Below are 219,820 nucleotides of genomic sequence, written 5' to 3'. Positions count from 1 at the left end.
TTTGGTATTGGGAGGGAAAGGCTAATTGGGTATTTTAGAAATTTTGAACTTCCTCCTGGGAGTTCTCACTCAGGCTGAAGCTCAGCTCGATCAGGCTCAGGTGGCGGCTGTTATTAACCACCGTAATCACTCGGGGAACACAGCGTTGCACTGGGCAGCGCTGAACACGCATTTGGAGTGCGTGAAGGCGCTTGTTGGGGCGGGTGCTGATATCTCCATTACGAATGATGCTGGGTTAGATCCTGTGTTCCTCGCTGAGCGAGCTGATTGGTCAACCGAGGAGCAGGGTGAGGAGCAGGATGAGGCTGAGGCTGAAGTAAAGGCAGAGGCACAGGATGGTGAAGGCGATGCTGGGAAAATGTCCAAGGGGAGACAGGTTGTGGAGTGGTTGTTGAGTTCGGAGAAGGGTAGTGAGTTGGAAAGCGGTGCTGGGGAGAATGCTCCTGCTGCTGCGGAGGGATCGATGCAATGATTTACGCTTTTATGGACTTCTATAGATGTGTGGGAACTGGATAGAAAAGTTCTTGTTTTTTACCATTTCATTCAGTGATATTCGTACATTCGTCCCTCATTTGCTCGGCTTGCCATGCCCCATCCTGTCTATCGTTCAGTTCCCTTAGCTGGTTGGGGCTTGTTTGGAGGTAGGCTGGGGTGTCTTTCCACTGCTAATTTCTCGAACTTTCATGTCTAGTCCGACTCGGAAACGCCGGTTGCGCCAAGTAACGGTTACGCCACCGTAGAAGGCCCAGATCCATATGGGGAGGGCTAGAAACTCGCGTCCAAGCCACGCCGAGAACCATTGAGCGAATGTTCGTCTAGTCAAATGGCAAGAGGGAGGCCGTGCAAAAGATGGTGTATCCTCATCGAGCTCAACCGATTTGGCGGAATGCAACTTTATATAGAGTGTCCAATCAGTCAGTATCCAGATGGCCAAGCTGAGGAAGAAAAAGGCGAAGAAGGCAGTCCAAGTTGTCATATAAGCTGCACAACAGAACCCTTTTTCCTGTAGAAACTGAGCCAAGGACGTTGTCACTCCCCAGGCGCCGTAACACGAGCAGAGCAAGGACTCTGTGCCCGGCTCGACTAAGGTCGCTAGGAGAACAGTGAACTTGCGGACACGTAGCCAGCGAACCCGACGCGCAATGTAATCCCCAATACTCATGTTTCCCACAGGCTGGATCGCCAGATCTCCAAAGACCATTCCGTGCTTGCCAAAACGCTCGCCGTTCTCTTTCTCCTCGCGGACGCGATTCTTCCAGAGTAGGTCTCCGATCAGATGATCCTCGCAAATATTGTCGGAAAAGTAATCGATACCAGGGTTGCGCTTGTGGGGATCGGTAGGGGACGGCGTGGTCAGATAGTCGAGGTGCGACCGCCGGAACATATTGGATTTACCCACGATACAGGGTGCGATGAGGACTGTGTTGATTGCGGTGTACATTTTTGCATGAGAAGACGAAAGGAACAATTCTTCTAGGCGGCCTCCACCTGTTGCAAGAGTACCCTGTTCGTGTTTGGAGATAGTCGGCGCGGAGGACACATCGCTGCTTGGATCTGCATCGCCGTTGGTATAAGATTCCACCAGGGCATTCTGCTCTTCTGTTAAACTGGCACCGCTAGTGACGTCCACGACGAGCGGCAAGTGATGTACAAATTTGTACTTTTTGCCCGAGGTAGCACCCAGTCCGCAAAGCCGGTCGACCATCCTCCCACAGACACCTTTGCCTACCCAAACATTGCAATCTATGATCCAGACGATATCACCCTTGGCCTCTCTATAAGCCCGACTCATGTTCCGAATTTTCGGATTTGGTCCCAGGTCGTAGATACGTTCCCCATCTGGCTGGAGCAAAGGATCCTCTTCCTCTATAAAAATGCGTGCACCGGCGTGTGGGAAATCGGATACAAGCTTTTGCAGGGTTGGGTAGCCAGGGTCGTTTCGAGATGCGACACAAAAATAGACGCTAAGTTTGTCGGCTGGATAATCCTGACGGAAGGTCGAAGCCAGACAGTCATACAGATTCGGCTCGAGACCTTTGACGGGTCGGATTGCGGTGACATGGGGAGCGTCGGAGGCTGTCGCGGAGTGGGATTTCCGGGGTCTTTGGAGAAAGTATCGCCATCTGTTTGAAGCCGCATTAGTTTGTGTCACAGTAAGCATATATTCAAATACACCCAATAGAAAATAGAACATAAATCAGAAGAGAGAATCAAAGGCGGAATAGAAAGCTTTACATTTGAAAGTACCCCAGATAACAGACCAAGACCACGGTTGCATACCAGATCAGACACCCCCAACCCACGATCACAGACCACCGGAGCCCGCCATTGCTAATGGTCGGTCCAAAATCGAGGGAGATCGAACGCGATTGAAGCTTTAGCATAGGCGGATATCGACGCGGTAAGACTATACGGTTGGCAAAAAAGACGTAGTCAACGTCGCAACAACATTCTATGGACGGGAAGTCGGGGAAGTGAAGTGCGGAGAGCAATTGCGGTCAGTTGACTCGTTGTAGGAGGCCTTAACACTCGATGTTTCAACGTTCAACCTTTGCTTTTTTTTTTCTAGTGGCTGCCACGCAACAGCCGAACTGGGAAAAGGTATGAACTAAATTAGTTCCGTGGTTGCTCCATTCGGATGCAGCGGACGCCGTCCATTATATGGGTCGGTTCATCATGCGGTGGATTCCTGTAATTTCACACCTCCCGTGGAGCCGCGTCGAACGAGTTCTCTCTTATTTCGAGTTCGTTTTTACATAGGATAGCAAGCCCTATATGCTTGTGTGAAATTAGGGAAGATATTCGGAGGAATAATCAAAATTAACACGAAACCAAAACTATATTTACATGCTTCAAGGGATCGAATTGATCACTTCTGGTATTTAGTCCATGTGGCCCGTTCGTCATTTATCGGTTCCACGGATCTAAATCGCCCAGATAGCGATAGATCTAAGAATAGTATCAAGAAGAAGAAGAAGAAGAAGAAGAAGAAGAAGAAGAAGAAGAAGAAGAAGAAGAAGAAGAAGAAGAAGAAGAAGACAAATGCCCAAAGACAAATCACTGTTTTGAATATACCTTTTAATGCCCTGTTTTCCCAAATAGAAGACCCCAAATCGCTGAATGTCCTTTAATTCCGTTTACAACTCCAACCAATGCGAGAAGCATCTGTTGTCTGATCTAAGCCTTCTTCTTCTTCCGGATCAAGTTCGCTTGAAGCACATTGACTCCAGGTGATGTATTCGTCCCTGTTGTACTAGTCTCTGCTGTCGCCGCACTTGAGACTGTACCGTCCCCCTCTCGCCCTTCATTTTGTGCTGTTGTTGCTTGGCTCTGCTCATCTTTCTTTCGCTTTCGAACCAATCCAGTGTTGATGATGTTTGTTATTGGGGCAGCTTCATCGACAGATTCCCCAGACGTGCCCCTTCCTGTGACCTGCTGACCGACCCAAAGCTGGTCCACGATGGATGCGACTTTCTCACTCCACGCTTTAGTGCTGGCTATAGAAACCTCTTGGTTGTAGAAGTCTTGCTCAAGTAGGAAATTGATCGCGGTTTTGTAATCTTCTTCACTCATAACAGCGTGACCGCGGCCTGCTTCTGGCCAGTAGAATGCGTTCAGGTCTGTGTTCGACTGTATTTTGGGATGGGACTCAGAAGACAAGCTGTCCGTCTGGGAAGATGGGTCTTGCACAGGACCACCTGACGTTGCCTCTGCTATAGAATCTTTGGCGGCGTCTGAAGACTGGGAATTAAAAGAAATAGGCACTTCTGGCCTGGTAGGTTTTGAATCCACCTTGTCAGATCCCGGGACGGTCGTTGTCGAGGAATCCTTTGCTTTCTCTTTGAAAACAGGTCTAGAGCTTGTCATTTGAACAGAATTGACAAGTCCTGGGGGATTAATAACAAGCCACAAGAATCCGACCAGTCGTCCAGCAGAACACTCCTGCCGGAAAGACATCATCTCCCAGAACTGGTCTAGGGATTTGACGCTCCTCCACTGCCCAGCGCCCTCCTTCGAGCCCGCAATCTCCGATTGTTGCGGGAGTTCATCGTCCAGGTCAACCAGGAAGCGCGTTTTTGGATCATCTGGAAAACGAGGAATTAAGCAGCGTGGAGGCGCTTTGGTGTTATCGCACAGCTGATGAAGCGGGTAGTTGTTCAGCCACCTGGGGCGTTCTTTATCATCTGACTTTGCGGCACCGGGAAAGAAACCTCGAGTTTCAAATTTGTCGCATCCTGGGACAATCAAAAATGCTGTTGCAGAGCTTTTAGCGGATTCCATGGCACGGTCAAGGAGACCTTTCTCGTGGGATCCTGATTCCGGCTCATACTCGCGCAATATGGGGTCGACGACGCGACACCACCATTTAATCAGGCCCCTATCGTCGAGAACATGCTTTCCTGAATTTTCGATGCTGCCGGGGAACAGATACTGATTCTGAGCCCGAGCGAACAATGACACCACTTGCCGAACGCCCGGCCGTTGATGCGTCTGCACCAGGAAAGACAGGAAGCCATTAGAGATGCGCCTGATGAGCGAAACTTTTGGTGCATCCTTCAGTAAATGCAGGAATCCAGTAGAATCGGCCTTGGAGACGAAAACAGTCGTTAAATGCGCTGTGCTGTAGACCAGAACTTCGATTCCAAAGACGATAATCTCAGGTCCATCATGCTCGACGGCATTCACGGAGACGGTCAGAAAATGGTTTTCACAAAACGTCGACTCGGGCTCTTCGCCTGGAGGAGGCGCAAAGAGCGCTGTGCATGGGGTAGGGGCTGACGAGATATGGCGAATGGTGACCTTGACACCGGTGGGGAGCACCTTAGCCAAGAGATCTCCCAGATCAACATCGACCTTAGACATCGGGTCTGTTGAGAACTAGACTGTAAGCTTCATATAAAGACAGGGATCTGAATTAATAGTCGCGAGTTATTTTTCCTATTCATCTCTTTGCTTTCCCCATTCATGATCTATTTTTCCTTTGGTCCAGAAGCCTCACGGACGGTCACGTGCAGCGGACTGGCCCTTTTTCAGCTGATCGTCAGGGAAACTGTTTACCTTTTCGTCACATCTTGATAAGATAGTGAGATTCTATCATGTACTCCCGTTCCATGACGCTTTACCAGCCACCCGTAGTCGTAATGGCCGAATTTCTATTTGAGGACTACGATGACGATCGCCATTGAAACCACTTTATGTTCGATGTACTCTCAATTTCTAGTCTGGATGGCATAACATGTGGAGATGCATATAATGTACAATTAGAAGTAAGCCGCAACCGCATCCAAGTCATCAGCATTCAACAAAGCCACACCTTCCTGGAGAAGCGTCCGCCATACAGCATTACGAGTCCGGATCGGATAATAAGGGGTCTCCCAGTATCTAGAACCAATCCCCCTCTCCTTTGCAGTACTGATCTGGGATCGAAGGGTAGCTAGCTGTTTGTCGCTCAGAACAGCCTCATCCTCACTATATGTGACTGAGCCCACAGCCTCTTGGAAGCTAGTTGATGCAATAGGAGAGATTAGGGACGTGATCTCAGGACTTTCCTCTAGCGCATCTAGATGAGCATCGAAGAAGTAGTCACGATTAGCAACCGGTCCAACCATATCAAAAGGTGTATTGCCTGTCCCGATGACAGTTATGGGACCACTAGTCATCGTCTTGTTGTCTTTCAGTGTGGTAAGATAGCCCTCTCTGCGGAGTGGCTCTAACGCAGAAATAACAGCTTCGAATGTTTCAGGTCCTGACGTTTTTACATCGACAAAAAAGTACAGGGTTTGCGAAGTAGTAGTGTCAAAGACGCCGCTAGTACAATGTTAATACCCACAAGCATGGGAAATAGCAGGGCCACTTCATCATACTCACTTTTTCGTGGGTGAAGTCACAAAACGGGTTTGGGGATTTTGGCGTTTTAGCACATCTAACATTGGATTGACATAGAGGGACTCAAAAGTTCGCTCTTCAGTCAAGGAGGATTCATCGTGCCCGACCTGTGGGCATCAGTGGGCGTCACTCATGTAGAGCTAGGTATCAATCATAGAACTAACATAAAGTGTACCGTTGTAAAGCCATACATCAGCTTCTGTTGAAACACAGCCCTTGGAGAGACCTAAATGATGTTAGTCTTGCTTCCTCTAGGGAATTTAGATTGACCGTACCAGTGTAGAAGGGAATATCTCTCCAGTAATCACTGCCATGATTTGGTTAGTAATTACTTATATTATAGCAATGAGAAATAGAAAGAACGAATAAAAGGGCTGTGACCTACTTGTGGGAGTGGACAGGTATCTGAAATAGTCGGAATAGACTTGATCAGCAAGTTTCCAAACATCTCGATCATACCCCCTGACAAAATATCTATCCATGGAAGCGTAATTTAACATGAACTTACAGGCATTATACCCCTGGTAAAATCAGTAGGGTATCCATATTCATTGCTACCATGTGTGTTCTTCAGTACGCTCTGAAGCTCAGTCGAAAATCCAGCAGCCAGTCCCGGGGATATGAGCACTGCGGATGCTGCGACAAGGGATGGCAGGAAAATCATGTTCATCTGCAGGCAGCTCTCTCTAGGCTAATAGAACGAATCAAGAAAAGGCAAAAATAAGCAAACAACTTCCAGAAAATGTACCAGATGGCTTATAGGTAGGACATGAAGGTTTACAAACGTTGCTCAATAAATGTTTACTTGGAGTAAGTCGTCCGACGTGGTGGGAAATGGTCCGCAGCCAATCACGACCTCACGTGGCCAACATACACCCCAACCCTCAAATGAAACGACAGCAATTTTGAACAAGAATATCAATGATATTTACGGATTCATGGTCAGACATTGATTCCAAACTCATCTCTTCCCCTGCAGTTCGGAACAATGGTCCTGGCACTACAATTGAGTCATGGCTTACCAAGAAAATATAGGTTGAAAGGGAGTCTTCCAAACCATGACGCAAGAAAAAGAAAAAGGAAAGACTAAGCAGAAGGATATAATATTGAAGAGACTAGCACTTCTATATACCCAATGGGTGTTCATAAGAAAACATTTTTATTGCAAACGCCACCAAGGTATCATTAAGGATGAACATGAATAAGATCATTGGAAAACAAGCTCAGCTCTTTATAATAACGTGACGACACTGACTCAACCTGCTAGAAAAACACAAGAGTGTTGAGAAACACCATATCAGACCTCCCGAACAGATGGAGCCCTGGAACTGTTCTGAGAATCCTGTGTGCTGGCCCTCCGGAGGCTCAGGTTCCCAATTCGTTGAACCAGGTTACTACCAACAGCGTCCACAGCGCCCTTTGGAGCAAGTAACGTGGGTCCTTGTGCTGCAGCCTCTTGGACCTTGAACAGTTTGATGCCGGTTCCATTCCACACTCCAACGGTACCCGGCGTGGCGCCCGAAGCGGAGCCAACGACCATCTCGCTCGAGAAGATGAATCCCCACAGTAAGGATTCATACCAGCCCATGGAAAGGGCTGACCATTCAAAGGAATGTACACGGGTGGGAGGGGGCTCTGAAATGATACTTTGGATCATTGGTTCTTCCGCAAATGAGGGAAGATTCGAGATTAGAGTTCGGGCTTCTTGGCTAGAAGTGCTTTGTAAAGCGGATTCAGGGATGTGGGGCATAATGGCTGAAATGATAGTAAGAATAGTATGGAGTGGTAGGTCTGGGAGCCAGGACTCAAGCTGAACATTCTGCCGTTAGTAGGCTGAGCGATGTGCGGGAAACGGAAGATTGCTTACCCAAGCTACAGTTGGCGTGAAACCATTGGGGGCCGTTGGGAAGGCTGCCGACATACTACTCTGACTGGTCATACTATTTTGCCTAGAAAAGGATGGCTGTCCAGCAGGCATTTTACCCCGTGCTTTTTCGGACATCCCCCGTAGCTGTAGTGGTACGCTTTCATCGACAGCAGATGATATCGAAGGTCTACGAGAACTTTGAACAGACGGAGACGACTGCGCTGGCGTCTTTTGCTCTTCTCGCTCGTCATCTGAATCGTCCCCACCAATTGCGAACGGACTGTGTTCTTCGGGAATGCGACCCAATGGTGACCGCGCGCCAGAAGCTGTGTGAGGATCATCTTCAGACGCCGACAGAACCGGGCTGGAAACAAAATCGCCTTCGGACTTTCGTCTCTCATTTTGGCGTTCTATCTCCTGCTGTCCACTCTCGAGCGTAAATTCCCGAACTGCCTCAAAACGTCTCCTGTGCTTAAGAATAGCGTACACCAGGAATGAATTTTCTGCCAAGGTTAGCAACTTTTTGTGGAGTGAAGCAGCGATGATACCACATACTGGTAAATTGATGTTCAAGAAGCGCGTTGATCGACTCAAGTACTGAGGAAAGAAGGGCATGATTCGTCTCGTTAGCCAGGAGGAAGCTGGGGGCAGACATTGATGAGAAGAGCTGCAGAAGTTTGGAGCATGCAGCTGGGGACAGATTTTCGACGTATGCAGCTATGTTATTGATGATTGCTAGAAGCGCAGGGTAGACAGCGGTTAATTTTCCTTTGCTTCCAGTGATCAGAGTATGAATGGACTGCTTGATGTCAGTTTAACAAGTCAATCTGAAGAATAGAAATTGACATACCATGATCAAGTAATCAGCGTATGATCCCTTGAAACCAGGAATACGGATGCTCTGTGGAAGCGTCTCTTGAGCTTCGAATTTCTTGTTCAGACTCTTCCCGAAATTGGGCTCGACGCTCATGGTCTGTGTAATGAAAATACACATCCTGACCACGCCTTGCTGTGAAGGGTCGGATTTGTATACAATAGCATAGAAGATACAAAGAATGACGAAGTCGTGCGAGCGATTAGAGTCGATGATGAATGATCTGAATCGCTTATTGCATTGTAAAGCTTCCCAGAAGAGCATCATCATCTCTGGTGCCCATTTGACAGTCTTTTGACTACCAGGAAGGTAGGAATTTGTTGCCTGCATCTAGCAACCGTGGTTTAAGCAGAAAGAAACACTCAAAGGAGGTGGTTAAGACATACTGGTTGATTTAAGATTCTGGTCATGCCATCAACTAGAAATTGGAAATCCTGCGGCCTATGTAGCCTTCCGAAGTAATGGCGGTAGTAATTCTTTGGCGGAGCTCCGCGCCCATCTTCTGGGATTGGATATAAGAGAAGCACCAAAAGAAACTGCAAGCAATATATAACTAATATTTGCTTAGGATCTTTCCAGACAACATGGTCATAGGGCACCCTCCAGGAAGCGGGATTATATTTTATGGCCTAGGAGTGTCAGTAAAGCTCTATACGTAGACATTAAAGCGGAACGTTACACGTACTGTATTCAGTAACGAACAAAGTAGTGTCAGAACGGCCTGCTTATCAGGACATGTTGCAATGTACGTAATGGCTTTGACACCCTGTACTGGTAACAAACCTGCCAGAAGGTCAGTTGAGACCATCATTGATCAAAGTTGACGGTACTTACCTGAGGGCATGTACATGGCCTTTCCCGTTAAGGTAAGTAATAGCCGAATGATCTCACAGCGGTTGTTTTCCAGCTCTTTGTTCGAGCCCATAGATGTGTTGCAACCAACACCGCTCTGCCATATGGAGTAGGACACTTTGCTTTTGGCCGTCGGGAGCTTTGGGATGGTGAAGTCTGTGTAGAAGAGAAGATCCACAAGTGTATCAATTAATTCCTCAGCCAAAGGCTTCACCTCTTCATAATCATTGGGCCCTGGCGACGCTCGTGGTTCTTCAGTTTGTGCCTCGTCAAAGAGTATCTCGGCTGCCACTTGTGCTTCTCGTGTCTTCTTCCTCCGGCGACCCCAAAAGAATTTCTCTTCCCAGTCTTCTAGGTGCTCGGCTTCGTAAACGAAAGGGAGGATACGGGTCAAGATGCGAATACAGTTAAGGGCGTCACGGTCGGGAGCAAGCTCAGGGTCCGGAAACGAGGGATGGTTCTTTAATATACTGAGACGCGATGTTACAGAGAGCAATAGCGTTTCGAAGTTGGATAGTGCGTTATCGCGAGTCCGTCGTATGTCGGCGGGGGTGAATAAACTGAAGACATCTTCGGTTGACTCTGGGAGCTCCCAGAACTACAGTCAATAGTCAGAGATACCAAAGAACCCCCACATCAGTAAAAGAGATGGAAAACGAACTCTGGCCCAGTACGGATCGTCCGCAGGAATGTCCTTCTCCTCTGAGAGACGGAAGATTCCCTGCTTGAAGACCAGCTTTGACTCCGAAGCTCCCATTGTGAAGCCACCGCTTATGTTTCACGGAAATGTCGGCCTCATGCAGTCACGAACAGTGATAAGCTAAATTCAGTGTTGAATGTGACGCTTTTAGGAAACAGTGTATTGGAAATTACTCCAATCGATGAGTGCCGCGTGTGGATGAACGTCAATGGAGGTAGTTGGCATTCTTGGGTCAATCATTGGCATAAAGCGGGAACTAGAACTTGGTACTAGACCCGCGGAGACTCGGACATCAGAACTGGGGAACGTGGGAAAAAGCTGCCTAGTTGCGCATTGTGCGGTCGGTCGGTCCATGCTTATTTTCATCAGCTAATTTTTATTTCCGAGAATCTCCAATGTGTCATACATGTACAATTCCTGTCTAAAAAAGAAAAATTCCTATAAAATATAATGCCTAAAATGCACATTGAAAAGTCGATCTTTTCATAAAAGGACATAGCGCTTGCTGAACGCCCTTCAGAACATATGAATATATCATTGTCTCCACCCTAATGCACCGAACACCAACAAAAGTAATTCAAAGACTACCATTGCTCGCTGACAGCCGCCTGCTCCGCTCATACAGCCACTTGTTGCTCAGACCAAGATTCACGCGTTTCCCCCCTACTGGCGACGGAGTCGCAGGACCCGTACTCGATCCGAAGCTTGATTCGCGGAAGGTTGACTCACGAAAAGGTGAGCTTCTTCCCAGAGGTGATGGAGAGCCGAAACTGGGTCTCCGTCCATTTTCTCTTCCTCCATTTGAAACAGCCTTGTGGAGCAATGGACTAGTAGACGGCGAGAACAAGGCGCCCGACGATACCTTACGCCCAGAAGCACTGGCGCTGGTCGACAAAGGCGATGCACTTCTGCTGGCCGGGCTTGCTGTCCGCGACCCAGAAAGGCGATATTTGGGTGGAGTGATGTATGTGGATCCCGGCGTCGGCGGTGCTGTAGCAGATGGATCGAGCCCTAAGAGGGCGCGTTGTGTAGGGGTGAGTGGGATATCGGAGAGGTTGTCCTTTGGGCGAATGAGAGGGTATAGTGCCACAAGGATATTGAGTGCGAAGATAAGTTGTAACACATGCAGGGAGAGATCAGGATATGTAGAATACTGGCTGGACTTTTCGAGTCGCAGAGAGCTGTAGTGGGATTATTAGTCTGTGCGTCACAATCGACCTCACTGTCGCTACTCACTAGGATTTGAAGGTGTTGCCAAAGATCCAGGTTGCTAGTAAAGCAGCACCATTCCACAGAACTCTTTTGATATTACTATCCCCAAATGTTCCAGCATTCTGTCGCCGGACTATTTCATTCAACTGCGGATGGCGCCATTTTCCTGGTGTCCGGGACTCGTCTGAAGTAGGTGCAGGTGAAGGTGCTGCCCTAGGGGTAGATGGGGCGGATAAGGAAGCCATTGATGTGTACGAAAACGTAAAAGTACAAACAAAGGGGAAAAGAGATAGCCTGCACAGGTGTGAGTACGACTTTCTCAGTATGGCGCAAAGAGGTCCAGAGAACTTACCTTGAATTGGGGGTGTTGAAACTTACTTAACTTACCTGTGTGACGCTGTCCTAGAAAAAAGTCACCTGAGCATTTGTGTATGAATTTTCGGCCTCAAGTAATTATACGACTTCAAAAAGAGTCACAACCATATTGTGGTGGGCAGCGCGACTAGGTCTTCAAATGCTGTGGTGGGACAGTGCTTGTTTTGATGATCGGTGCGTCCTGCTCACTGGCAACCACTGTCACAAGCGCCTTTGACGCGGAGTTTTTCAGGTAGCTCGGTAACCTTGAATTGTTAAACGCCGGACCCGCGAGTTGTCTCCACATCTACCCTCAGCTGAGGTCACGTCACCATCTCGCTGCAGCCTGGAACCCTTACTACGGAAATAAAGAAACAATCGGACCTTCACCCTCTTGTACATCACGCATCCTACATGACGACGCATTGTCGGGCATAAGTAAACCCAAAATGGCTTCGGAAACGTCGCTAGTGGCCAAGCTAGATACATTGGTCGCTGACGTCCTGGCTGACTGGAACATATACACGACTCTCATCGCAGGGACTATTGTCACCTTTCTTATTTATTCCTTCGCTACGTCCAAGGAGCCAGACATTCACCCATTCTTGCTCGCTCGCCAGTCAACAGCCTTTCCTGTCCGCCAGCCTGGCGAATCTGCCGCTTACCGCAGTCTTGAGACCCCACACGGCTTCCCCCTTCGGTCCGGGCTGAACGTCAAAGACCCCGGAGCACCGAAATGGACCGCTGGACGGAAAGGTGACTTGCGCGATGTCTGGAAAACTGCCGTTCGCGGAGCTGCAGAGGACGGCAAGTTATCTGGCAAACAGGGAAAGATCTATACTGTGCTCGGAAGAAGGGCGATAGAGCACTCGTTGGAACAAGTAACGCAAGAGATCAATGTCATCGGGTCTCGCCTGCAGTACTCCAAGGCTAAAACAGTTGCTGTCTGTCTTACAGACTCGGTTGAGCTTTTGGCCTCAATATTCGGTTAGAGCTCCTCGACCTGCTTGTGCCCTATGACAGCTTACTGACAGAAGCTTGGATACACAGCCGGTGCTTTCTATGGGTTTAAGATCATCCTTATTCCTCACAACCTTGACCCTAATGACCTATCTACCCTCCTGCAGAAATCTCAGGCAGATGTATTGATTGCGGAGGCGGGCGCGCTTGATTTGTCTCTTGTGGCGAAGAGTAACGAGCAACTTTCTCAGGTCATCTGGGTTGCGAAGCTTGGTAGTAGGCATATGGACTGGAATGATGTGCCTGGTGATGTCAAAGGTACTCTGGATGTTGCTGTCTGGCATGAGATAGTAGAAGAGAAGAAGGACTTGGCTGGGCTTGATGTTCCCAGCTGGGAGCCGAACAGCCCCTCACCATCCCTTAGTACGGTTTGGCCATGCGCCTCAGGAGCAGGCGAGTTCATCGAGTATCAACCAGAGGTAGGATTTCCCTTATTGTACTGGTTCAAGGCTGACGGTGTGACAGAATTTGATCTCTGCCATCGCTGGATTGACTTATTCATTGCCCCGTAATGAGCGGTTGAGCCCGAGTGATCTGGTGCTTTCGACTGATTCCCTTTCTCGCTCCTATCCGTTGTGCCAGGTAATGGCCGCTCTGTACTCAAATGCCTCCGTTGCAGTGAACTCTGTCGCTGGGGAAGGTGTCGACTTCGCTTTAGCAACTGTTGGAGTATCTCCAACTGTGATTATTACCTCGTCTCGCACAATGTCCGACTACCATAACAGGTTCATGGAGCCACATTCTGGTATCGTCTCTTCCCTGGCTCGTTGGTTCGATGTGAGGAAACTAGATGCTGGAGTCATGCCTTCTCATGGCATGTTCAGCCAGGTTGCCAATATTGGACCGATGGCGGAACTCTCACTCGACAATCTTCGCCTCTTATGTATCTCGCACCGTGCGGACGCTGATCCCAAAGTTCGCCTTACCTCCGGACAGTTAACGGACTTGAAGATCTTTACTGGGGCCCGTGTGGTCTACGCCTTGACTGGTCCTGGCGTGGCGGGTGCTGTCACTCAGACGAATGTGTTCGACTATAGGCGCTATCAGGGCCAGAGTCACTTCGGAGCTCCTTTAAGTAGCGTTGAAATTGTTCTCACTGGTGTTTCTGAAGACAAGGAAAATGAGGGACAGGTACGTGATTCTGTTATAATGGACTTGCGCTACGTCTTTTCTTGCTTAGCTAACGTTTGCCCAACAGATTACTGTTTCTGGCCCTGCCGTTGTCTCTGGGAAAACCAAGCTGTCGGCGCAAGGCCGCATCCGTGACGACAACACATTAGAGTTGTGCTAAATCACGTATGTGCGCAACAACATTTGCTCGTTTTTTAGCGTTGACCTCGCGGCTACATGACTCATGTTACCGGCTCGTTTATTTTGCGGCTTTTGAATGGAACATTAAATTGCCTCTATCCATGTTGATGCTAAAGTACCCCAAACATGTCAGGCGCAGCGGTATATTTTATCCAAGGAGAAAATAGCCCATTTTCAGATTGAGATAACATACAGCTCCAAATGATTCTAAGTGGTAATATACAGTTCATAGACAATGTGTAGAAAGAAACATGGGCTTAGCCCTGATGCAGAAGTTGACTCTGCTGAAGACCCAACGTTGGCCGTTGTACAGCTTTCTCCGGTGCAGCCTTCTTCTGGTTCGCAATCAAAGTCCCTAGCTCATTCACGCGTGTCTTCAGGCCCGGGGCGACAGACTTATCATTTGAAATGCCGTTGACCTTGAGGGCCAGCTTCATACCATTGTAAATGGGCACGATCTCTTGCAACACGTGGTCAACATCGTGCCAATTCTTAGCGTCACGACCGAAGTTACCAAGCGACCAGCTGCCCAGGAGACGTTGAGCATAAGAACGGACCAGGCCACCTTCATCATTGCCGCCAAGCTCGTTAACAGCACGAGCAGCGCTGAGCTCAAGCAGGGTACCGATGACAAATGGCTTCCTCTTAGGATCGAGCTCCAGGTTATGTTCGATGTGTTCGGGGGCTTCCATCAGGGAGACAAACTGCTTCGCCAATGTGAGAGCCTTCGACACCTCTGGATCCTTGAACTCCCCTCTTTGGGCCTTGCGGTGAAGTTCGAAGAAGATACGCTGTACAATATCCACATTGCTGAGACGGAGACCAGTCTTCTCGCTCTGCTTCGCGGCTTCAAGAATAATACCAAGAGCATCAGCCTGGCCAGCCCGGCGCACCAACCACTCCCAACGGTCGGACTTAATGACACGATGTGACATCCGTAATCCGGACAAGAAAGGGATTAGGTTCTGCCAATCCTTTGTCGTCTGCATGAGTGTGATAACGTCCACGATCTCCTTCTTTGTTGGCCTTGATTGCGGGTCCATGGGGCGGAGCAGGAACGGCTCTTCATCTTCGCCGACGGATACGCTGACGGGTTCTTCCTCTAGACGATCGGCATACTTCTGACGAAACATTAACCTCCTTTGCTGCGTTCCTAGTCCGAACGGTATGAAGAGTTCTTCGCGGAAACGATTGAGGGCCTGGTCCAGCTCGGCGGAGGAAGTCGGGGAAAAGGTCGGGATGGCTGCATTATAGATGTTAATTTGACAGCAACAAAGGAAGGCCAGCGAGAAATCGCACCATTTTTCGAGGAATAGCAACGTTTCTGTGTGAGTGTGCCAATGGATTGACGGAGGGTGCTGGAACTTTGGCCGCGCAAGAGCCTTCCAATGGCGTTTTGCGCCATTTTACTGAAATAATAGGGGGTTCAGGCGTATTTGAACGTGATAGACTTTCCTTAATGACCCGCTAGACAAGAGCAAACCCCGCCTGTACAAAATTGAAGATTAGATCAACACAATGTGAAGCGCAAGCTGGTCCGCGATGGCAGAAAAGTTCCCGGAGTCGAGTTCTGGACGCTGACCCAAACAGGCAATTTGAGGCTTGGCGGAAATTCTGCCGGTCCGCAAACTTCACGCTCGGAGGTCCATCTGTTTCTCGCATCTTTCTCTTTGCCAGCTGCTCAGCGCACCACAATCCTCGCAGCCATGGCGACCTTTTCACCAATCCTGCGGCAGCTGGGCTGCTTAAGGTCTATCGCGAAGCCCCAGTCATTGGTGTCGCCCCAAATCGCACGCCGATCCATCACAACTGCGTACACTCCGAAACAAGAGCCCGTGCCTCTTCCGAACAAATTGCCCAAGTCGTTCCTTTCTCAAATACCTCCTCGCCATCAGCCCACCAATGGTATTCCTTGCGCCTTTTAATCTACCCCCGAGGGTGCTGTCAGATAGCTAATGTACCCCTGAACAGGCCGCAAGAAGCTCAAAGTCTACCCTGCTCCGCCTTCAAGCCGCTCGGTTTGCAAAGACCCCGTGGCAGCAGTGACCGAATCTCAATTTGCAGCTCTTGATCCAACCGGTGAACGCAAAGCACTTTTCGACTACAGAAGAAACCCACGCAGTGTGAAGGTCGGCGACATTCTGCGCGTGACCTTCAAGAACGGGGACCCATTCTCCGGAGTCTGTCTTAGCATTCGTCTTCGCGGCATTGACACTACGTTCTTGCTTCGTAATGAACTTACCAGGGTCGGTGTTGAGATGTGGGTGAAGGTTTTCAGCCCCAACGTTGAGAGCGTGGAAATTGTACAGAGGACAGAGAAGAGGAAGAGAAGAGCCAGGTTGTACTACATGAGGTGCGTATATGGCTTATTATTGGTGGTTTTGTGTGTTCTCTCCGTGCTTGATTTGGCTAACATGTCTTGTTTCACCCCACAGACAACCCAGACACGATATGCGCAGCGTTGAGAATATCGTTTCGAACTACCTCCGACAGAAGTCTGCCCTTTCCGGCCAGAGAGGACAGGGAGGACGCGGCCGTGGACAGAAACGGCGCCGTTAAAGGGCCGCTGCTCATTTGGGGTTTTGCATTTGGCGACTGTATTATTACTTGTATATGGCCATTGACGTTTACTGATTTATCATTTCTTGTAACCTTGGATAGAGATCAATATAGGGTATGTTCTTGGAAGAAACTAGAATTCATAAAAGAACCACCGGCACTGCTCGATATTGTGCTGATGCGCGGGATTTATATTTATGATTTTTGGCGGGGTTGGTTCCTCTCTCGTTAACATCAGCCTTGGGATGCACAACGAATTCTGCTACTCCACGAGAGTCCGTTTGGAGTATACCTGATATTCTCTAGGGAAAAATGTTTGACAAAATGTCTGCCTATAATTATACACTACTTCCACCTGGACATAATACCATTCGCATGCTTCGCCTCTTACCGAATAAAAACCGGGCTGCTCTAATTGAATGTGAGCTCATTGAGCACCCCCTCAAAGAACAAGAGGAGCAAGCCTACGAAGCCCTGTCATATGTTTGGGGCTCCACAGAAAACCCCTCTTCGATATGCGTTAACAGCTACGCCCTGGAAGTCACGGCAAACTTACATGCAGCGCTGTCGCGCCTTCGATATGAACGGTTCCCGAGGCTGCTGTGGGTCGATGCTATATGTATCGACCAGAAAAGCAATACAGAGAAAGAACGGCAGATTCAATTGATGGCCAGAATTTATGGGCAAGCTAAAAATGTTATCGTTTGGCTTGGAGAAGAAGAGAATGATAGCACTTCGACGCTAGCGAGATTACAAGTCGCTGCGGAAGGCGAGCGTCTGTTGGAAGAAATCAATGATACGGCACTTATAGCACTCTTGGAACGCCCTTGGTTCCGGCGGGTCTGGGTAAGGGAAAGCACTGAGTGAGGTATATATATGGAGGAGCTTTATTAACAACATTACAGGTTCTTCAAGAGGTTGGAGTTGCTCGGTCGGTCCTGGTCAAATGTGGCCCTATGGAGATGAATGGCTATGCATTTTCCTCGGGTTTGCGCGGTATAGAGGACTTTAACAACAGATGTCCGAGGCTGCAGAGTTTGATCAATTCCGTACGCCCAGTCACTTATCTCTTAGGAAGAGCAATATTCCGTCCAGGTCAAAGTGTACTGCACGAGAGGAGACGCCCTCTGGGCGAGTTACTTGATATGTACCATTCCCACAAGGCCACCATACGCCATGATAAAGTGTTTGCCCTTCTTGGTATGTGCTGCGAAAACCTAGAGGCAGCGGGCTTGTTGCCTCACTATGAGGTCCCTTGGGAACTCCTCTTCCAGCGAATCATTAGGCATGTTCTGTCTCAAAGGGTATCGATCGAAACTTGGCCCGATAAAGAGTTAGCGTTGATCAAGGGTATGGGTTATAGCTTAGGGAGGGTATCTGCAGCGTACGGAGACAGATCTCGATTTGACAGACAGCATGTGCACATTGACTTGATCAACTCGATGCAATCGCTTCAGCGCATCAAGGATTCGAGAAGTCACTGTAGTCATTACGTCAAACGAGGCACAGTTAAATGGACCGTGCGGGTCTCAGCACAGGCCGTCAAGCCTGGGGATATTGTCTGTTTCATACAAGGGGCATCCAAGCCGAGCATTGTCAGGCCATTCAAAGACTATTTTAATATCATCATAATAGGAGTAACTCCTCTATATGTCGAAAATGGTGAAACCTTTCGAGAAGATTCTTTACCGTCAGAGCATCCAGACCCCCTTGACGACTTGGGACGGGAATCAAAATACGACTGTCTCCAGGGGCTTTTGCTCATCTGGAACTGGGGCCGACCCTCAGACCATCCAAACCAGCATGATGCAGTTACAACAGCACCATGGTAAATGGCTTGATACCAGGGACTCTGAAAACCGAATCGGACCAAGCAAAGAGAGTGATAATGTGTCAGCAATGCCATTACGAAGCATTAGGGCCACTCCGCAATCTATTAGATGAACATGGATAAGTGTACTGTGCAACAATGCAAGAAGCTTTGCAGATGAAATGCCTGGGCATTCTCGCGCTTATATACCGCAAGACACACCTTTAGAAGCGCAGGACTACTACATTGATCTAAAAAGAATCCGACAAGATGGGATTTAGCAAACTGACATGGATGCGTGAACCGAGGTTATTCTCCTTATGCTAGAGGCCATATCCCATAAATTCTCCGATTTGCACAGAGCCCATCGATTTGCAAGAGTTTCCTGCAGGATCTAATCAGGCTCGTATTGGGCCGGTAGTTAGCCACATGAACACTCTTCATCAATTCCTTCTCAAGAGAATGTGGTGCATCAACCATCGCTATCCAGAAATCTTGGAGTCAATACTTTATACCCCAACCTTTCCAATTCTTCCCCAACTTCTTTATCCGGCAGGATCGGCACGCGGTCGTGGATTTTCCACCTATTGTTCCTCACGAGCTTTTTGTCTCTTTTTTTCGGTCTTTTGTCCGAACTCTTTTTGCATTACCCAATCGTGTCGTAACAGAACAGCTTCGCCTAGTATACGATCGCACGGCCTTACTCCGAGCGGTCTTAGAAGGTGTGCAAACCCCCACGTTTATAGTGCGACCTCGGGCTTACTTCGAGACTCGATGGATCAACGGGTCAGTTCCCCGCATATTGTTAAGCCCCAGATGGAGCTCCCATCAGCCGTGGTGGGTCTGCGTGGGGATAGAGAACCTACCCCAGCCAGTCCATAACGACGAAACTGGAGTTGTTCGTTTCGTTGCGGATACAACTGGATTTGAGGGTAGATTAAGCTTCGTCGTCGGTGACCATGCTTGATGACCTGACATCAGGCTTGGGTCTCCATAAAAACAACGATGACCCCTCCCCATCCTGACGCAGCGTTTCCCTGAGGTCTGTATTTGCGTCGAAATAGAAACTGACAGCTTTGCTGGCTTGCACGCGAAGAAGAAAGAAGCTGTCACCAAGATGGCCGGCAACCCTGAGCTGGAGCCTGGAAAGGGCTCCATGATTGACTCGGCAGAAGCACCTACATTTATTCACAATGAGAACACACATATCGTGGCAAGCTTGAAAGCACCGGAACCGAAAGATGGCGACACGGCCATGGCCCTGTTTAACGATGAAGAACTTCAGGAACCCGTGGATCCAGTTGAGGCACGCAAACTGCTCTGGAAAATTGACTTTATGATATTACCGTATCTAGCAGTTTGCTACGCCTTCTTTTATATTGATAAGGTAATTAAGGATCGTCTTCAACGTGCGTACTAGTACTTATTTCATTGGACCGGCTAACACATAACTGTATGCATTTGCAGACCACATTGAGCTATGCGGCAATCTTTGGGATCAATGAAGACCTTAACCTTCACGGGACACAGTATAGTTGGCTCAGTAGTATTTTCTACTTTGGATTCCTCGCCTGGGCGTTCCCGACAAACTTTCTCATGCAAAGATTGCCTATAGGTAATTTCTTAACTGCAATGGCGTATAGAACATGATCTAACTGACCTGTCTTAGGAAAATACCTTGGAGCGAATATCTTCATGTGGTACGTTTCTTACTCTTTGCCATAATATAGCCGGACGACCATCTAACAGCCCATAGGGGTGTTTTCCTGATGATCCAAGCCGCGTGTCACAATTTCGCTACTCTTGCTGTGCTTCGAGCGCTGGGAGGAGCCGCAGAAGCTTGTGCAGATCCTGCGTTTATGCTCATCACTAGTATGTGGTATACACGACGCGAACAACCTGTCCGTATTGGTTTATGGTATACGGCCAACGGGCTTGGAATTGCTCTCGGCGGTCTATTAGGCTATGGAATCGGTCATATCAGAGGTGCACTTCCATCGTGGAAGTACGAATTTATTGTGATGTAAGCAACCCTTCCGCTTGATTACAATTGAAATACTCTCTAAGACGAAGATGCCGTTTAGTGGCGCACTTTGCTCAGCCTGGGGAATCGTCATGTTCATCTTCCTCCCTGATTCACCGGTCTCGGCACCAGGCCTCACCCAAAGGGAGCGTCGAATCGCAGTGGCGAGAATACGAGATAATCAGACCGGTGTCGAAAACAAGCATCTCAAGCCTTACCAGATTCTCGAAGCGTTCCTAGACTACAAGATATATTTCTTCTTCGCCCTCGGTCTAGTTTGTACAAAACCCTCTCCCTTGAATGTCTGATTATCATAGCTTATACGGCCGCTTATCCAGGCAATATTCCGAACGGCGGCATATCTAATTTTGGAACCATAATCATTAAAGGTTTCGGGTTTTCTACCCTAGTAACTACCTTGATGCAGGTAAGTAGCCACACTGACGACGCCAAACTATAGCAAAAGCTCAACTTCATCATCCAGATACCCTACGGAGCCCTGATCGCACTCTCCATTCTAGCCTGCGTATATCTCAACGACCGCTTCGAGAACAGACGCTGCGTCTTCATCCTAATCTTCCTCTTACCAAATATAGCAGGGGCATTCGGCCTACGCTTCGTCCCGACAGATCAACAAGTCGGCCGACTAATCTGCTATTACTTAACAGGCCCTTACAACGCAGCCTTCGTTCTGGTCCTGAGTATGCAAGTCGCAAACACAGCTGGTACGGCATCCTAGGAATTCCACCCGATTCACCCAACTAACTACAATCATTCCAGGCCACACAAAGAAAGTAGTCACAAACGCAGTCCTCTTCCTGGGGTACTGCACCGGAAACATCGCCGGTCCATTCTTCTACAAGGAGAGCCAGAAGTGAGTGAGCCCAATCGTGGAGTCTCTACATCCGATGCTAACCCGGTCATTCAACCAGACCAACCTACGAGCTTGGCATCTGGTCCATGATCGTTTCGCATCTTATTGAAGCTGTCCTCATCAGTATCTTGGGTCTTCTGCTTCGCTGGGAGAATAGAAAGAGGGATAAGATACAGTCTCAGATGGAAGGCGGGCTGGAAGGTAGAGATCTGGATGCGACTGCTTTCTTGGATCTGACGGATAGGGAGAACTTGAAGTATGTTTTTTTCTCGTTTTATCGTGTTGATTGTGTGCGGTGTTTATGCTAACGTGTCTACTTTACAGTTTCCGGTACATTTATTAGCATGGTTATATTCTATAAATAATGCGCCATGATATCAATGATATGGCAACGAGTATAAAGGAGTAAGCAGTTATTGTGTTAGCCAGTCCAATGAAATAAGTAACGGACATACATCCACCCATTTTGAGATCAAACAATGCCTTATAATCCCACAAAAAGGGAATATATACACCAATAATATGCACAGGGAAGATAAACCAACCGAATAAAAAAGAAGAGCAGAAAGAAATACAAGGAAAGAAAAAGAAACGAGAGAAACCTATTCCTTCGCCGAGGATATTTGACCAGAACCCTCCTCCGCAATATTATGCTGCCCAACAATAGTCAAAAACACCTGATCCAGCGTCGTCTGACTAACAGAATAGAACTGTACCCCAAGCTCCTCCTTACTCTCCTCAAGATGCGAAAAGAGCTTGACGATGCTATTATTGCCGGTGTCCCTTCCTCCCTTGATGGTGTCCATATCGACTTCGGATGGCGACATGGTATCACCGTCATAATCATCGGACTTCGTCGACTCCGACCCAGCAGCAGGCACCGTAAAACGTAGCTGACCATGATACGTCTTCTCCTCAATAACAGCTCCTAGGAGGTTCTGACCAACCCACGTGCGGATCCGCTGCATATCCTCTTCACTCGTATGTGGAGCCAGGCGATGTACCAAATGAACATGGTATCTATTCCCGTAATTTGAGCGCAGGGAATCCGTGGTACCGAGAGCCAACATGCGCTTCGCCATGATACCCGCCCGATGAGCGAGGGCATCGGCCTCCTCCATAGAATGAGTGGTGAGGACAATCGAGCGTCCAGAAGCAACAGCAGCGAGGGTCTTCCACATGACTCTTTTCGACGCGGCGTCCATACCAGACGACGGCTCATCGAGTAGTAAAACAGTAGGGTTACCCATCAAGGCAATGCCGAGGGACAGCTTGCGTTTGTTTCCGCCGGATAGAGTAAGCGCCATGCGGTGTTTGAAGGGTGTGAGGCCGACGGCTCGGATGACCTCGTTCACGTTGTGGGGCACATCGGGGACGCCGCGGATGCGGGCATAGAAGGTGAGGTGTTCTAGAACGGTCATTTGATCCATTGCGTCGAACTGGGGACAGACGCCGAGGTGAGATCGGGCGGAAGCACGGTGTCGCAGGACGGAGATGTTGTCGACGAATATGTCGCCTCCATTTCGGGAGGGTGGGGTGTCACCTCGTATGAGAGAGATGGTTGTTGTTTTGCCGGCGCCGTTGGGGCCCAGAAGGGCGAATACTTCGCCTTTGCTGACGCTGAAGGTGATGTCTTCTACTGCGGTGAATTTGTGGAAGGTTTTCGTGAGATGGCGGACGCGGAGCCCGTTGTCTGGAGTTGGGTTTGTGGATTGTGACTTCTCGGGGTTGGTGTCTTTGTCTAATGTGTATTTCTCTTCTTCTTCGTCGTTGGGTTTGGATTTGGAACGTAATAGTGAAAGGATGGAGCCCCCATCGAGCCATAGGAGTAAACCGAAGAGAATGAAAGACTGGACAATAAGGTAGAGAATGGGTCCGCCGTAGAGAGTGATTTCTCCTGGGTAGGAGGCAACTTCCCTTCCCCGGCATAGTATGGAGAATACATTCAGGGCCACGAAGAGAGCACGAAGGAGGTTTCCGGAAGGCGAGATTAGACCAATCGTGAAATGAGCGATGTCGATATAAGACTTCGTTTTGTCCGTGGGCGAGTAGGTCTGAATGCACATGTAGGCGATGAGATATATGAGGAATAGGACGCACTGACTGCCGGCCGCAACTGCAAAGGCTGCAAGTTGGGATCTTGAGAACAGGGAGACGAAGTACGATAGCAAAGTGGAGCAAAGTCCATATAAGAAGAAGACCACAAAAAGGTATCCTGGATTATACCAGACATCAGATACGGCTCTAAAGATAATGATGGCAAGAACACTGGTGATAACGACAATGCTGAAGTCGAAGCCGACGTATGCGAGCCAAAGGGATGCGCCTCTGACTCCGTTACTGAAGTGAAGCGCTCTGACATTCCTCAGTCGCTCTACAGTCGGATACAGGGCGAACAGAGCTGGGTAGACCGACATAGCTAGACCAAAGTAGATAATAAGCTGGAGAATTTTACCGGCGTTGGGCTGCAACGGGATGCCAAAGTACTGAAATTGGAGATTGATAGGCATATCGGTAAGTAGACGGTGGAAGATATTTTGTATGACGGCTGCTAGAGGGAAATCACCGTTGTCGCCTTTCCAGGCAAGGGTAGGACTGGATGATGCATCTCCGAGGTAAAATCCACCCGGGGTAACATTGTGAAAGTTGTGTTTGATATAGTCTTCGAATTCAGAAAGGCTGTCCACCACATGGAAATAAGTTTCAGGGGTCCCTGTTATCACTTCTCCAGAGCCAGATAATGAGCTAGCAAAGCTCTCCAAAGCGGCGTTTGAGACCCTGCTAGAGGGGCCGAGTACGATCTGAAAATCATCTAGGGATTGTAGGGATTGAGGCTTTGGCATCCTTATTGTGCTTCCCGCACTACAGCCGGCTAATGTAACATCTTTTAAGAAGAGCGTAACCAGACCAGCTGCAATGACAGGGATAAGCAAGGCTGCGACGTACGGAAGAGGATTCCGGCGTAGGATGGTAGCTCTTTTACGGAAGAGATACCACGCCTGGAGGGCCATACTGATGCGTTGGCCCGTAAGGAGTTGCAATTCTTGATGTACGTCTTCCTTGCCTTGCTTTTCAGGAGGCTGCGTTTCAGCCTGGGCATTTTCCACGACAGTGTCCTGAGACTTCTGGGAGTCCAGCTCTCCAGCCACCTTCAGAAAAACGTCTTCAATTGTAGGACCGCTTACGCGGTATTCCGTGACACCCTCTTGTTCAAGCCTAGAAATCAAAGAGGCTGCTTCTGCAGAAGTCGGAACGGTATACACAGTTTCTTCAAAGTGGGTTTCTTGGGGGATATCATTGAACACATGGCTCAATGCTGCCCCCGGCATGTTCAAAACATGGATACGATATCCGGAGCCAAGCCGATGCTTCAATTCCACGCTCGATCCCTGCGCCTTGAGCACGCCCTTGGACAGAATGGCAATGTGATCGGCAAGAAGGTCCGCCTCATCCAAGAAGTGAGTGGTCAGCAATATAGTGCGGGAGCCTCTCTCAGCTAAAAGAATATCCCATATTTTCCTTCGCGAGATTGGGTCAAGACCAGATGAAACCTCGTCTACACAGCAAACGGAGGAAGCACCAGTGAACATCATTGCTAACTGAACCTTTCGCTTTTGTCCACCGGAAAGGGTTCTCGTATATGACTGGACTTTCTTATCAAGGTCACAATCATGTAAAAGCTCTAAGAGTTGGTGCTCAGTATCAACCTTTTCAGTGGCCTTGAGCCTGTTGAAGATCTTGACATGCTCTTTAACAGTTAGGGTATCCCAGAGTACATTTTTCTGCGGACAGAGACCAAATCTACCACCTTCTGCTCCATAGTCTATGTTGATCTCCCCAGCGGAGATTTTTGTTAGACCAGCGATAGCATCTAAGGTAGTAGACTTTCCTGATCCGTTAGCCCCGAGGAGGACCATGATTTGTCCCTTTTTGACATCCATGCTCAAATCATTCACTGCCAGAACAGACTGACGGGTACTGCCAAATCGTGTAGCGATATTTCTGTAAAACCATCCTGGTTTGTAGGATTTTGTGAAACTTTGTAATCTGAGTGCGTTCGTCGAGGTGGCAGTGCTTGTGGCCTTTCGGCCCTTGGATGCCGTACTATACAGTATGCGCTCCACCATAGCCGCGAGCAACGGATACACGAGTATTTGGATAATAAGGAGTATCCATAGGGCGATTCCGGGAAGCGACCAAGGATTTTCAGGAGCTGCATGCACAAGATCAGTGGCTAGGCCTTGCCTTTCCCATCGAGCCATAAAAATGAGAAAGTAGACATAGTTCATTGGCGGGAATAGAAGACCAAGTATGACAACAGCACCATTGGTCCTCGCAGGGACCATCTGGGCTATGATACCGAGGAGTAAACAAGCTATAACGACGGAAATGCCACTGAGCTGTGCTCTCTTGAAGAAAGATGCTCCAAAGATGGAAAAGGACGACAAAGCGAGCCCCTCCAGGATGTTATAGACTATAGTAATCCCGGCGGATGTTCTGCTGTAGATTCCGTATTTCAAGATGGCGCCCATGATAATCCACCCTATGCCATATACCATGTCCAGTGCCAGGTGTGCTGCGATAAACCGGGCTGCTTGTGATTGCCATCTGGACTCATTTGGCATCATACAGTCTATCAGCTGACTCATTCCCAGTTCGCGTTCCATCGCAACCAAGCCAGTTAGCTGGTAGGTCACTCCCACGATGCCGATGAAAATGGCGATGGCCATGATGTTGATAACGGCACCCATATAATTGACCCGGATTTCGTCCCGACGTTCCTCCTGAGTCAATGATGTAAAAGGGTACTCCATGATCTATAGGTCTGTCAGTCAAGCCTAAGGTAGTGAGTGGGTGTGGGCGATCCACTCATAGAATGTAATCACCTCGTTAGGTAACGCATTTTGATCAGTAGATGTATTGGCCTGAGCTATGGCTCGGTCAATAGAGTGTTGAAAGGGAAGAAGGTAGATCTCCTGGTCATTTTTATGATTATCAACATGGATACCGGCTCCTAGGGCCGCATCTGTTCTGATGGAGTAATTCCATATCCCATATGGGCCTTCCGTTGGAGAAGAATAAAACACCGCAGCTGCTATACAAGTGGATACTCCACTGAGGGACGTTCGACATAATTCCTGCAGCTCATTTTCAGACGACAACAAGTGCGGGTATACTTGATCTTGGTTGGGTTGTATAGAATTTGTGACTGAGTCTATCACTTTCTCGATAGGGCCGCCAAGGAGGCCATTATGAACGAACACCAGCTTATCTCGTCCACCAGTTATAGCATGCAGACTGTCTGACAAAGGCCGTAAGGGGCTTGGGTCACCAATTCCATAAGTAGCTGGCTCAATAAACAGGTTTCGCGCATACGATCTAGACCCCTATTAGACCTACTACTTTTGCCTTTTCATGGAGGTGGAATAACTCACATGAACGCGGTAAAAATTACCGGCAAAACGAGAGCCCTGAGAACGGTTGTAAAAACCGGGCGAACGAGGACGAGCAGGAGATTTTTCAGAGTTAACGTCCAAATCTGCCTAAAGAAGAGCTTCAAGTTCGCCATTGTCGCCTGAGAGGAGACAAAACCGAACACTGGACAGTTCGTCCCGAGGCTCGAGAGGCTCCTAAGGGGGGAGGGGGAAACAAGGGGTAATATAACAACGGCTAGTTTGACACAGCTTTAGGTCGACATATTTGATATCATTCCGATCGCGCTTATCCACCCAAGCATTGGCAACATATCCTTTCTGTTAAACGAGGCGCCAAGCCGGGTGATATCCCATATCCCCATCACTTCTCTTGACTCGCTAAGTGCAACCAAGACGATAATTCCCGACTGGGGTTGGCGCCCAGAGACCATCGCTCAAACGCCCCGCTTCCTTCGGGGCTGTGGCCGAATCAGTATTGATTGGCGCATCGCATGAGGAGATTTCGATGCTATGTCATTTGCGCCTATGGTTAAAATGCACGGTCTGTTTGATGTGATGTGGGCTGTATGGAATTTCTTTTTTTTTTTTTTAAAAAAAAAAGGTGGATAAATTATCAGTTCTTGCTCGCATGACTTCTACAAGCCATTGAAGCTGGTTGACTGTTGATTGATACGAAACAGAAGCATATAGTATATTTATTTATGTGTTATGAACTGTAAATATCAAATCATGATAATCATGATAGAGGTACTACTCAAGATAGGCCATGGGTCAAAATCAGTCGACATACCAACATTGACCCTGCAGTATACCTCTCATACGATTGCCCAAATGCAGTCAACTTATGTATTGCCTTAGCTACCTTTAAGGTTAAACTTCTTCAGACATGACAGGAGGGTGATCAATTAGTAGTTACTAGATGGATAGATGGTGGTGTTAAGTAGATTTCAACTTTTTATGTGATTGGTAAACCATTGTTTCCTGATACTGGAACGATGACGAGTCTCTTTCTGGTGAGATTTGTGGCTCCGACATGCATACTATATGCAAGGATGCTGACTATTGATTGACACGGTATCCCACCTAGATGTAACCTCGAAGCGGGATACGAGCTTGCGTCTTTAGAATTAATAACAGATTATATCGCCCGGCTTTGAGCTTGTTTTCACTTCTGTCATCTTCACTTCAAGGCTTGTCTTCAACACTGAGAATACTACCTTCACCACCACAAAATGTCTTCTAAGGTCAAGGTTGCTGCGGTTCAAGCCGAACCGGTGTGGAATGACCTACAGGGCGGGGTTTCCAAGGTCATCTCCCTGATCAAGGACGCCGCCAACAATGGCGCAAACGTGGTCGGTTTTCCTGAGGTATTCATCCCAGGGTATCCATGGTGAGCAACAGAACAAGCTTCCATAGAACTCTCTATTAATCAGCTACGGACAAGGAGCATTTGGGCCAACTCGGCCATTGAGAATGTGTCCTTCATGAATGAATACTTCGAAAACTCCCTGGAGAGGGAATCGGAGGAGATGGAGCGCATCAAGGTTGCTGTCCGTGAAGCGGGTGTGTTTATAGTTCTGGGATACAGTGAACGATATCGAGGGTCGTTGTACATTGCCCAGGTATTCTTACCACAGATCGCTCCCCATGCTCGTGCTTTCTAACAATAGACCCTCTAGTCATTTATTGACCCTACCGGTACTATTGTCCACCACCGACGTAAAATCAAGCCGACTCATGTCGAGAGAAGTTACTGGGGAGAAGGGCAAGCAGACTCCCTCAAAACGGTGGCACCCAGTGCTTTTGGAAATATTGGGGGGCTCAATTGTTGGGAGCATACCCAACCGCTTCTGCGGTATTACGAGTATTCTCAAAACGTTGACATCCATGTCGCAAGCTGGCCTTGCATGTGGAGCGTTCCATCTTGGACATACCATACTTCTGACGAAGCAAGTAGCCGATTCAGTCAGGTTCTGGCCATGGAGGGTGCTTGCTTTGTTCTTGTTTGCACTCAAATACAGACGCCGGAAGGGAAGATCAAGTCCAAGTTGCCGGACTTGGACTGGATGAAGCTTCCCGGAGGAGGTCTTACGGTGATATTTGGCCCTGATGGAGCTCCGTTAACGGAGCCATTGGATCCGGGAGTGGAGGCGATCGTGTATGCTGATATCGATCTGAAAGATCGGATCAAGGCGAAGCAGAACCTCGACATCCTTGGACATTACTCTCGTCCTGATCTTTTAAGCCTGCGGGCCACAACTGAAGCTGCAGCCCCTATTCACTTCAACTAGCATCTAACTGCTAAAATACCAAATTGATCTTATATTTGTAAAGAAAGTACTAGCGTCAATGTCAAGACAGATTCCAGAAGCTGGTACTAACTATGCAATGACTCGTGCATACTGTTCTATTTGAGAAATATCTCTTAGAAGCAATAGTACATACTAGTAAGTGGCGCCCTCGAAGACTGGGGCTAGCGAACGGCCTTTCATGGTTATACTACTTGCCTGCCTAGTCGTGTATATCGGACTGTTCGCATACATTAGATTGCTTGAACTGCCAGCTAATTAAGGATAGTATATCATTGCTCAGACTATTGTTCAGATAATTCATAAAGCCTATTACCCAAGGAGGCATCACTTGCATATACCTGAGCTACTCAGACCTCATTATAACCCACTAACCTTCTCGGCCCAGAATATGTTGGATGACATGTCGGGCTTGAAGACCGGGGGTCGGAATTAAAAGGTGTAAGCAGGGAGTATAAGTAAAGGTACAAGGCCGCCACCGTCATATGATATGGGTTAGCAAGCATCCTGCTGGCACCGAGACCTGAGAGCAAGTTAACGTAAGGTCTGACATCGTGGTACAGTATAAGATCAATAGCCGGTCCATCCTACATATCAAGACAGACACGGCATATACGCACTGTCAACCAGCACTGCCACGAGTAGTCTTGGTGGGGTGCCTGAAGCATTGGTAGTCGGCTCTCCAGGGCCCGCAGCATCGACGACGATTATTACTCTCTAGATAGGCGAGGTAACAAGTCATCACAGGGATGGCGATCCTTTTCTTCAACTGCAAGCGGGCACTGTGAAGGATACCTATCTAGGTATATGTGCTTTCTCCGTAGAAAGGGGCAGGAGCCTCGAAGGCTACCTCTAATTGCGGCAAGGCTCATTCTCTTTGATAAAACTTTTGACCTGTCAAAGAAATTGGGAGGATACTCTTACGATCCGAACGGGACACTTCACAGCCAAGCCGACACGGCTGACTAGCGTATCTCTTTAGCATATAAAACTCTCCGCAGGGCTTTGTTGCATAGCGAGTGCCGAAACTTTACTCGGCATGTGAGGTTCCAGGGGAAAGTTAATGACACATAATATCCTCTGCGCATTGTCTGTTGAATAACTCTATACTTCAATAGGAATCATTAGGGGGCTACCTTTTGCAGTCTAAAAGGGGACTGTCCCATCAAGATGGCTCTTCTTTGTAGGATATGCTATTAGGGGGAACTGCAGGTGCGGCAGCTTCACGCTGGTGGCGCCCAAATAATGCAGTTTACTCTACTATCATCTGCCACAAATCAAACCTAGGGCATATTCGAACAATCTCCAAATGCTCACCCCAGATGTAGAAGACAAAGGCAGCACGGTGCTCCTTGAAAGCTGTAGATAAAAGGCTACCCCTTTGTAAACAGAGCGGAGCTTGACATAGAATCAAGACTACGGAAGACAACTGTAGTTTGGAGGAGCATTATATGGGGCAGCTGTTGTAATTCTACTTGGAACCTTTTTGACATCTTCATAAGGTGCCTGCTTAAATCGCTATGGACCTGGACGAGCCTGCTTATCCGCCGCCAGATGGAATTACGCCAAACTTTGACAATCCAACGAATCGAAATGCATTTGCCTTGGGCATCCTCGTTGCATGCGTCACAGTCACCACGATTTGCTTTTTGATGCGTGTTTATGCCCGGGTTTATCTGTTGAAAAAGATACGAATTGAAGAAAGTGAGCCCTTGCGTACCCTGATGCCCTCCGTACCTAGATGCTGACGTTACTTTCACCACAGTACTGGCCGTGCTTGCATATGTTCGTCCCCCCTATGACCAAAAGTAATAAAGCGAGAGTCTGATAACGCAATCTCTAGGGGTGCTACTGGGGACCTGGCTATACAGCGTTTGCCATGGTCAGGAAGCCTGGCTATTTCGTTCACCAATGGGATGTCCGCTGTCGCGATTTCATACTTACCAATTATGTAGGTGGCTTCAGCCCTGGGTTCCCCAGAGTTCAGCATCTGACTCATACATAGTATGTCTTTGTCTTTGGCGTCTGTTACTCATTTGTCCTTCCGCTCCTCAAGATAGCCATTCTTGTGGAGTGGTGTCGACTGCTAGCCCCTCAGGGCTTGAGATCTCGCACCGCCTTCTGGTGGGGATGCATGGTCACAATCTGTATCCAGGTCATCGCGGGCATCGGCATAATACTAGCCTTGAATCTCCAGTGCATCCCTCACAGAGCCATCTATGACCTCACCGTTCCGGGGAAATGCGTCGACCTGTACAAAATCCAACTCGCATCAGCCAGCGTCCATCTGACATGCGACGCGATCATGCTGCTGCTGCCACAGCCTGTTATTTGGACGTTGAAAATGACGTGGAGGAAGAGGCTGGGCGTTTCGTTCGTCTTTAGTCTCGGTGTGCTGTACGTTTCCCGGCCCTCACTATAACCCTGCATTTGCCTCCTCAAACTAAACATCAAGGACTCTGCAGGGCGTGTGCTTCCGCAGCACTTAGATTGGACACGACGGTGATCCACGCTAATGCAGACGATCCGCTGTACAGTTTGGCTCCCCTGGTTCTCTGTTCCATGGCTGAGATGACGTGCGGGTTTTTCATTTTCTGTTTGCCCTGCATTCCCAAGATTATCAAGGAGACCGGCGTCATCCGCAGAATCAAAAGTGTCTTGGGTGTGAAGACCACGCCCACCAAGCCTAGTGGGTACTCGGAGAACTATGGAACTAGGGTGTCAGCTTATGGCAGCGCCTCCTACATGATGAGTAACAACATCAGAAGGGACAAGCAGAAAGGGACCGAATCAATGGAATACCTACACGAGGGTATTCTCGAGGCAGGGGGGATCATTCGGACAACACATATCTCCGTCACGGAGGAATCTCGCACTGCCAGTGATGATGAGAGCAAAAAGGCGGCCTGTCCGTATATTTCCAGAACGGATGGTGTCGAGTGAATATGCACGTGGATTTGGAGGGGGAGAACAATCGAAGTGTCGAACAAGATCGACCATATCCTTAATTTAATATATCTTGTCCTCGAGGTTCCTTGTTAGTGTGAGTGTATACTTTCTAGCTTCTGATGCAGCGATTCTATTTCCCACCTCGAACTATTATTAGGTACGTGTCAGGTGCTAGTACTATGTCTACAAGACTAGAGTCTCCCTTGCCTTTCCTTATCCCCACAAATCCCGAACTGGCACGATACGACGGAATAGTACTAGTATATCAAAATGTTATTTTGAATTTAATCTGTCCACTTCAGCAGCTTTCGTGTCTTTTCAGCCTGAAGGGAAGCAGGAGCATAAGATGCACTCAAAGCCCAGCTTGTCACTGGGGATGGGGAGTGAAAAGAGGGGGAAAAGAGGGGGGAGGTTTATACTCTGGTGACCGTCTCTGGAGCCTGAGTGCCTCACGCTAACTCGTCCAGTCAGGAAACCCTTCACTGTATCATGTGAATTAACATTCTCAATACATTAACTAATTTATTGGCCAAGCTCTAGTCGTAGTACAATGAATCAGGCGCCCGAGTTGTCCCATATCAACTCCTCATATCATCTCCAAACAGACACACTCGTCTGTTCAAGTTCCCTCTAATACATACCTTGACTCCTCAAATACGACCCATGCTAGGGTTAGTCCATTACAAATTATTACTCCAGAAAACCCCCTCAGCGAGCACCACCTTATCCCAAAGACCGATCCGAATCAAACCACAATGGTCGGAGTCCACGTCGCCATAATCACCGACGAAGGCGTCTTCAAACACTGGGCTATCTTTATCGACGAACCTCATGCATCTGAAAAAATCATGCTTCAGGCTCGAGGCTCCGATGGTCGATTCCGCTATGAACCTGAATACGGAGATGCTCGGTGTCTGAGTGGGTTACACGAACTTGTCTTCCTCTTTGATGTGAAAGACATCGAGACTGGCAGGCTAAAGGCTATCGCTGGTGGGCTTCCGGTCCGCAGTGATATTCATGGGTGGAATTGTCAGGATTGGGTGTTGGATTTTCTGGATACGCTGGAGGAAGAAGATATCATAGATGGGAAAGATAGTGGGTATAAAGAGAGGAAATTGTATTTGCAGGGAAAGGTGGAAGGACTTGTGTAGCCCTGGAAATTGGTCGTTTTATTCCAGAAGTAACTACGGCTTCATGGGACTGAAATTTCAGTGAAACTATTGGGATACCTGTTATATCGGTTGCCGCAAACCTACATTTGCTCTAACTTTCATCTCTCAGCTCGACTATGACGCCATTTCAATTGGCCCTGCATCCCGCCGAGCCTTTCGGTTTCTGTTAAAAATCTTATGACCAAAGAACAGCATTAAGTACAATGGTATTCCCATGTATGATGTGATGGTTGCCTTGTAATCAAATTTGTTAGGATCACCATCAGAGTCCACCGTGTCAAACACCCTCATTATCGTCAAAAATGCACAGAAGGCCAGGGCAGCCCATGATCCAACAACCCCAAAAGGAGCCTTGAACACGAGCGGGCTCGTCTCAGCATTTGTATTTTGAGACCTTGCGAACTTAACGTGTACCACAAGAATCGAGATCCAGGTGAGAATGCTGAACATGGTGACTAAGTTCACAAAGTGGTTAAAGAGACACTTTGAATCTTCCTGATTATTCAGGTATGCCAGCGAGGCGATCGCCGAGCATACGAAGAGAGTATAGACCGGAGTCCCCCTACGGTCAAGGCGAGACAGGAAAGCAAAAGCGTTTCGTGAGAGGGATAAACCGTAAAGAGTCCGTGTTGCCATAAAGAGGGAATGGTTTGCTGCGGATAATATGAATAAAAGGAAACACGCATTGAGAATATGCGGTACCACAGCTATGTGGGCTATCTGAACCGCCACTACGAAAGCGGCTGCTGATGAGGCGGCAGGCTGCTTGTCTCCTATTAAAGCAGCTCTCGTATACAGTCTCGAGCTTGATTTTACCCTAGCGAATTCCAACTCCTTGGCGTCGAACGGAACCAACATACCGATGAAGGTCACGATAACGATGTTGATAACCAGTATCCGGTAGAACGTTAGCTTGGTTGCATGCAGCGCAGCCTTGCGCGTATTTTTCGTACGTAGAATACTGATCCCGATCAATTCACTTCCAAGATATGCAAAGGTAGCCGAAGGCATCGTCCAGCATATGGCGCGAAGTCTCCCAATAGCCGTATGATCCCCAGCAAAGGCACCCGGACTTTTCCAATATCGAAATCCTCTCCTATCGTGATCAGGGCCACCGCCTAGCGCTAAAATCAGGGAAAAGACCATAAGTCCGACCACCACCGTGATTTTAAAAGAAGACAGAATGAACTCATATTGACCCATAAACCGACTACCCCAGTAGTTCACACCAAGTATGACCACCATGAACACGCTTATCCATATGCCTGGATTGACGATATCGACATCCAACCAATATGACACTACCAGTGCTGCCGCGGTTAATTGGTTAGGTGCGACCACCACAAACTTCAGCCAGTATCTGTGTTCCGGGTTTAGCGGAGCTATAGGAGAGAAATCGATTCGCTCACATCCACTCTATTGTGAAACCAAGAGATGGGTCACATAACCTCGCAGCATGATCGGCAACCGTCGACGGCTCTGGAGAAGCCACCTCTGCCAGAGCGCATAAGACGTGATAAACCAAGATACCCACAGTCGTGTATGAGATGAGAACTGATGCAGGCTATCAGGCTTATGGATTAACATAATGATTTATCCGCAGAGGAAACAGCACGTTGGGGTACTCACTCCTGCCCTAAGGAGCTGTCAACACAACCTATCACGCTATGTCAACAATACTGTACCTTGCAAGCGCATTCCCGGATGCTATCATCAAACCAGTATTGATTGCGCCTCCGATTGCTTCGGCAATACGTCAATTCTTATCGAATCATTGGTTACTGCAATCTGTAGACGAACCTATCAAAGTAACCTGGTTTGGCTTTACGGCTCCATAGGAATTGAAGAGGCTTTGACTCTCGCTGCGACTAGGCGAGCAGCTCTGAACTTCGCTGTCATTGTTGGGAGTTGATAATAAGCTGAAGGATGCAGTAGTGTGCCGCTCTGATGACATTTCTCATTTAGTAATGAGTCGTGTTGACAGGGAACGGAAGAACTCGGATTATCAAGATATCAATGAGTGTTCGATGTAAGAATAACCTCAGATTGAACATCTACACGGCGGTTATTTAATGAAGACGTTCAAGGACTATGGTATTCGTACGTGGAAGGCTGAAAGCAATCAACCAAGTGCCTTCCCAATGTAGTAAACTGAGAGCTCATGATAGCAACTTCCATTCTACGATCTCAACTTGAAAATATCTATAACAGACAAAAAGGAATCACACGCAGTAGCCATTAAAACGGGGTAAACACCAAGGGGTTTTCTCATGCGCGTATCGCGCTCATCGGAATGAGAAGCTTCTGTATTAGCGTCAATCTGCACCACCTGGCTGAAGTAATACATTCTTTAATAATAACTAGTTACCACAAAAGGGGCTAAGTAAACTGCAACCATTATATTGACAAATGAAGCTTGGATCGTCCCGAAGCTAAACCCCACTTGTTTGAGGGGTATAAAATGACCTCTATGTAGTAGGTGTTTCAGCTGGGGGTGGTGGTATGCGATAAATGTACCTGGACTTGAAGATTGCCCCACAGCATATTGTACTCAGTAGGTGATGTTGTTAAGTGAATAGTGATCAATGCAGATCATCAGGAGATCGCTACACAGTAGAATAAATCTCACCTATGGAGAAGTATCAGGAATGGTAGATTGAGTCGATGACGATGTTTTGTTTACGATGTCAGGCGTCGGCTGCGGGGAGAGAAAATCTTTTCATGGGGTATTGCGGAGAGCGGGGAAAATCTCTGTGTGTCGACATCATCCTGCTTGCCCTTCGAGTGAGGTCGTGGCGAATGGATGCTTCTGAAAATTAAGACTCTTTCCTCGGATCTTGGTTCTGGCTTATTGAAAGTAAAATTTGGGTTAAGGTTCAATCCTCCTTACAAGGAAGAGAGACACGTTTTGAGATAACACCATGTTGTTTTTCATGGTACGCCGCACCACAGATCCAGCATCAGTCCTGTTTGGTCTCAGTCATTTCCCCTGTATTGAAGATTGTTAGCTATTAGGGTGCTAGAGACAACTACCAGGTAAGTATTGTTCACTACACAGTAGTAACTTGGTACGTAGGAGCTCGGAGATCGTTGGTAGGTATGTAGGAATATCAAAAAGGAATCTCTCTCCTCGGCGACCAGAAAAGAATTACCCGCGGCTGTGATAAATTATGCCTTTCGGATCACACCGACATTCCCACCATACTTCAAAACCTGTCATAGCATCATCAAATTTATTACATGACATTAGTAGGAGTGTGTGTATAGCCAGGCGTATCATTGGCGGAAGAAAGAGGAAACTAGAGCCTGCAGATCGGGGACTAGAATCCGAAGGGGAAAAGACCAAATCAATTTCTATTTCTCACATGCCTCACTATTCATCCTGAGCCATGCTTAATCGCGGCTAGCCGAACGCGGTTTGTTTTCTAGCGGTTAATCCACCCGGTCGTCTCTCGGTCGGGGCCATTGGCCAGCTTGTTCATTGCCACGATTCTTCCATCTTCTGTTCGGTGCACCTGCCCTCTCCCGGAGGAATCTCGTCCGGTGCCTCGATTCCGGGGGAAATTTGATCCAACACAAAAGATGAGTAGTTTCAGAATTTTTACCAGGGGCCTTGAGGCTGGGCTGCCAATTGTGGTCACGAGGACCAAATCAACGCAGTAAAAGAAAGTGAGGTTAAAGCCAGGTTTACAACAGACTACTACTGTTAGTACGTAGTAGGGAGTAGTTTTAGATCCGCCTTGGAAAACAACAACGTCTGAGTGGCTGGAACCCACCGTCAGGAACGCTTATCCATGTCCCGAACCCTCGGATTCGTACAGAGAGCCGCAGACTTAGTTTTACTAACGGTGCATACTCTGTTATTTGCCCTAATGAGTTATTATCATGTTCTCCGTTGGCATTGAAGCCTAACCGGTAACGTTCACCCCTGCAGTTCAACATCTGTTTGCTTTTTTCATGTTTCTACAAATGGTTCATGAGCCGCTTATGCACCGCTGGATGCTGTCGCACACGCATGAGATCTCTCAGGTGAAACTCAAAGCTCCAGAATATGAGTTAGAGCTCAACGATTGCGGGGAGGAAACCCATAGATGGCAGTAGGGTGGCCAGCCGATCAAAGGAAAAAGCAATCGGATTGAACAAGAACTGCATTGTCATGCGTCAATCAGAAGTACGCTCGGGGCTCCGTTGCTAAGTGGGTAACGGGCCTCTTCGCGTTGCATTGGTAGTGTACTGGATCAATTTCCAGTAGCCGCCGACCATGATAATTTTGGTTAAAGTCACAGGCTCCAAGGGGACAAATATATGCAACCGTGGGACAGCTACTCCATCTGCAACGAGGGACCGACCAATGACAGCCGGGCCCCAACCCAGCAATGACCCATGTCGTCATACAGCCAGGGTTACAAACACCTTCTGCTCACAAGGCCGCCACGCAGATCCGAAGATCTCTGACGTGGGGGTGTGATCATTGGACAAAGAAGACCTGATAATATGAATTGTGAGGTGCAGAAAAGGCCCTATTCTGGAAATACCGGGGGAATTGGGGCCTCTCTCCCCGCATTGGAGAGCATCTAGCGATGTGGAAACAGGAGACGGAATGCGTGGATTTTAGTTAAGGAGGGACTTGATGGTCAGGTTGAATTAAGGAGGTCAGCTCGCGATCCGTCGTCTTGAGGATAGGTCACGACTACCGGCCATGAACGAGAGGTAGGTATCATAATGATGGTGGAACTGAAACCATCATAGAATGTTGGAACAGATCTCGTCACTTGTCCAGTCTTTAGGCCGGGAAGCCGTGGGCAAAAATGACGTAACCGTATTGGGGTTGGGACTCCCGAGCCACCGGCCCGTAGTGAGGGAAAACCCAAAACTTCAGCGATCCGACCTTCCGATGCTCCTGACGAAGGTTAGAGGGAAAAAGATTAAAAAAAGGTACTTGGCATATATAAGGAGAAAGTCACCAGATTCTCACACGGAGATCTCGCCATATTTATCTCACGGTAGCAACCCTCAGTACGGTACGACGAGAACGTCAAATCACGCAGAATATCCACCCCCTCCTTTCCCAGACAACTCACGCACCAAAAGTGCCTCTCATTTTGGGGAGCTTAACATCCACTGTCGACCCACCCGCGGCCAATCTGGATAAGGCAGTGTGGGTAGCGTGTGGAACACTGGCCCTTATAACGTCGACTGACCCTTCAATCCTGCGTTGGAAGAGAAGGCAATCTTGAAACAGAAATAAAAGAGAGCAGGCGGACGGAAAAATCCTTGCTTATTCTCACACCCCCGTTTGATTTCTCTCTCTTCCCACATCATTCGATTCACCCTAATCTTATCATCGCACAACCAACACACTTTCTCTTGTAACTGATCTCGCCTCCCGTTGGAAACACCATGTCGAAAACAAAGGTTTTGCTCGTCGGAGCAGCCGGTGAAACTGGTGGTTCGATTGCAAATGGACTATTGGAAAATCCCATTTTTGTAAGAATCCCGTCCCCCGGTTTGTCCAATTTCGACCTTTTGGTCTAACCTCACTTTCACGTGACTGCAGGAACTCTACGCTCTCGTCCGCCCCCGGTCGGTACAGAAGCCCGCCATCGTTTCCCTCCAAGACCGCGGTATGCAAATCCGCAGATGCGATCTAAAAGGCCCTGAAGAATCTCTTACCGAGGCGCTCGAGGGAATCGATGTCGTCATTAGCTGTGTTGGTCCTGCCGAGCAGCAGGATCAAATTCCTCTCGCCAAAGCTGCGAAGAGGGCTGGAGTTAAGCGCTTTGTTCCATGTGGCTTCATCACAGTGGCACCCCCCGGTGGTATCATGTGGCTGAGGGACGAAGTAAGTTCCCATGAAAGCGAAGGAAGAGTTTGCCCTCAGGCACTGACATCAGTCCCCTCCTTTAGAAAGAAACAGTTTACAACCATGTTAAACAACTGCGCCTCCCCTACACCATCATCGATGTCGGCTGGTGGTACCAACTTTCGTATCCCCGCCTGGAGTCCGGACGAGCCGACTATGCTATGACTTCCGCAAACAATGAAATCGTCGGCGATGGCAACACCCCTATGGGTTTGACTGATTTGAGAGACATTGGACGCTATGTTGCTAGAATCATTGACGACGAGCGGACGTTGAACAAGATGGTCTATGCGTACAACACGGTTAAGACACAGAATGAGATCTACGACCTACTGGAAGAGATCAGCGAAGAGAAAATCCAAAGGAATTACGTAAGTAGCTTGGACGTTGTTGCGCATCGCGACATTTGCTGATCTATGACTATAGATTCCGGAGGAAAGCGTCTACACTCGGGTCCTCGCCGCCCGGCAGTCTAGCGAGACCTATCCCTTCGATCCCGTCAAGTTCATCCCCCGCTATTTGGCTGAGTATCAGTTGTCTTGGGGTATTCGGGGAGACAATACCCCGGAAAACGCAAAATATCTCGGATATCTGATTGCCAAGGACCTCTATCCAGACTTCAGGCCAGTCGACTTCAGGGACTATCTGGAGACCGTCGTTCGGGGCACAGCGAAAGGTGTATACACCGACCGTATGGTTTCGAAGGTTCACCAGCGAGCATTCCCACGCACAGAGTCGACCGATTCGTTGTACACTCGGATATTCCCAAGAACCGAGTCCAGCGACTCGCTATACATGCGGTAGACGCCTGTACGGTCAGTTTGACCTTGGGCGACGGATGTTTATTTTCCTCACTTTTTGCGATCTGGGTTTAGACTGGCGTTTTATGTTTGTTTACGTTAGGGGAAAGCAGACGATAGGACAGGCTCTTAGATCACCACTCCGCCTTGTATACGGATTCATGAGAATGGTACAACAGATGGTATATTTCTCTCTTCTCCGTCATAGGTTTCATTTGCAGATTTTATACCCACGCAAATCTCATTGCACTTTTTGTTCCGATCCATTTCATCAGTCAACCAATCTAAAAAAGTTCTATTGACCTGCTTGAGCCTAACTACGGAATTCTAAGATGTGTCGACACTTCACCGGTGAGACTGGATCTAGGTCCGAACGCAAAAGCCCTCAACTCCCATACATAGGAGAAAGATAAAATGAACAAAAAGCATAGAATCATCAACTAAACGCACTAACACGGCGCCTCTTCTTATAATAACCCACCTTTCCTACGCCTATTGCCACCCTCTGCATGCTAGTCAATCCCTTCTTGTATGCTTACCGCACCTAGATGACCCTTCTAGGCTGTCAATTGAGTTTCCTATCCTCGGCGGGCTTGGGAGCTCTGATCTTGCATTTTAATCAACGCGAGTCATGTTCTAATCATATCAACCTTTATAAACATTTTACAGAACTTAGAACGTCGCCGGTGCCATGAGCGCGGTTTCGCAAGTAACATCTGCTGTGTTGAGCTTGAGCCCATTGACTCAGCATTGTTGGACATGTTTACCTGGGATCAATGAGGAACAACTTTATACCCAATATATCCAGCAGGTGTCAGAGACACAGAATTCTCAACATTTTCGTTCGGGATCTTGAAGATCCATCCATTACAGATGTCGTCTTCTACAGGGCCAGCGCGGCCTAGGATTGTCTGCTCGGTGATGTACCCTGTGCCTAGAGGGTTGACATTCTCACCCCAGAGCATGGGTACACTTTCGGTCAATGCAAAGCTGTTGCGATGTCCTCCAACGGCAGGATCGATGCGCAGATTGAATAAGTGTTGATGATACGGAGATTACGCCATCAGCCACTCGTGGCCCTCATGGGACCGTTGCGTCTTTGTTGATCGGCCGCATTCAGAGGATGCCAGTGGCCCGAGTCTCGAATGTCAACTCACTGGATTGATCGAAATGTGATGGTACTCTGCAGGATAAGTTGCCGTTTGCGAACTACCACAGGTGATTGGTATGTTTCCACTGTATACCGTTGTCAATCTCGTGGATGCAGATAACGTTGGACCTTGGTGCTGGGCTTCCGTCTTGGGCAACGACACAGCCATCGAGATATTTTACCATACTAAGGCAATCGCAACCCACTGTTTCAGTGGTTGTGTATGCTGTGAGTAAAGCTTTCTGCAGATTCGATAAGGCATACATTGCAAATTGTTTGCCGTCATTCCAACAACGACATTTCCTAAGTCAAATGCGCCTCTACGATATATAGGGTTCCGCGGATCCCCGTAAGGAGCAAACATTTCGGAAAGAGACAGCCTGTAAAAAGCACTCTTGCCATCGAAGGATACATCATGCAAGGTCATCCCTGGTCGGCCGGTTTGACACCTGTGATCATAATCAACACCCGTGCAATTGCTCACCTTCTCGCCAGTTAAATCCAACACGGAATCTCCATTTCTCTCATTCGATCAGGTGACCCTTGACTGTGAAGGAAGCCCCCTCTGGCCGAATAACTTGGTAGGGCTTCACATTGTCCTGGGGGGCTTTTGCAAGCAATGGCCATGCTCGGCTTCATAGGGATCGGCTCGGCGATGAGGTATAGGTGAACCGACTGGTGTGGTAGGTTAGTCACACCCCAAAGGCAAGCGAGTGATGTTTTCGATTTTCATCTTAGAAAGATCGATATTACACATAAAATCTAACGGGAAACAATAGTGGTTCGAGTTAGGGCCATTGTTCTTGGGATTGCGCATATACATAAACACCTAGTACAGAAGGCTAGTAGCAGTATATTGTGACTAATTTATATAATGCAGGTCTAGCTGGGTGCGTCTTTTCTGGGTTTCCTCGCTATCTACACCATGATCCCATGGATCGAGGACCACTGCGGCATCATCGATTTTCAACCGTTTGATCTCTTCCTCACCCGAGGTTCGGCCATGACTACCTGGGCTGCTTCATTCATTTCTGCACGCTCCACCGATCCATGGAAGTCCCGAGGCAATTCAGCATGGTGAATAAGCAGGTTATTAGTAACATCTACTATCGCCTCAAAAAGCCGAGGAGTGCGTTTGATGTATCAGATGAGAGATATGCATCGTGAAATAGCCGGGAACGGGCGACTTTCACGTTCAGCATCGGGAAAAGGCGCCAGAATACATTTTGGAGGCTCCTCTAAGCCAGCTGCTTTGAAGTGAAGCTGTGTAGGTACCTTCATAGGCTTTCTAAACTATGTCAACCGCCCGCTGAATCTCTCGCGGAGTAGCTGGGTCAAGAGGGTGCAAAGACATTATGATGGACATTGATAACAGTAAAGACAATAGTTGCGAAGCTGGAACAATCGTTCAAAGGCTTTTCTCTTGTTACGCTTTTATCATAAATTGCGTATACAAGCCGAGCCAGGATATGAGATATCCGCCAAATTACATCTTAGGGCCCGATTAGGATCCGGTTTGCCCAGCCCATAACTTGTGTCGTCAATGCAACTAAAGGACAATCATGATTAAGTGTGCCAATGACGGGGTGTACCCTGAGTCATGTCACCTAGGGCTATACGAAGGACATAAATTGGTCGCGGGGTAAATGGACTAAATATGCGGGCCGAGTCAACCCTTATCTCCAGCATGTTTGCCACCGCGCTACCTTTTCTCTCGGAAACAGAATGAATCCCCTCTGTATTCATTCAGGCAGCTTCTGAAGTGTATACCAATGTCGTCACGCCGACCATGGAGCAAAGCAGAAGACGAGATGTTAATAACGCTTATCCAACGTTTTGGTGACCGACGAGGACCGGACGGGAAATGGAATGAGATATCCAAACGTCTCTCTGGAAGGACCAACAAAGTAACTCTCTCCCTTCTTCAATCTTTCCACTTACAGTTTATCATGGAATGATTGGAAGTATAAATCACAGTACTGACAGAAGGCCTATCTAGGATTGTCGCAAGCGTTGGTTTCATTCCTTAGATCCATCCCTCCGCAAAGGACGATGGACAAAGGAAGAAGACGAGACTTTACTGGCCACATATGGAAGACTGGGACCTGCATGGAAGGAAATTGGTAACAGAGGCTCTTTATCCTGTTGAGTCAGCTTTATTGCTCACTATAAATTACCTTAGCGTGACTCATTCCAGGCCGAAAGGATGACCAGTGTGCAAAGAGATACAACGACATTCTTGATCCGAAAGTTGAAAATCGCCTACGGCCCTGGACTTTCGAAGAGGATCAATATCTGACTGTCAAGGTGTCTCAGCTTGGACACCAATGGTCCACCATCGCGGCTGGACTATCTGGCCGTCCGCCTCTCACTTGCCGAAATCGATGGCGGAAACCGGAGAAAGACATTTCCAAAGCAGGCGATTCATCGTTATCTCCAGATGACTTGTCGAGTAGCACATCAATACCTCGGTGGTTAGACCCTGCATATCCGTCCTCTACATCTCTGGATGGGGCACTCTCGTCCATCCTGCAAGATATTCAATCAATGCCAGGCCATTCAGGTTTGATGCCCGAGACTCCAGTCGTAGGACAGCGGAATGGCTTTATAGAAGACCAGTCAATGACGGGATTGACTACATTGGACAGCCAAACGACGACATGGGTTGATGTATTCGACAAGTTACAACAGCAACCACCAGTAACTTCGAATTACAACGCCGAAGCTCCATATGTGTCATACCGTAATGGTGGAAAGGATTTCAGTGCCTCATCCTTAGCGTCAAATAGTCTTTCCGAGCCATCACCTCGAAACGTGGAGTTTACTCGGCAGCATCAGGCCTCGTCTGGAAGTATGAGCAATCCATATTCGTTGAAGAACGCACGACAAACTAGGAACTCTGGTGCTTCGGCCTTGGTACCAGATGCAGAAAGCATACAGGCAAACATGCTAGAGCAAATGGCCATGCAATCTATTTCGTTAAGAAACCACCATCTCGAAAACATATCTGTGACAGGCACTATTCATTACCACCATCACTTCCACCATCATCACCATTACCATAATCACTCTCAAATTCAGTGGCCAAATCAAAGACCAAACTTCACACTTTTTGAAAGAGAATCTGGCTATAGTGGTACAGGGCTTACATATTTTATGTGATGCAGAACCATGGTTGATAAATCTAGCCCGTCAGTGTTCACCTGTGTCTCTGCATATGCCATCTACATAGACAGCTCGCTAGGAAGGCATATATCATCTCAACCACCAGGAGTATACTAGATAAAGAAACTAATACTTTGGCATCCCCTAACAGACCAAGGAATTGACGTTCTCTATGTTAAGAAATCTATTGATTCGGCGGCCGAATCCATGATCCTTGAATAGAGAAAACTCAAGTTCGGTCGTACGAGACCAGAGGCATAAGACATCGATTGTTGACAAAGCAATTTAGTAGCCAGACCGAGTTCGTATATGTTACCTTTCTGTTCAGATTAGTCCTAGGAGGTACCGTTTAGCTAGTCAAAGTGCCTGGAAGGCAGATGATAATAGGGGACGTAACCCTAAAACAGTAAAAGAGGGGGGGGGGGGGAAATCAACCTTCGGAAGTGAAAGGGTACAGAGCCAGGCATAATGAATTGGATATTAATTGACTATTTCGCAAGCAACTTCGCTTCTCTAGATGTCTCCATTTCATATCCTACTACCTAATGTATCTACTACTCAGGAGCAGTCAGTCTTTGTCTGAAATTCAACGCCCGGCTTGTCTTGGCAGTGGGGCAGGGTAGATGTTCACAGGGTAACATGCGAAATGCAAATAAAAACAGACTAGGGAAACTGTCAGTTGAGTGATATACTTAGTAGTCTAGTGCTAAGACTTTGCGGGTACAAAGGCGCCACCAGCCTCAATGTGATTCGTTGAAGCGTGGAGTTGCGAGCACTGTCTGAGGTAGAGTACTTTTTTCTTCCCCCCCCCTCCCTGTCTGCCCTGCACTACGTCTCTGGCGAGGCTGGATCTTCTGTCTTCCTTCGTACATTCCATTGCGGGGTACTGGTTACTGCTCCTGACGTTAGAGGCCATGAAAAAGACATAGGCTTCGTGATTTCTCTGGTGATAACTTTGAATGTCTCTATTGTGTGTTTGTCTACATGTGCGTGAAGCATTCGTCCCCACAAATCAACAGGCCCAGCCTACCTTAATCGAAGCATGGAAATATGGTTTTACATCTGACACGCCGTCATAGCTTAAACAGAAGGTAGACAAACCTTCCAAAATTACTCGCCAGAGGGGCCCACTTTGGAGGATATGGCGTCTTTTCGCACCCCTAAGAGAGGAAAGGATTTGTACCAATTGATCGACAGACTTAACGAACAGTTTGGCTTAGATATCCCTAACCCAAAGTTCCACTCTCCGTCTCTCGAGCCTAATACAAAGTCGCTCAGATGGCGCGTGTATAAGGGCATCAAAATGCTTCATTATGGCCGGAATGTCAACTTGAATGAGACTCTCAACAACTTCGAGGAGTGGGTGGCATCTCGACCATTGCAGGCCAATGGTGACTTTCCTTCAAATAATCGCTCAAAAGGGGATCCGTTTACCAATAAATGCTATGCCAGTGTTTCTGAGGCAGAGAGAGACGAGCGTCTTCTATACTTAGCGAAACAGATCGGGGATGAATTGTATATCATGACCAAGGGTTCCTGTTCCCCTTTCTTGGAAGGACTTAATGGGAGCACTGGAAAAGCCACGGAGCAAACAAGCCCATCGAAAGGGCTGAAGAGAAGGATGTCCGAGGAGGAGGCCGAGTTCCGCACTGCCCCAAATTCACCGGTAAAGAATCCTGAGTCCGGGCTTACTGTGGTGGACCCGCTTAGTTTGGTCAATGATGAAGAGAGGTGCGGTTTTGATCCAGGCCCAGCTCAGGTTTTCAAAAGCCCCAAAGTAGATGATGCGAGGGGACCGTCGGCATTTGTCCAAAGATTAACGGCACCTGACCAGTTTCGACGATACGATGCAGTGTCACCTGCACAGGACGACCCAAACGTTAGTTTCGCAACTACTGAGCCGACCTCTATTTTTGATTCTTGCGATGACCGATGGAATACCTCATTCATATCGACCATCACGGATGCTACTGAGCCCATATATGACTCGGACTACGAAGATTCGGTGGTAAATCATATGCTCAGCCAGGAGCTGAGATTGGCACTTGAAAGGTCGCAACCCATGGGTGAGAATGTTGTTGATGAGCCTCCCGAATCTGTTGAGCAGCGACTGATAGATGACCTCCTTCACTACGGACCATTTGCACAAGCCTATCCCTTTCCGGGCTCAGTACCCCTACGATACCGGTACGAGTTAGAGAGGATAGGCAGAGCTTGGAATATCCCCTCCGACCGCATGCTGGCTGGTAACAGCATACCATTCCAAACACGCGATGGCTTTTGGGAATGGATCAAGGGCCACAACCAACGCAGTGGAAAACCACTCCCAGAAAAGCCAACCAACAAAGCTTGGGACTCCGCTATTGGCAACTTCAAGACAGATAAGCATTCAGAAGTTGTTGTCCTTACGGGCGATCTAGAATGGTGCAGCGAGCATGAACCGGGCATTTTCAAATTGAATTTGAATCCACTGAAGACCGAAAGAACATGTCGATTCCATCGCCATTTTGGATCCGACAGATTCCTTAGCTTGACAATGCCTGCACCGTCGCGCCCCCCGCGCCATTTCCCATTACCATCTAATCCTTCTCTTCTACGAGAAACTATTGCGCTATGGCTGACACAGAATGTCCACCGGTGTCTAGGGAGGACATGGAAGCCTTTCTTTGTGGAAGAAGTCAAGTCGAAACGTAAAGTAAAGGCAGAACCGAAGTTCAGGGTGGACTTCTTTGCAATTGATGGCGTGGACTTTGACAAGGGCCCGCACGTACCTCCCATAGCTCGTGCGAAGCAAAACAGTGAAAACCACACGCCCATGAGCTTGGATTCCCTGTTCGACTGGCATATATCGCGAGACGAGAATATAAAGCAGAAAAACTGCAAACTATTCCAACGTATCTCATTGGGGCTTTCGAAGACCTTCGCCACTGTTGTCTTGAAGCCATCGCAGGTCCTTCATCTAGCAGACCCCTCTAACTCACCGGTAATGAATGATGGTTGCGCTTTGATGTCTAGGGGTCTAGCCAACCGAATATGTGACTCATTAGGCATTACCGGGATCACTCCTAGTGCATTTCAGGGCAGAATTGCCGGGGCCAAGGGTCTGTGGATGGTAGATAAGCACGATTCTGATGTCTCCATAGGAAGTAACGTGTGGATTCAAATATCTGACTCGCAATTAAAAATCGAGCCGCACCCGCAGGTTTGGAAAGAGCCTGTAGATGAAGAAAAGCTCACATTCGAAGTTGTAAAATGGTCCAAGCCCTTGCATACGGTGGACCTGAACACTCAACTTTTGGCTATCTTGGAGCACGGAGGGCATATTAAAGAATACATCGCCGATCTCACACGAGCTGGAATTAGGGCGGTATATGAAGACTTTGTTACTGTCATCCAGTCGGACAGTCCCGTTCTTTGTCGCAGTCTAATACAAAAGATAAGGCCACCAGCAGAAAGCAGTAGCGTTGGAATGCTTCACAAGGTCAGACGCTTGGAGGATTGGATGGCTGACGATGCGGAGGCCGTCATTCGACTGACAGAAGCAGGCTTTGCACCTCGGACTTTCCACCCTCTTCGGAAGCGTTTAAGGAAATGTCTCATGGGTCTGCTAGATCAATATGTAGAACAACTGCATATTGAGGTACCTCTTTCCACTTATGCATTTTGCATCGCAGACCCATATGGGGTCCTGAAAGAGGATGAAGTTCACTTTGGATTCTCCAGTAATTGGCGTGATCCTGAAGGTCAATTCGAAGACAATCTGATCGACGGTATGGACGTTCTTGTAGCTCGACTCCCCGCACATCTCCCGTCTGATATCCAGCGCCGAAGGGCTGTGTGGAAGCCAGAGCTCCGGCATTTCAAGGATGTTATTGTTTTCCCTACGGTTGGGACAACGCCACTGGCACACATGCTGTCCGGTGGTGATTACGATGGAGATACACCGTGGGTTTGCTGGGACCAAAAGATTGTGCAGAAGTTTCGTAATTCCGACCTACCTACCATGGATTACCCTCCGGAGTACTTTGGTCTTGAGACACATAATGTGCCAATGAAGGATATTGACTCATGGGATGAGTTTCTTCAAAGTACGTTTACATTCAACCTAACCATGTCTAATCTGGGCAGGTGTACTGTCGAGCACGAGAAGATATCCTACGACGAATCGATCGACTCACCAAATGCCAAAGAGCTTGCCTGTCTCCTCGGCCACTTGGTGGATGGTCGTAAGGGAGGGGTCCGCTTATCAGAACACGCGTGGCGAGCATACCGCAAAAGGGTTAGCCCTAGAGCACGGGATGTGCCTGCATACAAGAACCCCAGTCGAAGACCCAAGCCCACCAACATAATAGACTATCTGCAGTTCGAAGTTGCTCGGAAAGAAAAGGACACTGTTTTGAGGCTACTGGAGGGGTCATTAGCTGAAGCGGGGACCACGTACGAACATGATAGAGACCTTACAAAGCCGTGGGACGAGGCACGGGAGCAGGCCGAGAAAGACCGACGTGAAGGTGGACAACTTCATGTGATTCTGAGAAATGTCACCCAGGATATCGATGATCTCTTTGACAGATGGGTCCGCTCGGTCACCGGCGAACATTCATTCTCAGCTGTCTCGTTGGAGATCGCTGATCATGCTAGAGCCATTTCACCACCCGAGGGTGATCACCCTATGATCGTTGTCTGGCGACATAGTAAGGATGCATGGCTCCAATTGCTCGCTTCGTACTCGTACAAGAAGCATCCTGAATCGAGTTTTGCCTTCCATGCCTTTGGGGAGATACTCTGCCAATTAAAAGCCAGTAATGTGCCGTCACGATCAGTGGTAAACGAAATCCTAGCTTGTTACCGGGTGAATCAGAAGGTGGTCGCAAGGTTGACAGCCGGGAACACAGCTGAAGAGGCAGACAGTGATGGCGGCGATGAATATGAAGGCGCAGATGCTATAACGATGCTTCAGGCAACACAACTTTCTGGGGGGTTCTACGACTGGGATGATGGTCGATCTGTGGAGTGAGATGTTGGTCTGTTGGCTTTCATTTCGGGTTTCTCATCTTCTTTGGAATCTCAAATAGATATTGATTTCATTGCTGTACATACATACATACATACATAAACACACTTGGAAATAACCAGAATCTACATTTCCCACCAAAGCTCGTCAGGCCTCGTCCATTGAGCGAAGTAGAGCCGAAGCTTTACACCCGAGATGCCGTCCCATGAACAATTCTAAGCAATCGTCCTCAATGCACAAATCTACCTCTCTTGCCCCCGTCTCACTTATGCACTGTTTAAGTTGTCACAATCGTAATACCTGTTCTGCAGCTATCTTTCCCCACCTGTTTTATGGCGAGTGCAGTCCAGTACGTAGGGTTGCCTGAACCATGGGAAGGCCGAGCACACTAACAAACACCATTAAAGCTTCGGGGAGATCAAGACACACTTCGCTTAATAGATAAACCGAAGCAGCCCAACACCTGTATTTCCGGGCCAGCCAAGCGTCACAAGAACATCCATGATGGGCGATCTATCTTCGGGATTGCAGTGTGCAGTGTGGGACGGGACCTCCACCACATGGGATCGCCATTTGACTAGTAGACGTGGGTCGTCGGTACTTTTTTTTTTTCTAGAAGTTTGCGTCTCTGTGCAGGCTGTGGCCAGTGGTTGTGATGATCTACAAACAGGGATGCGGTTTAACAAACCTGGATAGTATTTCTGTCGCGGATTACTTGGTTGTCATGACCATTATAGTTAATAGTAGTTCTTAATAATATTCAAAGGGATCAGTAACTCGGGGAAATCAGGTGACAGTACACGCAATACTAGTAATGCTAGGAATGATAACGAACGAACTCGTTTGGGATATGCCCTAACCAGAATCAAAGTAGCCCACTAATTGAAGGAGTGCTAGTTACAGACTACTATAGACAAGTAGATCGAAGATCACCAGGGTCTTCACCGTGCACACTTCTCTTCTCCTGGGTCTTCCTAATCAGGATATTGGACGACAGATGGATTCAAAGGTAAGTTGACGTATCACAGCCAGTCCGGAAGGCGGTCAATTGAGACTTTGTTGGGACTTTTGCTTCGGCTCGAGAGAGTGGAGACGCTTTTGACGAAACCTGACGTGTTTGCAACTGCATGGAGAAGGCGGTCAGGCGGCTAATTGTCGCCCTTTTCTTTCAGGTGGGAATCACATGTCACGATTTTGCCCCAGGCTGAAAAACGGAAGCAAATCATGAATCATGTTGAATGTCAGATTGTTGGGTACGTCGATAACTCGTTCTGGGTATAATAACCTTAGTAAGGGCTGGTGCTGGAACACCAATTCCAGTGCCCTCCACGACGGCAACCGTCCCCATCCGGCACTGGGAAGAAGGTTTAGTCGTTTCGTTGGTGGTTCAGATTCTTTCAATTCCGAGCTATTCGGCATGTGATAGAATGGGGTAAGTTGCATTCGCTTGGAATGTCTGGTCGACTTGGAGGATTACTTGCTGCATCTCATGGTTACATAGTCTATTTCTGCCTTACAGGTCGCATAAGAGTTGATGCTCTGAGCGTTCCGGGGGAAGATATAAATTATTATTCAGGGTAGTAACGGGGGGTAGTTCCATATCACTCCATTCTATGTACCAATGATATATCTGGATAGAGGAATTGCAAGAATATAACCGCCCACCGTGCTGACCAGAAGTTCTAATTATATTTTTCTTTTTGGGGATAGTATTTGAGACCTGGCCTTCATTTGCCGTGTATTTTGCCGGTCAACTGGGCCGGTCCCTCTTTTTTTATTTTTATTTTTAAATTTTTATTTTATTTTTCAACCATTTTTTTTGTTTGCTGGTTGGTATTTTTTCACGTGAAGAGCACATGAGAGAGACATCCGTCACTGACTCGATCAGTTTCCCTTCTCAACCTTTGCTTTTTAGTCAGGTCTTAGTCTAGTACGCGCTTCGCAAGGGATCGTCCCTTCTCCAATTTCGATAGAGCTAAACCGCTGACGCCCCCCCAAATTGCTCGTCTAAATCATCTCCATCTTTACTAGTCGGTTTTGGGCCTCCATGGACTATTGTTCAGGCGCTATTTCAACGCCGAACGATTCGTCCGTCTCCTCACTCCGAAACACGGCCAACAGCGGCAAACCTCAGACTACCTCGACCCTCCCCGCTCCTCCATCCGGCTATCCTTCTGTGCAGAATGTCCCTACCTCCATGATGGATGTCGATAACACCACAGTGGTGGAGGATCGCTCACGTCGAGCTACTAGTGTTCTCTCCATGGATGATATTGAGGCGGCGCAGGCCCTGGAGGGGCTCCGTACAGGTATGCCGTTTTACTCCTGCTTCGTTTCATCCAGGAGCCAGCCCTCCTGAGATCGCTGAAGTATACTAATCAAAAATCATCCTAGAGTACGGTCAACCTCCTCGAAACGTGTCGCAACAAACCTCCAGCCCCGACTCTAAACCACAACCCGAACCCCTCCTATCATTACTGACCTCGACCCATCCTCTGATATCCTCCGCGATCAACGGATCCGTCTCGGCATACACCAGCTCAAAATCATACTCGCCCCGTTTCAAGTCGGGGGCCGAGTTCCTTGAACGTAACATTGGCTCCCCCGTCGCCAATACCGTTGGTACAGTTGGCCGCAAAACCGGAGTCGAGAGCGGCCTTCGATGGGCGCTGCAGCGTCGTGGATCCGGTTCAACTGATCCCAAACGGTCTAAGCGTCGCAAAGTGAGCGGGGACAAACATCCAACCGAAGTAGACTTGGAAAAGGGCTCTGACGAAACAATGTCGTCTCGCCGCGGGCGTAGCTCCTCCGACCTGTCCATGGGTGAACCCCTCCCGCCATATGACGACGAGACGTCGCCCAGCTATGAGGAGGTTGGTCGGCAAAACTCTTCGCGACGTAACCCCACGTGGCAAAGTCGATTGGTGATCTCCACCTCGGGATTGGGTGTGGCCATGAGCGAGGAGTCCCTCCGCAGCTTGCAGTATTGTTTGACATGGTTACGATGGGCAAACGGACGGCTGGGCAAAGCCATCGTGGCCTTGCAGGGCGCCCTGAAGGAATGGGACAATGCCAAGAAGGATAATGATTCTAACCAAGACACCTCCTTGCTGTCCCAGCGTATCCAGGCCGTCCGGGAGGACGTCTTGTCGACCTTGAAGCAGGTTGTAGATGTCGTCTCCAAGTATGCTGGAGGTGCACTGCCTGAGAATGCCCGGAACTTAGTCCGTCGACACCTCACTTCCCTACCGCATCGATTCCAGGTAGCCTCGACGTCGAACCCTCCACCTGACTCGAGTATGGCATCCTCTGATGCCACGATTGGTGCTCATCGCATCTTGGTTCTGGCACAGGAAGGTCTAGACATGATGGCGCAGGTGAGCGGAGTCGTGAATGATACTCTCGTCAGTGCGGAGCTTTGGTGCGAGCGGTTGGGCAAGAAGCGGCCCGACAGCAAGCCCCAGAGCGAAGCTCAACAGCCCGAGTCGCACAATGCGTCATATCCCCCTGATGTGAAGCAGCCTATCCGCGAGCCTTCTCAAGATGTTCCCATGACCGGGACAGAGGAGAAGGTATAGACAAGGGAAACAATCCATTTTCAGGTGGCGTCACAGTTATTGCTCAGCGGGCACTGAGAAATGCACTGCCTCCTATCGGGCTGGCGAGGCTACGGGGTGGTTCAAGCTCGCTATCTACAGGACTTTTCTCTCAGTGATGGTACATATGACGTTGAAAACACGTTCTATTGAAGCATCTCGGATCAGTCGTTGGTCTAACTTCCTTTCGGACTTTCTTTCGTTATTTTCTTTCTTTCCTCTGTAATGTTCGTTTGTTGATGTTTTCGTTTGATATCCGTACTACTTGTTGAGTGTGAAAGAGTCGGCGTTTTGGTTTTTGGATACCTTTCTATCTGATTTTATACTTGGTCTTCTTAAGTCTCTTCAAAATCTCGCACTAAGGGTCGCTCCTTGGCAGCTTTCCTGATACTGATTGAGTTACTAGTTGGTATACCGTACGAAGGGATGGCCATCCCAGTCAAGCTAATATGTCTGTGTTGAGCCTTACCACGGTACAATACATTCGTTCCTTGATCTTCTCACCATGGCGAGTCCAGCGCCACCTCGCGGAGTATCCCCTTCCCCCAGTAGATGTTCACCTTTTGCACCTTGCATTTCTGGTGCGCCAGCCGTAGCTGTACGAACTGGGACTGTCTCTGTTTCTCGCGTTCCTTCATGATCTTCTTCCACTTGAACTTCGATCTCTGGACCTGTCTCTGTCGACTTGGTTCCCACTTTCTCCACAACCCCTCTTCATGTTCCATCAACCCGCAGTTCTCAGGCCACGGTGCCCTATCTGGTATGCTGAAGTCAGGTATTTGTAGGCCTGAATCCCCTGCCATGCGTTCGAGCTCTTCGTACTTCCTCAGCCCCCACATCCACTTCTTCAGTTCATCCCGGTCATCATTGTCGCGACAAAGACTCAACATCCCTCGGTGAAACATGTAATGTACGTGGATATGATAGTCAACACGATACCGAGCGAGCTCCTTATCCCTATTGGGGTCTTGGGAGATGTATCGATCTATTCGTTCCTCGTAGAGCTCGATCTGAGAGGGCGTCATTAACCGTTCGTACCCGGACGTCAAGGCTGGTGCGGGCGTTGTAAGGAGGGAATCTTCTTCGATGCCGGCCGCGACTACTGTGCCTAGAGGAGATTCCTCACGCCAGGCGCGTCCTTCAGCAGCAATGGGAACGTCTTCATCTAGGCCATTTTTCTCCGAGCCATGGTCTCCACTGGAAGCTGGGTCCGGTGGATCGATCTTGCAGGCAGTACATTTTAGGGCTTCTTGTATTGCGATATTCTGCTTGCGTTAATGACATTTTTTTTTTATATCTCTTTTCGAAGACAAAATACATACCATCGTTATTTGCTCTAGGAGCTTCATATTGGCAGTGTCTGTCTTGTCTCTTGATTTTCTCGTCTTATGTTGGTCGCTGGTCGGCTGACGCTGCATGCGTGTACGCGGTGTTGGACGTCTATTGCGATATGGGATCGTCATTTCCTTCGTTTCTTCAACACACTACGTAAGGAAAAAGGAAGGAAAACAAAAACTGAAATAGAAATAAATCTAAAACACAGCGATTGCACTTCTCTATAATTATTCCTGCTCATGATCTTTCCAGACCGACAATGCCTATGACGTCTGTCAAGAATTTGAGATCTACATCAAATGGCCCCCCACCTGACTTTTGTCCTCGATGCCCGTGACCCCATCACTGGGTTGGGGTAAAACAGGACAAGGCATTGTGTTTCTTTGACCTATTGTCAGACTTCCAAACACATCGAGTTTAGTCTTATTGTTGAAATTGTCCAGTGCATTCATTGTCTGCGTTGTGTGGTGATCCAGTAGGGCTTTGTGTTAACAGATCTATGTACATTTAATCCAATCTCGGAGATCATGACATGCATTACATACATAGCATTGCATCCGATAATCTGAAACACCAATAAATACAATAGACCATAGAAACAATACCTACCTCAATGACCAAACAGAATGGGATTCTCGCATACCGTAGCGTCTATCTTAACAAGGAGATCTACATCGCCCTACGGCAATTCGCCGTATACTATACTCTGCTGTATAGAAGTATATCATCATTAACAACAGAGATACTTACACATCTTCCAATATCTCAAACATATAAAGACCTACAATCCCATAGATCGGATTCATTTACAAGATACAAAGAAACTACATTAGAAAACAAAGATATCCACAGCCTAAATGGCCGAACCCATGGTCACCCTCTACCCAGCAACCTGTCTCATATTCGCAGCCATGTTCCTCGTCTTCCTCAACCGAGCTTCGATCACCCACTATCTCACCTACTGTTCTCAATGTCTCGATCCCGGAAACTACTACGTCGAGTTCCGTTCTCAAACTGATGACACTGAATTCGAGTCCGAGAGCGAAGACTTCGAAGATCAATAGTATGTACGATCCCCAAACCCAACAACCCCAAAGAAAAAAAAAAAAAAAAAAAAAAAAAAAAAAAAGAAACATGAAGGAAGAACATAAAAAAAACACACCGAAAGAAAGAAGACCAACAAACGCACAGGCCCACCCCAATACCCGCAAGCGACAACAACAACTCCACCAGCCCCTCCTACCCGTCATCGATATCAACCGACGATCCGAACTTCCCCGCATCGCACCCCAGAACCCCGCTAGGGAGGTTCTTCGATCTGGAGACGGGGAAAATCTACCCGCAGGCCCTGGAGCCGCCGACACCGGCGTGGGAAATGGAGCTGAGGATGCGGATTGAGAGGGGAGTCGGGTTGGAGGCGTCTTGGGATCGCGCGGTTGATTGTATGGTGGGGTTGTTTGTGGGGTTGCACGTTTAGTACACGTTTGTTGGCTTGTTTTTCTGGGTCTTTTAGAAGAATTGCTTCTTATGTTCTTTTATGTGATGCTGGTGATATGTGACATTGGGAGGAATTTGTAGCTTGTGTGGATTCTTTTCTTCATGGTGTCTGTTACTGGACTAATCTTGATCTTGTCAATTATTGTACTGGTGCTGGGAATAGTGATCGATGTTTCTGTAGAGAAATCATAGATTGCGCTAAGAAATACACAGAGACTTATTTTGCTATATCTTAGACATTAGCTGTTTTCTTATTAATCGCTTTGGTAGTCAACCCTCTTCCTAACAGTGAAGCCAACGCAAAAGGGTTAAGAAAGTATTTAACTTTGAAGAAACCTCATACTTCATCTCTTGTCAACTCCCAGTGGATGAAAGATCTTTGCCCATAATAGTTCCAATTATGTATATGTCGGAAGAGCTATAGATGGCTTGAGATAGCTCCCCAGCTATTAAGAGCTTATCCCTTGCCAATTCTCGTTCTAGCTTCTTGCTTAGAGTATAAACGAGCTAGGGCGGAGTGATTAAGTATATTACAGATTTCGATGACAGCAATTTCCTAAGATTTAGTATCCTCTAAAGGTAGATCTCCGATCGATAGTCAAGACAGGAGACTAATTCTAGGCCACTCGGCCGAAGAGCAGCTTCTCAACTGCTCGTTGAGGCTACCTTTATCAGGCCATTCAAGTTTATTATCTAGAAATTACAAAATAGCAATAGGTAGCTTCTATACTAGAAGACCAGTTAGAACAGAACAGGTATCTGCATCCAGAGTAAACTATAGATAAGACATAAATAAACACTTAAAATACTAGTGAGCTCAGGAGTATCAAATAAGGCGTAGTAAATATTATCACCGTCCTGACTTGTATGGCGTGTCTCACTGAAATACTCACGGAAATTACTATTCCATAGGCCATATCCTTTAAGTGGCAACCGCAGCTTTTAGTTAATACACTCCTCCTCTACATATATTCCCCAAACCTTTGAAGCCTCGAGTGCTTGACCAGGGCATCTAACTCAAGCTTACTGCTGCTAAGAGTTACCTGACGTTCTTCCAGCTGAATCACATCCTACTTCACTACACTACAACCCGTACTTGGCAACATGAGAGGCACTGGGAAGCTGATCTTCCAGCATGATATCCCGCTGGGAACACCTTAATTAAGGTAAAAACAGACAGCCTAAGGGAATACTCTTCATATCCGATGGTGACTAGTAAATGAGCGTATTAGTTGTCGCGGGTGTTGAAACGAGGATCCTAACTCTGCGTACATGGCTGTTTTCCGGAGAGCCTTCTCTCTTATATACTGCACTAGCGTTTTTTCCTTTATGTTTTATGAGTGGTTTGAGGCATACCTTCTACCCCATCAATTCAAGTCTTGGTAGTTAGGGCTGGCATGGAGACCGATTTATAGTCTCAGGATTTTTTGTGCATGTAGTTCATATCGTTGGGCTATCCGGCTGGTTGATTATGATGGTTATTGTATTTTTCATTTGGATTCAATACAGATGGATCTGTTTCCTCGTCTTGTGTGTCGAGGAGCAGTGTGGTAGTAATAGTCGGGAATATGTAAATTTATTTAGGGCACGGCGGCTAATAGCTGCTTGGAAAAAAAATCAACAAACGGTCAGGATTATGGTCGATAAAGTACAACGAGGATTGTGAGATAAATAAAGGATTATTATTATTGATATATCTGTTTGTTCGGGACACTATATCTGCAGTATGACATTTCTGTCCCGAGGGTTGGGCGTGGACATGAAGAGGGGTTGTCAGTGAACTACTAAGGGCGGTTACGGCTGATAAGAAAAGTATTACGTTTAACCTGGCAAGTGGCGGACATTTGCGGGAGTCACGCGCCAATGCCCTTGGGCCAAGAGATGATATGCTGCAAGCCACATCTGCAAGGCTTCGTGTCACCGTCCACGGCCGTGACTTTAAGGCCTGATCGTGGTGCAGGAACCCTAAGGAAAACGCCACCAGGGTTTCAAGATCCGAATTTACTTTTCTAACTTCACACACAATACATTTTTGGACATCCAAAGATCGTTCAGCCGTCTATTGTTTATCGTTTGAAGCCGTTATGTATAGTAAACCCAAGATGTAAAAGAATCGCCGGGACATAATAAATTAAAAAGGGATATCACTTATGGAGCGCAGTAGCCACCGTCGACAACCAGGTCTGCTCCGGTGGTGTAGCTCGAGGCATCCGAGGCCAGGTAGAGGTAGGCACCCTTCAATTCCTCAGGGCGACCCTCACGACCCATGGGGATCTTGTCCTTCCAGATGTTCTTGGTCTCCTGGGGCACGAAGTTGGAGATTTCGGTCGCAATGTAGCCGGGGGAGACGGTGTTGGCACGGGCGTACTTAACCCACTCAACCGAAAGAGATTTGCCTGGAGGCGTTAGCCTGGTAGAGTCCGAGACAGATCAGAAACAGAGGAAAACTTACAGAGATGGATAACGGCCGACTTGGCAGCGTTGTAGGCAGCTTGCATCTGAGGGAAGTTGACAATGTGACCGCTCATGGAAGCGGTAGCCACAAAGCTACCGTAGGTGAAGTTGGTCAACTTGTTGCCGTTGAGGTCGGTTCCCTCCTCCTTCTGTCTCCTCCAGTGGGCGGCGGCAGCCTTGGCACAGTAGAAGGTGCCGTCGAGGTCGATGCTGACAACGTCGGTGTAGTGGGCAAGAGGGCCGTCAACCATGGGACCCTGGGTCCAAGGGATACCGGCGTTGGCAATGAAGACGTCCAGTCGGCCGTTGAAGTCCTTCACGGTCTGGTCAACGGCCTGCTGCACGGCCTCGGCGTTGGTGATGTTGACCTGGTAAGCCTTGGCTGGATACATTCAGTAAAAGCTCAGGCCATGATATAGACGCAGGACGGTTAAGAGACGTAACGGATGAGCAGGAACCTACTCTGAACACCGTATTTAGAGGCGATCTCAGCGGCACGCTCAGGGCACTTGTCGTTGGTGTTCCACCACAGGGCAACGTTGGCACCAGCTTCCGCAAGACCGTTGGCGACAGCGAGACCAATACCGGCGCCAGCACCAGTAACGATGGCGGTCTTGCCTTTCAGAGAGAACATGCTCAGCAAGCTGGGGTGCTCGGGGGCAGTAGTGTTCTCGTGGACGAAGAGACCATTCTGGATGGGGTTGGCAGCCATTCTGACGGGATATTCTATAGAACGGTGGAAATAACGGGGGAGAGAAAAGGAAGAGGTAGTAGGTAGGAGTGGGGAGAGGAAGATAAGAAAAAGTCGAACTGTCGACAGCAGATAGCTATATATAAGCACGGGAGCTGCGCACACAGGGTACTAGCTGGGATCGGTGAGAGAGATTATGGCGGGGTGAACATGATTATTCATATTTAGATTTTTTGGTTATTTGATTTTCTGCTGCCTCTCATGTTGTTCATGCTTTGCGTTGCATACACACACACTATAACAAGGTTCAATAGCGACGGACCTTCCACATCTCAACACGTACGTTGTCCCAGTGGCTCTGGGAGAAGTCGAGATCTGGGCCCCGGTGGGTTATGACGCTATGCCGCCCCGGACCCAGAGGGAACCAACGTCTTAAAGGCGGGATTCAATGTGACAGACGTGGTGGGGGAGGGAATCCGCGCGAACTTTCACTCCTGTCTGGGCAGATTAAAATTCGACGGTTCCCGGGATTATTGCCCTGTCATTTTGCGGTGAGACCGATCAGTTTCCACAGGTCTTTTTTTTTTGTTCGACGTTTCTTTGGGCTTATTTTCATCTCCTTTGAGTGATCATTAAGTTTGATACTAGAAAGTGGATGGCTTTGTCTCTTGGTGCCGGGAGAAGGTGGGGGAAGAGAGAGTGGGTGAGATTGTGAGAGGGGAGATTGAAGTGGGTCTCGATGATGCTATTCCACTCGTCCCTGGATCCAAGTCCCGTGATACCTTGGCTGCCTGAGGCCGGCAAGCAAAACAAATGCCCCTCCTACATGCTCCCGTTTGAAGATCATTCCAGCACTCATACGCGCATTGTCACCCTACATTGCATCTCGCCCCCGGCCAATGACCTGTCCTCGACGAGACCAAGTTTACCCGCCAACCGAATGACAACTGGCAGTTGAACGTTAATTCATGTGCATCAGACGATGCATTTATCTACCGCAGTTGCTAGGATCCGATCCTGACTACCTTCACTAAACTAACCATGATGGTCCCTCATTCCCTGAGTCCGTTCCGTCTGTCACATTTGAGTACGCCAAATGAGTAACTCGCTCTATCTTTGCATATGATCTTCCATGGCCATTGGTCTGCAGGTATTATACCATGGCCAAACAGTGCCAACAGGTCCTCGATTTGGACTGTATGATCCGAATAGTCCTATAATACGGGACCTCGCACCGAAACTACGTATCGTGCAAGGACAAGATCGTTGACTTGGATGCACGCTTGGGATTCCCTGGAATATTCGGTGGTATGCATGCCTGTGGTGACTAAGCAATTACCGGCGTATAGACACGTCGTGCCCTATCTTGTGCGCACGAATGTCTATATATTGTATTCAGAACAACGAATTTTTCTAGCAGCACAACGGAAATATGAAACATGATTGTGAACTACCTGACCTCATGGTGCGCAAATTACAGCATCGACTTTCTTGTGTGGAAGGGTGACAACGCTTTTCCGAGGATGACTCCTTGTTGGGTAACCCTAAGCATAAAAACGCCCCATTCCCACGGCATGGACATACAGGTGTCAGGGAAAACCTTTTAGTTGTTTGAATACGCCACTGTATATTAGAATCGTACCCCTGAATTGATGATTTACTTTGTCATCATAGACCGGAGGACAAGGAGCCTGGGGATTCAAGTATCGCAGCATTCCTCGCGTACTCAATTGTAATGTGACCACATTCCAAAGCTTCGAGCGGGTTTTCCATAACAGACGCCTTCCCCCTTTCCCAGACGCCTACCTTTTTTTTCCGGGATGCATCTGTTTTTGTCTTTTGCCTCCTGCGTTGCTATCGTGGATTGTGTTTGTGTGCACCGACAGGAGGTTCCCTAGCCGCCCGGACGTTCTCCACGAACCCTTCCAGGCAGCAGCACGCTGCCTTTGGAGTTATCAAGCAGACATAGGATCGAACTCTGTATGAATGGGCTCCTAAGTTGGTCATCAACAAAGTCTGTCGGCCACCATAAGAGGAATCAACGATGTTGGAATTGTCGTCCGTTGTCGCGATAGTAGTAGTCTGTGCGGCTATCTGCATCGTGGGGGGAGTAAGTGGCACTCTGGCATGGCTTAGGGTACGCCAGAGACGGCGCCGGTTCTCTGGGAAGCAATTCCTTGGGATGCAGACCTTCCCCGCAGAGACAATGACCGACCTGTCTCGGGAGGAAGGCTCCATGCTCCGGCAGTACGGGCAACTTCCATACGGGCGACCAAACGAGTGGGGTGTGCTGGAATCACACGAAAGCTTAGCTCATTCACAGGACGACTCGGATACCCTATCTCCGCAGACGGAGAAGGGCCGTTCATTGTGCCGCTCCCTGTCCGGCTGCCGTCGACAATCGAGACTGCTGAGGCCATACCGGATAAACTCTTTGACACCTTTGACCGAGAATATCGATGGGCCACCTGCCTCTCGGAGGCCCTCCTCGCCAAGGGATGACGTTTCGATCTCTGCAGTTGATGGAGCTCTTGAATTGCCGACAGAAACTTCACCCAGAAATACACCAGACAGGGAACAGGAGAAGCACGATGCTGATCTAAGTATACGGCCAATTTCAGGACCAGGACCATCACTATACCAGAGGGACCATTCGAGTGGCCTCTTCCCTGTCTTGGAGGACAGATACCAATCATTCGACTTGTCTTGCTCGCGGCCACGAACGGCAAGCATTATCGCTCAACGGCCGGGGGTTGCTCCAGATCAACCAGTGCCGCCGCCGCCATGTGCCTACCCGCCGAACCGGTTTCGACTCTCCAAGAATGACTCTTTGCGGTTTTCGTCGCTGAGTCTTGAGACCGCTGATAGCTCTATTATGAATGAGAGCAGAAGGGCTTCGGCTGGCATGGATAGTGTATTTACTTCGCCAGCTTTGCCCCCCTGTCCAACATTCGCCCCTTACAGTGCCAACGACGTTGGAAGGAGTGTTGCTTTCTACTCCAGATCACCAGCCCCATTTGTCTTCCCAGCAGGCTCATTGCCGGGTGAGGCGGAGAGACTCGAACCGGATCGTACTTCTCCCCGCCGAAGTTTAACAGCACGCAGTTCAATTCACTCCATGGAACGAATTAGCGCGCCCCCCAGAAGAAGCGAATCCCTCAACGTACGCCCGCCTAGAAGAGAATCTCTTCCGCAAACTGACCAGGAGCGCATGGCGGGTTGTAACCCAGCCTTGCTGCCACATTTCAGTCAACTACAACGATACTCTGTGTATGGAAGCCAGCGGCGGGAAAATGACCCATTCTATGGAGGCATGCCTGCGGGCTTCAGTCGCTCAAGTGCTCAAGGGTGGACCAACATTTCACCTATCCAAGAATCGCACTTGCCATCTTCTAATGGTTATCTCAAACCCCCGTTAGCCTCCGCTATGAGAAGCGGCAACCGTCCCCGAAAAGGCCATCGACGACAGAACTGTGTCCGGATATCAATCCAGCCACCTATTACTTTTGGGGGAGCTCCGTTTGCTCCAATGGTTGAGGAGCCGGAGGAGTTAGACGAGCTTGACATGCACGCATCACAGATGTCTGATCTATCGGCTTCCAATATTTCGTCTTTGCGCTCAAGTGTCTCCGGTTTCTCGATGAGCCGGATCGGCTCTGACCCACAAGGAGACGTAACACGCATCACAGAGATCTCTGACAGTCGTCCACCCTCGTACCGAAACTCAACCTACTTGGCTTCGTCTAAGAAGCGGAAGCATAGTCGAGATGATTCTATAGATAGTGTGCTGAGTACGCTGAACACTGGCATGGACAAAACCCTTCCTGAGATCATCACTACACTGCCCCCTAGTTTCGGAGATAGCCTGATCGATACCCCTTCGCCTGACAAGCCTATTCCAGTTTGGATGGCTCCTAAGTACAGCGGCTCGCCAACGGCGTACGAAAATGCCCCGAGTCCAGGCAGTCCTCGCCGGTCCGCCGTCAAAGGACCACGCAGCCAGCCAGCTAGACCACGCCTAAATAGCGCCAGGTCACATCTACTAGAAAATGGTGCCAACGCCACAAGCCCACCGATCCGCCCTCGCAGTCAGAGCGTGAAGCATGGATCAAACCGCAAGTCAGTCGACTCTGTGCAGCGCGCCAAAAGCATAACCACAAGCTCACCGCGGCCCTACAGCCAACATATGAATGAGCAGGAAAAGCCGGCTCTGGACAGCTCGTTCCCTACACAACAGCAAAATTACACCCAGCCGTCAGAGCGTCCATCTTCCCGCAGTTCCAGCAGGGCTGGGAACCACATCGTCCCGATATGGGAGGACCACGGTCGCACCCCGAGCCGTCGTCCCACCAAAAAGTCTACAATATCCATCATCTCCGAAGAGTCCGGGCCTGCAGAGCTGCACGGTGAGTCGTCACCTCGGAAGCCAGAACGTCTCAAGAGTGCACGACCGGAATTCTCGACGCCCGTTAAGAGGGCTGTGGGGTTGGGCATCGGCGCTGCGACGCCAGGCAGTCTCTATGATGGGGACGGGTTTTTGAAAGAATAATTGTATGGCGGGCTCAGGTAGCTGCTATTACGTGTTGCATTCTATGCTTTTTGGGTGTTCAGGCAGGACAGGTGCTTTATTTCTTTGATCCTTGATGTACGGGCGAACGATTGATATCCACTGGATTGTTAGATAGGCGTAGTTAGTAAAACCGAAATACCAATAATATAGCATGTAATTATATTTTACGCTTTTCCAGGCATCACAGTAGATTTGTCCGGCCTTAGGCTGGTAAGGAAGTACACACACGGATGCAATCCTCTCACCTGCCCATCCAAAGAGCACCTATCCCAGATCTGAACCAAACCAGCCATTGATTACGCCACATCTATACATACCCCCAAAACCTCATTCATTTAATCCGTCCTCCTCCACTTAGTCTCCTCCTCCTCCTGCATATGCTCATCCCCATCCCCATCCTCCCCTTCACGAGCCCTCACAGTCCCGGCCCCAGGACCAAGAGACAAAGTCGGCTCCTCCCCACCCCCAATCCAATTCCCCTCTTCATCAAAAAACTCATGCATATTGTCTGCCGTAATCCACCCCGAACTGCCATCCATCGGCGGCGGCAATCCCCCATCCCCACTCCCCATCTCCACAAGCCCGGACGACAACAGCCCCGAACCACCACCCTCCTCATCCTCATCGTCGCTCATAGGATCCGGGTGCAAATTCGAACACGCCGAGACGGCATTATACAGCGCCTGCGTGGGCGTCTCGTCCGGCTTGTTATCCTCCTCGGACTGCTGCTGCTGCTGGGACTCCGGGGGTGGGACAACGGTCAACGTGATACATTCTTCGAAGTCATCTTCTTGGGCGCCAGGTTGCTCGGGGAGCGCGATCTGCATGTACAGGCCTTGCACCTCGGAGTCGGTATCTGGGAGCGTGAGGCGCTGGACTGCGTGCAGGGAGATGCTGGGGTAGGGAATGGAGAGGCCTTTTTGGTGGGTTGGGTTGTAGAGGAGGAATTTACTGAATTTCCCCCCCAAGATCACATTAGTCTCATCAATTGCAGGTAGTTTGTAGTTTTGAAGTAGGGTGTGAGAGAGACTTACTCGGATGTCACCCAGACGTCTACGCCATCGATGACGATCTCTTTGCCTTCGGCGTCGGAGCCGTTTTGGGGCTCTGTTCCGTTGGCGGTGGTTGTCGCATCGGCGCTGCGGAGGGAGTTTAGCACTGGGTTGGCTTGGAGCTCGTGTTCCAGGATGGATAGCTTGCAGTGCTTGCTGTGGTAGTGGAGGACTGCGGGGCCGGAGTGGAAGGAGGATGGGGTGCGCGACTGGTGGTCGGCGAGGAGGACGAAGGACGAGGTTTCTGGTGGTGTTTGGAGCGGTTCCATCTTGTTTTTTGGGGTTGTTTAAAGAGGGTTGTTGAGGGGTGAGTTGCGGGTTGTTTGGTTGAGGGAGGTTTAGTTGGCGGTGGTTTAATATTTCTGCCGGGGAGCTTTGGCGGAGGTGAGCTTGGAGGCGGAGGGGCTGCCGTTGCTGGGTGGGGGAGTTCGCCTTTACTCGAAGATAATTGCTTTTAATTAGACATATGCCACAAAGAATTAGCTTATAGGATAATGGAAGTATAGGTTTTGCAGCACTAAATAGTATAATACATTTTGTTCATTGCCTGTAAACATCAAGACCCGCAGGTGATGGGTGTTAGACCTCTTGAAGATAAGATCAAGACTGGGCCCGACTGTAAACAATATTTCCCCACATAAGATCATGATTCTAACCCCATAGTATACTCCCTGCATATGGGCCGACTCTACGCGATAGTGCGGCATAGTGAGCTTCGTCTGTGCTGAGGCTGCACAGTTCTCACTTGACAAAGCTCTGCAATCTGCATATGGGGTGCAGCTAAACCTGCAAACTCTACCGCAAGGTCGATTGGAGTGGTCCAATCGGTGACTTTCCCTGATGGGGCACAGCACAGCAGAGGAAGCTAAACGACACTGCCACGTCAAGGGTGGTGATCGTACCTGACGCTCAATTGGTCGAGACCACTCATTTTACGTTCAGCCCACCAAACACTCTATCCAGCTCCTCACCCTCGTCGCGCGGCTTCATCGATGGCAACTTCGACGCATCTGGATCCGTAGATAAGCTGTCCAGCAAGCTGTGCTCTGGTTGTCCCGAGGGTCTTGGGCTCGCCATAGATCTGCTCGGCTGTAGAAGCTTCTCTTCCCGGTCCAACCACCCGGGCGCAACTCGTCTCTTCTCCGCGAGGTCGCGCTGCACAATGGACTCCTCCCAATTTTGTATGGCCTTCTCCGCATCCGTGCGGTTCTTGTTGAGAAGTTCTTCAAGGGACTTGCACGACGCTAGGATTTCCTCGGGGGATGCAGCGTGCTCACCGCTCGCGGAGACGACATAGCGGGGTTTAGTCTCAGGATTGCTAGGGTCGACTGTTACGGATGCCGGAAGTGTGGAGGGAAGTGATTTGTAGGTGTAAGGAAGGGTGACTGAGGAAGGGAGGTTGATGAAAGGAGAGACGGTCAGGGGAACTTGTGCCAGGAGTGGATGTGGGCCTGGACAAATGGACAGATAGATGGTCAGGATACGCTGCGAGAAGGGGGGTCAGAGGGGACTTACGGTAGGATTCATACATTATTGGTAGTTGGGAGAATTGTGACTCGGGAGAAATTATTTGAAGGAAGATAGTTAGACAACGATCTGAGGGTGAACACGGGGTTGTTGTTGTTCAAGATAATCAGAGGTTATACTCCGGATTCAGTGAGGGGGAAATCCCCCGTGACGCCATCGGTACCTTTTAGTACGGCAAATACGGAGTACAGTATTGATAAATTACCCGTCATAATTTATGCCATCCGTGGATCTCCAAATTTTAGATTGACTTCAATGTTGATTTGGCTGATCTCGACCCCCACCCTCATTTTCCCACTGGGGTTAGTTTTGTTGGACATCTTGCCCCGGTTGCCTTGTGTTGCTTTCATACTGCTGGCGCTGAAAGATGTTGACCTTGATCTGGTGATACTGCATTTGAAGTTCTGTTTTCGAACTTGAAAGATATAACTTCTAATGCTGAAGGGGTAAGTACAGTATCTTGAGTAATCTGGGTTTCTCTTGTGATGCTTACAGAGCGATTACTTGTTTATTTTGCTATTTGTTTCAAGACATACTTTGTCCTTTTTAGCAACGCAAACTAATCATATATTATCTCTGTATCTGATTTGAAATGATGAGCTTTTCTACCTCCCCCAGCAACGTTGGGTTCGAGGGATCCACCATGGTCTGCAACGCAAATAACACAGCAGGTGATGAACAAGTACCCCCATCCCTCTGTATATGTGAATGTGATCTACCGAAGTGAACCCAATGTGTCACCCGAATCATTGACAGGTAGACTGTAGACCAATAAGGGAGGCGTAGTAATCTAGTTGTGGGATATGGAGAACTCTTGATACTAACCGTTACCTTTACAAGTCTATGGTGGAATTTCTAGTCCTCCAGGTATCTAGTAGATCTAGACTCTTATATGGTACACGCTAGTATCTCAAAATGTCAGATATAAGTTATATTATGACCTAGAACTGTTTGTCAATTTATGCGCTATCTATATTTAGTTTAGCATGTTATACCATTGGAGTTTGAAAGAGCATCTCTACTACTAGTAACCGGGCATTATCGGTTACCACTGCTCCGTACGGACTGTACCTTTCACTACCATTCAGCCCCTGCCCAGCATCTCAGAGTCCTTAGATCCGGCCTCGACTGTTTCCTTGTTTCTTGTTCTTAATTATTCTAACACTGACCCACGTCTACTTTTTTTAAACCCCCTTTACTCACTCCACTTAGCTAGGTGTCCTTTCATTGGCTTTCTTTTTTTTACCCTGCTGGATTAAAGGAACCTTTCTTATTTGCAAAAACTTTTTTCTTCCCCTCTAAACGTGCCGCACTCCCAACCTTAGGGTCAACCATATCTCAGCCTCAACTCGGGCGTTTCGCCTCGCGTGTGAGATCCCGCCGCGCTCTAACCCCACCAAACATCGGTTCTCCGCGCTGTCAAGCTTCCACCCCTCTCCCATCCCCTTTTCTTCGCTCCCGCTCTATTTACTGCGGCCTTGGATTCTTGCGATTTTCAAGATCCTAGTTGTGAGCCTTCTAGTGAATTTGGCTCAAGATGGACCGCACAATAGCGCGAGCGGTGACGGAGAAGAAGCCAGTCCCGGAGATTGACTTCACGTTACATACCATGGAAGATGGCACCCAGGTGTCCACCATGGAGCGGGTTGTCAAAGGTAGGATATGCCGCATCCCTTGCTTCCTTTTTCTGTAATTTTTATCCTGACAATTTTGTGATCCTGCAGAGGTACAAGCGCCGGCGTTGCAGACGCCGACGGACGAACAGTTCTGGTCCCCTGAGGACCCCTCTAAGCCAAACCTCCAGTTTCTGAAACAGCACTTTTATCGTGAAGGTCGTCTTACTGAAGACCAGGCGCTATGGATTATACAAGCGGGTACGCAGTTGTTGAAGGCAGAGCCTAATTTGCTCGAGATGGATGCCCCCATTACAGTGTGTGGCGACGTTCACGGACAATATTACGATTTGATGAAACTTTTCGAAGTCGGCGGCGATCCCTCTGAGACGAGATATTTATTCCTAGGCGACTATGTTGACAGAGGTTATTTTAGCATTGAAGTGAGTTCCTTCGGCTGTCTCGCCGTGGCTGAGTTATGTAGCGGAAATGGTCTGACCTTGTGCAGTGTGTTCTCTACCTCTGGGCTTTGAAGATCTGGTACCCGAATACGCTCTGGCTGCTGCGAGGTAACCACGAGTGCAGGCATTTGACGGATTACTTCACCTTTAAACTGGAGTGTAAGCACAAATATAGCGAGCGCATCTATGAGGCTTGCATTGAATCCTTTTGCTCTTTGCCGCTGGCGGCGGTCATGAACAAGCAATTCCTGTGTATCCACGGTGGCCTAAGCCCCGAATTACACACACTCGAGGATATCAAGTCGGTATGTGAAGCAAATTCCGTGATAGTAGTACTGCTAGGTACTGATACAGCCTGCAGATTGATCGTTTCAGGGAGCCCCCAACTCATGGCCTGATGTGTGACATTCTTTGGGCTGATCCCCTGGAAGAGTTTGGACAGGAGAAGACTGGAGACTATTTTGTCCACAACAGTGTTCGAGGATGCTCTTACTTCTTCTCGTACCCTGCCGCCTGTGCTTTCCTGGAAAAGAACAACCTGCTCTCCATTATTCGTGCCCATGAGGCTCAGGATGCCGGATACCGCATGTATCGGAAAACAAGAACCACCGGTTTCCCTAGCGTGATGACCATATTCAGTGCGCCCAACTATCTGGATGTGTACAACAACAAAGCTGCCGTCCTGAAGTACGAGAACAACGTGATGAATATCCGTCAATTCAACTGCACACCACACCCGTACTGGCTGCCAAACTTCATGGATGTGTTCACCTGGTCTCTTCCCTTCGTCGGTGAGAAGATTACGGACATGCTGATTGCTATCCTTAACACCTGCTCCAAGGAGGAATTGGAAGATGACACCCCTACGACCGTTTCACCTACGGGCCCGCCCTCGCCCCCTGTTCCTATGGACGTTGAATCCAGCGAATTCAAGCGACGTGCAATTAAGAACAAGATTCTTGCCATCGGTCGTCTGTCACGAGTCTTCCAAGTGTTGCGTGAGGAGTCCGAAAGGGTCACGGAGCTTAAGACAGCAGCCGGTGGTCGCCTTCCCGCCGGTACTTTGATGCTTGGAGCGGAGGGAATCAAACAGGCCATTACGAACTTTGAGGATGCCCGTAAGGTTGACATTCAAAACGAGCGTCTTCCGCCGAGTAGTGAAGAGGTCTTCAAGCGGAGTGAGGAGGAAAGGCAGGCTGCCTTGGAGCGTGCTCAACGTGAGGCAGATAACGACGCTGGATTGGCTACCGTGGCCCGGCGGATTAGCATGTAAGTCTGCATGGTGAAAGAAACAATTTGAAAGAGCGTACTCTAACCTCTCACAGGTCTGCGGGCGCGGGCAGAAGCCGGCGGCAGCGAGATGCCGCTCGAGAGAGTCGAGAAGCATGAGCAAAGGATACTATTATTAAACATTCCACTTTGATTTTGTGCCTGCTCAACCCGTCTTTCTCGGTGTGCAAATATTGATCCGTACCTGTATAAAGCGCCTTTGAGTCGGACGATATAACGAGGAGCTTTTCCTCTGGCGAACGGCCCAGCTACATAATCTTATGTTCTGTCTGTCACAAGAAGACAGACTGTTATTGCATTGAGTATTGGAACTGCGACAGAGACTATTGTTGTAGTTATCGAGGCGTCCGTGACGTCTTGGCTCCATGAGTTGATGAATCGATACACCATGACACACCCCTATCTTGTTTATTACTGTGCGGTATTTGTAGGCAGTTTTTTTTTTTCTCTTAGTCTAGTTACGAAATTCTTCCATATTGAGCATTATAGTGTAGCAAGGATTATTTCGCCGTAATGCTAGCAATCGGCAGTCACGGGCCTCCGCGGCCGCCAAGACACAACACCAACTTCAATTATCCGCCCTTCCAAATCCATATATCACTGATACCCTCTACCTTTCCCGCCAGATACCCTCTCCCCACCCATCAATGCCTCTCAAACTGCGCGGCTCGCTCTCTAAGAGCTGGCCGCGTGCTGGGGACAAAACCGCAGCTTATTACTGCCCATCCTGCGCAACACGGAGACGGACCCTGTCCACGCGTCGGAACGGCATCGTTTCTTCCCGGCTAGAAGCTAATCGTCTCTCTTTTTCCTCCTCTCGTCCTATCACTACATCGTCTGTGATCCACGCCCGACATGTGCCACCGCGGCTGAGAGAGCTGTATGATGCCCTAAATAAGATCCAGGGTGTAGCTACAGAGCAGGTGAATATCAGCCGATTGCAGCTCGCTTTGCGCGGATTGGAGAGCGAAACACCCATAATCCGTATTGCTGGTGGGTTTCTTCCTCACAACAGTACTCTCAGATATATTTGTTCATATTTAAATAGTTCTCGGTCTTAATGATGCGACTGCCGCGCGCAAGCTTGTTCGGTTGTTACTCGCCGATCCATTAAATACAAGAGAGAGCTGGGAGGATGCACTGGATACCTACGATTCTGATCCTTCACAGGGCTTGCTCATTCGGTATGCTTAGATTGCAGCAAAAGGGACATGAATAGGAGGCTTTACTGACGCTCGACAGATACGGCGAAGTATCAGAGTCCATTCCAAACAATCTTCTCCCTACTATCTCCGTGCCCTCCCCCATCCTTAAGAAAGGCAATCTCGAGATCCTAGTGTCTACCTTGGGTGCTGAGACAGAGTTATCAGATGCACATTTCACGGCAGATACATTTCTCGTCCCTACAGTGACGATCCCGACTTCACATTCCGGCCGCCATAATGCCGTACGATACCCAGTCCACAGAACGGTTGTGTGCGGCCGCGGGGTAGACGGTTTGGTTGCGTACAATGGCTTGGTCTCTCGCGCGGACCTGAAGAAAGAGACAAGCTCAGTTTATGGGGCCATCGATTTGGCAGTTACCGCCCCACAAAAAAGCAATGACCGAATTGCGTTCGTGGACATCGATCGAGCAGACGAAGCCCTCGAGAAGTTCCGCGAATCCGTGCAGAATGCCTCCCTTTATGAACGTGGTTGGAATGGAAGCGGTGTGCAGGCTGTTCAAGATTGGCTGTCGTCGTTGCGGGCGGAAGGGGCTCTCGATCCCTCCCTCAAGTCTCTAATCACATCCCTGATTGACGCCGCAGAGACTGGGGTTGTTGCCGATGAGAACAAGTTATTACAGGATCAAAAAGCAGTCATACTTTCAGATGAGGTCCGAGAGAACCTAGACCGTTCAGTGTCTGAGTGGGCCGAGAGGGGGCATACAGAATTGCGTGGCTCACTCGAGGAAGGGTTTGCGACAAAGAAATGGAAGGGCCTTGCCTGGTGGAAGCTCTTCTGGCATGTGGACGACGTAGGCATGATCACGTCGGAGATTCTGGAAAAGAGCTATTTGCCGCGTGCAGAGAAAGAGGTGATCTGGACTGCGGGAAGATTCCACCAGGCCGGTCTTGGGATGCAGCTAAAGGACGCCTCTCGGTCAGCACAACAGCCTTCTAACGACTCCACGAGTGATAAACCCGAATCCGATGAACTGTGGCCGACTCAGATAACCACAAGTCGCAACCGGCTACTCGAGACGACAGTACCCTCCCTGCAGGCAATGGCGCAAAGGCTAGTCCTTTTCAGCATGTCAACCACTACCTTGACATCCGCTCTGTCGGCACTGACATATGTTTCCGTCCCGACAGCGTCGGTGTACGAGACCGGCACAATTGTCGCAGTTGGATTGATCTACGCCCTACGACGGCAACAAAAGCAGTGGGAATCTGCCCGCGCTTTCTTTGAAGACGAAGTCCGGGAGGAGGGCCGGACAGCATTGATTAAGACGGAGGAGCACCTGCATACCGTCGTGCAAGAAGGTGGACCACAAAACGAGGACGTCGGCGAAACTGAGGCCAGGAAGACAATCGATCGGGCAAGAAAAGCCCTGGAGCAGGTGGACTAGTTTCATCGCATAGACCCGTGTAGAGCAATGTACCATACTTACCATCGCCTCATGTTGCCTCTAGCAATCCAGATTCCAGTAGATCACCAAAGTGTCGCAAAATCGTCTTACCCACTCTACACCCATCATCACTACACACCATGCATAAGATTCACTCTACCAACTCCCAAAACAACCCTAAGAAATCTCCACACTCCCCTCCGGAACCCCTTGCCAACTCCTCAACCTGCGCGCCAAAAACCTCATAACAGGCAGCATCTCCTCCCTAGCCTTGGGCATCCCATCTCCCCTCCTAGCATACCTCGTGACCTCCACGAAGTCAAAAACTCCCTTCGTCCTGCTAACCGCCCCATCACTCACAACCTCCGAATCCCGTCCAGCAACAAGCAACACCGGCGTCCGATTCTTCTCACCAACCACACTCCCCGAAATCGGATACGGCGCTCCAATGGAGATAACGCCCGACAACGCCATGTCGCCCCCAATCCCACCACCATCATTCGCCCCAGAATCACCCACATCCTGAACCCTTGGCTGTACCCCCAATTCCCTTGCACAAACAAGCCCCACCATACCCCCCTGCCCGAAACCAAGAATCATAATCTCCCGCAATTTATACCCGCATTTCTGAACGAGGACGCCGCGAATAACCTCGTCGACTATCGTGCGCGTTGCGCGCGCGAACCCGGCGTCCATGTCCAGCGCGCCCGTGCGGGAATCGAACGAGATATCGTCACCCCAGTGGAATCCAGGGATGTCGAAGGGAAGGCGTGTTGGTGCTTGGAGGGTGAGCACGGTTGTTTCGGGGAGGTTGAGGGCGCGGCCGAAGGTGCTGAATGTGGCGCTGGTGTCGCCGATGCCGTGCAGGAGGAGGAGGATGTTTGGCGGTGGGCGTGTAGTTGTTGTGGTAGTGTTTGGGGAGGTGATTGAGACGGTTAGGTGCGGTGGGAAGTCGGATTGAGTGGGTGTCTTTGTTGGCATTTTTGCGTTTTTTGGCTCTCTTGCTTTCCTTTTAGTATGTGGGTGGTTGTGATTTGATGATGTGCGTTTAGTTGGGCTTTAACAGAGGCGGCGGGGGTTGTAGTTCTGTTGTGGGTTTGCAGTAGGTGAGTAGGAACGATTATAAGAGAAGTAGTGGTTTCGCGGGTTCTCAATGGCGTTATGGACGTTAAGGTAGTGTAGACCAGATATTTAATCAAAGATGACGATAGATCTTGATATCGATATTGATATCGCTGCATAGTGTGGTACTACTTACATAAGCTATGCACATGTATAAATCGCCCATGATAAACCCTAAGTATACCGGTTCATCTACCTTCCATCAGTGCACATGTTCGAGCTTCCGCCAAACCAAGAAATCGTCTTCGTGCGCAGCTGACAGGCAAACCGAGTCAGCCTACATTACAATCTCTCTGCTATTGTTAGCTCTGATTTCGGCATTTGACCCCCCGAAAGCAAAGCAATGAACGTTATACTTCCCAGCACATGTTCATCCCGCTCTCGCTGGCGTAGTAAGAGGAGCAGAGTTTAAATGAGCTTAAACATTCATGACTCACAAACAAAGACATATTCTGCCTGTAATAGCGATGGTATTGTACCGCCAAGTAAGATGACCGCCCACGTCTTAATGACAATCGAATGAAGCAATGGGCTAGGAAGCAACCATAGATGCCTGGTACCCCCTCGTCGCAGGAACTCCTCGGTAAACTTACTTTTTTTTTTCAAAAAGCTCCTACAAGTCTGACGAGAAATGAAAAGCTCAAAAGCCCCGTTTCTCCTTTCCCTTCTTTCTCAGTATGGCTCCATCATCATCCACACCGGAGAACATAGATTCTGAGGATACCGCCGACGTACCAAGTCCCACGGTCGAAAGCCTCAAAGACTTCTCAACCTTTCCAAATCTCTGGTATCGAATACATGTTTTAATTGCCGATCTCAAGAGTTTTGACAAGTCCGCTTCCAATAAACGGCTCGAGAAGGTCATTGACCCATCCTTCATCGGCGAGCCCTATTTTACTCCAAAAGAAGCAGAGACGATCAAGAAGACCATTATTAACGGCAAGGAGTTCTCACAAGTTGTTGAAGAGGAACTGAATAAGCGTCTCGATCGACGTAACAGGAAACGTTTCGAGAGCGGTGACTTCCGCATTTGTGCCGCCCACGATCTTGCTCCTATAATGGCACAGGCACTGGGCATCGACTTGAAGCAGCTGGAAAAGGACAAGCAATTTGCAAATCTGGTTGAAGGAAAGGGACTCTACCTGGGAGAACAAAGCTGGGGTGAGTTAAAGAAGAAGTCATTTGCCCCTAAAACTAGAAAACGCCGGTAATCTATTGCTACGAGATTTCAACACTGTAGTGTGTGATTGTGCATCAGCTACTATATTTGTTTAGGACTGGCCTTCTGTGAGGGAGGAACGGTCACTGCGAATGGTGGTTGAAATTGAACTGTAATCTTCGAGGCAGGTTATTATCCTCTCTCTCGGAAGAAAAGAGATGATGAAAGAAACATTCAATTATATTCTCGAACTCTAACACCCGGAAAAAGTTGAATACTGTTTCAGTATTACATATATGTTACGCCTGATCTATGTAGTTCACTCGGCCCAAGAGTGAAGGATTCTCTCTACTTTCTCTTCTGGGCTTCTGTGTGTTCCTTCCTTTTCCTACCCCTTCCTGTTGACCCATCTTGCCTTTCCTTTCCCTTTTCCATTTCCATTTCCATTTTCTTTCTTGCTTGACCAATATCAATCTCGAACTCCTTTCTTGTCCCCATTCCATTTTCCTCTTCTTCATCTTCTCTTTGTTCAGCTACTCGCGGAAGCATAGCAGTTTGACCCACAGAGTCGTTTGTAGTGTCAAGCTAGCATCAAACAAATCTGCCTCACTATCGAAAGACCTCATTTTACTCTAAGGGTGAGTCCCCACAGATAGACATTACTTTAGCCTCTATTTTCTAAGATACACTGGAGCTGGCGTATGCTAATGCTGTCCAATAGAGTGCCATCATTTACACCACCACCAAGCACCATGGAGAACGGAAAGACAATAAAGACCATGTTTCTCTTAGAGGAAATGAAATCGAAGGACTTTGTTCTGTGCGAGAAAGACCTAGATACTGCCAGCATCGAATCCCTTACATTTCAAACAATTTTACCTGCCTTGGGTCGGGGCCAGGAAATCCCAGATGATTATTCTTTTTTTTTTTTAACTCCGAATCAATGAAAGCTGCGGTCCGATTATTGACAGATCGCAGCATTTATCTGACCTACCGTATTTATTGTGAGCAAGATCATGCTGTTACTATCATCATACGGCCAGCCTCCGATCCGTCACCAAACTCAAGTCATTGCCCAAGCGCCCCAGAGTCCCTTCGGATCTTGATGCCGAAACATTACCCGCAATAATGGGCTTCCCTGAGGCCGAAAGGGTGGTTCTCGACATAGGGAATGGGAGGTATGAGACATTTTCAGTATCTTACCTTCTGGGTAAGTCTTTGGTCCTTACGATAAGGATAAACACTAGTGAGAGAGTCTAAGAGAAAAAGGGAGCTTATTACTAATATTTTTCTACTGTAGGTTGAATTATGGCCGGCGCAGGAAAGGGAACCTCTCTACAGGATATCGTTGTCACCAGTATCACGCTGAAAGGCCGACCGTCGGATGTAAGATTGACTAAGGATGTCTGGACCAGAAGTCTTCTGCACAGTCCTCAAAAAAGGGAAATTTCTGCAAATCTGGGGCACCTATTCAGAGACTTCCGTCGGTCGTACCGATGCATTGGACAGTCTGCTCAGCGAATTCGGTTATTTTAGTAATAATGCAAAAGTTTCCATACACGATTTGAAGTTCTTTGGAGCGAAGTCTGGATCGCGAGCTCGGCTACTATCAACTCATCATTGAGTTGTGCGCCTCTCATGGCTTGGCCCCAATTTTCCTTCGCGCCTTTTCCTTAGACTGGGACAGCTTCAAGAAGGCGAATCTCTCAATCATGAAGATAAAAGACCCGCAGGGACATAAGAGGCGTGGGACGATGGAGACCTTTAGTCAGGCATTTTCGAAGATGGGAATGAAGGGGGACAATAAAGGCGAGAAGAAAGCATGACAGCGGTTGATGATCAATGATACATAGAATCATGTACTAAGTCACTTGGTGCTAAAGAGAAACTCGGATGAAGCCCCAGTCTATGCTCTAGAATATCTTTAACTGCAACTATCAATGTTAACAAAGTTAATCAACAGGGATAGGGACCACTGATCTATGCAATTTCCACCAATAGCTTAAGACACGACCCAAGACGGAATCACTTGTTTTCTTCCACCACTGACAATCCGAGTCTGTATCCCGACCACCTGCGAGGTCAAGCAAGAGCACATATTTATATTATTATACTCCCCCCTTCCACACACCGTGTCGTATTCTACCACCAACCTAAAAACCCAACGAAATGTCCGAAACTCAAGTGGTGAACTTGATCCCCTCCCTGCGCCAAGCAGGGCTGTTTCCTAGCTCCGCACCCCTCATCCCAGAGGACTTTACCCCGACAACAGAACTTCAGGTCACATTTGGCGAGAAATCAGTTTCTCTAGGAAATCTGTTCAGAGTCAGTGATTGCAAATCCGCTCCGAAGATATCATTTGCGGCCGAGGTTTGTAATCATATATCATTGATGCGGTTTTCCCCGCTCGGGGCTTAAGGCTAATAATTCATGTACAAAAGAGGGACCTTAAATCTCCACAGACATATACCTTGCTCTTGATCGACCCAGATGCACCGACCCCAGATGACCCCAAATTCGCATACTGGCGACATTGGGTCGTTTCCGGACTACAACCGTCAGGGGCACCTGAAACTGTTCAGACATTAACAGAGTATCTAGGTCCTGGACCTAAAGATGAGTATGAATCCCAACTTTTACTAATGACTTGTGGATGTACTTACCAGATAATGGTACGGTAGCTCGCGACCACATCGGTACTTATTTCTGCTGTTCCGCGAGCCACACAGCCTATCACTCTCAAAGGAAGATGTCGGGGGTGAAGAGTTTACGGCTCGAAGGTCGTTTAAAGCTGCTGAGTGGGTGCAGCAGCATGGACTGGAGCTCGTTGCTGTGAACTGGATGCTAGGTGCTGGGGATGGTTGGCATGAGTGAACTGTATATGGCGTCTTTACCATAGTGCTTTTAGCCTCCGGGATAGACCAAAGTGGTACACTTCATCTACTTTCTTTAGCTATTCAGAAATAAGCCGTACGCATAGATGTCACATTCGACGCAATATATCAGAGAGGAATCAATAGAAACCCCAAAATAAGTTAGAATGGCTCCAAAGAGGAATCAGAGAGCTTATATCCGACTGTCAAGTACAACATCATTGTGAGAGACACAAGCTTGCGTATGTCTTAATAGAACTCCAACCTTATTCTATGAAACGTACTATCCCTCAATGATAAGCCCACTGGCCTTAAGAGCAGGAATTGCTCTCTCCATCGTCCACTCAGTGCACTTCATCAAAGACCGTCTGGGCTCCCCAGGCTCGTAGAAAACCAACGGATTTCTTGTCTTAAATGGTTCTGTCTTCATTGTCTTCACATTGAATGCTTTCTGCTGGGGTGGCGTTGGTAAACCGCCTAAAACCCGTTGCCATTCGCCGGGATGTTTGCAGGCTTGCGTAACACCCAGCTTCTGACTTGTGTGGAACTCCGGGGAAAGCTCCGGGGCCTCACTAAGAGTTCGAGTATAGTGCATCCCATCCGATGAGGTGATATCGCCTGTGACTTCGTGAGTAGTACCGTTACCGTTCGGCCCTGTCTTGACGAAAAGGGCGGTATGAAACCTTGGTCCAGGGAGATCAGGATCTTGCATGGCGAGGGTGGACCTGATAAGGAAGACGTCGTGGTATTCACTCATTGTCAGTTCTTACGAGGCGCCGGATATTGGATCAAGAGTTCGATCTTTTGGGTTTAACTCCGGTGTATACAACTGGACTGATGCTGGTGCCAGTGATGCTTCGCTTTTCTTGAAACACATGTATTTCTCTGAAACTGGTTTCTATATTATATAAAGAAAATGGCTCGAGAGTCAAGATATGCTTAGCTTCAGAACCCCCACAGATTTCCCACATCCCAATGCCCCGCCCCGCTTCCCGTGCCCGCTCCAAGCCCTGCTAGTTAACCACCCTCTTGACTGATATTCAGTACGAATGGGTTTGGATACATACTTATACTTAAGTAAGTCGAAATTCGCCTTCCGCAAATTAACTGGCCATGGACTCGACCAGCTTTCACAGTATCCGGATATTGCATTGTTGTACCATTTCAGTGATATCATGGTCGGGCAGAGCTGTTAGTTGAAGCATGAATCTAGCAAGTTCTACATAGTGGGTGATGTGAAGGCAATCCCCAAACTTTCCCTCTAGTAACAACATGAGTCTTTAAGATAAACTCAGAAGAAACAAAGCAGGAGAGGTCAGCAAACCTGGATTCTGATGGAGCAGCCACTTCCTATTTCCGTTGTTGAGTGGATATTGATGTTATACTAGGGGGATCCTATCGGTGGATATCTTCTCGACGCTTACAGCGGCACAGACGCCGGCCTTGCGGCTTTCGGCCTGCAAATCTTCTATGCTGGATCACTGACACTGGCGAGCGTGGGTTCCCTTTTGTTTGTTCGGCTGATGGTTGACAGGAAGATATTTGTGAGAATATAGGGCGTATTTAACAGTTGTGTTGAATATAGGAGGAATGTCAACTGAGCATATCTGGTTGATAACCGCAATGCCCTATGGTACTGTGTCGGTTGTCTCAGAAGGGTTAGCATGGGCATATTAAAATTGTACAGTGCTAGAGATGTGAAACTTACTAGCGATCTGTAATCTACTACACATCGTGGCAATCACCCGCTCTCTACAGCAGAACTCACAAGTGAGACGCGAGTATAACCTGAATGCCCATTCACCACTAAGCAGTCGATCTTAACACTATTGTAAATCAGTAAACTGCTAGTCAAAGAGCATTCTAGTTATCCTGCTTGTTGTGCTCAATAAGCTAGAAATTGCAGAACAACACCTGCAGTTGACTTTTTGATACTAGATGTGGGCTCTTGTGGGTATAGTTGATTGGCATTCTATATTCCTACAGTTATAATATTCATTGATTGATCTAAAAAGAACTAGCTGCTGCACAGGTATTCACTTTTACTTAGCGCTACCAGCTTGAGCTCTTGCAATTAACTGAACATTGAATCTACGAATATACACAAGTGATATTGGCTATAAGAGTTATAAAGAGATCTTTATCAGATTAAAATAGATCGGCCTTCATACGAGGACTAGACCCAAAGCTTCGACTTCACTCAGTATATCTCCGTATTCTTTGTATCTACCAAGCTGAGCAGGAAGCCAGACGCCATGAGATCATGTACCCCCGATGGTGATCGCGCCTCGCAGAAAGCCACATACAGCCTATACACTTCCTCTTCTCTAGCTTTGTGTAATCTAAATACTAGCTTGTGAGGTCGAAGGATCCTCAAAACGTACTGGAATCTGGGGAATTGGGTCGCGAATAATATAGATCTAGCCACTTAGTAGCCAGTCCCCAATTTTTCTAACTTTAAAGATCTATATTCTTCGTTGTTTGGCATGCGTGTCCTTGCTTACAAATTACATGCGAAGCCCTGCGGGGGATCTGCAAAATGTCCGCTTTAGGGCAAGCCCCCATCGCGCGAGCATATGGTATAATCCATTTGCAAGAAATACTATTCTTCCAAATATACTCCGTATACGAATTGGAATCAACAAATGCACGAATGGATCAGCGACGCGTCAGCAGGCAATGGAAAATAGACAGGGGACTCAATCCAACCGGCTGCACTAGCCTTCAATGGACTATGCGGATGTTGCATCGTGGTTAAAACGAATGATGTCGTGATATCACCATTGATATTTGTCAGCTTAATGAGACCTGGTACCCACTTCTCCAGCCTTTTGGCTCAGAATGAGAAATATACTACTCCGTACGGGGTAGACAGTGCTAGCATTTGGGGGCCAGGATCCTCCCGGTCCCCACCAATACCTTGCTCCTACGAAAGGAACATATTGATGGTGGCCATGAGACTAATGGGGATCTCACGCAATACGCATAACTGGAGGTAGTGGGCTGCATGAGTAATGGGCCAACCAATGAATATTTTTCTCATGGCTATCATTCCTGTTTCAAACGCATTCAGAAGAGCCCTAAGTTGTCCCATCCCCATCGATTAATAATCATCTCAACCCATGTACTCAACGTTTGTCACCAACAGCATTTTTATTGGTCCCCGGTGGCAGCCCTGAGATAATTATGGGCAGGTATTTATATTGAAGGCCTATACTAGATCTCACATCTCATTGTGCTGTTGTCGAGGCAAACGGGGAATACAGGAGACATGAATCCAGACGAAAAGCAATCAAAGCCAGCATCTGCCGATGCAGTGCTTGTCACGGCAGACCACATTGTGTTGGATGTGAAAGAAAACCCGAAAACATGGCCCACAACTAAGAAGTGTAAGACAACTGCGCGTCCTTATGGTGCTTGCATTGAGCGACTGATAGGGCAGCTAATGAATGACGACGAGTAGGGATCTGCACCAGTATTGTTGTGATGATGACGGCGACCGTAGCCTGCTGCTCCAGTATCTACACTGCTGCCCTCCCGGATATTATGAAAGACTTGGGATGTTCGCAGACTGTGGCGACCCTTGGAGTAACGACCTTCCTCCTAGGCTTCGGGTCTGGATCTCTATTGTTTGCGCCGCTCTCTGAGATTTGGTAGGCCTGGCTTGTTTCCTCCCCCAACACCATAGGGCACCAATGCCCGACATCTCCCCAGCTGTGCTAATCCGTCACCTTCCCAGGGGCCGGACTCAAATCTTTCGCTTGACCATGGGCCTGTTTGTAGCCTTTCAGATCGGCTGTGCATTGGCTCCCAATATCACATCACTTATCGTCTTCCGCTTTTTCGCAGGCTTCTTCGGCTCCCCCACCGTCAGCAACTCAGGGGGCTCCATCACTGACCTCTGGCCACAGAGCAACCGATCTGTACCCATGGCCTGCTTCTCTGCGGCTAGCTTCCTAGGCCCTGTTTTTGCCCCAGTGGTGGGTGGGTTCATATCGCAGTATGCACCCTGGCGCTGGAACTTCTGGGTGGTGCTTATCCTCAGCGGCGTAGTCTACGTTGCTGTCTTGTTCTTTCTGCCCGAGACGTATCCTAATAAGCTGCTGTACGACAAAGCCCGGCGTCTGGGCCATGGGAATGAGATCGGACAGCCCCAGGTCTACCAGCAGCTGTGCAGCAGTCTGACTCGTCCATGGCTCATGCTCTGTACGGAGCCCATTCTCTTCCTGCTTTCTCTATACATGGCCTTCATCTACGGTATCCTCTATCTGGACTTTACCGCCTATCCAATCGTCTACAAGGAGACGCGGAACTGGAGTCCCGGAATGGCCGGCCTCTCATTTCTCGGGATCGGTGTCGGCATGACCTTAGCGACCTTAGGTTCTCCTTACATCAATGTAATCCACCGCCACTTTGTACTTCGCCTCGGACCGAAGCCAGAGGCTCGCCTGCCCCATCTGATCGTGCTCGCCTGGCTCATCCCCATCAGTCTGTTCTGGTTCGGCTGGTCCGCCAAACCCCCCACCCACTGGATCTGCGGCATCATCGCCGGAGTCCCATTCGGGTTCTCAATCATCCCTCTTTTCTTGGGTATTATGGCTTACCTGACAGACTGTTATGGACCCTACGGCGCCAGTGCCCTGGCTGCTAATGGTGTCTTGCGATCCATCTTTGGTGCCGTGTTCCCGCTCTTCGCCCAAGACATGTACAAGGGTCTGGGCGTCTCATGGGCCACCAGTATCTTGGGTTTTGTCTCCCTGGCGATGACGCCGCTACCGTGGATGTTCTATCGGTATGGACCTCGCATTCGTGCCCGGAGCAAATATCATCAGAAGACAGCCGCGGACCCATGGGAGTAGAAGATCATGTGTTCCCGTAGCCCGGCCTACAGTGACATGAGGTATACTCACCTGCATAATACATGAACACTGCACACGAGATCAAAACCTGAATATGCAATGACGGTAGATGTATATCGAAGGATAAAGCGGTTGGACCTAAAGCTGCCGTAAAAGCAGGGTCAAAGTTCATCCCACGCCTTCTCTAGCTGCCAGAGAATCGAATTAGACGCGGAAATAAGCAGTTTTTACCAAGGGCTGGGCCAGCCATAGGACCAATGCCGGAAGTATGTACTGCACGTTCTATATAAATAGACTAAACTATAATTCTGCAAGATGGCCACCGGAGACGTCTCTCAGTAGAAATCCAATAAAATGTCAGCCCTGGTAGATGAGACATGGAAGGTTGTTGAAGTGCTTCGGACAGCAATTGATCATACTGCTCACCTCTGGATTTCGACTGAATGAACCTTGCTCCAAAAGCTTGCCAATAATCCACCATTACTTACAAAAAGGCCGTTAGAAAATACAGGAATTTCCCTTGGTCCCATCCTTCCTGTAGTATACGCGGGAGTGGTTAAGGAATCTTGAATCACTGCTCCCCTAGGCTGTCTACACTCTTAGTATCATACTTTTACTAAGAAATACATTTGCTAGATTTCCTCGCTAGTACGGAGTGAGATGGTGATGCGACTGGTGCGTGGCATGCTGTTAATGTTTTGAAACCTTTATAAGAATATGCAAACAACATCGCCCCAATTAGTAAATAATTATTGTAGACCTAACCATGGCATCGCTTCTACTGAGATTAGCAAGAGGGTATAGCATCTCATGATAATAAAGGTCCGGTTGATAAAAATGAAGATGATATCCTGCTTCTATAAACAATCTGTAACACGGCGACTGTTAGAGCAAACCGAAGAAATAGAGCAAAATATTGTAGCATTAGAACTAGAAATAGCCTGATCCGAGGAAACAGATACTCCATTACTTTAGCGGCCAAAGACCGAGTAGCGGGTGTCAGGGGAAGGGGATTTGGGAATATTCAAGCTATTAGGATGGTATTGTACTGAAGCGGTCGCATGTTATAGAATGGCTTCATCAATTTTGGACTGCATCTATTCAAGTACCTACAGTACTTCCATACCCTATCCTTTCATGTTAAGGTGAATACTCAAACCCACACACAAAAGAATCCCTGCCATCCATTCCATCGATTGGATTATGCTTATACTGCTTCGACAGCCCATCAGGTAAGCACTTGAAAACCCGTAGTCGCTCGTCAGGCAAAATAGGACAGTGTTGAGGTCCTACACTGTAACATTTCAGGCATGTCGACTGTGGCATTATGTTAATAAAGAAGTCATCTGGAGACCTTTCCAACAACTAACCTTTTATGCTTGGCATATTCCTTTATTAACCTTTTTTCATAACTCCAGGTCTTTGGATTCTTCAAGCAGGGGACGAGCTTTTCACAGTTTTTTCTGTCGGCGTATTTCAGCATATCCATGTTCATCATACCCCATCCCAGAGCTTCCGAAACTGCGCATCCTTTGATCTCCTTAAGGTCTTCTTCGTTGCAGTAATTGTGGGAGGGCTTTGTGCATTTCGCCACAATCGCATCTCCAAGCTTCTCGACTTTTGGTTTGTAATTTGGTAAATCAGGTTTCTGGGAGCATTTTTTGATATTGTTGATGATTGACTGCATCTTCGGCTCCAGCCATGCCCAGTCTGCTTTACTGGGCTTTATACCCTTACTGCAGACCTCTGAATTCATGACGGGACCCAGTTGGCTCTTCGCCACCTGGCCGATTGCTTCCATGTTATCCATACAGAGCTTATCAGGCATTGCATTGGTCACTGAGATCCAGAGGATAAGGAATGAAACGAAAGAGGATATCCACTGCATGTTGGGCACAGCTTATTGGATGCACTGTATACAGGTAAATGATTGGGAAAATAAAGTATGGTTAGGCAATTGACTTGAACAAGTTACTGTGGGTTTATATAACCTTCCTGGTTGACCTCCAGAGGCTCAATCGACAAACGCCGCTGTTCACATATTGCATATTAAGGTTCTAATTTCAATAGCCAGAAGAGATAAGAATTTGATAGTCACTGCTATTGTAGAACATATCACATGATATAGGTGGTGGTTAAGCGTATTGCACAGGACTTTCGATAGTTTGGTCTTGTTAGCAGACCCTTATTCGACCAGCCTGAAGAACCCATCCTCTTTCGGGTATGAGCTGAAGAACCTTACGGGCCGAACCCTGGGCTAGCGAAAATCTATCTTGCTAGTCCGATCAGATCACCAGCTACAAGTCATACTATTTCCTGCCATGGATAATCTTTACTATATGTAGTTTAATTAAGAGTCTAATACTGTCGCTTATTCGATAAACCAATAAACAGACAAGATAGCCTCTCCTGATGCCCCTGACGTGTGAATGCTTCCCTCAAACTTCAACCAAACATTATACTCGTAAATGGTGGAAGTCATACTAGTATAGGAGAGACTTGATAATACTTGCATGCTGAACTGCAGTAATTCGGCCAAGTGCGGACCACTTCACTTCTGAGAGACTTGGTGTAAAAGCACTGTTTGTAAGTATCCTCAGAAGTGTAGAAAAGTCACTGCCTTTTTATAGGACCAGTTCGTTTACCACAGCTGACGCCATGGCTTCCCATATGAATGCCACGAACGGATCATTCCTTGGTTGAACGTGATTACTTTCCATGAACGCCAACTCAACCGGCAGGAACCCTCTTGTCACCAGTTTACCGGCCTGAGGCATCTAACATGGACGGAAAGATGATCCTGATGCAGTCCTTCCTGCAGTGTCAACCAGAGGCAAGCGGTCGTTCATTTGCATATGATATAACGTAGGCGGACACGAAGAGCTGCAATTTGGCATACGTCTTTCAATCCTTGCATGATGATGGGAATTTTGATGTCTTCTCTTGTTTCCAGACCCCCATCACGATTAGCAGTACTTTGGTTTGCCGCTAAGATAGAGAATACGGATGATATAGTAAATCATGCCCATTGCAATGAAACTTACCAGGGTGGTCGTCCATGGGGGATAAATGCGTCTTAGCTGAGTGTACGGAGTGAATGTAGCATTTTGAGCTGCAGTGCCAAAAATACGCAGTCTCCCAGCGAGAAGACCCCAGTTGACAGCTCCAATGTTAAGGGGAAGGCAGTTCGACCACGACTGAACAGACAATATCCAACAAGATTCACGTGGAAGTCGCACCGGAAACACTCCGCATGGCAAGAGACCCCCTTGCTGAAAGCGTACGTAGTCTGGTATTCCGAGTTAGTCGTTACTAGTACCTCAGGCTCCCCTCCTTGTCCCCACTTCAGCCTCAGCCACAGATTGTTGGCCTCCTTTTCATACGGAGGAAAGCTGCGTGGCTGCCTGCGGTACCCATGGACTATTCACCGCCACTACCGGCGACGTCGGAGGCCATTTGATGGTCCTCGGCCCAAAGGCATTTCTGTTACTCCGATTTACTCACTTCACCTCTCCTGATGTTCTCAAGTGGGGATAATCATTACACTTGCCCCAAACAAAATGGTGCCTTCCGACACTCCACTCAATGAGCCAAAAAAAGAAGCGAAGTTACCAGTGACTAAGGGAAATGAAACAAGTTGTTCCATTCCTGATGCAGGGGCGTCGTCCATGATTCATCACTAGCCTCTTTAATTATTTTGCGGTTTTCAAGGCATTATTGGAATCCTTTTCTGGGGATCTATCCCTTCCCACTGTTTGATTGAAACGGCCGACGCGGGTCTCCTGGCATATGGCATAAGGCGCCGACAAGCCTTGGACAAGAGAAGCTTGGCAGGAGGGAGAGGCTCGGGTCGACCGGCTTCATGGCTACCGGAATTTGTGGCTCCGTGGCTGATAGCCATATTTTTAGTTTACGCGCCCAGGAGTAAGGCTGAGGGGGCACGACCCACCCCATTCGATCGGCGCTGCATAGCCTATGGATCTTCTGGAGACACGTATGTACTCCGTACCTACAGTACTCCGTTTATGACAAGATTAGCGGTTTCACCCTAACGGTCCCTTTGCAACGATACTAAGCACTATCTATCTACTCTCATCCACCGGAGCCTGTGCTGTGTAGCCGTCGTCGATGCCTTAGGCGGGATCCTTTTGAATGAGCAAAACACGCTGCGACGGATTCCATGCAGGGAAATGAGGACCTTGATCCACTCTCATCTTCGTTACGTTTCAAGCCACGCCCCTCTCCTCTGCCAAGAGCCCCGACAACTGGATCGTGTCCATTAAACCCATACCGTGGTTGGATTCAACAAAACCATAGTCTGGTACCATAGGAAGCTAAGCGCCAGCGTCTCCTCGCCTGGGTGTCTTGGCGGTGGCTGATGTACATCGTCGCGCATGGAAGCACTCCTATCAGTGATCGCCTCCTATCCCGCATCCGCTGTTATGCTTTTGGTAACGTGGCACACTCTCCGTCTGATCACTGGATGTGATCTGTTCGATTGGTCCACCACCCATCGCATGGGTTGCCTCCTTTCTCGCCTAGGTCCGAAACCCGATCCTCATGAAATGAGATAGGTGGGGCAGAAAGCAATGTAGGCAGATGGAGGGGTAGCGATAAGCTGAGTACGCCAGCTTGGTGGGGTGTGTCGGGGTATATTAAGATGCATCGCACCCCCTGCTGCTCGGACTCTTCTTTTCATCATTCTTTATCAAAGAAAAATCCTACTCATCTAACCCATCTCCACCCTCTCCCTCCTTTTTACATATCACATACATCATTCACAATGGCTTGGGGCTGGCGTAAGTCATTCCTCTCTTCGTTAATCTTCACAGAATTCATCCAAGTTATCCCTCATGCGAGCTATGAAGGGTTCCCCTGTTTGTCGAAATTCAAAACTTCTCGTAACGGCGGGGTAGTTGGTCTCCACATGACTTGCGATGGCTAACAGAATTCCTTTTACAGAAGAATCCGAGGAGGCTCACCGCCGGATGCAGGAGCCTGAGAAGCACGAGGGTCACCTCTCTCACGAGCTCATTGCCGGTGCCGCTTCTTTCGCCGGTATGAAGGCTTGGGAGGACCACCAGCGCAAGGAAGGTAGGTGAACACTGGCTGTGGTTTTGACTTTGTGACAGCACCTGTTAACGTTTTTGGAACTATAATAGGCAAGCCCGTCAGCCACGCCTTCGCCAAGGAAGCCCTTGCTGGCTTTGTCGGTTCTCAGGTCGACAGACTCATTGAGACCAAGGGTAGGGACAAGTTCGACGAGATCAAGGCCAAGAAGCACGCCAAGGAGAACGCTGAGCGCATGTACGATGAGCACTACGTACAAGGACAAAATGCTCCTGAGTACAACCCCAACGAGCACAGACGCCACGAGGCCTTCGACCGCTGGTAAACATTTCCTGGCATATCGCGGTAGACGATCCTAAGTCAGTTCCAAGTGATGACGTATGTAAATAGAAATGAATGAAATAAATCTGTCAACTTGTCGATTCTCCAGGTTATTCTAGAGTGCATATAAAACCTCCGCGATTGAAATAAAAACAAAGAATGATCCTTGGCAAATACCAACGCGCCTTGGCAGGTTTAGTCAACGTACGTATCAGAGTTATGTAGGATTCCGCAGAGTCTGGAAGGTCATTAGAATACGTACTTGCCTCCGAGATCCAACTATACACAATAGTGACAATACGAGTGCGGTACTGTTCATGTACCTGATGCTGTAATCAATTCGATCAGAATGACATCGACAGGGGTGCGTACATAATCACGTTGGATTTTCTCCGACAGGTGGAAAAGTCACTGACTCAGCTTGACGGAGGAGCCAGTAAGGGGAGTCCCATTGATCCCCGCTGGCACCAACCACAAATGATGTCTCTTAGACCGCTGCACGTGCATATCTCCGAGCCTATCAGAGCGTCTGTGAGCCAATGATTGTCGGCCCAGATCGACCTGGAGGCCCTGTTGGCAAAAAAGCTGAGAGTTAGTAACTTCAATCACCGGGATGATCTATCAGGCTTTATTGTCCTTGGCGAGTTACTGAATGGTTGAAAATTCTTTTATCTTTCCAATTTGCTTTTTTCATTTTTATTTTTTCATTTCTTTTTCGTTTTCTTTTTTGATTTGAAGCCACCCCCGTTCGTTTCCTTTTGTGGAGGTGGGTTTCGCACTCGTCTCTTTTTCAACTCACAACTCCATTGCTATACTTAAGTTGATGCTAGACAGATCCATCCAATTCTCCTGTCTTCCCTTTTCCTCATGATGATATAAAGACCGACTAGAGCGCTCCGGACTCCAACATAACGGCCATTTAGCGTCTGAACTCGATACTTCCCACCACTTTCTCGCCACTGTTTGCCTCACTACCATGCCCTCTTATCTCCCCTCTTCCGCAGAATGAAATTCGCCAAGTTGGTTACACTGCTGCAGACCAATTCACATGCATACCGGCTAACATTCAAGTTCACAGGGAGCTGGAACAGGAATTAGTTCCAGAATGGCGCGCCAAATATCTCGACTACAAGGTTTGATCCCATTGTGTGTGTTTGTTTCTCTTTTTCTTTTTCGCGCGTGCCCCCAATCTGACGGTCTCGTTTGGGCTATAGGCGGGCAAAAAGAAACTTAAAGCCATTTCACGAGCACTCCAGAAGACCAATCGAAGTCCCAGTTATGCGTCCCTCCGGCACGTCAACCATGGCGATCCGTCAACGATAACCGCCAGTGGTCTCGACCCTCCTCCCTCCTCGTTCCATCAATCGGACAGAAAGCATCCAGCCACCGACCCGACTTACAACCCGACATCGCCAGTCAGAAGCGGTTCTCGGACATCACGCTCAACTCCCGGTCGACGAAGCGAACGCCAGCCCCTGCGAGTACCTGGTTCCCGGTTCTCAACGACGGTAGGAAGCTATGGAAGCATCATCGCCACACCCCCGCTGCACGCTGGCTCTTCAGATGTAGCCTCGTTCGAATTACCGGACCCGGCGATCGACTTGAAGGTACAGGACTTTGATCCGAATAGCGAGATCACCCGCCAAGATGAACCCCGCAGTCCTTCGCCAGTTATGGCGCGCAATGCCAGCACCAGGACCGTGCCGGGAATGTCCCAGCGGAGCCCGTCCACCAACACCGATAAGGATGGAAAGAGAAATACATTTTCTGGCTCAAACAGCAAGCGAGCCTCCGAGATCCTGAGGCGGGTATTCACATACACCGAGTCGCAAGAGAAGCAGGATGATCAGCCATCTTCAGAATACCAACGGCGGCAAGATGAATTCTTCGCATTCTTGGACGATGAGCTGGCCAAGATCGAGTCGTTCTATCAGATGAAAGAAGAGGAAGCTACTGAACGCTTAAAGGTGCTCAAGCAACAACTTCACATTATGCGCGACCAACGGATCCAGGAGGTCTTGAGCAATAAAAAGGGTCGAACGCAGCATGGACACTTGCACAAAGAGACTGGTTTCGGGGGACTCAACGGTTCCCGGTTAAAGGAGGCCTTTGTGGGACGTCGAATCGGGAAGAATTCGAAGGCATTGGCCGAATTGGCCACGCCGGCGGCAAATCAAGGAGAGGATACAGAGGTTGTGAACCGCCGTAGGGACTTCACTCGTCGACCTGAAGACGCAGCAAATCATGAGGTCCCCTATCGTTCCGCCAAGCGGAAGCTTAAACATGCACTGCAGGAGTTCTACCGCGGCGTGGAGCTGCTGAAAGCGTACGCCTATCTCAATCGGACTGCCTTTCGCAAAATCAATAAGAAGTATGACAAGGCTGTTAACTCCCGGCCACCTCTGCGGTACATGTCGGATAAGGTCAACAAGGCATGGTTTGTACAAAGTGAGGTCACCGAAAACCTGATGGCCGCCGCGGAGGATCTTTATGCTCGCTATTTTGAACGCGGAAACCGCAAGATCGCCATCTCCAAACTACGCAAGACCCTCAAGAAATCGGGCGACTACTCGCCGAATACGTTCCGCGCGGGTCTTCTCCTGATGGCTGGTATATTGTTCGGCATCCAAGCGCTGATATACGCCGCTCAGCATTTTCATCACCCCGATCCCGTGATACCCATCCACACCAGCTATTTACTTCAGGTTAGTTTGAACAACCCTGCGATATGCGCCATGTTAGGCTACATGAGGTATAACGAGACTAACTTGAACAGATATACGGCGGGTTTTTCCTCATAACCTTTCACTTCTTACTGTTTTGCTTGGATTGCATTGTTTGGACGAGGAGCAAAATCAACTATGTCTTTATTTTCGAATACGATACGAGAACTGCGTTAGACTGGCGCCAGCTAACTGAGGTATGCGGTCCCTAAATACCATCATCGCTGTCAAGCTAACGTCAAAACAGCTACCTTGCCTTTTCATGTTTCTATTGGGTCTCTTCATGTGGCTCAACTTTTTATCGGTCAATGCCATGTACATTTATTGGCCAGTCGTGCTTATAGGAATAACGGTGGTCGTTCTTTTTCTGCCTGCCCGTATACTGTATCATCGCAGTCGAAAGTGGTGGGCATATTCCAATGTGAGTGAAACTTCAGCTGTACTCGGGAATGGCCTGGCTCACAAGCAGCAGTGGCGTCTATTACTAGCAGGACTGTATCCTGTCGAGTTTCGGGATTTCTTTCTGGGCGACATGTACTGCTCGCAGACTTATGCTATGGGGGTAAGTGTAAGACGCTCTTCTGACACGTTATTGAAACTAATGATGGGTCCAGAATATCGAGCTATTTTTCTGCCTTTATGCTAAACACTGGACCGAGCACGCGCAATGCAATTCTTCTCACTCCAGACTATTGGGATTCTTCACTTGCCTTCCATCGATATGGAGATCTTTGCAATGTCTACGTCGATACGCTGACACACGGAATGTTTTCCCACACTTGCTGAATTTCGGAAAGTACATCTTCGGTGTTCTTTATTACGCCACCCTGAGTATGTATCGCATCGACAGGGTAACCCGATTCCAAGCACCGTTCATCACATTCGCGCTATTGAATGCAGTCTATTGCTGCGTTTGGGACCTTGCCATGGATTGGAGTTTAGGGAACCCTTATGCCAAACACCCCCTTCTACGCGAGGTTCTGGCTTTCCACCGGGCATGGGTCTACTATGCAGCCATGGTTGTCGATGTCGTGGTGCGATTCAACTGGATATTCTACGCCATATTCGCTCACGACATCCAACATTCGGCTGTGCTTAGCTTTGTGGTAGCGTTCTCTGAGATTTCGCGAAGGGGTATATGGACCATATTTCGAGTGGAGAACGAACACTGCACGAATGTTTTGCTTTTCCGAGCGTCACGAGACGTGCCTTTACCCTATGAGGTGGCCTCGCCACATACAGAAACCGACCAACCAACGGAGGAAATGGTGGTTCAAGAACCACAGCAGCTCACTCCTCAACCTCCAGCGACCGATATAGAACACGGAACTCCGCCCACGCCGGGTACATCCCTCCGGGCACGCGGCTTATCCCGAGTGGGAACTATTCTGGCCTCCGCCCATGCACAAGACTTCCAGCGCAGAAAGCGACCGGAGGATCTGGGTGGTGCATCTGCGTCTCATTCAAACGGAGACACTCCTGAGGACAGTAGCGACGACGACGACCCGACCGACTCCAGGCCCTATTCAGACAATATCATTGTCGAAGACTACGCCTCATATGGAGACAACGACGACAGATTTGCACACTAATGACTACATCATCCTTTGCATCTTGCATTTTCGGGAGCACGTTTGATTTACCAGCCAAAAACGTTGCATATTTCATATTCATGGACATAATTATAATGACATATAGAAATACATAGTCTAATAGAGATAGGTTGATGATTGACTTTCTCCTCTTCCCAGTATACCTCCATCACCATGGCAATTCAGCAGACCACAATCAGGATCGACATAACCCTGTCGCTCACTCAAAACTCAACCATCCGCCCTACAAACCCTACGTAGACAACACTGCCCAAACCCCGAAAAGTAAATTTCCACGCAATCGACCCCGCGCATTGAACACAAGATCTCCTTCCTAATCCATCATGTCCTAAACATGCTCCAATCCAAAAACCACCCACCAACCTCCAGTTGATAACTATCTAAACCCCCGAAGTGAACACAATCCACGTAATCCCCGAACCCTCCGAGAATGTAAACCGTCGATCCTCGCGCCCCATCCCTACGAGGCCAACTATGTGGATAATGGGCGGTCATTCATGTCGATCTCAATGATCGTCGGGTTTTTGCTTCGGTAAGGGCCGAGAGTTTGCTGGGTACGTGAAAACTTTCCTCTTTCCTTAGGAATAGGGTTTCACTTAGTAAATAAATGGGTGGTGTTTCGGGGTTTTGTTTTTGGGGTTAGGTTTCAGGAATTGGCATGAGGGTTTGAGGGTGGCTTATCAGAGTTCAAGAGGAATAGATAGCGTTGTTAGGGCTCAGGCTGTTTGTTTGTGAAATGGGGTCTTGTACAGCTAGATTCTGGGGGACTGTGAAAGCAACGACAACAAAGGACCTTTTTTTTTTTTTTTTTTGGTGCCAGGAAAATGTCTCGCAGGCTACTTGCTTGCTGTACTCATCTTCTACTAACACTTTTTGGTCCTTCGCTTTTTGACTACCCAAGACGTTGGAGTCGGATCGTATACATGTACTCGCTGTATATAATACCCCAGCATACCTCAACTTTTACTCGTGGTTACACACCAAACATTTCTATCGTCCCGACACACAGACTCAAGCTCGCGAGTAACATATATATAATCCTGATAGTCGTGGAACACTTCAACTGTAAAACTCACTCCTTTTTATTCGATCGATCATAACTTACACTCTCTATATATACTACGGGGGGACTTTTGCACACGAGATTGAAACCTACATTTGAGTCCATGGTATTAGAGCTGGCAATAGCTGCCGCTCACATATAAACATCCACAACTGAAAAATTGAATGGACAGCTTAGATAACCTCAATTTTTTATTCCTGTCAGATGTTGCGAGTTTATTTATACCACAGACTGATCATGTTCTCTGCGTAGAGGTTCCGCACTATCCTCCCCTATTATGATCTAGTCGGGTTGTGATACGTGTCTGCAGTATCGGCTTGCAATCAGCACCGCTGGTTCGCTTAGTGCTCGGCCATCTTTTGTATTGGGTACACCTGTATCGCGCAGGTGGCTTACATTGTTGCTTAGGGGCCGAAAAACCGCACAGATCACAGGTCGAATCACCGCGATCGGCGGGAGGCTTAGAGGCAGTTGTACGTCAGGCCTCCCAACAGCGGCGCCCAGCTTTTGCGAAGCATTGTGCACAGGCCCTAGCCCAGGTCGTTTGTACTGCTGATGGGGCCGAAGCGCAGCACATCCCAGCCCGACGGGCCATGATCAGCGTGGGGGCCAGAGACAGCTGGAGAATCAAGCCTTGAGATAGGGCTAAAAGTAACCGTTCTAGATACACGGGGCTAGACCTATACCGGTAATCAAGATGCAGCACGAATGAACGCGCGACAAGGAGAGGCCATAACTTGTGCAAGGCTTATTTCTACGGAGTAGGCGTGAGGCGAGGAGATTATAATTATATTATAAAGCAGGGTTGGGCAAGGCCCCGCTGCAGTGAGGTCTCATAATCCTGCGCTTTACAAACCCGACATGATGGAAGAAGTAGGTGAAGCCTGTGAGCTGGTGGGAGAGCAAATGGCTACCTTGGTCGGCAACGGGGTTTGTATACACCTTCCAAAAGCTACCGATGAGTTGGTTCCATGCTAACTAATGGATTAGGTCCTTGTGGGCTTCGCCGGCCAAGCAGCGCTATCCCTAGGCCTGTCAGCGTGGGTATTCTTCCTAACCACCCACGGTAACATGGACATCACATACCCGGAGGGTTCTATGCAGCGGGAGATCGAGCGCAAGCGGCTGGAATTCGTGTCGAACATTCTCATGATCGGATCGGACATCCAATCCACGCTCGGGATATCATACATGGTCACGGTGTTCTCGCAGGCCCAGATCATGGATACATACCACCTACACCTCGTGTTCGACATCGTCAGCTTCGTCGGCGTCTCGAACACAGCCGCCCTGGTCTGCTGGCGATTCTGCCGCGCGAAGATCGACGCCAGCACGTCTCATTCCAAGGGCCCCCGCGAGCGCGTATCCTATTTCCACAATCGCTACCGAGCCACCTTCATCTTCATCATCTTATACCTGGCTCTTCTCATCCTCCTCTGCGTCCGCCTCGGCGAATGGGCCCCGAACACGGCGCCCGGCCGATGCTACTTCTCGCATCTAGTGACCGGCCCATCGGCCTCCCACCCCGGCTCAGACCAGATCTACGTCGCTGTCACCGGCTCCTGGCTTATAATCGTCATCCTTGCCGGCGTGTTCATGGGTGTTCGCGGGAGACGCGGGATCCTGATCCTCTCCTCGCTCCACTTCCCCTTGCACCTCTATATGGCGATTGCACTGCGGCAGGCAAACCAGGGCAAGTTCGAGGGCGAGATCAAACATGAGAACGAGTGGGACTTTGGGCAGACGACCGCGGTGGTCCTTCTCGGTATTGCTGTTGTAGAGCTCTTGACTAAGGGGAAGAAGTACTATGATTTCGAGACGCATGTGAGGAAGCATGGTATTCTCCCTGATGAGGGTGACAGGTCGTCTCGGAAGGATGAGGAGGATAGCTATCGTCTTGATACGCTACCGAGAGATGAACAGACTTTTGAAGAGAGGCGCTTGCTGTCGAAGAGACATACTACGTGTTGAAAGGCTAGATATGGGTGTTTTATTTGGGATATAGCCAGGTTAGACTGAATTGATTCGATCATTATGAAGAGTACATCGTGAGATTTATGTAGCTTGAGGTTCGTACTTGTAACGGGTTAGATACTTATGATCTGCTTGATTTGCTGCGGAACAGGTTGTTTCTGCAGGCTGGTAACATTTCGTGGTTTAATTAGTTTGAATTAAAATCTTGCTTTGGCCCTTCACAATATTGAATTTAACAGCCTGAGTGGATGGGAACCAGGTTGAGCAGACGAAGTTGCAAAGGGCATGGTGCAAGAAGGAGAAGCGGGAAAACAATATCTCCTTGGCCTTTCGTCCTTTCTTGTCTATGTGTTTATGTGTTTAAGTTTATGTTGGTGTTCTCTACATAGGTCATTCTCAAGTCTTACACTACTCATGCCTGCAGGATATCAAGCTTCAATTATCAATAATTCAAAGCTCCAAAGCACAACTTAAAATACGGTATATCACATATGAGGCCGAGACAGAAAGAGCTAGAACGCCAGGAACAGGGCCAAGTCATGGGCAAAAAGACCTAGCATGATTAATAGATATATAGAAACAAGCCCAATTTGCAGCTGACCACAATTAAGTCATCTTATCAGACAGTCTGGAACTGCGACACAATCTGTCTTCCCAGCGCTTCGGTCTCAAGCAACCAACTTTGATACACAGGTTTAGTTGTTCTGCTGGTTGTTTAGGATCCGGAGGATGGCCAGGAACAGGTTAAGAATATCCAAGTAGAGCGAGATGCTTGCGGCAATCTCCTCCTCAACATGGTAGTGTCTCATGATCAACTGCGTGTCAACAAGGATATAACCGGAGAAGATCAACGCCGCCAGGCCGCTATAGACGAGCTCAATAGTAGAGCTATGAGGGAGGAACGCAGCGACGAAGCCGAACAGGATCAAGAACCAGAGCGCACCGAACAGGTACGGCATCCAGTTGGTGAAATCGTACTTCGTCTGGCATGCGAAGAGCGTGAGCGCGACGAACATGCCGAGTGTCAGGATAAGGGCTTGCACTACGATGCGCGCGTCATAGAAGGACGTCACGACGCTGATGGAGTAGGCCTCGAGAACCGTGAAGGCTGTCAGGAAAAGAAGGTTGGCCGGGTAGCTCTTGCGCTTCCAGTATGTTACGAGCATGAAGCCCAAGGCACCGAAGACTGAGACGATCATCAGCCAGAAGTTGGACTGAATCCAAAGGCGGTAGCTGTCGCTGAAGAAGGAGATTGAGCTCATGATGGTTGTTAGAAGGAGCTGAGCAGTTCTGTGCGTTTGAAGCTTCTGTTAGTCTTGTGATGTTGCTTATCGAATGAGGAATGATTGGGATAGGGCTGGGACATACAGGATGGCGTAGACCTTCCGGACGAATTGCATCCGGATAGGTAGCGTTCCTTCTGCGACCATTCCACCGAACTAGATTGTGTTAGCATCTTTTGGTTCATTTTGTTTTTAGGGATGCGGGCGATTATCCGGCAGCGAGTGGATACGTACCTTGAAGTCATCGGGAACATTGTCGTCCTCACTGCGAGGCGCTTGGGAGTAATCGGCCGTTGCCTGATAAGATGGCGGGGGCTGAGTGTATGCGCGCTCCTCAAACGAGTCCCGCTGAGGAGCTGGCTCATATCTAGTATTAGCAGCCATGGTGCTAACAGATGCGTTGACGAGTGACTGATATTAATCTAGAGAAAAGTGCAGCATGCACGTCGATGGCGAAGAAGTAGTATTACAATGAGATTGATGGATGTGAGATGACAATGGCGGCCTACAGGAACTTCTAGAACGTGACGTCGGAGACAGTCACATGACGCAACTGCCTCAGGCGGGAATATGTTAGCTTTCTTCCACCAATATTTGCCATAAAATGTAATCCGATATATGAGACAGGCCCACGTTCTGACATGTATTTACAACAATCACCCTCTACAAAGGAAAAGATCCCCGGTCGCAGATCATATTGTGTCGTGTTATAAAATCCAATCTACTCCTCTCGAGCGATGCACATGTGTAGGGTCAGGCAAATTAGTAACACTGAGAAATCATACTAAATCCTTATATAGGTAATATAGACATGGGAACAGAAAGGACTAAAAGAGAAAGAAAATGAGTTTGTAGTGAAAGAACGTAACAAATCTTAAATGAATCCGAAATACTCATGACCAACCAACGCATATCCCCAACGCCTATCAATGGTATAGTAGTAATTGATTCAAGAGTGGACCAAAATAAACCTGTTCCTCTAAACCAACAGAGGCGCAAATGAGAAGAAAAAGAGAAAAAGAAAGGAAAAATAGGAGAGTAAGTTCAAGGGAAGGAGAGTAAAGAAGTGGTAGTAGCATAACTGAAGAGTTACCTGTCTAGCAGAAAAAAGATGCCTTGCGGCATTGATAGCGTGATATATCAATCTAATCGTTTCTAGTGTGAGGCGATGAAGAGCGAGTTGGTGATGAGACAGACAATCATGACAATGACTCCGTATATGGCGAGTGCCAGACTCAGCTTCCGCAGTAAAGCCTTTCGCCAATGGCGAGTCCCACGACGAAGGATACCACTCTCAGTAAGCGAGCGGGCCTGATTATCTAGATCATCGTTGTCATCACCATCGTCGGAAAATATGCCTTCAGCCGCTTCGTCGTCTTCTTTCATCAGTCGTTGGTGAGCAGGTGAGTCGGGCGAGGAGATCTTATAATAGAACAACCCCGGAAGAATGAAACTAATGCTGGTACTGCCTGTGCTACCAACGTACGCAAGCACTGCTTCGAGAGAAGAGACGGTCATAGCAACAATGTAACTCAATACTAAGATTGTTGTCGTAATGACTGAGAAGCGAAGATCACTCATGGGTTCGGGTGTTCGATTGCCTCGTGGGCCTAGCAGAGGATGGCGGTGAGGCGAGTTATCGTTGCTGTTTGAAGCCTTCGGTTTCCACTTCAAAACGGCATCAACCGAGGCGCGGCACGGGTGGCATTGAAGGGGGTACGAGAACATAACCAGCATAACGATGGCAGCGCGTCCAATTGTCGCCCAGAGCCCAGGGGGGTACATGCCCACGATGTTTCCTCCAACACTGTCTCCAAACGACAGATAACCAGTAATGGCGACAAGAACATATGTTGCAGCAGAACTTCCAATACTGGCGAAGACAACTCCAGTCGTTCTAAAGTGGCTATTGTTCGCGATCTCATTCAATATCGAAAACATCTGTCCGGTAATTAGAAAGTTGGTCCCAAACAAATCGAAAAGAGGTCAAAACTATACATTCTGGTGGCATGTGAATGCGAAGACAATCACAGGCAGACTGCTGAGCATCGGCACGGGACCGGCCCAGTGAATCACACGAACTGGTCCTCGATCCGCCATTGTGTCACCAATCACGAAGTGATAGAGAACCAAAATCACCAAATAGGCCATGGAAACCAAAGCAGCAATGCTGGTGTACTTGAGGGAATCTAACCGGCGAAGATAAGAGAGCGGGATAACAACCAACCTGGGATCCGGGGTCAGTACGGGTTGAGTTTCCAGTACAAAACAACATACATAAAAGCTGTTACCCAGAAATGCCGGTCCACCAAGAAGTCATAGTCTGGGGTACCACCAACGAAGCCCTGAACAACTCCCGGCATTAGGTCTCCAATGATGATTAAGTAACTGACTCCAACTCCGAAACACTTGATCGCAATGGCGGCATCGAAGATCACGGCGGCATTGGGGTAGGTCAGCTGGGACAAGGCGAAGAATGACGCCGTTCCCCTGTCTAGGTACTGCGCACATCGGGACTGGAGGTAGAGACCGAACCCTGCTGTCGTTCCAGACCATAATATCACGATGACACCCAAAACGATTCCCATATGAGATATAGCCAGAGGCATAGCAAGAACACCGGCGCCGATGACTAACATATCACACCGGCATTAGAGAATGGATTCTCGAATTGACCGCTTGTCTGTCTACTCACTCGTATTAACCAGATTGATCACACAGCTGATCCAGCTGGCTTGACCATGAAACCCCGGGTCCCGTTTCCCTCTTATTCCACGCCTACAGAATGGGCAATTGCCCCTAGTTAGCAACACGCGGCCATTCAAAAGCGATATCAATGGTTAAGGTATTATTAAAATATACCTTCGCGATGCGTTTCGAAGTCCGTCGGCGGGGCCAACCCCGACAGTAGCCTCATCATCTAACATGTTGTGGGGAATGTGTAAGGCGATGGAGTGAATAGATAAGAAGGTGGCCACACGACGTCGGAAAAAAAGCTGTTATCAACCAACTCAAGTTGCGACGGGTGTGACCAACAACATAATAGCCACTCGTACCAGCGACGCAACCAGGCGAAGGTGGATGAGGGAAAGAGAATGGGAAGGAAAGTGAACGAGTGGTGTAAAAGGGAAAAAAAAAAGAGCAAGGGTAATATCCGAAGATAAGGGAAGATGACAGGTTTGAGGATGTTGCCAGTCACGGGCGGAGTTGCGTCAAGGCGATAAATCCACAAGCACTAGACCCTTTCCGACCGCAGGGCGGATTTTCTCCGCATTTGATGACCTGGTTTGATCCAAGTCACGGGGGAGGGGATCTTTTTACCCATTACGTTCTCTGCTCTCGATCTAATAATATCTACGTACCAATTTACGTAAGGGAGAGAGCCATGGGAAAAGAGGTTCTTAATTACTAAATAAAAGCCATATCCTCACAATTTCGGAGTTCCCCATCCTTTCTGCGATAATAACCCAAAGACTTCGTCTTCTAATACGCTCATGTCCGACACTGTATTACCGGCTCTGGTCCCAGGACCTGGATCATTAATCGCACTCACAGAGCGCACCGTCTTGGACACTTCCAGCACAGTTCCCCCACGTACCGGAAACTGTGGTCCTTGACCGGTTCTATCACCGATAATTTCACTGACCTGGTCTTGTTGAATGAGAGCTAGCATGACTTGAGCTACCTCCTCGGGGGTCACCCATTCATCACTGGCAGTATCAACGATCTTTAGCTTCTCCGGATGGTCGGTCCACAGTGGGGTCTTTATCACGCCAGGGGCAACGGCTGTCACGCGAATTCCAAATTTGCTGTCAAGCTTGCCCAACGACCGTACAAGACCGTTGATACCGTGTTTGGTAGCGACATAAATCGGAGCCGCCAAAGCTGGATTCTGACCTGCAATGCTGGAGATATGAACAATGTGTTTCGGACGTCCGCTCGTCCGACGGCGAACGAAATGGGCCAGAGCAAGTTGCGTAGTGCGAATCGGATGTGTCAAGTTGATATCTAGCAGGGCGTATCGATTGCCATGTTGCGGGTCCCGACTTTCAGGAGTACCGGGTGGGCGCCAAAAGTTGCTCCAATGCTACACAACCTACTGCGTGAGAACAATGACTTAAGGCACTGAATGGCGGTGTGCTACCGCAACTTGCGGATTGATTGACGAATGAATGAAAGAAACCTACCGGTTCGTAGACCCCAGCTCCCGGACACACTATATCGATTTCCCCAAACTCCTTCTCAGCGACCTCAAACATCAGCTCAAGCTGTTTCCAGTCGGTCACGTCGGTCCTCTGAAAGACGGCCCGGGGAATACTGGACGATTTGGAATACTTATCCACCAGTTCCTGCGCCTCCGGACGAAGCGCTAGATCGGCAATGAGTACATTACATCCATGCTCCAGTAGTAGTTTGGCGAAGGCAAAGTTAATTCCTACACTCGTGGTTTAGTCAACTCCCTATGGCTCTGAATGTAGAAGAAGCACTAGATATCTTGCACATACCCGAGCCCGCCCCAGTTACGATAGCAGATCTTCCTTCGACGGAGAATGACATATTGAAGGAGATAAGAGTGAACCGTCTTTCAGAGAGGAGTGTGAATTGTCCACGGAGTTAAAGTTGGATTCTACGGGGATTTTATACCGCCCGCAAGCATTATTACCAGGACCTTCGGGGTCCCTTGCTACGTCGATGGTGGTTGTAGTTCCCCTCTTGGGAAACGTGGAGTGAATCCGCGGGGCTGCATTGACCCGAGGATCGTAACCGACTCGGAAAGAAAACCGAAGTTCGGCATGCTGGTCGTCTATAGAATGAACAGCTATAGTTAAGTTAGTAATATAGTTGTACGTAGCATGTAGCTCAATGGCCAGACTTTGATAGATAGCTTCAATCCTTGATGTGTATAAATACGAGTTTATGTAGCAAGAAATACCTGATTTTCTAGCTGGCTATCGTAGCTTTCCTGTTTTGGATAAATCCCGCTGGAGTTTTCTTAAACCTTCTTTATGTGGGGTGTAGCGTGTACTAATCTAAGAGTTGAAGACTACTCCGTCGTTTAGCTAACTATCTAGAACTAAATAGTATCGGACTAATTATTTAATGGCTCTATATTTTTCTATTTGATTAGATGTAAAGTGACTGATTTCTTATGAAGAATCCAATGTTCCTGACTCATGCTCAATTAAGAGAGCACGCCACTGTAGCACATCTTGGTTTCCATGTAGGGTGGCCATTTGCTGAAGTCCGTATGCCGCATCGATTGCGATATTACTTTTCAGCAGCAGTAGCATCATAATCATGGACGGTGACTGCTGGAATTTGCCACCAACTACCAGTAGTTACAATCTACACAGCTCCAAGTGAGATGTCTAATGATTGGAATTATTGGCAAGTAGTCAGCAATATAGAGATGGAACAGATCGCTAACAGCTTGCACTTCTTTCCATATTGACAGATAAACGTTACTTGGGGCGAGGGTATTTATCTTTTAATTGTGTAGTTTGGTGGTCTGTAACTTTCTATTTCTTTCCATCTTCTCTCTGATGTTGTAGTTTTTATCAACAGGGTCTGATAAGAGACCTACATATTGTATAGTTATTACAGCCCTTATCATCATGATGTGCCGTGAGATCCTGGTATAATGCCAACTTCCCCAACTGGACATTTTTTTCTGTTCATGCTCTCAACAGCTCGTTTTATATACGAGGATCCAGAGGATGAATAAATCCACCTTGCCCAATTAGTACTTGAGGTAGACTGGGAATTTCAGGGCCGCAACGTAGTAATACTTGCGCTACTGACAAGCACGCAAGGTCTATCTCTATATCTCCAAGAAGAGAAGCATATTGTTTGTATACAATTTCACGCTGAATAATTTACAAACATATCCAATATTTTACATATTATTCGCTATATACTCCCTTCTTATATCCGTTCATCGACCCGAGTCTGTATCTGTCTAATCTCATCCCTATGTGCAAACAACACCAGCGAAAAAAGCAACGTCATAGCCAATCCAACACCCCCATAAGTATACCCAAAAACCGCAACACCATATCCTCCAACGTACCCCAATTCCTTAGACACAAGATTCAAACCTGTGCCCGCTAGCGGAATCACAGCCAAAGCAAAGGACCCAAATAATCCAATCTCAGCACCAGATGGGTGGCCCGCGCGAAGACGCGAAAAGCTCACGACATAGACAGCGGTGAATACATGACCCAATATGAACGCGGCGGGGGATTTTGTGCGTATTGATTCTAGGGCCCCGTCGAGAAATGAAAAGAGGGCGATAACTAGAGATGTGTTTATAGGGAGGGATTCAAGAGATTGTTGGATTGTTCCTGTGCGCGTATATGCGATCGCGGCTGTGGTGAGGAAGAGGGCGATAGGTAGGGTACCAGGGTTTAGTCGTAACTAAAGGGTTTTGTTAGTTAGTCAGTTGATACAACGAGAGCTATGAGGATGAATTTACCATTTTATCGTCTCTTGTGCTCTGTTTCATTTTCTTCTAATCTTCTTGCAGTTTGGTAGAGCTAGGTTTGCATTGTTTGTTTGTCTGTTTGTTTTAAGATTTTCATAGTCCTCATTTGGTGATTTCAACTTTCAAGATTACCACACGTACATTTTCCTTTTATAATCTATTATGGATGAGTTCTTTGCTGCGGTCTATTATTACTGCTCCAGTCTGGATATTCCCTGATCTACTCTCATAGAATGAACTTCAACCCGCCCCCTGAAAGCATATGTTCGAAAGTTGGTACATAGTACCTACTACCTACAGGAATTGATCGGTTTCCGTTCATTCTGATTAGCTGGCTGGAAAAGCTCATAATACTTTGTGGCATGCTTGTGATTTACAAACTGTACTAACCGTATCTAGGCCTGTAGGGAGTGGCCAGCACAACCATATACAGTAGTTATATATTGGGGTTTCTACCTTCGCCTCGCGATAGTTATCACTTCTCACTCCACTGCTACCATTTCGTGAGGGCTCCATAGTCATAGACTGTGTCGATATCTCAACCCTGTTGTGCGACGCGGTACGATCCATAGTTATGCAACACTATTCCTCAGACCCCCGTGATCTTCCCTGGAAGTATTTGACAAAAGCTCGATCCTTTGCTAGTCCACTCCGACAAGAGTTACAGGCCGTCTTGGAGTCATTGGTATTATGGCAAATAGTGTCGTTACGAGGTGGCTTGGATTCCGATATGGATGCATCACCTCTTAGCCATGGTCAGAAGCAACTACTTTGCGTCGGACGCAGCTTCCTGATGAATGCTGAGAAACGGATTTTGATAGTTGACAAGCGTACGAGTAGTCTACAGACCGAGTAACAGAGACCTTACCGTTGAAATTCCTGGAACAAAAAGTTTGGCCAACATACTGTGCTGACGGTGACGCATCGACTCGACACCATCACTCAATACGACCGTATTGCTGTTTTCGAATGCGGTCCACTAGTGGAGGTGGAAGAGCCAGGAAAGCTACGAGACGGTGATCGTGGGTTCTTGAAGTCATTCTGCGCCAACTCACAATAAGCTCTGGAAGGATGGCAGCCTCTAGGGCTGTCCAGCATTTCGTTTGTCACATTCTATACATAGTTTGGTTGGTTCTTATAACATAGGCCTCTCTCGAGAAGAGTAATACACAGATTACAGATCATATGTACTACCCTGTTAGAGCCTAACTATTGGACAGATGTCTAGTTATGCAGATGCCTCGCCGGTGAGGCAGAATCCATGCAATGGCTCCAGGAACAGCGTAAATGTCGTTCATACAGCAACATATAGAATGTTAGAATGCAGTTGTGTGTATATCCACGGACCGGTGATGCAATGTGTTTAAAGCTTGTTTCATTATTAATTACTAACTTAAGTAAATTAGACCAAATAGTGATCGACATTCTGGCCATCAACAGGGGTATCAGATAGTTATTGTTAGAGATGTGGAACTCCGTTCTGTCTAGTAATTTAGCACGAATTCTAACACAGTAGACACTCGCAACGATGTGTAAGGTCTGATCTGATGGCTTGATCTAATTTTAGAATACGTTTTTATTTATGATCAAATATGATTATGTGTAAGCCTAGGTATAAGTAGTTATATGGAGAATATATAGTCGTTGTTGCCTTTCCTGCTGGCTAAGCAATCACTTATGTACTAGTAGATACGACAAGGCCCAATATCTCTTTAGTCTCGCATCGTCTTATCTGTCCGGTTACATGGGTCGGGCTACAATCCTTGTTGTTCCTTCCGAGTGCTACCAATGGGCAAGTTCAGATGAGTGGACCTAAGATAAGAGTCAGGTTTAGCGTGTTGTAAGGAACTGTTTAGGGGACCAGTTCAAAAGTACGATCCGGGCATGGGATCCAGTACTCGAGACATTCCCACATTGCCGCCCCAAACCGGACATTTGATCTCTCTGACTTTCCCACCAAGTATTGTCACCACAATTGGACGTCCCATGAAAATGGCAATATGCGGTCGAAGCGTGTGCTACTTTTGCTCTATCTGACGGCCTTTCTGTTTTTCCTAGGAGAAAATATTCAACAAGCCCCACGAACCCAAATTTACGAGACTATTATCTGCCACCGTATGCTGCCATGGAACTCGGAGGACACACCAGCAAGGGAAGGTTGCAAAAGCAAGGCTGTCCAAGAGGAATTGGCCTTCCTCAAGGGCGCAGAGAGAGTATTTGGGGCATTACCGAGTACATCTTGAATAACCCTTAATGTGCTATATCTCATTTCTATGCTGACCATGCAAATGTAACGCTGGATAGCCATTCTCGTGATTCCGTGGAGTATGTTCGCCGAAAGATATGGCCGCTACCTTTCCTTGAAATTGGCGTTACTTGGAGTCCTGTGCGAAGAGACATGGAGCTGTCTCATCTGCTGGTTCTCAGACTCGGCCCCGATCCGCCTCATCCTGCTTGCGCCCTTATTCGAAGTCATTGGTGGGGGTCCTGCCATCATCATCACTATTATACATTTAATGGCCACCGACGTGACTACGGCTGAAACGCGGACATCAACCTTTTTTGTTATTCGCGCCATGGCAATTGCAGCGGCCATCCTAGCCCAGCTCGTGAGCTCGTTCCTCATGACTCGTAATGTGTGGGTGCCATGGCTTTTAGGATTACTCTGCATTCTTCTCGCGGTGTTTGCCGTCCCGTTTGCACCAAACCTCTCCACTGAGAGTTCCCTGAATGAGAATGCCGTGCTCAACCCAGGGCAACATATTGCGCGTGGTATGGGCACATTGAGTCCCGATGGATCCCTTAGCAGCAAACAGGCTAGTATTCGATCTCGTCTCCTCTTGTTGGCGAAGCAATTCCATGAAGGGGCACGGGTTGTCTACGGGAATTCTTCGCTCATCGTATTATTATCGATGTCGTTCTTGGGCGAGCTCTGTGAGGATTCGCTTGCTATGGTCTTGTTGCTGTACATTTCGAAAAGGTATGACTGGGAATTTGCTCAGGTATGTGTTTGAATTCGACCTCGCAGGGAGAATAAGAGTCAAGAAGCTGACACCATGAGCAGGCCAACATTTTATGGGCTCTCGGAGAGGCTGTCCAGTTTGTGTTCCTGATCATCCTTCTTCCGCAAATAAGTAGGATGCTCTTAGCTCGTTTTAGAATGAATGCATATGCAGCGGATTTTACGATATCTCTTGCCAGTACAACTATGCTTAGTTTGGGTAGTTTGTTACTCGGACTGGGCGTTTCTATACCCGTTGCAATCATAGGTATGCCTTCAATCTAATCCATGCCTCAGAACTATAAATCACTAAACTGTACACTTCTAGGAGTCATTCTGATGTCGACAGGGGGAGGACTTCAGTCGGCACTGCGGTCTCTCGTGACTATGGTCATTTCTCCGGATGAAATCAGTGTTGTCTACTCCATTTTCACTATCCTCCACGTTTTGAGCTCTTCCTTAGTAGGCCCATTATATTCAGGTGCCTTTACTTTGGGATTGAAGTTCGGGACTGAGTACACTGGGCTTCCCTTTGTAGTGGCTTCCACCCTAGCTGGTCTATCCTTGCCACTGTTTTTGTTTGTTCGACCCCGTCATAACTATGAACCAGTACAGGAGGCTAGCGATTGAGGGTTCGCCTTGTGGAAGTACTTATATACAACGAGAAAATTTCACGTTTCATGAATTTACATAGAACATAAAACAGTCCACTGCATCAAAGTTATACAGTGTAGCAGGTCACTTAGTTCAAGAAAACATCCCAATAATCTTCTTCCATCTAGATCGCATACTCCATTACCACTGTATTTGCCTTCATATATAAATGCTTAGATAAATATATCAGCAGTTAGAATATCCAACCGAAGATACTCTGTCAGACTCGTAATGACTGTTCTAGACCTATTTTTAACCGGAGTCATGTTTTCTGAAGAGTTAGTAAATCCTTCCTTAGAGTCGGTAAACCACAGCTAGTTTAGATGTATTAAACAAGGTAAACGAATAACAGTGTCAACAGAATCCTGCATGCTACCTGCCTAAGTCATTACTGCTATTAATGGCTAAAATTCTCTCACCCCAAGACTGCATAACCTTCCAGCCCCGCTGTGCCAAAGCCGCCGTCTCAGCATGGTCACAATGGCTGATCTCCTCCAAACGTCGCCTCCAGAAGAGCCACCTAGAAGTGCTGAAACCGGTGTCTGGAAAAACTTGCGCTTCTCTAGCAAGATCACCAATAGTCGAAGTCTCAAATCCCTGGGCCGAGAGACAAAGGCTTTCGATTTTGTAGGCACACAGCTCAAACCAGGCTACCGCTGCTGGCAGCAGGTCAATGATGGGCAGCAAGTCACCGCCCTGTTGGTCGTTGACAGCAGTCAACGGCCTGCGCGTCTCGAACGTATCCGTGAAAATCGAAAGAGCACAGACGAAAAATTCTGGGTCACAGATGCCCCAAGCGCTGATGCGGGCTATAAAGGCGCTGAGGTTATGTCGCTGTCTCGCTGGTAGCTTATCGGCTGTCTTCCAGGCTGCTTGGAACTCCTGCGCAAGGAAGGGTAGATCGACCCAGATCTTTCCATCGGAAGTCGATGCCTCCTCTTCGACTCCTGAGGCTTTATTCTTGCGAGATAACACGCCCATCCCTCGAGCGTGCAAGATTTGGCTTGCCAGGCGATCTTGGGCGGGGTGGTTGGCATCCGTGATTTTGGCACCTTGGATGATCATGTACCATAGTTCACGCATGTCATATTCGTAAAAGACTATTGGAAGGCCGGACCTAGTGTAACGACTAGCAATATTCTTCGTAAATAGCCTGAAATGACGCCAGAAGGTGTTGCCATTGTCATGACCACACGTTTCCCGGTCAAGATCAATAGCACCTATATGATTGAGGCGGAATCGTTCTCGACTGCGTATCTGGTCTTCAAGGGTGGACATAGTGTGATACGGTTTAAGCGTTGTGGGACCTATAGAGATAGCAGAATAATAGGTTCACTTGTCCTTGTTTAAAATCAATAGGGCAGGGAGGGAAGTTGTCTTAGGGCTTTCTGTACAGGGAGCAACGTACGATAGTGTAGGCCTAAGGCGGGGTCAACAGTGACAACTTCTACTAGAACCTGGTGCAGGGGCTTGCTTATGCACGGTGCCATCTATTACCTCCCTAGTGGGAATTCCTGCATATCGTTCGTGAGGGGTCAGGGTAAATGATTTCAACACACACACACACACACACACACACCCACACACTCTGTACCAGTTACACTTTCCAAGTGGATCTTCAATCGACCTCGTGAGTTTTGGATAAAACTATCAGAGCCCGGGCCTCAATGTGGCCTTGGGCCTGTTACAGAAAGAGAGCCGATGCACCATATGGGTGTCAGCTATTTAATGACAATTTCCCTTTCTTCTATCACATGACCTCTGTCTCCCATCTTCAGATCGTAATAGACCCTTCGTATTTTGCCGGCTATTATAAATTTTGTTTACATTCAAAATCTAGCTGTGTTACATTAAGCAGGGAGAAGTGCAAAGCCGAGGCTCCCTTCACTGGTACAGCCCCAGGGGACTACGGCTTGTGAGAACGAAACTCATTGCTTAAGTACTGACCATCCCAACATATCCAACTACCTGGACTTTATGGTTCTTCATCTGGGTGAGTAAATTGTTCAAACGCCTTTGACTCGTAGATCTTGATTGTTTATCTTCTATTGTGTGTGTGACTATCCAGTCTGACAGCTTATAAACCTCCCCAGTCAAACACGCGCGACGAAGTAGTCAGATCAAGCTGATTCCCCCAGTACTCGACACCTTCCACGGCATATGGATCCGGTATGTACTCGGAGATGTGGAAGAATTTCCGGAGGCACTCCCTCTTCAACACCTTGTCGGACGACGTCAACGGGACTTGTTCCTCGTTCTGGAGAACCCGCAAGAGGGTAGGCAGCTTGTACGAAGGCAGATTCGTCGCAGCGAGGTCATCGCGTATCTGCTTCAGGGTAGTGCTTTCACCCTCTTGCTTTTGAAGGCGCACAAGAGCGGCTACTAACCCGCCAGCTCCGTGGTCTTTGACCGGAAGGACATACGCGTCGGAGATATATGAGAGACCCAGGAGTTGGCTTTCTAGCTCGGGAATGGATATCGTGTATTCGTGGAAGCGAACAACTGTCTGGTTGGTTACTCTGATGGGGACATAAGGGATAGAGGAAGAGCTTACAGTCGGATGAAATCCTTCCGTCGAAATAGTAATCATCACCGACGCGGTGGGCTTGATCGCCCGTTTTGTAGAATCCCTCCTCGTCAAAGGCGGCACGAGTGGCTACTTCATCGCCAATGTAACTGTCTGTGTGAGTAAATGACTAGGAAGATGGAAGATAGTCTTACTGAGAGAATCTGATTGGGCTTTTGACGAGGACTTCCCCATGGTCACCGTGGGACAGCTTTACTGTTCTCCCCGGGATGACTTTACCAATATAGCCCTGGCTATGTTAGCAGGGCATTAGAGATGGGAATGATACCATGTACGCACCTGCTTATAGGCCGCACCAGGGGGGTTGATAATGACACCCCCACCCATCTCTGTACTCCCGTAACCGTTGATAATGGGCATACCGGTCAAATCAGTAAAGAAGCGCCAAGTGAACGGACTCAGCATCGAGCCGCTCACAATCACTCGTTCCAGTTTCTTCGCCCCGTTGATATATTCATTCCGTTGTTCAGCGGCAAGATGGCTGACATTTTCCTGGTAGTACTCCATCAAACGTCTCAGCATCGTCGGGGATATGGCCATTTCTGTGGCTCTTCCTTCCCTCAGCACTTCCCAAAACCGGGCAGGAGGGGCTTCACTCTTTAGCATATGCAGATTTTCACCGATAAGCACACTGTCAATCAGTCCTGTTCCGCCTATCCAGTGCGGGGGACAGGATGCGAGATAGAGCGTTGCGGGTGTTATATCTTCTTCGTAGTGGAACATCTTCCGGGGGAGAACAACACCCTTTGGGGGCCCGGTTGTGCCGGATGTAAATAGAATCAGACAGCCAGCTGTTTCTGGAAAGGTCAGCTCCTGGTTGATCTCGAGTTCCGTCGAGCTGGAGATAGCCGCTGTCGCGGGATCCGCTCTGCTGATTGCGATCAAAGTCGCCCTTTGGCCCTCGTTTCGGGCATGATCGGTAAAAGTCGTGGCCATTTCGAGCGTTCTCTTCTCGGTCAAAATATAGGCTGCTTTGGTCTTTTTCAGAAAGTAGAGCGCCTCGTCCGCATTCAGCCCCGTTGCTATCATAGTTTAGTACCATATTATCAGACTGTTACGATAGACAAAAGACTTACATAAAGGCACACATATCCCCCCCAAAGCCACAATGGCAAAAAAGCTGATAATAAAGCTATATCCACTATAGGCCAGAAACGCAATCGATTTGGCATCCTCTCGCAGACAACCCTGCTCGTCGAAGGAAGCACTCGGGAGATGCCCTTGTAAGATCTCCCGCAGGTGGATCACATCACGGATCAAATCGCTATATCTTGCATCAACACCATATTCATCGTGGAATAACACGCCCGGCGACTGCTTGGCTAGCCTGCGAAGCTGGTTGAAAATGGGGTCATTTGGAAAGCCCCGCTGGGTCTGCATTTTGAGTGTCCTAGCAAGAGTGGGCACTTGAGGAGACTCCAACAGCTCAATAGCAATCTCTTATAAAATGCAGACCACTTCATTGATCACGTGTAGTCCTGTGGTTGCGTATGGGAATTAAAATATACTTTGCAGCTCTTGTTGACGGTGGGTCCAGCCCAATGGGTTTGGTACATGTTCATCTTTCAAAAAACACACTGTTAAAATACCAGAGAAAATCTTCTTGGCTTAATTCTACTGGCTGGCTCACTGTGAACATATTATTCTGCCATTCTCTACGGACTAGCCTGTTTCTCTATTCACGTCCTAGTCAAGTCGACAAAATTCATCACCTTCCTACCTGTCGTACTGCGCATAAACCCGCTAGAGTCAGGCAAGAGCTTGAGCTCAAACAGCTCCTCGTTGCACTCGAATACGTAGAAAAAGGTCTTAATTTCCCGCGTCAACTCCAAATCACTGATCTTGCCAGCGCCCGAGTCTCGCAGTAGACGAATTTCAAGTACAACGCTAATCTTCTGCGGGTCCGGCTCGCGATACCGCCGGATGACCTGGTACTGCAGAATGCCCCAGGACTCGGTCTGGAACAAGCGCTGCACGACTGGGAATTCAAAGTATTCCCCATACCAGTCGAAACTGATGTTTCGGTCACGGCCGTAGACGCGCGCGACACGGAGGTGCGATGCATCCTCGGGCGTTAGTTGGGACTGGATGGATGCGGGGAGGGGGTGAAAGGAGGCAACGTCGCCGCAAATGTAGCGCACAAGAGGGTTACGCAGACGCTGTAGGGAGGTCTGGACCAAGAGGCCCTTTTCACCGTCCGGAACGGGAGCAGTCGGTGTCTTCTCTGTGCGGCCAGGGTCCAGAATAGAGGAGGGCAGAATTTCCAGATGCATGAGACGATCGTCATATAAAAAGTCTTCGTAATTGTGCTGCGACACGCTCTCGGTCATCTCACTTGTTGAAACACCCCACGGGCCGGCCTCTGCACTGCCAATAACGGAGGAGATGGCAACATTGGAGAAGACGGATTTCAGGAAGCTGCGTTGTGCGGGTGTCATGGGCTCCGAGGTGTACAGCGCTTTATTGATCTGGGTCTGCAGCGTGTGCTTTTGCGCGTGGGGCAGTCCGGCAACGTATTGCGCCAGCTGGACCAACTGCCCAGCATCGCCGGCGACGGCGTTGACGCCGAATTCGGTAATCGTCAGAACAACCTTGTCGAGAGGCATTTCGTTTCCTGCGCAGAGCACTGTGGCGCCGGAGGCTTCAAACACCTCTGTCATGAGGTCAAGGGCTCTGGCTGATATTAGCCCATGAAGGATGAACCACCCCAAATCAGTTGGAAAACCCACCGGTAGAGATGCCCTGCTGTGTGCATTGTGCATATCCAGTCTCCAGGACTAAGAACCCCGCTGGTTCGCATTAATGAACCAAATGCAGTGCGCTGCCTACGAGTTTCAATTGAATCAGTCGCAAAGACCATCGGCGGTCCTCCTGAACCTCCACCCGTTGTGCTGATGTATGTGCCAAGTCGGTAGCCATTGCGCGGGTCTTTATCGAGGGTGAGGCGTGCGATTTGTGAATATCTGGACAGTCAGTAGAGAACATTGGAGGGGAATTGATGAGATTGCAGTACAGTTGCTCTTTGTGGGTTAGAGGAAATGATAACAATTCGCCATTGCCCGATTCCCTTGCCTTGGTGAGAACAGAGGGCAACTCCTCACGAGTAGGAGGATAGACAACGTCAGAGTAGAAGGGATGAACACTGGCAATGGCCAGGACATCGGAGAGAGAATAACATTCGGCATCCATTGTGAACTTTCAAACATCGAAGATGGAAAATCATGGTCATGGCCACGTACACTCGGGTTTTAGACCTTGGGGATTTCAACCCATCGGCGGTAATACGCTAGTAATTTGCATATCGAGATCAGCTTCACCGATCTGACCCAAGTAGGAGGGAATCTGCCACGCCCTTCACGACTCCCGATCGGGTAATGTTCTACAAGATCATCGCAAGATTGTGGGTCCCTCGTGGTCTGCGTCTGAAGATCCTCATACAGCAGATGCCATACTAGTTCGCGCTAGCTGATGCGACCCACATGGACAATGCCGAAGTGATGGAGATCCACCCAGATCCGAGATGCCTCATCAAGCTACTTCCAGGCGATCGAAGTTAACTCGTTGTAGTCTTCCCCGAGCAGGAAAGGGCGGTGAAGGCTGAAAAATCCGGAATTTTGTCGGCTAATGGGTTTCCCGTCCCTCTCTCTCTCTCTCTTTTGACTTTTGCATTTCAGGGTTGGCTTTCAGGATCCCTTCCTCGGCGAAGCAGTATTTGATGCATGCGTTTGGCAACGAGTTACACCATATGTTTCTTTGCTTTAACTCTATATTATTTCTGCAGACTGAACACACTTAGCGACCGACTATTGTTTTGAAGGATCATGACCCGCTATGCCGGTCAACGGAGGTGAACGTGGTATTTGAGAACGCATCATTTGGTTCCATTCAGCTCGCAAAGTCCATGTAGACCCACTTTACTCTTCCACGGAACAGATCCAGCCGCCGCCCAAGCTCAGCGCGCAAATCCGCCCTGGGCCGCTTCTCCATAGCCCGAGGCCCAGGAGTTTGCCATGCATCATCATAAAAGTGCCGATCAGGGGGTAGCGCTGCACACCGTCGCTCTCGCGCAGGAGCACCTCGTAAAGTCCGTGTTCGATGCGCCGCTGTATCACATACGTCGTCTTCCCCCGCTGTAGATAAGGGTCACGCATAGACTTCAGTTTTGACAACCATTCATCCCGGCCGAGTTCGTCGCCAAAGAGGATGCCGGCTCCTTTGCCGCTGCGGACAGGTTTGAGGAGATAGGCGTCTTGGAGGGAGGACTTACGGCATTCTGCGATGAAGTGGGAGAGTTGTGACGAGCCGGGGATGATGGTGGGAACGATGCCTTGGTGGAGGATGGTGGCTTGTTCGGGGGTGAGGACGTTGCGCGTGACTAAATTGTCGAGTTCTTGGATGACGATGCCGAGTAATCGCTTGTCGTGGACGAGAAGAATGGTGCGCATGTCGTTGAAGCATCGCAGGCTGAGTTGCTGAAGCATTTGGGGGGTCATCCTCGCCAGCTCCCTCTGGTGCAGTTCCAATCCGATCTGGTGAATTTCCTCGAGGATTTCATCATTTTCGTTGGCGACGGTACCAGCGACATTCTCCTGCGCCAGGCAGTACAATTTATACCCGCCAGGCGACGTAGGAGACTCGAGTACACGCAAATCAGCCGGATCGATGAGCCGTACCTGGATCCCGAGGGATTTTGCGTAGTGGCGGTAGAGATGAATGTCATACCCAGGTTCCTCGCCCTTACAGAAGTGCAGCGGTAGGCTGGGATTGTAGAGACTATTCAGTCCATTTTTCACCTAGCCCGTTCAGCTTTTACTCTTCATGGAGATAATCGGGACTTACCGTCTCTGGATCTGTCACACCCTTGAGTCCATTCCGCCCAACGCCCATATCAAGCAGTGCCTGCTGCCCATACGCAGTAACCAGAAACCCATTCATGCAGAAGCGAGCGTTGATCTCGCAGATGCGATAGTTCTCAATTCCCCCGTCGACTGCCGGTTCGAGCAGCATATCCGGTCGCCATGACCCCGTGCAGGTTTCAAAGGGACGAATAACACTGTCTGGTTGGGAGTCCATCCACTACTCGAGTAGATGATTAGAAATCGCAGAGCCTTTTTCCCAACCAGAGACAGACATACCCGCAGTAAGTCCTCCTCAAAAGGCTCAATTGGCATGCGCTCTGGAAATCTCGCCCCAGCATCACTCCACCATCGGTTTACGACATCGACAATCGCCGTCGATAGAGCTTCGCTAAGGCTTTGCAGCTGTTTTTTGTGAGTGGGGGTTACAAGGACTGGATGTGGAGAACAGGTTTCGTAGATATCGCCAGCCCCCCAGGTTTCTGGAGGACTGCATTTGAGCATGTTGCATCGGAGCTTGTTGATGAGAGCCTGGCGAGTCGCCGCGTCACTATCTTGCGGAAAGATATGTTGCTCCCCAGATGTGGAGGGGAGGAGGATGGTGTGCAGAGCACAGGATGGTTTCTTCATGGTGTATAGACAATGAGGTGTGTTGGAGAAGTCTTCCGAGGCTTGCTACGCGGGATGTTAGGTCCTCAAAATATTTTCAGCTGGAGTGGATCCTCCATCGGAGAGTGGCGAGCTGGATCATTGCCCTTACGCGATGCTATTTCTTTTCATTGGACGCTTGGACGGAGTTCGTCCCTGACGGATCGATCCATGATCATCGTGGTGCTTTCCGTATTTTGAAATTTTGAAAATACCATCCTATACTCACCGTAAAGCTGGCTTTTCTCCGGTATTTCTGTGGCATTCATGATGGAGATCCAGTCTCTGTTGGCTTTTGGCTGAACCAGACTTTCTTTCTTTGCCCCAAGTCAGCAGCAGCCAGCCATCATGCAGCGATTATCACGCCCTCTTCATACGGCCTCCAAACTGTTCAGACACAGTTCGTCTCAATTGCCCGCATACTCACTTACACGCACTATACTCACTGCCAACTGACAGACCCCCGATCCACCTCTTCAATCCACTCAATTCCCAACATCCCCGTCTCCGGCCCGACCCTCGCCTCTGAATTCTCCCACCTAGACACCGTCAACCGCACCCTCCAAAATGAAGGTATTCTGCACATGCAACTCGCCTTTCCCGACGACGAGAGTAGATATATTCAAAACCTCCTCTTAAATCTCCACAATAGCCACGCCCACGGCCTCCCACTCACCCATTCCGCCAACCGCGGCTGGATGTGGGATATCCGTCCCTCCGCGGACTCCTTCCAGAGTAATAACCATCAAGCGCGCTCGGAGACAACGGAAGAGTTTCCCTGGCATACAGATTGCAGCTATGAAGCCGAGCCGCCAAGATTCTTCGCATTGCAGGTTCTCCAACCAGATCAGTGTGGTGGAGGCACTTTGTCCGTGCTGAATGTTGATCAACTGTTGACGCTGCTGTCCCCGTTTGCGAGGAAGTGGCTGTTTACGCCGAACTATCGCATCACTGTTCCACCAGAATTTATCAAGTCGCAAGGTGAGACGGAGATCGTGGGCAATCTGCTCACGATTAACCCCAACAGCAATGCGACGCAACTCCGGTTTCGGGAGGATATTGTCACGCCGCTGTGTGAGGAGGCGGCCAAGGCGTTGGCGGAGCTGAAGAGCGTCCTGCTGGGACCTGCGGCGAAAGAGCGGATTCTGAATCTCACGCCAGAGATGTTGCCGCGAGGATCGATTATCCTCATGGACAATGGGCGGTGGTTGCACGCGAGAAATGAGGTTAAGGATCCCAATCGACATTTGCGACGGGTACGCTGGGATGCACAAAAATTTTGTACTCAGCCGCAGGTGTGATTATTTCTTTTTCCTATATGGTTTTTGAAACATGAAGTAGTAATTTATCGCATTTACGATGTGTTTTGCGGTGTCTTGGACATGATCGCGAGTTAGGAAAATCTGACTATATTTAGATAATGGTTATAGAAATAGTAATAGTGCTGATAATAAGGGATAGTGATAAGAGCTAGTGATAGTGTTGAATTTCATGCTGGTAGTATAGAGCTGTTGTGCACACAAGAAGCGTATGCGTGTAAGAAAACGGATGAGCAGAGAGTGTTATGATATACCCGACATGAGGTTATTCACACCTGGTTGCCTGAGGCTTCCGGCTCGGCGGCCTTCCGGTAACAACTCCCATGCCCATAGACGACGCAACAGCAAAAAAAAAAAAAAAAAAAAAAAGCAGTCGCGCCCGGGATCGAACCGGGAGCGACACCAGTCGAGCGGTTGCCTTCCTAACATGGTAGTCGGATCGACTTCCGTTTCAGGTGTTTCCGACAATATCTCCACATCTGTACTTGAGCCCTGGGGCAATTGCGAGCCATATAAAGTCGCAAAGACCCCATCGTAAAAAGATAGGAAAGTCAGGCATTTCTATACTCTGAGCAGATCCACACAATATGGCAATGTCACGACTTCTCTCCCGATCAGCGGTTCGGGCTGTGTCCACTTCGACTTCCGCTCAAACCACCAAGGCGGCGGGAGATATCTCGAGCGTTTTCCCCAGTTTGAGACCAGATTACAAACCAGAACCTCTTCCATCGCGCTTCAGGGATTTAAAGTTGCAATATTTCGAGAAAAACGAAGCCGCGCTGAAGCAAAGCTGGAAGAGACTCCTGCCTAGCTTAGAAGAGGAAGTTGATAAGATCAAGTCAAAAGGAAGCGATGTATGTTTTCTATGTTCTAAGTGGTGATGGATTTTGCGGGCAGCGTCGCTAACTGTACGCCAGATTATTCCTTCTGTGGATTACGCGGACGTTGTCTCTGGAAATGTACCGGAGAATGTCCTGGCGGAAATCCGCCACCGTGGAACAGTAGTAATCAGAAATGTGCTACCCCGTGGAATGGCTAGAGAATACAAAGAGCGCGTTGAGGACTATGTTGCTGCCAACAAAGAGCGTGTGAAGGCTTTCCCACCAGACTCGCCTGCAGTATACGAGTTGTATTGGACCCAAGCCCAGGCGGAAGCCCGGGCGCACCCTAACATGCTCGATACGCAGCGCTTCTTGCAGCGTTTGTGGCATTCATCTGACCCCAAAACCAAAATTTCCACTCGAAACCCCCTCACATACGCCGATCGACTCCGGATCCGCATGCCTGGTGATTCCAAGTTCACCCTTGGCCCCCATATCGATGGTGGCTCGCTCGAACGGTGGGAAGACCCTGAGTATTCCCGCGTTTATACCAAGATCCTCGAGGGTAAATGGGAAGAATACGACCCGTGGGACGCAAAGCATCGCGTCTCGGCCAAGATGGACTTGTACAACGGCGCCGGCGCCTGCTCCATGCTGAGGTTCTTCCAAGGGTGGCTTTCCATGTCCCAAACAGCCCCAGGTGAGGGCTCGCTGCATGTGTGTCCTATGATTGTTCACAGCACCGCCTATACTATTCTCAGGCCATTCTTTGATACGCAAACACTGCAGCCGGCATTGGATGCCACCTTCCCTGGGTCTGTTCCCGGTGCCTGCCAGGAATACAACCCCGTCACCCACCCACACCTGGAGCTTGAAAGCACTATGGTGTCGGTACCTGAGGTGGGACCTGGTGACTATGTCGCTTGGCACTGTGACTCTCTGCACTCAGTTGATAAGAAGCATCAGGGCAAAGGTGACTCGAGTGTACTCTATATCCCTGCCACTCCTATGTGCGACATGAACGTCGATTATCTGCTCAAGCAACGCCAGGCAGCTCAAGCTTACTCCCCGCCTTGGGACTTTCCAGGCGCTGGTGGACCCGGCGAGAGCGGCTTCAAGGGCGCACTTGACTGGAACTCGCTCAACCCTGAGGGCTTGCGTGCTATGGGCCTAGGCAATCAGCCATGGGAGGTTACCTCTGACATGAGTGAGGGCGAAAAACAGGTTGTGGAAGCTGCTAACAAGGCATGCTTTGGTCGATGAGGTGTTATATTGTTTTCTTGTTTTTTCTCCAATTTTGTATAGTGAATTTGTTGGTGTCATTTAGGCGTATAGGTGGCCGTATCAGTTACCATAGCGGTTGAATTATATAAATCGAAAGAATTGCATTATCTAGACAGCGAAAGTACGTAGTAGTATAGGTAGTAGTTGGAATGGAATAGTAAAGCTCAGCCAGTCCAGTGTTCAGTTTGATATGTTTGCTTCCATCAGTTCATAGCTCCACTAGCGCCAGTTGAGATCACCGCCCGCAGCCTTGACCAACAGGAATCCCGAACAACACTACAGCAGGTCATACTGTCATTTCTAACTTATCCTTCGCGACCCCCATGACCAGTTTTCTGTTGAGGTAATAACCATGCGGCTACAGGCGACGCTCCTTCTGCTCGCCTCGTGCGTTCCCTCGGCGCTGGCTATCTATCGCGACGAGGTCGACCATATCGATTTCCATCATGCTCTACTCGGTCCTGCTTCGTCCCATTCGACCTTCTTCCTCAAGCCTTCGTCCTCATCTGATGCATCCCTGCTCTACACTTTGTCCGAGAAATTGCTCCTTGGTGCCGTAAATCCTAGGGATGGGTCGGTGGTGTGGAGGCAAAATGTCTCCCGATCCGCTGCAGCCGCTGACAGCGGCCTCTTACGTGCTTCCGACGGGACCAATGCCATTGTTAGCGCAGTGGGCGACTATCTGTCATCGTGGAGCGCCCTGGATGGTAAATTGATCTGGGAGAGCTGGTTTTCCGACGACCATGTGGCAGATCTGGAGCTGCTGGAGCTAGAGGATGCCGCCTCGCCTTCTGCCGTTAAAGACACGATTGCGCTTTTCGGAGGTAAGGCGGGGGTTGTTAGAAGACTGGATGGAGATTCGGGCAAGGTCAAATGGGAATATAAAGACGAAAGGTTCGACCCCAGATAGTCTGGTTTGTCATCTCCAGTGCTGACGTTTGGTGGGCACTCATCTAGTGGCGATCTCCCTTTCCAAGTCTCGTCCTCCTCCACCAACGTTTTCTATATTTCTCTGCAATCTGCTCTTCTGAAGGGCTATAAGATCAAGGTTACATCTATGGACCTATTGACCGGTCGTCAGAACCAGCAATTGACCTTGAACTCGGAAGGTGACATTTCCGGGCCCGAGTCTGTACTTTTCGTGGGCGCAAACACCGCCTCGCCTCTGATTGTCTGGGCAGATAAAGCTCAGAAAGTACTCAAAGTCAACGTTATTGGTACGAAGCAAGTTAGCGCCATCAATGTCGACAACACCAGTGGCGAGGAGATTCGTTCAATCACCGTTCACGCTCCGAAGAAACTCAACTCGCTGCCCCATTTTCTGGTTCATTACCAAACGCAATCTACATCCTGGGCTGAGGTTTACCACGTCAACTTGCAATCCGCAGTTGTATCCAAGGCCTACGATCTGCCTCGCTTGGAAGGATGGTCTGCCTTTTCTACAAGTACCAAGGATGCAAATGTTTACTTTACCCGGATCACGCAGTCGGAAATGACTGTTGTATCTTCTGCCTCTCATGCCATCTTGGGGAGGTGGCCTCTTCAGTCGCCTCCGATGGAGCGCGCGCTACATGCAGTGTCAGAAGTTGTCCCGAAAGGCGATAGCGTCGCGGTACGATCGGCTGCTGTTTTGGAGTCAGGTGACTGGCAGTTACTCCGAAATGGCCAACCTGAATGGACTAGATACGAAGCTTTGGCTGGCGCTTTGGCTGCCAATTGGGCTGAGGAGGAATACCAGGAGGAGCTGGCTCACCAGCTTGAGGTTGAAGGTCATGAGAGCCTTTTTGCGGCGTACGCGCATCGTGTCAGGCGCCACATCAAAGACCTCGAACATCTTCCTGAGTGGCTACAAGACCTGCCCAAGCGCATCCTTACCAGTTTCTTGACCGACGAAGTTTCAAACCTTGATAGCTTTGGCATCTCGAGACATGTTATCGTTGCTACTGAAAATGGACGTGTCTATGCGCTCGATGGCGGAAACCACGGCGCTGTTTCCTGGAGCGTGAAGGCTGCGGAAGCAGAAACTTGGGCTCCTGTCGCAGTGGTCACCCAACCAGGCCTTGCCACTGTCTACACAGATGATGGCAGCTCGGTTACATTGAACGTCGCCTCTGGAGAAATCATCAAGCGCACTCCGGCCACTACCAAGCTCCGTTCTGTCGCCGTCCTCAACGACTCCCCCGCGCCCCTCGTCGTTGGGATTAGTGAGAACGGTACTCCCGTGGAGTCTGTAGATCGTCCTGGATTTTTTGTCACACTTGGCAATGGTCGCGTGCTAGGCTGGAGCGCCAACAATAACAAGTTCCCCGTCTGGGAGTTCCTACCCCCACAAGGCGAGAGAGTCATCCATGCCACCTCCCGACCAGCTCATGATCCTGTCGCATCGATTGGCAAGGTTCTGGGCGATCGATCGGTTCTGTACAAGTATCTGAACCCTAACTTGGTTCTTGTCACCGCCGTGGGCGATAAATCCGCTACTTTCTACCTGCTGGATGCTATCTCTGGCAAGGTTCTCCATGCAAGCACCCAAAGTGGCGTTGACACCACCCAGCCAATTGCCTCAGCCATGTCCGAGAACTGGTTCGCATATTCTTTCTGGGGTGATGTCGTCCACCCATCGGATGCCAAGGGCTACCAATTGGTGATTTCCGAGCTGTATGAGTCTTCGATACCTAATGACCGTGGGCCACTGGATGCTGCATCCAACTACTCTAGCCTTGACGCACTGCCCCTTCCACATGTAGTGTCCCAGTCCTTCATCATCCCCGAACCAATTTCCCACATGGCTGTTACGCAAACCCGTCAAGGTATCACTACCCGCCAACTCCTTTGCACACTTCCCTCGACAAATTCCCTGGTTGGCATTCCTCGCCCCGTACTGGATGCCCGCCGGCCCGTCGGCCGCGACCCGACCGCTACGGAGGCCGAAGAAGGCCTATTCAAGTACAACCCCTTCCTCGAGTTCGACGGTAAATGGTACCTCTCTCACGAACGCGATGTGGCTGGCATCAATAAGGTTCTCTCAGCGCCAACACTTCTTGAGAGTACTAGTTTGATTTTCGGCTTTGGTGGCGATATCTTTGGCACCCGAGCGACACCCAGCCAGGCATTTGACATTCTGGGCAAGGGATTCTCGAAGTTGCAGTTGCTTATGACCATTGTTGCACTGACAATTGGAGTGATCATTCTTTCTCCGATGGTATGTTTCCTTAGCCCTTTGTAGCATTGTTTGATCGCTAATGTTTTATCATAGGTCCGGAAAAAACAGGTCAACCAGGTTTGGAAGACAACATAGTCGCCTGTGGGAACATAGAAGACGAAAGATGAACTAGAACATAAATATATCAATAATGACATAGCTACCAATCCAGTTGTAAACTACGACAGGCGTTAAAGAAACCCATGGTGCATCTCCATACTAAGTCCATTCTCCGGGATATAGACCCTGCAGGGAGTAGTAATTAGATTAGAGAAGGGTTCAAAGCATTTCCCCTTGACCAAGGTAATATTATTTCAGAGCCTATGGGCCTCTATAGGATTGGACAGGTTTGGCTCTAATAAAATCGACAACTCTTAAGAACACATCCGACGGCTGAAAAATACGAACACGAGTTGTCAGCCAGGGCGGAAAGTCCAGAAGGCGCTCGATGGTGCAGTTTGGGGATTCTAGGCCGAGACTTAAGATTTCTCGCCATGAACAGTTCTGTTTGCTGCGCATGGGCCATCCTACCTGACAGATATTATTTTTCTTGACTTCACCCTCAGCTGACGAGAAAAGCCCTATCAAATACACACTCGACAAAGCCAAATCCACGCTTAATCCTACAGAATCCCAATCCGATCGGAAGAACATCCCAGGTCTTCTTGATAGAGAACCAGATTTTACTCGGAACTGGACCGGTGGCGGTCGCTAGTTTGGGAGCCTTGCTTATTCTGTGTAAAACGCCGCAAAAACTTACATTGGACTGCAGATACTCGACTGATATTGTACGTTGATTGGAGAAGTTCTTCTGGCCAAAGACTAAAGTTTGAAGAAATATGACCTGTTCCCACTGCGGTGAACTCCATCGAGAGAGTAAATATTACCAAGTTTACCAATATCAACGTACCATATACAGATATTATCATATTAGCCGAGTAGATCGATCTATTACTCCGTACTCCGCATATGATCTACCAATTAGAATAGGCTATACATATGAACCATCAAGTATTTACGCTTTTAAACTATTCTATCTTAGGTACCGTGATCCCTCAGCTTGGATCTACTGCTACTGCTACTGCTCCTGCTCCTACTACTATATTAAGATCCTTGGTTTAGGTATCAGCTCTAATAAATAATCTTAGAGTATTATCAGTACTGTAGAACAAGATTTTCTATATAGTACCGTAAGGTGCGTGTCTTAACGTAAAACTCTAAGGTTTCAGTATAAAATGGCGACTATCTCGAATCTCGATTGAGTCCCACTGAAAGATCGCTTACGGTCGTGCGTTCTTATTTGGAAGGGATCATCTGATCTATCCCGGGCAATATGTTATAGAGATATAGACCTTCCGAGCTACACGACGCGAGACTGCAGCTAGTGGCCGGTCGGCAATTTGTTTAAGAAGGCTTGTCCTGCCGGGTCTAGACCTTTCCTGTTGTGCGTCTCTGCTATATTCTATGCTACGAAATTCAAACCAAAGAGCGTCCAGGTCAACGACCGACTTACTCTCTACCAAAATGTCTCAACCCTACCACACTTTAACCAAGTCCCTCACCTTTCCCAATCTAGACCAGTACCAATGGTGGCAGCAAGCTGGGCCAACTCTGTCCAAGTTGCTCTCCACAGCTGACTATCCCATTGACCAACAATATCAATATCTCCTCCTGTTGGGCCTACACATCATCCCCATGCTGGGTCCGTACCCTTCGTCCCAGCGACCGGGCCTCTACAAGAGCCCCATCGGCGGAATCGGCACCCTCGAATTCAGCCAAAACTTCACCAAGGACAAGAACACAGTCCGGATGGGGTTCGAGCCGGTGCACTACATGGCGACCACTGGGCAAGACCCATGTAACCAGCTCATCATGAACGAGGCATTGACAACGTTCAAGCGACTCGGCGCGACCATGGACTTATCGCTGTACCATTCCTTGGTGGCGGGGCTCACCGTCTCCGATACGGAGCTGAGCATTCTTCGAGAGAGAGATGAGCTGAAGAAACAACCAACAAAATCCCAGCATGTATTTGGAATCGACATGAAGGGGGGAGACGTGTTGGTCAAGGTTTACATTTATCCGCAGCTCAAGGCTCTCGCGCAGCAAGTACCCATCTCGGAGCTGATCTTCTCTGCCTTGGGCAAGGTCGACAATGGTAAGTTGGGCGAGAGCGGGTGTCTTTCTGTCATGGAGGAGTTCATTGCAGACCAGAGTGTGAATCCGGCGACGACCCCCGTCACCTTCTTGGCCTGTGATCTGCTGGAGCCTAGTAAGGCTCGGGCCAAGGTCTACATCGCGGAGTTCCAGTTCGACTTTGAGACGCTCTCCCGGAACTGGACCCTTGGCGGGAGATTGACCGATCCAGAGACCATGAAGGGGCTGGAATTGCTTCAGGAACTCTGGACGGCGTTCGATCTTCCCCAGGGACTGAGGGAACCCCCTAAACCGGGTGACTCGCCGGCTCGGCTGCCGTTCCTGTACAACTTCGAGATGCAGTCCGGGAGGAAGTACCCGAAGTCGAAGATTTACTTTCCCCTGGCGGATGTGAATGACCGCGACATTGCGAATGTGTTGGCTGCGTTCTTTGAGAAACATGGATGTGCGGGATTGGCGAAGTCCTATACCGAGAATCTGTTGCAGTATTTGTAAGTGCACTTTCATCCTTTCTGGTATAGGATATGCTAACCGTATAGCCCTGGTGTTGATATCTCCGAGTGTGTTACGTTGCATGCATGGTTGTCGTTCTCGTACTCGGAGAAAACTGGTCCGTATATGACGGTGTACTACCAGTGGCCGGACAGCTTCAACCAGTCCCATTTGACTGCGGGTAGTTCCTAGTGTGGTCTTCATGAGTCCTGCGCTTAGAATGTGGTCTTGTTGGCTCTTTCGGCCTGAACTCACTACGGAGGGGTATTCCGGGGTATGAATGTATGAACCTAGGGCTGATGACTCGCAATCCCCAATTTTTGAAGTATTGTCGTCATTCTTAACGCTTGACCCTGGATCAGTATCTTATCCCTTCAAGTCGAGCACACCTCGACACAAGTATGCCTCTCTTATTCGCTAAACTTTGGTATCTATCACACAAGCAATCTCCATCTAAAACAATGTTCTTTATATTCAAACATAGTCTATTTTATAGCAGTAACCTGTTTAAATCATGGGATCCATATCTACACAACCTTCTCTCAGGATGTAATCACTACTAATCCACGTCTTATAACCAACCATAGTGGTGATCTCAACATCACCACCTTCCTTCCACCCTTTCAGCCAACAGAAATGTACTCACTAGAACCAATTCTAGACAGATCCAGGCACCAATCTTGAATCCAGGATATGCATACAGTAAGATTAAAAAAAAAAAAAAAAAAAAAAAAAAAAAAAAAAAAAAAAAAAAAAAAAAAAAAAAAAAAAAAAAAAAAAAAAAAAAAAAAAAAAAAAAAAAAACAGATGCGAGAAGTCTCAATGGTCAAGGATCCCTCGTTTCGGGGTAAACTTGACAGCTCTCGGAATGAACCTACTACAAGTGGCCATCGGAATACCTTCAGTCCGTATTCGGAATAACAAGCCCTGACTCCGACCCCTGGTTCAGTCAGAGCTTTACAGTTCGATTGAACGCTGACATACACTTGGCAACCTTCCATTAGACAACATCAATCGATGCTTCTATAGTGCTTGTTATGAAGGAATAGGTGCTTTGGGCATATTTAAAGAGGGATACCGAATGCAATCTGGTCGGAGTAAGTCGAACGTCCAATGCCGAGATCCAGGCAGCATGATTTAGTTATCTGTTCGGAGTTTATAAATACCCACTGAGTTCATCAATTGATAGGCGAGATGAACAAATGGCAGGGATTAATTCCTAGGTAGTGACGTGATAGGGCAAAGAAGAGTCACGTTAGATAAGCAACTAGTTCCCTGGCTGTGTTGAGCGTCTCTATTCTTGGTGTGCGTCAGGATAATCCATACATCCTTAGACTATCTGTGATGGTCTCTGGTATCACTCTGATTCAAGATGCCGACTCTAGAGCCCGCAACCGAACGCACGCCGCTGCTCTCCGTCAGCTCCAGCTCAGATGATGCGGCGCACGACGAAGGGGCCATGTCGCCGCCTCCCGATGGTACAAGAAGAATCGCAGATTCACTTCCCCTGTCAGTATGGCTCGTTGCGACCATCGAGCTGTGTGAAAGATTTGCCTTCTTCGGGACCCTCGGGCCAATGCAGAATTACCTCCAGTACGCGAGAGATGACCCTCTGCGTCCTGGTGGAATCGGTACGTGCTAATCAAACATATCTATCTATCGCTCTGTCTGACGTGACTAGGGCTGGGCCAAGCGTATGCCACGATGGTGAACCAGGGCTTCTTGCTATGGTGTTACATTACCCCAGTGATGGGCGCTATTGTTGCAGAACAGTACCTCGGGCGCGTGAAGACCATCATCCACTCTTCTACGCTCTACATCTGCGGCTTGATGATGCTCTTCCTGTCCTCGTTGTCAATTGCCCATGACTTAGGCGTGTCGCTGGCAGGTCTGCTGGTGGCCCTGTTCTTTATCGGCCTCGGGGGCGGCGGCATCAAGGCGAATGTCAGTTCACTCATCGCAGAGCAATATACCGGTCCCAAGGAAGCCAAACGCGTCCTGGACTCAGGGGAAGAGGTTATCGTCGACAGGGCTCTGACAATCGAAAGGTACGTGACACATCACCAATAACCCCGACCAAAGTCAACCCTAACACCGCAGCAAGGATATTCTCGACATTCTATCTATTCACCAACATAGGCTCCTTGGGCCCCCTCCTCACAACAACAATCGAGCAGAAGCACGGCTTCAGCGCCGCATTCAGTCTCCCAGTGCTCGTCTTCCTGATCGGCTTCACAGTCATCCTATCCAGCAAAGACCAATACGTCAGCAGACCCCCGGAAAGCTCCATCGTCTTCAACGCATGTCGAGCATTCTGGATCGCCATCAAACACAAAGGAAACCTCGACTACGCAAGACCCAGCTACCTCGCAGAAGCAGCATCAGACTTAGAAACCCACGCAAACCCCCTCCCCTGGACCGACACCTTCATCTCCGACCTCCGCCGCGCCCTCTCCTCCTGCAAGATCTTCCTGCTGTACCCGATCTACTGGGCCGCGTACACGCAATTCCTCACCAACTTCATCTCCCAAGCCGCGACCATGCAAACCCACGGCATCCCGAACGACATCATGCCGAACATCGACACCATAACAGTCCTCCTCCTCCTGCCCCTCGTCGACCGCGCCGTGATCCCCCTCCTACGCCGCCAGGGCATCCCAGCGCGCCACGTGCACAGAATCGCCGCTGGCTTCATCCTGATCGGCACGTCCATGTTCTACGCTTCCTTCGTCCAGCGCATCATCTACGCCGCGCCGCCCTGCTACGACCGGCCCCGGGCGCCCGACTGTCTCGGCGGAAGGGTCCCGAACCAGGTCTCCGTCTTTGTCCAGGCCCCTGCGTACATCCTCGTCGCTGGCTCGGAGATCCTGGCTGCCGTGGCTGGGATCGAGTATGCGTATACGCAGGCGCCGACGTCGATGAAGTCGTTGGTTATGGCGGTTTATTTGGCGGCGACGTCCGCGGGGGCGCTTCTGGCGATGACGGTGACGTTCTTGACGGTTGATCCGTTGGTGCCGTGGTTGTATGTTACGCTGGGGTTGGAGAATTTTTTGGCGGGGGGTGTGCTTGGGTTTTTTTGTGGGTGAGTGTCGTTAGGTTGGGTTGTAGATGATATATTGTGGGGATATATCATGTATTAGATAGAGCTTGGTGGATGGGGAGAGACTGGTTTGGTTTTTTTTTGTGTCTTTGGTGTGATAAGCATGGTTTACTAGTTGTAGCATGACAGCTTAATATATATATCCATATGTCAGGGTGTTCTGTACGTATGCACACACGTCGGAGATCGAGTTGAAAACTGCTCTAGTGAGAACCCCAATATTTTCTTGACTAATTCAGTAGTAGCCAGGTATAATAATATATCCGAAATCTAAAGTGATAAACCAATCAAAGGCTTATGACAAAACCAAATTATCAAAGATGACTCTAGACATGCAATATCTAGTCTTAACCATGACGCCAATTTTCAGAGACACTGGAAGAAAAAAAAAAAAAAAATTATAAGTATGAGAAAAGAACCATCATGTAGAATGGAAAGACAGTTAAGCAGCGACGTCTCCGTTGCCGGTCTTCTCGGTGGCGCCATTCTGCAGGTCGAGCTTCTCGTTGACCTCGGCGGCGAGAGCATCGTCCGACTTCTGCTCCTCCGAGGCGGAGGTCGACGCAGCTGCTTGCGCTACCGGCACGGGAACGCTGCGCTTGCGGCTCTCGCCGTTCACCTTACCCAGCACCTCGACATGGTCCCCCTTGAACAGGACAGGGCCCTTGATGAAACTGGGCTTGCTCTCTCCTTCGGCGGGAGGAGTCTCCAGCCCGCCCACAAGTTTCCGGGCCTCGTCGTCAAGGTTGGGCATGTCGCCCCATTGCCAGTCTAGCTGGCCGCCGTACTGCTTGGGGATAGTGGTCGGGTCCATGAAAGAACTAAGGGTAGGCAGGACCTCGGCGGAGGAGAGGATGAAGATCTTAGAGGTAGTGACGGGGTCAAACCAGCGCTTAATCCAGCCCCAGACGGTTGGGAAGAAGGAAGGAGCTCCGATGATCTTTGCTGGTTAGCACGACTCCATAAACCAAATACGCCGCTGGGAGGGGCTCACAAAAATGCGGTCCAGGGTCTCCGGGTAATGCGCCGTAGCCAGAACGCTCGCGTCCTGCATGTGACCCTTCAAGTTCCAGAACTGCTTCAAACCAACACCGCTGACATCGACAATGTTGTTCGAACTCACAATGGGCGTATCGGGATGCGGGCGGGACAACTGGGAGCACAAGGGCATGACAAAACGGAGGAGGTTCTCGTAGAGGGCAAAGAGACGTAAGAGACGCTGCGGCACCGTGGAGGACTTGTGCGTTTCCGCCGTCGCAGAGGGATCGGTCATGGTGGAGTTATAAGCGGCCATGTTCTTGCTGTTCAGGTGCCGGATCTCGAACACGTAAACGGGGATACCGCGGCGGTCCCGACGACCTGTCCATTGAGGGTACTGTGTCGCATTAGCCATGCAACTCCATCGCACAGGATAAGATCAACCTACCATCCTCCTCGCGGCGTCATACGACTCCACATCGATATTCTCGTACAGAGACTCGATGGCATTCTCCTTGCGCCAGTCCTCGGTGTCCTTGAATTGGCCCCAAGCGCCATTCACGTCGAATTTGCGGGCGCGCAGGAACCGCCTAAAAATGCCCCGTCAGTGCCATACACCCCGCAAGACCCAGCCAAGACCAACAACATACAGCATTGTCGCATCGTCATGGCTCGCCTCCTCCGTGTCACTCGCGGATTTGTAGTATCCATTTTCTTCGCATAGTTTCTTAAACTCCTGCAGCTTCTTCTCCTGATCCTCAGTGAGATGGTTCAAATGTCCGACCAGCCATCCGGTCCCCGCGGCCTGAGACGCCGACGCAACGGGGTCGTTCTTGGGATCGCTTTCTAGCGCGGCATTGTCGCTCTCCTGGCTGGATTTCGACCCCCACAAAGGCATCTTGTTCGCTTTAAATATTTGTGCGAGTCTTGGGAAGTTAAAAAAACTGTTTCGGATCGTTCGGATGAAGGAGGGATTAATTGATTGATTAATTGGCGCACGGGGCAGAAAGATCGTCGTCTAGCACGGCCGATTTCTGGTCCTTTCGCTCGGGTGCGGAACTCGATCGGAGTCTTTTCAAGTCCCGGACGATAGTCAGGAGAAGGAGGTGAAGAGATTGGGGTGCAAAGCACTACGCGATGACAAACAGAATTGGTGACTTGGACTGTAACAATGAATGAACTTTTGGACTGCAGTCGGGGTCGGGCATTAGTGAACTTTTAGTTCCGCTTATGTCAGAAATTCATGCATAAACCCCTGCATCCCGCGGATGGCAATTCCATGGGGTAAATCCCCACCCAACTTTTGGTATTCATTCATATTCAAAACCCGGTCAACTATGCTATAGGATAACATGACCAAAAGTAAAAGAAAGAACATAATACACAGCTCATTTCCTGTGAGTCATTGTAGATTACCTGCAAATATTTATACACAAAAATTCCCTTCCTGCATCACCTCCAGAACTCAATGTCCCAGTAAAGCGTTTTAGTCCTCGGTGAGGTCGCCGTACTCCCACATACCGCGTCTCTCCTGCTTGGCCTCTTCCTCCTGGCTACGCAGGTGGGTCAGCGTGTCCGCGGCAGAACGTTCCCAGGCCTTCAGCTTTCTGGGCACCATGGCGAGACCCTCCCGCACGAGGTCAGCGTTGATGCTGTGGTCCAAGTTTTTGGACTCGGTGGGGTCCATCAAAGTAACGTGCAGGGTACCCTCGGGAGAAACGTAGTCAACGTTGGCCACAAGCTCCCGGTTGTAGAGCTGCTCTTCCAGGAACTCGGCAGCATCCTGCAGGTAGTCACCCGAACCGGGGAGCTGAGCCATGGAGAGAACCGCGTCCACGGCCTGGGGACGGAGTTTCTGCACGGAGAACTGAGGCTGGCTCAAGGCCCTGAGGCGAGACCAGGGAAGAACCTCGGAATTACCGAAGTCGATGTAGAGCACCTCGGCCTGCTGTTTCTCACGGTCATTGCGACGCACCTTGGCGCGATACCATTCATTATCCTCAGTGAACTTGGCGGCAACAAAATCACCGGCCTTGGGAGGGCCAGGCAAGGGTGTCTCGTTCGCCTTGTTCAGGTGGAAGGAGCGGAATGCATTCATCAACTCAGTGAGCGCGGAGGTGCCGGTGCCAATCTGCTGGATCTTCAGGCGACCGTTGGTGGGGTCAACGTAAGTAACCATTACATCACGGTAATCCTTGCGGCGCTGAGGAGCTTCATCAGCGGTGTTGTTATCAGTGGTCTCCTCCTCTTGCTCCTCAACATCTTTGCTAGGATCCCAGTCATGCCAAAGTCCCTTGCGGGCTTCCTTGGCCCTCTGCTCCGCTGCGAAGTACTCTGTGGCATGTCCGGACTGCTCTGCAGAGTAGGCATGAACAGTGGCAAACCCTTCCTCGAGAAGGACCTTGGTGAAGTTCTCCTTGTTGACGTACAGAGTGCCGATGAAGCCACCAACCTTGTCGATGGTCTCGACGTCGATTTCAACATCACGCTGCATGCAACGCCTGTTCGCCAGGTCATGTGCTTCCTGTCCAAAGGGTTCAGACGCTTCATTGGGGTTACGGGCCGATCGTGGGGCGCGGATACCCGAGAGGACGAGGGTTAGCTTGGCGTTCTCACGAGGCACCAGAACGGTGAAACGAGAGCCCGACTTGACAAAGTCCACGATAGCCGGCACGCGCTTTTGCCGCTGGAGGATGGAAACTTCCATCTTGGCCTTCTGGACGCTCTCCGAGTAGTCCTGGTACTGTTTCGTCTTGGGTGGCTTCGGGGACCACATTCCCTTACCGTCCTTCTGAGCATCAGCCTCAGCGATCAGCAAAGAATCATAGTCGGGGGAGCGGTCGTCATCATCTTGACGGTGACGGATGACAGAAGCGTATCCGGCCTCGACAAGAGCCAAAGCAATGTTGGTATTTCCCTGGATGACCGTGGCAACGTCCCTTTCTTCGTATCCCTCGGTAGCAGGCTTCTTGCCGTTGATGGTCACCTTAACATGCTTTCCGATGAGCCTCTTACGAGCAAACTCCTTCGCATCGGCCGCGAAGGGTGCCTGCTTAGGATCCGATGGCTTCGGCTGGCGAACACTGCTCAAGCTGATCTTCTTTTCCTGGCCAGACTTGTTTCTAAGGAACAGAGTATCGGCATTCAGCACACGGCTAACAATGTAGTCCTCGGCGGCCCCGCCAGCAGGACCCTTTGCGACCAGACCAGTAAACAGACCCTTCCGAGCATCCTTGGCGGCCTTCTCCGCACGGCGGAAATTAGCCATATCAGCACCAAGAAGGGGAGCGTGCAGATCGTGGCAACGGGCCAAGCCCTCTTCCAGAAGGAACTTGGCAATGTTACCATTGGGATGGAGAACGGTTGCGATCAATTGACCCTGAGGCGTGACACCCCGCAAGGACACTTGGACCTTACGCTGCTGCAACCGGGACTCGACGAACTGGTGTGCGTCATCTCCGAACGGCTCAGCAGGCTGCTCCTTACCCTCGGCGTTCACCCGTCGGGCAGCTGGCGCCCGGACACCGGCGACTGCAACCACAACCTGCAGGTGCTCCTGGGGAGTAAGAAGCAGGCGAAGGACCAGCCTATCCCCGTTCAAGACTCTCTCGACGATAGCCTCCAGGGGCTTGTTTTTATATTCCTCGACGAGGGCCTTTCCATCGGAAAGTTTATAGGTGGTCTCCGTGTGGCCCTTGTCTGCTCCGGCCCAGACACCCTTCTCCTCGGACTGAGCGTGCTCCTCTAGAGCGCGCAAACGCTGTAACAAGGCGGCGGTCTCTTCGGACTCGTCGGCGCGTTTACCGGCTTCCTCGCGGACGCGGACCCATCCTTCCTGGACGCTAATGTCGGGCAACAAGACTTCAAAAGTAGGGAGCTTGATTGTACCGTAATCGCGTTTGGCACCGGTAGGGATGGTATATAAGACGTTAAATTGGACGACCTTTCCTACGAGCAGCTCACGAAGGAATTCACGGGATTGGAAAGCATAGGACTGTAGAGAACAAGAGTTAGCGAAATCTCCCTGAAAACCTTCCCATAGATACTCTGGTAGCAATGGGGAAAGAAAGCAAAAGAGTGAAGGATGGCTATCAGTGCAGTAGAAGTGGCATGTTTGTCAAAATTGGAGCTCGGCGCTCGGAGATAGAGGCCACCTATCCTGACCCCAAACAAACGGAGGGAGCAGCAATTGGGGAAACACCACAAAGGAAAACCTGCTCACCTCATCGCCTTCTCTGCGCAACCTGGGCGCTGAAACATATGCCAAGCTCAAGGTGCGTTCCTGTCCTGGATTGGTGATATGCGACAGCACGACGGTGTCGCCGGACAGGACAGATTTCACGCGGGCTTCCAGAGGCATACTGGCAAGCAACCAATGATAAGACAAAATAAAAGATCGACGGCACTGGAGGGAACCAGTGTGGGGAGACAATCAATCCTGGTGTTAAGAAAAAAAAATAATAAAAAATAAAAGTCGGGGGAAAGAATGAACAGAGAAACAGCAATCACAGTAGGACTGGACTGCCAAAGAATAGGTTTATTGATAGGGGGGGGAAAGGCGTTTGGGGTAGGCAGAGAAATGAAATGTGGTTGGAAGGGGAGCTTCCAGACTAGTCCCGGCGGACACCTGACTTGCGCTGGGATTTGTGGGGGGAAGAAAACAGTCTGGCCAAAGGGAGATTGTCCTCATTTCAACCACCTGAACACTAGTCCTATTCGAGGCAAATCTACTGGTGCAAGGGAATCAATTATCTAAAGAATATCGAATGAAAATTCAACTCGTGTCATCATTCCTATACAATTTCTAGAATTGAATTCGCCGGGACCAGAACCTCCTATCAGTCCTCCAGGAACCACATAGAAGATCCGTCCAGATCAACTTTTGAGCATCGCCCAGATACCTCCCAGTTTGACTTGCAGACTGTTCTAATTCTGATCCAGCACTTCACATCCTAGATTAGACTAGAACTATGTGTTTAAGCAGCAATGCCAATGACACCTAGACACCATTAATATACAATTCTGCGTTAGGTCTCATCAAGTGAGCCAGTCACTTACCGCAAGCGGGGCGAGCACCAGCATTGCCAGTCTTCTTGGACTCCTCGTGGCCACCACGGCCGAGGTCGTCAGTACCGGCGTGGACGACGAGAGTACGCTACGATGATTAGCCTGTTGCACTTGCGCCGTCGACCTTCGAGATGAACTTACGCCAAGGACGCTCTCGGCACCGATCAGCTTGATAAGCTTGTCCTGCTTGGAGCCGACGGCGTTACCCTCAGCATCGGTCTTGAAGTTACCCAAGTCACCGACGTGGCGGTTCTCATCCTCGGGAGCACCGTGCTCCTTGCTGAAGGGGTTGACTAAATGACGGTCGTCAGCCTGTGACACGCATGCTTAGGAAAAGGCAGCCGGGAAGCCAGGAACATACAGTGAGGGCCAGCGGAGGTGCAGCCGTTGGTGTTGTCACCGAACTGGTGGACATGGAAGGCACGCTCAGCGTTGGCGTCGTGGCCGGTGATGTTCCAGGAGACGGTGGTAAGGGAGTTCGCGTCCGCCTGCTCGAAGGTGACGGTGCCGGAGATCTTGGAGTCTCCGCGGAGAACAGCAACTAGAGCCGTCAGTCCTCATTCTCGTTTCGGAGCTAGCAGTGCCAAAGAAAAAGCGACTCCTCCAAATCGGAAAGATTCCAGATCCGATGGGGTAGTCGATCAATGGAAACGATCCATCGTCTAAGCTCTTACGCATGGGGTGAAGCTTGTCCACCACTCGATCCAGCCGACCAGTCTGGAACAGGTAAAACCATAACAGAGCGAGGGACCATGACACATGAGCACCTTGGGGTTGAGATCTAGATCTAAATCTGCAAATCCCAAGCAGGGCCTGGGATGCGGCCCAGTGATAGGCTGGGAAGCTCACGCAAGGCGAGGGGGTTTGCTTCACAAGGTGCTCAAATCTGCTCACTCAAGGTCCCCGGCCACGGTCGATCGTGGATCCTTCACACGCAGAGCCAATAACATAGCAAACAACACAGATAAAGATGACGGGTACCTACCAGCCTTGACCATTTTGACGGTTGAGAATTAATTTAAATTCTTAGGGGGGAAAATAAAGGTGAAGGGAAGATAGATTGATACACGGATGAAGATGGAAGGGAGAAAGAAGAGGAGAAAAGAGAGCGAAGGGGGTGGGATGAGGGGTAACTAATAATATGACGGAATTCCATCCTGACTGACTAGCTTCAAGCAGTACTACTACTCGGACCAGTTATTCGATGAGCTTCCAGTGCTGTTCGTCCCTCCTTGGTATTGATGTTACCGCCTACAGTACGAAAAATCGGCGGGAAACCCAAGAAAATGCACCCCCACTTGGCGGGGTCGTTTCGGGAATGACGTCCTGGTGGTGTATTTGCACGAAATGAAAATCCGAGTCAACCTCCCTCTTCCGGCGATTCCTAAGCACCGCTGGTCCAGATCTCCAGCCATGTCCGTTCACTTTGTACTCTGTACCCTGTACTGTGTAGTCGTCAATAGCGGTGGCTCTACTTTGTTCCGGTTTCCCCATCCGAAAGTGACCCCACCATGCAGGGAGAGGTGTGCTACAGTCTACTAATGCAGACCAGCTGTCCAGTCCCCAGGCGAGCTACGGTTCATGCAGTTTTCCGGCTGCAAATGTCAGGGCGTATTCTGTTCGTAGCAACCGACGATACAATGTCCCTCAGCGTTAAAACCAAGTTGGTTCCATTTGTGCCTCGGCTAGACCCTGCCTTCAAGCACGCAATGGAGCTTGACAACTGCCCGTTTCCACTTCCGGTCCGATAGCTCAAGATCGACAAGTCCCGTCTCCATGCTGGTGGCTGGTAGCTTGTTGCTTTCCTACCACTGGGTCTCCAATTACAATCCTGATCAAACAAGCTTATCTAGGCCCGCAAGATGCAGCCACACGTGGGAAGAAAAGTGAAAGATATAACTCATTCATGATTCGTATCTACTAAACCAATTTTGTAGGTCGCCAATTTTTACATGAAGACATTGCATGGACATAACGTTAATTAATGCAAGTGACAGTCTCCCTTTAGGCCTGGATCTTCTGCTTGAGGATGTCCTTCAGGGTCACGGCGTCGGCAGCGAACTTGGAGATACCTTCACGCAGCTTCTCGACAGCCATAGCCTCCTCGTTGAAGTCGAAGCGGAACTGAGCCTCGTCGTTGATGTAGGTCTTCTTGGGGATGTCAAGGCCGGCGGCGCTGGCGGCGTCGAGCTTCTTGGGGACAGCGGCGGTAGAGTTGTAGAGGTCCTCGAGGAGGTTGGGCTACACGTGTCCGTTAGTACTGTGATTTTTCAAGTCATAGCAAATGGCGCTCAAAACTTACGGAGATGGTCAAGTAGTCACAGCCAGCAAGCTCGGTGATTTCACCAGTGTTACGGAAGGAAGCACCCATGACAATGGTGTTGTGGCCGTGCTTCTTGTAGTAGTTGAAGATGCTCTGAACAGACTTGACACCGGGGTCCTCCTCAGGAGCGAAGTCACGCTTGTGGGCAGCCTTGTACCAGTCAAGGATACGGCCAACGAAGGGAGAGATGAGGTAAGCATTGGCCTCGGCAGCAGCGATGGCCTGGACGGTGGAGAACATGAGGGTCAGGTTGCAGTTGATGCCGTGGTCACGCTGGAGGACCTCAGCGGCCTTGATACCCTCCCAGGTGGAGGCAATCTTGATCAGGATACGGTCCTTGGGAATACCAATCTCCTCGTAGAGCTACGTATAATGTTAGCCACGCGCGTACTACAACCATAGTACATCTGACTATGCCATACCTTGATGATGTGAAGGGCCTTGTCGATGGAGGCCTGTTTGTCGAAAGAGAAGCGAGCATCAACCTCGGTGGAGACCTTTCCGGGGATGATTTCAAGGATCTTCTTGCCGAACTCAACCAGGAGACGGTCAAGGGTGGCGTCGACCTGCTCATCGACGGTGCTGCCCTATGTAAACTGTTAGGCCGCTGGTCTCATATGGAAATTAATTCAGACTGAAGCTCGAGGGTGACGTACGTGCTTCTTGCCGTACTGGACGGCGGAGTCGATAAGTTCGGCGTACTCGGGCTTCTTGGAAGCAGCCAGGATCAAAGAGGGGTTGGTAGTGGCATCCTGGGGCTTGTACTTGCCGATGGCTACATTTCCGTTAGATTATGACCAGATGGGGAATATGGAAAGACAGGGATGGACATACTGGCAAAGTCGCCTTGAAGAATCAATTGTTAACTTGGATTGAATCACTTATAATGACGGTGAAATCCCAGTGACTGAGAGACTTACCAGAGTCGCAGACGACGACCTAAGCAAGAAAGTTAGCAACAGAGTTTGGGAGGCAATACAGATGGCACCAGGGGTAAATGAATGCTTACAGTGCCGGTGGCCTTGAGCTGCTCAAGAGAAGAAGACATTGTGAAAGCTGGAGTGGTATCACGAACAACGGGGGGGTATAATCAGAAGATGGGAAGATTGGAAAGCAAAGTATGAAGAAGGAAGGATCGATGTCCAGGAAGAAATGCCGGAGTAGAAATAAAACGGGCGGACGTGGCGATCGCAGAAAGACGCAGAAGCATCGGAGGGGAGCAAACCAGTGGTTTTCTGACTATGGGAGGTGGGATGGTGGGGCAACGATGACGCTATGCCTGGTCGGAACCCATGGCCTCAGGCAGTGAGGCCGTACTGTCACCGGTACGATACGTACAGTACATGCATAAATGACACTGTGACAGCGAAACTAGTAGGTACTACTACTGAACTGCTCTCTCTACAAACCCTCCATGAGAGAAGCGAAATCAGCTTTTGGTTTCTATACTTGCTTCTCACATCAAATCTTGCGACCATCCACAACGGCTATTGTAACCCCCTTCAAGAATCCCCTGAACAGAAGCCGGTTCAGTCGGCGCAGTGTGCTCCGGCAACGCATGGCCATCGGAGTATAGCGGTCCACCTGGTATCCCGCCAAACAAAACCCCGCTCAATGGAGGTCCCTCCCCTTTCACCGAAGACACTACGGAGGAGTAGTCCCGTACCTAGTGACTCCGTATTATCAATGGTAACTAAGGATTTGGTGAGCAGCTGACAAAGGAATTAATCAGAACAAGGAACATCATCGCAAACATTCGTTCTACTCGGCATATTCTATCTAGTAGTGAACGATTTCCTCAAATGGTACATCTCATAAAGGGATTAAAAATATGACCAGATCCTGGCAGAAAAACAAAGATATGCAATATATTGATTGATACCAATCGCGGTTAATACTGAACAAGGAAGGACAAAGCGCTACAGATTTATCCGGCGATCGTGGCATAAATTGACCCTTCCCCAGGATATGACAAAATTAGTACTCGGTAGTACCTGCATGGGAAAGCAATCCACATTCTATGTTTCCCAAAATGTCCTGGATTCAATGCTTCTCGGCCATCCCGTCTCGTTCCTGTACCCGACCCAGAAATGTACTGCAGTAGAATTGCAAGGTATGAAGAGCACCACCGCAACGTATGCCAATTAGGAATGGTGTACGGAGTAGAATCTAGACAATTAAATAGCCACTAAATCTATACTACAAAAGCTCAATGCAGAGCTTTGACACCTCAGCCTCGATTCATCAGCTAGCCACATGTCGGGAGGATATATAGATATAGATACACATACATACTATGTTTAATGGACCTCTCAACTAAAAAGATGCCAGGGGTAAAAGTTATAGTTTTTCCAAGTTCCAACACATCACCAGATCTATGTATAGCCTAGACCAGACCAGTCTGGGGTAAGATGTGGCCCCCATTGTGGCAATCTCTGCTATCGAAGTGGAGTCTGCCGGAACCAGTTAGGTGTGTGTGTGTGTGTGTGGTTGTCGCTACTTTAGAGTATACAGGCGAAGTAAGAAACACAGAGAGGGTAGGCCTACTATCGAAACCAAATTGCGAAATCATGATAGACGATATGTCATCTGTAGGTGTTGGCTTTTCATTACCTAGAGTGTATAGAATACCATAAGACCCAACCGTCCCACCGGAAACTTTTGGCTTTCCCTTTCGGGATAATTTAACCGCCGCCATCTATATTTTGTAAACCAGTATATAATCATTCGTCATGTCCCACGCCACAAATATATAAAGCCGCAAAGAAGAGAAGAAAGAAAAATGGAGTATGGCTGGAAGACGCAACCAGGAAAGGAAGTAATAAGAAAGGAAAATGGGCAGGATGGAAAAGAGGGAGTACGCTATATCCGACTACCCCAACCGTGAGTTTATACGGGCCGTGTGGGAGGTAGTGTAATCGAGCACTGGATATCCTTCTAACGACGCTGGACACAGCTCCATTCATACTATTATTTGGGTGAGCTTCTGTCAATATGTGTTGGGCCGAACCGCACTTACCACTTTCCCCGCTTCATCTCCAGTGTAGACCACATGTGGCAGCGTAAGAATACAGCTGATACCGGAGGAGATATTGGCACCATTGTCACGACTGCTGTCGGTGTGATGAAGTTGTCGAATTAATTCAAACTCGAAACGTCCATTGTGAACGATTTTACTCCATATCTAGAGCATGGTAAACCTCCAGTTAAAAACGAACAGGCCACGAGGCCAGGATTTCTGAGAGGGCACATACATTGACGACACCTCGCCGGTGACCAGTGAAGAGAAGCTCTCGCTCCTGCCACTCATTGTTGATGCCCTCGTAGAAGACACAGGACAACACTTGATCATCGTCTGACTCGCACACAGCCTGGTCTAGCAATAGTGCTCCATTGAGTGTGTAGAGGCTGATACGACTTCCCCGACAGACTGCGATTTCCCCTGTCACATCGTTGATTCTCGCACACTAGGATAGATCAGCAACTGGGGGCCAGGTGGTTATGATATGTAAATTATAGCTCACATCTACATGTCCTTTGGCCGGAAGCTCGCGAACGAAGGTTTGGCGGTTGAGATCCCAAAGCATGATTTGACCATCAGTAGACGCAGAAAGAAGAACACTAAATGACCGCGACACTGCTAAGACCGTGACAGGCGAGCGATGTCCGAAGAGAGATCCTGCAGGTTGCAAATCTACAGACTTTGCTGTGGAGGTGAAGGTCCATGTCGAGACGGTACAATCTGCTCCTGAGGTGACTAGCGTACGAGAATCTGCAAATACTGCAGCTGATAGCTGGCCAATATGAAGATGTTCGAAGTGTCCAAGAAGCTGTAGTCTTTAGTATTCTATACAGAAAAAGGTAAGAAGAAAAGAAAATAGTGACTGTGACGTACCTTTCGACTATCCGCGGAATAGAATCTCACACTACCATCGAAGAAGCCCCATTCCATATACTTATCATAAGCCGGTGGGATATTTAACCTGAGAGCTGCAGCACACAACAATCGATCCTGCTTCATTGAAAGCGAAGATACCCGTTCACCGATGTCTTGATTCCTATGTTAGCAAGTAAGGAAGGGGGGAAATGGTAGTCAACAACGTACCTAGAAGTGAAAGTGGCTGCTGTGTAAGAGACTCGGCGAGGCGATCCAGTCGTGCGACCTTGTGTCGTACATCCTCCCTCTGAGAGTGAGGGCGATTGAAGATCTGGTATGGTGTCTGCCCAAAGTTGTGAATGATGCCAATTGTAGCTAGTCGTTCCACAGGGTCGTCGATAGCATCAACATCTTTGGCCCCTTGGTATGACAGGTGATGGAAAACATTGACCGCTTCAATGGCGGCCTCGCCTTTCTGTTTGCAACCAAATACCAAGTCAATCCAATGGTGCAGATTCTGAGTCACATAAGGGCTTTCCAACGCTTCACGATGTTTTTGGATAAAGATTTTTGGATCGCCCTTGGCCCATGGTGGCAATTCCACAGAATCAATCGCAGTAGTCATGTTCTGTAGGACTCCAAAATCAAATTTATTGGAATTGACGAGGAATTCAGGGAGGTAGAAAAATTCGGGTATAAGCTCTCTCACGTCCGACATGTTCCCGCGTGAAGCGGATTCCCAAGCCTTTCCAATAGAGTAGAAAAGACGGTCAGCATGATCGAATGTGCCACCCTGAAGTAAGAGGTATGACTTTACAAACGGCTGAAGACGGATTAAATATGAGCTGACAATCATTGCTGAAGAATAGTGAGTTCCGTAATGAAATGGAGGAGAATCGCCCGCCCCCATCTCTGCGAAAGCTTTGTATCGTTCTCTGAACTCGCCCTCTCGCTCAGGAGTTTGGCAACCCATAGGCTTCGATAGGTCACGGAAGGTTTGTGGGTTAGTCAAATCCAGCTCCTCGCTTGTATAATCAGCAAGCACCCAAGGGAAAACAGGGTACTGGGTCAGATCGTTAAATGTCCTTCCAGCGAGGGTGTTGATAAGCATGAGATAATGAAAGTTAGAAATTTCACCCTTCACCCACTTCCGGGTTGCAGGATGCGCCGGTGAATGACCAAAGACACTGGCAAATCTTGACCCAAGAGACTGAGGTGCATCTTCCGGGCTCCGAAGGGTTTCGAATCTCCAGACATCTTCCGGTCGCGAGTGGCCAACGCTCCCTGTCACTTGCGGCGCCTTAGCTGCAAGTTGGCTGCAAAGGTTATCCCGAGCGGGCGACGAGATGAGGGTCAGCAAATAGCTAGTTCCGTCGGTAAAGAATATTTCGAGGGCCACATCACGAAAAAGAAACCGCCTCTTGGAGACGCTGATCAGGTCCGACCACTTCCAACTTCTAGTTTCATGCTCCTGTGATTTACGTTCATTGGATTCCCGGCCAGTGATCATGCGAACATAAGGGTCTCGTTCCTCTGTAGGAGCTTGCCAGACATTGACAATCTCGCCATCTGACCTCTGGAAAAAGTTATCTAGAATGTAGATGTGGTCTTTCCCAAGGATTAAAAGGCCTTCACATGCCTCCAATCCGACAATGCGAGACATGTTGCATACGCTATCGACTTGGTCACCACGGTGAAGGCTTCTCATGACCTTTCTGTTCTTGTCTTCATATTCTTCAAGATCAGCCTTCGGGTCGTCAATCATCTCGAAGCTTTCTTCAAATACGCTCCTACTGTCGGGACCAATACCCTGAGGATTGCCCTCCGAGTGGTCGGCAGCCATGGCAGTGGGAGTCAGACCTAGAGAGTCACCGTTTGAAGATGTGACATTCGTGTCTAACCTCATCGCCGGAGGCTCTGAAGCCTTCCGTTTCGGTTGATAATCTTGACGATCCCCTGAATCATCCGGCACAGTACGTAGTCGCATACGGCTTCGCCCTTCAGTTTGGTCAAGGCGCCATCTTCGCTCCTTCTGTTCAGCAAAAACACCCCCATAACGTCGCAAGTCCATATTCAGATGCGCCAGTGCCGCCCACATAAATGTGGAACTATCCGCTTGATCCTGTAGTGCTCTTTGATACTTCAGAAACTCTGAGGCTGATATGTTCGATACCCAGTGAGGGAATGTAGCCTCGTGCTTGCGTATCACTTCTTCACCGAGCTTTTCCACCTGGCCCCACTGTTTCAGCTTTTCTTGACGCCTAGAAATTCGAGTGCGAGCTGATGACTCTGAACTCGTATTTTCTTCTTGGACAAAAGTTTCCCAAGCTTTTGATAGGATTCCGAAGAACAGAGCGTTCAGATCGTCGTCCTGGTCGTCCACCCATTGCAAAAAGGCAATATCATCCATGCCAACAAGAGCCTCAAATCCACCGGAAAGACGCTGCTGTAAAGGCGGTGTCGCTTGGCTTAGGATGGCGGACATCTCTATCGGCTTTTGCACTAGCATGATTCTAAAAAGACCGGCCGTCGCTAGGCGTACATTTTCATTCCTGTCGATTAATTTCGTGTAGAGAAGATAGCACAGTAACTGCAGATGATCGGGCTGAGTTTCCCCAGAAAGCAGTACTACCTGCCAATATGAGAGCCGTTTTAGGAATGAAAGTGCCTCTGTACCATCAACTTCTGATAGCCCCAATAAAACCACACGAAATACTGTCGAACGAATTGTTGCTATCGCCTGACTGCAAAGCCGTATACTTTTTAGGCGCGAGACCTCAGGTCGTTGCAGATATTCCAAGATTGTTCCTGCGAATTCAAGAGTAGCTGTGGCGCCGTCAACAAACCAACCCTCATAGACTGCTTCCCCTAAATGCGTTGCGAAGCGCCCCAAGTTAGTTAGCACGCGTGGTTCGGACAACAACTCGACCCTTGAGAATATGGCATCCTGGAGTGTAGATAGAAGGCTGCGCAACACCCAGGAGTTGAAGTACGCCTGGTGCTCGGGGAATCCTGGAGGCGTCCTAAGGTAGAGTCCAAGACCAGAGAACTCCTTCCTTTCCAGGAGCTGCTCGGAAAACACAGCAAGGGCTAGATTAAGAATAGCAGTTATCAAAGGATGGCTAGTCGTGCCTTTGCTTTCAATTCTCATATGCGGAAAAGCACGACGTATGCGAAGAGAGGATGGCATATGCTTCCCTCGATCGGAGGTGACTAGGATGAAAGATGAACCACGTCTGAGAGGTCCACCACTATCATCATGGCTCCCAGGCTGTTCGACAGTCGTTGTTCGTAGTTCAGATGTCCTTCGTGATCGTGGGCGAGACACCAAATTATGATCATCAAACGCTAGACTACCCGTATGAGAGCTCAATTCAACATTCGGACTCACGGGATCGGAGCCGATAACAACGGGGAAAAGTATAGAAACTAGGCTTTGAACGTATTCAGGGCGTGCTGCAAATTCACGGTAGCTTTGTGACTTTATCTGCGCTAGAGCAAAAAAATCAACAACAGAGGTTAAAAGCGACAGTTGTGCACCCGTAGTACCGGCAGGTGTAGGAGATGACATGGACGGTTTGGTGATTTGAGCGAGTCGATCCTGGAGAGCATCGGGGTTCTGTTCATTGACCATCGAGAAGTCCTCGGCGAATACTGTTTGCTTCAGTCCAGACTGCAACATGTCGGAGATGACTGGGAGCATCTCAGGATAGACAACCTGGGCTTCCCCATTGAGGCAGAAAAGCTCGGAAAGAGAAAGCTGATCAAATGGTTTATCAACATTGGCCTTGCCAATATCAACACCAAATAGTATAGAAAAGCAGATAGGCCACATTATTGGGATGCTCCACCATTTATTTAGATAATGTCGCATTATAATATAACCGCCAGTCTTATCGTTGAACTTCTTGCTGTAGCTGGCCCCGTGGATTACTATCAAACGAGCCATGATCTTCGTCGCCAAAATGACAATCTCAGGCTCGCCCTCACACATGAGGTATAAAAGCCACTGCATAATAGTCAACACTCGTTACATGAGGGGCGGTATTCGCTCTACAAACCTTGTTTGTAACAGCTTTAGCAAACCTCTTAATCGGGCCCAGGTCATGTGCATTGCATAGAAGAGAGCAATACATCCTAAGCATCTCTATCGCTATCGTAGTGCTTGAAACGTACTTCTTATCGGGATTGGGCGTGGGCTGCCTTGCAGCAGTAGTGAATCGGAGGCTCTTTTTTTTCTGTAACCTGCTTGGCTCCTTTGGCTTGTGGATACCATAGGTGATGAAGAGTGCTAGGAAACGGAGCAAATCTGCTGACAGGCAGCCTTCCATCAACGATCCAAAGGCCGAAGTAAACAGTCGCAGTCCCTCCATTGTAAATTCCTCACCCTTAAGAGCCTCGAGTAGCTTTTTATTAACACCTATTTTCTATTAGTATAAAAATGTAAACATGCGACGACCAATAAGTCAATATGAAAGGCTTACGCATGCGGGCGAGGCGCTTTGCATTGAACCGACGGAACTTGCTTTCACTGGCGAATATGCAGTATTGGGAATAATACAACTCAATAAGAGACATCTCGCCATATCTCCACACCTCCAGGTCAACGAGCAAGACTCTATATGCTAGTGGGTTCGTGATGATGGAGCGATTCGGTTGGTCAAAATCATAGCCGACAAACTTAAGGGTCAAACGAAGGAGGTCGAATGCCAGTGTAGATCGCTCTTCGTATGTGGAGCAGACGTTGGACGTCTTCGAGCCCGTGGTAGCACCCGTTGCTGGCCATGCCAGTTTTTCGCGCAACAATGCCGCAAGGATTCCATAACCATTCTCCTTTTCCATTGCTTCGCTATTTCGCCAATTGTCTTGTACAGCTTCATACAGCGCTTCGACCGCCAAAAGTGTAGATTCAGCACTCCTGGCCGCATGAACCAAGCTCAAATGAACCGCCGCACAGCCGCCGATGCGCCAACTCGCGTCATCCAAGGCTTGCGGTATCGCAACTACAGGGTCCCCCGTTAATATACCGATACCATGGGCCTGGGTTAAAGCATCGTTAATAGCAGGGGTCCCGCCATTGACCGCTACTGCATTTCCTCCAGACTTTGTTAGCTGATGTAGGTTTTTGGCTGCCTGTTTAGAGAGATACTTGAGGAGTCGGGTTTCATCAATATTGTTACTATCATCATCATCTAGAACAGATAGTGGAGAAACATTAACTGCTATGCATTCTTCGCGAATAAGAGTGCTTGCCTTTCGCCGGATAGCAGTGACAATGTCTGATGACTCCTCTTTACCGGGGTGCATATGTTCGTTACGTAGATTCAAGGCCGCGGAAGCTTTATACGTCTGGAAGGAACCTAAGCAGTCTTGAAAGTTCCCGTAGTAACGTGGACCGAGATTGTAAAACACGGCAATCATGTCGTCACTATATGCTTCTTCAAATAAAATTGCATTAGCTAGGGACCATCGCGAGGTAGAGATCCCCTTGCCAAGTCTCATAGCCAGATCTTGTGGAGTCCCGAAAAACGATTGAACTCTAGGCGGCCTATTGGGAGCGCTGGGAACCGGCATGCATGGATAGTCTATCCGCAATTGCTCAACAAATTCACCATCTATGAAGAGAGACGCCCGAGAATATGACGGTGGCCTGGGCTTTTTATGGACCACACAGATATGGTACCATCGGCTAGGCTCGAAGGCTATGGACTTGAATCGAACGCTAGGACGAGCTCCCTTGATCGAGGTCTGCAATATAAAGTTGCGAGTATCCTTTTCAAGGTATGCGAGCAGGAAGCAAGTTTGGCTGGCATCAAAGGCTCCAAAGATTGTCGTGTGAGTATTCTTGTCAAATTGGTCAAAGCGGGCCCAGACTGCTAGAGTATAACCAGAAGAAGTTGCAGGTGGGAATGAGCGGCCCATGGTTGATAACTCTAAAGAGCAATAACCATGCAACGATAAATCGAACTGTATTGAAGGAGGTTCCTTAGAGCACTTCAAAACATCAACCAGGAACTGAAGGACCTTGGGGCAATCATGGGCTTGTTGGTATAAAGCAGCCACATCATTCAAGTTACTGATTCCCAGAGCACAGAGCATTTTTGCTAACTCTTGATAGAGTTGTCTCTCGGGTTCCGGGCGTTCCTCGTTGAATAAAAGCGGCAGAATCAGTGTTATAATGCCAGTGGAGTGCAGCATCGTGATATTCCTCTGAGACTGTGCGGCGAGTTGGACTAGACATGCCGGCACGGCTAGTCTCTGGACTCTGTGCTCGGATATGGAGGCAGACGACTGGGTAAGCCATACTCGAACAAATGGGCCCAGGAGCTCTGGCACTTCGACTGTTTCTGATTTTCCTACGCATCGGTCCACTTCTTCTCTAATGCCATCCAAAGATAGCTCCTCGGCAGTTTGGAATTTAGTACTCAGGGTTGTGAATATACTGGCAACTGTCTCCTGGCAAAGGGCCGCTGCTAAGATCGCACCGTAAAATTGCTCCGTATCACCTTGGATGGAGTCTACCTTCCTAGCCAAGATCTTGAAAGCTTCTTCCAATGCCACTTCACCTCCCCCGGCGATCCGGTTCGCAAAGTACCTTTTGTTCCCGACATGCTCCCTCAAGCTCTCGGCCAGAACTGCCAACGCATCTTTGTACACGGATAGCAGATCCTTCCTCTCATCCTTGGATGACGCTTGCGAATCATAACCTTGTGAGATCTTTCGTAGAAGGTCTAGCAGGGTCTGAAACCCATGCAGATGTCGGAAGGTCTCCTTTGCCTCTGTTGGGTGCTTGTTATCGATGAATGTGTGACGAAGGCGAAGCAGGCATTCGGTTGCAGTGGAGGCAATCTGAGACGTTACTATATCCTCCCCGCAGATAACTGTCAACCTATCGAGGACAGGACTTAATTCGGGGGCCGACGGCCGTTGGGTTGACGAGGACGGGGACCGCGAGAGGGTGGAAGTGGACCGGCTCATTGCGCCGCTGAAGCTTATCCCCGACTACCTATTCGATGGCCAGTGACCATGAAACACCAGGAACCAGCACTTAGCGTAAGGATGAAGGCGGTCTGCATTGGTATGCGTTATGGTAGCTAGTAGTGACTGCAATCCACACAGGTTCCCAACATGGCACAGCCGTAGTGGGAGGGAGGGGAACGGAAGGGAGAGCTGAGGAGTCAGGCGCTCAACAATTGCACTACTCTAGGGATGGGGGCAAGGTCGTTTGTGTCAAATTCGGCATCGGGAATGAGGATTATCCTGGTCAAGATTGGGGTTGTGAGTCGAGAGCGATAATTCCCTCTACACCCTCAGGATAGTTCCTGAATGTGATAGACGGTCTTATGCCAACGTCACTGGAGGCAGTGCCATTAAGCGGGGGCACATCGGAGCATGGGTGCATTTTCCAGCTCTCAGACCTAATGATTATCAGGTGACAAGCCTCCGACCGTCGGCGGTCCATCATTGGTGGAGACAGGTATCGATAAGGGGAGGCATGTCTTATCAACCGCAAAGCCCGACCGCCTGTATTGTACGAAACGGTAATGCGTTGATGGTCTGTAGCGGTTTCCGGACGATCGGCTTCTTATCAAAGTCAGGCGAACAACGGAAGATGGGCGTGCTCCCATGGCACGCGACTCGGGTTGCCCGGGAAGATGGTTGGTGGTGGCGACCAGTCGCCAGACGCCATTGACCTAACATGCCAACTCTTTTCGTATCAGGAACCTACTAAGAAGCAGTATTACTTTGAGGGGGTTGGTCAGGTACTGTACCTGCAGTACCTTGATGACAACAGGATTTTAGGATTTATTTTCACAACTACCATAGGATATTACTACCTATCGGTGAAGGATCACTTTCGGCTTTGTTGAGAGGGATATTTCACCCATATCTGTATGTACATATGTCTGTAGAAAGTACGACACGGCGGTTAAACCAAACAAATCAACTGGGGCAGTTACTCCAGAATGGGTACCTTGTTCATCGTTGACTCACCACTCGAGCTATCCTTGGAAGAGCTCCCAAACATACTTGCAGAATACAGGCTGCAGACTCCACTCATTCGCCTCATTTTTCGACACCATTGTGCCTTCGTCCCCCGAGGGCGTTCATCCATGGAACCTGAGCGTTATTTACTGGGGCGACTAATCACTCCGAAAGGTCCCTTTTTGGGGATCCATACCCTCTTACCGCCATACCCCAGGTCTTGCGACCGCGCTAGTCGGGAGAGATCGACGCGCGGCACCTCCTCAGTAAAGTTGTGTCATCGTTGTAAATTACCGTATCCCGGTTGCATCATACTCCGCTGCCCTTGCCTGCTTGGGGGATCGACCTCTTAAGCCCAGCTATCTTACACCTGCTCCCATCCTCTTCTTCCCCAACTCCTCCTCATCCATCCATCCTTCCTCCTCCTTCTGCCTTTTAAACCCTCCCCAACTTATCATCGTTCCATCCTCCCTTCTTTTCTTTCTTTTATATCCATCTCCATCTGTATTTTTCCCTCTTGGAACCCCCTTCTCCCTTCTGTACGTTGTGTTAGACCTCGCTCCTGTTGACCATCATGAGAGGCATCCTCAGCCTTTCCCTGCTGCCACTATTGGCAGCGGCCTCCCCCGTTGCTGTTGACTCCATTCACAACGGAGCGGCTCCCATTCTTTCTGCCTCAAATGCCAAAGAGGTTCCAGACTCCTACATCGTCGTCTTCAAGAAGCATGTCTCCGCTGAAACGGCTGCTGCTCATCACACCTGGGTGCAGGACATCCACGACTCGATGACTGGACGCATCGACCTGAAGAAGCGCTCTCTCTTTGGTTTCAGTGATGACCTTTATCTCGGTCTCAAGAACACCTTCGATATCGCCGGGTCGCTGGTGGGCTATTCTGGACATTTCCATGAGGATGTGATCGAGCAAGTCCGGAGACATCCTGATGTAGGTTTCCCCCATCTGCCTAATCGTTTCTTGAACTATTAAGCTGACAGTGTGTCCAAGGTTGAATACATCGAGAAAGACATCGAAGTTCACACCATGGAGGAGACAACCGAGAAGAATGCTCCCTGGGGCTTGGCTCGTATCTCTCACCGTGACAGCCTCTCGTTTGGCACCTTCAACAAATACCTGTATGCGTCAGAAGGTGGTGAGGGTGTCGATGCTTACACTATTGACACTGGTATCAACATTGACCATGTCGATTTCGAGGATCGCGCACACTGGGGCAAGACCATCCCTAGCAATGATGAGGATGTGGATGGCAATGGACACGGAACCCACTGCTCCGGAACCATCGCTGGTAAGAAGTACGGTGTTGCCAAGAAGGCCAACATCTATGCCGTCAAGGTCTTGAGGTCCAGCGGTTCTGGCACTATGTCCGATGTCGTTTTGGGTGTCGAGTGGGCCGTCCAATCCCATCTCAAGAAGGCTAAGGACGCCAAAGACGGCAAGGTGAAGGGCTTCAAGGGTAGCGTTGCCAACATGAGTCTTGGTGGTGGCAAGTCTAAGACCCTTGAGGACGCTGTCAATGCTGGTGTTGAGGCTGGTCTTCACTTCGCCGTTGCTGCCGGTAACGACAATGCTGATGCCTGCAACTACTCCCCTGCTGCCGCTGAGAATGCCATCACTGTCGGTGCCTCCACTCTTCAGGATGAACGTGCTTACTTCTCCAACTACGGAAAGTGCACCGACATCTTTGCTCCGGGTCTCAACATTCTCTCCACCTGGACTGGCAGCAAGCACGCTGTCAACACCATCTCCGGAACCTCGATGGCCTCTCCTCACATTGCTGGTCTGCTGGCCTACTTCGTTTCGCTGCAGCCTTCTCAGGACTCCGCATTCGCTGTCGATGAGCTTACTCCTGCGAAGCTGAAGAAGGATATCATCTCCATCGCCACCCAGGGCGCTCTTACTGATATCCCATCTGACACTCCCAACGTAAGTCACATTGTCCCTTCTGGTATGATGAAGAAAGTTGCTAATTGGTATATTTCAGCTCCTCGCCTGGAACGGTGGTGGTGCCGACAACTACACCGAGATCGTCACCAAGGGTGGTTACAAGGCCGGCAGCAACAACCTTAAGGACCGCTTTGACGGACTGGTCAACAAGGCCGAGAAGTTGCTCGCTGAGGAGCTTGGCGCTATCTACAGTGAGATCCAGGATGCTGTTGTTGCATAGATGCAAGGCAAGATTCATTTAGAGAGACGTAACCAGTTTCGTTTATGGCAGAGTATGGGAATTGGCTAACCGGACACTGGCGCTGGTATTGTTTGCTGCTGTTTTTTTTTTTTTTTTTTTTTGGTATTAACGGAGACGCCGATGCATTGACTGCATTGGGTACATTATCCTTTCACGGTTTACCTGGTCTTTCATTATTATTATAGTATACATGTCCACAACAATGTTTGACATCCTATCTAGAGATATATGTGCTTGTTTTTTAACAGACTAACAAATTGATTATGCGGCTGTTCTCCACAGATAATCGTGGCTTGGCTTGAAGGCTGCCATAAAGTCTAATGCTGGTCACCAATTAGGTAGGAGTGCCTCTTTGCAGACTACCAAATTGCACTTGACATGGAAGTAGACGGTTCTAAACCATATCCATCACCCTAGTGGCTTTATATATGCATCGTTCAACAACTACACACAGAGTTCAATCCAACCACCGCACGATACTGAATGCTCTTCAACGGGCTATCATCGTCTCTCATCATCTGTCAGATATTCTGATTCTAGAGTTACATATCCATCATGAGAAGATGGCCGAGGCAGATGATCCGGTGGCGCCTAGAATAACCATACGTGTGAGAGAACATCGCCTTGGCTACCAACGACTCAGATGTATTTTATTAATGGCCCGGGACGTTTCGCCACCGTAGAGCACATCAATAAGTTTTTCCATTTCATGTATGCTACCTAAGCTGACGACATAAAGGTAATCTGCGTAGATAATTGATTGTCCTTGACTGGAGATCATTCTCAAGAAATATATATTTACGTTGTTCACGCGGAATGAGTATTGATAGGCGAAAAAAAAAAGGGAAGGAAAGGTGAAGTGTATTGAAAACCGAAGTAATAAATAGTCCACTGATATTTATCGTGAAGTTGATCATTATATATATCAATGGAACAGGCTCTCATATCCCGCTGTTTCTGAAATTTGGTTTGTCCTACAACAGGTATGTATGTACAATACATACGGGGGCCATGTGGTCAACCAGACCCGATGGGCGGCCTTGTCAGTTTTTTGGACCGGAAAAGAAACGTTCCATGGGAGAGATTTGGATGATGCCCTGTGTACGAGGGGACTAAAGTGGCTGGGAGAGGCCAACAACTCAAATGAATCTCCGATACGTTTAGTCACATGAATCTGGGAATTTGGGCCTGGTATGCTGGCTTTCGCAATAGATCCACCCTGAGGGCTACGCGTGTTCCAGGCATGCTACATTTTCTCAGTGGACTGGCTTGGTCTTCTTTTCCTCTTTTCAGTGGTGGCTTCACTGAACGTTACTACCGTCAGTACTACTATCCTTAGGTTTGTTTCACCCCGATCTACCTAGTCCACGGGGCTAAACTACATGGGGATTCTGTGACAACTTCTCCATATGAACAGATTGATTGAATGGGATGATGCTATTGTAGATATGTCCAGAAATGCTACAGCTCGGTCGTCCCTGCGCCCACGCTATGCCACGAACTTAACGCCTGCGAAGTCCTACGCCAAAATCCCGAAATAAAAGAAAGACCGACGGCAAAAAAAAAAAAAAAAAGGAGTGAGAGAGGTGAGTGTCTCTCATACACACAGGAGCCCCAGGGTCAAGCCCGCTCCTTCTTCTCCTCCTCATCCTCTTCATCATCACTGCCAGTATCTTGATCGTCAAAGTCCATGTCTTCGTCCGAGTCGCTTCCTCCGAAGACGTCATCGTCTGCATCGCTCTCCGCCCAGAAATCCGAATCGTCCTTCTCTACGGCTTTAACTGTTGCCGGTTGATGGGTCGGCATGACGAAGCCTTCGGGTATGTCTTGCTTCGAAGTCTCGACGTCCTTCCGGACGCGCGACTTGTATTCCTCGGGTTCCTTTCGTAACATCACGCCGGCGTCGACGTTGGCGGGGGACGACACTTCCGCGTCGTCTAGTAACGAGAGGATGGAGATCAAGACAGATTCAACACGTTGAGCAGGGGACCATCGTTCCGAGGCCAGCTCGCCCGACATTTCATCTTCGCCTGGTGCGTGGAGAATCGAGATGCAAAGTTTCCCGTCGGGGTAGATGTTGGGGTGGTATAGGGGGCGTCGAAAAGCGAACTCTATGGTTGAAGATACCGAGTCAGTCGCAGTTAGGATTGTACAAGCTGTGATATGATATACCTGGGGGCGAAAAAGGATAGTTCTTGGGGAACTTCATGGACGCTTTGAAATAGCCGCCGTAGTACAAGGAGTCGGGGTTCAGGACGATTAAGCCGATGGTCCACCTGAAGATGTCTTCGTTCTCGAGCTGGCGGAAAGAAGACTGTTAGCCAAGCCCAGTCATACAGAGTGTACTCCGAGTAGGACCTTGGTATGGCTTACCTCGATATTGACCCATGGCTCCTTGGCGAGGGTCTTGTACTCGTTCATGAGGATACGTTCGGCCATGGCGACTATAACGGAGGAGAAGAGAGACGGATAGCCTGCCAGCGACTAGGGAAGAGCGGTCAAACTATTTTTGGGGGGTTGGAAACACGAGATGAGCGTAGACGCGTAGGGTATCTATCCCTCCTGCAGGATGATGTTCTGTCAACGGGCGGGACGATCGTCCTGTGAGGCGATAAGATTCCGCCTTTTTCAACCTTTGCGCACTAGTCTGGGCGTGGCAATCCCCACGGAAAGTTCCGGGGTGGCGCTATGGAACAATTGAGGACGTTTCTGTGGGTTCCTGTACCCGCTCAGGGGAGCGAAAAAATGAAAGGAAAAAGTCAAATAATGGAGGAAATTTTCTTTGGGTGTTTGAACTTTGGTGGTTCCATTAGTAACTCCGGTGTTGTTACTTGTCGTTGGTGAGTTTCGAGCCACTTTTTTTTTTTCTGGTCAAGTGTGTTGTTCCCCACTTCTGTCTATCGTAGTGTTTCTCCAAAAACCCGTATCTGTCATGGAGCCCCGAGAGTACTGCTTACGCTATCTAGTCTAGTCTACTGCTAGTAGGCGGCAAGCCTGTTGCCTGCGTTCCTGGGGACTTGGACAGGTACCCCGATATCACCGCATTTCATTGGTGTACAGGATCACATCAGTTGAGGAGCACCAGGTGGGGAGGATTCTGCTCAAGTGGGGTTTTCAAATCCGCCAGGTTCGCTTGAAGCCGACGTCCTCGCAGCTGTCCATACTCGAAGGGATCTAGTACGAGCGAAGTTCACCCGCTTATCTCGGAGATAGAGATACGAGTTACCCAATTTGGGTGTCGGGGAAGAGGTTTTTGAGTCAGAGCTCTCGTTCAACCTTCATGCAGGTTACATTGTCATCAAATGACTCACTACCGTAATCTACCCCGGCCAGCGCTTGTTTCATTGCTGATGACACTGGAGAACAAAATGACGAATTTCTTTCTATTGGTAGAACGATACTCCATCTCCAGGAAAACAGCCAGTAGCTTGGGATCTGTTGGGAACACGGACACAGATAACTCAAGATCCTTGGGTGAAGGTTTCACATACATAGGTACTAGTCACGATGTACTAGTATACAGGAAGAGCACAGACGTTGAGTCTTTAGTTCCAAGTTCTAACCCTAGCAGGTAGCAGGTGCTGTACAGAGTCTGGAGTCCATATCTAGGGTTCAGTGTACACAGTATAAACATGGAGGTCAGGAAAAAAAAAACCTATACGAACAAATAAAGTATAATAAATTACCGATTACAAATAAGCCGACTAGATCACGCAGGAAATAGCTTGATATTTACCTGAGTTATATCTAGCAGGAATTGAGCTTGAGAATGAGTGGAAGCGGTGATATCATAGGCCAATAAGGGCTGTCATGGGAGCTGCAGCCATCAGATAAAATACTCTAAATTTCGAGTCGATCGTTTCTCACGTAGACTCTGCCGCCAATAGACTGGGATATCCCTCCCCCCTCCCCTTCGGTCGTTCTCGCCTTTAGACAAAGAGAAGCAGTGACTCGAACGTCCGTCCGGAGGAGAGAGTCAATTTATGTCAAGTAATAACCGTCGGTCTGGGTTCTGGATCCCTCAGACCAGGCGGTGGAGACCGCGTGCTAGTTAGCGTAGGGAATCCACCCTGGTTTCTCTCCCTCCGTCCCACTTCTTTTCTAACTGCTCTCTTGGCTTTCTCTCTGCCCTTCCGTCATCCCGTCGTTTTCCTCCCCTTCCGTCTTTTCTTTTCCAGATGAACTTGGATTCACCAGCCTGAATCACCTCCCACTCCATTGATACTGACGGAACTGCTAGGGCTTGTTGGTGCCCTCGCAATTCGTTATCTCTTGTCAATCTCCTCTGTCTTTCGTTCGCTTTTCTCCGATTGCCATGCGAGGCTTGTCTTGCAACACAATCTCCGCAGACTGCCAATAACGCGAGTGGCTGTTCTATAATTATCGTCCTGTCGTCCTCCTCCACGCGGGTCTCTGTCGTCAGGACCTGAACGCGAGGCGGATGGTCAAGCGGATCTCTCAACTTTACAGCTATTTTCTATTCTCCGCTTGTCAGAAATGACCCCGGAATGCCATGGCCCCATTTGGGCCATCGATGACGTTTCCCGTTGCTTTCAGCGCAAGTATGATCGACACTCCACGTCTCCCCTCTAAATGTGGTCAAAGACTCATATACTGACCGTCGTCAATCACAGTTATCTACAAGTAATTCTGCCACTTACCGCATGTGGACTCTCGCTTTTATTTATCCTACTTCGTGTCGCCTACCGCTATTTTGTGGCTCGAAAAGGCGTCTCGTACAAGATCCTCGTGGATGATGCTGCGGAAACTGATACCCAAGTGACCGAGGGGCATGGAGAAGAAACGGATCCCATGCTATCCAAGGCCGCGGCAGAGGAATTGTTACAATTTGAAGTTGATCGCCCCCGAGGTGAAGTCGCTCTGATAACGCTCGAAGTAGCTGCGCTTCTGGGAGAAGTGGCTCTCTTTATCGCAATTCTGTGGACGGATACTTGGGGTAACAGTGGTAAACTCTCTGCGGTGGCGAAGCTAGTTTCGTGGAGCTATATCCTATTTTTGGCATTGGTTCGCTTGCTTCTCTCTACTCTGGACTTGCATTTGCTTCCCAGGATTTGGAATCACACTGCTTGCCTGTACGGGCTCCAGTGGTTGTTCAATATTCTTGTGTTCCGGTCCGCCGTCATCCATCCCGTCTCAAGGCGTGCCACAATCTTCAGCGCGGTGGAGTTTTCTCTATCTACTCTTCTCCTTCTCATTGCAGTGACTACACGCAGAGGAAATAAGGCCGTATTAGTTCCACACGAGGATGGCATTCAGCCAGCGAGACATCCAACTGCCAGCTTGATCTCCTTAGCAACCTTTGCCTGGTTAGATCCCCTTGTCCTAAAGGGCTATAGACAACCCCTGGAACTCGATGACGTTTGGAATTTGACCTCATCCCAAAAGGCGGCCACCGTGCTGGAAGACTTTCGCCGGAGGCAGTATAAGGGCTCATTAGTGTGGAGACTTGGTCGTTATTTTTGGCCCACGCTTTTGTGGCAAGGCTCATGGACGATATTCTCATGTCTTTTCACGTACTTGCCTACTATTCTCCTCAAAGCAATCTTGGAATATGTGGAAGATCCAAGGTCAACCACTGCGAATGCCGCTTGGTTGTATGCCATTTTGTTGTTCTGCTCCGGAGCTATCCAGGGTGTTGCGGACGGACAAGGTCTCTGGATAGGTCGCAAGCTCGGCGTGAAACTTCGCGCCATTATCATTGGCGAGATCTACGCCAAAGCCCTGAGGCGCAAAGCGGGAGCTTCTGTCGATACTGGCAAGAAGAACCCCGAAGAAGCCCCCCCAAGTAGTAAGAAGAAGAGAACCTTCACCTTCGGCCGAAAGAAAAAGAAGGCCACCACAACAGATCCCGAGTCAGATGGCCAGAACGCGAAGGAATCTGGAGAAAATGACGATGCTCACTCAGCCAATACAGGTAACATTATCAACTTGATGGCTATTGATTCCTTCAAGGTCAGCGAGGTAGGTGCTTACCTTCACTTTTTGTGGGCTAGCGTTCCGGTGCAGATCACTATCGCCGTCACGCTGCTGTACCGGCTTCTTGGATTCAGCTCATTCGCTGGCATTGTCATCATGGTTTTCATGCTGCCGGTGAACCTGTTCATCGCAAAGCAATTTACAAAGATCCAAAACCAGATCTTGGCTTCAACTGACGCTCGCATACACGCCACCAATGAGATTCTGCAAAACATCAGGATTATCAAGTATTTCGCATGGGAGCAGCGCTTTGAAGACACCGTCAACGAGAAGCGCAAGGCGGAACTCAAGGCATTACGCTACCGCTACATTATCTGGTCCACGGCAGCAACCGTCTGGTACGGGACTCCGCTTATGATCACTTTCGCTTCGTTTTTCCTCTATACCGTTGTGGAGGGGAAAAAACTGACCCCGTCGATTGCCTTCCCGGCTCTGTCGATGTTCTCGTTGCTTCGTATTCCGTTGGATCAGCTGGCCGATATGGTGGCTCATGTGCAAGAATCAAAAGTCTCTCTGGACCGCGTGGATAAATTCCTCAACGAGGAAGAAACTCAGAAATACAATCAGTTGGAAGATAGCGACTCTGCTGGACAGCCACCTAGGATTGCACTGGAGAATGCCACGCTTACTTGGGGAAGCTCCAACGGCCAATATAAAGATGACCCGCAAAGCGATACTACAGACGCATTCCGCTTGATCAATATCGACGTATCCTTCCGGACTGGCAAGTTGAACATCATTGCTGGACCCACAGGCTCTGGCAAGACATCTCTCCTGATGGCCCTCCTGGGAGAAATGAAACTTCTGGAAGGTAGCGTTCATTTACCCGGTGGAACTTCTAGCCGGACAGAACTTCCGGTCGACCCACAGACGGGTCTTATGGAGAGCGTCGCGTACTGTGCGCAAGAAGCGTGGCTAGTCAATGATACCGTCAAGGGAAATATTGTTTTTGCCTCACCTTGGGATCAGCGTCGCTACAATGCTGTGGTCAAGGCCTGCGCTCTGGAACGAGACTTTAGTATCCTCGATGCCGGTGATCAGACTATCGTGGGAGAGAAGGGTATCAGTTTGTCAGGTGGACAAAAGCAGAGAATATCCCTCGCTCGCGCTATGTACAGCAGGGCCCGCCACCTCTTGTTGGACGACTGCCTGAGTGCTGTAGATTCCCACACTGCCAAGCACATTTTCCGAGAGGCTCTTCTCGGACCGTTGATGTTTGACCGAACCTGCGTGCTTGTTACCCACAACGTTGCCCTGACTGTCCCGCAAGCGGAGCATGTTATCGTCCTGGACAACGGTAAAGTGACCGCCCAGGGACATCCAGACAAGGTAGCAGCGTCCGGAGTGCTGGGCGACGAACTTCTTAAGTCGCGACCCACATCTAGGTCTAGCTCCCAACGTCCCTCTCGAATGCCGACCGATCTTGGTGACCGTCATGAGGACGACGCGCATGCCACCAACGGTGGAATCACCAATGGCTCGGCCGGAAAGGGTCAAAAGCAAGAGGAGGCACGACCTAATTTGGTGGAAGGAAAGGCTACTGGTAGTATCAAGTGGCCAACTATCAAAATGTACCTTCTATCTATGGGCTCATGGTACTACTGGACAGGCGCTTTGTTTATTTTCTGCTTACAGCAACTGGGATCTGTATCTACAAACGTTTGGATCAGACAGTGGGCCAACTCCTATCAAACTGAGGATGTCGGAACAGATGATGTTGGAGACTACGCTGCCCTAACGAGTTTCAAGATCCCATCATTCAATGCTGGGGGTGTCCCACGAACCTCCACACAGAGTGCCCCCCACTTTGGTACGCGAGTAGCCGCGGGGACCTACGGTGATGTTAATGTTGCCTACTATCTCGGTGTATATGCGATTCTTGGATTCCTTTACATTATAATATCCTTGGCCAGAGAGGGTGTTCTGTTCTGGGGCTCCCTGCATGCGTCTAATCAGATCCACAAGCGTCTTTTGAATGCCGTGATGCATGCCAAGTTCAAGTTTTTCGACTCGACACCTCTTGGTCAATTGATGAACAGGTTTTCCAAGGATGTTGAGGCTGTCGACCAAGAGGTTGCTCCGGCGGCAATTGGTATGCTTCACTGTCTTGCGAGTGTGGTAATGATTGTGGCTCTGATTTCCGTGATAATGCCCGGTTTTTTGATTGCGGCTGTCTTTATCTCGTTGGTCTACTTTGCACTGGGAGCGGTGTACTTGAATTCCTCTCGCGATCTCAAGCGACTAGAGTCTGTACAGAGAAGTCCTCTGTATCAGCAGTTTGGCGAGACTCTCAATGGAATTGTCACTATTCGTGCCTACGGCGACGGACCTAGGTTCATTGTGGACAATCATCGACGCATCAACGACTACAACCGGCCGCATATTTATCTTTGGGCTAGTAATCGCTGGCTTGCCCTTCGCGTCGACTTCACTGGCGCCTTGGTTTCCTTCTTTACTGCTGTCTTCGTCCTGCTCAGTATTGGGAAGATTGACGCCGGCGCTGCTGGTCTTGCGTTGACATACGCAGTCACATTCACGGAGCATGTTCTCTGGTTGGTTCGTCTCTATTCCGAGGTTCAACAGAACATGAACTCCGTTGAACGAGTGAAAGAGTACCTCGAGGTAGAGCAAGAGGCAGCGGCCGTTATTTCTGACTCGAGGCCGCCAGCCCACTGGCCTAGCGGCGGAGCTGTTGAATTCGCCAACTACACTACACGCTACCGACCAGACCTTGATCCGGTTCTTCGCAATGTTTCCTTCACTGTGCAGCCGGGTGAAAAGGTCGGCATCGTGGGCCGCACGGGCGCGGGCAAAAGCTCACTGGCCCTTGCTCTCTTCCGTGGACTTGAAGCAGAGAAGGGACGTATCGTCATTGATAATGTAGATATCGGCTCTATTGGGCTCCGCGACCTGCGAGAGTCTATCACGATTGTACCTCAAGATCCTACTCTTTTCACAGGCACCATCCGGAGCAACCTCGACCCATTCAATCTCTTCACGGATGAGCAAATCTTCACGGCGCTTCGTCGGGTTCATTTGATTGGCTCTGGAACATCAGGAACCGCAACTCCTGTGACAAGCTTTGCAGAACCCCTCGCGACGGCGAATGGCACTGGTGTTCTTGACAATAAGAACATCTTCCTCAACCTTGAGACACCGATTTCTGAGTCTGGATCTAATCTGTCTCAAGGACAGAGGCAGCTCATGTGTCTCGCCCGTGCTCTTCTTAAGGAGCCCAAGGTTCTGATGATGGATGAAGCCACGGCTTCCATTGACTATAACACCGATGCCAGAATCCAAGAGACACTACGTGAGCTCCGGGACAGCACCATCATCACGATTGCACACCGCTTGCAAACCATCATTGACTACGACAAGGTGCTGGTGCTCGATCACGGCCGTGTGGTAGAGTACGACCATCCGTGGACGCTCATCAACCGGGAAGATGGTGTTTTCCGGGGCATGTGTGACAACAGTGGGAACGCGGAGGCCCTTCTGGATGGTGCCAAGAAGGCCTGGGAACATAAACGGCTTGTGGATGACGCATAGACTTACATATAGCTTTTGTTTTGCATATTTTATTTTTCGACCCTTTGTCAATCTTCCACCGTGAAGATCAAAAGTTTTTCGGCTCAGGGTATTATTCTGTAATGTTATTTATAGGGGGCGTATAAAGGAACGTGCTCTTGAGTGAATATGATAGTTTGATCTACGCTAGAGGTTTTGGTTTCCTGATGTCCAGTATTGGGTATAATTTTGTGACAATCGACGGTTGCCTACGGATACCGTCCTGTCTGTTGGGCTGTGCATAGCATTATGTAACATGACTGTGGTGGAGAGTCGTGTCAAACCTGTCATGTCTATGATGAGCAACACTAGGGTCAAATCTTGTTCGAGCATAAAACGTCTGGAGTGGGCGGCGGAACTCTCGGATGCACGGTGGTGGACGACATTCATATCCAACAGAATGGAGTTTTCGTGCCTGCCCCCGTGGAGTGAACCTTGAGATATATATATATATGGGGTTTCCTTGTTTTTCCACCACTCTTCTTGTCATGTTCTGGTCAGGAAGGAGTGGTAGGTCCAGGAGTAGTAATAGTAGTTGTAGAACGGGTAAAAATAGTCGAAAAAGATGAAGTCGTGAATCATGATCGACAAACCACGGGAAGGCGGCTAAACCCGATCGCGTCTAGCTCCATCTACTTTAATGCCGATAGGATCCGCGACGGCAACACAAGTCGACCACCAACAGCTTTGCAAGACCCGGAGAGATGCGGATATGCTGCTTCCGCCGTGCTCTCATCGCTGGAGCCTAGCGAATCCCCCATTCAATGATATCACCGGTGCCACTGAGAAAATCCTGACATAACTTGTCATTACCCTATGACCGGCGACGCCGCGTCAGTCCCGGCCGCCGAACCATGAACCGTGCCGTCTCGTCTAGTAAAAAGACTTCACTGTGCAAAGTCAATTTCTTGTGGGCATTGGCTATCGACGGTGGAACAGGCTTCCAACAGCAATTGTCTGGATGTCGTGATGCAAAGGATGGCGATAAAGTTCTGCGCCTCTTGAGGGTGGAGCTCGGGCCAGCCTGAAATAGGCCATTTCATCATATGGTTACATTGATAGGTCAGTGATTCTAGATCTACGTCGGCTGTATGAATGTATAAGAGTGGCTGAGGGTATCTGTTGACATCCCTCTATTTCTTGAAATTTATTCATTTTATACTGGCTTGCTTAGCTTACCGGATTATACATACACCCACTGCGTCCCCGTGCAACAAATCCGTATCAATAAGACGCTCGACTGAATATACTAATCACATAATCATGCGTATCTTCTCTGCCTTGAGCAGCCTCCTTCTGGCCGGAGCTGTCGCCGCCCAGAGCTCCGACTGCTCGCCCAAGTCCGGTGATGTCCAGACTCTCCAGTTCGCCTGGGCTCTCCAGCATCTGACCGAACGCTTCTGGTCGTCTCAATCTCTCAACCAGACTTTCCTGAATAATGCCACCAACACGTCCACCGCCAACTATGACGCTAATTTCAAGGGCATCACACGAGAGAACCGTCTGGGTATCCGTGCGGTGCAGCAGGTTGCCAGCGGCCTCTCCAACTTCACCACTCCTCGTTGCAACTTGACCATCCCGCAAGCCAGGGATGCCGATAGCTTCCTCAAGAACGCCCTGCAGGTTGAGCAGACCGTCGCCGGCGGCCTCATCGGCCTAGCCGCCTACACCCAGTCTCCTGAGGTCTCCTTCCTCCTGGCCCGTCTGGCTGCCCAGCACAGTGCCCAAGCCGCCTACCTCGGCTCTGAGCAGAATTCCACCTTCTTCCCCTCGAACAGCACCTCTTTGGTTCCCGCCTACACCCCCGACCAGATCCTCAAGGCCGGCAACCAGACCGGCCTGCTGGGTACCTTGCTCAGCAATTGCGTGACTGCGCCCTCCGGCCCCTGCGGCCAGAAGGTCAACATCGGGCCCTTGGTCGCAACTCTGAACTCCACGAGCACTAGCGGTGGCAGTTCTAGCTCTGCTTCCCCTTCCAGCAGCGCTACAGGCACCGCTACCGTGACATCCGCTAGTACATCCTCGACCAGCACGTCGACGGCCAGAAGCAGGAAGTACTTCTAAGCTTCGGAGTCGAAGCAAATACCAAGTATATCGACAAATCAACAGAGACCGAACAATACAATCCGCCCAAGATATACTTCGCAACTTGGATTGGTAAAGAGATTGAGACTTGTGATGACCACAATTCATGTATCAACCACGTTCTGTAATCATCTAATTTATGTCCCAGTGCGTGGGGTAATGTAATGCGTCAAGTTAGGATAGGTTCTGTGCTATAGTTGGGTTATATAATAGCTTACAGTTTCTTGATCTATAGGTCAGAAACTCAATATGTTTATATCGAAAGAGAGTAACCTGTTCTGACCATGCTCACTCGCTGTTAACCAATTGGGCAACTAAATGGAAGTAAAAGACAGTGCGTTATGTATCTTATGATAGAGTGCGATATTTTTAAGATGGCGACCTGGTTATCTTAGGCGTGGAAATCGCGGAGCGGATAGGAAACCTGTGGTCATACATGTATTCTTAATAGAAAGTGCTTACACAGCACCTATCCTGTAGTAAATTTTGTACAAGGCTAATGATAACTTGAGTTGTTTTCTTCGATAAAAATGCATAGTTTACTGAATACTCAGTAGCATCTTAGAATATATTGATTGTTAATACTTCGGGGTGTCGGAATACAGTGCACTAAGCTCGGCATCAAAATAGAGCCCGAATGAATAATTATTTGCCTCCAGTCCACCAGATAATACAACGCGCTGAAAGTATTTAAAATCATCCCTATAGCCCTGTCACTGATAATGTACTATCTTTATATTTCACCTATCCTTCACACATCTCTACTGAAAAAATGGCCCTCACCGTCGGTATCGCTGGCATCACCGGAAAGTTCGCCCGCCGCGTGGTCTCCCACCTGCTCCAACACTCCGATGTTACTATCCGCGGATACTGTCGCGATCCCAGCAAGGTCCCGGAGTCCATCTCCTCCTCGGAGAAAGTGACCTTGTTCAAGGGCGATGCCTTCGACAAAGAGGCCATCCGGACCTTCGCCCAGGGTTGTGATGTGCTGATCTGCTGCTACCTCGGCGACAACCAGCTCATGATAGACGGACAGAAGATTCTCATCGATGCCTGCGAGGAGCTGGGCGTTCCACGCTACATCGCGAGTGACTGGGCCCTCGACTACACCAAGCTGAAACTAGGAGAGCTGTTCCCCAAGGACCCCATGATCCACGTTCACGCCTACCTGGCCACAAAGCAGAAGGTCAAGGGCGTCCATATACTAATTGGAGGGTTCATGGAGCCGGTTCTGAGTCCCTTTTTCAATATCCTGGATCCCAAGACCAACACCTTCCGCTTCTGGGGTGAGGGTGATGAAGTCATGGAGGGAACTACCTACGATAATGCAGCTGAGTTCACCACTGCGGTGGCTAGGGATCCTGAGGCAACTGGTGTTATCCGCTGTATGTTTCTGTCTGGGTGTTGATAATCTATCATATTTATTAAACTAACGATACTGTAGTCCTCGGCGGCCGCGCCACCATCCGCGAAATCGCGCAGTCCTACGAGAAGGTCTACGGCGTGAAGGCGAATCTTGAGAGGCTGGGTTCCCTCGATGACCTCTACAAGTTTATGCATGAGAAGCAAGCCCAGAACCCTGCTGATATCTATGGCTATATGTCGTTGTATGTTATCACCTACCCTAGATAATCTTTGATGCTCATGGTGCTGACGGGAGGCAGGTTCTTTTACTATTACTGGATCAACGGGCAAACATTTGTTGGGCCGGAGCTCGATAATGACAGGTATCCCCAGGTCAAGCCTGTCAGTTGGGAGGATTACATGAAGCAGTGGCCTTTGGAGCAGCTGTCCAGTTCTTATTTTGCGCTCAATGCTTGACCGTGGGCAGTTTCTCGTGTATACTGATGTACTGTTATTGCTATCTGAATAGAATTCGATGAGTACTGGCATCATAGTGTGCATATATCAGATAAAATTACGTGTTCATACTGTAACTGACCTACTTGGAATTCAACTGGTCACTCCCCGGATATTCAGGAGGGAATGCCTTTGGCTCGCAGGCTCTCTTCGAATGGTAAACGGGGCATCTTGCCTTTTCTACGAATGTATTGTAATTGCCTATCTTCATTAGAGAATGTATATTTCAAAGGAAGACAACCAACGAGACTTCTATGACGGGGTTGAATATAGTAGTTGACTAAAAGATTGTTAAGTCTCAAGAAATCATATAGATATGGATCGAGATATAGTGAGAACCTTGATAGTTAATAAATAGTGGGCATTAGGAAGCTCTGATACTATTGCTTCTCATGAAGGACTGAGACATGGTGAGAACCTTGATAGATTGATAAAATGCTTAGTTCGAGAAGTATCAGGAGCGAAGCGGAAAACCGGCACCTTGATACTGCTATACCTGGTCAGTGGTTCTTCAGCTGGAGCTGGATTTGTAATAACAAGTGTTATGGGGACCGTCAGGGTGAGAGGTTGCTCACAGGCCACGCATATATAAAGACGATGAGGTGCTGTCACCCTGAAAATTCGCATCATCATCAGACAGCATCAGCAACATTCAATCACTCTCCCAATTCCCCATCCAAACTCGACAACCTTCAGTCAAAATGAAGTCCGCATTCGTCCTGTCTGCCCTCCTCTCAAGCGTGCTCGCTGCTGCAGCTCCATTTCAGCTGGTTATCAGCGGTTCTCAATCCCGCACCAACGAGCTCAAGGACCGCGCCCTCATCAGCCAAGGCGACGCCTTCATCGTGGCTCCCAAAGGCGACCACGGCATCAACTTCACCGGTGGCGATGGCACTCTGGGCATCCAGAATGGCGACGTTGGTAAGTCTTCTGTTTGACACGTATCACCTTCGTGATACCGGACCTCACTAACTATTGAGCTTAGTCTACGTTGGTACTGATGGCCACGTCGACCTCAAGAGCACCGACGGTGTCACTGCTGGTGGTTTGACCCAGGGGTTCACTACGGGCAGCAACAATATCCTTGAATGGGCCCAGGGTCAGTTCTTCGCCTGCCCTCACGAATTCCTGTACGCCGCTGGTCCCCCTACCTACATGCTTTATGCCAGCCGCTCCGGTGTCTCCCTTTCCAGTGACTGCATTCAGATCAGCCTCACCAAGGTCGCCATCTAAGTTCGCTGTCCGTTGATCTTTGATTCTAGGGAGGCTGCGCCGGAAGATTGGGTCTATAGACAATAGTTAACTAGATACACTCGTTTCAAACTATATTGTGTCTTATTCTACATTGGTTTTGAATCCACCGCAGATAACACCAATTGGGATATATTAGAATCAGTATATAAAAGGACTCCAATAGCCTCTTTCATAATACTAAATAGTACTTCGAATCCAAATTCGGGAGCTAGACGTGGCCCGCGACCTGTGTTGTATTATTTCCATTTCCTACAACGCGACTACGATTCCCGACACCAGTTGTATGCTGCTTCGTCCGGTTTTCATGTCCAGCAATGACTCACTCGTTCCAGTCGTATCAAGGGATAGACCCCGCAAGTCCCTAGCAGGTATGGTGACAAGTTCTTCAGGATCAACATAGGTACGAAGCTCTTTCGCGTATGCCACGGCGGCGACGACAGCAGCAGCAGTATAATACTGCCAGATGTTATTTTTTGTGAGAGTCAGCATGATCTAAAATACTGCCAATAAAAATGCAAGAAAACTCGGTGAGCAGGCTGGCCGCCTCCATCCCAAAACAGGGGATATCGCCCACGTCTCGGATTCTATGGGCGGTGCCTGTACCCCAGACTCCCGCCCCAATGGAGGAAAGCAGCTCCAGGACCAACTGTTCTCATAGGGAGAAGGTGAAAGTGCTGTATTGGACTTGTAACATGTCGCATACACTGGCACTGAAGCTTTAAGGGGCTCCAGGATGAGAAGTAGGTCGATCCGCTTCCCCGTCTTTGAAAGCGTCCACGCTTGCTGTCAGTCGACAGTCACATTTAGGCTGGTCACCCCTTTGTACAGGCTTTTGGAAGGGCCTCGCTAAATGAAGCCAGAATCTCTTATCCGAACCAGCGCTGGCTTCCTAAATAGGCAAATATGAGGGGATTCAAAACCCGAAGCAGGAGGGGTCTTCTGCGGGTCAGGAGTCGTACGAGGTACGGCAAAAGGAACCGGTAAAAAGACGACAAATTAAAAAACTTGATTTCAAAATAATAATGAAATCATTCAGAACATACGCGAATACCCCTTATGAATAGCGAGGCGCCATCGTCTGGGCTAGGCGAAGGGGGAATGCCGGGAGGGTTTCAACAACGTGTCTCAGAACGTAGTCGTGTAGAATAAGCAATTACTAGCTCCATTCGGTCACAACGATATCAGGAGATATACCTAGCGTTTTCTCAAGAGGACTTTGGATTTGGGAGGATAAAAGGTTTGAACGTCATATGACAGATAGAGAGCCTAGACCTAAGTAGTTGTAAATCAACGCCTCGAATTATTTCGGTCATCTGATCCAGCCAGGATCTTATGCAACACTCATTGGAAGAACCGCATAGAGCAAATAATATATCAGACATATCTGGAACCGCCTTTGCAGTCGGCTGGCTTCAGTACAGTACCTCTCTACCACTATCATTACGCAGTCAACAGTATGGCCTCTGCCCACAACCCCGTTTCCAGCGATCTCTATCATCTGGTCTTATCGACCACTCATATCAGTAAAGACCCAAACAACATTATCGAAAAGGTCCGCATCCCTGGTACCTACGTATCACTGCGAGCAGCCAAAGCAGCTGCCCACAGTTGTCTTTTTGACGCCGGGTACGAAAGGGAGTTCTTCACACAATATGAGACAAACAAAGATATATTCGAACAGCAGAATCTCCCAGAACGACAGGGTCTTATTGTATTCGCAGTTGCCTCCGATGGTACCACATTCCGGGTCCGCATTGATACGACTCCAAATAGTATGGGATTAATGACGGATTATGAGGATGGTCGAATCCCTGTGACTCTCTACTACGTTATACAGACCACCTTTACATATAACGGAGAGAAGGAAGTCAGCACAGTGCGAGATCTCAATGTTTTGAGTGCATTTACCAGTTATCAGGAGGCGAGAATGTATGCAGAGAAGGTGTTACTGTCCGAGGATGATGCCGTGACTAAGGAAAGTTATGAAGCATACGACGAGGCGTCGCCTGCCGAAACAGACTGTGGATATGGCGAGAATGTAGTTGTGCATGCTGTGGGCCAGTATGGTGAGAATTTTTCAATCAGTGTGATTGAGACAAAGAGGCTGGAATATGTCGCTTTGGCGGAAACATCAATGCAGATTATGTGAGACTTTCTCTCCGTAATTTCAGTGATCATGCTGGTCTTTTCATATTTTTTTTTCTTTCTGATGATTGTATTCTACGTGGCATGCGCTTAGTTCGTCTCGTTATTTATTTTATTTCATTTTATTTTTTACTTGTCTCAACCCAATGGTAGGACAGGATCACAGATTGTTGAAGGCCGACAGAAATATACTCAGTGGAAGGGATCCAGGGTTATGGTTGAGGATGTGCGTCAACAATTTAAATAGTCAAGATACTACAAGGTCGACCCAGTAGTATATAACTTTGACGCGACAGACCCCACTTGCTGAAGAAGGTGAAGATAATAATTCCTGCCTAGTTGAAGAGATTGATGAGATCTAATGTCTCTGAACGACAAACAACTTGCATATGTTTGCTTGGTCACATTCAAATTCCACCAAGGTAACTAAGTATTCACTTATCAGGCACGAAGACTCCGGAAAGGCAGTAAAATTTGATTCAGCTGCTTCGTCACTGCAAACGTCTCGCAAACTTCGGGCACAGATGTTCGTGTTTTATGAAGCCCAGAATCCAGACCACGAGCCTATCGCTAATTTTGGCTTATAGTCCCGGTCCAATCTTGTACTGAGGCTTTTCATTAGATCAGCTCTATAGCTAGCGGTATATATTTTTTTAAGTCTCAGGTTTGCTATTTTTAAGCTAGGAGTTTCATTAACTTAGGATAATTAGTCCTGGAATAAGCTGATTCCTATATCGGTATACTCAGGAATATAATTTCCAGGTAACGAGTTATGATTGGTAATACTTAGTGTCTAAACCTATATATACACCTATACTTCAAAAACTATGTTCACTTTAAGGATTGCTTCCAGAGGCCAGCAGCTTTGGAGGCCAACAGACTCTTAATTTCAAGGACTAAACTACATCGTATTCGTTCAAAAACAAACTTGCACCCTCCTCCTTCTAGAAGAAATAAGTGTCGGTTTAGCTTTCTGTTAAATGGTAAGCACGGGAAGCTCGCTGGTGATACAGTGAACTGATGCAAAGTGATCTATGTCTTAGAAACAGGGCATTTTCAGAGTAATTTGTTGGCCATCTGTGGCCCAAGCGCTGAAGCGCTGAAGCGGGCGGGGCGTCAGCTGTCATTCAATAGAAGATGGATGCGTATGTGAAAATAGCCTCGTGCTGAAGGCGCTAGTGCTATAGGGTTAAGGCTTCCAACACATCTTCGTTCAGAGAGAGGCCGAAGGACAGCCAGGCCGATACCAGACATATAAAACTGCTTCAAATCCTGAGCCCACAGCTCGAACAACTTGTTAAGGGTGGATCGCCGAATCTCTATCCTGAGCTACATGATTACCGGGTCTCCCCATTCTAGTGTCGGCGGTGACGCTTGCCATAGATAGTCTCTCGAGTTCGACATCAAACTAATTACGAACCTTTGTTACGGATGGCATCCTACCTTCTCTTGTAGATGTCTAACGTTGCTGGGTAGGATACCTAGCTGAAGCCGAGACGGTAGTTTAGGTGGGAGGGTGTGAAAGGCTGTGCGGTGCTGAAGGAGTCTAGTAGGGCATCCAGCGGATAGTAGGCAGACATTGTGTAGGAGGGGTTGGTGAGAGAAGTGGATATTATCAAGGTTGACAGACATGGTTTAAAACAGTCTTAAAAAGACTTGTAAGGATATAGAAGAATAGGAGAAAAAGTAATGGAGAAAGGGGTACGTAATCTGATACCGAAGACAGCGAGAAAGAGACTCAAAGCGAAGCGGAAGAGACTGGCTAAATAGATACACACAAGGGAGCCACAAAAGGGGGCACATGAACAACTCAAGCGAAAACCGGTGAATCGCTACGAAAGCCCACAGACACTGTCAGAGTTCGCCGTTGAGCCTTCCATATTTCACCCAGGCACGTATTTGTTCTCCAAATGTACCCATCCAAGAGTAGTAGACCTCAATCCTTGTTGAGTTCCTCCACCTGCATGACATCTTCAACAAACGTAGCACCAAACTCTCTCATAATCTGTATCTTCTCCTCCATATTCATTGCTAAATTTATTCTTCCAAAGTCTCTGGGTAATTCCTCCGTATTTTTGAATCTTAATATCCATACACCCACTCCATCGGTCGGCCAACCGTATACCATTACTTTCTCTTCTTCCTCTGTAGGTTCTCTAAAGCCTATCTGTACTGAGGATCGATCCCGCTTACTCGGCCAGAATGTCGCACCAGTCCGTTTCATAAGACTACAGAACCTGTCTTCCTCATCGGTATTAAGTGAGCGGTACGATACATGAGAGCGAGGGAGCGATAGAAAAAGCATATCGACAAGATTAGCCTCTTTAATAAGAACTCCGCCAGTAGAGGGGTAGCCATAGATCGTGCATCCTGTGGTGTCGAAGAAGGTCCGGTCAGTCGTCGATCGAGCAGGGTCTGGTGGGGGTGGTAGGGGGTCATAGTCCTGTGGGTCGTCGTCGTCCATTACTGTTTGTTGATGAAAAAAAGGGAAACGATTCACGTTGATGGGAAGTAAGCGGCCTATGGTGTGTTGGCAGACAGTTGATAACAAATTGAGGCTGATGGCAACGAGCATGCTGCTAAACCTTATATTTCAATAATATGGCTATAAACAGGAAAAGACCAATGTTGGATGTCGCGTAAATAGACCTGAGAAGCTCATGAACATACTCTCGGGGTTATGTCGATGATGACCATTTCAATATGTGGGGGTATAAGGGAATCACGAATATCTCGCGATTCATGTGGTCCATTTTTTTTTTTTTCCATTTTTTGATGTTTTGCTGCACCCCGCCCGTACGTGCTCCCGCCCCCCCTGGGCTGTATGGAGTACATGGACCGGAAATGAATAATAGTTGCCTGAGGCAACCGCCGTTACAATAACCTTAATAATATCTCTATATCTTACACTCTTGATAACTTTACTTATTAAAAAATCTTGTAACCAGTTTGCTTTCTCTCAGTGCTTATAATAGATCAAGGTCAGTCACACAGGTTCCATAACACATAATTCACAGGCAATAAATTCTAGTACCAACTCATCGTCCCCTAGGGATAAAAGAATAACTAAATATTATCTTCGCAGACTGTTAAATAGAGAGATTAATCCATAAAGACCAACCAACTGGTCACCTCCCCGTACGGGAATTGGCAGAAATATAAGACTTAAGTGGGGGTTGGTGCACTGTCATCCACGCCGGTTATACAAGAATATCAAAGACCTCCAAGAGAATATTTTTCTTTACCGTTGGTGGTGATTTTTGAAGGTTGAATAGTGTATAGACGGCTTGCTGAGCAGTCCTCACACTGTACTCAGCGCTCAACGTCGTTTCGTCAGGAAGCTCTGCAAATTGACCAAGACACGCAAAGTTGGTGGTTCCATGAGGTACCACATGTGGACGATCTTGGCTGCTGCGTGTTAGAAAGGGGGCGGTTCCCAGCGGCATTCCACAAGGGATCGTAGTTGATTTAGCGAGTATGGGCTGTATAGGGAAGCTTAGGTGAGAAAGAACCTCGGTGAAGATCTCCATACCAGAGCAGGCAAACATGGGTTTCTTCACGAAATTGCCTTCACTCGCAGGGCTCAGCCCGTACCCACAAACGATATGTCTGTCAGCAGGCTGGGACGGAAACACCGGTTGATGTGGAACGTTGATAGTGATCAGCCAACTACTCTCTGCCAGGAATAGCGTGTCAGTGCGTCCTGCAGGCTCGAGGGCGAGCTTGTCATATAGCTTCATGAATTCTGTTCCCTGCATAGTAGTGGTAAAGGTCTCAATCCCAGATTCAAGGGCTCGTGAAAGAAAGTTGACTGGATTTCCAAATTTTGAAGACTTGCGAGAAAGCCCTTGCCATAGTCTCCACTCACGCAATAAGAGATCCTCCCAGTTAGAGGACAAGAATGGCGGGGCAGCCACATTCGTACCATAAACTGCACCGGAGCGTGAGAAACCTAGGTCAACTAAGCAAATATCCTCTGGGTCAAGCGAAATCAGACATTCCTCTCCATCCTTTACCAATCGTATCTCAGAGACTGTTGCTGGATCACTCTCAGGATAGAACCTGATATCCGTTACCTCGACATCGAAACGAAAGTCAACATGGTCATGTCTTAGATAATCAATAATTGGGATGACGATCGAATCGAATAAGTTATATCTCGTGTGGATGGTTGCACTGAGATCATGAAGGGACCGGATATCCTCCAAGTATTTACGAAGATGTCTTCGAAACTCAATCACACTATGCCATGGCTGGAACGCAAATCTATTTACCGATCAGCTTATCCGCAAACAAGGATTATGTGAAAGATTTACATTCTAGACCAGTGCAACCAGAAACCTGTTTCAAAGAATGACTTATCGAAGGCTTCATTGATTTTTTTGGACGCTAGTGTTTTCTCACTCTCTAGGATGACCTTGATTAACTCCAGGCGATGTTTCAGTCCGAGCTGGAACCCTTCCGTGTACACCCCTCTTGAATCTGGTGCTTTCAATCTTATTGTGCCAGGTGTCGTGGGCGCCTTTGGGTGTGACTGGTGCTGTCTACCAAATTCTTGAATGTCGCCCAGCAGAGACTTGTCGGAATCCAGGATACTAGGCACTAAGGACAAGAGGCCCTCGATGCAAGTACCATAGACATGTGGGAGGCACTGGTATGGCAAGAAGTACCCATTCTCTGCATCCCCCAGGGTAGCCATTTCTCCTTCAAAGCCTGGATGAAGATCGAGGATATGGATATTTCGACCAGGAACGTTGCATTCCCTCGTCATGTAAACAGCGGCGGCTAGGGAAGCCAGCCCGTTGCCGACTAGCCATGCCTGGACGTTCTGTGCATCTCGCTTGAATGTGCTTGACTTGATATCCATTGAGATGACATTTATACATGACCGCGATCTAATTGTACACCGACCAGATGATCATGTAGATCCTCGTTTCTGTGGAATGGTATCTTTATAGAGAGGGTGTACGTGGAGGTTAAACCCTATGAGGTCACCATAGGTGGGGAGCTTATCATTCCTTTGAACGTTGATCTTTAATACCACAGGCTTGGATCTGACAAAATGTCGAAAGACTGCCATGGGCAGGTTGATGGCCTACGCCGGCATATAATGTTACTATAATCCATGAGACTGGCTCGTATATCGTATACCTCAACGTGACGTAGTGGAGCCTAATGTTTCTGCGCCTGATATCCAGGATAACATGGTTCGATCATACGACTGATAACATTGGCTTTCAGATAGAAATTTGAGTTCCACAAAAGGTTCGAAACACGGAATCCGCGAGTTCTGTTGCGTTAATATGTAAGGATAGGGTGGACCTTTATGCCCACTGTCCGTTATGGCGACGATTGTTGGTTTGGTGTGCGGGCAATTGTCACCGCGGCCGAGTGACAGGGGTGAGTAAGAGGTACAAAGTTACTTTCCCATATATCTTCATACAGCAGCGAATCCAAAAGTTGTTCGTTTTGGTGTCTAACGCCTCGCTTCGTATTATTGAGCCAAGATTCTATATCACGCCACTTCTCTCGGTCTCGTCGGTTATATGGCCCTCATCCGCACTTGCCACGTCGCCTGTCAACGGAATAAAACTATCTCTTTTCTAACTGTGGCGAGATACTTTAGTCGGCAGAGGGCTGTTTGGGTCAACGAGGCGAGTAATGCAAAATACCTGTCTTGTAGGGAACACAGACTTCTCCCAAATTGCTAAATCCCGAATAAAAACGCTGCGCGGTGAAACAACGTACTACCATACGTTCACATCGAGCCATAACACTGGTGGTGTTGATAAACTTATCAGATGTTTTCATCCCCGAAAGTCGACTTGCGGATCCGCACTGGGGAACGCTGTTCACGAGATAATTCCTGGTGTGGGCCTCCTTTCCATGTAGGGAAGCCCTGGGTCGATATACATCTAACATTGTTGACTAAAAGCTAAGAAAAGTGAGTAGGTTGTTTATGCAGGAATATCGGAGCTGGTAAGACAGGGCTCGGACAGCAAGGTCGTACTTGCCATTCGCAATGCCACACAGCTGGTGGACTTCTTCGACTATAATGTGATAGTTCAGGGCGCCCATGTACCTTCCTTCGCGACGAGCGAGTTCATATCCTATTTACGACGATATGCGACCAAGAATGGAGAGAAGATAATAGCCGTGGCCTTGCCGCAAACTCTTGCCCACAGATGGCCATCACTATGCTCGTTTCTCTGGAAAGACCTTGATGTTGTCCCTTTGGTGCTGGAATGTAAGGACCATTTTAGGCAGCAAGATGAGCCCGGCGAGCTCGCTACGTTTTTGGGTTGGGAGAGAAAGGAGCTCGATGAACAGGCGGATTCAATGGCGCGGAAATGTTTACGGTAATGTTACAATGGGAGGCGGTTGCTGGAAAGACCTGAATCCTAACATTCTATAGGTCATTTGGTATCGGGCATGTCCTTCACAACCATATCTGTGCCGACGGGATGGTGGAGGTTGACAAGCGCTTTTGTGTACACGTTGGGGATAAAGGAGATTACCAGGAGACTGTGCACCCTGATACATGGAATGTTGTCCAGAAATTTGCAAACGACCTGATAGAGAGGAAGATTAAAATAGCATTTTTCAGTATGACATGTGAGGGAAAGCCTGATGTGCATACCAGACACGCTTTGGTCCGATTCTCCCACAAACTTGGAGTAGATACCAAATGGTGAGTGTCTTGACATCCCTAATGCACTTGTTCACCGATATTGACCATCCAATGTTGCAGGTATGTCCCGAAGCCACGGCCCAGTATTCTTCGAATCGTGAGGAAGATGGAGTATGTCATGGAAGGCTTAACTGGACCGGAAGAATACCTTGCAACGGACGATGAGCTACGGCTCCTGGAGTTCGCCTATGAAAATGCTAGACGGTACTGGTTAGCAGAAAACGGGCCCCTACGGCCTCGCTCAGAAGGTGGCGCAGACGTGGTTATAATTGATAGTGCACCCCTCTTGACGTTGGCACTGCTATCAAAGCAATGTGACCCGCAAAGACCAGTTATTTTTGAAAATAGATCGCACGTCCAGCAACCGCGATTGCTGGAAGATTCGACAAGCCCACAGACTAGAGTGTGGGAATTTGTGAAAACAAGGCTAAAGCACGTCGACATTCTAGTCTCCCAACTGCCTCGTGAACTGACACCATCCATCATGTCGGATAGGTGTGTTGGGTATATACCAGTTACAGTGGACCAGTAAGACACCGCCTTTCGCTGAACTTGCTAGCTGTTAACCTTGAAATAGATTTGACGGGCTGAATAAAAGTCTTGCGGCCGAGGACATCACCTTCTACGGACGGGAGTTCCACTCTTTATGCAGGGTGTTGGGATCCTCTACCATATCGTATCCTGACGGTAAGGGCACATCTCCACGTTGTGTCGTCGTTACCCGAAGTATGAGCTGACAGGCATAGAGCAATATATTCTCCATCTCTCACGGTTACGGCTAGGAGACGGAACTATTCCTCTGCTCGACGCCTACGCCACATTCTGCAAGAGATATATGGAAGTGCACCAGGGTGCACCCCCGCCTAAGCTGCTAATTTGTCACCATGGCCCATCTAACAGCCCGGAAAACTGGCTCACATATGACCACTTGCTGGCACATATCAACACTAAAATGGAGGACCTTGCACATCGCGTTTGTGTTGTGCAGGTTGGCCCCCAAGACCAGATGTGGAATACTCTCCTTACACAGGCTCGTGTTCTCGTTCAACTCTCCATGGTCCATGGAATACCAGAGGTCCTTCTATGGGCTCTCCAAAAGAGGAAGCCTGTAATCGCTAGCAGAGAAGCAAGGCTATTTTCGTTCTTAGACAAGATGCAAAACGCTTTACTAGTTGATAATGGGGACATCGACACTGTCTCACAACATTTATTCCATCTTTTCACCGATAAAGAACTCTACGCACGAGTCATTTCAGATGCCCCACAAAGACTGCCAGATAACCTGACTACGGTTGGCAATGCATCTGCTTGGATGTTCCTGGCCTCGAAGGTGTCCCGTCCGGGTACCTTTGAGCCAAATGGGGAAGATATAGATAAGTTAGCACGCCAGGAGGCAGGGCCGTATACTTGAAATGTTCCATGAATGATGACTGGCGCTTCATATTGTGTGTCTCCTTGGTTGACTTCGCAATGCTGGTTTAATGATGCGATAGGGAATGGCCTTAGCTGTCTGGATCGGAGCCTCAACTCTAGTAGCTGTGGCTCTCAGCACTGTTTGTTTCAATTGATGAAAAGTCCGAGTCATCATGGTAATCATAACTCTGTTTTCTATCTAGCTTTAGGAAAGACGAATATTCTTACCACCCATGAGCCTGACTATTTGGTATCTTTGTAGGTAGACAGCGAATGGTACCCCAGCTAGTAGCAGCTCCAGGCTTCGCCACCCTTTGGTTAAAGACAACCTATCGTTTTCTAGGTACAAATGTCATGGGCAAATGAGGCAATAAAGAACCTGTGAGTACAGTGGCATGATCACTCGGCCGAAAGGTTCTCAATTTAAGATTTCAGGATGGTAGTCTGGTCAACTGTAGCCACATTTTGACTTCGTATGATACACCCTCCAATGTGCAGACAGTTATTTGAACCAGGGTCTTACTGCCAAACGGAAAGTTTACTTCAGAATATCTCCTGATGTTTCTTCTCATGCCTCGACTTTCGAGAATGTATAGAATTGCACAATCCGCGGTTTTACACGCCCGAGTGGTGTGTGGTAACAAGGATTAGTCCACCGGAGCAATACTTCTACGGTGATCCAACTGCAGGGCAGGTACCGCAATAGTGATTCTTTACAACTGTCATAAAGATGAATGACGCGAGTGCTCATGCGAAATTTGTTCGAAACTTCGAGCAACTAAAGCGCGAAGATGGACCTCTGGTTGGCGGCAAGAATTCCTCCCTCGGTGAAATGATCACTGTTCTGGGAGGAAAGGGCATTGCAGTGCCACCTGGCTTTGCGACGACGTCGAGCGCCTATTGGCACTATCTAGACGTCAATGACATCCGGAAGAAAATAACCAAATTAATTGAGAACTGGCAACTGAAAAAGACAACTCTTGCTGAAACCGGCCATGCGGTGCGTGCTCTGTTCCTTCATGGAAACTGGCCTACGGATGCAGAAGCCGCCATTAGGGCTGGCTATCGTCAACTCTGTGCCAAGGCTGGGGTTGACGATCTCAGTGTCGCGGTCCGGTCCAGTGCGACTGCAGAGGACTTACCAGATGCAAGCTTTGCCGGTCAACAAGAGTCTTACTTGAATATCTCTGGTGAAGAGGCTCTCTTGCATGCCTGTCGACGCTGCTATGCGTCACTCTTCACGGACCGGGCTATTAGCTATCGTCAGGCCAAAGGATTCGATCACATGAGCGTTGCCCTCTCCATAGGGGTGCAGCGAATGGTTCGATCTGATGTCGGTGGCTCCGGCGTCATGTTCTCTATCGACACCGAAACTGGTTTCGACAAGGTCGTTCTCATCAACGCCGCATGGGGGCTCGGGGAGAATGTTGTGCAAGGGACCGTGAATCCCGACGAGTATCAAGTATTCAAACCCCTGCTAGCTGATCAGAGCCTGGTCCCGATCATTGAGAAAAAGCGTGGTGAAAAGGGAATGAAAATGGTCCTTGGCGGTACAGAGACACCCACCAGAAATCTGCCTACCTCGAAATCTGAGCAAGCAACATTCGTGCTGAATGACGGAGAAATTCTTCAGCTCGGGCGTTGGGCCTGCACGATTGAAACGCATTATGGCTGCGCGATGGATATGGAATGGGCTAAAGACGGTATTACGGGCGAGCTGTTTATTGTTCAAGCCCGGCCAGAAACCGTGCATTCGCGTAGCCATGCTGCCATTTTCAAAACGTATAAAGTTGGTAAAAAAGGGCGTCTGTTGACCACGGGCCTCTCTGTTGGTGACGCAGCAGTGTCAGGCCGTGTCTGTCTCATTGAAACCGCACGGGACATCGACAAATTCATTGATGGCTGTATACTAGTGACCGAAACCACCGACCCGGATTGGGTGCCCATCATGAAACGAGCCGTAGCCATCATCACTGACCATGGCGGACGAACCTCGCATGCGGCTATCATCAGCCGCGAACTGGGCCTCCCGGCAATAGTGGGTGCGGGAAATGCTACATACATCCTGCACACCGGCCAGGATGTCACCGTCTCATGCGCAGAGGGCGACAACGGCTTTGTGTACGAGGGGAGCTCGGAAATCACGACGGAGTCTGTGGACTTGACCGAGTTCCCGGAAACTCGGACAAAGATCATGCTCAATCTCGCGAACCCAGCAGCAGCTTTCCGCTGGTGGAGACTCCCGGCTGATGGCATTGGACTGGCCCGTATGGAGTTTGTTGTCACCAATGCAATTCAAGTACATCCCATGGCGCTTGTCCACTTTGATCAATTGAGGGACGCGAAGGCCAAGGAGGACATTCGCCGGCTGACGACTGGGTATGACAACAAGCCGGAATATTTTGTCGACAAACTGTCTCACGGGTTTGCATCCTTGTGTGCTGCCGTCTATCCCAAGCCTGCTATTATCCGCATGAGCGATTTCAAGACCAATGAATATGCCCGTCTTGTGGGTGGCCGTGAGTTTGAGCCGGACGAGGAAAACCCAATGTTAGGTTTCCGTGGCGCCTCACGATATTACTCCGCCCACTACAAAGAGGGATTTGCGTTAGAATGTCTTGCAATTAAACGTCTACGAGAGAGAATGGGCTTCAGGAATGCAATTGTCATGATTCCATTTTGCCGCACAGTAGGAGAAGCGAAGAAGGTGTTGGACGCCATGGCAGAGAACGGGCTCAGGCGGGGGGAGAATGGACTGCAGGTCTATGTTATGTGTGAAATCCCGTCCAATGTTATTCTCGCAGCTGATTTTATGCAATACTTCGACGGCTTTTCTATCGGCTCCAATGATTTGACGCAGCTCACCCTCGGCGTCGATCGTGATTCCGGGGAACTCGCAGACCTTTTCGATGAGCAGGACAAGGCAGTCAAGTGGATGCTGCAGCAGGTTATCCAGGTGGCAAAGCAAAAAGGTTGTAAAATCGGTATTTGCGGCCAAGCACCCAGTAACCACCCCGAGTTTGCTCGGTTCCTGGTTCAGTGCAAGATCGACTCGATCTCCGTCAGCCCGGATAGCTTCTTCGCAGTGAAAAGACATGTCGTTGCAAGTGAAAATACATGATCAGGGGTGGTACAACGTCCTATCAAGTATCGAAAATGGGGCCAGTCTACAAAAGTGCTTTAGGTCTTGCTCTTCCTTTTTCTCTGCCTTTACTTCCAAGTCCGGTAATGATGCATCAACATACCACGTTGGTTCTGATATCTGTTTCTTCAAGTAAACAAGTGAATACAACCTTTTCATTATGACAAACGATCGTGAGGCTATGTCACGCAGTCCACTAATAGTAGTACTAGTACTCATTCATTTGACTTCCTACCCCACAGACACACTTCGAAAGAACATCTCTTGACCACCCCGAGACAGGACATATCTTGTCACCCAGATGCATGGTGGAGCTCAAATTACTGTCCCTGATCTGATTTAAGCCTTTCCACCATGCGTTTCAATTCCTGCGTTGACTCGTCAAGGTCCTCCCATTCTTTCTGATCCAAGTGCATATCAATCGCTTTTATGACGCCTTCCCTACCAAGCACGACAGGGAGGCTAAAGCAGCATTTGTAATTGGACAGGTAGTGGCTGATGCAGCAGACGTCCCGCCTATCGAAGAGGATAGAGGAGCAAATACTACAGACTACCGAACCAATTCCGAACGGTGTGCCCCCTTTGGCTCGAATAATTGTTTGCGACTTAGCTTTGCATTGATTCGCAACCTCAGCGAGGTGGGAGGTCTTATCAGGGAACCATCGTGCGGCGGGAACGCCCCCAATGGTCACCCCAGACCATGCAACTACCTCTGAGTTTCCATGGACCCCCACGACCTGAACATCAACAGAGCTAGTTGCAACCTAGGAATTCGTTAGTGAGCACTGGAACCCAACTAGCAGGGCAAAGGATGATGTCTGACTTACCCCTGCCCTCTCTGCCAATAGTCCGCGAATTCGGACCGAATCAAGGAATGTACCTGACCCCAAAACCTGGGACGTTGGGAGCCCGGAAAGCTCCTGCGCCAGGGATGTGAGCAGATCGACAGGGTTCGCCACGATCAGTAAGATTGTATCCGAGCGAAAAGGCCTCGCCTCGTTGACTATGCCCTGCACGATGGCGATTTTGTGGTACAAATGCTGCACGTTAGTTTCACCTAGGAAATATGTAAGAACTTGCTGCGTGGACGAAGTGGATATGTATCAGAGCTGTAGTTATTGTCCCCATTTACCTCTAGAATATCTCGATCCAGCAGTAATGACCACGATATCGCATTGGCCGATTTCTTGAATGGTGGCCGCTCGTACACGGATGCCACTATTGTTGCCGTAGGCCACATCCGCAAGGTCACGGACTTGAGCGTCTCTCAACTCCGCTTTTATATCGACAAGAAGTAGCTCATCGGCAACACGGCCCAGGATGAGCGCGTACGCAGCAGCAGAACCGACCTGACCAACACCAACAATGGCCACACGTGTTTGTGGGAGACTGTGTTCAGACGGCATTATCGGCAGCTGATTGTGATATTCAATCTCACAAAGATCAATAATCGAAAGATCGGACACCTTGTATATGGTGACAGGCGGGACGACGGCATTTATCCAAAGCTCGTATTCGTGACAGATGCGAAATGGAACGGTTCGAAAGCGATCGATAACCTGGCTACACAATTGTCACCCGCATCATGCCATGTACCATGTAGTTTTCTGGGGGAAGTCTGGGACCCCGATAGAACACGGTATGAATGATGTCACCAGTTGAATGGCCAGAGCGTGACAAAGTTCCAAAATATGATATTGTAGCGCGGGTCTCTATCACAACGGAGGATATTGGTGACAAATTGACGATAGTTTTGTAGCTCACGTTATGTGGCACACATCCTTCAGCGCAATACCCCATAGTTCTCATTAGTATATACATGGTATTTAGAATGGGCTTCCATGGATCCAACTCAGGTGATTTATTTGGTAGCCAGGTCATTGACCCAGATGTTTGAGTACCATGGATCTGAATTTGAATTCCACATGGCAAGGATGTTGATCGTACAAACCGAATATAAGCGAGACGGTTTGGAAGTTATTGATGATGAGGTACATGCTGCTCTGACTTCTGTGACTGACAATCCGGAGCATAATTAAATACATTTGGGTGACACTTTTGTGAAGTTAGGTGGTTAATCAGAGGGTATCCCGAAGTTGTCTAAGCATGGCGTTGGATATTCGCGTTTCGGCAATGAAAACCCCGATAGATATCGCCGAGTATCTGTTCACTCGACTGCATCAATTGGGTGTACGAACCATACAAGGGGTTCCTGGTATTTCGTTGTCTTTTTGTTTTCTCACTTCGTTATACTTGCTGATTCGTTCTTAGGAGATTATAACCTAGCGGCCCTGGATTATATCCCAAAGGTTGGGCTCACATGGGTTGGGAACTGCAATGAATTGAATGCCGGTATAGCTTCCTGTATGGGGTGCTTCATACCACGGCCGCAAAACTTACTAGTATTTTTGTGTAGGATACTCTGCCGATGCGTACGCTCGGATAAAAGGAATTTCAGCAATTATTACAACATTCGGGGTAGGCGAACTGTCCGCGTTGAATGCAATCGCCGGGGCATATTCAGAGCATGTTCCGGTTGTGCATATTGTTGGCCAACCCAGCACAGCGTCGCAGAGGGATGGCATGTTACTCCACCATACCCTGGGTAATAGTGACTATAATGTTTTTACTAACATCAGCGCCAACCTGGCTATCATGGTGGCAAAGATCACGGATCCTCACGATGCACCAGCATTGATTGATCATACCCTTCGGGAGTGCTGGATACAATCTCAGCCAGTATACATTGCTTTACCCACCGACATGGTCCAGCAAAAGGTTGAAGGAGAGCTTCTTCTCTCTCCAATTGACCTTACAGAGCCTTTGAATGAACCAGAGGAGGAGAAATACGTTGTCGACGTTGTGATGAAATATCTTCATGCCGCCAAAAGCCCGGTTATTCTGGTTGATGCTGGTGCAATCCGCCACAATGCACTTGAGTATGTCCATAAGTTGATTCAGAAATCTGGCTTCCCAACCTTCGTCACTCCGATGGGTAAGGGAGCAGTGGATGAAACACTGCCTAACTTTGGGGGTGTATATGCGGGGACCGGTTCCAATGAAGGCGTCGCCGCGAGGGTGGAGTCGGCCGACTTGATCCTCAGCATTGGACCGTTGAAATCAGACTTTAATACGACGGGATTCTCATATCGAACCAGCCGGCTGAATACGATTGACTTTTACAGCGACCATGTCCAGGTCCGGTATTCCCTGTATCCGAAGGTGAGGATGAGAGGCATTCTAGAAAAGGTCATCCAGGAAATTGGTGAATTAAGCATCAGCCCAAATTCCTCGTCGTTCTGCAACACAATCCCCAGTGGCATCATCGAGTCCAGAGATGGGCCCATCACTCACTCTTGGCTATGGCCTGTGGTTGGCAATTGGCTACGGGAGGGCGATATTGTCATTACCGAGACAGGTACTGCAAACTTCGGAATATGGGAAACGAGGTTTCCAAGGGGTGTCACAGCGATCAGTCAGGTCCTCTGGGGTAGCATTGGGTATTCTGTAGGCGCATGCCTTGGGGCTGCATTGGCCGTCCGAGAAGCTGAGAATCGGCGAGTAATACTTTTTGTGGGGGATGGTAGCTTCCAGATGACGGCGCAGGAAGTGAGCACAATGATCCGTCAAAAGTTAAACCCTATCGTGTCAGTTTAAATCACTAACTGTCCGGCGGCTTTACTCTGCTTTGCTAATGAGATCTAGATTTGTGATCTGCAACGACGGGTACACTATCGAACGGTATATACACGGCTGGGGTGAAGAGTACAATAATATCCAGCCTTGGAAGCACGCCGCTTTGGTCCAGGCGTTTGGGGCTGAAGGTCCACATCACTACAACACCTACCAGGCTTCAACCCGGAATGAGCTTACATTGTTGCTTAACAACCAGCAGTTCGCCTTTTCCCCTCATTTCCAGGTAGGCAGTGTGCTACTCAATATAAGTTTGGTTTCTTTAGCTAACTGATCTTTCCAGCTTGTAGAATTGTATATGCCGAAAGATGACGCACCGGCGGCTCTCAAACTTACAGCAGAAGCCGCAGCGGCGAGGAACTCACAAGCAGTGGAGTAAGCATAGTTCACAAAGGGCTAATTTGAGACGCCTGGATCAGTAATAAGCTGTATAACCGGCGAGACTTATTGCTGGAATGACGGCTTAAAAGTACTTTTCAACAGTTATGTGATGTAGGGAAAAGTGAAGGGCACTGAGGACAAAGTATGTATGTGTATAGGCCATATTTATAAAAACTTCTATTGCTGCATTACTCAACTGCTGGTCATACCAGTCAACTTGCCTCGTGGCTAAACGATATCAGTAACATGCCAGTGTTACCGAAAGATGCACTCCCACCTGGCTTTTCTGTCACACCAGTAACACCCGCATACACATGAAGAACCTGGTGCCCCATTGGAACACATTCTAACTAAACGTTGAGGTTGTGTCATAAATCCTCACTAGAGAGTGATGTACAATGGACCAAAGGCCGTGGTTGACCATCATGTGCGTACACCATGACTGGTATGGTAACCTTGTGTAAATCGAACGTATATTGATAAAATAAATTTTTGTATCGGGGTAGATCGCGTCCAGCTACAGTGGAAAGACGTCCATTTTCGGCAATCCAACCGGTATGGATCCATCTCGCCATAGTAGGTCATCCACAATCGGTGCACAGTCGCCCGACGGGGATAAGAGGGGCTGTCCGAATAAATAGAGACATCTAACTATCATTCCATTCACGTGTGAATTGATGCGACCCTCCTGACACAAACTAGCTTCCTTCCAACTACAACCCACCGCCATCATGGAAGCCGTCTACCAAACCCTCGTCGGCCGAGCCCTGCAAATATCCCAAGCCCAGCAAAGCAGCGACGCCAGTCCCCTTAAGCGGGTAATCATCGCTCTGAGCGGCCCGCCAGGTGCAGGCAAGTCGAGCATTGCAGCGACCGTCATCGCACGGCTTAACGCACTCGCAACAAAGCCCTTTGCCATCGCCCTCCCCATGGACGGCTTCCACTACCCCAAGAAGTACTTGGACGGGCTTGCAGATCCCGACGAAGCACACGCACGGCGCGGGGCGCATTGGACTTTCAACGCATCGGGTGTGCTGCAGCTCGTCAGAGCCCTGCATTTGAGTAAAGCGGTCCGGAGGGAGGTGATCTATGCGCCGCAGTTCGACCACGCTGTCGGTGGCCCGGTGGAGGGGGCGATCGAGGTGTCACCGGAGGTTTCGTTGATCATTATCGAAGGGAACTATCTGGCATACAATATGTCGCCATGGTCTGAGATCGGCGACTACGTGGATGATACGTGGTTCGTGGATGTTGATATGGAGGTGGCGAGGAGGCGCATTGCGCGGCGGCACCTGGAGAGTGGGATTGAGAAGACAATGGAGGATGCGGTACGGAGGGCGGAGAGTAATGACATATTAAACAATGTTGATATACGCGCAAACCTGATCAAGCCTGCCGTGGTTGTCCATAGTGTTGATGAGCCATAGACCGAATTCAAACATGCATTGGTTAACATAGGGCAAGGCGGATACGGGTGTATCAAGGTTTACTAATAGTAAGTATATGGATAGCACTAATCTAGACTACATACACATAGAGCTTCCTCGTATTTATGCATCTCATGGGTGAAATACAGATAGAACTACGTAGAATTGAAGTTGGAGATCACCAGATACACGGCCAGCAATTCTGGAGTGCAACGAACAATGGTGGAATCTCAATCTGGTAATTGAATAAAGAAGCCCCCATCCCTGAAACTGATACATTGGCACAAAGCGTCCAAAAGCTGATCCTGACTTCATTGATAGTCAGCACCATATCGGGAGGAACTGCCTCCTTGCTCTCAATGTCGTGATACATCCTAACCTGCATTAGCGCTGGCTCAACTTCGAAGAAGATGTCATCGGTAGTGGCATGGAAGCCATGAAGGTCCGACGGAATACTAAGCAGAACCGACAATGCACTGAAGCAGACATTAGCTGGCGGAACGGCCTAGTTCATCAGAGTTAGCCCTGCTTGTATATATACGCGAAAGAGTCACTCCCACCAGTGATGCGGCCCGTGCGACTACTCCACCTAGTAGCTGCAAGCATTTAGCAAGGCGTAGGCCAGCTCGCTTTACCTTCTCTGCATCCAGGTTCTTTGAGGAATAGCCTTGGATCAAACCTTGCAACGAATCGGCCGAACTCTGCTGAAGCCGTTTCCTAGTTAGCTTCTCGAACCTGGCTTTCGCAGTGCTCCAAATCTCCGACACAGAAGTAGGGCTCCTTCTCCTTTTCAGTCCATCGTGTGTAATACGATTTAGTGAAGCGCTGGGGGATTTGGACGACTTTGCAGGCGCAGTGGCACAATAAGACTCCTGCAATCACTACATAAATAGCCTACAAGTTAGTCCCCTCATCATCGGGCTGTTAGTTCTTATGCGGGGCATGTTTGCTGTTCAGCTGAGGCTGATGTGACGAGGTGCGTCTTCACCTGCAGATGGCCCAACTGTGGCCACGACTTTTAGCTGTGGATGGTGACAAGCAGCATGGCAATGGAAAGGACTTCTGAGTGTTTTGCTCCACTCCTAGTAAATCGACGTATCTGCTGGTCTAGCGGCATCGATCAATCTTTTCCCTCAGTCAAGGCCCAGCTCGTAATCGGGCCAAATCAAGACCCCATCCTGGTTCTAGTGAGCATGGAGGCAAAGTCTGAAGCACTTTACTATTTTCCTCCTTGTTTGCTCCAGTCCAATAAGCACTCGTTATATGAGAGCTCCGGTGCGTTCCACTCGTGAACCACAGTTCGCTGACAGTTCAAAAAGTGTTGGCCAACGAACGGACTTGGAGCGCAATGCAGCCCAGGAATGTAGTGTTGTACGCAGCAGGATCTTTATCCAATACCAGATCCCATTTAATGTGTCAGCTGCATTGGTGCAGATGATTGCGCGATCAACAGCAACCCAACTTTGACCACCTATAGATTAGTGGGAGTTTGCTTGGCTGAATGGCCACCAGTAAGATCCCGGCTGTTGTATGCTCTTTGTTCGTCTCCCACTTGTTCAAGGGTGGCTCAGGTTACTTATATCCTTGGTCAGAGCTGCAACGTGCTGATGTGCTGCTACCTCACATTTCGTGATGCTTTACAGGTTCACTCCTTGGTTAAGCCGGGCCTCAGTACTACGCGGAGTGGCGAAAGAGCAGTATCATATGGTTCTGTTGAATTTAAATGCGTACGATCTCTTCCTTTCTTTCTCAATGTTGGTACCGAACAATGGCTGAAAAGACGGAATCTCCAAGGGAAGATGTGAAGCATGTCGTCTGAAGTGCAGATTTGAGCCATCAGCTATTGTTTAGATTATCACTACGTCCGTGCTGGTTGGCTGTTATATGATCCCGATGATTAATGTGAGATTTTAGAGCTTCCCTTGTTTTGAACTCTTTGATAACTGTCTATAAAAAGCATTCACGCCAAAGCCTTTATTTTTCCTGCCCTCGCTCGGAAGGCTCCAATGAAACGCACCGATGTCGCGTCCCATGACCAGACCGGCTTTCAATTACGCCGGTCGACCCCAGCGAAGTAGACGGGAATGGCTCAGAATTGGAGGGACTCGTGGCAAGAGCTATTAAGCGGCCCAGAATAGCGTATTCTAGTTTAAACTTGAGGCTGTACGCCACCGGTTTGAAGGTCACTTGAAGGGCATAGTATCCTGCGAATTGAATCCCGACAACAGCCACGTCGAGTATAATGATAAAAATATTGATAACCAAGAACTGGCTGAGAATTTTATAGTGAAGTGGGCTGGGATTCAAGCGCAGCATCTTTGCCGTTTCCCACAGGTATATGCCGGAGATCACCAATTCTTGGACGCAGAACACTACCAGCTGAACCCGCTCCATAATATTATACCCTCTCGTAGACCGGCTCGCCATGAGGACATTATGTGAGTGGCTCCCGTACAGTAGGACGGCCGTGGAGATATGGAGTACAAATCCGTCAAGAACAATCATTGCAAGCGTCAGGTGGAGCACTCTGGGGGAGTGTATGATAAGGTGTAATCGCGACCATAGAACGAGAGAATGGCCTGTTACCATACAAGACCAGCTCACAATGATCAAGGAGATCGAGAGATAATACGGTATCCCGGGATAAAAAATGTAGAATATGTAACCCAGACATATTGGGAAGAGGCTGAACGATGCAATGAACAAGCTCCAGAAATACCATCCTCGGTAGAACTTGAACGTCGACAGACAGAAAACGATCAACTCAATAGCATTGTACCAGGCGACGGCGACAAACACTGATATAATATATTTTTCCACGGAGCTGAAACTACTGTTTTTTGGATGTAGCTCGTCGTCCGAGGCCCGCGTGGTAAGTAACGAGTGACTGAGTCTTGGGTTGGATCCCATGCATGAAACTGCGAGTAAGGGGTGAAATAAGTGAAGGAAGAAAATGAAATGTTCTAATGGGAGGTTGGAGAAAAAGGAAGCACTGATTGACAAGTCAAATAGCCGATACGGCAGTGATCGAGTGATCTAGACCAAAATCAAGCCATGATCTACACACTGCATTCTGCAAAACGGTGATCCGGTACACCGATCGCTTAGCCGAACTCATGAATGTTCTTGTGGGACTAATTCATTTGTGAAATCGGATAGGTGGTCGGTCGATGCAAGTCGGTGCAGAAATTTCCTCTTAGAATTCGCATAGTAAGTCAAGTTTGAACATTTGCTAGCAGGACACCGGGGTCTTTGACGTCAAGACATGATTGACACTTGGTCTGCTGCGAATCATGGCGATCGAGCTGTGTCCCACTTTTCGTATTTGGTGTCATTAGTGGTTCGCATCCTGGATTTGATAGCGCGCAAACCAAGGGTACAGTAGCCCAATCCGGCCATCGGACGATATCAAGTGGAGGTACCGAGGAAAACGCTAAATGCACTAGTACAGGGGAAAGTATGCAAAAGAACCCGAGTTTATTTGAAGTGTTTTCTGTTTGGACTTGGAGGGGCGCCCTGGAATTTTCCCTTCTCACATTATCAAAGTACTAAATGAGTTAGAACTTAGGGTTTTGACTTCCCCTCATGTGATTTAATTTATGTTGTGATGGCGTGGCGTTGAATGCTCAATCATATCATCGACATGGTTACATCGTGCGCTTTTCAATTTGTGATTTCTCATCCGTAGTCTCTAAGCGAAGGAGCAAATGCGACTAAATTGTGACTCGAGTGGCCACCCAAAGAAACACATACCATTTCTAGTCAAAGGAAAACATCTGTGCCTACACAATCGGAGGCCATGATATGGACATCGTTCTAGCTACCCTTGCAAGCGCTTACTAGCCTTATTGATAGCGTGTCCAGGGGGCAAATTCTCGCTCAGTAAAAATCAGCAAAGCCCCCGTGCTTCACCAGAAAATGTCATCTCACATCTGCGAGTACGATACATCATGGTCCTCCCTCTGAGGCGGCTTTCTGCCCCAAGGCTCGTTTCCAGTCTCTACTTTTGCTTGGCGATCACGTGTCTTTTGGTTATGTTGGCAAGGATGACTTCCATGAGAGACGCGGCCGAAGAGGAGCCGGGCAGTTGGATGACAACACATGGCCTTCTAGAGCCCACGCTCAAGGTCATGATTGTGGGTGACTCCATGTCTCAAGGCCGAGAGGGCGACTGGACCTGGCGTTTTCGTCTCTGGGAGTGGTTCAAAGACCAAGGCCTTCCTGTAGACTTTGTAGGGCCGTATAATGGCACAGCACAGTCGGACTTGCCCTCGCTGCCGGCAACGCCCTCGAGCAATGAAGAGCCGCATTGGACGAGTGAGATCAGAACGAGTGGAGGATACGCAGCCGGTGTGTCGCAGGACTTTGATAAGGACCATTTTGCGATTTGGGGTCGCGCCGTCGCAATAGATAAAGGACTAATATACGATGTTCTCGCTGCCTACCCTGCCGACTTGATACTTCTGATGCTGGGCTTCAACGACATGGCCTGGTTCCACAGCGACGCTGCAGGTACTGTGGACAGCATGCAGACATTTATTTTGAATGCCCGTGCAGCTAATCCGAGACTTAAATTTGCTATCGCAAACGTTCCCCAGCGAACCTTTATCAGCGGCCGGGAAGATCTCCCCGTTAGCACTAATACATACAATGCATTATTGCGAGAGGCGATTCCCGGATGGACCACCCTGGATTCACCAGTTGAACTGGTCGAGCTCTACGAGAATTATGATTGCGCGCCGATAGCGTGTCCAGTGGGTTATGATGGCCTTCACCCAAATGCTCAGGGCGAATATCAGATTGCTCGTGCATTCACACTCACTCTGGTACAAAGTTTCAGCATTGGGACCTTTCCGCTGTCTATTCCTATCATGGCGGGCGGGCCATTGTCTGGATTATCCAATCTTCAAGGTACTGGTGGTCTTCCGCAGGGGGTACCAGACATGATACTATAAACCGGCTACTTTTATCTCCAGGCCAATACGAACCGCCACCAGTCTCACTCCCGTCCATCTACTGCGTCACAAAGTACAGAGATGGGCTCCTATGCACATTGCATGCCCAGTGTATATAGAAGGTCATCGAGGTCAGGACAGAATCCCGCATGGTTCCATTGGTGGGAACTTGCAAATGCTAGGAGCCATGAGCTTTCCTTGGAAATGATGAACCATTTTATAGAAGACTTCATGTTTATGGGAGTACTGTTGTTCCATAGTTTAGTCCTGGCTTATATGCATATTTAAGAAAGCTAGAAAGTAATAATGAGAGGCAGCCAAGTTGAAGTAACCCACTCGGCCACACTGACAATTGCTGGGTTGAAAATGTGCTGTTATACATTTTGTCCGGCAATCTCAGTCAGTGGATCAGACTCACCCTCCAACAAATGATAAATCTCGTGTTTTTAATCCGACTATTGTCCAGATATTGGTATATATGCTTTCATACAGTATGTCTCTAGATGAAGTACTCGTACCCCATTCCCCACATTCTAATCAAGATAGCGGCAAGTTCCGCACTCTTGCGGGGCGAACTCCGAGATTGGCAGAGAACCCGTGTGATAAAGGACGACAACGCAGTAACAGCAGCCAATGCGTTTGGGCAGGAGACGCAAAAAAAAAAAAAAAGACAAGAAAGGGGCGGAGCATCTTTCCGTGGTGCGGAACATACAAAACGTATGTGCTTCATAAATATATTTCCACCCTTCGCCCAAAACCTTCCCTACTCGTCATGGAGAAATATGGCGGAGATACAGAAAATATGAGCACCACGCCAAGTTATCAAGCAAGAGTAATTTGCGTTTATACTTGTCATCGGCTGGTTGGGGGGAATACCAGGAAGATAATTGTTAAATCAACCATATCAGTAGAAAATGGCTAAAGACATACCTAAGTGCCCTAGCCTCGCTCCGAAGTTGGCAACATATCAATCCACGATTCCGCATAGAGTATCTGGCGGACTGATTCCATGCTCTATCCGGATTAAACATTCCGCACTTTGCAGATCTGAAAAAACGGTCTGGGGTAAAAGCAGGCTGTTTGTACACCTACCTACGTTCGACATGGTGAAGGCTGCCGAATCACACTTAAGGAATCAACTAAGTGGAGGTTTCTCGGCACTTGGAACAATTCAATTTGGTACTCATGCTACAACAGTAGTATTGTAGGTTTGCTAGTAGTACGGCGACTAAATCTAGCGCCGAGATGAGTAGTGAATTTGGATAAGAAGCACGACACGTTCGGGTAGCCCTATATACATGAACCATAGAGCTTCAAACTGCAGACAATGCACTTGACATATCGTGGGCACAATGTCTATACAAATATTTGAAGATCCAGTCATGAAAACCCAGGGACACTCTCAAATTCAAGGAGTAGAGAGGAGCATCACCTTGTATGCTCGGGCTCTAAAAGTAGCACGCACGAACCGCCAACCTAATCCTTCCAAGAGTGCTTATCGCAAGCGCTGGTGGCCACTTAGATTCTTTTACGCCCATATAGATAGGCGAGGAGACAGTCTGCGGGATGAGTCCGTGTTGAACCCAAGAATGGGAATTATAAAGGCAGATAGATTCCTGGGCACTTCTCGCTACCATTGACTTTATTCTAACTATCATGACTCCATATTCCGACGAGAAAGACTTTCCCACTAACAAGCTTGAGCGTGGGCCAGCAAATATTGATGATGATGAAGAATATACCTACGAGGAGCAAAGAAAGATTGTCCATCGTGCCGATCGAAGGCTTGTTGTTATCGCCGGACTCGGGTACTGCATCAGCTTGATGGATAGATCTAATGTGTCGACTGCCTCGATAGCAGGGTAGGATAGCGCACTGCGCGTTCATTCTATTCTTCTCATCGTTACTTCATTTCCGCATGGAAGTCACTGACAGCTTTAGGATGAACGAGGATCTGAAAATGACTGAAGGATATCGCTATGTAAGTTTCCGACCCTGACATAGCGTGATTACTCTGTCTAACCGGTCTGGCTAAGTCTTTGGTAATGCTCATCTTTTTCATACCATATGTACTCTGCCAGCCATTCGTAACCGCTACAATTCGAAAGTTTGGCCCACGAAACTTCCTGACCACAATGGTCATATGCTGGGGAGGCATTACAATTGTACGTTGTCGACGTTTTAGGGTAGACAATAGCTAATATTACCTCCAGGGCATGGGATTCACGAAAACATGGCAGCATGCCCTTATCGCGCGGGTATTCTTGGGGGTCTTTGAAAGTGGCTATTTCCCAGGCGTGGTATATTTACTGTCATGCTGGTATTCTAGATGTAAAGTGGCAACAGGGACGACCGTTTCCTAAATATAGCGACACTAACATGACTCAGACGACATGCACAAGAGATTTTCAGTGTTCTACTCAATTGGTCTCTTCTCTCAAGCAATCGCCAACATTCTTGCATATGGGCTTACCCACATGGATGGCATTGAGAATCTTGCAGGGTGGAGATGGATTTTTATTATTGAAGGCGTGGTCCGTTGTCATGATCCACCTTGATTCCTGTGTATGAGGGCTGACTTAGGAATATTCCAACTCGCAAAGATCACGTTGGCTATAGGCCTTTTAGCATTTGTGATGCTTGTAGACTTTCCAGACAAAGCACATCGATCATGGAGGTTTCTCAGTGAAAGAGAGTGCGCCTTCGTCATCCGCCGGGTGAATAGAGACAGAGGAGATGCTGAGCCCGAAGACTTCTCGATCAAGAACTTTCTTCGACATGCAGCGGACATTCGGCTCTGGGGCTATGGGCTTATATTCTGGTATTGAATCTCTCCCAAACATAGAAATAGACAACCTAACACCAAGATTAGCTGCCTGATGACTGTGACCTACGCCATCGGATACTTTCTTCCATTGATCTTGCGCAATGGTATGGGGTTTGGCGTCGGGGAATCGCAGTATCTGAGTGCACCACCATACGTATGGGCTTGCATTCTCATGATCTTTGAAGGCTGGCTTGGCGACAAGTACCGGCTACGCGGGCCAATTCTTATCGTCAACGCTTTAATGCAACTAGTGGGGATCTCACTGATGGGTTTAGCCAAAGGCAACAGTGTTCGATACTTTGGTGTGTTTCTGGTGACAGGAGGAGTAAACGCCAGCGCACCCACTGCTCTGGCATACCAGGCGGGCAATATCCGCGGTCAGTGGAAACGAGCCTTTGCGAGTGCAATGATGATCGGAATGGGTGGGGTTGGTGGAATCGCAGGTTCCTTGGTCTTCCGCTCCCAAGATGCACCTGAATATTATCCTGGGATCTATGCCAATCTTGTGTGAGTATCCTGTCCCTCTTAGATAGCATCGCTAATCTGAGTCTATGGCAACAGTGCATCAGCCTTGATTATTGTGTTGGTACTAGCTTTGAGCGTGTACTTCGTTTTTGCCAATCGGAGAGCTCATCGGGGCCTGATGCTGCTCGAAGGATCGGCTGAGTTCAGATACACATTGTAGGAAGGCTGCAAGGACTATGCTTAAAGTTATGTGATATGGGGCAATTCACCGATCGATTTTCTTCTAAAAATCGAGATCTATGTAAAGGCCATCACCATACGTCAGGATAAGAACAAGGCGGCTGATATCATATCGAAAGCTATGACTTCAGGGACGTTGCTATTAACTTCACGCTCCGCAAAATGAGTTAATTTTAAGATGTACCCAATACTGTGCATCGTGTTCGTACAATGTTTAAGCGAATGGCGCCAAGGAGCTAATGGTCACCTCCCCTCCCCTTGCTTGTATACTGGAAATCTTTACGGGGTAGGTTTATGATCAATCCACGGGATGAACTTAATCTCCCAGAGAAAGAAAAATGTACAGGGACTCTTGGTCCTAGCGGACGCGTATACAGCCAATGCACAGCAGCAATTGATCGACCTCTGGGGCAAATATGTCATGTCTACAGCGCTCAGGGATACGTAATGCCTGTGCTCGTATGCACAGGGCCTTTGATGAACTCTGTATAGACTTTTGTTCCCCCTAAATCGCACCTGGGAGCGGTGTTGCCAGGATATCTCGAAGCAGAAGCCTCTCCCAGAATCACACACGAAGGTGATAAAGCAATTCCCCATAAAAGATTTATATCTTGGCAGAGCCAACCAGGGGTTGGCTCATAGTCATCTGCGCAACAACATACAATAGAGCCAGTCTACCACGAATGGCGTTGTAGTTATCCGCATACTTCCCTTATTTCTCCAGTCTTGTACGACATATATAAAACAGAATATCTTTCAGGGTGTATGGAAAAGATCATAATTATCTACTGTGTAACTGAGCTATGTGAGGGGTCGTTGACCGATGTCTCCAAGCAGTATCTGTTGATCATTAACACTTATATATGCATATTTTCAAGTCCCTTGCTGCTGAATGAAAGTCATGTTCATGAGAATGTGTCCCATTTGCAGGGTGGCGACAGAATGCAAGCCTGTCAAGAATGTAAGAAGGCCCAGAAGGACGCCCCTAAGAGTGGCGTGAAAATTCATGGTCAAATATTAGCCAAAGGTTCATTAGATCGGTGAGTAATGCAGTTTGGAGTACTCACAGATACGCGTCCAGGCAACTATCTGTATATATCCATACGTATTTAAAATCTCACTATGATGCACCACGCGAGGTTTGCTTATTCTCAATCCTTTTCAATAGTCTGGTAATAATTAGGTTAGCCACTATGACCTATCATCGTGGTCCGTGGCGATCTCTTTCACAACGTCCGATCAGTGCTGGAGCCCATGACTGATCGTTGACTCGGAGAAGATTTCCGGCGACCCTCAAAGCGATTAGAAACCTTACAGGCAAGAGACTTTCTGGGGTAACATAGCCATATAATGAACCAGTTATCCTCCTAATCAGCTACACCTCCCATTATTTCCAAGCAACGCAGGTGCCCATACACCTCACGCCGTGCCCATCATGCTACACGGTAGAAGCCTTGGGGTTGTCGTCGTTCCGGCTGTTCTAGGGAGTCTAGCGACAATAACGGTCCTATTCCGATGTTATGTGCGCATCCGAATTGTGAATCGCTTTGGATGGGACGATGGATTCATGGCTACCGCCATGGTGAGTTTCCCACAACACCGGATTCATGAATCAATAGCTGACCACACGGAATCAGATAACCAATTTAATGTTCGCCTTGTGTGGGATCATCGGGGGAGTATATGGTATTGGTCGGAAAACGGAGGACTTTCATGATCGACCCAAGGATTTCCAACGCGCGATGCTGGTGAGTGTGACATGTTTCTCCCCGTAGATAGAAGACATTGATCGCCTATCTATATAGTGCTGGTGGCTTGGTCAACTATCCTACGCGATTACCGCTACAATCATGAGGGTATCCATCGGCCTTACACTTGCTCGTTTTGCCCCCAGCAAGGTCCATTTGCGCTTTCTCTACGGTATCATCGTCCTATCTACCCTGACGGGCGTTCTTTTGTTCTTCTTCGCCACGTTTCAATGTTCCCCCGTTTCCTATTATTGGGACAAAACGTCCGGTCAAGGGATATGCCACAATGACATCGAGGTCAAGATCATATACTTCTATAGCGTGATAGATGCCGTGTTCGACCTTGCTATCGGCATTTTACCTGCGCTCTTCATCAGTCATCTCCTGCTGGATCGCAGCGACAAGATCGCAATTGCTGGCCTTCTTGGACTTGGCTGCCTGTTCGTCTCCCATAGCCCCGAATTCTATCTGTTCCATATACTAACTAATCCTTACAGGGCACTTGCAGCCGTCATCGCTCGAGCCCCTTTCGTACATCTAATGACGGAGGAAAGTTTTCTCTGTAAGGACACGCCCTTTGTATCTTTTGCGATCAAATTTAACCCTTCAACCAGACGAAACAACCATGGTCGCAATAACTTCCGACATAGAAACCAGCGTAGGCATCATAGCAGGGAGTTTTATGGTCATGCGACCCGCCTTCTCCATGTTCACCAAATCCAAGGCAAAGGGACTCGGAAAATGCCATTTAACTACTTTAACCGACTCTCAAATGACTGGCGACACGTTGAAAGCAGAGGCCTGATGAGCTCCATCGCCAAAGACTAGCACTTGTGCTGTCAGTCACTGCCCGTCGATCAATGGTTCTTAAGGGAGGGCTATGCACAATATGTTGAGTCTTTCTTCTATCCAGGTTTCCTTTTCGCGACTAGGTCTTGGTATATACCTTCAGCCCTGTGCACTAATTCTATACATAATATTACATACCTAATGATGGAAACTACATTTACTTTTAATAATAAGATGAATGAAACAGTAGATAGCGTATCTATATTCAACCATCCTATTCTAATCTGTACCTAATGCCAAAGGAAATAGGGATCAACTGTACTCTACAGTTCGTTCTAAAGCCATAATATAATACCAGCAAAACTAAGTGACAAAGCTCATGAGGAAGGTCCAAGCCTATGACAAACCAGCGATCTCACACAGCTTGACCTGATGGTTCTCCTTTCCTGACCACCGGACAGCATATCTATCTAATTAGGGCCAGAATATTTATGCATGTTTCCGAACAAGCTGCTCCAGGGCTGGGGGGCTAGCACCCACAAGCTGATCCACCTGTTGGCCACCCTGAAAAACCATGAAAGTTGGCAAGGACCTGATTCCAACCTCAGTCGCAATGTCGTCCTGTTCATCCGTATTGACTTTGACAAACTTGATCGAACTGAACGCTTGGTCGGAGGCCAGTTTTTCAAACACCGGGCTTATGAACCGGCAAGGACCACACCATGGAGCCCAAAAGTCGATTATAACAACTTGGCCCGAGTTGATAAGAGTTTGGAACTCGGAGTGGCTAAGCACAGGGAACGGTCAGTTATATTCCAAGGGAGACTGGGGACAATACTTCTATATGTCATACCTTTGGAGTGAAGCAACAACAGACATGATGAGATATTGAGGAGGATCTGATGCTAGGAGGAGGATAGTGTGAGAGAACGGTAGTTATAATTTGGGCGGGGTTTTAAAAAAAAAGAGAGAAAAAAAAAGGGCAGTGTTGGGAAGGGGATGGATTGTTTATATACCGATCTCAAGTCGATCTTGCACCCCACCTCGCTTGGATCGTCACATTTGCCGATACGTTGAGGGAATGGCTGTGTATAAAGCTGAAAAAGCACAGTTGCCGAATCATCAGGGCTCTGAACTTGCCGCTAATGCATCTGGATACCCACTATCTGCCCCTCCTTCAGCCGTGCAGATCTTTTGTACAGACCTCCCCCCATTCAGAAAACAAAGCATGTTAGGATGCTCCTTGGGCAGGTCCAGATATTCCAGCATTTGTGTGTGAGTTTGGCCTTTGAACTTCGAGATCTTTGGAGACAGGGATATTCACCGTTGGGTGACTTCTACTAAGAAGCCCTATTGTATTCTCGGCAGTCTCCCACAAGCACATCTTCAAACAAAGCAGTATTAGTACAGAGTTGAAAGTCTACACATTCTTCTAGCAAAACTCCTCAAAGAAACCAGAAAACCACAATCACCGCTTCACAAACCCACTCTCCGTCTCTAACCAAGTTCCAAAATCCTTCATATCAGGATGAACTTCCTTCAAAGCCCTCACATCGGCCCCATACCCCTCGTCATAAAACCATCGAAACATATACCCCATATCCTTCATCATGGCCATGAACAACGAACACACTGGCCGAAAAGCCATAGGCAGTGACTCGCCTCTGCTCCGCTGGAAAACCCGCTCCATCTCGTCAAAGCTCAGCTCGTCCCCCGCCAGCGATATACCGCGCCCCTTATACCGGTCCGGGTTCAGGAAGGCATCGGCGCCGAAATGCCCGATGTCGCTGGTCGCCACCATCTGAAGCTTCTTCCCCTTCAGCGCCATCTTGAAGCAGGTCGCGAAGACCTTTCCGAAGAAATCGGGCGTAAGGTTCTCGTAGAAGGCGGTTGGCCGTAGGATCGTCCACTCCATGGAGGTGTTCTTGCTGCGGTCGACGAGGTGGTGCTCGATGTTGTGCTTTTTGATGAAGTGGGGGATTTTGGTGGGATTGGTGTAGGAGTGCTCTTCGCCGCCGCGGTCGACGGAGCTGTAGACGAAGAACTTGACGTTTTGTTTGAGGGCTTCGTCGATGAGGGATTTGCCTTGGATTTCTTCGGCGTTGTTTCCGATTGCTGCCTTTAGAGCGGTTAGTGAGGTGGGCGGGTGCTTTGGGGGGAGCCACTACTCACTTGGACGCTGTAGACGCCCCAGATGGGGAAGGAGGTTAGGCGCTGGGCATTTTGGAAGATCGTGGCTGGGTTGTCTAGGTCGCCTTCGACGAGCTTGATGCTGGGAGAGAGGCTACGGAGCTTCTGAGCGGCGGTGGAGGTGGGATTTCGCGTGACGGCGAGGATCTCAAAGGGGGCGTTACGGGAGATGAGGCTTTTGATGAGAGAACCTCCTTGTTTACCGGTTGCACCGGTGATTAAGACGGCTGTCATTGTACGGAAAGCGGGATAGAAGTAAAAAGAATGATATCTGTCTTCGTTCTAGGTATCTCCGGAAGCAAATATACAAGATTTCGAGGATACAGGGTTAGGGTAGTTGAGGTCGTCTTTACTCAGCCATCGGGCTCTCCTAAGCCCGCGCTGAGCAACCAAGAATAATTAGGGCTCAGAGTTAGTCCAATTCGGAGCCTTAAAATTTACTTCTACGTATTAATGCAAGCAGTTGGTGGGTCTATGGTTCGTCGCCACCAGGAATGTCTGACTAAAGCCGTCGCTCTCGGGCTTTATTTCAACCCCGGATTATCAACTAGGGCCCGTGATAGTGTATTGAGGATCTCCATCCTGACAACGTTTGCCTCTCCCTTTGGCCAATTTACTGCATCACCAGTCATGGCTAACGCCGTGCAGCCCGATAAGGGCCTTCTGTCAACCCCACGTAGCTGCCATCGTTGCAACCAGAAAAAAGTCCGATGTAGCAAGACCCAGCCGTGTGACAGCTGCCTGAAGTCCAACTCGGATTGTGTATTCCCAGGCCCCAGCCGTGCCCCTCGGCGTAAAAAACGGCCCCTCAAGGCCGAGCTTATCTCGCGCTTAAAGGGTCTAGAGCAGGAGCTCCGAGAAATGACACAGGAACGCGGAGATCCTGATTCTGCTGCTAGTTCCGCTGCTACGTCTCAGGATGCCCCTGTCCTGTCGAACACCCCTTTGGCTGCAAACAATGCCCGTCACGTAGAACATGAGCATGGCAAGTTGATTGTGGAAGGAGACTCCACTCGGTATGTTACGCATGAGGTACTGATTAGTCTTGGTAACCAGGTATGTATTACTTTGAATTATTTCCTGGGCTGCGGATACCTTGCTAATGAGTCCTTGTGTGATAGATCGAAGAGCTCAAAGACCTGGTGGATTCGCCTGAGAATGATGTTGATGAAGACGAGTGTGGAGAGTATTCGCAGAATGGTAATCAATTCCTCTTCGGCTACTCGTCCATTGCATCTTCGCTGTCGGCCTTTCATCCCAGCGTGAAGGACAGTCAGATACTATGGAATATTTTCAAGGAGAATGTCGCACCTGTCGTCATGATTTTCCATAAACCAACTTTACACAGACTTCTCTACAAGACAGCTACGAACACCAGTTACATTGGCCGAGCCTCGGAGGCGGTGGTCTTCGCCGTCTACTTCGCCGCCAGCACCAGTATGAGTCCCGAACAGTGCGCTGAGGAGCTAGGTCAGGATCACTCCACACTTCTCCAGCGATACCGATTCGCAACACAGCAAGCGCTGGCGCGAGCAGGCTTTCTCCAAACACGAAACCAGTCCGTGCTCCAAGCAGCCGTGCTCTTCCTCACCTGTCTACGCTCTCCCGGAGACGCTGAATTTGTCTGGACCATGACCGCGGCGGTTTATCGGCTCGCACAGGGACTAGGATTGCATCGCGACGGAACCCACTTTGACCTCACCCCCTTCGAGATTGAACTGCGTCGCCGACTGTGGTGGTCGATCTATCTGCTAGATAGTCAATCGTCCGAGCTTCATGCCATCGGCACATTAATCACCGAGTCTAGCTACGACACCAGACTACCCTTGAACATCAACGACGCAGATATATCTCCGGAGTCAACTACACCGCCCGACGAACGCATCGAATTCACAGAAATGACCTTCTGCCTGATCCGCTGTGAAATGACCGTCCTCTACCGCCGCTCGTTTCTCAATTCCAACCCCATGCCCAGCACCAGCGAAGGCCATACATCACACCTCCTAGACGAGCGTCTCCGTCAGCTCGAACAAATTCGCACTCAGTTACAAGATCGATACCTCCAGTACTGCGATATCTCCATTCCTACGCAATGGGTCACAGCGACAGTGATCCGACTTGCTGTCGCGCGATCATGGCTAATTGCGCATCTCTCGCAGGGGACGATGACGGTCCGGATGCCGCTGATCGAGATCTCGCCAGAGGATCCGAAGCGAGATCAGCTCTTCCTGACCGCCATCGAAGTGGTGGAATTCGCCTACCTGCTGGAGACGGACCCGCGGACCACACGGTGGGCCTGGCTCTTCGAACGGTATCCGCAGTGGCACGCGGTGGTGTTTGTGTTGACAGAGCTCTGTGGTCGGGGACAGTCCGTGGAAACGGAGCGGGCGTGGGCAGTGCTCCAGAAGGCGGTTGAGAGGTGGTCTGGACGAGAATTCCAGAAGGGTGGGATTACGTTGAAAACGGTTTATCATTTCATTGAGAAAGCCGCAGCAGCGCATGGTCGGCTGGGAACGGACTGGGTCAGAGAGTTGCTGAGGCGTTGACATCCAGACTGCTTGTCGAAATGAATCAATAACGATTAGTCACTGCGACTGAGTGGTTAAGGCCAGACTCAGACTATACCTGCAGAACTCCGATTCATTCGTGTACGCAGGCCGCTAACGTGTCTGGTACTGTTTCGATATGATATCGGCCCGTCAATCGTGCAACACCCGAACACTTGGTCCTTGTCACCTCTCGCAGCCTTGAACCGGGCTGGAAAGGCATCGCCTGACCGGTCAGTCAGTCCTATTCCTCATCCCTGAGGCCTTCCTGATGGGAGAGGTTTCCAAGCTATATGACAAAAAGCGGTCCCAGGCATTGGAAAAGGGGCAGGAATCAGTCCATCGGTATCAGCTCTACTATCTAGTCAATAATAGAATCCCTCTACTCCGCCTATGTATTCTTACCTAGTGGCAGGCCATCTACCCTGTGTAGTCTCCTCCGTTATGATATTACTCTATTTATCTAGTCTAGTACAAGAAATATCAAACATATAAAATCCCCGAGGGAACTGGGAGATCACGCGGAACCGAGGCACCGAGGGATTCGGAGTTTTGTCAGAGTAGACAAAAGACCTTCATAGTATCATTAGAATGCCTCATAATTGGTGAAACAATGAAATTATAGTAAGCTCTTTCATCCATATCAGTATAGACAGTCTATCGAGAGGTGAAATATAAGGGTCGAAATAACATGGTTCACCACCACCACATTGTTTCGGAAGATCGCCATCGGGATAATTTGCAATCTGCGGGGTTCGGGGGTTACTCATCGCCTACCCATGCCAATACGAGAATATCCCCAATTGACCTTCGGAACAACCCCGGGACTAGGATCCAAAGACATGGAAAAGACACTCTCTCCTACGAAGAAACAGCGAGGCGGTACAAGGAAGGCTTGCAACGAGTGCAAACAGCAGAAAGTAAGCGAACCTCCTTGCAAAACATCCCACCTCGGCCCAGCACTCAACATAGACATATACATCTGGAACGTCTACTCTGCCCTTCCATTCCCTCGCCATTTGACTGAACTCTGCTGGATTTTATACACGGTAGCTTCGGTGTGATATCGTCCAAACCCCCGCGGACACCTGCTCGCGTTGTAAAGGTCTCCAGATTGAATGCAAGGTGGAACCTTCTTTCACGCGTGTCTCAAAAAGAAGGTATCTCGTAAATCAACGTGTCATCCGCTGTAGATGCTAACCTAATAGGCGAAATGCTGAAATGGAGCGCGAGATTGCAGGGCTCCGTCGACGGCTTGCCACTAATACCGATCATGATGGCCATGCCGTCAAAGGTAACGTCGGTGGTGATGTGTCCCAGCCTGCAGGCAGCGCAATCTGGAACCCAACAGCTACCACACTGAATCAAGGGGAGATTGTGTCTACTAGTCTCAAACCACAGGTCTTAGCTACTCCCTTAGCTATGTATGGCAATAGATCTGACTTGTTTCAGGAGGATAATATGTGGAGATTGGAAGATGTCTCTCTATCCATGCTAAGAGTGACACGACTATTTGAGCAGTAGGTTGATGTGTCTTTCTTTTTTGGATGAGATATTCAATTCCTAATGATCTGCCAGGTTTTTCAAATACTATCATCCATTTCTTCCACTTTTAGACCCTCAAAAACCACCCGAGCATTATCTCTGCCGATGTCCCTTACAAGCATGGACGATCATTTGCGTCGCTAGCCGACGAGCTCCAGCAGAGCCAGGCCTCCTCGGCGCACTCACTGGTCCGTTCAGCAGACTTCTATGGTCGACTATCACCAGCGTGCCACAGGATTACGCCATTGTAAAGGCCCTCTGCCTTCTGTGCACCTGGCCCCTTCCCACAACTAGCCAGAGAAAGGATGCTACCTTTATGCTGTGCGGGCTGATGATGCAGATTTCCATGCAGTTGGGGTTGCATCGCCCCGTTCAAGCAGAAGAGTTTACCACATTTCGAATAGGTCACAAGGAAGCTGTGAAGGATAGGCTACAGACATGGGTCGTCTGTAATATTGTAGCTCAAAAGTGAGAATCCCCTCCACCGTGGAAGGACTAGAAGCTCATCAGAGTCAACAGCATTGCCACCGGATACGGACAACCCCCAGGGACGATATATGACTGGGCGCTTGAGCCAGCGTCACTCCAGGATGCCGGCTATTATCCTCCAGAAGATCTGCGAACTCGTCTCCAGATTGAAAGGTTCTGTGATCGAATTACCAGGTCTCTATATAACAGCAGGCCAGACGCGGCAGAGTTTATCGGACCCGAGAGGCTCTTGATAGTCCAGCTTTTGGAGAATGAACTTAGGGATATGGAACTTAGCTTTGGCAGGGATATCTCTCGTACGATGCCTCTCATTTTCCTCTCTTTAGCTCTCGACAAACTGACTCGGACAGACATTAATAAGATCCATATCCGAGCCGCAGAGCTCCATTTACGATACTTCATATTCTTAGGTTCAAACCCAAGACCTAACGACATTACGAAGCTTTTTATCGCAACCACCTCATTTCTCAGCCAGGTACTGGACCTCGAAACATCCCCAGGCCAACTTATCAGCTACGCAACAAACTATATCCTGCAGATGATCATCTCGGCAGCATTCGGTCTAATGAAACTACTCAAAAGTACCTTCCGACACCACATCGACTTCGAATACGGGAAGCTGTTATTCAACGGCGCAATATCCGCCCTGAGAAGGATCAGCGTCATGGACCACGATCGCCCCGTTCGACTTGCGGACGTACTTGCACAGATGTGGAATGCAGGCGATCCCGAGCAATCCGCCGAAGAAGATAGCTTACAACTCAAAGTACGCTGTCGGATGAGTATGAGCCACGTCTACGACACTGTCTGGCGCTGGCGACACCGCTTCCGGCCCAGAAAGGACCCTTCGGATGCTCAAGGCATGTTCCTCCAGCGTCTAGTGCGTCTTACTTTGTGTTCTCCGGCTAACCTGGGTATAGTAGCTACTACCGCTGATCCGACTGGATCTGCGACCATGATCCCCGATCAATTCGATGGATCTATAGACAATTCTGCGCTGATCTGTCCGCCTGATTTTGGCCCAGGCGGTGCCTTCTTCAACGAGACCGGATTCGCGGAAATCTTCGATTCCCTTAACTGGGTGTTTGACGAGCTTCCTGATCCTTTTACCGCTCCCCAATTAATGTAAGATTGCTGAGTCTAACGATCTTCCTTCTTTCTAGTGCGCCTCAGCGCCAAGGCCATATCCTTTTTTTTCCTCCTATAATGTGTAAGGGTTCAAAGTTATGCTGTGGCGGACAAAGAGTCAAAGACCTGCAACTTTGCATATAGTACTATCTGTTTATAGTATCGTTCGTCCCTAGCTCCTTAGTTCATCTGGAAATATGTGTTTTTGTTGCCTGAGGCACCAGTGACATATTTAGCCCAGTCAACAACCATGAATCTTATACAAAAGAGAAATACACGAGATCCTTTCATTTAAGCTCTGTTCCAGACTGGGTAAGTAAAAGGTTTCAGGTCTAATTATAAAACGGCAATACAGGCGAGGGCTCAATTTACCTTGGGGAAGCTACTAACCATATCTCTTGGCTTCGGTTCGATTGCCCAAATTTACTCGGGTTCGCTTAATGTACGATTCTTTCTCCTCGGAGTATTTGCTCTCGGCTGGTTTGCCTTGGGTGTACTACCTTTCGTAGATCAGGTAGAATAGGGCTCTAGCGTGGGGGCGTCTGGTATCTGACCTTTGCATGGTTTCGATTAGTTAATTTATCTATCTGTCTGGATAAATCTTATCTTGTAAAAAGATGCTCCTGTCGAAGGATAACGCGGTTAAGGCGGATGTCTCCGAGTTGACATGTAATCATTGATAAGCTAAAAAAGCAATTCTGACCGACTGACTCCGCGCTGACTGTATCATAGTCATCCTGGATCTTATTTGCGATCAGTTGGTTTACATGGATTTCTGATGGAGTCGATGCGTCGATTCACTCGAATGCCGTCATATTGAAGCCGCAAATGATGGAGACAAACAGCTACCTCGGTGTGATGTCACAGTTCAGTAATTAAAAATAATTAAATCTGATCATTGGAGTCGCTCCAGAGTCCACGATAAAAATAAGCACAATGACCTCATGGTCTGAAAAAGAAAAGAAAACAAGTCTATCATGCAAAAACAAGTCCGACCGCGATGTTGGGTACTCCATAGCAAAAATACAACCTTTCCCGCTTTTTGGAACAAAACACTTTCTCCAAAAAACAACACGCTTCTTCAGAACAAAAATAATCGTCTTAATGCAGCCCGATGGGTCGTCACAAACCACTTCGAGAGAGAATGGAAGCAAGCAAAAGCCCGAGTCACCGCCCAGAATCAAGCAAACCGGTCTATATCGAATCCAAAAACAGCCCCGTACATCATGCCCAGATTAGATAAATAAGATCAGAAACAAACAAGCACCACACTCCGCGGCGGTATTTAGGTGAGGGTGTAGCCACCGTCAACGCGGATATCGGCCCCAGTCATGTACTTGGAGGCGTCACTGAGAAGGAAGGTAACGGGACCCATCAGGTCCTCGGGAGTCCCCATCTTGCCGGTGGGGATGAGGGAGATCCACTTGTCCCGCAATTCGGGGTTCTCATCCAAAATCTTGCGGGTCCTGCAGCAAAACATGGTTAGTCACGGTTTGAACACTTTGGGGACGGAACGTCACATACAGAGCAGTAAGCATGTATCCAGGGCTGATGCAGTTCACACGGATGTCGTGACCGGCCCATTCCACAGCGAAGGACGCGGCAAGTTGACGAACAGCGGCCTTGGCGGCGTTGTATGGAGCCTGAGGCTGGGGCACGTTGACGATAGCACCGGACATGCTACCAATCATGACAATGCTGCCCGGGACCTTGCGCTCCATGAGATGCTTGGCAACACCGGTCGCAAAGAGGTATGTTCCATCGACGTTAACCCCCCAAAGTTTTTGCAGACGGTCGTGAGGATAGGAGATGGCATCGAAGTTTTCGGTGAAACCGGCGGAGGTGACCAGGTTGTCGATCTTACCGTGCTTGGAGATAATATCGGAAAGAGCATCGTTCACGGAGTTAGGGTCGGAAACATCAGCGTAGTGGGCGGTGACAGTCGGCATTCTAGATTCATAGCAATTAGCATTTGGAATTACAATTTAATGTGATCAATCAGTTAGACTCACTGCTCCAAACCGGGGTTCTCCTTCCTGAACTGTTCAACCAACTTCTGAGCTTGCTCCTCAGCTTCCGCCTCTGTAGAAATCATTTAGTAAAACTATTGCAAGCCAATTGGTCCACCACAGCTTAGAACATACTGTTAAGATCAACAATTGCAAGGTCCGAGCCTGATGCAACGATCGCCTGAGCCATGACCAACCCGAGACCACGGGCACCTCCGGTCACCAGGGTGACCTTGTTCTCGAGGGAAAATTGAGCCAGGGTACGCTTGAAGTGCATTCCTCCGCGGCCTTGAACAATAGGACTGCGAGGCATATTCTCATCATCGGGGTATTCGATCTGCAAACTCTCATCGACACGAGCGAAACGACCCTCTGTGTCCAATACACCATCCGGGGCTTTGTTGGTGGCGGCCAAGATGGGATCCTTTGCTGCCTTCGACTTCTCATCGTTGGCACGGGGAGCCGTCGACGACAGCCCTCGGAAGAAGGTATTCGCCACCGCTGGCCGTGATGCTGCTGTTACCGCAGCAGGGCGTGTGTTAATGCTGAGAGCCTTGACGGCTTGACGAGCGGCTGGTGACTTAAACATTGTGTAGAGTAACAGAGGTAGCTAAGAATATAGCTATGTACTCAAGGGAGAGGAGGAATTCGAGGAGATCGGTTTGGGAAGGAAGAGTATGAACCAAGGGATGGATAGACAGAAGAAAAGATGAAGGTCCACCAGGTCGATGGGAAGGAGTATATGTAGTCTCCCCTAAAACCAGAAGGAAAAAAAAACAATGGTGGGAGAAAAATCTGATGGGTTGCTCGCCTGTTTTACGGTAAAGGGGAAATCCGAGAAGTATCAATCAAGGATTGGAGCAATGCGTATAGGTGTCCACAAGCGGCGAAGGATTGGGACGTACAATTAAATTAGAAAATTCTAAAACATTGATAATCGAAATGGAAAAATCAAAATAATAAAAAATCAAAAAAGAAAAGAGAAGAAAACCTTGACTGGACAAAGGAGCTGGGGAATGTGAGGAACAGAGCAATTGCGGTGACCGACCGCCCCAAGGGACCAGCAAGTTGGACCATCATGACTGGAGGCGTGGCCAAATTGACTGGTTCTCAGGATGGAATGGCTGGGGAAAGTATCCACCATCCCCAGGCACTGGGGAAAATTCCACGTACTTTTTGGACGACCCTTTCATATTTCATGGCCAGCATCAAGTGACATCAGGTGGTGGTGGCCAGGCCTCAACCGCCCTGCAGCGATCTGACCAGGATCGCCTTAGGGAGTGGATCGGCGGCGCTCTTCTTTGCCTCCCGCCGGCTTCCGCGTGACTCCAACACGCCTCCAGAAGTTTCACCGGCTTCTCGACGATCCCAATGCCGGTATCCCGCTCCTAACCTTCCAGGGATTCGATACTATTGATTCCCCATGTCTTTTATTGTCGGTTTTATTTCCCATCAATTCTTTCCCCTTTGATTTGATGCCAAGTTTTCTCGATTTTTACTTAATTACTCCGTATTAACTTCTATTCCTATCGATAGTCAATTCAGAGAAACGACAGCATCCGAACGAAGCACAATGGCCTCCTCCCCTGCCGACTCTTAACGCTCATACCACAATCGCAACCCAACTCGACCGGTGGAGCAAGCTATGTATCCGAGCATGCAATAAAAGAATGCAACACTGCAATAACCCTGAGCTCAGAAATTCAATTTCATTCCATCTGATCTATATCAAAGCCAAGCGACGGACAACCGTTCGTCAGCAACACAGCCAAACTCAATCAACAAGGACGCCAGGTCGCATGCACAGCAACCATTGGCTAAGTCAATCTCAGCCCGTTCTTAAAATACAAAAGATAAAGTCAAAGAAGAAATCTCTTATCATCACGCGCCAACGCCATCATTAAACTTGCCGTCCATGTCACCCCCCTGCACAACATGCATGCAACAGTCCAGACTCCAGACTGCACGTACTTTGTCATCAACATATCAGATTGCTTGTTCAAATTCAAATCTTGTTGTTAAACTATTCAAGGAGATCTTCATAGCCACTTCATCCTCCCCACGATTCACATTTGCCACCGTAGATATCTACCCAACGACTACTAACACAGCCCTCCTGCGCAGTATTTACCTACTTTTCATAGTACGTAAAACTCCGGTCCGGGCAATGTTAGCGTCGTTCCTGAACCACTAATTCCTGGCCCCACTTGGTTAATTTCTCGAACCTTGACAACCACAACTTCCTTTGACCGCACTTCCTGTGCCCTAATCTCTGGATATGGAGAGAGTGGGGCGTCACTATGGGGTTACTATCCTCTATATACCCTGGTAACAGCAGGTTACTAGCAGTACTGCCGGTTCGGTATAGTGTATGCCTGGTGCTTGGCACCACTGTGTGTGCCTACATATTACCCCTGCTGCACCGCGCCATCTAGTTGCTTTCTTGTACTGCTTTCTTTCCCATCAGCCACTATCATGGATACAATCAACAAGAATGATTCTTGGATCCTAATCCCTGGTTAACAAGAAGCACGCTCAGAATACCCAACCTACAGATATTTAAGCAGCTAGAAATTGCAGATAGTTCAAGAATTCGAAGCTCTCAATCATCTATAAACTGGCCATAGCGACATGCGTGACGTCGATACAACCACAAGATGCTGCACGTCACGTAAAATCAAGCCCGACATGACATGTGCCACTTGAGAAGTATTTAGAGTTTCACATACCTTTTCAGTTATACGTTTGAAGTTACAGCATCGAAGGGATCTTGCCGGCTTTTGTGATCCAGAGAATTGTAGCAACTTCTGATCTGCGAGCTTACCTGGTTGCCTCAGGCTGGGGTCGTAGGCTTCGAACGGTGGATAAGATAAATAATCCTCGACTTAATGATTCAGAGAACGAGACATTCTACTGCTGAAAATATCAAGCAACACTGTAATTGAACCCTTCATGAAGAGCCCAAGTTTGCCGGCTAATGGGCTAGCACCGGACATAACCCTGCTTGAATATTCTCGGTAAGTGAGTGCAGGTCCCTGACAAGTCATTCCACGCCTGGCGGAAGGAAGAGATCATCTAGGTCTGCTCAGTGGACCTGATATGCAAGGAATACAGAAGTTACAGGTTGATTTTGTTCGAGATGCTGTAGGAACTCTATACCATCTTGTCAGCTTTCCACGCATGCTCTATGAGGCCCGGGTCACATACCATCTGCTGAAGCACAAGGCCACCGCACATCTCGGGAACTCACCTGCCTTGCTCATTTCCCGACTCTTTGCCCTTGCTGTTCAGTCAACCTCGGCTTTTATAAACATACTCCTCATGTTTCTCGTCATAGGCTTGTCCTTCGCATATGTATTCGATATAGCCAACTAAGTTACCGATATCTTGGAGGATACACTGAACGAGCCCTCACGCCCAATCCCTGCGGGTCTAATAAGCTATCGGTATGGTCAAAGACGATGGAGATTCGCTTGGCTTTGGTTCCCAACATGTGCGTATCTAATTGGAGGCCGAAAGACATATTTCTCGGGAGGCTCATCGACTCCGTTCTAGAACGTTTCATACCCGAGGCTCGCTTCACCACCTTCCCACATACTTTCTTGTTCATCTTCTACCTTACGACCATTCATGTGCAGGAATTCCATAACATCGTGAGAGATCAACATATCGGTCGCCGAACTATACCACTGATACTCTCCTCAGATCAACATATCCTGCTGCGGAAAGCAACAGCCATGGTAATTTTGGTGGAGTCAGAAGGATTTATCCTTTAGGTTTCACATCTACTCGACAGCCCACTTTCATCGCCTTCGAACATCCATATCCCTGCTTCATCTCTTCTTTGCGACTTGTGTGGCATTTGTGCTTTCCAGGAAGCCTGGCCAGAATGTGTTCGCGTATCGTTATTAGTATTTTGCGACTGTATATACTTTGCTGATGGTATGCGCCCTTTAGATTTTAGACACCGGGTGCACCGTTTATTCTGTCAGAGCACAACCCTCCTCGGACTCAGGATACTCTTCTAGATGAAGCTCTTTTATTCCTTTCTCCTAAGCTCATGATGTCTATATGCAACAGCGAACCGAACTCATATGGTGGGCTTGGAGACCTAAGGCAGAGTTACTTTGTCTTCCTGGCGAGTGGTGGGGTTCTGGTTCTGCACTTCTATGGATGGAAGCCGGAGCTAAGTTCCTTAGGTTCAACTCTATCAAAATGTGAGTACCCACAGATGGTTGTCGTTGTTGCTTTGCCCCACTGTGAGATTGCGGGTCTGACAGAGCTATTTTTTGTTTTTATTTTTTTGTTTGTTCTTGCCCATCGCCTGGTTTCTTCATTGTTCCGTTCTCATGGTGTTCCTATGGAACCTACTCATCTAACCTTTTCGGCTGTACGACACACAGAACACTAAGTAGATCTATTGATTCATTTAGACTACCGAAGGAAGTCATGTGCCGTTGTCCACATGACTGCGCCTTAATTCTAATTGTACTGCGCCATTGCAATAACATCGCTCGCCGAAAACTCTGCCACTACCGCGGGAGGGAGAAATTGGAGCTGTCTCCATAGGGATGTGTTTTAACATTTCCTTGAATATCCACCGGTATCCATTGGGGAAGGACGGCCGGTCTGCGTACCAAACCAGAATACCGACGGCCTTAACTTTCTTCTCCTCTTGAGTGCAATGTCGCCCTGGCCATGCCTTCCTTTTACCTTTCTGTTCATACACGACTGTACATCTGCCGGGAGGTTTGCCGACCTGTCCCTAGTTCTCATCACCCTCTTCGGCAAATTCGACCAGAGGTGTGCCGCTCTTACATTGGTCCTGCAAGGTACACGTTAGCCAATTCGTCCGCATTGATTGGGGTATGTGGAGATTTTCGAAGCCCGGCGGAAAGGTCGTGGAAGCTGGACAGCCGGTCCGTGCATGAAATCCACGGCAGTGCCCGGTCGTTTCAGCCAAACCCCAGACCCTGGTCGCCGAGTCGGCCAAAAATCAATAAGATCAAAAGGAGGCGAGAAACGGGAAGGCGTGCCCACACCGGGCCGAATCCATCGTCTCGATACAAATAGTCAAACCAATAGCTCCAAACATTGAGAAATAGCCGGGCAAGGGTAGTGTTCGTGCAGGGGAACGGTCCGCGTGACTTACTCCTTGTTTATGGACCACTCTTGAAATGGTTCCCTTTTGCGGGCTGCGGATGACCGTTTCCATTTTCATACTCTCAATAACAACCAGTGGCTGGTCTTTTTCCACCACATCGCCCGCCTGGACTTCCACACGTAACACTTTGCACGGCATTGGGGCCAAAACGCTGTTGGTTACGTCCTTCATTCCCAGTGCCTTGTCCATCCACTTGGCCCGTGGTATCGTCAAACGATATTGTGTTCCTCTCTGAAAGGCAATGACAGAGTCATCATCACGAATTACGGTGGTGTCCAATCGGGTGTGAGGGAAGAAAGAGGTAACAACATGCGACCCAGGGTTCTTGTGACTGACTACCTGCTCAAAGGTGCGCCCGCCCACTTCTACATTGAATGTATTGTCATTCGTTTGTTGAACACGGATATCAAACTTGGCGCCATCCTTGGCTCCAGGCGTCAGATCCTCAAATGTTATCTGGCGTGATTGATAGCTCGGGCTGAATCCGACAGCGGAGCCTTCGAAATTGGCCTGCTTCCGAGCGACCGGGGCAGAGTCGTGGTGCAGACAAGCCAATGCGGCTTGTGCGAGCACCTCCGGTTCGATAGCCTCGCGAGTGAACAGTTCTTCGCGATGCTTTTCAATGTATCCGGTTTCCACCTCTCCGGCAACAAAATCAGGGCTTTTGCAGACCGTCTTCAGAAATTCGATGTTGGTAATTGGCCCCGCAACTTCGTACTCTTCTAATGCAGACGCAAGCTTGCGGAGGGCCTCCTCTCGTGTACTGCCTCTCACGATCAATTTAGCAATCATTGGATCGTAATGAGCTGAAACTTCATCGCCGGCGACGAAGCCTGCGTCTATTCTGATGTCTTCGGAGGGGGTGGGGGTGCGAACGTGAAGCAGTGTGCCGGAATCAGGTATGAACCCCTGATCGGGATTCTCTGCATAGATTCTCGCCTCAATGGCATGCCCACGGCTTGCCATATAAGCTTCTACTTCCTCCTGGGTCAATGGAAGCTTAGCGCCTTCGGCCACCTTGAGTTGCCAGTAGACCAGGTCTTGGCCAGTGACCATCTCGGTCACAGGATGTTCAACCTGAAGTCTGGTGTTCATCTCCATGAAGAAGAACTCCCCGCTATCGTTATCAAAGATAAATTCAACGGTGCCGGCACCTTCATAGCCTACGGCCTCAGCAGCCGCCCGTGCCTTTGCCCAAAGATCTTTCCTCGTAGCATCAGGCAAGTGAGGAGCGGGTGACTCCTCGAGAATCTTCTGATGCCGTCTTTGTATACTGCAATCTCTTTCTCCCAAAGCCACGCTATTGCCATGCTTGTCTGCGAACACTTGGACCTCAATGTGCCGTGGTGTGGTGATGTACTTCTCCACCAACACATGGTCGTCTCCGAAGGAGTTCATAGCTTCTGACTTTGCAGATTGCAGTTGAGCCTGGAACTCCGATTTGCTATGAGCTATACGCATTCCCTTTCCGCCGCCTCCTTTGATTGCCTTGATAAGCACAGGATATTTGATCTTATCCGCTTCGGCTTCAAGGAAGCTGGGATCCTGATTCTGGCCGTGATAACCAGGAACGCAAGGAACACCGGCCGCCGTCATGATTTTCTTAGACTGGCTTCAAAGGTTGTCAGTAAAGTTTATGGGAAATTTAAGTCAAGTAATTATCTTACCTCTTATCCCCCATGTCCTCGATAGCCTTCCATGGGGGTCCAATGAAGACCAGTCCGGCTTCTGTGCATTTTCGCGCAAACTCCGAGTTCTCGCTTAGCTAATTACAGGTTAGCACACTGATAAACATCGCCTCTTCAGGAATGCATACAAAACCATAGCCTGGGTGTATCCCTTGACAGCCCTCCCGCTTCGCAATCTCAATGATACGGTCTCCATCGAGATAAGCGGAAACGGATCCTAGATTGAAGGCGAATGGGGAGCTCAATGCATGCTGAGCCCGGCTATCGGGATCTGTGTATAACGTAGTTACGCGGATACCATGTTGAGCGGCGGTACGCCCGACTCGTCTAAGGTGAGGGTATAGTTAGTATGAAAACAGCGCGCAGCACCATTCCTAGACATACAAAGCAATTTCTCCTCTATTTGCGATGAGAATCGAATCTAATGAATTCTGTGATTTGGGGGTAGTCGAGGACACTGTAGATGCAGCTCTTCTTGCCCTGTGGGCGGCCGTCGGCCTCAGACGGGAAGCAGTGCGGAGAAGGGACGAGAGTGGCATTGTAAAGAAACGCTGCTGATTAGGATCACAGGATTGAATCAACACCACAGTATATAGGAGGGTAGCAGCATATTCTGCGTAAGAAGACAAAGCTTTGAAAGAGCAAACAGGGAGAGCTCTCAGGGAAAAATAAGAAGGCCGGCAGCTTAAGTTGCCTGGAAGTACTACTGTTCCCCCAGACGGCCCCTTGAGCCGACGCAAAGCGAAGCTGCGGGGAAAACGCCGGGCACGTGATGCTATCTGAGATCCACTTCTTCTGCAGCGCAGTTAATCTCTTTTTTCCTCGCCGGAAAGACGCGATCAGCGAACTCCTCCGACGTCACCGGGTCCATTGTCCTGGTGGCTTACAGCGTATCCATCTGATTCGGTCTTACGGTCGCTCTGGAATTTGTCCTACTTGGTCTCGACAAGCTGACTCATCTCTTTGTTTGCTGTTTCGCTCGGCTCACCTTTTGTGTCTCTGCTTTCCTTTCTAGTAATACCCATTAGACTTGGCAATTTTCCACCATTTCTGTTATCGCCCTTGTATACGCTTTGGAACCCTATATTTGACAGTCTTTCGCTTTACTATACCCAAGATGTCTGATGATGAAGAGTACTACGATGAATACGACGAAGATATCTTCTGGATTGAGGAACCGGAACCGGAGATCGCCGTCAGTCTCAACACAGCACCAAGGACACCATACAGTCGCGGACAAAGAGCTAACCCGTTGCCGTTGTAGGATGACCTCGCCGCAACCGCAGTCTATGACGCTCTCTTCTTTGAGGATCCCTCACTCGAGGTAGAAGACTACTTCAGCGACTGGGACGACCAATCCGACGATTACTACGACGAAGACCCAACCGCCGTACGGCTCCAGCGAGCAATGGGCCTCTGGCCAAACAACTACAACATCAAAGAAATCAACGACATTCTCGCCGCAAAAAAGGACCTTTCAGCCCACAACGGAACCATCCCCAAGAAGACCCTCCCCGAGACAAACGTGGCATCGTTCCAGGGCACGGTATGGAAGACGCTCCACGACGACAGTCCACCCCGTAAATTGTACGAGCCTGGCGACGGCGAAAAAGTGGCCCTCCTGAAGAATTGGCGCGAGGTGTTCCGGTCATCCCATCCTGCCATTGGGCGGGTGCGAATGCGGAAAGTCAGCTCCGACATGGCCCCGCCTCGGGCGCCAGTGGTCTCTAAGAGGGCGGATACCAGTTCTGATGATATGTCTACTGCGTCCTCGTTGGAGAGCCTTCGCGAGACTGATGTTGGGTCTGATGGTTGCTCGAAAACTACCACTCCGGCGGAGCCATCGCTCTCTCCGCCCTTGACGGTGCATTCGCATAGGGTGATCAAGTCGGCTTCTGATCTGCCAGTCAATTCTAAGATGCTTGAGCATGAGTTCCCTATCGAAGCGCCTGAGTCATACGATGATCCAATGGCAATGGAACCGGAGTCACCTGATCTGCAATCTGCAACAACGCAGGACCAGGAGTCTAGCCCAAAGAAACCTAATTCTGCAACCGCGCCATCTACCAGGACAAGGAAACGAAAGGCGTCCGATGCACTAGACCAACCGGATGTAGACAAAAATCAAACAACCACCAGATCTAAGAGAATTGCATCGAAGAAAGTGGGTGAAACCGCGGACCCTCCAGCGGCGTCGGGTCCTGTACGGAGGTCCACCAGGAACAAGGCCAAGCAATAGACGGAAGGGGCCATGAAGATATGAAATCGTTATTCTGTATCTAATTCAACACTCTGCCCATTGGCGGCTAAATATAACAAATGCCAGCTATATATGACATGATAGAAGGAATGCAATTAAAACAGGAACGTATACAACTATGCATACTCCTTATTGAATGCCCGTCCAATGACCATCCGTCTGATTTCGCTGGTCCCCGCACCGATCTCGTACAGCTTCGCATCGCGAAGCAACCGTCCTGCGGGGAGCTCATTGATATATCCATTGCCACCCATCAGCTGGATCGCATCAAGTGCACACTCCGTCGCCCGTTCCGCCGCATACAGGATAGCACCTGCACAGTCCTGGGTCCGGATGCTCACCTCAGACGAGGATGCGGAGTTATCAATGTGCCGTGCCGTGGCATACGTGTAGGCGCGCGATGCCTGAAGTTTTGTGTACATATCTGCCAGCTTACCTTGGATCAACTGGTTATGGGCGATGGGTGATCCGAATTGCTTGCGGACATGAGTATAGGGAAGAACGAGATCAAGGGCGGCTTGCATGATACTACATATCGTTCATCATCGTCAGTTCTGGTGTTCTTGGCTGTAAATATATGGTGTCTTAATAGTAAAACTTACCCCAGGGGGCCAGCGCTGAGAACCAGACGTTCCAGATCGAGACCTTCCATGAGAACCTTGACACCGCGGTTTACTTCGCCGAGGACGTTCTCCTTGGGGACAAACACATCTTCGAAGATAAGCTCTCCGGTGTTTGAGCCGCGCATTCCAAGCTTATCGAGCTTCCGCGCGCAGGAAAATCCGTCAAATGTCTTTTCGACAACGAATGCCGTGATTCCCTTGGAGCCCTTCTCGGGCTCCGTTTTGGCGTAGACAACAATGAAATCTGCGTCGGGGCCCTGAGAGAAGATTAAAGTTTAGCCTTTCTTACAAGCCTCTTGGGACACATGTCAACTCACGTTCGTAATCCACATCTTGGTCCCGTTCAGGACATAGCCACCATCGACCTCCTTAGCCGTAGTCTTCATGCTGACAACATCCGAGCCCGCGGAATGTTCCGACATCGCCAGAGCACCAATCTTGTCACCGGACAGGAGTCCCGGCAAGAACCGCTCCTTCTGTTCCGGCGATCCATTCAAAGAGAGCTGGTTGACGCAAAGCTGGGAATGCGCAGCGTATGACAGTGCAATACTTCCTATAGCACGCCACAATCAGAACACGAACAGAGGGCTCACATTTAGTAATGTGGTAACAGGAAGAATGCAATACCTGATGCACGACTAAGCTCTTCCATAACTATACAGTGCGCCTGGTAACCCATGGCGAGGCCGCCATAATCCTCATTTGCAGTGATGCCCAGGAATCTGACAATTGAATTAGAATCGCCTATAATGGGAAATTACCCGGCAGCTTGATTTTATACTTACCCAGCATCACCAAGTTTCTTCCACATCTCAGCCGGGAATTCATTCTGTGCGTCCGTCTTTGCGGCTACTTCCTCGGTAATCTCACGCCCTTGATTGAGCTTCTGGTCAGATTGCGGAACACAGAACATCCGTAGGAGAGCAACTGACTGGTAAATTCCTGCACACGTTCCCGGAGTTCTAGTAGCTCATCTTCCGTGGGCGGCACAAAGCCCTTGGGGTGTTTTGAAGCGAACGTCCGTGATGCGGGGATCTGTATGAGGGGTTTCCTGATTGACCCCAGGGACCTGGAGGTACTGCGGAAGAGGAATGGGAGACGAGATGCGGCAGCCATTGTGGAACAGGTATCTCTGCAGGGGAAATTCACACAGAGAAAGAAACAAGAGATCTGAAGGGAAGGGGAAGTGGAAGGGAAATGAGGCAAGCAAAGCCGAGAAAGAATGAAGTAAGTCGCAGAGTTATGCGCAAGTCCGCAAATGCGGAGGCCGATGCCAGCCGCGGCTAAACACGGAAATCGTCGCACTTAGTTTCTCCGCAACTTCAATCCGGGGTCACATTTGATCAGAATTCCTCCCCACGTCCATTGTCCATCCTCGTCTATTTTTCCTTCATCGGCCATTGTTCCCACTTGGCTGCCCTCATAAAGCCCCGGACAGGACCATGAGATAGCTGAGTCTGGTGTTTCGCGGTGCTACTTCGTCTTCTGCTCTCCCTAGATTCTCCCCGCAATGCGCGCACCGTCTCCGCTCCTGCGGAGCTTGAGCTCCAAAGCGTCGCTATCGCTGCCTTACTCGCGACGACTGCTCACGCCTCGCTTTCCAATTACAGTCTCCTCTAAAACATCTCTCAGGACAGTTGCAAGCTATACGCATCCGCATCATGCCTCGGCCATATCGGTTCTGCCCACCGCGGTGGACACGTCCTCGCCGGATTTCAAGGAGAATGCCGAGCAGATGAAGGAGCTCGTAGATCGGATGAGCAATCTACATAGCACCATCTCACAGGGTGGGCCACAAAAAGCAAAAGATAAGCACATTGCCAGAGGCAAAATGCTCCCTCGAGATCGGGTGACAGCCCTGATCGATCCTGGCACATCGTTCCTGGAGCTTTCCCCGCTGGCCGGCCATGAGGTGTACCCAGGCGAAGACGTTCCCGCCGGTGGCATTATTACTGGAATCGGAACCGTCGAAGGCGTAACATGTATGATCGTGGCCAATGACAGCACTGTCAAGGGAGGCACATATTACCCTATCACCGTGAAGAAGCATCTCCGAGCACAAGCAATCGCTCAAGAGAACAAACTCCCCTGCCTCTACCTCGTGGACTCCGGCGGCGCCAACCTCCCTCATCAAGCCGACGTATTCCCAGACAAGGAGCACTTCGGCCGCATCTTCTTCAACCAAGCCCGGATGAGCTCAATGGGTATCCCCCAGATCTCCGTGGTGATGGGCCCCTGCACAGCAGGAGGTGCCTACGTCCCAGCCATGAGCGACGAGACGATCATCGTCGAGAATCAAGGCACTATTTTCCTGGCAGGCCCTCCCCTCGTCAAAGCCGCCACAGGCGAAGAAGTCTCCGCCGAAGACCTAGGCGGCGGTCAACTGCACAGCACCATCTCCGGCGTAACAGACTATCTCGCCGTAGACGACGCCCACGCCCTCATTCTCGCCCGCAGATCCATCGCCAACCTCAACTACCCCAAAACCAGCGTGCCTCTCCAGCTCGACGATAGCACCATCAAAGAACCCCTCTACGACCCCAACGACCTAAACGGCATCGTCGGCACCAACCTCCGCCGCCAGATCCCCGTCCACGAAGTCATCGCCCGCATTGTCGACGGCAGCGAATTCGCCGAATTCAAGCGCGACTATGGCACCACCCTTGTCACGGGCTTCGCGCGCATCTACGGCCACCAGGTTGGCATCGTCGCCAACAACGGCATCCTCTTCTCCGAATCCTCGCTGAAGGGAGCCCACTTCATCGAACTCTGCGCCCAGCGCAACATCCCCCTCATCTTCCTCCAGAACATCTCCGGCTTCATGGTTGGCGCCGACGCCGAGAAGGGCGGCATCGCCAAAAACGGCGCCAAGCTAGTCACGGCAGTAGCCTGCGCCGATGTACCGAAGTTCACCGTTGTCTTTGGCTCCAGCGCCGGCGCAGGCAACTACGGCATGTGGTAAGTTACACACAACACACACACACCCCCCAGACAAGCCAAGAGAACCCAAGAAAAAGAAAACTAACATATTACGTGAAAAAAAAACAGCGGCCGTGCCTACTCCCCACGCCTAATGTTCATGTGGCCCAACGCCAAAATCGGAGTCATGGGCTCTGAGCAGCTCTCCTCGGTGATGGAAGCAGTCGGACGCACCGCAGACCCAGCCCTAAAGGCTCGCATCGACCACGAGTCGGAGGCGATTTTCTCCTCCGCCCGACTCTGGGACGACGGAGTCATCCCGCCTGCGCAGACGAGACGCGTCCTTGGATTGAGTTTGGCGGCGTCGTTGGGTGGAAGGGTCGATAAGGATGTGCAGACGCGGTTTGGTGTTTTCCGGATGTAGTTCACTTACTTAACCATATACTATCGATCTATTCTAGGTCTAGGCCTAGGGCTAGTATGTAATTGGATCTGGGGGCGCGCTTTTCTTTTCTTATTATATTTATATCTATGTCTTCACCTTTATATCGAGGTTTGTATGACGTATGGTGGGTTGGTATATTAGAAATGGACTCGTTTCTTTTTTTTTTCTTTCCTGATGCAGTTTCTGCTATGTTAGAGGGGTTGTATGTGCTATGTCAGGGTGAAGGATAGGAGGTCGGTCGTGAGGATAGTTAGTTATCTTAAGTTGCGTACTATTATGATAGTCCCTATAATTTACGGGGAGAAAGGAAGAGCGAATAAAAAGAAGGAAAAGCAATATTGCATTCTAATAATCTACCCTGCGTTAAACAGACTATCACTAGTTTCGAGAACGGGAAATTGATCAGGGGAGTGAAAAAGGGGCAAAGGGGGGAAAAGGGGGTAGAAATCGGAAGGAATAACGGGTCAGATAAGGCACAAAGAAAAGCAAATAGGGAAGGGAAAAAAAAAATCCAGTAGATAGAGAGAACGCAGGAGGGGGCTAGGAAGAAAAGAAAAAGGAGAATGTGGTTCTTTTCCTTAGTAGGGTTGCTTTTATCAACTCGCAACGAACAAACGGCGGCGTAGTCATAAAACGAACTGTTCTATACCAGTCAGGGGGGTGGTGAATGCCAATGCCGAGGGGGAACGAAACGTGCAACTTTTTTCTCATTCCTTAAAGTAGAATAACAGGTGAAGACGTATCAACAGGAAGTTAGACAGAAAAATTTGAATGGTTGTGAACCGACATATATCTATCATTGGATGGGCATATGATGATTGAAAACATTAGGGTGGGTGAAGATATGTAGTATGTATGTGCAGATAGGATCGGAGCCGGTGGCTCGAGAGATGCGTCGATAAGATGTGAGGTCACTGAGGTGGACTGGTTCAAATACGATGAGCGAGTCGTTGGTATTTCTGCATCTCCTTCATTTATAACATTCGTTAATTTATAGAATCACACAAGGTCCTTTACGTTTCGTCTTCTGTCGTCGTTCTCGCTTGCGATCGGGCCGGTTCGTATTTTCCCGCTTGGGTGGTTCGTCGCGACCCTTGGAGTTGCCTTGCAGGTCCTTCCGGATGATCTGTCGGCAGAGGTCAATGAAGACCTCGTTGACGTTGGCTCGTCGGCGAGCCGATGTCTCATAGTAGGGGGCGTTGCCCCAGCTCTGGGAGAGGGCGAAGGCGCGAGCACGGGGCACCGCGCGGTCCTCCTCCAGGTCGGATTTATTACCTACGATGACGATGGGGACTTTCTCGTCATCTTTGATGCGGATGATCTGTTCTCGTAGTTCGGACAGCTCGTTCAACGAGGACATGCTCGTAATGGAAAATACCAGGAGAAACCCTTGGCCCTGTTTCATGTAGAGCTCTCTGTGAATCAGGGTTAGCATGCGGGTCTGAAAGGGAGTGAGTGGTTATGTGTCACGCAGTAGTGGATCCCAGTGGACTGCAGAAGTGGGACGGAATGATGATTTACCTCATGGCAGCTAGGGCGGTGTTAGTGGAAAGAACATAGCCGTACCGTTGCAGGGAGACTTACTGAATTGTTCTGTTCCTGCAGTGTCAAGAATTTCCAAAATGCATTGTCGCCCCTGTGGCAGTCAGTAACACAAGACCTGTTTGGGAACACAATCCACTTACGTCTACCTCGATCTGTTTGCGATATGAATCTTCGATCGTCGGGTCATAGCTCTCAATCCACACATTTTGGACGAACTGAGCTGTACAGTGTAAGTGACAATTGTCCCTCAGGCGGAACGACCCATGAGTCAGGTCAATGGACGAGGCAGAGGGTATGTACCAGTCAGACAACTCTTTCCCACTCCACCTGTTGCGCACGAGATAGCAGATATCAGCGGTGGACCTCAACGATCTTCGGACGTAAGATGATGCCTACCAGCGCCGAGCACGACAATATGATATTCCCGTCTGTATCGAGCGAAACCATTAGCATCCGGCGCGCGCAAGAAGTTCAGGGCCAGGGACCCGATGCGGGAGGAACGTACTGCGGCCGCATTGAAATAGCAATTGCAGTTCCCGCTCAATCAACTCCGGTTATTTGATAAGATGTAGCGCCTCGAAATGATCGGGACGATGCGATGCTTGGTTCAATCGATCTCTTCCAACACAATCTCTGTTGTACCGTAGATCCTGAATCTCCACCAAAGAGTATGATGCGACGATGAAATTCACGCAAACCGGCCCAGATCAGAGGAGTAGATAAAAGATATACTTCGTTAATTTCGTGTCTCGTCAACGGTCGAAGATCTCGGTGGTGAATCGCGATTGCAAGCAATGGGATGGTCTGATACTGGGTCCCTTTGGGGGCGGGGGTGGGCTGGAAGAGCAAAGGCAGCGACAACGCGATGCGTTACATCGGTCTCAATGCCAATGCCAACCAATGTCGCGGGTGGTAGAGAGGGAGGGGGGGAGTTGGGGTAAATATGCAGGCCGTGGACTCGACAGTGCCACCGAACCTGAGGAAATCACTGGATTCGAGTGAAGGGTCAAAGGGGGTCGGAGACGAGCGCAGGAAAAACGGTTGATGTCAACAGAAATTCGGGTGGATTTCCGGAGACTAAAGACCGAACTAGAAGCTAAGTCAGCGGGTGTGGGGAGATTTTTTTTTTTTTTTTTTTTTTTTTTTTTTTTTTTTTTTTTATGAGGAATTGGCAAAGGGTGGAAAGGATCTGAGTCGGAGGGTTCATGTCAAAGAAAAAAAAAATTGAAATGAAATGAAATGCAATAAATGAGATACAAAAATTGTCATTCCCTTGTTATTTTTTTAATTTTGTTTTCTTTTTTTTTTTTTTTTTTTTTTTTTTTTTTTTTTTTTTTTTTTTTTTTTTTTTTTTTTTTTTTTTTTTTTTTTTTTTTTTTTTTTTTATTTTTTTTTTTTTTTTTTTTTTTTTTTTTTCATTCTGAGGTTTCATTTTATTCAATTGGGTCCCAATCACTGTATCCTTTGGTTCATTTTGGGAGACAACTTCAACATGTATAGTTCTTTACCTTTTTCTTTTTTTTTCCTGGTTATTTCTTTGATATTATTCCCTTTCCTAACGATTTCCTTTCTTTCCCCTTTTCACTTTTGTCAACATTCG

At 48.9% G+C, this 219,820-nt stretch overlaps 82 protein-coding genes across 82 annotated transcripts; 45 read left to right on the top strand and 37 right to left on the bottom strand.

The window, feature by feature from the left end:
* Nucleotides 1–40: 40 nt before the first annotated feature.
* On the top strand, nt 41–472 carry BDV37DRAFT_284941 (uncharacterized protein; the record flags this gene model as incomplete). Its single annotated transcript, XM_032087614.1, has 1 exon — nt 41–472. A coding segment is annotated over one exon (432 nt), but the record flags the coding sequence as incomplete, so codon positions are not given.
* A 144-nt stretch (nt 473–616) lies between these two features.
* BDV37DRAFT_284940 (putative ceramide glucosyltransferase) lies at nt 617–2,161 on the bottom strand (the record flags this gene model as incomplete). Its single annotated transcript, XM_032087613.1, has 1 exon — nt 617–2,161. One exon carries the CDS (start codon nt 2,159–2,161, stop codon nt 617–619), a length of 1,545 nt encoding a protein of 514 aa, XP_031939610.1.
* An 813-nt stretch (nt 2,162–2,974) lies between these two features.
* On the bottom strand, nt 2,975–4,915 carry BDV37DRAFT_252913 (H3 histone acetyltransferase RTT109). Its single transcript, XM_032082491.1, has one exon. It carries the CDS (start codon nt 4,861–4,863, stop codon nt 3,178–3,180), a length of 1,686 nt encoding a protein of 561 aa, XP_031939609.1. The 5' UTR covers nt 4,864–4,915; the 3' UTR covers nt 2,975–3,177.
* A 277-nt stretch (nt 4,916–5,192) lies between these two features.
* BDV37DRAFT_252912 (uncharacterized protein) lies at nt 5,193–6,665 on the bottom strand. The gene is made up of 6 exons (XM_032082490.1): nt 6,395–6,665; nt 6,272–6,291; nt 6,162–6,193; nt 6,051–6,112; nt 5,869–5,993; nt 5,193–5,808 (listed from the first exon to the last, which is right to left on the bottom strand). The coding sequence occupies exons 1-6, from the start codon at nt 6,554–6,556 to the stop codon at nt 5,262–5,264; spliced, it is 948 nt and encodes a 315-aa protein (XP_031939608.1). The 5' UTR covers nt 6,557–6,665; the 3' UTR covers nt 5,193–5,261.
* Nucleotides 6,666–6,901: 236 nt separating this feature from the next.
* Nucleotides 6,902–10,394, bottom strand: BDV37DRAFT_252910 (Hid1 family protein). The gene is made up of 8 exons (XM_032082489.1): nt 10,141–10,394; nt 9,462–10,077; nt 9,313–9,410; nt 9,014–9,256; nt 8,604–8,957; nt 8,309–8,552; nt 7,754–8,256; nt 6,902–7,696 (listed from the first exon to the last, which is right to left on the bottom strand). The coding sequence occupies exons 1-8, from the start codon at nt 10,234–10,236 to the stop codon at nt 7,184–7,186; spliced, it is 2,667 nt and encodes an 888-aa protein (XP_031939607.1). The 5' UTR covers nt 10,237–10,394; the 3' UTR covers nt 6,902–7,183.
* A 237-nt stretch (nt 10,395–10,631) lies between these two features.
* BDV37DRAFT_252906 (nuclear pore complex component-domain-containing protein) lies at nt 10,632–11,992 on the bottom strand. The gene is made up of 3 exons (XM_032082488.1): nt 11,744–11,992; nt 11,416–11,685; nt 10,632–11,360 (listed from the first exon to the last, which is right to left on the bottom strand). Exons 2-3 carry the CDS (start codon nt 11,634–11,636, stop codon nt 10,757–10,759), a joined length of 825 nt encoding a protein of 274 aa, XP_031939606.1. The 5' UTR covers nt 11,637–11,685; nt 11,744–11,992; the 3' UTR covers nt 10,632–10,756.
* A 14-nt stretch (nt 11,993–12,006) lies between these two features.
* Nucleotides 12,007–14,195, top strand: BDV37DRAFT_163091 (uncharacterized protein). Its single transcript, XM_032079196.1, has 4 exons — nt 12,007–12,732; nt 12,796–13,184; nt 13,231–13,896; nt 13,964–14,195. Exons 1-4 carry the CDS (start codon nt 12,195–12,197, stop codon nt 14,054–14,056), a joined length of 1,686 nt encoding a protein of 561 aa, XP_031939605.1. The 5' UTR covers nt 12,007–12,194; the 3' UTR covers nt 14,057–14,195.
* On the bottom strand, nt 14,183–15,631 carry BDV37DRAFT_163115 (uncharacterized protein). Its single transcript, XM_032079199.1, has 2 exons — nt 15,376–15,631; nt 14,183–15,319 (listed from the first exon to the last, which is right to left on the bottom strand). The coding sequence occupies exons 1-2, from the start codon at nt 15,479–15,481 to the stop codon at nt 14,334–14,336; spliced, it is 1,092 nt and encodes a 363-aa protein (XP_031939604.1). The 5' UTR covers nt 15,482–15,631; the 3' UTR covers nt 14,183–14,333.
* Nucleotide 15,632: 1 nt separating this feature from the next.
* Nucleotides 15,633–16,955, top strand: BDV37DRAFT_163134 (mitochondrial 54S ribosomal protein bL19m). The gene is made up of 3 exons (XM_032079200.1): nt 15,633–15,981; nt 16,048–16,429; nt 16,512–16,955. Exons 1-3 carry the CDS (start codon nt 15,783–15,785, stop codon nt 16,633–16,635), a joined length of 705 nt encoding a protein of 234 aa, XP_031939603.1. The 5' UTR covers nt 15,633–15,782; the 3' UTR covers nt 16,636–16,955.
* On the top strand, nt 16,745–18,671 carry BDV37DRAFT_163094 (HET domain-containing protein). Its single transcript, XM_032079197.1, has 2 exons — nt 16,745–17,481; nt 17,541–18,671. The coding sequence occupies exons 1-2, from the start codon at nt 16,948–16,950 to the stop codon at nt 18,465–18,467; spliced, it is 1,461 nt and encodes a 486-aa protein (XP_031939602.1). The 5' UTR covers nt 16,745–16,947; the 3' UTR covers nt 18,468–18,671.
* BDV37DRAFT_163095 (uncharacterized protein) lies at nt 18,672–19,445 on the top strand. Its single transcript, XM_032079198.1, has one exon. The coding sequence runs from the start codon at nt 18,875–18,877 to the stop codon at nt 19,325–19,327; it is 453 nt and encodes a 150-aa protein (XP_031939601.1). The 5' UTR covers nt 18,672–18,874; the 3' UTR covers nt 19,328–19,445.
* A 117-nt stretch (nt 19,446–19,562) lies between these two features.
* On the top strand, nt 19,563–21,650 carry BDV37DRAFT_273044 (putative MFS allantoate transporter; the record flags this gene model as incomplete). The annotated part of the gene is made up of 9 exons (XM_032084992.1): nt 19,563–19,802; nt 19,913–20,060; nt 20,115–20,145; nt 20,202–20,468; nt 20,530–20,747; nt 20,807–20,895; nt 20,953–21,193; nt 21,249–21,342; nt 21,401–21,650. The coding sequence occupies 9 exons, from the start codon at nt 19,563–19,565 to the stop codon at nt 21,648–21,650; spliced, it is 1,578 nt and encodes a 525-aa protein (XP_031939600.1).
* A 294-nt stretch (nt 21,651–21,944) lies between these two features.
* Nucleotides 21,945–26,911, bottom strand: BDV37DRAFT_284930 (putative ABC transporter; the record flags this gene model as incomplete). The annotated part of the gene is made up of 3 exons (XM_032087612.1): nt 21,945–26,159; nt 26,229–26,721; nt 26,778–26,911. The coding sequence occupies 3 exons, from the start codon at nt 26,909–26,911 to the stop codon at nt 21,945–21,947; spliced, it is 4,842 nt and encodes a 1,613-aa protein (XP_031939599.1).
* A 1,078-nt stretch (nt 26,912–27,989) lies between these two features.
* On the top strand, nt 27,990–29,068 carry BDV37DRAFT_295547 (carbon-nitrogen hydrolase family protein; the record flags this gene model as incomplete). The annotated part of the gene is made up of 3 exons (XM_032089917.1): nt 27,990–28,167; nt 28,222–28,399; nt 28,457–29,068. Exons 1-3 carry the CDS (start codon nt 28,010–28,012, stop codon nt 29,066–29,068), a joined length of 948 nt encoding a protein of 315 aa, XP_031939598.1. The 5' UTR covers nt 27,990–28,009.
* A 1,538-nt stretch (nt 29,069–30,606) lies between these two features.
* On the top strand, nt 30,607–32,029 carry BDV37DRAFT_284928 (uncharacterized protein; the record flags this gene model as incomplete). The annotated part of the gene is made up of 5 exons (XM_032087611.1): nt 30,607–30,790; nt 30,852–30,871; nt 30,930–31,037; nt 31,092–31,483; nt 31,552–32,029. 5 exons carry the CDS (start codon nt 30,607–30,609, stop codon nt 32,027–32,029), a joined length of 1,182 nt encoding a protein of 393 aa, XP_031939597.1.
* Nucleotides 32,030–32,790: 761 nt separating this feature from the next.
* On the top strand, nt 32,791–33,186 carry BDV37DRAFT_284927 (uncharacterized protein; the record flags this gene model as incomplete). The annotated part of the gene is made up of 1 exon (XM_032087610.1): nt 32,791–33,186. One exon carries the CDS (start codon nt 32,791–32,793, stop codon nt 33,184–33,186), a length of 396 nt encoding a protein of 131 aa, XP_031939596.1.
* A 135-nt stretch (nt 33,187–33,321) lies between these two features.
* Nucleotides 33,322–35,161, bottom strand: BDV37DRAFT_295544 (putative amino acid permease; the record flags this gene model as incomplete). Its single annotated transcript, XM_032089916.1, has 3 exons — nt 33,322–34,567; nt 34,617–34,761; nt 35,008–35,161. The coding sequence occupies 3 exons, from the start codon at nt 35,159–35,161 to the stop codon at nt 33,322–33,324; spliced, it is 1,545 nt and encodes a 514-aa protein (XP_031939595.1).
* Nucleotides 35,162–38,483: 3,322 nt separating this feature from the next.
* Nucleotides 38,484–40,259, top strand: BDV37DRAFT_162895 (aromatic alcohol reductase). The gene is made up of 4 exons (XM_032079195.1): nt 38,484–38,694; nt 38,765–39,049; nt 39,115–39,441; nt 39,497–40,259. Exons 1-4 carry the CDS (start codon nt 38,608–38,610, stop codon nt 39,872–39,874), a joined length of 1,077 nt encoding a protein of 358 aa, XP_031939594.1. The 5' UTR covers nt 38,484–38,607; the 3' UTR covers nt 39,875–40,259.
* Nucleotides 40,260–44,673: 4,414 nt separating this feature from the next.
* Nucleotides 44,674–49,217, top strand: BDV37DRAFT_252880 (RNA dependent RNA polymerase). Its single transcript, XM_032082487.1, has one exon. It carries the CDS (start codon nt 45,327–45,329, stop codon nt 49,200–49,202), a length of 3,876 nt encoding a protein of 1,291 aa, XP_031939593.1. The 5' UTR covers nt 44,674–45,326; the 3' UTR covers nt 49,203–49,217.
* Nucleotides 49,218–50,944: 1,727 nt separating this feature from the next.
* Nucleotides 50,945–53,036, top strand: BDV37DRAFT_162859 (putative clock controled protein (Ccg-8)). Its single transcript, XM_032079194.1, has 2 exons — nt 50,945–51,508; nt 51,594–53,036. The coding sequence occupies exons 1-2, from the start codon at nt 51,247–51,249 to the stop codon at nt 52,775–52,777; spliced, it is 1,446 nt and encodes a 481-aa protein (XP_031939592.1). The 5' UTR covers nt 50,945–51,246; the 3' UTR covers nt 52,778–53,036.
* Nucleotides 53,037–53,295: 259 nt separating this feature from the next.
* BDV37DRAFT_284922 (uncharacterized protein) lies at nt 53,296–54,144 on the bottom strand (the record flags this gene model as incomplete). Its single annotated transcript, XM_032087609.1, has 2 exons — nt 53,296–54,060; nt 54,118–54,144. The coding sequence occupies 2 exons, from the start codon at nt 54,142–54,144 to the stop codon at nt 53,296–53,298; spliced, it is 792 nt and encodes a 263-aa protein (XP_031939591.1).
* A 3,563-nt stretch (nt 54,145–57,707) lies between these two features.
* Nucleotides 57,708–58,978, bottom strand: BDV37DRAFT_162845 (putative carbonyl reductase). Its single transcript, XM_032079193.1, has 3 exons — nt 58,544–58,978; nt 58,080–58,463; nt 57,708–58,023 (listed from the first exon to the last, which is right to left on the bottom strand). The coding sequence occupies exons 1-3, from the start codon at nt 58,791–58,793 to the stop codon at nt 57,776–57,778; spliced, it is 882 nt and encodes a 293-aa protein (XP_031939590.1). The 5' UTR covers nt 58,794–58,978; the 3' UTR covers nt 57,708–57,775.
* A 2,030-nt stretch (nt 58,979–61,008) lies between these two features.
* BDV37DRAFT_273035 (uncharacterized protein) lies at nt 61,009–63,321 on the top strand (the record flags this gene model as incomplete). The annotated part of the gene is made up of 1 exon (XM_032084991.1): nt 61,009–63,321. The coding sequence occupies one exon, from the start codon at nt 61,009–61,011 to the stop codon at nt 63,319–63,321; it is 2,313 nt and encodes a 770-aa protein (XP_031939589.1).
* A 356-nt stretch (nt 63,322–63,677) lies between these two features.
* Nucleotides 63,678–64,663, bottom strand: BDV37DRAFT_273034 (Voldacs domain-containing protein; the record flags this gene model as incomplete). The annotated part of the gene is made up of 2 exons (XM_032084990.1): nt 63,678–64,293; nt 64,377–64,663. 2 exons carry the CDS (start codon nt 64,661–64,663, stop codon nt 63,678–63,680), a joined length of 903 nt encoding a protein of 300 aa, XP_031939588.1.
* A 548-nt stretch (nt 64,664–65,211) lies between these two features.
* Nucleotides 65,212–66,002, bottom strand: BDV37DRAFT_162833 (uncharacterized protein). The gene is made up of 2 exons (XM_032079192.1): nt 65,910–66,002; nt 65,212–65,845 (listed from the first exon to the last, which is right to left on the bottom strand). The coding sequence occupies exons 1-2, from the start codon at nt 65,923–65,925 to the stop codon at nt 65,322–65,324; spliced, it is 540 nt and encodes a 179-aa protein (XP_031939587.1). The 5' UTR covers nt 65,926–66,002; the 3' UTR covers nt 65,212–65,321.
* A 1,009-nt stretch (nt 66,003–67,011) lies between these two features.
* Nucleotides 67,012–69,731, top strand: BDV37DRAFT_162822 (serine/threonine-protein phosphatase 2B catalytic subunit). Its single transcript, XM_032079191.1, has 5 exons — nt 67,012–67,576; nt 67,646–67,977; nt 68,043–68,300; nt 68,357–69,264; nt 69,321–69,731. Exons 1-5 carry the CDS (start codon nt 67,459–67,461, stop codon nt 69,382–69,384), a joined length of 1,680 nt encoding a protein of 559 aa, XP_031939586.1. The 5' UTR covers nt 67,012–67,458; the 3' UTR covers nt 69,385–69,731.
* A 162-nt stretch (nt 69,732–69,893) lies between these two features.
* Nucleotides 69,894–71,985, top strand: BDV37DRAFT_162820 (uncharacterized protein). Its single transcript, XM_032079190.1, has 3 exons — nt 69,894–70,278; nt 70,334–70,469; nt 70,528–71,985. Exons 1-3 carry the CDS (start codon nt 69,933–69,935, stop codon nt 71,894–71,896), a joined length of 1,851 nt encoding a protein of 616 aa, XP_031939585.1. The 5' UTR covers nt 69,894–69,932; the 3' UTR covers nt 71,897–71,985.
* An 88-nt stretch (nt 71,986–72,073) lies between these two features.
* On the bottom strand, nt 72,074–72,877 carry BDV37DRAFT_284914 (alpha/beta hydrolase; the record flags this gene model as incomplete). Its single annotated transcript, XM_032087608.1, has 1 exon — nt 72,074–72,877. The coding sequence occupies one exon, from the start codon at nt 72,875–72,877 to the stop codon at nt 72,074–72,076; it is 804 nt and encodes a 267-aa protein (XP_031939584.1).
* An 818-nt stretch (nt 72,878–73,695) lies between these two features.
* On the top strand, nt 73,696–74,229 carry BDV37DRAFT_284913 (uncharacterized protein; the record flags this gene model as incomplete). The annotated part of the gene is made up of 1 exon (XM_032087607.1): nt 73,696–74,229. The coding sequence occupies one exon, from the start codon at nt 73,696–73,698 to the stop codon at nt 74,227–74,229; it is 534 nt and encodes a 177-aa protein (XP_031939583.1).
* Nucleotides 74,230–75,534: 1,305 nt separating this feature from the next.
* BDV37DRAFT_252867 (uncharacterized protein) lies at nt 75,535–75,850 on the top strand. Its single transcript, XM_032082486.1, has one exon. It carries the CDS (start codon nt 75,580–75,582, stop codon nt 75,799–75,801), a length of 222 nt encoding a protein of 73 aa, XP_031939582.1. The 5' UTR covers nt 75,535–75,579; the 3' UTR covers nt 75,802–75,850.
* A 496-nt stretch (nt 75,851–76,346) lies between these two features.
* Nucleotides 76,347–77,051, top strand: BDV37DRAFT_284912 (YbhB/YbcL family Raf kinase inhibitor-like protein; the record flags this gene model as incomplete). The annotated part of the gene is made up of 3 exons (XM_032087606.1): nt 76,347–76,547; nt 76,619–76,797; nt 76,859–77,051. The coding sequence occupies 3 exons, from the start codon at nt 76,347–76,349 to the stop codon at nt 77,049–77,051; spliced, it is 573 nt and encodes a 190-aa protein (XP_031939581.1).
* Nucleotides 77,052–77,333: 282 nt separating this feature from the next.
* On the bottom strand, nt 77,334–77,807 carry BDV37DRAFT_284911 (uncharacterized protein; the record flags this gene model as incomplete). The annotated part of the gene is made up of 1 exon (XM_032087605.1): nt 77,334–77,807. The coding sequence occupies one exon, from the start codon at nt 77,805–77,807 to the stop codon at nt 77,334–77,336; it is 474 nt and encodes a 157-aa protein (XP_031939580.1).
* Nucleotides 77,808–80,114: 2,307 nt separating this feature from the next.
* BDV37DRAFT_295528 (MFS transporter) lies at nt 80,115–81,909 on the top strand (the record flags this gene model as incomplete). Its single annotated transcript, XM_032089915.1, has 3 exons — nt 80,115–80,439; nt 80,514–80,703; nt 80,790–81,909. The coding sequence occupies exons 1-3, from the start codon at nt 80,322–80,324 to the stop codon at nt 81,907–81,909; spliced, it is 1,428 nt and encodes a 475-aa protein (XP_031939579.1). The 5' UTR covers nt 80,115–80,321.
* A 1,304-nt stretch (nt 81,910–83,213) lies between these two features.
* On the bottom strand, nt 83,214–83,737 carry BDV37DRAFT_284909 (uncharacterized protein; the record flags this gene model as incomplete). The annotated part of the gene is made up of 2 exons (XM_032087604.1): nt 83,214–83,226; nt 83,280–83,737. The coding sequence occupies 2 exons, from the start codon at nt 83,735–83,737 to the stop codon at nt 83,214–83,216; spliced, it is 471 nt and encodes a 156-aa protein (XP_031939578.1).
* Nucleotides 83,738–86,216: 2,479 nt separating this feature from the next.
* BDV37DRAFT_162772 (DUF3759 domain-containing protein) lies at nt 86,217–87,362 on the top strand. The gene is made up of 3 exons (XM_032079189.1): nt 86,217–86,708; nt 86,872–87,003; nt 87,060–87,362. Exons 1-3 carry the CDS (start codon nt 86,570–86,572, stop codon nt 87,302–87,304), a joined length of 516 nt encoding a protein of 171 aa, XP_031939577.1. The 5' UTR covers nt 86,217–86,569; the 3' UTR covers nt 87,305–87,362.
* A 612-nt stretch (nt 87,363–87,974) lies between these two features.
* Nucleotides 87,975–90,337, top strand: BDV37DRAFT_162678 (SPX domain-containing protein). Its single transcript, XM_032079188.1, has 5 exons — nt 87,975–88,066; nt 88,135–88,319; nt 88,379–88,433; nt 88,515–90,220; nt 90,271–90,337. The coding sequence occupies exons 2-4, from the start codon at nt 88,306–88,308 to the stop codon at nt 90,099–90,101; spliced, it is 1,656 nt and encodes a 551-aa protein (XP_031939576.1). The 5' UTR covers nt 87,975–88,066; nt 88,135–88,305; the 3' UTR covers nt 90,102–90,220; nt 90,271–90,337.
* Nucleotides 90,338–93,560: 3,223 nt separating this feature from the next.
* Nucleotides 93,561–94,670, top strand: BDV37DRAFT_295526 (uncharacterized protein; the record flags this gene model as incomplete). Its single annotated transcript, XM_032089914.1, has 2 exons — nt 93,561–93,629; nt 93,690–94,670. The coding sequence occupies 2 exons, from the start codon at nt 93,561–93,563 to the stop codon at nt 94,668–94,670; spliced, it is 1,050 nt and encodes a 349-aa protein (XP_031939575.1).
* Nucleotides 94,671–94,946: 276 nt separating this feature from the next.
* Nucleotides 94,947–96,480, bottom strand: BDV37DRAFT_252855 (Bax inhibitor-1 family protein). Its single transcript, XM_032082485.1, has 3 exons — nt 96,191–96,480; nt 96,042–96,112; nt 94,947–95,963 (listed from the first exon to the last, which is right to left on the bottom strand). Exons 1-3 carry the CDS (start codon nt 96,338–96,340, stop codon nt 95,369–95,371), a joined length of 816 nt encoding a protein of 271 aa, XP_031939574.1. The 5' UTR covers nt 96,341–96,480; the 3' UTR covers nt 94,947–95,368.
* A 631-nt stretch (nt 96,481–97,111) lies between these two features.
* On the bottom strand, nt 97,112–100,513 carry BDV37DRAFT_273024 (transmembrane amino acid transporter protein-domain-containing protein; the record flags this gene model as incomplete). The annotated part of the gene is made up of 7 exons (XM_032084989.1): nt 97,112–97,897; nt 97,955–98,183; nt 98,234–98,588; nt 98,652–98,734; nt 99,388–100,043; nt 100,144–100,391; nt 100,462–100,513. The coding sequence occupies 7 exons, from the start codon at nt 100,511–100,513 to the stop codon at nt 97,112–97,114; spliced, it is 2,409 nt and encodes an 802-aa protein (XP_031939573.1).
* Nucleotides 100,514–104,440: 3,927 nt separating this feature from the next.
* Nucleotides 104,441–106,071, top strand: BDV37DRAFT_284902 (uncharacterized protein; the record flags this gene model as incomplete). Its single annotated transcript, XM_032087603.1, has 4 exons — nt 104,441–104,672; nt 104,745–105,442; nt 105,505–105,709; nt 105,770–106,071. The coding sequence occupies 4 exons, from the start codon at nt 104,441–104,443 to the stop codon at nt 106,069–106,071; spliced, it is 1,437 nt and encodes a 478-aa protein (XP_031939572.1).
* A 396-nt stretch (nt 106,072–106,467) lies between these two features.
* Nucleotides 106,468–107,515, bottom strand: BDV37DRAFT_295524 (DUF3632 domain-containing protein; the record flags this gene model as incomplete). Its single annotated transcript, XM_032089913.1, has 1 exon — nt 106,468–107,515. The coding sequence occupies exon 1, from the start codon at nt 107,371–107,373 to the stop codon at nt 106,468–106,470; it is 906 nt and encodes a 301-aa protein (XP_031939571.1). The 5' UTR covers nt 107,374–107,515.
* Nucleotides 107,516–108,172: 657 nt separating this feature from the next.
* On the bottom strand, nt 108,173–110,062 carry BDV37DRAFT_284900 (class I adenylate-forming enzyme family protein; the record flags this gene model as incomplete). Its single annotated transcript, XM_032087602.1, has 5 exons — nt 108,173–108,597; nt 108,650–108,771; nt 108,817–108,911; nt 108,962–109,704; nt 109,759–110,062. 5 exons carry the CDS (start codon nt 110,060–110,062, stop codon nt 108,173–108,175), a joined length of 1,689 nt encoding a protein of 562 aa, XP_031939570.1.
* A 292-nt stretch (nt 110,063–110,354) lies between these two features.
* On the bottom strand, nt 110,355–112,233 carry BDV37DRAFT_162563 (uncharacterized protein). Its single transcript, XM_032079187.1, has 3 exons — nt 111,696–112,233; nt 111,412–111,645; nt 110,355–111,355 (listed from the first exon to the last, which is right to left on the bottom strand). Exons 1-3 carry the CDS (start codon nt 111,869–111,871, stop codon nt 110,362–110,364), a joined length of 1,404 nt encoding a protein of 467 aa, XP_031939569.1. The 5' UTR covers nt 111,872–112,233; the 3' UTR covers nt 110,355–110,361.
* Nucleotides 112,234–112,596: 363 nt separating this feature from the next.
* Nucleotides 112,597–114,168, bottom strand: BDV37DRAFT_284898 (uncharacterized protein; the record flags this gene model as incomplete). Its single annotated transcript, XM_032087601.1, has 3 exons — nt 112,597–113,475; nt 113,522–113,758; nt 113,818–114,168. 3 exons carry the CDS (start codon nt 114,166–114,168, stop codon nt 112,597–112,599), a joined length of 1,467 nt encoding a protein of 488 aa, XP_031939568.1.
* BDV37DRAFT_295520 (uncharacterized protein) lies at nt 113,966–115,487 on the top strand (the record flags this gene model as incomplete). Its single annotated transcript, XM_032089912.1, has 2 exons — nt 113,966–114,586; nt 114,646–115,487. Exons 1-2 carry the CDS (start codon nt 114,535–114,537, stop codon nt 115,485–115,487), a joined length of 894 nt encoding a protein of 297 aa, XP_031939567.1. The 5' UTR covers nt 113,966–114,534.
* Nucleotides 115,488–116,092: 605 nt separating this feature from the next.
* On the top strand, nt 116,093–120,905 carry BDV37DRAFT_273018 (uncharacterized protein; the record flags this gene model as incomplete). Its single annotated transcript, XM_032084988.1, has 5 exons — nt 116,093–116,359; nt 116,423–117,553; nt 117,975–118,504; nt 118,568–120,809; nt 120,864–120,905. 5 exons carry the CDS (start codon nt 116,093–116,095, stop codon nt 120,903–120,905), a joined length of 4,212 nt encoding a protein of 1,403 aa, XP_031939566.1.
* Nucleotides 120,906–122,253: 1,348 nt separating this feature from the next.
* On the top strand, nt 122,254–123,970 carry BDV37DRAFT_252833 (aromatic prenyltransferase). Its single transcript, XM_032082484.1, has 2 exons — nt 122,254–123,457; nt 123,506–123,970. The coding sequence occupies exons 1-2, from the start codon at nt 122,274–122,276 to the stop codon at nt 123,648–123,650; spliced, it is 1,329 nt and encodes a 442-aa protein (XP_031939565.1). The 5' UTR covers nt 122,254–122,273; the 3' UTR covers nt 123,651–123,970.
* Nucleotides 123,971–124,282: 312 nt separating this feature from the next.
* BDV37DRAFT_252831 (POT family-domain-containing protein) lies at nt 124,283–126,976 on the top strand. The gene is made up of 3 exons (XM_032082483.1): nt 124,283–125,089; nt 125,140–125,506; nt 125,563–126,976. The coding sequence occupies exons 1-3, from the start codon at nt 124,831–124,833 to the stop codon at nt 126,542–126,544; spliced, it is 1,608 nt and encodes a 535-aa protein (XP_031939564.1). The 5' UTR covers nt 124,283–124,830; the 3' UTR covers nt 126,545–126,976.
* Nucleotides 126,732–128,728, bottom strand: BDV37DRAFT_162240 (SEC14 family lipid-binding protein). The gene is made up of 4 exons (XM_032079185.1): nt 128,187–128,728; nt 127,985–128,126; nt 127,553–127,933; nt 126,732–127,498 (listed from the first exon to the last, which is right to left on the bottom strand). The coding sequence occupies exons 1-4, from the start codon at nt 128,432–128,434 to the stop codon at nt 127,001–127,003; spliced, it is 1,269 nt and encodes a 422-aa protein (XP_031939563.1). The 5' UTR covers nt 128,435–128,728; the 3' UTR covers nt 126,732–127,000.
* Nucleotides 128,729–132,275, bottom strand: BDV37DRAFT_162519 (putative transcription factor (Snd1/p100)). Its single transcript, XM_032079186.1, has 2 exons — nt 131,759–132,275; nt 128,729–131,530 (listed from the first exon to the last, which is right to left on the bottom strand). Exons 1-2 carry the CDS (start codon nt 131,894–131,896, stop codon nt 129,023–129,025), a joined length of 2,646 nt encoding a protein of 881 aa, XP_031939562.1. The 5' UTR covers nt 131,897–132,275; the 3' UTR covers nt 128,729–129,022.
* Nucleotides 132,276–132,512: 237 nt separating this feature from the next.
* On the bottom strand, nt 132,513–133,601 carry sod1 (superoxide dismutase SOD1; the record flags this gene model as incomplete). Its single annotated transcript, XM_032087600.1, has 5 exons — nt 132,513–132,535; nt 132,595–132,691; nt 132,745–132,896; nt 132,965–133,144; nt 133,589–133,601. The coding sequence occupies 5 exons, from the start codon at nt 133,599–133,601 to the stop codon at nt 132,513–132,515; spliced, it is 465 nt and encodes a 154-aa protein (XP_031939561.1).
* A 731-nt stretch (nt 133,602–134,332) lies between these two features.
* BDV37DRAFT_162234 (sedoheptulose-7-phosphate:D-glyceraldehyde-3-phosphate transaldolase TAL1) lies at nt 134,333–136,108 on the bottom strand. The gene is made up of 7 exons (XM_032079184.1): nt 135,936–136,108; nt 135,847–135,865; nt 135,761–135,772; nt 135,583–135,701; nt 135,349–135,513; nt 134,906–135,289; nt 134,333–134,844 (listed from the first exon to the last, which is right to left on the bottom strand). The coding sequence occupies exons 1-7, from the start codon at nt 135,972–135,974 to the stop codon at nt 134,608–134,610; spliced, it is 975 nt and encodes a 324-aa protein (XP_031939560.1). The 5' UTR covers nt 135,975–136,108; the 3' UTR covers nt 134,333–134,607.
* A 1,339-nt stretch (nt 136,109–137,447) lies between these two features.
* Nucleotides 137,448–146,173, bottom strand: BDV37DRAFT_252776 (Beige/BEACH domain protein). The gene is made up of 7 exons (XM_032082482.1): nt 143,288–146,173; nt 142,865–143,223; nt 139,032–142,812; nt 138,822–138,976; nt 138,451–138,756; nt 138,181–138,393; nt 137,448–138,110 (listed from the first exon to the last, which is right to left on the bottom strand). The coding sequence occupies exons 1-7, from the start codon at nt 145,779–145,781 to the stop codon at nt 137,916–137,918; spliced, it is 7,503 nt and encodes a 2,500-aa protein (XP_031939559.1). The 5' UTR covers nt 145,782–146,173; the 3' UTR covers nt 137,448–137,915.
* Nucleotides 146,174–147,198: 1,025 nt separating this feature from the next.
* BDV37DRAFT_252763 (S8 family peptidase) lies at nt 147,199–149,083 on the top strand. The gene is made up of 3 exons (XM_032082481.1): nt 147,199–147,732; nt 147,793–148,728; nt 148,787–149,083. The coding sequence occupies exons 1-3, from the start codon at nt 147,364–147,366 to the stop codon at nt 148,967–148,969; spliced, it is 1,488 nt and encodes a 495-aa protein (XP_031939558.1). The 5' UTR covers nt 147,199–147,363; the 3' UTR covers nt 148,970–149,083.
* A 1,175-nt stretch (nt 149,084–150,258) lies between these two features.
* BDV37DRAFT_162097 (putative ubiquitin conjugating enzyme (UbcC)) lies at nt 150,259–151,838 on the bottom strand. Its single transcript, XM_032079183.1, has 3 exons — nt 151,364–151,838; nt 151,163–151,289; nt 150,259–151,101 (listed from the first exon to the last, which is right to left on the bottom strand). Exons 1-3 carry the CDS (start codon nt 151,427–151,429, stop codon nt 150,611–150,613), a joined length of 684 nt encoding a protein of 227 aa, XP_031939557.1. The 5' UTR covers nt 151,430–151,838; the 3' UTR covers nt 150,259–150,610.
* A 1,096-nt stretch (nt 151,839–152,934) lies between these two features.
* BDV37DRAFT_162074 (putative ABC bile acid transporter) lies at nt 152,935–158,728 on the top strand. Its single transcript, XM_032079181.1, has 3 exons — nt 152,935–153,046; nt 153,231–153,552; nt 153,625–158,728. Exons 2-3 carry the CDS (start codon nt 153,488–153,490, stop codon nt 158,534–158,536), a joined length of 4,977 nt encoding a protein of 1,658 aa, XP_031939556.1. The 5' UTR covers nt 152,935–153,046; nt 153,231–153,487; the 3' UTR covers nt 158,537–158,728.
* Nucleotides 158,729–159,699: 971 nt separating this feature from the next.
* BDV37DRAFT_162091 (uncharacterized protein) lies at nt 159,700–161,139 on the top strand. The gene has a single exon (XM_032079182.1). It carries the CDS (start codon nt 159,818–159,820, stop codon nt 160,616–160,618), a length of 801 nt encoding a protein of 266 aa, XP_031939555.1. The 5' UTR covers nt 159,700–159,817; the 3' UTR covers nt 160,619–161,139.
* A 251-nt stretch (nt 161,140–161,390) lies between these two features.
* Nucleotides 161,391–162,492, top strand: BDV37DRAFT_162065 (NmrA-like family protein). Its single transcript, XM_032079180.1, has 3 exons — nt 161,391–162,024; nt 162,084–162,246; nt 162,304–162,492. The coding sequence occupies exons 1-3, from the start codon at nt 161,412–161,414 to the stop codon at nt 162,458–162,460; spliced, it is 933 nt and encodes a 310-aa protein (XP_031939554.1). The 5' UTR covers nt 161,391–161,411; the 3' UTR covers nt 162,461–162,492.
* Nucleotides 162,493–163,200: 708 nt separating this feature from the next.
* On the top strand, nt 163,201–163,732 carry BDV37DRAFT_284882 (uncharacterized protein; the record flags this gene model as incomplete). The annotated part of the gene is made up of 2 exons (XM_032087599.1): nt 163,201–163,420; nt 163,485–163,732. 2 exons carry the CDS (start codon nt 163,201–163,203, stop codon nt 163,730–163,732), a joined length of 468 nt encoding a protein of 155 aa, XP_031939553.1.
* A 1,367-nt stretch (nt 163,733–165,099) lies between these two features.
* On the top strand, nt 165,100–165,995 carry BDV37DRAFT_252751 (uncharacterized protein). The gene has a single exon (XM_032082480.1). It carries the CDS (start codon nt 165,210–165,212, stop codon nt 165,900–165,902), a length of 693 nt encoding a protein of 230 aa, XP_031939552.1. The 5' UTR covers nt 165,100–165,209; the 3' UTR covers nt 165,903–165,995.
* A 1,847-nt stretch (nt 165,996–167,842) lies between these two features.
* Nucleotides 167,843–168,585, bottom strand: BDV37DRAFT_252750 (uncharacterized protein; the record flags this gene model as incomplete). Its single annotated transcript, XM_032082479.1, has 2 exons — nt 168,100–168,585; nt 167,843–168,045 (listed from the first exon to the last, which is right to left on the bottom strand). Coding segments are annotated over exons 1-2 (577 nt in total), but the record flags the coding sequence as incomplete, so codon positions are not given.
* A 266-nt stretch (nt 168,586–168,851) lies between these two features.
* On the bottom strand, nt 168,852–170,964 carry BDV37DRAFT_162040 (oleate hydratase). Its single transcript, XM_032079179.1, has 2 exons — nt 170,215–170,964; nt 168,852–170,164 (listed from the first exon to the last, which is right to left on the bottom strand). Exons 1-2 carry the CDS (start codon nt 170,763–170,765, stop codon nt 169,099–169,101), a joined length of 1,617 nt encoding a protein of 538 aa, XP_031939550.1. The 5' UTR covers nt 170,766–170,964; the 3' UTR covers nt 168,852–169,098.
* A 1-nt stretch (nt 170,965) lies between these two features.
* On the top strand, nt 170,966–174,014 carry BDV37DRAFT_162018 (putative heat shock trehalose synthase). The gene is made up of 6 exons (XM_032079178.1): nt 170,966–171,786; nt 171,851–172,257; nt 172,314–172,589; nt 172,650–173,117; nt 173,167–173,276; nt 173,336–174,014. Exons 1-6 carry the CDS (start codon nt 171,700–171,702, stop codon nt 173,998–174,000), a joined length of 2,013 nt encoding a protein of 670 aa, XP_031939549.1. The 5' UTR covers nt 170,966–171,699; the 3' UTR covers nt 174,001–174,014.
* Nucleotides 174,015–174,494: 480 nt separating this feature from the next.
* Nucleotides 174,495–177,707, top strand: BDV37DRAFT_252746 (phosphoenolpyruvate synthase). The gene is made up of 2 exons (XM_032082477.1): nt 174,495–177,284; nt 177,357–177,707. The coding sequence occupies exon 1, from the start codon at nt 174,733–174,735 to the stop codon at nt 177,121–177,123; it is 2,391 nt and encodes a 796-aa protein (XP_031939548.1). The 5' UTR covers nt 174,495–174,732; the 3' UTR covers nt 177,124–177,284; nt 177,357–177,707.
* Nucleotides 177,465–178,550, bottom strand: BDV37DRAFT_284876 (lactate/malate dehydrogenase family protein; the record flags this gene model as incomplete). The annotated part of the gene is made up of 3 exons (XM_032087598.1): nt 177,465–177,908; nt 177,972–178,201; nt 178,277–178,550. The coding sequence occupies 3 exons, from the start codon at nt 178,548–178,550 to the stop codon at nt 177,465–177,467; spliced, it is 948 nt and encodes a 315-aa protein (XP_031939547.1).
* Nucleotides 178,551–179,250: 700 nt separating this feature from the next.
* BDV37DRAFT_295516 (alpha-keto acid decarboxylase family protein) lies at nt 179,251–181,223 on the top strand (the record flags this gene model as incomplete). Its single annotated transcript, XM_032089911.1, has 5 exons — nt 179,251–179,359; nt 179,416–179,496; nt 179,561–180,791; nt 180,850–181,063; nt 181,121–181,223. The coding sequence occupies 5 exons, from the start codon at nt 179,251–179,253 to the stop codon at nt 181,214–181,216; spliced, it is 1,731 nt and encodes a 576-aa protein (XP_031939546.1). The 3' UTR covers nt 181,217–181,223.
* A 726-nt stretch (nt 181,224–181,949) lies between these two features.
* BDV37DRAFT_273001 (P-loop containing nucleoside triphosphate hydrolase protein) lies at nt 181,950–182,645 on the top strand (the record flags this gene model as incomplete). The annotated part of the gene is made up of 1 exon (XM_032084987.1): nt 181,950–182,645. One exon carries the CDS (start codon nt 181,950–181,952, stop codon nt 182,643–182,645), a length of 696 nt encoding a protein of 231 aa, XP_031939545.1.
* A 1,924-nt stretch (nt 182,646–184,569) lies between these two features.
* On the bottom strand, nt 184,570–186,135 carry BDV37DRAFT_252745 (uncharacterized protein). Its single transcript, XM_032082476.1, has one exon. It carries the CDS (start codon nt 185,553–185,555, stop codon nt 184,620–184,622), a length of 936 nt encoding a protein of 311 aa, XP_031939544.1. The 5' UTR covers nt 185,556–186,135; the 3' UTR covers nt 184,570–184,619.
* Nucleotides 186,136–186,365: 230 nt separating this feature from the next.
* Nucleotides 186,366–188,019, top strand: BDV37DRAFT_252743 (SGNH/GDSL hydrolase family protein). Its single transcript, XM_032082475.1, has one exon. The coding sequence runs from the start codon at nt 186,596–186,598 to the stop codon at nt 187,598–187,600; it is 1,005 nt and encodes a 334-aa protein (XP_031939543.1). The 5' UTR covers nt 186,366–186,595; the 3' UTR covers nt 187,601–188,019.
* Nucleotides 188,020–189,256: 1,237 nt separating this feature from the next.
* BDV37DRAFT_295515 (major facilitator superfamily domain-containing protein) lies at nt 189,257–191,112 on the top strand (the record flags this gene model as incomplete). Its single annotated transcript, XM_032089910.1, has 8 exons — nt 189,257–189,462; nt 189,542–189,581; nt 189,637–189,765; nt 189,814–189,931; nt 189,989–190,134; nt 190,204–190,421; nt 190,473–190,934; nt 190,989–191,112. The coding sequence occupies 8 exons, from the start codon at nt 189,257–189,259 to the stop codon at nt 191,110–191,112; spliced, it is 1,443 nt and encodes a 480-aa protein (XP_031939542.1).
* A 1,455-nt stretch (nt 191,113–192,567) lies between these two features.
* BDV37DRAFT_284870 (uncharacterized protein) lies at nt 192,568–193,685 on the top strand (the record flags this gene model as incomplete). The annotated part of the gene is made up of 5 exons (XM_032087597.1): nt 192,568–192,714; nt 192,770–192,880; nt 192,938–193,320; nt 193,378–193,442; nt 193,495–193,685. The coding sequence occupies 5 exons, from the start codon at nt 192,568–192,570 to the stop codon at nt 193,683–193,685; spliced, it is 897 nt and encodes a 298-aa protein (XP_031939541.1).
* A 340-nt stretch (nt 193,686–194,025) lies between these two features.
* On the bottom strand, nt 194,026–194,595 carry BDV37DRAFT_161976 (thioredoxin-like protein). Its single transcript, XM_032079177.1, has 2 exons — nt 194,523–194,595; nt 194,026–194,456 (listed from the first exon to the last, which is right to left on the bottom strand). Exons 1-2 carry the CDS (start codon nt 194,546–194,548, stop codon nt 194,159–194,161), a joined length of 324 nt encoding a protein of 107 aa, XP_031939540.1. The 5' UTR covers nt 194,549–194,595; the 3' UTR covers nt 194,026–194,158.
* A 542-nt stretch (nt 194,596–195,137) lies between these two features.
* On the bottom strand, nt 195,138–196,093 carry BDV37DRAFT_284868 (nucleoside-diphosphate-sugar epimerase family protein; the record flags this gene model as incomplete). The annotated part of the gene is made up of 2 exons (XM_032087596.1): nt 195,138–195,788; nt 195,842–196,093. The coding sequence occupies 2 exons, from the start codon at nt 196,091–196,093 to the stop codon at nt 195,138–195,140; spliced, it is 903 nt and encodes a 300-aa protein (XP_031939539.1).
* A 396-nt stretch (nt 196,094–196,489) lies between these two features.
* Nucleotides 196,490–198,405, top strand: BDV37DRAFT_284867 (Zn(II)2Cys6 transcription factor; the record flags this gene model as incomplete). Its single annotated transcript, XM_032087595.1, has 2 exons — nt 196,490–196,915; nt 196,981–198,405. 2 exons carry the CDS (start codon nt 196,490–196,492, stop codon nt 198,403–198,405), a joined length of 1,851 nt encoding a protein of 616 aa, XP_031939538.1.
* A 779-nt stretch (nt 198,406–199,184) lies between these two features.
* Nucleotides 199,185–201,568, top strand: BDV37DRAFT_272994 (uncharacterized protein; the record flags this gene model as incomplete). The annotated part of the gene is made up of 8 exons (XM_032084986.1): nt 199,185–199,325; nt 199,459–199,565; nt 199,614–199,806; nt 199,858–199,925; nt 199,984–200,418; nt 200,470–200,627; nt 200,820–201,299; nt 201,360–201,568. The coding sequence occupies 8 exons, from the start codon at nt 199,185–199,187 to the stop codon at nt 201,566–201,568; spliced, it is 1,791 nt and encodes a 596-aa protein (XP_031939537.1).
* Nucleotides 201,569–202,829: 1,261 nt separating this feature from the next.
* On the bottom strand, nt 202,830–204,354 carry BDV37DRAFT_161843 (putative D-arabinitol dehydrogenase ArbD). The gene is made up of 4 exons (XM_032079176.1): nt 203,712–204,354; nt 203,580–203,649; nt 203,092–203,517; nt 202,830–203,033 (listed from the first exon to the last, which is right to left on the bottom strand). The coding sequence occupies exons 1-4, from the start codon at nt 204,163–204,165 to the stop codon at nt 202,853–202,855; spliced, it is 1,131 nt and encodes a 376-aa protein (XP_031939536.1). The 5' UTR covers nt 204,166–204,354; the 3' UTR covers nt 202,830–202,852.
* Nucleotides 204,355–207,494: 3,140 nt separating this feature from the next.
* BDV37DRAFT_161803 (uncharacterized protein) lies at nt 207,495–208,124 on the top strand. The gene has a single exon (XM_032079174.1). It carries the CDS (start codon nt 207,637–207,639, stop codon nt 207,985–207,987), a length of 351 nt encoding a protein of 116 aa, XP_031939535.1. The 5' UTR covers nt 207,495–207,636; the 3' UTR covers nt 207,988–208,124.
* Nucleotides 207,847–211,083, bottom strand: BDV37DRAFT_161575 (acetyl/propionyl/methylcrotonyl-CoA carboxylase subunit alpha). The gene is made up of 5 exons (XM_032079172.1): nt 210,813–211,083; nt 210,557–210,755; nt 210,408–210,505; nt 208,729–210,352; nt 207,847–208,401 (listed from the first exon to the last, which is right to left on the bottom strand). Exons 1-5 carry the CDS (start codon nt 210,965–210,967, stop codon nt 208,342–208,344), a joined length of 2,136 nt encoding a protein of 711 aa, XP_031939534.1. The 5' UTR covers nt 210,968–211,083; the 3' UTR covers nt 207,847–208,341.
* On the top strand, nt 210,942–212,920 carry BDV37DRAFT_161806 (uncharacterized protein). Its single transcript, XM_032079175.1, has 2 exons — nt 210,942–211,623; nt 211,693–212,920. The coding sequence occupies exons 1-2, from the start codon at nt 211,546–211,548 to the stop codon at nt 212,665–212,667; spliced, it is 1,053 nt and encodes a 350-aa protein (XP_031939533.1). The 5' UTR covers nt 210,942–211,545; the 3' UTR covers nt 212,668–212,920.
* On the bottom strand, nt 212,736–214,624 carry BDV37DRAFT_161554 (isovaleryl-CoA dehydrogenase). Its single transcript, XM_032079171.1, has 6 exons — nt 214,244–214,624; nt 214,097–214,184; nt 213,939–214,033; nt 213,629–213,864; nt 213,291–213,568; nt 212,736–213,216 (listed from the first exon to the last, which is right to left on the bottom strand). The coding sequence occupies exons 1-6, from the start codon at nt 214,425–214,427 to the stop codon at nt 212,805–212,807; spliced, it is 1,293 nt and encodes a 430-aa protein (XP_031939532.1). The 5' UTR covers nt 214,428–214,624; the 3' UTR covers nt 212,736–212,804.
* On the top strand, nt 214,625–216,767 carry BDV37DRAFT_161720 (putative 3-methylcrotonyl-CoA carboxylase, beta subunit (MccB)). Its single transcript, XM_032079173.1, has 2 exons — nt 214,625–216,269; nt 216,360–216,767. Exons 1-2 carry the CDS (start codon nt 214,822–214,824, stop codon nt 216,652–216,654), a joined length of 1,743 nt encoding a protein of 580 aa, XP_031939531.1. The 5' UTR covers nt 214,625–214,821; the 3' UTR covers nt 216,655–216,767.
* A 294-nt stretch (nt 216,768–217,061) lies between these two features.
* On the bottom strand, nt 217,062–219,335 carry BDV37DRAFT_252707 (putative RAS small monomeric GTPase (Rsr1)). The gene is made up of 7 exons (XM_032082474.1): nt 218,726–219,335; nt 218,617–218,648; nt 218,521–218,547; nt 218,361–218,440; nt 218,260–218,311; nt 218,197–218,206; nt 217,062–218,090 (listed from the first exon to the last, which is right to left on the bottom strand). The coding sequence occupies exons 1-7, from the start codon at nt 218,734–218,736 to the stop codon at nt 217,667–217,669; spliced, it is 636 nt and encodes a 211-aa protein (XP_031939530.1). The 5' UTR covers nt 218,737–219,335; the 3' UTR covers nt 217,062–217,666.
* Nucleotides 219,336–219,820: the final 485 nt, after the last annotated feature.

This window comes from Aspergillus pseudonomiae (genome assembly GCF_009193645.1).
Source record: "Aspergillus pseudonomiae strain CBS 119388 unplaced genomic scaffold BDV37scaffold_53, whole genome shotgun sequence".
Taxonomy (NCBI): domain Eukaryota; kingdom Fungi; phylum Ascomycota; class Eurotiomycetes; order Eurotiales; family Aspergillaceae; genus Aspergillus; species Aspergillus pseudonomiae.
This window is presented reverse-complemented; position numbering and strand designations above follow the sequence as displayed.

Excerpts from the sequence above, each read along its gene's own strand:
- BDV37DRAFT_252913 (XM_032082491.1), bottom strand. The coding sequence starts at position 4,863 with ATGTCTAAGGTCGATGTTGATCTGGGAGATCTCTTGGCTAAGGTGCTC.
- BDV37DRAFT_252912 (XM_032082490.1), bottom strand. The coding sequence starts at position 6,556 with ATGAACATGATTTTCCTGCCATCCCTTGTCGCAGCATCCGCAGTGCTC. Across the intron at positions 6,194-6,271 it reads ATACCTGTCCACTCCCACAA|TGATTACTGGAGAGATATTC; the intron begins GTAGGTCACAGC and ends AAATCATGGCAG. Across the intron at positions 6,113-6,161 it reads AGATATTCCCTTCTACACTG|GTCTCTCCAAGGGCTGTGTT; the intron begins GTACGGTCAATC and ends AACATCATTTAG.
- BDV37DRAFT_252910 (XM_032082489.1), bottom strand. The coding sequence starts at position 10,236 with ATGGGAGCTTCGGAGTCAAAGCTGGTCTTCAAGCAGGGAATCTTCCGT. Across the intron at positions 9,411-9,461 it reads GGCCATGTACATGCCCTCAG|GTTTGTTACCAGTACAGGGT; the intron begins GTAAGTACCGTC and ends ACCTTCTGGCAG. Across the intron at positions 7,697-7,753 it reads TCACGCCAACTGTAGCTTGG|CTTGAGTCCTGGCTCCCAGA; the intron begins GTAAGCAATCTT and ends CAGAATGTTCAG.
- BDV37DRAFT_252906 (XM_032082488.1), bottom strand. The coding sequence starts at position 11,636 with ATGGCTTCCTTATCCGCCCCATCTACCCCTAGGGCAGCACCTTCACCT. Across the intron at positions 11,361-11,415 it reads GGCAACACCTTCAAATCCTA|CTCTCTGCGACTCGAAAAGT; the intron begins GTGAGTAGCGAC and ends ATCCCACTACAG.
- BDV37DRAFT_163091 (XM_032079196.1), top strand. The coding sequence starts at position 12,195 with ATGGCTTCGGAAACGTCGCTAGTGGCCAAGCTAGATACATTGGTCGCT. Across the intron at positions 12,733-12,795 it reads GCTTTTGGCCTCAATATTCG|CCGGTGCTTTCTATGGGTTT; the intron begins GTTAGAGCTCCT and ends TTGGATACACAG. Across the intron at positions 13,185-13,230 it reads TCATCGAGTATCAACCAGAG|AATTTGATCTCTGCCATCGC; the intron begins GTAGGATTTCCC and ends ACGGTGTGACAG.
- BDV37DRAFT_163115 (XM_032079199.1), bottom strand. The coding sequence starts at position 15,481 with ATGGCGCAAAACGCCATTGGAAGGCTCTTGCGCGGCCAAAGTTCCAGC. Across the intron at positions 15,320-15,375 it reads TTGCTATTCCTCGAAAAATG|CCATCCCGACCTTTTCCCCG; the intron begins GTGCGATTTCTC and ends TCTATAATGCAG.
- BDV37DRAFT_163134 (XM_032079200.1), top strand. The coding sequence starts at position 15,783 with ATGGCGACCTTTTCACCAATCCTGCGGCAGCTGGGCTGCTTAAGGTCT. Across the intron at positions 15,982-16,047 it reads TCGCCATCAGCCCACCAATG|GCCGCAAGAAGCTCAAAGTC; the intron begins GTATTCCTTGCG and ends ACCCCTGAACAG. Across the intron at positions 16,430-16,511 it reads GCCAGGTTGTACTACATGAG|ACAACCCAGACACGATATGC; the intron begins GTGCGTATATGG and ends TTCACCCCACAG.
- BDV37DRAFT_163094 (XM_032079197.1), top strand. The coding sequence starts at position 16,948 with ATGTTTGACAAAATGTCTGCCTATAATTATACACTACTTCCACCTGGA. Across the intron at positions 17,482-17,540 it reads CTTGGTTCCGGCGGGTCTGG|GTTCTTCAAGAGGTTGGAGT; the intron begins GTAAGGGAAAGC and ends ACAACATTACAG.
- BDV37DRAFT_163095 (XM_032079198.1), top strand. The coding sequence starts at position 18,875 with ATGAACACTCTTCATCAATTCCTTCTCAAGAGAATGTGGTGCATCAAC.
- BDV37DRAFT_162895 (XM_032079195.1), top strand. The coding sequence starts at position 38,608 with ATGTCGAAAACAAAGGTTTTGCTCGTCGGAGCAGCCGGTGAAACTGGT. Across the intron at positions 38,695-38,764 it reads TATTGGAAAATCCCATTTTT|GAACTCTACGCTCTCGTCCG; the intron begins GTAAGAATCCCG and ends ACGTGACTGCAG. Across the intron at positions 39,050-39,114 it reads TCATGTGGCTGAGGGACGAA|AAAGAAACAGTTTACAACCA; the intron begins GTAAGTTCCCAT and ends CCCCTCCTTTAG.
- BDV37DRAFT_252880 (XM_032082487.1), top strand. The coding sequence starts at position 45,327 with ATGGCGTCTTTTCGCACCCCTAAGAGAGGAAAGGATTTGTACCAATTG.
- BDV37DRAFT_162859 (XM_032079194.1), top strand. The coding sequence starts at position 51,247 with ATGGACTATTGTTCAGGCGCTATTTCAACGCCGAACGATTCGTCCGTC. Across the intron at positions 51,509-51,593 it reads CCTGGAGGGGCTCCGTACAG|AGTACGGTCAACCTCCTCGA; the intron begins GTATGCCGTTTT and ends AAATCATCCTAG.
- BDV37DRAFT_162845 (XM_032079193.1), bottom strand. The coding sequence starts at position 58,793 with ATGGCTGCCAACCCCATCCAGAATGGTCTCTTCGTCCACGAGAACACT. Across the intron at positions 58,464-58,543 it reads CTCTAAATACGGTGTTCAGA|CCAAGGCTTACCAGGTCAAC; the intron begins GTAGGTTCCTGC and ends GAATGTATCCAG. Across the intron at positions 58,024-58,079 it reads GTCGGCCGTTATCCATCTCT|GCAAATCTCTTTCGGTTGAG; the intron begins GTAAGTTTTCCT and ends TAACGCCTCCAG.
- BDV37DRAFT_162822 (XM_032079191.1), top strand. The coding sequence starts at position 67,459 with ATGGACCGCACAATAGCGCGAGCGGTGACGGAGAAGAAGCCAGTCCCG. Across the intron at positions 67,978-68,042 it reads GAGGTTATTTTAGCATTGAA|TGTGTTCTCTACCTCTGGGC; the intron begins GTGAGTTCCTTC and ends GACCTTGTGCAG. Across the intron at positions 69,265-69,320 it reads GTGGCCCGGCGGATTAGCAT|GTCTGCGGGCGCGGGCAGAA; the intron begins GTAAGTCTGCAT and ends AACCTCTCACAG.
- BDV37DRAFT_162820 (XM_032079190.1), top strand. The coding sequence starts at position 69,933 with ATGCCTCTCAAACTGCGCGGCTCGCTCTCTAAGAGCTGGCCGCGTGCT. Across the intron at positions 70,279-70,333 it reads ACCCATAATCCGTATTGCTG|TTCTCGGTCTTAATGATGCG; the intron begins GTGGGTTTCTTC and ends ATATTTAAATAG. Across the intron at positions 70,470-70,527 it reads TCACAGGGCTTGCTCATTCG|ATACGGCGAAGTATCAGAGT; the intron begins GTATGCTTAGAT and ends GACGCTCGACAG.
- BDV37DRAFT_252867 (XM_032082486.1), top strand. The coding sequence starts at position 75,580 with ATGTCTGGACCAGAAGTCTTCTGCACAGTCCTCAAAAAAGGGAAATTT.
- BDV37DRAFT_162772 (XM_032079189.1), top strand. The coding sequence starts at position 86,570 with ATGCATCGCACCCCCTGCTGCTCGGACTCTTCTTTTCATCATTCTTTA. Across the intron at positions 86,709-86,871 it reads CACAATGGCTTGGGGCTGGC|AAGAATCCGAGGAGGCTCAC; the intron begins GTAAGTCATTCC and ends TTCCTTTTACAG. Across the intron at positions 87,004-87,059 it reads GGACCACCAGCGCAAGGAAG|GAACTATAATAGGCAAGCCC; the intron begins GTAGGTGAACAC and ends TTAACGTTTTTG.
- BDV37DRAFT_162678 (XM_032079188.1), top strand. Across the intron at positions 88,434-88,514 it reads CCAAATATCTCGACTACAAG|GCGGGCAAAAAGAAACTTAA; the intron begins GTTTGATCCCAT and ends TTTGGGCTATAG.
- BDV37DRAFT_252855 (XM_032082485.1), bottom strand. The coding sequence starts at position 96,340 with ATGGCTGCTAATACTAGATATGAGCCAGCTCCTCAGCGGGACTCGTTT. Across the intron at positions 96,113-96,190 it reads ATGTTCCCGATGACTTCAAG|TTCGGTGGAATGGTCGCAGA; the intron begins GTACGTATCCAC and ends AACACAATCTAG. Across the intron at positions 95,964-96,041 it reads CGGAAGGTCTACGCCATCCT|AACTGCTCAGCTCCTTCTAA; the intron begins GTATGTCCCAGC and ends TCAAACGCACAG.
- BDV37DRAFT_162563 (XM_032079187.1), bottom strand. The coding sequence starts at position 111,871 with ATGGATGCCGAATGTTATTCTCTCTCCGATGTCCTGGCCATTGCCAGT. Across the intron at positions 111,646-111,695 it reads CTAACCCACAAAGAGCAACT|ATATTCACAAATCGCACGCC; the intron begins GTACTGCAATCT and ends CTGACTGTCCAG. Across the intron at positions 111,356-111,411 it reads ACAGCAGGGCATCTCTACCG|AGCCCTTGACCTCATGACAG; the intron begins GTGGGTTTTCCA and ends AATATCAGCCAG.
- BDV37DRAFT_252833 (XM_032082484.1), top strand. The coding sequence starts at position 122,274 with ATGCTACGAAATTCAAACCAAAGAGCGTCCAGGTCAACGACCGACTTA. Across the intron at positions 123,458-123,505 it reads GAGAATCTGTTGCAGTATTT|CCCTGGTGTTGATATCTCCG; the intron begins GTAAGTGCACTT and ends CTAACCGTATAG.
- BDV37DRAFT_252831 (XM_032082483.1), top strand. The coding sequence starts at position 124,831 with ATGCCGACTCTAGAGCCCGCAACCGAACGCACGCCGCTGCTCTCCGTC. Across the intron at positions 125,090-125,139 it reads TCTGCGTCCTGGTGGAATCG|GGCTGGGCCAAGCGTATGCC; the intron begins GTACGTGCTAAT and ends TGACGTGACTAG. Across the intron at positions 125,507-125,562 it reads AGGGCTCTGACAATCGAAAG|GATATTCTCGACATTCTATC; the intron begins GTACGTGACACA and ends CACCGCAGCAAG.
- BDV37DRAFT_162240 (XM_032079185.1), bottom strand. The coding sequence starts at position 128,434 with ATGCCTTTGTGGGGGTCGAAATCCAGCCAGGAGAGCGACAATGCCGCG. Across the intron at positions 128,127-128,186 it reads CATGACGATGCGACAATGCT|GCGGTTCCTGCGCGCCCGCA; the intron begins GTATGTTGTTGG and ends GGGCATTTTTAG. Across the intron at positions 127,499-127,552 it reads AGACCCTGGACCGCATTTTT|ATCATCGGAGCTCCTTCCTT; the intron begins GTGAGCCCCTCC and ends TAACCAGCAAAG.
- BDV37DRAFT_162519 (XM_032079186.1), bottom strand. The coding sequence starts at position 131,896 with ATGCCTCTGGAAGCCCGCGTGAAATCTGTCCTGTCCGGCGACACCGTC. Across the intron at positions 131,531-131,758 it reads TGCGCAGAGAAGGCGATGAG|TCCTATGCTTTCCAATCCCG; the intron begins GTGAGCAGGTTT and ends TGTTCTCTACAG.
- BDV37DRAFT_162234 (XM_032079184.1), bottom strand. The coding sequence starts at position 135,974 with ATGTCTTCTTCTCTTGAGCAGCTCAAGGCCACCGGCACT. Across the intron at positions 135,514-135,582 it reads TCCAGTACGGCAAGAAGCAC|GGCAGCACCGTCGATGAGCA; the intron begins GTACGTCACCCT and ends CAGTTTACATAG. Across the intron at positions 135,290-135,348 it reads AGGCCCTTCACATCATCAAG|CTCTACGAGGAGATTGGTAT; the intron begins GTATGGCATAGT and ends CATTATACGTAG.
- BDV37DRAFT_252776 (XM_032082482.1), bottom strand. The coding sequence starts at position 145,781 with ATGAGCCGGTCCACTTCCACCCTCTCGCGGTCCCCGTCCTCGTCAACC. Across the intron at positions 143,224-143,287 it reads AAAGCGCCTCGCCCGCATGC|GTGTTAATAAAAAGCTACTC; the intron begins GTAAGCCTTTCA and ends AATAGAAAATAG. Across the intron at positions 142,813-142,864 it reads CTAAAGCTGTTACAAACAAG|TGGCTTTTATACCTCATGTG; the intron begins GTTTGTAGAGCG and ends ACTATTATGCAG.
- BDV37DRAFT_252763 (XM_032082481.1), top strand. The coding sequence starts at position 147,364 with ATGAGAGGCATCCTCAGCCTTTCCCTGCTGCCACTATTGGCAGCGGCC. Across the intron at positions 147,733-147,792 it reads AAGTCCGGAGACATCCTGAT|GTTGAATACATCGAGAAAGA; the intron begins GTAGGTTTCCCC and ends AGTGTGTCCAAG. Across the intron at positions 148,729-148,786 it reads TCCCATCTGACACTCCCAAC|CTCCTCGCCTGGAACGGTGG; the intron begins GTAAGTCACATT and ends GGTATATTTCAG.
- BDV37DRAFT_162097 (XM_032079183.1), bottom strand. The coding sequence starts at position 151,429 with ATGGCCGAACGTATCCTCATGAACGAGTACAAGACCCTCGCCAAGGAG. Across the intron at positions 151,290-151,363 it reads AGCCATGGGTCAATATCGAG|CTCGAGAACGAAGACATCTT; the intron begins GTAAGCCATACC and ends TCTTTCCGCCAG. Across the intron at positions 151,102-151,162 it reads CTATCCTTTTTCGCCCCCAG|AGTTCGCTTTTCGACGCCCC; the intron begins GTATATCATATC and ends CTTCAACCATAG.
- BDV37DRAFT_162074 (XM_032079181.1), top strand. The coding sequence starts at position 153,488 with ATGACCCCGGAATGCCATGGCCCCATTTGGGCCATCGATGACGTTTCC. Across the intron at positions 153,553-153,624 it reads TCCCGTTGCTTTCAGCGCAA|TTATCTACAAGTAATTCTGC; the intron begins GTATGATCGACA and ends CGTCAATCACAG.
- BDV37DRAFT_162091 (XM_032079182.1), top strand. The coding sequence starts at position 159,818 with ATGCGTATCTTCTCTGCCTTGAGCAGCCTCCTTCTGGCCGGAGCTGTC.
- BDV37DRAFT_162065 (XM_032079180.1), top strand. The coding sequence starts at position 161,412 with ATGGCCCTCACCGTCGGTATCGCTGGCATCACCGGAAAGTTCGCCCGC. Across the intron at positions 162,025-162,083 it reads GGCAACTGGTGTTATCCGCT|TCCTCGGCGGCCGCGCCACC; the intron begins GTATGTTTCTGT and ends ACGATACTGTAG. Across the intron at positions 162,247-162,303 it reads ATCTATGGCTATATGTCGTT|GTTCTTTTACTATTACTGGA; the intron begins GTATGTTATCAC and ends GACGGGAGGCAG.
- BDV37DRAFT_252751 (XM_032082480.1), top strand. The coding sequence starts at position 165,210 with ATGGCCTCTGCCCACAACCCCGTTTCCAGCGATCTCTATCATCTGGTC.
- BDV37DRAFT_162040 (XM_032079179.1), bottom strand. The coding sequence starts at position 170,765 with ATGGATATCAAGTCAAGCACATTCAAGCGAGATGCACAGAACGTCCAG. Across the intron at positions 170,165-170,214 it reads TGGTTGCACTGGTCTAGAAT|ATTTGCGTTCCAGCCATGGC; the intron begins GTAAATCTTTCA and ends ATCGGTAAATAG.
- BDV37DRAFT_162018 (XM_032079178.1), top strand. The coding sequence starts at position 171,700 with ATGTTTTCATCCCCGAAAGTCGACTTGCGGATCCGCACTGGGGAACGC. Across the intron at positions 172,258-172,313 it reads ATGGCGCGGAAATGTTTACG|GTCATTTGGTATCGGGCATG; the intron begins GTAATGTTACAA and ends AACATTCTATAG. Across the intron at positions 172,590-172,649 it reads CTTGGAGTAGATACCAAATG|GTATGTCCCGAAGCCACGGC; the intron begins GTGAGTGTCTTG and ends CCAATGTTGCAG.
- BDV37DRAFT_252746 (XM_032082477.1), top strand. The coding sequence starts at position 174,733 with ATGAATGACGCGAGTGCTCATGCGAAATTTGTTCGAAACTTCGAGCAA.
- BDV37DRAFT_252745 (XM_032082476.1), bottom strand. The coding sequence starts at position 185,555 with ATGGGATCCAACCCAAGACTCAGTCACTCGTTACTTACCACGCGGGCC.
- BDV37DRAFT_252743 (XM_032082475.1), top strand. The coding sequence starts at position 186,596 with ATGGTCCTCCCTCTGAGGCGGCTTTCTGCCCCAAGGCTCGTTTCCAGT.
- BDV37DRAFT_161976 (XM_032079177.1), bottom strand. The coding sequence starts at position 194,548 with ATGTCTGTTGTTGCTTCACTCCAAAG. Across the intron at positions 194,457-194,522 it reads GTTGTTGCTTCACTCCAAAG|CCACTCCGAGTTCCAAACTC; the intron begins GTATGACATATA and ends CCCTGTGCTTAG.
- BDV37DRAFT_161843 (XM_032079176.1), bottom strand. The coding sequence starts at position 204,165 with ATGTTTAAGTCACCAGCCGCTCGTCAAGCCGTCAAGGCTCTCAGCATT. Across the intron at positions 203,650-203,711 it reads TGCAATTGTTGATCTTAACA|AGGCGGAAGCTGAGGAGCAA; the intron begins GTATGTTCTAAG and ends TGATTTCTACAG. Across the intron at positions 203,518-203,579 it reads GAGAACCCCGGTTTGGAGCA|AATGCCGACTGTCACCGCCC; the intron begins GTGAGTCTAACT and ends CTATGAATCTAG.
- BDV37DRAFT_161803 (XM_032079174.1), top strand. The coding sequence starts at position 207,637 with ATGATGTCTATATGCAACAGCGAACCGAACTCATATGGTGGGCTTGGA.
- BDV37DRAFT_161575 (XM_032079172.1), bottom strand. The coding sequence starts at position 210,967 with ATGCCACTCTCGTCCCTTCTCCGCACTGCTTCCCGTCTGAGGCCGACG. Across the intron at positions 210,756-210,812 it reads AATAGAGGAGAAATTGCTTT|ACGAGTCGGGCGTACCGCCG; the intron begins GTATGTCTAGGA and ends CCCTCACCTTAG. Across the intron at positions 210,506-210,556 it reads TACACCCAGGCTATGGTTTT|CTAAGCGAGAACTCGGAGTT; the intron begins GTATGCATTCCT and ends ACCTGTAATTAG.
- BDV37DRAFT_161806 (XM_032079175.1), top strand. The coding sequence starts at position 211,546 with ATGTCTGATGATGAAGAGTACTACGATGAATACGACGAAGATATCTTC. Across the intron at positions 211,624-211,692 it reads AACCGGAACCGGAGATCGCC|GATGACCTCGCCGCAACCGC; the intron begins GTCAGTCTCAAC and ends TTGCCGTTGTAG.
- BDV37DRAFT_161554 (XM_032079171.1), bottom strand. The coding sequence starts at position 214,427 with ATGGCTGCCGCATCTCGTCTCCCATTCCTCTTCCGCAGTACCTCCAGG. Across the intron at positions 214,185-214,243 it reads ACGTGTGCAGGAATTTACCA|GGCGTGAGATTACCGAGGAA; the intron begins GTCAGTTGCTCT and ends AGCTCAATCAAG. Across the intron at positions 213,865-213,938 it reads AGAGCTTAGTCGTGCATCAG|GAAGTATTGCACTGTCATAC; the intron begins GTATTGCATTCT and ends GGCGTGCTATAG.
- BDV37DRAFT_161720 (XM_032079173.1), top strand. The coding sequence starts at position 214,822 with ATGCGCGCACCGTCTCCGCTCCTGCGGAGCTTGAGCTCCAAAGCGTCG. Across the intron at positions 216,270-216,359 it reads GCAGGCAACTACGGCATGTG|CGGCCGTGCCTACTCCCCAC; the intron begins GTAAGTTACACA and ends AAAAAAAAACAG.
- BDV37DRAFT_252707 (XM_032082474.1), bottom strand. Across the intron at positions 218,548-218,616 it reads TATTGTCGTGCTCGGCGCTG|GTGGAGTGGGAAAGAGTTGT; the intron begins GTAGGCATCATC and ends CGTGCGCAACAG. Across the intron at positions 218,312-218,360 it reads GCAAACAGATCGAGGTAGAC|GGGCGACAATGCATTTTGGA; the intron begins GTAAGTGGATTG and ends TGACTGCCACAG.